The 288,358-nt window shown below is 41.6% G+C and overlaps 1 protein-coding gene across 7 annotated transcripts; it reads right to left on the bottom strand.

Annotated features, from left to right (window-relative positions):
• Nucleotides 1–83,967: 83,967 nt before the first annotated feature.
• Nucleotides 83,968–257,790, bottom strand: SMARCA2 (SWI/SNF related BAF chromatin remodeling complex subunit ATPase 2). Of its 7 annotated transcripts, none has more exons than XM_020871939.2 (34): nucleotides 257,682–257,790; nucleotides 244,257–244,517; nucleotides 240,434–240,560; nucleotides 233,639–234,022; nucleotides 226,538–226,793; nucleotides 217,913–218,039; nucleotides 215,785–215,958; nucleotides 214,563–214,736; nucleotides 211,635–211,805; nucleotides 202,815–202,868; nucleotides 199,616–199,746; nucleotides 199,329–199,386; nucleotides 196,947–197,047; nucleotides 195,158–195,305; nucleotides 191,150–191,313; nucleotides 189,756–189,822; nucleotides 188,993–189,103; nucleotides 186,142–186,384; nucleotides 184,423–184,536; nucleotides 176,470–176,577; nucleotides 175,774–175,860; nucleotides 172,132–172,178; nucleotides 169,686–169,852; nucleotides 161,481–161,644; nucleotides 155,629–155,856; nucleotides 151,744–151,821; nucleotides 146,292–146,510; nucleotides 112,792–113,009; nucleotides 104,291–104,344; nucleotides 94,957–95,062; nucleotides 94,341–94,442; nucleotides 91,231–91,363; nucleotides 86,532–86,674; nucleotides 83,968–84,848 (listed from the first exon to the last, which is right to left on the bottom strand). In XM_020871939.2, the coding sequence occupies exons 2-34, from the start codon at nucleotides 244,479–244,481 to the stop codon at nucleotides 84,813–84,815; spliced, it is 4,719 nt and encodes a 1,572-aa protein (XP_020727598.2). In that variant the 5' UTR covers nucleotides 244,482–244,517; nucleotides 257,682–257,790; the 3' UTR covers nucleotides 83,968–84,812. The 7 variants fall into 7 exon arrangements, with proteins under 7 accessions (XP_020727598.2, XP_070336507.1, XP_020727602.2 ...); XM_070480406.1 differs by lacking the exon at nucleotides 257,682–257,790 and adding an exon at nucleotides 256,870–257,000; XM_020871943.2 differs by lacking the exon at nucleotides 257,682–257,790 and adding an exon at nucleotides 255,869–255,959.
• Nucleotides 257,791–288,358: the final 30,568 nt, after the last annotated feature.

Genomic DNA, 288,358 nt, shown 5'->3' with positions numbered 1-288,358 from the left:
CTGAGTGCCATGATCTTAGTTTTTTGAATGTTGAGTTTTTTAAGCCAGCTTTTCCATTCTCTTCTTTCACCCTCATCAAAAGGCTCTTTATTTCCTCTTCACTTTCTGCCATTAAACTGGTATCATCTGCATATCTGAGGTGGTTGATATTTCTCCCAACAGCCTTAATTTCCACCATGATTCATCCAATCTGACATTTCACATGATGTACTCTGCATAGAAATTAAATAAGCAGGGTGACAGTATACAGCCTTGATGTACTCCTTTCCCAATTTTGATGCAGTCTATTGTTCCATGTCCAGTTTTAATTGTTGCTTCTTGACCCACATACAGGTTTTTCAGGAGACATGTAAGATGCTCTGATATTCTCATCTTTTTAATAATTTTGAATACTTTGTTGTGATCTACACAGCTTCCCTTGTGGCTTAGCTGGTAAAGAATCTGCCTGCAATGCAGGAGACCTAGCTTCGATCCCTGGGTTGGGAAGATCCCCTGGAGAAGGGAACAGCTACCCACTCCAGTATTCTGGCCCGGAGAATTCCATGAACTATATAGTCCATGGGGTCGCAAAGAGTCAGATACGACTGAGTGACTTTCGTATATATAACCGCCACCCCTGGTGGCTCAGACAGTAAAGAATCTGCCTGCAATGTAGGAAACCAGGATTCAGTCCCTGGGTTGGGAATATCCCCTGGAGAAGGAAGTGGCAACCCATTCCAGCATTCTCGCCTGGAAAGCTCCACCGCCAGAGGAGCCTGGCGGGCCGCAGTTCGTGGAGTCAGAAAGAGTTGGACACAACTGAGCGACTTTCACTTTCACACAGTTGGAAGCTTTAGTGTAGTCAATGAAGCAGAAGTAGTTTTTTTTTTTAATTCCTTTGCTTTTTCTGTGATTCAGTTATGTTGGCAATTTGATCTCTGGTTCCTGCCTTTTCTAAATCCAGTTTGTACATCTGGAACTTCTCAGTTCATGTACTATTGAAGCCTAGTTTGAAAGCTTAATAGGTATAGATGAGTTTTATTTGGGGAGTGATGAAAAGGTTCTAAAGTAGACAGTAGTGATGGTTGTACAACTTAGTGGATATACTAAATATCATTGAATTGTTCACTTGAGAAGGATGACTATTATGGCATCTGAATTGTACCTCAATAAAGCTGATGTTAAAAAGAAAAAGAAAAATCTGGAAACAATAGCTATCCTAAAGTTGTAAAGAATAATATCACTCTGGCTCCTAAGAGGGAAATTATAAAATAGACAGCTCAGAAATGAAGAAAAGTCATAGACAAAATATAGAAGAATCATAGAAACAAGGTTCTATCTAGTGCTTTGCCTGTCTCATGATATTATGGGGAATTAAAGGAAAACCCTATAAGGTATACCTGAAGTAAGTTAAAAAAAATGGGGTGTTATATATCATTTTACATGATAAAAAAGTCATGGTATCATTATTTGTGCATATGTTTTGTTATAGATACGTTAGAGTGATCTGATACTTGAAAATTATCTAGAAATAATTTAAAGCATACAGAAAAGCTACAGCAATAGTACTGCAAGCACCATATATATTTTTCAACACTTTACTCAAATATGCTAATGTTAACATTTTGCTCCACCTACTGTATCATTTAAGCTTGCACTCTTCTTCCTTTGTAATGTCAGTCTTTCTCCTCCCTCCCTCTCACCCATTTTTCTCTTCTGTGTCATATTATTCTCCAATAATAAGCAGTTATTCTCCAATTTAAAAAAAAGAATAAAGGTATTATCCTACATACCCAGAGTAAACTTATAAACCTCAGTAAAGTTAATATTAGTATATTACATTTTTTCACCTATGCTCTTGAAGTTACACCTGTTGAATCTTTGTAGTGGATATATTGTGCAATGGTGTACCTCTCTTCCCAACTTTCTCATCTGTGACACTGTTTAGACAGCTTGAAATTGTCTGTGATGGAAGCATTTATACCACGGAAAATGACAAATACTACATATTGGGGCTTGGTTTATTTTTTCATTGATTTTTCTAGGCTTAAGTGATGGAGAAAATGTTAATGTAGTTAAAAGGGTGTCACGTCTGTAGCTATCTATTGTAGATAGCCCAAGAACTTGAGGGAAAAGGCATATTCTTCCAGTTTTTTGATAACTATCATCAAGTTAAGTAAAAAACTCACTTGTTATCAATGAACAAGTGTAATTCTAACATTTATTATTGTTATTTCACTTCAGTCTTAAATGTAAAAGGAAAGAATGAACATTCAAGTTAGAAGTTCCTGTGTTCATCAATAACTGTTTTGCAAAATCAGATAGTAATCAAGCATTTTTCATAGCCTAATTTTTTCCCATAACTTTTTATTATGAAAATGTTCAAATATACAGAAAAGTTAAATAATAAAATGAACTATATATTCATATACATTTAAAAATTTAACATTTTGCCATATTTTTTACTGAATAATTGGAGAGTAACTTAGACATTTCACCCCTAAACACTAAGCATGCATCTCATAAAAACAACCACAATAACATTACATACCCCCCAAAATGAACAGTAATTCCCTATTATCTGGTGCTCAGTCCATGTTTCCATCTTCTCTGCTGACCCAGTAACAGTGCAAGCTGCATATGTGCTTGTCTGTTCCATTTACCCAGAATAGGTTCCCACCTTGAATATTTTTTCCCAGGACTGTTTTTTTTTTTCTTTAAATAGAGCAAATTAGTTGTTGAATGTCTGACTTTAAGGATTTAATGGATTGTTTACATGTGGTTTGTTTATCTTGTTCCCTGTAGATTCTGTAAATTAGCAGTTAGGGCCATTTAGTTATACATTAGCAGTTACACATTTTTGACATTAACACCTCGCAGATATATTTCATGTTGCATCACATCAAAAGTCTCAATATCTGGTTGACAAGCTTACATACACATACATATCACCATAGTGCGCATGCTTGCCATAGTTAATCACTACTGTGTTCTAAGGGGTAATAATTATAGTGAAATATAGAGTCCTGAAGGAAGCAACAGAAATAAAGGGCAGAAAGTACATTTACAGGCACATCCAAGTGAATACATACCAGAAGATAGAGTCAAAGAATGAAACCTAAGGGCATTAAGTTTTAGAGACCAAATAAAAGTTTAGCAAGATAAACAAGTGTGTGTAAGCTTGTCAGCAGGACTGAGTCTTCTGTGTGGACAGGGAAAGTGAAGCTGAGGTCACACACTCAGAGTGACAGATCCAGCACTTGGTTGAGTATTCCTCCAGCAGGTAGGAGTTTGGACCAGAGCTGCCCTCCCTGGACCACAACTGCTGACTGCTGGCACCCTCAGCATGCATGGCCAGGCAACCGAGACAGTCCTGGGTGGACATCCGGCTTGAAGGGGACTCTGGGATGCTGCCTAATTTTGAATTATAACCATAGGTTATAATTGTGGTTTGAATTATAACCATAGGTTTGATGTATAGATAAAAAAAAGTTTGGCAAAATTCAATGAAAACATTCTATGGGAATCAGTTAGGTATATAGAATTTATAATAAAAAGGTTTACATAAAAAATCAATTGAAAATGAGGAAAAAAAAAACAAATTTCAGCCACCTTACATTGATTCTCTTCTAGAAGCAAGATAAAATTTTATATTGTCCACTCTTTTTGATACTTCTCTTTTTTCTCAGTGTTTTCCAGATGTAGATATCTGTGTGTATGCATGTGTGTGTGTGTGTGTGTGTGTGTATTATATGTATATATACCACATATACTTTATCCATTCACCCACCGGTGAACAGTTATGCAAAAGCGCTGCAATAAACTTGGGGACGTGTTTATCTTTTTGATTCCTTGTTTCCTTCAGATAAATATCCAGATGTGGAATTGCTAAGCCATATGGTAGTTTTATTTTTAATATATTTGAGGAATCTCCATACTGGTTTCCATAGTGGCTACACCAATCTACTTTCCCACGAACAGTGCGCAGGGATTCCCTTTTTTCCACATCCTTGCTGAGACTTGTTATTTCTTCTCTTTTGGTTATTAGTCACTCTAGTAAGTATGAGGCGATGTCTCCTTGTAGCCTTGATTTGTAAATTCTCTGATTATTAGTGACGTTGAGCATCATTTCAGGTACTCTTGGCCATTTGTATGTCAGTTTTGGAGAAATGTCTCTTCAGATCCTCTGCTCATTTTTAATTAGATTGTTTGCTAATGAGTTGTCTGAGTTCTTTATGTATATTTTGGATATTAGCTTCTTATCAGATATATGATTTTGTCCTACATTCCATAGGTTACCCTTTCATTTGGTTGATGGTTTCCTCTGCTGTTGTTTTTTTTTTTTAACTTTAAACTTTTTATTTTGTATTGGGGTATAGCCAATTACAATGTTGTGGTAGTTTCAGGTAAACAGTGAAGGGACTCAGCCATACATATACATGTATTCATTCTCCCCTCAACCCCCGCTCCCATCCAGGCTGGCACGTAACACTGAGCAGTGTTCATGTTCCATGTGCTTGTTGGTTATCCATTTTAAATATAGCAGTGTGTACATGACATTCCCAAAGTCCCTAACTGTCCCTTCCCCCAGCAACCATAAGTTCTTTTTCTAAGTCTGTGAGTCTCTGTTTTATAAACAAGTTCATATGTATCATTTCTAAAAGCTCCCACATATAATGGATGTCATATGGTGTTTCTCCTTCTCTGTCTGACTTCACTCAGTATGACACTCTCTGGATCCATCCATGTTGCTGGACATGGCATTATCTCATTCTTTTTAGTGGCTAGGTAGTATTCCACTGTATGTACATACCACATCTTTTTGATCTATTCCTGTCGATGACATTTAGGTTGTTTGCGTGTCTTGGCTGTTGTGAGCAGTGCTACAAGGACCACTGAGGTGCATATATTCTTTCAGATCATGTTTTTCTCTGAGTATATGCCCAAGAGTGGAAATTCAGTCATGTGGAAGCTCTGTTTTCAGGTTAAGGAATCTCCATACTGTTCTCCATAGTGGCTGTACCAGTTTTCATTCCTACTAACAGAGTAGCAGGGTTCCCTTCTCTCTACACCCTCTCCAGCATATGTTGTTTGTGGATTTTTTGATGATAGCCATTCTGACTGGTGTGAAGTGATATCTCATTGTAGTTTTGATTTGCATTTCTCTAATAATTAGCAATGTTGAACATCTTTTCATGTGCCTTATGGCCGTAGCTCAGACAGTAAAGAATCTGCCTGCCATGCAGGAGAACCAGGTTTGATTGCTGGGTTGGGAAGATCCTCTGGAGAAGGGAAGGGTAACCCACTCCAGTATTCTTGCCTGGAGAATCCCATGGACAGAGGACCCTGGCAGGCTATAGTTAATGGGGTCACAAAGAGTCAGACATGACTGAGCGACTAACCCTTCTATGTCTTCTGTGGAGAAATGTCTATTCAGGTCTCCTGCTCATTTTTTTCAGTGGATTGTTTGTTTTGATGCTGTTAAGCATTGTTAGCTGTTTGTAAATTTTGAAGACTAATCCATTATCTGTCACATCATTTGCAAATATTTTCTCCCAATCGTTGGGTTGTTTTTTTGTTTTGTTTATTAAAATCTTTTGAGTTTAAGTAGGCCCCATTTGTTTAGTTTTTATTCCCGTTATTCTGGGGAGATGGATTAAAAAAGACGTTGTGATTTATGTTAGAGTATTCTGCCTGTTTTCCTCTAGGAGTTTTATAATATCTGGTCTCACATTTAGTTCTTTAATCTATTTTGAGCTTATTTTGGCATATGGAGTTAAGGAGTGATTTGATTTGATTTGATTTTTTTTAACATGTGGCTGTCCAGTTTTCCCAGCATTATTTGTTGAAGAGACTGTCTTTCCAATATTGTGTAGTCTTGCCTCTTTTGCCATAGATTAATTGACTATCGGTACATGGTCTTATTTCTGGGTTTTCTATCCTGTCCCATTGATCTGTATTTCTGTTTTTGTGGCAGTACCACACTGTTTTGAAGACTGTAACCTCATAGTATAGTCTGAAGTCAGGGAGCCTGATTCCTCCAACTCCATTTTTCATTCTCAAGACTGCTTTGGATGTTTGGGGTCTTTTGTGTCTCCATACAAATTTTGAGATTTTTTTTTTTGTTCTAGTTCTGTGGAAGATGCCATTGGTAATTTGATAGGGATTGCATTGAACCTGTAGATTGTCTTGCGTAGAATAGTCACATTGACAATATTGCTTCTTCCAATCTATGAACATGGTATATATCTTTCCATCTGTTTATGTCTTTCATCTGCTTCTTACAGTTTCAGAATACTAGGTCTTTTGTCTCCTTAAGTAGGTTTACTCCTAGGTATTTTATTCTTTTTGATGTGATGGTAAATGGAATTGCTTCTTGAGTTTCTCTTTCTGATCTTTCATTGTTAGTATCTAGAAATGTAACAGATTTCTGTGTATTTTGTAACATGCAGCTTTACCAAATTTATTGATGATTTCTAGTATTTTTTTGGTTGCCTTTGGGTTGGGAAGATCCCCTGGAGAAGGGAATGGCTACCCACTCCAGTATTCTTGCCTGGAGAATTCCATGGACAGAGGAGCCTGGTGGGCTACAGTCCATGGGGCCACAAACAGTTGGACAAGACTGAGCAACTAACACTTCTCACTTTGCTGTTTTTAGAAGTTTTTAGTTTGATGTAGTCTTGTGGTTGTTTTAGTCACTAAGTTATGTCTGACTCTTTTGTGACCCCATGGATTGTAGCCTGCCAGGTCCCTCTGTCCATGGACTTCCCAGGCAAGTATAGTGAAGTGGATTGCCACTTCGGGGGATATTCCAGACCCAGGGATGGAACCCTGTTCCATCCCCTGCACTGGCAGGCAGATACTTTTAACAGTAAGCCACCTGGGAAGCCCTTTGATGTAGTCTTACTTGTTTATTTTTGCTTTTGTTTCCTTTGCTTCTTGTGTCATATCCAAAAAAAAAATCATTGCTAAGACTGATGTCAAGGGGCTTATTCCCAATGTTTTCTTCTAGGAGTTTTATGGTGTTAGGTCTTATATTCGAGTATTTATCAATTTTGAGTTAATTTTTGTGTGTGGTGTAAGATAGTAGTTCAGTTTCATTCTTTCACATGTGGCTATCCAGTTTTCTAGCATTATTTATTGAAGAGACTTTTTGCCAGAAAAAAATATATATATAAAGTAAAATATTTTATATAGTCTGTTCCCATTGCAAAATTTTGTAAAATGATACAGTGTGTTAGTTATGTACTGCTATATAGCAAATTAGTCCAAATCTTAGCAGTTTAAGACAACAAATATTTACGATGCCATATTTTAGGTATCTAGATGTGGCTTAGCTGAGTCCTCTGGGTCAGGGTCTGTCACCAGGACATAATCAAGGTGTAGCTAGGGCTATGCTCTTGACAAGCGTGGTGGAAGGACCCACTTTCATGTTCACTGACAGGATTGTTGGCAGTGCCTCTGTGGCTCTTGACCAGTGGCCTTTCTCAGTTCTCTGCCTCTTAGGCATGGCCATAAGGAAGCTCACAACATTGCAGCTGTCCTGTCTGAGAGAGTTAGAGGGCAAGCCTCCCAAATGGAAGCCTCACTCATTGTTTTGTAATTTAACTTTGTAATGACGTTCCATTACTTCTGCCATATTCTGTTCATTAGAAGCAAGTCAATAAGTTCAGCCCACATTCAGAGGAGAAGATTATACAAGGGTGCAAATGCCAGGAGATGGGGGTTATTGGGGAACATTTTGGAGGCTGTCTGCCACTCCTGGTCAGTTTCTAGTACAGGATCCAGTCTAGAACCATGTATTGCATTTAGTTGACATATCTCTTCAGTCTGTCATCCTTTTTTTATGACACTGACATTTTAAAAAACATAGTTCTCCGTTTCAAAATGGAATGTTTCTCAATGACCACAATGTGGTCAGCGTGATTTTTCCTTATGATTGGATTCAGGCTATGCGTTACCAAACAAATGGTATCTCTGTAGTGTTGTCCCCTGTGTAAGGTATTGTCTTGGTCAGTTTGAGCTGCCATAACAGAATATTGTGTGGCTTGTAAACAATAGAAACTTACTTCTCACAGTTCTGGTGGCTGGGAACTCAAGATCAAGGCATCAGCAGATTCAGTACTTTATGAAAACCCTCTTTCAGGTTCATAGACATCGATCTACTTACCATGTCTTCACCTGGTGAAAGGGACAAGGGAGCTCTCTGTGTCTCTTTTAAGGGGGGCACAAATCCCTTTCCTGAAGGTTTCACCCTCATGACCTAATTACTGCCCAAAGGCCTCACCTCCTAATACATCACATTGGGGATTAGGTTTAAATATATGAATTGTGGGGGGACACGGACATTGAGTCTAAAGCAGATACCATATCCAGAGGCACTTGTGGTCCATCTATCTCTCATTGGTGAAATAAATGTTGATCCTTGGTCAAGGTGCTGATTTCTCCTCTGAATAAGTACAATTTTTTCCCCCTGGCAACCAAAAGGCAATCTGTTAGAAGACATTTTATGACCATGCAAATAGCCTGCTTCTCACTAAAAATTTCCTCTAGACTTAGCATCTGGATGATTCTTGCCTTAAACAGTCAATTACCAAGGTAGTAAAAGAATTTTTTTCCAGGTCAGTACTCTTTCCACATCTACCAGTTGATGTTGGATGTTTTATTCATCTATTTGGACTTCTGTTACAAAATACTACAGACTTGGTGGCTTCAAGGAAAGAAATTTATATTTTCACAGTTCTTGGAGGCTGGAAGTACACGGTCAAGGTGCTAGAAGGGTAGGCATCTGTCAAGGCCTCTCTCTTTGCCTTGCAAAGGGCCACCTTCTTATGGTGTCCTCACACGGCTTGTTCCCCATGGGAATGTGCCTCTGGTTGTTCTTCTTATAAGAATGTCAGTCCTACTGGATCAGAGCGCCACCCTTAGCACCTCTGAACCTTAATTACTGCCTTAAAGACACTGTCTGCATATAGTCATATATTAGGAGTTAGGGCTTCAACATGTAAGGATGCAATTCAGTACCAATATCCTACTATAAAAACAGTCACCCCTTTTCATGCATTTATTTACATATCTGCTTATTAGTATAAGGATTCATGGATTCCCATTTTCTTTTTTAACAGTTTATTACTATACCCTTATTTTGGTGTTCAGATTGTCCCAGACTTAGGCAGAGGAAGCCTCTCCAGGCGAGTTCCTCTTTTCTTATGGTGTGTTCCTATTAGGATTTTTTTTTTAATTGGAATATAGTTTATTTACAATGCTGTGTTAGTTTAAGGTGTACATTAGAGTGAGTCAGTTATACGTATATCCTCTGTTTTTTAGATTCTCAGAGTGTTGAGTAGAGTTCCCTGTGCTATAGAGTAGGTTCTTGTTATTAATAGTTACCTATTTTATATAGTAGTGTGTATATGTGTGTATATGTGTGTGTATAAGTATATGTCAATTCCAGTCTCCTGGTTTATCCCTCTCCCTCTTTTCCCCACCCCTAGTAACCATAAGTTTGTTTTCTATATCTGTGACTCTATTTCTGTTTTGCCAGTAAGTTCATTTGTATCATTACTTAGATTCCACATTTACGTGGAATCATGACTTAGATTCCATGTATAAGCATTGTCAGAGAAAAATATTTGTCTTTCTCTGACCTACTTCACTTACTGTGACAATCTCTTGGTCTATCCAATGTTGCTGCAAATGGCATTATACCATTCTTTTTCATGGCTGACTAATATTCCACCGTATATGTGTACCACATCTTCTTTGTCCATTCCTCTGCTGATGGACACTTAGATTGCTTCTGTGTCTTGACTATTGTAAATAATGCTGCAATGAACTTTAAGGTACATGTCTCCTTTTGAATTATGGTTTTCTCTAGATACATACCCAGGAGTGGGATTGCTGGATCATACAGTAACTCTAGTGTTAGTTTTTTAAGGAACCTTCACACTGTTCTCCATTGTGGCTGTACCAGCTTACATTCCCACCAAGTGTAGGTGGGTTCCCTTTAATCCATACCCTCTTCAGCATTTGTTTGTAAACTTTTTGATGATGGCCATTCTGAGATGATACCTCGTTGTAGTTTTTTTTCCCCCTCATTGTAGTTTTGATTTACATTTCTCTGATAATGATGTTGAGCATCTTTTTATGTGCCTTTTGGCCATCTGTATGTCTTTTTTGGAAAAATGTCTGTTTATATCTTCCCATTTTTTGGTTTTTATTGTGCCAGATGAGTTGTTTGGAGATTAATCCCTTGTCAGTCACTGTTTACACTTATTTATTCCCATCCTGAGGGTTGTCGCTTTATTTTGTTTATGGTTTCCTTTGCTGTGCAAAAGCTGTTAACATCTACATCTCATTTATTTATTTTTATTTTTATCTTCGTTACTCTAGGAGGTGGATCAAAACAGATGTTGCTGCAATTTATGTCAGAGACTATTCTGCCTTTGTTTTTCTGGAAGATTTTTTTTATAGTATCCAGCCTTACATTTAGATCTTTAGTCCATTTTGAGTTTATTTTTGTGTATGGTGTTATACAAAATGGAGTGCTGTACTTTCATTTTTTTACATGTAATGATCTAGTTTTCCCAGCACCACTTACTGAAGAGACCTTTTCTCTGTTATTGCCTCCTTTGTCAAAGATAATGTGCCCATAGGTGCATGGGTTTATCTCTAGGCTTTCTATCTTGTTCCATTGGACTATATTTCTCTTGTTGTGCCAGTACCATACTGCCTTGATTACTGTAGCTTTTTATTACAGTCTGAAGACAGGGCCCCTGATTGTTCCAGCTCCATATTTCTTTCTCAAGATTGCTTTGGCTATCCACAGTCTTTTGTATTTCCATACAAATTGTAAAATTTCCTTTAGGTTTTTCTTAGTTTTTAATTTTTATTTATTTTTATTGAAGGATAATTGCATTACAGAATTTTTTTGTTTTCTGTCAGACCTCAATATGAATCAGCCATAGGTATACATATGTCCCCTCCCCCTTAAACCTCCCTTCCATCTCCCTCTGCATCCCACCCCTCTAGGTTGATATAGAGCCCCTGTTTGAGTTTCCTGAGCCACACAGCAAATTCCCATTGGCTATCTATTTTACATATGGTAATGAAAGTTTCCATGTTACTCTTTCCATACATCTCACCCTCTCCTCCCCTCTCTCCATGTCTGTAAGTCTATTCTCTATGTCTGTTTCTCCATTGCTGCTGTGCAAATAAATTCTTTGGTACCATCTTTCTGGATTCTGTATATATGCGTTAGTATACAGTATTTATCTCTTTCTGATTTCACTCTGTATAATAGGCTCTAGGTTCATCCACCTCATTAGAACTGACTCAAATGCATTCCTTTTTATGGCTTAGTAGTATTCCATTGTGTGTATGTACCACAATTTCTTTACCCATTCATCTGTCAATGGATATCTAGGTTGCTTCCATGTTCTAGCTATTGTAAATAGTGCTGCAATGAACAGTGGGATCCATGTGTCTTTTTCAATTTTGGTTTCCTCAGGGTATATGCCTAGGCGTGTGATTGCTGGGCCATATGGTGGTTTTATTCCTAGTTTTTTAAGGACTCTCCATACTGTCTTCCATAGTGTCTGTATCAGTTTACATTCCCACCAACAGGGCAAGAGGGGTCCCTTTTCTCCACACCCTCTCCAGCATTTATTGTTTGTAGACTTTTTGATGATGGCCATTCTGACTAGTGTGAGGTGATATCACATTGTGGTTTTGATATGCATTTCTCTAATAATGAGCAATATTGAGGATCTTTTCATGTGTGTGTTAGCCATCTGTATGTGTTTTTTGGAGAAATGTCTGTTTAGGTCTTTTTCCCACTTTTTGACTGGGTTGTTTGCTTTTCTGGTATTGAGTTGTATGAGCTGCTTGAATGTTTTAGAAATTAATCCTTTGTCAGTTGTTTCATTTGCTATTATTTTCTCCCATTCTGAGGGTTGTCTTTTCACCTTGCTTATAGTTTCCTTTGCTATGCAAAAGCTTTTATTTTTTTAATTTTTTTAATTTTTATTTTTTTTTCATTTATTTTTATTAGTTGGAGGCTAATTACTTTACAGTATTGTAGTGGTTTTTGTCATACATTGACATGAATCAGCCATGGATTTACATGTATTCCCCATTCTGATCCCCCCTCCCACCTCCCTCTCCACCCGATCCCTCTGGGTCTTCCCACTGCACCAGGCCTGAGTACTTGTCTCATGCATCCAACCTGGGCTGGTGATCTGTTTCACCCTAGATAATATACATGTTTCAATGCTCAAAACATCCCACCCTCGCCTTCTCCCACAGAGTCCAAAAGTCTGTTCTGTACATCTGTGTCTCCTTTTCTGTTTTACATATAGGGTTATCATTACCATCTTTCTAAATGCCATATATATATGTGTTAGTATATTGTAATCTTTATCTTTCTGGCTTACTTCACTCAGTATAATGGGCTCCAGTTTCATTCATCTCCTTAGAACTGATTCAAATGAATTCTTTTTAATGGCTGAGTAATATTCCATGGTGTATATGTACCACAGCTTCCTTATCCATTCGTCTGCTGATGGGCATCTAGGTTGCTTCCATGTTGTGGTTATCATAAACAGAGCTGCTATGAACATTGGGGTGCACGTGTCTCTTTCAGATCTGGTTTCCTCAGTGTGTATGCCCAGAAGTGGGATTGCTGGGTCATGTGGCAGTTCTATTTCCAGTTTTTTAAGAAATCTCCACACTGTTCTCCATAGTGGCTGTACTGATTTGCATTCCCACCAACAGTGTAAGAGGGTTCCCTTTTCTCCACACCCTCTCCAGCATTTGTTGCTTGTAGACTTTTGGATAGCAGCCATCCTGACTGGCGTGTAATGGTACCTCATTGTGGTTTTGATATGCAAAAGCTTTTAAGTTTAAAAGGTCCCACTTGTTTACTTTTGTTTTTATTTCCATTACTCTCGGAGGTGGGTCATAGAGGATCTTGCTTTGATTTATGTCATTGAGTGTTCTGCCTATGTTTTCCTCTTAAGAGTTTTATAGTTTCTTGTCTTAAATTTAGGTCTTTAATCCATTTTGAGTTTATCTTTGTGAATGGTATTAGGAAGTGTTCTAATTTCCTTCTTTTACTTGTAGCTGTCCAGTTTTCCCAGCACCATTTATTGAAGAGGCTGTCTTTGCCCCATTGTATATTCTTGCCTCCTTTGTCAAAAACAAGGTACCCATAGGTGCATGGGCTTATTTCTGGGCTTTCTATCTCGTTCCATTGGTCTCTGTTTCTGTGCCAGTACCATACTGTCTTGATGCCTGTAGCTTTGTAGTACAGTCTGAAGGCAGGAAGGTTGAGTCCTCCAGCTCCATTCTTCTTTCTTAAGACTGCTTTGGTTATTTGCCTATTAATTGAAGGCTAATTGCTTTACAGAATTTTGTGGTTTTCTGTCATACATCAACAAGAATCAGCCGTGTCCCTTCCCTCCAGAGCCCCCTCCCATCTCCCTCCCCATCCCACACTCCAGCCCATCACAGAGCCCCTGAGTCCCCTGAGTCGCACAGCAAATTCCCGTTGGCTGTCTGCTTTGCATACGGTATTGTGAGTTTCCATGTTCTTCTCTCCGTACATCTCACCTTCTCCTCCCCTCCCCTCCCCCCATGTCCTTAGGTCTGTTATCTATGTCTGTTTCTCTGTTGCTGCCCTGAAAACAAATTAATCAGTGCCACCTTTTTAGATTCTGTATATGTGGGTCAATATACAGTATTTATAGTTTTCTTTCTGACTTACTTCACTCTGTATAATAGGCCCTAGGTTCATCCACCTCATTAGAACTGACTAAAATGTGTTCCTTTTTCTGACTGAGTAGTATTACATTGTATATATGTACCACAGCTTCTTTATCCATTGATCTGTCGATGGAAGCCTAGGTTGCTTCCATGTTAGCAACCTTTTGAGCACTTCCTTACATCCTAGCATAAGATGTTTCAGGCTCCCACTGAATAGATATGGTGGTTACCCAAGCTTGGGAATGTACTAAATACCACAGAAGTGTACACTTCAAAATAGTTCATTTTATGCTATATGACTTCCACTTCAATTTAAGACAAAAGGTGTTCTAGACGCATCGTGCACCTTTCCTGCCTCAGCCCTGGAAACAGTCATTTCTGTGAGGAATGCTAGTAAGAGTTTAGTATTTATTGTCAGTTCTCTCCAACTTTCAGCCTACCTAATTCTGGCAGTCATCTAATGATTGTTCATAAATTACTTGGACTAATTTTTTTTTTCCTTTTCAGTGTGATTATTCATTTAAAATACAATCAGGTTCATTGTTTTTGGTTTGCTTTTTAATATATTTTCTCCTTTCCCATACTTGTTTTAATTTTTCTTTAAAATATGCAGAATACTAACAATATATCCCAAATCAAAATGACACAAATTAATACAGAGAAGTGTTACTTCCTCTCATATCTCTTCCATTTTCTTCCCCACCTGCCTCTTTTTAAAAAATGTATTTATTTATTTATGGCTGCACTAGGTCTTTGCTGTTACATGAGGGCTTTCTCTAGTTGTGGGCTTGGTAGTTGTGGCACACAGGCTGAGCTGCTCTGCGGCATGTGGGATCCTCTCAGACCAGGGCCTGAGCTCATGTTCCCTGCATTGGCCGGTAGATTCTCAGTCACTGAACCACCAGGGAAGTACTCTCATTTCATCCCATTTTTCTGGTTTATTTTTCCTAGTTTGCTTTTTTCTTTTTTTTGCTTTTTTCATTTTTAAAGATAAATAGAAATGTATGTTTTTCTCATTTTCCCTTCTTCTGCTCATAGAAGCTAGCCCACTTTGCACTTATATGTATGCTTATTTGCACCTTGCTTGCTTTACTTAATGATGTACAATGGAACACTCTGTCATTTTGTATAGTTCTGCTTTTCAATTTTTTTATAGCTACATAGTACTCCATTATGTGTCCACCATAATTTATACATGTTTGCATATGTAAGTCATTTTTATAGCTACATAGTACTCCATTATGTGTCCACCATAATTTATACATGTTTGCATATGTAAGTCATTTCCAGTAGTTTGCAATTATGATAATACAGCAGTGAGTAAACTTGTGCATATGAAAGTTCGAAAGCGCAGAAAGACTGTTAAAAAAAAAAAAAAGCTTTTATGGAGAAAACTTTATCAAACAGAATCTGCAGGCCAGCTGGAGATGTTTGTGCAGTGCTGCATATAAACTGGCAGCAGTCTTCTCGGGAACGCATGGTTGGAAATTCCCCAAAGAGCTCCTGGTATGACTTCTCCCCGATCAAGGATGCCTGGGGATTTGGGGATCTCCCCGCCATCCAGACTCAATTGCTCAACCAGGAACAGTTTCCTTCAGTGTTGGGCTCTGAGCAGGCTTCTTTGCAACTCCATATCCATTCAGCAAACATCTGTGCTTTCCACACAGAACCCACCCTCTCTTATCGGTGAGTGCTGTGTCCTCAGGGAGCCGGGACCACAAGGGCAGACCTTTCTCAGTGTGCCTGGCCCTCAGCCGAGCCCAAGGCCTGTGGACCCCTCGCCCCGCTTTCTTTACTGGTCCTCATCCTCTGGGATGGTTTGAGACTGCAGACCCTTGACTGCCAACAACTTGGATGACCTTTACAGGCCCTCACCTCTACCCAGTACAGAGATGTTTCCTAACTTTTCCCTGTTGCCTTGTTCCCCCTCCCTAACTCACAAATCCATCCTCTAGGAACAAAGCCTCCTCCTGAACTGCTCTGAGGGTGCGCCTCAACTCCTTCCCCTCCCCTCTCCCTTTCCCTGCCCGCTTTCAGATTCATTCTATTCCCCCTCCAACCTCTGAAAGGTTTGACTCTTTCCCTAACAGTGGGAGGCTTTCAAAAAAAGGAGGAAAGGTTTTTAAAATGGAGTCATCTCCAAACCCGCCTGCTCAGCTGCCTGCTGAGTAGGGTAATTCTTCAGTGTTAAACATCCAAGCACCATTCTCCTAGAGGGATGCCTCTGAAACCATTTACTCTACTCTCTAGCATCCTCGTCCATCCCCCCAGGCTAGGGGTCAGCGGAGCTAAGCTGAGCTTCCAAGAAACACGACAACCACAAGGTTGCTCAGTACTCAGGCGGCATCATGAGCTGACCCAGCTCTTGCCTTCGCCCTACTCCCCACACTTCAAAGTCCTGGTGACATCCGAGACCTGTGGCTCTCCATCTGTGTCTGTCCTACAATGAAACTACCTCCAGGAACTGGGAGGGTTAATGAGGGCCTGAAGAGTAAGTCAAACTACAAACCTGAAGACAACCATAAGGGAGAAAAAAGAGTGTGAGCCTGCAGTTCCTCATAGGGTTAACACAGCTAGGCGCACACAAAGCATGGATGAGGACAAAATGAGAAACTGGGTATGCCGAGTGGAAAAAAACGTCTTCCAACCTTTCTTTTTGCATCAGGAGATACATTTACATTTCAGAGTAAATACAGCTACAAATGAGGATAGCTGGGAGTGTGTCCCTCCTCAGGCAGCTGATGAAAGACCCTCCCAATGTCTTTGATGCCTTGATGCCAGACGCACATTTGAGCACGTTTTTCACGAGTATCTGTGGCGAGTTGAGCCCCGCCAGAGTGGCTGAAGCCGGTGAATGAGAGGGAAAACCTTGCCTGGAGTAAGCAGGCTTGGAATGGGCCTCCGGATCGGCAGCAAGCAAAACCCGGATTGGATCTTGGGACGTGAAGCCGGCGCTGCTCATATGCTCTGCTCTGCTCCGCTCCAGCCAGTCCGCTTACACAAGCTCATGGCTAGGCTGGTACTCCGGGCTCCAAGAGCTTCCTCGTTTGAACACATCACACCGAGGGCTCACCAGCGGTGGGAACCTGGGAGGGGCCGAACATGCTGTTGGGAATAATCGAGGAGGGGGAATATTCTTCCTGCTTGGTGGTGTGAAATCACTTATTTATGGCTTCCATTCAGGCCCAAGTTTGCAGATAATCCCCCCTTTCTAAGCAGTCGAACTCATGAATGTTGATCTTGCAAATCAAGCTGACACTAGCAGCTTTTGTCCAGTGGGGCATACATCAAGGCCTGCCTCCTCCCCAGCACGTTTCCCCTCTCATAGTAATGCAAGGCCCAGCCTCCTGAATTCCTGAAAGGCAAGCTCCGCCCTGAAGCGACCTTAGGTCTCCAGCTACAATCAAGGGGCTTGTCTGCCAAGTGCTCCAGCCCAACTTGAAGAGTCCTGTTCAGGGCCCCAAAAGAAAGCCCTCAAGAAAAATGGGCCCAACAGGAGAAGGTCACCCAATAAGGGGCTCCGGGAGCTATAAATCCTCACCACGGGGCCTTGATACTGGTCCTGAAACACACACGCCAAGCCAAGCTGGGACAAAACCGGGCTCCCAGAAAGGAAGCAAGGAAACAATTGCACTGATGTGGCAGGAGGACCTGGAGGCAAAGCCAGCTAGGATGTATGGATCTGAAATAATGAGATCAGACGGGGGAGGGCGGATGTCAACTGTATCCACAGAAGCCATCAATAAAGGAGGCTTTGCTCAAAGCAAGGCAGATGGGTGGTTTTTAGAGTGGACATGGTAGTAGCTCTGGAGCATGGTGTGATAGATGCTTTTTATTAATGCTAATCAACTAATGTCCATAAAGTACTCTAGACTCCAGAGGAATAGGTACTCACTGAAGACTAAATATGTATTTGAGTGTTTTTTGATCAATGTGACTGGTGTATGAAATAAGTATGCAGGTGCCCACATCCTTACTTTTAGGAGTCCAGACTCATGAATAAAGATATTTAAAATTTTATTATGATGCAGTTTTCAAATTTATATCTATATTTGAGGCAACTCATTCTGCTTCAAAAATGCAGTTCCCTGTGTAATTTCTCACCATTTGGTTAAAGCTTTCAGTGTTCAGGTAGGGCTGTAGGAAGGCTTATGTTAGCACACACAGTTTGTATTTTAAAAAATTACCTTGGTTGCTTGATACAGGATAAGTAGTGGAGGTGGGCAGAATACCTACTGGCATGGTAATATTTCCCATCTCTTTCCCTTCATGGCTCTCCCAGTTTACAACCCCCCTCCTGCCCCTACTCTGTGAAATGAAGCCCCTGTGGAGTCTGAGGACCTCTAAATGACCAATGAGTCCTCCACCTCAAGGTCCCAGCAAACAGGAGTACTGATTCTCGGCATTTCCTACCCAAGTTTCACCTCTTTTTGGTGGTTCTGACTGCCATTGAACTCCCTAAAAAGAAAACCATAAAGGAGAGATGAAGAGGAGGGGTGATCAGAATGGCCATCTTTGGCTCACTCACAGTTCTCAGGGAGAAGGTCGGTGGTGAATTAGAGCACAGTCTGTGGGAAGAATCTGATCTTTCAGCACTGTTCACCATTTCTGCATCAGTTATGCCTTCCAGTCCTGGAGTCCTGTGGTTAGTAGCATGAAGCAGACTAACTACCTTCCTTGGATGCGATAAAGTCTTCAGAAGAGGTTGATTGTCATCAGAGAAATGAATCCATGCTGTCTTTGCTTGTGACTCTTGTCTGCACACCTTCTTGGATCCTGCTGTTTTCTGCTTGTTTGCTCCGGCAGTGTCCAGCTTGCGGTGAGCATAGCTGGTTTTCATCTGCACAGCCTCCTTCCTCTCTGTCTTCTTGGCTCCAGGGGGCTCTAGTGGGGCCGGCCGTGTGACCACTGGGGCATAAGACTAGGCTCAGCCTATTCTTTCTTTTAGGAACGGGGACCTCCAGGGGAGACCCAGGACTTAGGAAACTGACCAAGCTCTCTGATGAGCACGTCCTATGGAGAGGGTCCCTCAGGGCATGATCCTTGGAGCTGTCCTGTTGCTGGTACCGCTCAAGGCGGCTGTTCAGCTTCTCTTCATTCTAGGGTTGCTTTCCCTTCAAAAGCCTTTTTTAATTGCTTAACTTAAATATATTGATACGCTAGTCATATGGAACATAGCAAGTTGAGAAACTAATTATTTTTTATTGTGAAATAGAACATACATCCAGAGAAGCACATAAAAATGTATTACAAATAATTATAAAGTGAGAATCTGTATATGCGATTAGCACCTGGGTCAAGAAATAGAATATTGCTACTGTGCCCGGAAGCCATCATTTCTCTTAACTTGGGTTCCTCTCCTTAATGGTTCCAGCCGTCTTGCTCTTCTTCCTTAACCACTGTGCTGACATGCTGGCATTCTGGATGATCATTTCTTCCTTTTACAGTTTTATCATCTGTATATGTACCTTGCATACTATTGTTTAATTTTCTCTGTTTTGGAATTTATGTGAAAGGAGTCTTGTTATCTGGTCACCATTATGCTTGTGAGCATCCTCTACATTATTATGGATAGGAGTAGTTTTAATGCTATATGGGAGTACATTTGTAAATGTGCTACCATTACTTATACGTTCTATCCTGGATGAATATTCACATTCTTATGGTTGGGACTGTTACAAACGCTGCTGCCATGAGTATCCTTATTTATGCCTCCCAACACCATGTGAAAACATTTCTCTGGTGGAACTCCATAGGAGTGAAATTTCTGGGGTACAGGCTAAGGATATCTTCATCTTTGCTAAGTACCACTACACTATTTTTCCAAAGCCCTCAAAGCAATTTTGCATTCCCAGCAGCACTAGTTGAGAGATCCTGTTATTCTGCATCCTCTCCTAATTTGCTATTTTCAGCTTTTTAAAACCTTTTGCCCATCTGCTGGCTTTATTTTTATTGTAATTCCCTGATGACTAATGAGGCATGCACCTTTCCAAATCTTTACTGGCCATTTTGTTTCTGAAAACTTAATTACTGTCTCACAGACATGCACATGTATATATGCATGTATTTGAGTAGTTCAGATTCAAATGATCAAAACACCAAGTTTATGTTTTTATTCAACCATCAATTTCAGGGAAAATTGTAATTTTTCTGGCGTCTGAAGTTTCTTTGCATTTGCTGTTTATGTTCATCTCAAGAGGCATCATGTTTTAAGTCTAAGGAGCTAGTCAGAAACTCTTATTCTCAAAATTATTTCATCTGACCTTCCCCTTGCAGAGCCAACTTCATTAAAACCTGAGATTAATCCTTGCTCTTGGTAATGCCAATTCAGTTTATGCCTACTAAATGATGCACGTATTAACCACAAATGCTCGCATAGAGTTGAAGGACTATCCTCCAAAAGAGGCCTGCAATAAAATGAGACTGCTGGGGATCCTTCTTTGACCTGAAGAAGTTTTCTGTTTACATCCAAAAGAGGCAATTTGCATCTGTTATTTTATTACAAAAATAGAATATCAGCCAACACTACCCAGGGACAGCTAGATGTTTACACAACTACACTTCAGTACTCAACAAACTTCTCTCTTCTCACTCACCACCAGTTTTGGTTCTCTCCTCTTTTTACACTTAATTTACAGAAAGATAGAGGGGAATGTGAGACTTAATCTATAAACATACTGCAGTAAGAAATGTCTGCATACTAAAACTTAGGGTTTTAGGTAGATTCTCTTCTAGCCCAGAGTACCATCCAGAACAGGGATGGCAAATAGGTTTCATTTCACATGTCACCTTCAATTGACTGCAGTTGATGTTTGGAATGTATGGGAAAGTATATGGAATAAGTTCCAAAGCCACACCTGGGCTCTGTGGGGAAGGATGTCATGGTGGTTTAGTCACATCCACAGTAGCTTAGGTTGGAAAGTGGCGGGACTTCACGTCACCTGCAGTTCAGAGCAGTGGTCCTCAAACACCTTCCGATCCCTCTGGGGAGTTTTTACCTGTACCATGCCCAGGTCCCATCCCAGACCAATTGCATCAGGAACTCTGGGAATGGCTCAGGTGTCAGTACTTCTGAGAGTCCGGCGAGGTTCCACTGTGCAGCAGGTTTGAGGACCACACGGCAGCGTTTCCGAGTCTTCTTTTTTCCAACTTTACCGCCAACAGAAGGAACCTTTTAAGGTGTGCTGTGCCTCGTCTCTCAGTCCTGTCTGACTCTTTGTGACCCCGTGGACTGTGCCCTGCCAGGCTTCTCTGTCCGTGGGGATTCTCCAGGCAAGAATACTGAAGCAAATTGCCATGCCCTTCTCCAGAGGATCTTCCCAGCCCAGGGATCGAACCCAGGTCTCCCACATTGCAGGCAGGGATCTTCCCAACCCAGGAATTGAACCCAGGTCTCCCGCATTGCAGGCGGATTCTTTACCATCTGAACCACCAGGGAAGCCCTTTTTAAGGTATACTTTTTTCCTAATTGCCCTCCCTACCAGAGATTTCAATACCACAGATACATTGTATGTGTGTGTGTATACTGTATGTAAGTCTGTGCTTTATACTTTAAAAAGGTAAGATTTTGTCACCCCTCTCACCCTAAGAACCAGTTTTTGCCACCTTGGGGGGAATATCGGCTCTGTTGAGAATACATGCTCTAGAGAATAAGAATTTGTATTTAGAGCATAAACTATAATGACAAAAATATAACTTGCTACCATTTGAGATTGAGGAGTGTTAATTTACTCTATAAGAGCAAAATGCCTCGGTAAGCATAATAGTGAGGTACAAAATTAAGCCCTGTGGCTGCTGATCCACTTGGTTATGTGGTTAATAGTTTTAGGGACTAATTAAGGGATAATGTTAATTGATCAGGGTGCCATCAGATGTGATGATCCCCTACTGCTTAGTAAGTACTGAGGACAAGAGGGAATGTTTACTTTCCTAGCAAAAGAAACTGCTTCTATAGTAAATAATTCCCAATTACACAGTGATTATTTCTGTTTTTCATTCTTAACAAAATTTTTTTTTTTTTTGGATGGAGCTTTATGCTCAATGGTGGTGTCTGATAAGCTTTAGTATTACCAATTTAATAAAAGTCATAGCATGAATTTTAATCTAGAGGGGGCATTTATTCATCCATAACCTATAGTGGTCTTTATATATTTTCATATTTACAACTGAAAAAAAAAGACTTTATTTATTTAGATGCTCCAAATCAGCACCAGTGTAAAGACTTGTAAGTTAAGGGACAGAAATACAAGGCCTAGAAGGTCTCATTTCTCTCCATTTCCTTAAGCGCCCCCTCCCCCTTCTCGGCAGCCTGCTCAGGTGCCACCCTGACATTCACTTGTCCTGTCACCTTGAGCAAGTCATTTAACCCATCTGTGCCTTGGTTTCATCTCTCTTCTGAAGAGCTCTGCTACGCAGGTTTCCAGGAAGAATAAATGTAGAACTGTTTTGTAAAAGTAGAAACGTGTAGACAAAGGAAAGTTGTGATCCAAGGCCATTGAGCAAATATTTATTATTAATGTTCTGATCACCAACCTTAATCTCTAGAGCCCCAAAAGGAATAAAACACTGGCTCTGCCCTCAGTGAACTTACACTGACAACCTTCCTGACAAGCTTTAGCTGGTGGTTTTCACCACCTGTGGAGTCTTGTCCCTGAAAAAGAGTTGGGCGAACCAGTTGGGAAGCAGATAAGAAATAAGCAGGCACGTTGAGTATTGCACATCATAGAGGGATTGCAGTTTAGGATTATCTTTTTGGTTTTCAAATCACTGACTCATTTTTAGTGTTAAAATAAGTGAGATTAAGAGCAGTTTTGTCACTCCTGGACTCTGTCTGCCCACACTGTGTTGATGAGTAGTGGTTCTTGATTCAGATGTAAGCCCATTGAGGGCAGATACCTGTGGGCCCCTGTGTCCCTAGATCTCTGCTTGCAGTTACATGCCCCTGATGGAAAGCAATGCTGAATGATAGGTATTGCACACTTCGGTGGATGAATTGGTGGAGCCAATGTCTTATTAATGTCAGTATCATTCTTTAAGAGCTATATCATGTCAAGTCCTCATCTGAAATGGCCAATTCCCATTTCCCTCTGATTCATCTCAAGCAAATCCTGCCATAATCCCGAGGAGCAGGACTGACACTCTTCTTTCTAACATCCCAGTATTTCTTTGCTCTTCAGTGCTTACCTCTTTCTTCTTCTCCTCTCATAAGCTTTGTGGCAGTGGCTTTTAGGACTTCCTTTTAGTGACAAAGAGAAACGAAATGAGACTTCTTTAAACAGAACACAAGAGAGCTGGAGATTCTCAGGACAGTGTGCGGCACAGGTCTGATTAGAGCAGCCCTTCTGTGGAGGGAAGAAGAGCCGATCACTGTGCCCAGGCTGGGCTCCTGTTTGCGGTCCTTAGAGTGCAACTGGGAGCTTGAGAAAAGCCAGCCAGATCCTGGAAGCGGGCAGCTGAGGGAACGGTTTAATCAAGAGCTCCATCAGTTGCCTCAGCCCTGGATTTCGTGGAGTTTGCTGTAGGAGGCTCCCTCGGCAGAGCCTCCCAGGAGGTATGCCTGATGCCTCAGAGATGCTTACTACTTCTTGCAATTAAAAGTCACCATCTTTCTGTTCCACACACTCAGAAATGCAAGCAATGCATTTCAGTGAATATAGGTGGCAGTCTCTCGATCTGTGTTCAGCTGTGATGAAGCATTTCAAACCCTGTCCTAACAGAGAGAAGACAGGGCACCTGGTCAGCGCTGGGGCCTGGAGAAGTGGGGAGAGGCAGGCAACCCCAGCCTTGCTGGCAGTTAGATCCATGCCTTTACTTTTTAACCATGACACCTGTCCACACGAGGGGCCTGTTTTCTACTCTCAAGGCCTCTTTAGAGTTCAGCTTATCTTAATTGTGGGTAGTAGCCAGACCCACGCAGTAGGGAACAAGAAGCTTGTGGGTTGTCACAGTTGTCTTAATTCTTTGATATTCCAGAGAGTTCACCAAATCACACACAACCCCGGGGAGAGTGCGCTGACATGGCAGTTTCACTGAGCTCAAAGACTCTCCAAATTAGAGTCGTTGTCCTGAGCATCGTCCACGTTTCGTTTTTTCAGAGATGGCAGTTTAGTTAGGTGCTATTCTGAAAAGGGCAGCCACTTCCTCTCCTGACTGAATCATCATTATTACATTTTTGTAACTTAGATAAATCTGGTATTATCCCTACTGCACTTACGGTTGGCTGTTGACCAACACTCTAACAGTATGGAGGGAGCTGAAAACCTTTTGGGGATGTTGCAGGTTCTTACAGCAGGTATCGACAGTCTTGGAGAGCTGCTACCTGAACCAGTGGGAGGTACTCTCACGCCCTGCCTACTCCTCTGTGAAGAGTTACTTGCTCCCACTAACCTCCTCCCACAATCTCAGAACTGGGCTTCCACTCTCTCCTCTCACTGAGTGCAGGGACTTTCTCACCATCACCATGTCCCTAACCGTGTCCCTGGCCTCAAATAAAAGCAGAGTCTGCAATTTCAGCACCTATGTATTGACATGTTTACTTGCTCTGGTGGAAAAGTGATTTTCTAAATTGTTTCTAAAATATAATATTGACTCTCAACCGTGAATATATCAAAATGCGTGGAAATCACGATACTTATCTTGACATTCAGTGTTGTTTCACAGTAACAGTAGTACGTCTCTGAACACACCTGTGCATCAGAGTATAGAGACTTCAGGTAGAATTTAGCTCCAGAGCAGAGTTTCCCAGCCTGCATCCTGTACAGTGCTGGAATATTTAATATGTATTAATAGGAGATCCTTGAAATAAGGGTTCCGTGGTCCAGTAAGTTTGGAAACTACTGAATATAAATATCCCTCTTGGAGATTCTCAATGCAAATTTTCATAGCAAAGACTATGAGAAGCCCCATAGAAAAGAAAACCTTCTTTTACCCAGCATTTTCCGAACAACATTTGACCCCAGAACTTTTTACTCAGATACGCTGAGAAAATGTAACTATGGGGAAATAGGAATAGGATATTCTTACTAAGAAGATGTTGATAATTGGATATGGATGGATGTGAGTGAACCTTGTTAATTGGAATTCAGCTGTGCAGTGTACAGGGTCATCTTGAATTTAAACTTGAAGGGTTACCTCAAATTTAGCATTTATTGGACTCTCATAGGATCCATAGGGTTGCAAAGAGACACGACTGACGTGACTTAGCACACATGCATATGCCAGGCACTGTGCTAAATTTAAATTCTTAAATATAATCTCATTTATTTTAGTCCATACAACAACTCTACATATCGGTCCTGCACACACCCAGTTTTATAACTAAGGAATAGAGAGATAAAGTAATCTTCCCAAGGTCATGCAGTCTTTAATGAGCAGATGAATGAATACTGGAGTCCAGGTCTGCCTGTCACCAACATCTGTGTCTTTAACTTGAAACCTCTACTGCTTCCAAGCTTATGAAAGTTTCTAAATATGGACCTTCATATCTTTGGGCCACCCCAGGAAAGATTTGAATAAGGGCTAGTGGAGATCAAGAAAACAGATATGTCCCCAGGGAGCTCTGGATTTGAGGAGACAGAGCCCTTTCTTGCTCCCCCCACTCAGTCCAACCATTGTGACCTGTAGGCACTGTTGTTCAGTTGTTCATCATGTATGACTCTGTGACCCTATGGAATGCAGCATGACAGACTTCTCTGTCCTTCTACATCTCCTGGAGCTTGGTCACATTCATGTCCATTGAGTCATCCAATGGTTGATGCCATCCAACCATCTCATCCTCTGTCGTTCCCTTCTCCTCCTGCCCTCAATCTTTCCCAGCATCAGGGTCTTTTCCAATGAGTCAGCTTTTTGCATCAGGTGGTCAAAGTGTTGGAGCTTCAGCTCAGCATCAGTCCTTCCAATGAATATTCTGGGTTGATTTCCTTTAGGATGGACTGGTTTGATTCCTTGCAGTCCAAGGGACTCTCAAGAGTCCTCCAGCACCAGTTCTAAAGCATCAAATCTTTGGCGCTCAGCCGACTTTATGGTTCAGCTCTCACACCCATACGTGGCTACTGGAAAAACCATAGCTTTGACTAGACAGACCTATGTCAGCAAAGTGATGTCTCTGCTCTTTAATAATTCCCTGTCTAGGTTTTTCATAGTTTTCCTTCCAAGGAGCAAGCATCTTTTAATTTAATGGCTGCAGTCGCTGTCTGCAATGATTTTGGAGGCCGAGAAAATAAAGTCTGTCAGTGTTTCCAGTTTTTTCACCATCTACTTGCCATGAAGTGATTGGACTAGATGCCATGATCTTAGTTTTTTGAATGTTGAGTTTTAAGCCAACTTTTTCACTCTCCTCTTTCACCTTCATCAAGAGACTCTTTAGTTTCTCTTCGCTTTCTTACATTAGGGTAGTGTCATCCAAGGTTGTTGATATTTCTCCTGGAAATCTTGATTCTAGCTTGTGAGTCATCCAGCCCAGCATTTCACATAAGGTACTCTGTGTAGAAGTTAAATAAGCAGGGTGGCAGTTTACAGCCTTGACATACTCCTTTCCCAATTTTGAATCAGTCCATTGTTCCCTGATTCTGTTGCTTCTTGTCCTGCATACAAGTTTCTCAGGAGACAAGTAAGGTAGTATGGTACTGCCATTTCCTTATGAATTTTCCAGTTTGTTGTGATCCACACAGTCAAAGGCTTTAGTATAGTCAATGAAGCAGAGGTAGATGTTTATATGGAATTCTCTTGCTTTTTCTGTGATCCAGCAGACATTGGCAATTTGATTTCTGGTTCCTCTGGCTTTTCTAAATCCATCTTGAACATCTGGAAGTTCCAGGTTCACATTTTTGAAGCCTAGTGTGAAGAATTTTGAACGTTATGTTGCTAGTATGTGAAATGAGTATAGTTGTTTGGTAGTTTGAACATTCTTTGACATTGTCCTTTTTTAGGATTAGAATAAAAACTGACCTTTTCCAGTCCTGTGGCCACTGCTAAGTTTTGCAAATTTGCTGACATATTGAGTGCTGACTTTCACAGCATCACCTTTTAGGATTTGAAATAGCTCAGCTGGAATTCCATCACCTCCACTAGTTCTGTTTATAGTAATGCTTCCTAAAGCCCACTTGACTTCACACTCCAGAATGTCTGGCTCTAGGTGAGTGATCATACCATTGTAGTTATCTGGGTCATTAAGACCTTTTTGTACAGTTTTTCTGTGTAGTCTTGCCACCACGTCTTAATATCCTTTGCTTCTGTTAGGTCCATACCAGTTCTGTCCTTATTGTGCCCATTTTTTCATGAAATGTTCCCGTGGTATCTCTCATTTTCTTGAAGAGATCTCTAGTCTTTCCCATTCTGTCGTTTTCCACTTTATCTTTGTATTGTTCAGTTAAGAAGACTTTTTTTGTCTCTCCTTGCTATTCTTTGGAACTCTGCATTCAGATGGGTTTGTCTTTTCTTTTCTCCTTTGTCTTTCACCTCTCTTCTTTTTTCAGCTGTTTGTAAGGCCTCCTCAGACAACCATTTTGCCTTTTCTTTGGGGTGGTTTTGGTCCTCACCTCCTGTACAGTGTTATGAACCTCTGTCCATAGTTTTTCTGGCACTCTATCATATTTAATCCCTTGAATCTATTTGTCACTTCAACTGTATAATCATAAAGGATTTGATTTAGGTCATACTAGAATGGCCTCGTGGTTTTCCCTATTTTCTTAAATTTAAGCCTGAATTTTACATTAAGGAGTTCATGATCTGAGCCACAGTCAAGTCCCACTCTTGTTTTTGCTGACTGTATAGAGCTTCTGCATCTTCGGCTGCAAAGAATATAATCAATCTGATTTCAGTATTGACCATCTGGTGAAGTCCATGTGTAGAGTTGTCTCGTGTTGTTGAAAGAGGATGTTTGCTATGATCAGTGTGTTCTCTGTTAGCCTTTGCCCTGCTTCATTTCATACTCCAGGGCAAAACTTACCTGCTACTCCAGGTATCTCTTTAACTTCCTACTTTTGCATTCCAGTCCCCTATGATAGAAAAGAGCATCTTTTCTTTAGTGTTGGTTATAGACAGTCTTGTGGGTCTTCATAGATCAGTCAACTTCATCTTCTTTGGCATTAGTGGTCAGGGCATAGACTTGGATTCCTGTGATATTGAATGATTTACCTTGGAAACAAACCGAGATCATTCTGTCATTTTTGAGATTGTACCCAAGTACTGCTTTTCAGACTCTTGTTGACTCTGAAGGCTACTCCATTTCTTCTAAGGGATTCTTGGCCACAGTAGTATATATTATGGTCATTTGAATTAAATTCACCCATTCTGGTCCATTTGAGTTCACTGATTCCTAAAATGTTGATGTTCGCTCTTGCCATTTCCTGTTTGACCATTTTGATTCATGGACCTAGCATCCAGGTTCCTATGCAGTATTGTTCTTTACAGCACTGGACTTTACTTTCACCAGCAGTCACAGACACCAGACGTCGTCCCCGCTTTGGCTCAGGCTCTTCATTCCTTCTGGAGCTATCTCTCCCCTCTTCTCCAGTGGCATACGGGACACCTACTGACCTGGGGTGGGGAGGGGGTTCATCTTTCAGTGTCATATCTTTTTGCCTTTTCATACTGTTTTTGGGGTTCTCAAGGCAAGAATGCTGACATGGTGTGCCATTCCCTTCTCCAGTGGATCATGCTTTGTCAGAACTCTCTACTATCCATCTTGGGTGGCCCTACATGACGTGGCTCATAGTTTTATTGAGTTACACAAAGTTGTGATCCATGTGATCATTTTGGTTAGTTTTCTGTGATTTTGGTTTTCATTCTGTCTGCCTTCTGATAGATGAAGATAAGAGGCTTGTGGGAGCTTTCTAATGGGAAGGACTGGTTGTGGGGAAAACTGAGTCTTACTCTGGTGGGCAGGGCCCTGCTTTAATCTTTAATCCAATTTTCTGCTGATGGGTGAAGCTGTGCTTCCTCCCTGTAGTTTGGCCTGAGTCCAAACTATAGTAGAGGTATGACCTCCTCCCCCGAAAGGCCTTATGCCTGCATGGTGCACTCCCAGGCCTGCTACTGCCAGTGCCCCTGACCCCGTGGCAGCCACCGTCCACCCAGGCCTCTGTGGGAGGCTCCCGGACACTCACAGGCAAGTTTGACTCAGTCTCTTGTGGGGTCACTGCTCCTTTCTCCCGGGTCCTGGTGTGCACAAGGTTTTGTTTGCTCCCTCCTAGCATCTCTGGCAGGTCTGAGATTTGATTTTAAGTGCAGTTGTGCCCCTTCTACCATCTTGCTGCGGCTTCTCCTTTGTCCCTGGATGTGTGGTATCTTTTTTTGGTGGCTTCCAACAGTCTCCTGTCAGTGGTTGTTCAGCAGCTAGTTGAGATTTTGGTTTTCTCACAGGAGAAGATGAGCACACATCCTTCTACTCTGAGATGCGGCTAAAAAAACAAAAAAATGTAGTCACTGGCTTGAGTGACTACTAAAGTAACATTCGATTTGGTCAGTATTCCCAGTGATGGGAAGCAAGTTGAGAATTCACCCCTGTTGTTCTTATATTTTTGTCCAGCTTATGTTGCTTCCCACAGCAGGGGCAGAAGCAGAATTCCCAGCTGGGGGTCTCAGAATGAAGATTTCCCATCACTCACAGGATGCCAGGGACTGAGTCATCATCTAGCCCCATGTTACTCCAAGTGTGGTCTCCAGACCAGCATCAGCGTCACCAGGTATTTGATAGAATGTCAAATTCTTAGGCCCATGTCCGACCTGTTGAATCAGAATCTCTGGGAATGGGGCCCAAGAAACGGTCTTAACAAACCCTTCAAAGGATTCTTCTATGCTCTCTAGCCCGAATCTCTCATTTTATAGATGAAAAACTATGTGCTAGAGCGTTCAAGTGACTCACTAAATTCCTACACAGCAAGTAGTCGGAAATCCAGGCCAAACTGATAACTGCTTTTACCTGCCCAGTATCCATGATTCTTTCAGTTTTGGTAACAGTCCCCAGGTTTCCCCCGTGGTGTACCCCCCATTCTCTATTCATGTGGTTTGGATGGGGCTAACTCCATGTCCCAGATACCAAGGTGGGTGGATGACCCAACCTGGTCAGACTGATTTATCACCCTTCTGACACCAATCTGGCACAGAGCTGTGGTTCATGCCAAGCCTCCAGCTGGGCCAATGAGAGTAGGTTATGGGGATTTTACTGGACTCTTGGGAAGGAGCATCTTTTTTTCCACTGAGATCCATCTCTGTAAGGGTGAGGTATGAATGACCTGCGTACTGTGAAGCCAGCCCAAAGAGAAGTCTCCTCAGGATACTGTTGCCACTCAGAACTCCAAAGCTTTGATTTCAGCTAGAGCGAGACCCCAGTTGGTCCAGGTCCCTCCTGCAGCAGCATTCGGGGGAGACTGTTAACTCACTATTTTATGATGGCAGACTTCTTAACAATGTGACCTCTTATTCTAGCTTGATGATTTTATGGAGTTTACTAAACAGGATGATATTCATTGAGTGCTGAAAGCCAAAACATGGAGTATGATGGGAATCTTTCAGTCCTTCCTACCAAGGAGGTAGTCATAGTTCTTAACCAGCATGACCAAAGTTCCTGTCTGGATTCCCCTCCCCTCCCAAGCAGGAGTATGGGTCCCAGATACTGCTGTGGGATTCTCTTAAAAGCGCTTTTTAAAACATAGGTACATTTGGTTTATTTCTTTGGCCATGCAGCTTTCAGGATCTTAGTTCCCAGACCAGGGATTGAACCCATGCCCCCTGCAGTGGAAACATGGAGTTTTAACCTCTGGGGAAACCCCTTATACATACTCTTGACAGGAAGTTCAAGGGTTTTTGGTAATTGTTCTATGTCCAATATTGTGTAAATGAGAAAACACTTTAAAATATCCTCACCTTGAAATAAAAATCTTCAGCACCATTTCCCGATCAGCAAATAGTCTGGACTCCAGAACACCATTCTTTCACTCTTCCGGTAAAACTGTAAGAACACATTTATTGAGCATGATGTGTCAGGCACTGTGCTGAACCTGTGCTAGGTATCATCTCCTAATCCTTGAAAGAGTTCTTTGAGGGACTAATTATGTTAGCTAGCATCTTATGACCCCTCACTGTATGTCAGACACTGGTCGTCCCCCCCCACCCCATCCCTGCTGTTTTACTTTTTTTTAAAATTGATTTTATTTATTTATTTTTGACTGTGCTGGATCTTTGTTGCTGCGTGGACTTTTCTTTAGTTGCTGTGAGCAGAAGCTACTCTCTGGTTGCGATGTGGGGGCTTCTCGTTGCCGTGGCTTCTCTTGTTGGTGGAGCAAGGGCTCGGGCACGTGGGCTTGGGAGCTGTGACTCCCAGGCTCCTGAGCACAGGCTCAGTAGTTGGTGCACAGGCCGAGTTGCATGTGGAGTCTTCCTGGACCAGTGATCAAACCTGAGTCTCCAGTGTTGGGAGGCAGATTCTTTACCACTGAGCCACCAGGGAAGCCCCTCTTCAGTCTTATTTATTCATTGATCTTATAATTTTAAAAATTTTATTAAAATACAGGTGATTTATAATGCTGTGTTCATTTCTTCTGTATAGCAAAGTGACTCATATATGCATTCTTTTTTGTATTCTTTTCCATTATAGTTTATCATTGGATATTGAATCTAATTCCTTGTGCTATACAGTGGGACCTAGTTGTTTACGTATCTTATGTATACTAGTTTACATCTGCCAGGCACTATTTTAAGCACTCAGAGCACATGAACTCATTTTATTCTCACATCTTTTTACAAGGGTTGAATAGTTAGTAAGCCACAGGGAGGACCTTCAGACCTCGGCAGGCAATCTAACAGATCGTTCACTGAACCACTATAGGGGTGTGAGGAGAACAAAACCGGCAGGAGGTGAGACCAAGGACCAACCTCCTTTTGGTGCCTTCTCCAGAATAGTGAACTGATAACATTCCAAGTTTGAATCCTCAATAGTAAAGTAGGGGCTAAAATCAGTGATCTCCCAAGTTTCTTTTGATTCTATTTCAAATAGAATATGGATTTCCCTCCCCCCCACCCGGGTTTTTTAGACTAATTCAAAGCACTTGGACACCTGGTGTTTCTACATGTTTTCAGAAGTGGCAACCTGGTTGGAAGATGAAATTAGGACTCTTGAAACTCCAATTACATGTCCAGCATGCTGTTTATATTTGGATTATAACTAAGTCATAGTAGATTTTGGAGGCTGGAAGTTAATAGAATACCCTCTCCTAGAAGCTACCACTTGGTGTCTCTAGATTTAAGGGTGTAGGAAGAATATTTTCTGCTCTTGGAAAACATGCTTTGGATTTGATCTGGAATTGAAGAGTTTTGCTCTTCCTGAATTTTGGAGGTCATCTCATCCTCCAAATAAATCCAGCAGAGGCTGATAGCAATCAGTATATTGCAAAGAAAGTACTGTGCTTCAACTCTGGATCTAAATCATTTAGCTAAAGGTCTTTTCTACTTGTAATAAGATTTTGGATTTTATTTTAATTAGCAGGTTTTTCCTTTGAGTGGAATCTCAAATCTCTGTCTTATGAAGGTCACACTACCTTTGCCTTGCCACGTCTTGCCAGGAGAGAAAAAAATAGAGTTCTCTGGAAGAAGAACCTCTTAAGAAAAAATTGATTGATGCTCTGCATTTGATTCATAGTTTGACTGAGTTACACAAGACTCTGATTCATGCCATCAGTTTGGTTACTTTCCTGTGATTGTGGTTTTCATTCTGTCTGCCCTCTGATGGATGAAGATAAGAGGCTTGTGAAAGCTTCCTGATGGGAAGGACTGGCTGTGGGGAAAACTGTTTTGCTCTGATGGGCAAGGCCACGCTCAGTTCAGTTCAGTTGCTTAGTCGTGTCCGACTCTTTGCGACCCCATGAACCTCAGCACGCCAGGCCTCCCTGTCCATCACCAACTCCCGGAATTCACCCAAACTCATGTCCACTGAGTCGGTGATGCCATCCAGCCATCTCATCCTCTGTTGTCCCTTTCTCCTCCTGCCCGCAATCTTTCCCAGCATCAGGGTTTTTCAAATGAGTCAGCTCTTCCCATCAGGTGGCCAAAATGTTGGAGTTTCAGCTTCAACATCAGTCCTTCCAGTGAACACCCAGGACTGATCTCCTTGAGGATGGACTGGTTGGATGTCCTTGCAGTCCAAGGGACTCTCAAGAGTCTTCTCCAACACCACAGTTCAAAAGCATCAATTCTTTGGCTCAGCTTTCTTTATAGTTCAACTCTCACATCCATACATGACTACTGGAAAATCCATAGCCTTGACTAGAAGGAACTTTGTTGGCAAAGTAATGTCTCTGCTTTATAATATGCTGTCTAGGTTGGTCATAACTTTTCTTCCAAGGAGTAAGAACCTTTTAATTTCAGGGCTGCAGTCACCATCTGCAGTGATTTTGGAGCCCCCCAAAAATAAAAGTCAGCCACTGTTTCCACCATTTCCCCATCTATTTGCCCTGAAGTGATAGGACCGGATGCCATGATCTTAGTTTTCTGAATGTTGAGCTTTAAGCCAACTTTTTCACTCTCCTCTTTCACTTTCATCAAGAGGCTCTTCAGTTCTTCTTCACTTTCTGCCATAAGGGTGGTGTCACCTGCATATCTGAGGTTATTAATATTTCTCCTGGCAATCTTGATTCCAGCTTGTGCTTCTTCCAGCCCAGCATTTCTCATGATGTACTCTGCATATAAGTTAAATAAGTAGTGTGACAATATACAGCCTTGACGTACTCCTTTTCCTATTTGGAACCAGTCTGTTGTTCCATGTCCAGTTCTAACTGTTGCTTCCTGACCTGCATACAGGTTTCTCAAGAGGCAGGTCAGGTGGTCTGGTATTCCCATCTCTTTCAGAATTTTCCACAGTGTATTGTGATCCACACAGTCAAAGGCTTTGGCATAGTCAATAAAGCAGAAGTAGATGTTTTTCTGGAATTCTCTTGCTTTTTCGATGATCCAGCGGCTGTTGGCAGTTTGATCTCTGGTTCCTCTGCCTTTTCTAAAATGAGATTGAACATCTGGAAGTTCATGGTTCACATATTGCTGAAGCCTGGCTTGAAGAATTTGGGGCATTACTTTACTAGCGTGTGAGATGAGTGCAGTTGTGCGGTAGTTTGAGCATTCTTTGGCACAAAGAAGGCCATGCTCAGTAAGTCTTTAATCCAATGTTCTGCTGATGGATGGGGCTGTGCTCTCTCCCTGTAGTTTGGCCTGAGGCTAAACTATGGTAGGGGTAATGGCAGTAATGGTGACTTCCTTGAAAAGGACTTATGCCAGCACACCTTGGCTTTCAAGACTGTTGTAATCAGTGCCCCTGACCCCACGGCAGGCCACTGTCACCCACACCTCCGCAGGAGACTCCCAGACACTCATAGGCAAGTCTGGCTCAGTCTCTCTGGGGTCGCTGTTCCTTTCACCTGGGTTCTGGTGCACATAGTGTTTTGTTGTGCCCTCCAAAAGTCTGTTTCCCCAGTCCTATGAGAGTTCTGTAATCAAATCCCACTGGCCTTCAAAGTTAAGTTCCCTGGGGATTCTGATTCCCTTTGCTGAATCCCCAGGTTGGGGAATCTTTCGTGGACCCTAGAACTTTTCCAACAGTGTAAGAACTTCTTTGGTATAATTGTTCTCCAGTTTTTAGGTCGTCTGCTCAGCAGGTCTATAGTGGAGCTAATGACTAAGTCCTCCAAGAGGACTTAGGCCACACTGAGCTTAGGTGATCTGCAGAGTATGAGAATGCAAAGCCTGTGTGGTTTTTCAACTTTGGTGGTCTGAGCAAGGTGGAGATGATCTGGCAGGGCAGGGCAGCAGTGTTCTTTTTTTTAAAAAGATATTTCTAGGTATCCTTAATAAAAATTTATTTGTTCACTTATTTTTGGCTGCACTGGGTCTTCATGCCTGCGCACAGGCTTCTCATTGCGGTGGCTCCTCTTGGGGAGCACATGCTCTAGGCACTTGGGTTCAGTAGTTACACTTAGTTGCTCCTAGGCACGTGGAATCTTCCTGGACCAGGGATGGAACCAGTGTCTCCCTGCATTGGCAGGTGGATTCTTAACCACTGGACCACCAGGGAAGTCCAGGGCAGCAGTGTTTTTAAACTTCTCTGTTTGGTATTAATGTTCACACACCACAGAATGTGTGAAGGAGTTACTCACTAAATGCTTTTTGCTTTGGGGCAGTGCCTGCAGATCCACCATCATTGTAACCTAGTGGCTCAAATAACACTTGGGTTACAATGTCCAGCCCCTAGTAGACTTTCCATTACTTCTTGCTGGCATTTCCCTAATAACTGTGATCTTAGGGCTCCTTGAGCTCATCTTTGAAACTGTGAACTTTCCCAGATAAATGAGGAAAAGAGAAGAACTGGACAGGGGAAGGCAAGAAGCATTGATGCCAAGGTTTAGTGAAGAGAATATTGTGCTGAGGACTCATGACACCTGCCCTCATTGGGGCTTTAGAATAGAGGTAAGTTACTTTCCCATGCTTCTGTAAAGCATGGGAAGTTTGATTTGCCCTGTGTCCTATGGAAAGATATTGGAAGGGCCATTTTCAACATTCTGAGCACTCTGGAATATTAATTTTTCCTTCAGAGATCTTTGAAATCATATACACCTGAATAACCCTCCTGGGTTTAATTTGTGTGCCAACAAGTAACAACATTTCCCCTGAAAGTTTCAGTTTAAAGGTTTTCCTTGGAAAGGATTGGCCCACCCCTAAGTTGTGACCGGCAACAATCCATTCCAGATCCAAGTCTACTTGTGCTAAGGTCTCAGTGACTTAAGATTCATGGATCTCCACACTAACTTTCTAACATAAATGAAACTCATCTATTCCTTAGCTGCTCTGCTTTTCCTACCATGATTTCTCAAGTATTCTCCTGCTTCTATGTCCTTATCTTCCTTTATCTCTGTTAGAACTTCCAACTCTTAATCTTCTCATTGCTCAGAACATTGACTTATTCATGATCTCCATTCATTCTCATGATCTTTCTACTTCTGCTCTTATCTGTTTTTTCCCATATTTTAAAGTTCAACTTCATGAAAGAGAAACATTTAATTGGCCCACTTGGTTGTTAGAGGGGCAGAACTTTTTAGTTGAGGCCACCTCATAAGGTATTGCCTAGCTTGCATGTAGCTTGATCTTGGATCAGTTGCCAACTCCAAGTTCAACTGAATTGGGTTAGGTGGGAACATGGGTGGAAGAGCAAGCTTTATATGGAACAGGATAGAAAGCATATCCTGTTCCTGGAGCTTTACCTTGACTTTACCTTGGCAATGGAGTCATCAGTATAAAGGAGACTTCAAAGCACAGAATCTAGTTCCTTCTGGAGTATGAGGAGCACATTTAGAGAACATAGAGAGTCTTCTCAAGGCAGGGCCCCTTCGTATCATCAAATATGTGCCAGACACTGGGAATAAAAGAATAATATTCAGTCCTGTTCTCTTAGAGTCAGTCTTAGCTCAGTTGTGTCCGGCTCTGTGCAACCCCATGGACTGTAGCCTGCCAGGCTCCTGTGTCCATGGAATTCTCCAGGTAAGACTATTGGAGTGGGTAACCATTTCCTCCTCCAGGGGATCTTGCTGACCCAGAGATTGAACACAGGTCTCCTGCACTGCAGGCAGATTCTTTACCATCTGAACCACCAGCAAACCTGATGACAAACTAGTGATTATCATCTGCTCTCTTCCAAAAGTTTCATGGTACAGAATAGCTCAAGGTGATTACAGTGTTGGGAGGATTAATTTTGAGCATATGTTTGAGGATAAGGCATGCCTGGGTATATTAGTAGATGACAACCAAATTGAAGATGAGAGAAAAATAAGCGTGTTTTCTGAGGAGCTTCTCCCCATGAGATTGGTTCATGCATTCACATGTTGATTTACTGGGGTAACCACACTCCTGCACTATGTACTGGACTTGGTGTTGGGTTCTGGAAAAAAAAAAATCCCCCCATCCCCCCTCAAAATCTATTCTCCCTTCTTCCCTGTACTTTTCCCCCCCTAAACTCAAGATGTGCTTCTTCCTTCTGTGCACCTGCACTCAATGTCTGGTCTTTCCAGCTCCATCTCTTAGTTTGTTTTGTAGAAAGGTCAGAGAAATTGCTTTTGCAACAGATTTTCTGCCTTGGGCAAAGCCTACAAGAGCCTGGTGATTTGGCGCCCCCCAGGGGTACCTGATCAGCCCTATTTGCACTCTGATAGATGGGGGGTCCTGAGGGACAGAGTGAACCTGATAGTTACTGGTCCAGCCTGACTGACAGACTTTACCATGTGTCCTGGACATTTTTCCTAAGAGGTCAGGAGGAAGGGAGGCTGCAGCCCCTGGTAGCTCTCCTGGATGTAATTGACATTGTGAGGCTTAGCATCCTAAGACATGAGCTGAAACCTTATTCTCTTCTGCCCTAGTTTTGTGACATTGGGCAAGTGACTTAAAATTTCCTGACCTGTAAAATGAGGCCAGGAATGTCTAACGTGAGTGCTTCCGTTAGAATGAAATTGGGCAATAGCATAGAGATGAACAAAGTTGGCCCATAGTACTCGTGAGGGCCCATGTTCTCCGTATGCAAAGCCTGGAGGGGCTTCAAGTCTCGGGGAGTGAGGAGAGTTGAGAGTGTCCACACCCACTCCTCGGGAGTGTTCTTCACCCCGAAACCTTGAGCAGCCCCAGCTGTGCCGGAGTGGCTCAGAGCAGGGGGCCCTTGGGTTGCCACATGCCAAGCAGCCTGAGGATGAAATCTGGGGTTCTCCTGGGGTGTTGATCCTCAGTGCATGCTGACTGGCTAGCCTGGTCTCCAGACACTGGGTGCAGTTCCCAGGGATCTCAGTCCTTCCTGATCTAATCATATAAAGATGTAAAATTCATGTTGTTTTGCTTTTCTCTTAGTCTTAGATCATCAAATGGGAGTCAGAAACTTGCTGCCTTTGGCAAGAAGCCCCTTGCTCTGCAGTTGGTCCCTCCCTGAAAGCCAGGTCATGGTGTTTCAAAAGACCATTTCCTAAAGAAAAAAAAATTTTTTTCTTTTAAAATGCCCAAACTTGCTGGTACTTTTATTAAGGATGCTATTGACCATCCTTGTCAGTCCTCCTAAAGAACTGTTTGCTTACCTTCTGTGGCTGTTTGTAGTACAATTATGAAAGCCCAGGGCTGCGATGGGACTGACCTGCGTAATGAAGAAACCAAACAGCCCTTCAGAAGTGCTAAGCCTCCCTTGGGGGCATCAGATCATCCTCGGGATATAGGACTACCTGTAGAGGGATGAGCTGTGTACTCTTAGGCATAGGTACCTTCCATGGTAAAAATCACAGGACATTAGAGAGGAATTTTTGCCAGTTCAGCCTTGTCCTTTGATGAATGTGGAAACAGGAGCAGTTTGCCGAGGGTCAGCCAGAAAGTGAAAGCATTAGAACTTGAACCCATGTTTTCTGACTCCCAAGAACAAAGCTCTTTCCACTATGTTTGTCTTACTAGCTAATTCTTGGACGTATTGAGTTTTGTGGGATGAAGGCAGAAAGAAGATCCCAACCAGAGGCATCCTCAGAAGAACGAGGAGTTGCAGTTGAGCCCAGTGAAAGTTGGTGGAAGCAGAGAAGTCAGGGAAAGGCCCCTTAACCGGTCCGGGGTAGGTGTGCCAGTCAGCAGGGAAGAGCTCTCTGAGGTCGGGGCTGTCTCTGGGAGAAGAACAGGCCCCTGTGGCTTTAAAGCATCACTTCTGGGAGGCTTTAAAACAGATTTTTTCTGGCAAATTACACTGTATACACTAGAGGAGAGTAGGGGCGGTGGGCCTGTTTGTCTTGTTCACTTTGGTGGCCTTAGCACCTGGCGTAACTATCCACGTGTTCACCGTTTGGGCGGAGTGTACACTGTGGCCTGGCATGTACAAGGAGCTGGAGAGAAAATGAGGACCAGGTACTGCCACTGACTCCGTCATTGCAGAGATGACAGTGTAGTAACAGAGATGGAAAATGATACTGTTACACAGATGTGAAATTATGAAGTAATGATAAAATTACATATCAATTATGTGTGGATATGTATCTCAAAGGGATAAGAGGATATATACCAAATTCACTGTGGGAAGGGAAGTGGGGCGGGGGCTCATGCTATGTGAATTGCAGGAATGTTTAAAAACAAAAATGCCCTTGTGTGTTATAAATCAAAATAGTAGTCCTTACCTTGGGGAGGGCTTCAGGGATCTTGGAAATGTGGTTTCTTACCTTGAACACACATGGCTTTGTCCACCATGTGAAAAACCATGAAGTTGCATTTTTCAAGTGGGGCTTTCTGTTTGTGTTAGCTTTATTCAAAGTGTGCGTGTCTGCTAAATCACTTCAGTCGTGCCTGGCTCTTTGTGACTCTATGGACTGTACCCCGCCAGGCTTCTCTGTCCATGGGATTCTCCAGGCAGGAACGCTGGGGAGTGGGTTGCCATGTCATCCTCCAGGGGATCTTTCCAACCCAGGAATTGAACCTGTGTCTCTTCTGTCTCCTGTATTGGCAGGTGGGTTCTTTACCACTTGCGCCACCTGGCAAGCCCTATTCAAAGTGTATTCACATATAACTTTGTTATTAATAAGTAGAAATTTAAAAATCACTACCATGTGAAATGCTGCAGAGGTGTGCCAGTACTGTGAGCATGTGTCATGGGTCAGAAGTGGGGTCTTACCTCATCAGGGGAATCCAGGAAAGTTTGCTGAGAATGTGTGTTTTAAACTGAGGTCTCAAGGATGAGCAGGAGGTTCTGGGTGAAGAGGGGAGGGATAACATTCCAAACAGAGTGAGCAGCATGTGCAAATGCCCTGTGGCAGGAGGGAACATGGTATAAAGGAGGAATTCAAACAACATGAATCAGATAGGAAGGTAGACAGTAAGAGAAATTATCAGTGAGAAGAAACTGAAGAAATTTGTGGGGCCAGATTATTCTGGGACCTATTATCTGTGTTAAGAATTTTGATGTCTGTCTTAAGAACTGTGGTTTACCACTGAGGTTCTTTTAGTAGGTGGTGCCATTATCAGATTTGTATTTCTTATTTCTTTTTAATTTACTTCTGAAATTTTTATTTTATATTGGAGTATGTTTGATTTACTGTGTTGTGTTAATTTCAGGTGTGCAGCAAAGTGATTTCATTATACACATATCTATTTTTTTCATATTCTTTTCCTATATAGGTTATTATAGAGTTCTCTGTGCTATATATGAGGTCCTTGTTTATTATCTATTTTATATATAGTAGTGTGGTTATGTTAATCCCAACCTCCTAATTTATTCCTGCCCCCCACTATTGTAAATAGTGCTGCAATGAACCTAGGGGTACATGTATTTTTTTGAACTATGGCTGCTGCTGCTGCGGCTGCTAAGTTGCTTCAGTCGTGTCTGACTCTGTGTGACCCCATAGACAGCAGTCTACCAGGCTCCACCATCCCTGGGATTCTCCAGGCAAGAACACTGGAGTGGGTTGCCATTTCCTTCTCCAGTGCATAAAAGTGAAAGTGAAGTCGCTCAGTCGTGTCCGACTCTTTGCAACCCCATGGCTACTCCAGATATATGCCCAGGAGCGGGATTATTGGATCATATGGTAGCTCTATTTTTAGTTTTTTAAGGAACCTCCATGCTGTTCTCCATAGTGGCTGTACTAATTTACATTCCCACCAAGAGTGTAAGAAGTTTTCCTTTTGTCCACATCCTCTCCACCATTTATTGTTTGTAGACTTTTTGATGATGGTCATTCTGATGTGAGATGATACTTCATTGCACTTTTGAATTGCATTTCTCTAATAATTAGCTTGACTCACAAGCTGGAATCATGACTGCCTGGAGAAATGTCAGCCATCTCAGATGTGCAGATAATACTGCTTTAATGGCGGAAAGTGAAGAGGAACTAAAGAGCCTCTTGATGAAGGTGAAAAAGGAGAGTGAAAAAAGTTGACTTAAAACTCAACATTCAAAAAACTAAGAACATGGCTTCTGATCTATTACTTTATGGCAAATAGATGGGGAAAATGTGGAAACAGTGTCAGATTATCAGATTTCATTTTATTGGGCTCCAAAATCAATGCAGATGGTGACTGCATACACAAAACTAAAAGATGCTTGCTCCTTGGAAGAATAGTTGTGTCACACCTAGGCAGTGTTTTAAAAAGCAGAGACTTTTCCGACAATGGTCCAGATAGTCAGAGCTATGGTTTTCCCAGTTGTGTATGAATGTGAGAGTTGTACTACAAAGAAGGCTGAGGCGCCAACGAATTGATGCTTTTGAACTGTGGTGCTGGAGAAGACTCTTGAGAATACCTTGGACAGCAAGGAGATCAAACAGTCAATCTTAAAGGAAATCAGTCCTGAATATCCATTAGAAGAACTGATGCTGAAGCTCCAATAACTTTGGCCATTTGATGCGAAGAGCTGACTCATTGGAAAAGACCCTAATACTGGCAAAAACTGAGGGCAAGAGGAGAAGGGAGCAACAAAGGATGAGATAGTTAGATGGTATAACTGACTCAATGGACATGAGTTTGAGTAAACTCAGGGAGATAGTGATGGACAGAGAAGCCTGGTGTGTTGCAGTTCATGGGGTCTCAAAGAGCTGTATATAACTTAGTGGCTGAACAACAACAATAATTAGCAATGTTGAGGCTCTTTTCACGTGCTTTTTGGCCATCTGTTTATCTTCTTTGGAGAAATGTCTGCTTAGATCATCTGCCCATTTTTTGATTGGGTTGTTTCTTTGTGTGTGTGTGGTTCTCCATTAATTAATTTATCTTAAAATGAAACAAAGATGAATATTTTTAATGATAAAATGTATAATTCACAAAGAAGATAGACATCATAAACCATTTAGATACCTAACAACAAAGAAATAAAGATACATAAAGCAAAACTCAGAAGAAATATAAGGGAAAAGAAAAAAATATATAACCATAGTGAGGCATAGTAACATTTCTCTGAGCATGTTTTATCAAGTGCAGAAACTAAGAATAGGAGCATCTTGAATGATGTCATTAATAATTTAAATATACTTATTTATATTAATTTATATTTATCTTATATCTTACACAAATATATTTAAAATTTTATATCTCTTATGTTATTAGATTTCCATAGGACATTTAGAAAAACTGGCAAAAAGATAAACATTACTAAATTTCAAAACAAATTCTTGATTTTGTGATTCAGTTATATATATGTGAAGCAAAGTGAAGTGAAGTCACTCAGTTGTGTCCGACTCTGTGTGACCCCAGGGACTGGAGCCCACCTGGTTCCTCTGTCCATGGGATTCTCCAGACAAGGATACTGGAGTGGGTTGCCAGTTCTACATTTACACATATGTTATTTTTGAAATTATTTTCCATTATAGGTTATTACAAGATATTAACTATAGTTCTCTGTGCTATACAGTAAACCTTTGTGGCTTGTTGGGTATCTATTTTTAAAATTAGAAATCTAGCATTCTATTCATACTGAGTCAAACAAGTGGAATCAAAATGTCATACATGTTTTTAGTTAGGCAAAAATTCATAAGTTTTCTAAAATACATATATTATACATATTTATATATAGGCATACAAAAGCTTTTTTACTGTGCTTGATAAAGGCTTTAGAAAGAATATATATTTAAAAAAAAAATGGAGAAATTGGAAAACAAACTAAATGAAATGGGAGCACCGAATATGAAATAGAAAAAGTGAAACAAACTAGATAAAAGTAAAAGTTCCTCATAAAGTCCAATTGTTTTTAAACATGGTTGCTCATTAGAAACACATCTGGAGCTCTGGTTTAAAAAAAAAAAAAGTAATGCCTGGGCATTTGTGTTTTTCAAAAAATTCCAAGATAATTCTGATACGCATCTTGATTATAAAAAGTGATTACAGGTTTTTCTATTAAATGGTAGTTTTGGTGATATAGAATTCTATTATTTTTCTGTTGTCCAATCATGATACAATGGTATAAAGTAAGTAATAGTTACATAATCACAATAGTAAAAGATTTTTATCTGTTTTATCAATAGTCAATAAATAAAAGATAATTATATTTGCAAGCCATAATGGGAACATGATTAACCTAACAATATAAAATAATTACATACAATCGGGGGGGTCAAGCAGAGTGATGTGGTAAGTGCAAGTGTATACATACACGTTTTCATTTGCCCAGCCAGTCTATGTCTTTTGGTTGGTGCATTTAATCCACTTACATTTAAGGTAATTATGGATATGTTTGATTCCTATTACTGTTTTCCTAATTGCGTTGGTTTTTTTTTTCTATAAGTAGGTCTTTTCCTTCTCTTTTCCTTCTTTCCTGCCTAGAGAATTTCCTTTAGCATTTGTTGTAAAACTGGTTTGGTGGTGCTGAATTCTTTTTAATTTTTGCTTGTCTGGAAAGCTTTTGATTTCTCCATCATATTTGAAGGAGAGTTTTGCTGGGTAAAGTGTTCCTGGTTGTAGGTTCTTCCCTTTCATCACTTTAAATATAACATGCCATTCCCTTCTGGCTTATAGAATTTCTATTGAAAAATCAGCTGATAGACTGACTGAGGAGTTCTCTTGTAAGTTATTTGTTGTTTTTCCTTTGTTGCTTTTAATATTTTATCCCTGTCTTTAGTTTTTGTTAGTTTGATTATTATGTATCTTGGTGTGTTCCTTCTTGGGTTTATCCATCCTGGGACTCTCTGCTTCCTGGTTTTGGTTGACTATTTCTCTTCCCATTTTAGGGAATTTTCCAGTTATTGTCTCTTCAAATATTTTCTCAGATCCTTTCTCTCTCCTCCTTCTGGGACCCCTCTAATGCGAATGTTGGCAGTTTTAATGTTGTACCGGAGGTCTTTTGGGGCTTCCCTGGTAGTTCAGCTGGTCAAGAATCCCCTGCAATGCAGGAAACTCCGGTTCAATCCTTAGGTCAAGAGGATCCCCTGGAGAAGGGATAGGCTATCCACTCCAGTATTCTTGGGCTTCTCTGGTCAGTCACTAAAGAATCTGCCTGCAATGCGAGAGATCTGGGTTCCATCCTTGGGGTGGGAAGATACCCTGGAGGAGGGCCTGGCAGCCCATTCCAATATTTTTGCCTGGAGAATCCTCAGGGATGGAGGAGCTTGGCAGGCTGCCATCCATGGGGGTCACAAAGAATCGTGCATGACTGAGCAAATAAGCACAAAGATCTTTTAGGCTGCCTTCATTTCTTTCATTTTTTTTTTTTATATTCTGATCTCTGCCATTCTGTCCTCTAGGTCATTTGTGCATTCTTCTGCCTCAGTTATTCTGCCTTGAATTCCTTCTAGTGTATTATTCACCTCCGTTTGTTTGTTCTTTAGTTCTTCTGGGTCTTTGGAAAACATTTCTTGCATCTTCTCAATCTTTGCCTCCGTTGTTTTTCTGAGATTCTGAATCATCTTCACTATCATGAATCTGAATTCTTTTTCTGGAAGATTGCCTGTCTCTACTTTATTTAGTTGTTATTCTGGGGTTTTATCTTGTCACTTCATCTGGAACATAACTTTCTGCTCTTTTATGCTGATTAACTTTCTGTAATGTGGCTTTTGTTTTGGTCATTGTGAAGCTGTGCTGCTTCTTGCTTCTTCTGTCTGCCCTCTGATGGAGGAGGCTAAGAGGCTTATATAAGCTTCCTGATGGGAAGGTCTGGTGGTGGGATAAGCTGGGTCTTGCTCTGTGGGTAGGGCCTTGCTCAGTAAAGCTGTAATCCAGTTAGCTGCTGATGGGTGGGATTGTGCTCCCTCCCTGGTAGTTTTTTGTCCTGAGGCGACCCAGCCCTCAGGTCTAGGTTTGGGTTAATGGGCTCTATGATTGGTTAATGGCAACCTCTAAGAGCTCCCAAGGAGGACCTTCCCAGACTGCTGCTGCTAGTCCCCCTGCCCCTGTGGTAAGCCCCTACTGACACTAGGAGGTAGTTTTTGGTTCAGTCTCCTGTGGGGTCACTGGTCCTTTCCTCCGAGTCTTGGTGCATGCAGGGCTTTGTTTATGCCCTCCAAGATGGGAGTCTCTGTTTCCCCCAGTCCTGTGGAAGTCTTGTAATCAAATCTCACTGGACTTCGAGGTCAGATTCCCTGGGGATTCCCAGTCCCTTTGTTAGAGCCCCAGGCTGGGAAGACTGATGTAGGGTTCAGAACACAACAGTGGGAGAACTGCTTTGGTATTTTTCTCCAGTTTGTGGGTCACCCACCCGTCAAGAATGGGATTTGATTTTATTGTGATTGTGCCGCTTCTACTGCCTTTCTGTGGCTTCTTCTTTGTCTTTGGACGTGAAGTATCTTTTTTGGGTAAGTTCCAGCATCCTTCTGTAGATGGTTGTTCAACAGCTAGTTGTAATTTTGGTGGTCTCGCTAGAGATGAGCGCATATCCTTCTACTCTGTCATCTTGAACTGGAATATTGATTGGGTTGTGTTTTTGATGTTGAACTGCATGAGTTGTTTGTATATTTTGGAGATTAATTCCTTGTCAGTTGCATCATTTGCAAATATTAGTATTCTCTCCCATTCTATAGATTGTCTTTTCATTTTGTTTATGGTTTCCTTTGCTGTCTTTAGCCACATTTCTTAATTCTCCAAAAACATAGGGAATAGTAGTCTGTAATGTTTTTTTAAAAATCTTCTGAACTTTATTTTTAAGTGAAAATCGCTCAGTTATGTCTGACTCTTTGCGACCCTGTGGACTATGCAGTTCATGGAATTCTCCAGGCCAGAATACTGGAGAGGGTATCCTTTCCCTTCTCCAGGGGATCTTCCCAACCCAGAGATCCAACCCAGGTCTCCCACATTGCAGGCAGATTCTTTACCAGCTGAGCCACCAGGGAAGCCCAGGAATACTGGAGTGGGTAGCCTATCCCTTCTCTAGTGGATCTTCCTGATCCGGGAATCAAACCAGGGTCTCCTGCACATTGCAGGTGGATTCTTTACCAGCCGAGCTACCAGGGAATCTCACTTTATTCATAAATCATGACTAAATCATGAGTGGAAAGGAAGACTTCAAATTAGACACAGGATGTGGTTGGTCTAAGGTACCATAACATAGGATTCTCTGCTAGGCATTTCTGTCTCTGCTTTGAGCCAGGTTCCCTACCATATTGCAGAGGCTAGCTCATCTCTCTCTAACAAGACTACCTTGACTATGCCTCTCTTTTCCAAAGTCCAAATCTCTAAGCTGTGCAGGTAGAGGAATTAAAAATTGGAAGGAGGCTTCGGGTTTCTAGTCCAGCAATATTAAGGAGTTTGAAAGTCACTATTTATCTTAAGCACAAAGTCAAATACACTGGAAAATCAACAACTCTTCTTAAATGTGTAGGAGAGGTGTGGTCACAGAGAAAATGGCTGCTCCCAAAATTGGAGAGATTGACGGGAAAATACAGAGGATCATGACTTAACAGGAGCAGAAATCTATGAGCAAACACCTCCAAAGGAGCCAGTGCTGATATAGGAAAATCTGCAGTATAGTTGAAAAGTTTCTGGAAGCTCAGTGTGGACAAGTCTGAGACTTAAAAGCTCCAGTGGGGCTTCATCATAGGCTGGTCTCCACACTTTTGTGAATTTAAACTCTAAGAGCTTGAAAAATCTCTTTTTTTTTTTTTTTTTTTTTTTTTGCGGGTGGGAGAAGGAGAAACCATTTTTAGGTATGGTAGAGCATTCTGTTCTTTTTAAGAAGGCCTGCTGTCAAGAGAAACTAACAAGATGCTAAGCTTCTGGGGGGGTTAAATCAGAGCTTAATTGACCTGGGGGGAGGGAAATACCCAACTTCATCACACTCTAACCATCCTGTCCCACCAAAGGGTTGGAGTTGGGGACAGAGAAGCATTTGTGAAGTTCATAGTCCAGAGGCACAGGCTCACAAAAAGATTGAGAGGTAAATCTAACACTATTGATTGCTTTCCCTCCCTCTACATCTCCCCACCACATTGCTAAAGGACTATTTATAGCAGTTTCTTTTATCTAGTGCATCATGTCTAGTAGCAAGCAAGCTATACTAAAAGGCAAAAAGCACAGTATGAGACAGAGGGAAAGCATCAGAAACACACTCAGATATGACAAGGATGTTGGAATTATCAGACTGAGAATTTAAGACAACTATGACAAAATTGCTTAGGGCTGTAATGGGTAAAATAGATGGAAGCATGTGAAAACAGGTGGACAAGGTACACAGAGAGATGGAAAGTCTAAAGGAAAAAATAAAGAAATGCTAGATATGAAAAAACACCGTAACAGAAATGAAGGACGCCTTTGATGGGCTCATTGGTAAACTGGATGTGGCTAAAGAAAAAAAATCACTGGGTGTGAGAATCAGTCAGTTCAGTTGCTCAGTCGTGTCTGACTCTTTGCAACCCCATGGACTGCGGCACGCCAGGCTTCCCTGTCAATCACCAACTCCTGGAGCTTACTCAAACCCATGTTCATCGAGTTGGTGATGCATCCAACCATCTCATCCTCTGTTGTCCCCTTCTCCTCCCGCCTTCAATCTTTCCCAGCTTCAGGGTCTTTTCCAATGAGTCAGCTCTTCTCATCAGATGGCCGAAGTATTGGAGTTTCAGCTTCAGCATCAGTCCTTCCAGTGAATATTCAGGACTGATTTCCTTTAGGATTGACTGGTTTGATCTCCTTGCAGTGCAAGAGACTCTTAAGAGTCTTCTCCAACACCACAGTTCAAAAGCATCAATTCTTTGGTGATCAGCCTTCTTTATGGTCCAACTCTCATATCCATACAAGACTACTGGAAAAACCATAGCTTCAACTAGATGGACCTTTGTTGGCGAAGTAATGCCTCTGCCTTTTAATATGCTGTTTAGGTTGGTCATAACTATCCTTCCAAGGAGCAAGGGTCTTTTAATTTCATGGCTACAGTCACCATCTGCAGTGATTTTGGAGTCCAAAAAGATAAAGTCTGTCACTGTTTCTATTGTTTCCTTATCTATTTGCCATGAAATGATGGGACTGGATGCCATGATCTTAGTTTTCTGAATGTCGAGTTTTAAGCCAACTTTTTCACTCTCCTCTTTCACTTTCATCAAGAGGCTCTTTAGTTCTTCTCCACTTTCTGCCATAAGGGTGGTGTCATCTGCATATCTGAGATTATTGATATTTCTCCCAGCAATCTTGATTCCAGCTTGGGCTTCATCCAGCCCAGCATTTCACATGATATACTCTGCATGTAAGTTAAATAAGCAGGGTGAGAATATACAGCCTTGACATAATCGTTTCCCAATTTGGAAGCAGTCTGTTATTCCATGTCCAGTTCTAACTGTTGCTTCTTGACCTGCATACAGATTTCTCAGGAGGCAGGTCAGGTGGTCTGGTATTCCCATCTCTGAAAGAATTTTCCACAGTTTGTTGTGATCCACACAGTCAAAGGCTTTGGCGTAGTCAATAAAGCAGAAGTAGATGTTTTTCTTGCTTTTTTGATGATCCAACAGATGTTAGCAATTTGATCTCTAGTTCCTCTGCCTTTTCTAAATCTGGCTTGAACATCTGGAAGTTCACGTACTGTTGAAGCATGGCTTGGAGAATTTTGAGCATTACTTTGCTAGCATGTGAGATAAGGGCAATTATGCGGTAGTTTGAGCATTCTTTGGCATTGCCTCTCTTTGGTATTGGAATGAAAACTGACCTTTTCCAGTCCTATGGCCACTGCTGAGTTTTCCAAAATTGCTGGCATATTGAGTGCAGCACTTTCACAGCATCATCTTTTAGGATTTGAAATAGCTCAACTGGAATTCCATCACCTCCACTGGCTTTGTTCGTAGTCGTGCTGTGTAAGGCCCACTTGACTTCAGATTCCAGGATGTCTGGCTCTAGGTGAGTGATGACACCATCATGGCAAACAAAAATTGAGGGAGTGTACATGTTTTGTAAGAAATGTTAAAAGAAGTTCTTTAGGGAAAAAGAGTGTGAGAATATCTCAGTGTAAACTTTCAAACCTGAAAAGTAAAGATAAAAGAGACTGGAACAAAATGAGAACACAGTGTTTAAAAACTGTGGGACAACCCTAAAAGCTGAAATATATGTGTAATGGGAATATGCCAGAAGAAGAAAGATAGAAAGGAGCAGAAGCCATGTTTGAAGCAGTAATAACTGAGAACTTGCCCAAATTTATATCAGTTACCAAATCACTGTTACAGAAAATTCAGAGAATATCAAGCAGGATAAATAAAAAACAGAAGACATCCGCAAAACACCCTATACCTAAGTAGATTATATTCAAATTTCAGAAAATCAAAGGGAAAGTTTGAAGCAAGCCAGGGAGGGACAAAAACCTTAACCTGTGGAGGGGCAAAGGATAAGAATTACATCCAGGTTCTCAGAAACCATGTAAGAAGAAGAGAGTGGAGTGGAATATTGAGATTTTAAGAGGAAAAAACCACCAACCTAGAGTTCTGTATCCTGTGAAATTATCCTTCAAAGGTAAAGGAGAAGTACATTTTGTTCTGGCAAACAAAAATTGAGGGAGTATACATGCCTTATAAGAAATGTTAAAAGAAGTTCTTTAGAGAAAAAGAAAATTATATAGGTTAGAAATTTGGATCTACATAAAGAAAAGAAGTCATAAGTAAATGTAAATCTTTTATTTTTCTTCATCTTAATTAATCTAACAGGTATAGTTTGTTAACTAACAGCCACAGTGTATTCAACTATATATGCTCATATATGTATATTGCAATATATATTGCTTATATATACATAGGCATATGTGTTCATATATATTGATTATATGTACACACACATGGAACAAATGACAGCAGTGATACAAGGGAATCATTGTATCAATGATACAAGGGAAGGAGGAATTAGGATTATTTTGTTATTATAAACTACTTTCACCACCCATGAACCAATCAATATAGAGTTATTTGAATGTAGACTTGGATTAGTTGAAAATATTGCAAAGTCTCAGGCAGACAATAAAGGAAAAAAAGGAAAAAGCATAATTGATATGCTAAAAAAGGAGAAATAATAGAAACATTTAAAATGCTCATTTAAAACTGCAAAAGGCATAAGAAGATGACAAAAGTAGAAACAAAGGACAAAGGCAACAAATAGAAAATAGTAGCAAATTTAGAGGCTATTAATCCAATTATATCAATAATCAATTTAAGTGCCAATGGGCTAAATACATCAATTAAAAAACAGAGATTGTTAGAATGAAAATACAAGACCCAAATATGTGTTGTTTATAAGAACCCACTTTAAGTATAGAGATGTTGTTGCTGTTTTTCAGTCCATGATTTCTATCGGACTCTTCACGACCCCATTGGACTACTGCATGCCAGGCTTCCTTGTCTCACCATCTCCCGGAATTTGTCCAAGTTCATGTCCATTGAATCAGTGATGCCATCCAACCATCTCATCCTATGTCACCCTCTTTTCCTGCCTTCAATCTTTCCCAGCATCAGGGACTTTTCCAGTGAGTCCCTTGTTTGCATCAGGTGGCAAGTATTGAAACATCAGCATCAGTACTTCCAATGAGTATTCAGGATTGATTTCCTTTAGGATTGACTGCTTTGATCTCCTTGCTGTTCAAGGGACTCTCAAGAGTCTTCTCCAGCACCACAGTTTGAAAGCATCAATTTTTCTGTGCTCCACTTTCTTTATGGTCCAACTCTCATATCCATAGGTGACTACTGGAAAAACCACAGCTTTGACTGGACAGACTTTTGTTGACAAAGTGATGTCTTTGCTTTTCAATACACTGTCTAGGTTTGTCATAACTTTTCTTCCAAGGAACAGGCATCTTTTAATTTGTTTTGATTTAGCCTGCTTGACCGTGTCTAGTTTACCTTGATTCATGGACCTAACTTTCCAGGTTCCTATGCAATAATGTTCTTTACAGCATCAGATTTTTCTTTCTTCACCAGACACATCTACAACTGAGGGTCATTTCTGCTTTGGGCCAGCTGCTTCATTCTTTCTAGAGCTATTAGTTGTCCTCTGCTCTTTCCTGGTAGCATACTGGACACTTTCTGACTCAGGGAACTCATCTTTTGGTGTCATATACTTCAGCCTTTTTATACAGTTCATGGGGTTCTCACGGCAAGTCTACTGGGGTGGTTTGCCATTCCCTCCTCCCGTGGATCATGTTTCGCCAGCACTCTCCACTGTGACCCGTGGGTGGCCCTGCACGGCATGGGTCATAGCTTCATTGAGTTATGCAGGCCCCTTCACCACAACAAGGCAGTAATCCAGAAAGATATGCCATGCCGATACGGAAGAGAGTAGAACTCAGAACAAGAAAAGTTATCAGGGATAAAGAAAGTGCATTCCATAATGATTAAGGGATCTGTTTGCCAAGAAGACATGACATTTCTTAATGTGTGTGCACCTGACAACAGAGTGTCACACTATGTGAGGCAAAAACTGATAGAACTGCAGGAATAGATGGGTCTACTGTTATAGTTGGGAACTTCAACATCACTTTATTAGAAGTGGATAGATCCAGTAGGCTGAAAATCAGTCAGAACAGAGTTGAACTCAACAGTACCATCAATCAACTGGATGTAATTGACAGCTATTCATGTGGAACATTCACCAAGATCACATTCTGAACTGTAAAATACATCTTAAGAAATTGAAAAGAATAGAAATCATAACAGTGTATCTTTTCAGACCACAATGGAACTAAACTAAAAATCAGTAGCACAAAGATAGCCAGAACATACCAAGATACTTGCAGATTAAACAACACGTTTCTAAATGGCGCATGAATTAAAGAAAAAAATCTCAGAAGAAATTTAAAAATATTTTTAACAAACTGAAAATGAAAGCACAACTTATCAAAATTTGTAGCATGAAGCAAAAACAGAGCCTAGAAGGAAATGTATAGCGCTGAATGCACATATTAGCAAAAAAGACAAATATCATGTGATATCACTAGCATGTGGAATCTAAAAATGTACAAGTGAACTTATTTACAGAACAGAAATAGACTCATAGGTATAGAAAACAAACTTATAGTTACCAAAGAGGAAAAGGTGATGGGAGGGATAAATTAGGAGTTTTGGGATTAAAATACACACACTAGTGTATATAAAATATATAACCAACAGGGAGTTACTGTATAGCATGGGGAAGTATACTCAATATCTTGTAGCAACCTTTAATGAAAAAGATAATGTAAAAAAGTATATAAATATATATTCTTTCAGTTTTATATATATATGTGTGTGTGTGTGTATAACTGGATCACGTTGCTGTACATCTGAAACAGAACACTGTAAATCAGCTATTTCAATAAAAATTAAAAAAAATTAAATAATCTGAATTCCGCTTTAAGAAATTAGAAAGAGCAGATCAAATTAAATCCAGCAAGAAGAAAATAAATCATAAAAATTAGACAAATCAATAAATTTTTTAAAAAAATCAATAGGGAAAAATCTAAAAAAAACCAAAATCCAGTTCTCTGAAATATAAATAAATCAATTATCCCCTAAGCAGACTAAGAAAAGAGATTACAAATTACTAATATTAAAAATGAAAGAGGCAGCATCATTATAGATCCCATGGTCATGAAGAGGATAATAGAAGACTATGAATTACTCTGTGCCCACAAATTCGATAACTGGGATGAAATGGAACAATTCCTTAAAAAATATAATCTGCTAAACTTAGAAATGATCTGAATGTTTCTGTTAAAGAAATTGAATTCATAATTAAAAACCTTCTAAAACAGAAAGTACCAGGCCCAGATGGATTCCCTGGTGAATTCTTCCCAACATTTACAGAAGAAATATCCCAATTCTCTAGAACCTTTTTCAGAACATAGGAACAGAATATTTCCTAACTTGTTGTATGAGGACAGGATTATCCAATACCAAAACCAGACAAAGACATTATAAGAAAAGAAAATTACAAACGAATATCTTATGAATACAGATACATAGACCCTCAACAAAATAGTAACAAATTGAATCCAACATGCCGCACAACCAGTGAGTGTGGAAGGCTGCTTCAGCATTCGAAAGTCAGTTAATATAGTCCATGACGTTAACAGGCTAAAGAAGAAAAACCACATGATCATTTCAATAGATTCAGAGAAAGCATTTAATGATATCCAGCACTCATTCATGATAAAAAATTTAAACAAACTAGAAACAGAGGGGAACTTCCTCAACTTGATAAAGAGCATCTACCAAAACTCTGCAGGTTACATCATACTTAATCAAGTATGAGTAATTATATGTATGTACATTATTGTATGTATGTATGTAAGTATGATAATTCATACTTAATTGAAGTTCTTACCCTAAGATTAGGAACAACACTGGATGTGCCCATCTTTTTCAACATCATACTGGAAATCCTAGCTAATGCACAAAGACAAGTGAAGGAAATAAAAGGTATACAGATTGGGAAGGAAGGAATAAAAGTATCTTTGATTACAGGTGATGTAATTGTTACGTAGAGAGAATTAAGAAAAACTAGAACTAGTAATCAAGTATAGCAAGATTTTAGGATATAATCTTAAAAGCGAAAGTCAAACCCTTTTCTATATACCTTCTGCTCAATTTTGCTGTGAATCTAAAAGTGCTCTAAAATGTACTCATTTTTCTTTAAATTATGGGGTGTGTATTTCAGATCTGCAGTTCTGCCCATAGATAAAATTTTCCAGTATGATACGTAGAGAACATTGACTGTCTTCAAGTCTCACATTCTGTCATCACAAAGGTTTTAATTTTGTGAGAGAGTCTCAAGATGTGGTCTTCCCCATTCCTTATTTCCCATCACTGCAGGGTCCCAGAGGTGATTGAAGATTTGGCTTTCAGAAAAAGAACCTGCTTAAAGATTGAGTATAGTGATTTCTGGCTGTCAGAAGTCTGGCTATCACGCTATTCAAAAATTATTGAGGTACTGACTTAGCTAGAGCATCCCATTGCCCAGTTTGGGAGCCATGACTCAAAGCCTTGAGGCTAACTAGCATGAGGTGAGGCATAAGCTACTCCCAGAAAGCTCTGCTTCCTAGAGTCCTCTCTGCCAAAAGACCATCTAGGTGACTCTTCAGTCTCCATTGACTTGGGAGCCTCACTGCAGGCCATTGCCCATCACACAACAAAGCAAGAGCTCGAGGTTAACTTCTTTACCTTCAGGGTTTGATGGTGGTGGTGGTGGTTTAGTTGTTAAGTCATGTCCATGTCTTTTGTGACCCCATGGACTATGGCCCGCCAAGTTCCTCTGTTCATGGGATTTCCCAGGCAAGAACACTGGCGTGGTTGCCATTTCCTTCACCAGGGGATCTTCTTGGCCCAGGGGTCAAATCCATGTCTCCTGCATTGGCAGGCAGATTCTTTACCATTAGGGGCCTGGGAAGCCCTAAGTGCTTAACATTTGAGCAGTCGGGCTTTCTATATCTTGATTGTCACTGTAACATATGATGCCTGAACTCTTCTAATAGACAGTGATGTGAAGGGTTGAATTGATGACACAACTTGGCATAACAAAGTGAAAGGATCAATAGAGCTAAATTAGTATAACGGAGAGAGGAAGTGATAATCTAAGATTACACGTATAATTAGAGGCAGAGTTTATTCCAGCACCTAAATTTCTACGTAGCACTTTATCCACTGTTCCAAGCTGTACTCTGAGATCCATTCCAACCCACAGAGGCTTGAGGATTCCAGATGAGTGAATTAAAATAGTGTAATATATATCGGTTTAAAGAACCTGGTATAAAGGAGTCATTTTTTAGCCTTGTTTTTCTTTGTTACAACTGAAATTCCCTAGATTGAAAGGTAGTATGTCTCATTAATTCATTCAATCAGAAAACATAGTATTGGGCCCTCCATTTCAAACAGTGGGCCACATCCTGATAATTCTTCATTCTGCATGGTCTTGAATTATGTCATTATTCTATAAACTTACAGACAAATCTATCACTTGGTACAATAGTTGGGTTAACGTGCTTCTTTAATAATACACAGCAGTATTAAGTGACAACTTCCATTGTAGTAACAAGAGTAATGCTGAGGTAAGATGATACATTATTGATGTTTGAGCCTTGGCCTTTTGAGTTAGCTCCATTTTTCAGTACAGGAAAATAAACTATCTCTCATTGACTTCTATCCCTCTTGCTATTTTCTGTAGTAAACATTAAGAGACTTTGCGTATCACGTGTCTGGCCATCTCTGTCTGGTCTTGAGTTGTCATTAATTCTTAGTGTGGGAGATGGATGACTGGTGCAGCTATCTTCATTCCTGACACACCACTGTCACAGCCTATAAATAATTAATGCAAGGAGACTTTGCTAGTGAAGGCAACTGTCAGGCCCATTAGATTTAAGTCCAATTTCTGTTCCCTTCCTATAATTTTTTATTGAAAATTTTACAATGTAGAATCAACTTTTACTAATGTAATAAGATGACACTAATTCAGACAGCAGGAGCTTGAAAGGGAGAGGCCAGTTAGAATGAATGAAAGATAAGTTTTTTTGAAATGAAGATTTATTTCTTTAAAGAAACACCATGAATTAAACTCTGCTATCAAAAGTTTTCCTGGTGGGACTTTTCTAGTAAGAGACAGCTTGGTTGCAAAGAAGAGGAACTCCCTCTAACTTACCCCCTGTAAGTTAGAGCAGATGCTCTCAGGGTACCCTTCCCATATCCTCTGGCACTCACTGATTCTTACATGCTAATAGCTTCTTACTGTAAGTTTACCTGAAGGTTATCTCTGGACATAGGACAGAGTGTTGAGAACTTGACACTGTCTGCAAAGGAGCTTTAAACAATGTCACACAAGAGTTGGTGGATAAATAAATACCTCAGCTCCTCACTGTCTGACAGGACAATTCTGAAGCATGTTCTACATAGTCTCCTAGTTCCCCAGTGGGATTGCACCCCAGCATCCCACAGAAGTCACCTTCTCATTAACACACCTTGTATTGGCTTCTTCTTCTCCTTGTTTGGATTTCCCATTCCCCTTCCCGTGCCTCTTGGAATCACCTCCCAAACTACTTGCAATCAGTTCTTTGTCTCAGGCCTGATTCTGGGAGAACCCAAACTAAGGTTGCAATGTAAGTAAAAGGAAGGCTACAAGAGATGTTCTTATTAAACACATAAGGACTAATAACCAAGATAGATAAAGAAATCAACCCATCCATAATAAGTCCTCAATGTCAGAGAAGGAAACTGAAACTCTCAACACAACGATAGATCTGTATTATTTTAATAACAAACATTGTAATAGCCCTTTTAAGATGTGCTAACTTGTCACCTCAAGTCCTGACTTCCCCATCGAAGCAGAGTAACCTAAGTTCTCCCATCTACCTGAGCATCTTTAGGGCCTTTGTCCCTGCTGACCACATGACAGTCTGAGAACAGTTCCTTGCTTTCTTTAGGCAATGCCATTAATATAATTATTTTAAAAAGTATGAGTCTGAGGTCTTTGTTTCCTCAAGTGGGTCACATAGGAACTGAAATTATGCAGCTAGGAATTCTTTGGGGTCCGATTGCCTGTTCCAGAACCTCTGTTGGCATCTGCTCTTTTCTCTTTCTTTAGATTCTCTGTTTTCTCATCTGTTGGTTCCATCATTGGCCCAACACCAGCAATACCTAAATATGGCCACTGTGTCTTTACTTCAAATTCCCAAGGAAAGGAGAATTCAGTTGGCTCTGCTGAGTCCATGAGTCGATCCAATTGGCCATGGCCAGAGGAATGGCCATCCAATCCTCCCCTGAGAGTTTGGGGTAAAAGAGAAGTTCCAAATAAAGAGGGATGGCCTGGCAAGACAGCTAAAAATGTAGTAACTCTAATATCTTTTCCAATTATTTAAAAAATTGAAGTATAATTTATTTACAATATTGTGTTAGCTTCAGGTGTAGAGCAAGGTTATTTGGTTATACATACACATGTATATATATTCTTTTTTTGATTCTTTTCCACTGTAGTTTATTACAAGATATTGAATATAGTTCCCTGCTATACAGGAAAGAAAATCTTTGTTGTTTATTTTATATTTGATAGTGTGCATCTGTTAATCCCATACTCCCAATTTATCCCTACCTCCTCTTCAGTCAGTCAGTCAGTTCAGTTACTCAGTTGTGTTTGACTCTTTGTGATCCCATGAACTGCAGCACGCCAGGCTTCCCTGTCAATCACCAATTCCTGGAGTTCACTCAAACTCATGTCCATAGAGTCAGTGATACCATCCAACCATCACATCCTCTGTCATCCCCCTCTCCTTCTGCCTTCCTCCTCTTACCCTTTGGTAACCATAGATGTTTTTTCTATGTCTGTGAATCTTTCTGTTTTATAAATAAATTCTTTTGCGCTTTATTTTTTTTAGATTTTGTGTGTAAGTGATATCATGATATTTGTCTTTCTCTAACTTCACTTAGTATGATAATCTCTAGGTCCATTCACATTGCTGCAAATGGCACTATACCATTCTTTTTGTGGCTGAGTAATATTCCATTGAATATTATGACCATCCCCAAGAAAAAGAAATGCAAAAAGGCAAAATGGTTACTTGAGGAGATCTTACAAATAGCTGAGAAGAGAAGCTAAAGGCAAAGAAGAAAAGGAAATATATATCCTTTTGAATACAGAGTTCCAAAGAATAGCAAGAAGAGATAAGAAAACCTTCCTAAGTGAACAATGCAAAGAAATAGAGGGAAACAAGATAATGGGAAAGACTAGAGGTCTCTTCAAGAAAATTAAAGATACCAAGGGAATATTTCATGCAAAGATGGGCACAATAAAGGATAGAAATGGTATGGACCTAACAGAAGCAGAAGATATTAAGAAGAGGTGGCAAGAACACACAGAATAACTATAAAAAAAAGATCTTCATGACCCAGATAACCATGATGGTGTGATCACTCACCTAGAGCCAGACATCCTGGAATGCAAAGTCAAGTGGGCCTTAGGAAGCATCACTACGAACAAAGCTAGTGGAGGTGATGGAATTCCAGTTGAACTGTTTCAAATCCTGAAAGATGATGCTGTGAAAGTGTTGCACTCAATATGCCAGCAATTTTGGAAAGCTCAGCAGTGGCCACAGGACTGGAAGAGGTCAGTTTTCATTCCAATCCAAAGAAAGGCAATGCCAAAGAATGTTTGAACTATTGCACAGTTGCACTCATCTCACATGCTAACAAAGTAATGCTCAAAATCCTCCAAGCCAGGCTTCAACAGTACGTGAACCGTGAACTTCCAGATGTTCAAGCTGGATTTAGAAAAGGCAGAGGAACCAGAGATTAAATTGCCAACATCAAGCCTGTATATTGTCACCCTGCTTATTTAACTTATATGAAGAGTACATCATGTGAAATGCCAGGCTGGATGAAGCCCAAGCTGGAATCAAGATTGCCAGGAGAAATATCAGTAACCCTAGATATACAGATGACATCACCCTTATGGCAAAAAGTGAAGAGGAACTAAAGAGCCTTTTGATGTAAGCAAAAGAGGAGAGTGAAAAGTTGGCTTAAAACTCAGCATTCAGGAAACTAAGATCATGGCATCCAGTCCCATCATTCCATGGCAAACAGATGGGGAAACAATGGAAAAAGTGACAAACTTTATTTTGGGGGGCTCCAAAATCACTGCAGATGGTGACTGCAGCCATGAAATTAAAATATGCTTACTCCTTGGAAGAAAAGCTATGACCAACCTAGACAGCATATTAAAAAGTAGAGACATTACTTTGCCAACAAAGGTCCACCTAGTCAAGGCTATGGTTTTTCTAGTAGTCACGTATGGATGTGAGAGTTGGGCTATAAAGAAAGCTGAACATCGAAGAATTGATGCTTTTGAACTGTGGTGTTGGAGAAGACTCTTGAGAGTCCCTTTGATAGCAAAGAGATCCAACCAGTCCATCCAGGTCTAAAGGAAATCAGACCTGAATATTCATTTAAAGGACTGATGCTGAAGCTGAAACTCCAATCCTTTGGCCACCTGATGTGAAGAACTGACTCATTGGAAAAGACCCTGATGCTGGGAAAGATTGAAGGCAGGAGGAGAAAAGGATGACAGAGGATGAAATGGCTGGATGACATCACGGACTCGATGGACATGAGTTTGAGCAAGCTCCAGGAATTGGTGATGGACAGGGAAGCCTGGTGTGCTGCAGTCCACGGGGTTGCAAAGAGTTGGACACAACCGAGCAACTGAACTGAATATTCCATTGTGTCTGTGTGTATACACTACATCTTCTTCCATTCATCTGTTGATGGACACTTAGGAACAACCATAATATTAATATTGAATAATTATTAATAACTAGGATATCTATTATTATGATTAAATGGTCATTCTAAAGTGCTTAAGGATGCTTGTAGTTTGCTTTCTTAAATAGAATAACATTCCCCTTCAATATCTTCATTGGGAAATATTTGGTGTGCTCAACTGAATAAAAAATTATAGTGAAATAGTGATATTTTATTTCATTTATCATAGTGGCTATAGTAATTATCACAGATTTCTCAGTATTTTGGACAAAGTCATTTTCTTGTTTGCTTTCATTCCCTACATGTGTTGGCATGCCTTTCACAGCATTCTGTTCACATTGGAAGCATTTTTATTGAATGAATGACAATATGTATGATAACATGTGATTCACTGAACTGTGGTTTCTTTTGAGGCTCATTCGTGGAAACATCAGCAACTGGTGGAAAGGGGGAGATGTCAGCTACAGGCCAATTCATTTACTCTTGTGTTGGGGTTTTGTAATGACTCTGAAATAGCCTTTCCCCAGGATAAATTTTAATTAGTCTCTAAAGTTAATAATAAGTGAGCTTAGGTGTTTTTGTTTCTGTTGATTCTGGCCTTTGTTAATAATATCTTAGATCTGCTTTCTGTGTACTTAATAAAGAACGACATGTGCCTGTCGGGAGGCAGCCTTGCAGGGGCCTCAACAACAAGGTAGGGCTTAGGTACTGCATGGTCTGCTCCAGTCCTGGCTCTGCCACTGACTGAGTGACCTTAGGTAGGTTGTTTAACCTTCGTGACTACAGTCCTTACATGAAGAATAGAAAGCATAATACTCTCTGCCTTATATGCTCATTTTGGACCTGTGCTTAGTACAGAGTAAGCTAAAATCAAGTAAGCAGGTATAATCATTAATTGGTAAAAATGGATAAAACGCTTAAAAAATAATGTATCACTGTTAGTAAATGTGGGTTGTCTTTTACATGTGCTCTTATATTGTCAAGAAAGACTGTTCTTGAACCTTGTAGTGAAAATGGAAACCGTTTTGGTAAGATTGGCCACTGGACAGGTAGGTAGATAGGGTGGTAGTAAGATAAGGAAACTAATATCCTTGTGTGTCACCTATGTTCCAGGCACTTTAAGGGCATTCCCCTCCTTTCCCCACACAACTCACTGGGATCCATCAGGTCTGTGGGACTCCAAATGTCGCCATGCCACTCTCTCTTCCAAGTTAAATAAAATCCCTTTCCTTGTTTATCCAGTGAACCAAGTAAGAAGGCGGGACAATGCATTTGACGCCACTGTCTGTCATTCACCCTATGACCTTGGGTGACCTCTCTGATCCTGTTTCCCACATTAGCTTTCTTTTCTTTCTTTTGGGCAAAGTCAGTATCAATTCTAAACAACTCAAGTCCTCCGGTGTACTGGTCCTTTTGCTCCAAATCCCCAGACCATGTTTACTGCTGGACTCTACTCGCTCGGCCGTGGTGGCTTCAACTGCCAAAGCCATTGTGGGGCGGCCAGACCAGTGCCTGGGCTCGGATGAACACGGAGCCAAGGCCCGGGGTGTTCCTAAGCTGGATACTTCCTCTTGCTTTGGACTTGTTTTCATTCCATGGATCAGAGAGAAGACTATTTACACTATAGCTCCAAAGGAAAGATGCTGAAACCTCAGCGCTGCTTCAGGCCTCCCACTGTTCAGGAATCCTTCCTGTGTTCTCAGGTTTCAGCAAAGCAACTGACTCTTAAAAATAACAAGTTGATTTGAGGTTTTTTTATGCCCATAGACTGGCTTCTTGGAGGCCAGTCTTTGATAAGACTGGGAGTAACTCCATCTTTGTCCATGAAATGTCACTGAGCACCACCTGGTATATAGCCAGGGCTTCCCTTTATTTATTTTATTTTATTTACTTTATTTCAAATGGTAAAGAATCTGCCTGCAATGCAGGAGACCCAGGTTCAATTCTTGGGTCAGGAAAATTCCCTGGAGAAGGGAATGGCAATCCACTTTAGTATTCTTGCCTGGAGAATTCCATGGACAGAGGAGCCTGGCAGGCTATAGTCTCTGGGGTCAAAAAGAGTTGGACATGACTGAGCAAGTAACACTAAGTGAGATATCACTGGTGAGTAACATTGCATAGGGGCTTCCGATTGATCTTCCCTCTACCTGCTCCTGGGCTATTTAATTTCACTTGTTTGTTCATTGTGCTGTGCTGTGCTTAGTCGCTCAGTCGTGTCCAACTCTTAGCAACCCCATGGACTGTAGCCCACCAGGCTCCTCTGTCCATGTGGATTCTCCAGGCAAGAATACTGGAATGGGTTCCCATGCCCGCCTCTAGGGGATCTTCCCAATCCAGGGATCAAACCCAAGTCTCCCACATTGCAGGTGGATTCTTTACTGTCTCAGCCACCAGGGAAGCCCAAGAATACTGGAGTGGGTAGCCTATCCCTTCTCCAGGGGATCTTCCCAACCGAGGAATCGAACCTGCATTGCAGGCAGATTTTTTACCAGCTGAGCTACCAGGAAAACCCTGTTTGAGCATTGCTTTAAAGCAATTGGGCTTCTGTGGTGGTTCAGATGGTAAAGAACTGCCTGCAGTGCTGGAGACCCAGGTGCAGTCCTCAGGTGGGAAGATCCTGTGGTGAAGGAAATGGCAACCCACTCCAGCATTCTTGGCCAGGAAACTCTGTGGACAGAGGAGCTTGGTGAGCTATAGTCCATGGAGTCACAGTCAGACATGACTGAGCAGATTTCAGACTTAAAGCAAATATGCTTACTGTTAACAGTAAAGAAGGAAGGGTGAAAATTCTCATCTTGCTAATTAGCAGACTTTTCTTACAATAGATTGAATGCCATTCCCAAGGATTTAATAAATTGGACAAAATATACCAGCATGTTCTTTCTTCTTCCTCTCCCTTCACCTGGTCAGGACTAATGAAATAGCATCTATTTAATGATATGAATTTCCCATTTCTGCTGCATCTGGGAACCTAGTCATGCAGTCTTCCTTCTTTAATTATCTGACTCTAAAGAACATCTCAATAGTCTTTTCAAGAACTTCTAAAGTTATTATTTCACTTTTGAATGTGAGAGTTACTCTTCCCCTCCAGACACATAATCTCTAATCATTTTCTTCATATAAAATTGACAATTCATTTGTCTCCTAAGCAATAAGACATGACTGCCTCTGTGCATAATGAAGAATTGCAAAGCCTGAATTTATCATGAAGCACAGAGTAAAACTAATTGCATTTAACCACAAAAGTCTAATCAGCATAAAGGATTAAAATATAGACACTCATTGAATGCTAGTGCCAGAAAGGACTTCAGAGATCACTTATTGCCAGCTCAATTTACAGATGAGAAAACTTAGGTCCAGAAAGATTAAGAAATTTCTGAAGGTCACAGACTGGCTTCTGGTGAAGCTAGGTCTAATATCCTGCTCTTAACAGCTTCATACTTTCTCTTTAACTTTTCTCGTATATTAAACATTTTGGAAAAGGGATTGAAATGTACTTTTGAATGTATTTGAGAAGAAGTGTGATTTGTTGAAGAACATAGATATTTTAAATACTAATACAAGATCAGGTCAAGTGTGACCTATACCATGCATGATTTCCAGTTCTCACCCCAAGTTGAAAGAACTTTTCCCCTCCAAATTCTCATATGACATTCTCCATCTGTCATAAGACACTTGCTTCTTCCTATCTTACATTACACTTAACTGTGTCCATGACTTATCTTCTGTACTAGATGATGAGGTCTTTAAGAATAGAATTTTCAACCATTTATATCTTTGTGAATTTCCTGAATGCCCAGTCCATACTGGCTGGTGCAGATATGGAGTAACAATCTCTCTCACTCTCTCTTCTCTTTCTTTTCTCTTCTGTAAACCTTTGTGCCAGGTGGGCCTGGTGGTGTTGGTAAGAATGTTCCAGACAGAATCTCTTAAAACAATATTGACTCTCTTAATCAGAAGAAAGAATTTTCTGTTTGTTTTAAACCAGTAAAGTGATGGTACAGTGCAGCTGATACACAGGATGTGCCAAAAATTGAGCCGGAATCTGTAGGTTGATATTGTAGTACTATTGTGTTTAATTTAATTATTTCTGGCTTTCAGTGCATTAAGCAGAGTGAAATAAAGCCTGAGCAACTGGAATTTTTTAAATAATTAAGGAGTTTGAATTTGTTTTTCTTCTTGCACTGAAGTTGTAAGAAAAAGTTTAGAATTTGCTTTTTTGTTGTTGCTGTCTCTAGAATTAGGAAGAAAGCTAAGATTCCATTGAAGCTATCCAGTAGAAAATTGAAGGTTGGGCAATATTATTTTAAATCTCTTCTAGCTGTTTTATGTTTTCATTCACTCATCTGGTTAGCAAATAGTTATGGGCACCATGTACCCATTTGATACTGGATGAGGCACAATGGATACAGTGGTGAATAAGAAAGAAATGGTTCCCTTCCCTCAGGAAATCTCATAGGTTGATGGGCAAGACAGGTAAGCTGGTGGAAAATTGCAATGTGTGAAAGCTTTGACAGGATAAGCAAGGCTTCTATGAGAGCACCCAGAAGAGGCACTTACGCTGTGGGGAGAGAGTGGAATCTCAGCTGAGGCCTGAAGGCTAAGAGGGCGTGAGCCAGGTGGGCCTGGTGGTGTTGGTAAGACTGTTCCAGACAGAACGACGTGCGTGAAGTCTCGGAGGCAAGAGAGATCTTGGTGTATTTAGGTACTGAGAAAAGCCCAGGAGGCCTTGGTTTGGAGGTTTTTGTCTCAGTTACAACAGGGGCCTCAGTGTTGTAACAGAGTGAAGTGGGCCTTCATGACATTTTCAGAGAGGGCCCGTGTGATTTGGCTCCTGCTGCTTATTGCTGGAAATAAATAAAACACTATAATGATTACATTTGTAAATTTTTCTACAGAAGCTTGGAGTCTAGCTTTTTTTTTTAAGTTAATTAATTAATTTTAATGGGAGGCTAATTACTTTACAATATTGTAGTGGTTTTTGCCATACAGCTCTTTAATGAGAAATCTAGCTATTTTCAAATTTTAATTACTTAAAATTTTTCCTAAACACAGTGTTCACACTCAGCCATGTCTGACTCTTTACGACCCCATGGACTATAGTCTGCCATGCTCCTCTGTCCATGGGATTTTCCAGGCATGAATACTGGAGTATTGGGATGCCATTTTCTACTTCAGGGGATCCTCCTGACCTGAGCATTGAACCCGCATCTCCTGTATTGGCAGGTGGATTCTTTACCATTGTGCCACCTGGGAAGCTCATCTAATATATTTATTCAGGGTGATTACTTAGCCAGAGGAGGAGGAGGGCTCACCCAAAGATGATGCACAGTCCCTTTGACTGTGTCCTTTAAGGAGTGTGTAGTCCAGCCCAGAGAAGAGATGCTGAGAGGCAGGCTAGGGTTCTAGGTGGAGTACTAGTTAACAGCTTGAAAGTAATGCTTAATGTTCTCCAAGCCAGGCTGCAACAGTATGTGAACCGTGAACTTCCAGATGTTCAAGCTGGTTTTAGAAAAGGCAGAGGAACCAGAGATCAAATTGCCAGCATCCGTTGGATCATCGAAAAAGCAAGAGAGTTCCAGAAAAACATCTACTTCTGCTTTGTTGACCATGCCAAAGCCTTTGAATGTGTGGATCACAACAAACTGTGGAAAATTCTTTCAGAGATGGGAATACCAGACCACCTGACCTGCCTCCTGAGAAATCTGTATGCAGGTCAAGAAGCAACAGTTAGAACTGGACATGGAACAACAGACTGTTTCCAAATTGGGAAAGGAGCACGTCAAGGCTGTATATTCTCACCCTGCTTATTTAACTTCTGTGCAGAGTACATTATGTGAAATGCTGGGCTGGGTGAAGCCCAAGCTGGAATCAAGATTGCTGGGAGAAATATCAATAACCTCAGATATGCAGATGATGCAACCCTTATGGCAGAAAGTGAAGAGGAACTAAAGAGCCTCTTGATGAAAGCAAAAGAGGAGAGTGAAAAATTTGGCTTAAAACTCGACATTCAGAAAACGAAGATCATGGCATCCAGTCCCATCACTTCATGGCAAATAGATGGGGAAACAGTGAAAACAGTGACAGACTATTTTCTTGGGCTCCAAAATCACCGCAGATGGTGACTGCAACCATGAAGTTAAAAGACACTTGCTCCTTGGAAGTAAAGCTATGACCAACCTGACAGCATATTAAAAAGCAGAGACATGACTTTGTCAGCAGAAGTCCATCTAGTCAAAGCTATGGTTTTACCAGTGGTCATGTATGGATGTGAGAGTTGGACAAAAGAAAGCTGACCAAAGAATTGATGCTTTTGAACTGTGGTATTGGAGAAGACGCTTGAGAGTCCCTTGGACTGCAAGGAGATCCGACCAGTCCATCCTAAAGGAAATATTTATTGGAAGGACTGATACTGAGGCTGAAACTCCAACACTTTGGCCACCTGATGTGAAGAACTGGCTCATTGGAAAAGACCCTGATGCTGGGAAAGATTGAAGGCAGGAGAAGATGACAGAGGATGAGATGGTTGGATACATCACCAACTCGATGGACATGAGCTTGAGTAAGCTCCAGGAGTTGGTGATGGACAGGTAACCCTGGCATGCTGCAGTCCATGGGGTCGCAAAGAGTCAGACACAACTGAGTGACTGAACTGAACTGAACTGACTGACTAGTTAAGAGCAAGGACTCTGGAAGCAATTGTCCTGGAGACTGGATCCCAGTTCCACTGCTTACTAGATAAGTGATCCTGGGAGGTCACCCCTCTAAGCCTCTGTTTTCTAATTTGTAAAATAGGAATAGTAGTGCCTACATCATGAAGTTATTGTGAATATTTAACTGAGCCTTTCTTATCATCTATCCTCTGTCTCTCTCTATATCTGTCTATCTCTATCTCGAAGCTTAGAGCAGTGCACATTTCAAGCAGTTGAAGTCATTATTACTAGTCAAGGAGGACTGGAATGGGAAAGGAGGAAGATGACCTAAGGAGTGAGGCAGCCTCCATTCTGAACTAGAATGCTGGTGTTATGGCACTGTTTTAAAATCCTGGTCTTACAGATGATTAGAACAGACTTTTGGACTCTGTGGGAGAAGGCGAGGGTGGGATGTTTCAAGAGAACAGCATCGAAACATGTACATTATCTAGGGTGAAACAGATCACCAGCCCAGGTTGGATGCATGAGACAAGTGCTCAGACCTGGTGCACTGGGAAGACCCAGAGGGATCGGGTGGAGAGGGAGGTGGGAGTGGGGATCGGGATGGGGAATACATGTATATCCATGGCTGACTCATGTCAATGTATGACAAAAACCACTACAATAATGTAAAGTAATTAGCCTCCAACTAATTAAAAAAAAATAAAATAAAATCCTGGTCTTTCCAAGATTGAATGGAAAAAAAAGAAAGTGAAAGTGTTAGTCACTCAGTTGTGTCCAACTGTAGGCCGCCAGGATTGAATACAGCAGAATAAATAGTATGGATAGAATTTCTTACACTTGGAGCTACTTTGATTTCACTTTCCTCATTTTGTTAGTTCCTTTCACCCTCGTCTGAATTCTTTAGCATATTCAGGAACCCACTTCACGTTCCTCAGTCTTATCCAAATCATCACCAAATGGTTAAAGACTTTCAATATCTCCTATTGCAGATCTGTTTCCATGGGCCCTATGTCAGCCTGAGGAAGGCAATGAGTAATGACTATTTCCAGTGTCCTTTCAGGACGGTGAAATGGGCATTAATCTTCTGTGATCACTAAGTGAGCTATGGGCAAGTAAAATAAGCTCTAGGGCAGATATTTCTTTTAAATTACTTGGAATTTGCACATTTTAAGCACACTTCCAATGGAAGGGGGTGAGTGGCTTTCCCATGATGCACCCTGATTGAAATCTTAGGAGCGGTTTGGCCTCTGTCATGTCTCATCCCCCACTTCAGTCTCAGACCTGTTTTCACATCCTTTACAAAACCTTTAAGTTTTCTCTGTAACATCTGGCTCTTTTTGTAGCGTTTATCATTTTTGGCAACAATGAATATACACAGATGACAAACCACCGGAGTGTTTGGGAAGGATGGAAGTGCTTATAGTTAAGTTATGATAACAACATAATGGAATATATGCAGTGGTTGGGAAGAAGGAAGCAGCTCTTCATGCACTGACATGAATGGTCTTCAAGATGTGGAAGAGTTGATACCACTTTGCTGCATACAATGCATGTTAAGGAAGAAAAAAAAATACAGACTATCTTATTAACTCTAAGACATCATCCATTGTAAATGCATTATTATTTATCATTAAGAAAGAAAAACTGTTGCCAGTCAAAATTATGACACCATAGATTAAAAGAGATCGTGTCTTTTGAAGATGAAAAAATTTAAGTTTTAGAATTGATAAAATCCAACATACTAGTGTTTACTTTGTATGTACATGGAATATCTCTAGTTACTGTCATAACCTATAAAATCCTTGGGGCCTGGAGCCACTCTGCCCCGTTTCAGGGGGCCAACTTCAGATACACGTCTGTAAGCCACTAAAGGAGGCCCAAGAGTGCTGTGTTCATGGGTTAGTACCTATCTGGTGCATTTATTTACTCTTTTTATCTGGCATACATCCTTTGTGCTGATTGCTTGCTGGTTTGGGAGTAAACAGAACCAACTTAGAACTAGGTCCAGGTTGAGCTTCTTATCCATCCTGTAAATAAGAGGTGCTGTATTTTTCACTTGCTCATCCATATTAAAAAGGCCAAAGAGTGTGGCACTCAGTCGGTTATGAGACACCACATATAAGAGTGTTAAGCTGGATTGTCTCCATTTAATAAGACCCTGACCATGGAGGAAGGAGTGGGGTGACGGAGTGGGCACGGGAAGTTCCTGCTTCTAGAGGAGATGCAAACAGGTAGTGGAGTTTACTCTCCTTGATATCATTTCCCTCGCACTGAGTGTACGAGCTGGTGTAGAATGCCCTCAGGAAGCTGTGTGTAAGAGAAAGTTGTCAGAGGACTTACAGGCTGAAAAGTAGGAGTAGACTGAAAGCAATGGAAACTGGTCTTGGACTCCAGGGAAACTCTCCCTACTTTAGGCTATTTATTAAGGACTCAGATTCTTAGGAAATGAGAATAGTTACTAGGAAATCTGGAGAAGGTTTCTGGGGACATGTGGGATGATTCAGACCAAAGGAAAGTATGCTCAGAATTAGAAAAATTTGGTACAGTCTCTTCCTAACACTGTTATTGAAGAAAGAAGCCACATTGTGCCTAAACACATTATACTAGGCTACCCTACTGAACATCATAGTTTAGCTTAGTCTCCCTTAAATGTGCTCAGAACTCTTATATTAGCCTACAGTTGAGCAGAATTGTCCAAAACAAAGCCTATTCTATAACAAAGTATTGAATATCTCATGTAATTTATTGGATGCTATGCTGCAAGTGGAAGACAGACTAGTCATATGGATGCAGGAATCCCAGGTGGTGGTGTGCTGTTGCTAACTCATGTCTGACACTCTGCAACTCACGGACTACAGCATGCCAGTCCTTCACTATCCTTCACTATCTGTCCTTCACTGTCTCCCAGAGGTTGCTCAAATTCATGTCCGTTGAGTTGGTGATGCTATCTAACCATCTTGTCCTCTGCCACCCTCTTTTCCTTTGGTCTTCAATCTTTCCTAGCACCTTATACTAGGGTATAAGAGTCTTTTCCAGTGAGTCAGCTCTTTGCATCAGGTAGCCAAGGTGTTGGAGCTTCAGCTTTAGCAATAGTCCTTCCAATGACTATTTAGGGTTGATGTCCTTTTGGATTGACTGGTTTGATATCCTTGCAGTCCAAGGGGCTCTCAAGAGTCTTCTCCAACACCACAGTTCAAAAGCATCAATTCTTCAGTGCTCAGCCTTTTTTATTGTCCAGCTCTTACATATGTACATGACTACTGGAAAACCATAGCTTTGACTATATGGACCTTTGTCGGTAAAGTAATTTCTCTGCTTTTTAATATGCTGTCTAGCTTTGTTATAGCTTTCCCTCCAGTGAGCAAGCACCTTTTAATGTCATGGTTGAAGTGATTTTGGAGTCCACAGAGATTTTGGAGCCTGAGAAAATAAAATTTGTCATTGCTCCCACATTTTCCTCTTCTATTTGCCATGAAGTGATGGGACTGGATGCCATGATCTTAGTTTTATGAATGTTGAGTATTAAGCCAGCTTTTTTCACTCTCCTCTTTCACCCTTATCAAGAGATTCTGGAAGAACAAGATGGTGGAGGAGTAGGTGGATGTGAAGTACATCTCTCTCCATGGATACATCAGGAATACACCTTCAGACACAGAAGTGCATGCAGAACACCAGCTGAGAGCAGACAGGAATTACCTGACCAGCAGAAAAGAATGTATCAGTTCAGTTCAGTTCAGTCACTCAGTCATGTCCGACTCTTTGTGACCTGAATCGCAGCACGCTAGGTCTCCCTGTCCATCACCAACTCCTGGAGCTTACTCAAACTCATGTCCATCGAGTCGGTGATGCCATCCAGCCATCTCATCCTCTGTCGTCCCCTTCTCCTCCTGCCCCCAATCCCTCCCAGCATCAGGGTCTTTTCCAATGAGTTAACTGTTCGCATGAGGTGGCCAAAGTATTGGAGTTTCAGCTTCAGCATCAGTCCTTCCAATGAACACCCACGACTGATCTCCTTTAGGATGGACTGGTTGGATGTTCTTGCAGTCCAAGGGACTATCAAGAGTCTTCTCCAACACCACAGTTCAAAAGCATCAATTCTTCGGCAATCAGCTTTCTTCACAGTCCAACTCTCACATCCATACATGACCACTGGAAAAACCATAGCCTTGACTAGTTGGACCTTTGTTGACAAAGTAATGTTTCTGCTTTTTAATATGCTATCTAGGTTGGTCATAACTTTCCCTCCAAGGAGCAAGTGTCTTTTAATTTCATGGCTGCAGTCACCATCTGCAGTGATTTGGGAGCCCAGAAAAATAAAGTCAGCCACTGTTTCCACTGTTTCCCCATCTATTTCCCATGAAGTGATGGGACCAGATGCCATGATCTTAGTTTTCTGAATGTTGAGCTTTAAGCCAACTTTTTCACTCTCCTCTTTCACTTTCATCAAAAGGCTCTTTAGTTCCTCTTCACTTTCTGCCATAAGGGTTGTGTCATCTGCATATCTGAGGTTATTGATATTTCTCCCAGCTATCTTGATTCCAGCTTGTGCTTCCTCCAGCCCAGCATTTCTCATGATGTACTCTGCATATAAGTTAAATAAGCAGGGTGACAACATATAGAGCCACGCAAAACTCAAGCCTGCACGGAAGGGAGGCTGAGACCCCAGCACCAGCCATGCCTCCTGCCCTGGAGGCCCCACAGCCGCCTTTCCTGGACTCTGAGTTGGATCCCCCAACTGGCCTCCCATCAGTCTGGCCTCAGAACAGCCTGAGCGGAGGCACACGTGGCTCATCTCCTCATGTTTCAACCCCACCATTCCCCCTGCTCAGCTTCCTTCCTCTCGCCACTCCTGCCCTAAGACAAAGTGACAGTGTGCTCTGCTGCAGAAACTGTGCCTGACTGCACTGGTGGCTTTGATACTGTCATGGAAAAAACACCAAGGGGGAACAAGAGGCAGTGTGTGCCCATGTGGGCCCTGGAACATGATACAGAGGGCTGCACACGCAGAAACACAGGAGAACACAGCCAAACATGACCCAGCTCCGCCCCTTTGCCATTGACCAGAGCCTGCAGCCAACAATGCTGGACCCTTCCCTGCTCCCTGGCAGACGGAAGCACTGGTCATGCTTGCCGAGCTTGAGTTTAAAAAAAAGACCCTGGAGGGAGCTTGTTGAACCTCGGACTCTGCTCTCGGCCTGAGAACACAGCTCAAACAGTGGTAATTGTTCTCTCTCGTATCTGGCCAAGGAGCCCTAGAGCAGAGAGAGTGGAGGATCTAAGGGGAGTCATGCTTAGGGAAGCCCCAGGTGTGCCTCTTAGGAGGAGTGGGCCTTGAGGACTTGATAACTGGTCTGAACCATATCTGTAAACTTAGCCTAATGACACCCCACAGGCTGACTGTATTAAAGGAGAAAATAAGCAAGTAAAAAAAAAAAAAGGTTCTGTAGATCCTCTTCACTTTCTGCCATTAGAATGGTATCATCTGCATATCTGAGGCTGTTGATGTTTCTCCTTGCAATCTTGATTCCAGCTTGTGCTTCATCTAGCCTGGTGTTTCCCATGATGTACTCCGCATATAAGCTAAATGAGCAGAGTGACAATTTACAGCCTTGTTGTATTCCTTTCCCAATTTTGAACCACTCAGTTGTTCTATGTTCAGTTTTAACTGTTGCTTCTTGACCCACAGACAGGTTTCTCAGGAGACAGATAATGTGGTCTGGTATTCTCATCTCTTTAAGACTTTCCCACAGTTTGTTGTGATCCACACAGTCAAGACTTTAGCATAGTCAGTGAAGCAGCAGTAGATATTTTTCTGGAATTCCTTTGCTTTTTCAATGATCCAACAGATGTTGGCATTTTGATCTCTGGTTCCTCTGCCTTTTCTAAAACCAGCTTAAACATCTGGAAGTTCTCAGTTTGCATACTGCTGAAGCCTAGCTTGAAGAATTTTGAGCATAATCTTGCTGGCTTATGAAATGAGCACAATTTTATATTAGTTTGAACATTCTTTGTCATTGCCTTTCTTTGGGATTAGAATGAAAACTGACCTCTTCTAGTCCTGTGGCCATTGCTGAGTTTTCCAAATTTGCTGGCATATTGAGTGCAGCACTTTAACAGCATCATTTCTCAGGATATTAAATAGCTCAACGGAAATTCTGTCACCTCCACTAGCTTTGTTGTTAGTACTATTTCTGAAGGCCTACTTCACACTCCAGGATGTCTGGCTCTAGATGAGGGATACCATACCATTGTGGTTATCTGGGTCATTAAGACTTTTTTTGTATAGTTCTTCTGTTTATTCTTGCCACCTCTTCTTAATCTCTTCTACTTCTGGTGGGTCCTTACGGTTTCTGTCCTACATCATGTCCATCTTTGCATGAAATGTTCCTTTGGTATCTCTGATTTTCTTGAAGAGAACTGTAGTCTTTCCCATTCTATTGTTTTCCTCTATTTCTTTGCATTGTTCATTTAAGAAGGCTTTCTTATCCCTCCTTGCTTTTCTCTGGAACTCTGCTTTTAGATGGGTATATCTTTCCCTTTCTCCCTTGCCTTTTGCTTCTCTTCTTTTCTCAGCTATTTGTAACACCTCCTCAAACAACCACTTGGCCTTCTGTGTCTTTTTTTCTTGGGGATGGTTTTGGTCACTGCCTTCTGTACAGTGTTATGAACCTCTGTCCATAGTTGTTCAGGCACTTTGTCTATCAGATCTAATCCCTTGAATCTATTCATCACTGTCACTATATAATTGTAAGGGATTATGATTTTAAGTACTACCTGAATGGTCTAGTGGTTTTCCCTACTTTCTTCAATTTAAGCTTGAATTTTGCAATAAGGAGCTCGTGATCTGAGCCATAGTCAGCTCCCAGTCTTATTTTTTGCTGACTGTATAGAGCTTTTCTATCTTAGGCTACAAAGCATATAATCAGTCTGATTTTGGTCTTGACCATTTGGTGAAGTCTGTGTGTATAGTCATCCTTTTTGTTGCTGGAGAAAGGGTATTGCTATGACCATTGTGTTCTCTTGACAAAACTCTGTTATCCTTTGCCCTGCTTCATTTTATAATTCAAGGCCAAACTTGCCTATTACTCCAGGTATCTCTTGACTTCCTACTTTTGCATTCCAATCCCTTATATTGAAAAAGACATCTTTTTTGATGTTAGTTTTAGAAGATGTTGTAGTTCCTCACAGAACCAGTCAACTTCAGCTTCTTCAGCATTAGTGGCTGGGGGCATAGACTTGGATTATTGTGATATTGAATGGTTTGCCTTGGAAACGAACCAAGATCATTCTGTTTTTGAGATGGCACCCAAGTACTGCATTTCAGAGTCTTATTGACTGTGAGGGCTACTCCTTTTCTTCTAAGGGATTCTTGCCCACAGTAGTAGATATAATGGTCATCTGAATTAAAGTTGCCCATTCTGGTCCATTTAGTTCACTGATTCCTAAGATGTCAATGTTTACTCTTTCCATCTCTTGCTTGACCATGGCCAGTTTACCTTGATTCATGAACCTAACAATCCAAGTTCCTTTGCAGTGTTGTTCTTTACAGTACCAGACTTTACTTTCACCACCAAACACATCTACAACTGAGCGTCATTTCCACTTTGGCCCAGCCGCTTCATTCTTTCTAGAGCTATTAGTAATTGCCCTCCTGGTCTTCCCCAGTAGCATTTTGGACACTTTTTCACCTGGGGGGCACATCTTCCAGTGTCATATCTTTTTGCCTTTTTCTTGCAGCAAGAATGCTAGAGTGGTTTGCCATTTCCTCCTCCAGTGGACCACTTTTTGTCAGAACTCTTCACTATGACTTATCCATATTGGGTGACCCTACACTGCAGGCTCATAACTTCACTGGGTTATACAAGCTCCTTTACCACAAGAAGACTGAAATCCATGCAGGGGATTCCTAGGTGGCACAGTGGTAAAGAATCCACCTGCCAATGCAGGAGATGCGAGTACGATCGCTGGATTGGGAATATCCCCGGGAGTAGGAAATGTTTCCAGTATTCTTGCCTGGAAAATTCCATGGATAAAGGAGCCTGGGCAGGCTACATCCATGGGGTCACAAAGAGTCAGACACCATTAGCATGCACATATGCATGTGAGTACAGAATGGGTTTAAGGGTATCAGTTTTTACTCTCATAATCTCATGGCTGTCTGGGCGCTGTGCTCGCTGCCACTGCCCAGGATCATGAGGAAATCATACCATGTATTGCTAGCCTGGGAAAAGATCAGAATTCGAAATATGGTTTTTACTGAATGCGTGTCACCTTCACACCAACATAAAGTTTAAAAAACTTTTCATTTAAACCATCCTAAGTTGGGACCGTCTATAGTATTTATTTATATACAAGAGCCATGCTTGAATCAGTATAATATTGAAAACTCCTAAATGGAGTTCTGTCGTTTCTCCACATAAACCAGCCTTTAAAATGCTAGGATGAATATAAATTCTCTGGAATCATTTTAATTTGAATTATTACTATCATGGTGTCCCTCTCTGGTGAATTTTACCCTTAGGGTCACACTGACTCCAGGTATTCCATATGCCAAACTTATTCAAAAAGAAGGAAGTTGTGGTTTTTCTATTAAACCTCAGTAAACAGCTTACAACCTCATCACAGAGAGATAATTTGGAGCTAGTATCACCTTTAGGAGCCAACTTCCTCAAGAGCTATCAGGCTGAGAAAATTCTTTAGGTGTCTGGTTCAGTTCAGTTCAGTCACTCAGTCGTGTCCGACTCTTTGTGACCCCATGAATCACAGGACGCCAGGCCTCCCTGTCCATCACAAACTCGCGGAGTTTACTCAAACTCATGCCCATCTAGTCAGTGATGCCATCCAGCCATCTCATCCTCTGTCGTCCCCTTCTCCTCCTGCCCCCAATCCCTCCCAGCATCAGGGTCTTTTCCAATGAGTTAACTCTTCGCATGAGGTGGCCAAAGTATTGGAGTTTCAGCTTCAGCATCAGTCCTTCCAATGAACACCCAGGACTGATCTCCTTTAGGAGGTGCCTGGTAGGAGAGAATAATCTTGTGTTGAGATTCTTGCCAGCTCAAAGAACTTGCTCTCAAGGCCTTGCAGTCCCCAAACTTTGCCTTCTTGGAACATTCAGAGCAGCCCTGACTCTTTACAAAATTCAGTGACAGGAGCAAATATGGGTACTTGATTTTCTGAAGCAGCCTTTTGCATATCCAACTAAGTTAAGGAGCATAAGCATCTGCTTTAAATGCAGAATCTCCCTTACAAAGTTAAGGGCTTGAGAGAAAAAAAAAGACAAGGTAAAGTAATTTTTAGGATCTTTTGTTTTAAACCTTTCATTTTATACTGGGGTATAGCCAGTTAACAAACAGTGTTATGATAGTTTCAGGTGAATAGCGAAGGGACTCAGCCATACATATACATGTATCGGTTCTCCCCCAAACTCCCCTCCCATCCAGGCTGCCACATAACATTGAGCAGAGTTCCACATGACATACAGTAGGTCCTTGTTAGTTATCCATTTTTAATATAGCAGTGTGTACTTGTCCATCCCAGACTCCCTAACTATCTTATTCTCCCTGTCCTTTTCCCCAGCAGCCATAAGCTCGATCTCTTAAGTCTGTGAATCTGTTTCTGTTTTGTAAGTAAGAATACTTGTATCATTTTAGATGCCGCATATGTAAGTAAAGTCCTGTGATATTTCTCCTCTTTGTCTTCAGTCAGTGTCACACTCTATAGGTCCATCCATGTTGCTGCAAATGGCATTATTTCATCCTTTGAAATGGCTGAGTAATATTCCATTGTCTATATGTACCACATCTTCTTTATCCATTCCTCTGCTGATGGACATTTAGGTGGCTCCCATGTCTTGTCTATTGTAAATAGTACTGTGATGAGCATTGGGGTGCATGTATCCTTTCAGATCATGTTTTTTTCCCCCCGATATAGGCCCAGGAGTGGGACTGCAGGGTTATATCGTAACTGTAGTTTTTAAAGAAATCTTTATACTATTCTCCATAGTGGCTATACCAATTTACATTCCCACCAACAGTGTGGGAGGGTTCCCTTCTCTCCATACCGTCTCCAGCATTTATTGTTTGTGGATTTTTTTTGTGTGACAGCTATCCTGGCTAGTGTGAGGTGATACCTCATTGTAGTTTTGATTTGCATTTCGGTAATAATTAGCGGTGTTGAACATCTTTTCATGTGCCTTTGGCCATTTGTATGTCTTCTTTGGAGAAATGTCTGTTTAGGTCTTCTGTCCATTTTTTTGAGTGGGTTGTAAGCATCACAAGCTGTTTATAAATTTTGGAGACCAGTCCCCTTGTTGGTCACATCATTTGCAAATATTTTCTCCTGTTCTGTGGGTCGTCTTTCTGTTTTGTTTATTGTTTCCTTTGCTGTGCAAAAACTTTTAAGTAGGTCCCATTTGTTTATTTTTGTTTTTATTTCCATTATTATGGGAGATGGATTGAAAAAGATATTGCTACAATTTATGTCAGTGTTCTGCCTTTATTTTCCTCTAGGAGTTTTGTAGTGTCTGGTCTCCCATTTAGGCCTTTAATTGTAGGGTCTTTCTTTAAAAGTTGATGAAAGTGTTATGAAAATAAGTATACAGAAGGTTTTACTGAACAAGCATAAACATGACTGAGAAATAAAACAATCACCTTTGGTTTTTGTCTTTTATTAGAATCCAATGTAATTGGAAGGGAAATATTTTCTGTAATAACTTTAAAGGTAACTCTACTAATGTTTTTTAAAAGAGAGAGAAAAATTATAGAGCAGGTTTAATGATTTTCTAGAATTATTTATAATGGCATAATAATACCAACCAGTATCAACTCAAATATCCATTAGAAGAGCAAATATTATCTAAATTATGACACACACATACATGGATATGTCATATAGTTTTGTTTAACAAAATATTAGTTTCAAAGTGATACAACTGTTTTGCGTTCCCACAAGCAAGGCATGAGTTCCAGTTGCTTCATATCCTTGTCAGCACTTCCCATTGTCGATTTTTAAAAATTTTAGCCATTCTAGTGGGTGTGTAGTGGTATTTCATTGTAATTTTGTTTTGCTTTTCTTTGATGATAATGCGTATTGAGCATCTTTTCATGTGCTTATTGATCATTCATATATTTCTTTTGTGATGTGTCTTCAAATCTTCTGTCTTTTTTTTTTTTTAATTAGCTTCTTTTTAGTGAGTTGTAAGAGATCTTTGTATGTATTCTGGGAACAAGTTCCTCTTCAGAAACCTGCTTGAAAGTATTTTCTTCTTCTCTATGGGTTGCCTTGTCATTTTCTTAACTGTGTTTTTCAAAGAGCCACAATTTTTAATTTTAACAAAATCCATTTCGTCAATATTTTTATGGCTCATGCTTTTTGTGTCCTGTTTTAGAAATCTTTGTCTAACACACGATCACAAAGATTTTCTTCTATGTTTTCTTTTAGAAACATAATATTTTATGTTTAAAATTTCAGTTCCATTTAGATTCATCCTGAGTTAATTTCTGTGTATGATATGAAGGGTTTGAAGTTTTTTTCTCACACAGATAACCAGTTGCTATTATTTTGTAAAGTTAAATTCTTACCTTCTAATCCAATTTCATTTCTAAGCATTCAACTGAGAGGACTGAAAACACATCCACACAAAAATTTGTACAGCCGTGTTTATAGTAGGCTTTTTTGTCAAGAATTGTAAACAACTCAAATGTTCATCAGTTAGTGAACAGATAAATTGTGGGATAATCATTATTATGGAATAGTACTCAGCAATAAAAAGCCATAGACTACATATGCAACATGAATAATCTCAAAGATGATATAGTACTTGAAAGCAGTCAAACACAAAGGCTACATGATGTATAATTCCATGTATATGAGATTCTAATAAAGGCAACATGATAGTGACAGAAAGCAGGTCAATGATTGCCCTGATGCTGGGAGTCAGGGTAAGAAATTGACTGGAAATCGACATGAGAAAACTGTTCAGGGTAAAAACAATTTTCTTTCATGACTGTGGAGTTGTCTACATTACTGTATGTAATTGCCAAAACTCTGCTTTTAAAATTGGAAAATATTGTGTGTATATCTTAATAAATCTATGAACAGGAGAAAATGGAAAAGGAAGTAAGTGAAATTTTTAAGAGTGATTCTTCCTGGAGAATGATAACTTTTAGTATTCTGTAATGACCTTCTGTAAAAATAACACCTGAGATGCAGTTCATTGAGCGGTATGACCCTGTTATTGTACAGGAGACTTATTTTTTTAAAAAAGTATTTTGTATTGGGGTATAGCTGATTAACAATGTTGTGTCAGTTTTAGGTGAACAGCAAAGGGATTTAGTCATGCACGTATCCATTCTTATTGCATGCATGCTAAGTTGCTTCAATTATGTCCAACTTTGCGACCCCATGGCCTGTAGCCCGCCAGAGTCCTCTGTCCATGGGATTCTCCAGGCAAGAATACTGGAGTGGGTTGCCATGTCCTTTTCCAGGGGATCTTCCCAATCCAGGGTTGAACCATTGTCTCAAGTCTCCTGCACCGGCAGGCAGGTTCTTTACCACTAATGCCACCTGGGAGGCCCATCCTTGCCATAGGAGGGTCAGTCATTGAGAAATCCCTGATTTTCAAGGGAGAAACAGCCAACAAGTTTTAGAACAGGGTTGTTATATATTCAGCTAAGACCTTGGCTGTGCTTACATACCAGATGCCCCCACTCATCTCTCCCAGATTCTGAATAAAAATCCTAAAACTGCCTTGTTCCATGCTGTAGAGACAGGCTGTGTGCTATGCAGAATCAACAAATGAACAACATGGGAAATCACTAAAAAAAAAAAACAACAAAAAACACACAACTTGCAGACAGCTTGAGGAGGACCAAGACATGGGGAAAAGAGAAGAGGGATGACTCAAGACAGTGTTGTTTAATTTACAAAAGGACAGAGGCCAAGCTAGCCTCCGGACTGCTAGCGGGCAGGAGCTGTCACTGGAGCAACATGCATTCTTCTACAGACTTACTGATGTGGTGGGGGGGTCTTGGCACAGAGGAACTGCTAGGCACCTACGATTAGGTGGCAATGATTTAGTGAGCCCCTGGGGCTGTGGTCTTCACAAGTGCTTCTCAGATTGGTTTCCCCGGCCCTTAGAAGAGACAAGAAGGTAGTGGAATTGGGTATTGTTATTCTTCCATGTTGGCAAAATAGTTTGTTAAGGGTGGGCCTTGTTAAGGAAGTATATTTAAATATGGCTACTTTCCTACTCTCTCTGCTCCAAAAGTGAGGGGGATTTTTCTCCTGTCTTTGCTGTGAGAACCTGATAGGGTTCCAGGAGGTAAATCTCATCAAAGTGTGGGAACCCTCCTAAAACTGGGCACCCCTGCTATATTTGACTCTCAAACTTATCCAACTGAGGCCTCCAGCAATTTATTGTAGATGAGGTTTTTCTATCCTGGTACTGGGGCTTCCCAGGTAGCTCAGTGGTAAAGAATCCGCCTGCCAGTGCACGAGGCATGGGTTCAGTCCCTGGTTGGGAAGATCCCCTGGAGAAGGAAATGGCAACCCACTCCAGTAGCCTTGCCTGGAAAATCCCATGGACAGAGGAGCCTGGCAGGCAGCAGTCCATGGGGTCACAAAAGAGTTGGACATGACTTAGCGACTAAAAAACAAAAGCCTGGTACTGGTTACCTGCTGCTGGCCTTCTGTTCCTCCAGTAGGTTGTGATTCTCTGTATCTGCTTGTCTGTCTCTTTCAGCTGGAGGGGTAGCAGTTTGCTCTGAACAAACTTCAGTTCTCTGGTGGATCTCAGAAGAGCTGTTGATTGTCAGTTTGCTCAGCTACTTTCTTATTGTGTTAAAGGGATAGTTGGCTTCCAGGTTCCTTAAAAGCTAGACAAGATACTGGAAGTCTTTCTGGCTTACTTCACTCTGTATAATGGGCTCCAGCTGCACTGGGAAGACCGAGGGATCGGGTGGAGAGGGAGGTGGGAAGGGGGATCGGGATGGGGAATACATGTGTATCCATGGCTGATTCATGTCAATGTATGACAAAAACCACTACAATAAAGTAATTAGCCTCCAACTAATTAAAAAAAATAAAATAAAATAAACTGCTCTGGCCATAGCGGGGGAACAAAAAAAAGATACTGGAAGTCTTAAACACTGCTGTCTGGGTGGTAATAGTATCAGTGGTTTTTTTTGGTTTGTTTGTTTTTTCCTGATACTTTCTGTACCTTTGTACTTTTCTTACTTTCCATATTTTCTACAATGTGCATATATTTATTTTATTAGAAAAAAGAAAATAAATGTTCTCAGAAAAAAAATTTTAAGTGAGTTTAATCCCTGTTGACGTGGAGGAAAATAAGGCAAGTTGCAGAGAATAGTACGGTACTTAAGAAACAAACTGAACATTCAACCTCAGCACAGCTTACTATCAGTATTAACATGACTTTACAATTCTGTTGTCATCATTAGCATAATTTAAGTTTTCCAGGAGAACCTTGCCCTGGCAAATTATTGTCTATTACATGAGCCTCCTATAAGACATGTCAGCTCTTCAGGAGAAAGCAACATAATTAATGGATGGTTATGCCCTAAGACTCTTATATTCCTCCCTCAAAATCCTTACCTTACTCCTTCCACAGTCCTAAACTGTATATCACAGCCTTAACCAAAATCAGATTTCAAGAAAATCCAACCTTGACTTTCCTTCTCAAACTACCAAAGCTCAATCAAGGCAGTGGGTTCCCTTACCACAGTAAGCAATAAGTTCCACTTCATCTTTACTAGGTTACATCAGTGATAGCTGGGGAACTGGCATTGGACGGTGTATGTTTCTGTGTGTGTGTGTGTGTGTGTTTTAATGTGAATAAGAACAGGCAGAAGTAATCACATCAAGCTGTTAAAGCTGATTGCCTGGTAGGTAGAGGTGAATTCCACATTAATTTTCTTTGTATTTCACTGGTTGTGGCGGACATTACGTCCATTTTATCATCTTGGAGGAGAAATTTAAAGGTTTTACAAGACAATTTACAATGCATATTTTCCTGGTGGGGCATTATGAGTCCAGTCTCTTTAAGGTTTATAATCTCACAGTGAGCATTGCTTCACAGCAGTTCTTGAGTTCACAAAGAGGCCTCTGTTGAATGGATAAATAACAAAGTCCTACTGTACAGCACAGGAAACTGTACTCAAAATCCTATGATAAACCATAATGAAAAACATGAAAAAGAGTGGTATATATACATGTATGAATGAATCACTGTGCCGTACAGGAGAAATGAACACAACATTGTAAATCAACTACACTTCAATAAAATATGCTTTGAAAAATGACAGAGGCCTCTTTCTAGTATATACATATTTTTCAAAAAGAAACCAGTGTTTATAAACAGGAACGCTGGTTTTCCCATAGCCTTGACTTAGTTGTCTTGCTTTCTTCAACTTGGAAAATCCCTTTGGAAAATACTTACTGAAAATGATGCAGAATACGGACACTCTCTTACATAAATGGCTTAGTCACTAGGAACATGTCACTTCCACCCTCTGTTAATAAGCTCAGTGTCCTAAACCACACCAGTGATGAGTAGAGCTCACCTGGACATAGATCTAGCAGTTCTAGGCATATCAGTCGTTGTTTCTTGCTCTGCGCGGCCTCATTTTTGATGACCTCTCCCCAAGTGTAATAGAGACTGAAACCCTGTGATTCATATACTGTATGACAGAATGTGTGAATAAGGGCAGAGATGGTACTTCATCTGGTTTGATGTGGCTCTTATGTAGCAAATTTTAAGAAGAGGAATATACTTAGCCATTCCTCCAGCATATCTGTAGAGTGAGATTGACTCTCACTATAATATCCTCATGGGAACTACATTTATTCATAAGGGGAGAATGTCTCCAGCTTTCTGCTAAGGAGACCAAAAATATTTCCCCCAAGTATTATAGTTTATCAGTCTGAATGAGGTTCAATTTAAGCACAATTGAAGTTTGCTTCCTGGTAACCTGTATGACAGAAAAGTTGTGTCAGAAAGAGAAAAAATATTGAGACTTTTCAGTTATTTCCACTTATATTGGTTTTACCAGGATGATTGTATGATGGATGTATATGCCTGTACCAGTGACCTAAGTCAGGATCAGGATCACTGTGGCCTCATAACCTCATACTGTTCCCCAGGAATGAAATAATGGGGATTAAGAATCGGATAGCTTTAGCAGAGCTCCTTTGAGTTGAGCATGATCAGAATCACCTGGAGGGCCCTAGTGCTATCCAAGTCAGCGGAATCCCAGGGGCCTTTAGGATCCCATGGCAGCTGGGTGTAAAGGACAAGGTATTAACCCTTGTGGAGTGGCTTGTCACCAAGAGAAAGAACCAAGGTAGTGGAGGAGCCAAGCCAAAAAACCAGATCTTAGAGGAAAGTTCCATTCTCAGTCACAGAAACCAGACACCTAAGCCAGGACTCATTTATAACCCTGGTAATATCAGCAACTGCCAAACAAAGGGGTACCTGGAGCTTATCAATAAGATCAGTTCCAGCCTTCACTCATTGAGGAGGTAGGGAAGCTGCAAGGAAGATGGGTTTTGTAGACAAACAAATCTTAACTTTCAAATTATGCTTTGGGGCACTGGCCATAGCTATTCAGTCTCTCCTTTGCATCATCCTTATTTGTAGAAAGGGAATAAGAACTATGCCTTCTTCCCAGGGTTCTTGTAATTAAATAATTCTAGTAAAAGATCAAGTACATTGCCTGATACTCTTAGCTTCCTTCCTTTGTTCCTGGAAAACTGTTGCTTTTGGAAAGAACGAAGGCTACCCCTGGGCTCAGCTACTGGAAACAGACAAGGTGGCTGCTGTGACCAGGTTAAAAATAGGCGGATGTGCAGATGCCTCTTAGTCACGCATGATCACGTTCCCTGCCAGCTCACTACTGTTCTGGGAGCCACCTTCTGCCTTTCCTTTCTACTCTAGCCAGGGAGAACAACACAGCAAGACAGCAGGGGAGAGATCAGAGAACATCCTTCACACACAGACGTCCTAAGCCATAAAGATGATGGTTTGGATGGCTTTGGAACAGTAGTGCCTTTAATAGCAGATCATCTCAGTAAGAAAAACTAATGTGGGTTATTCTTTCCTGGGAGTCTACAGTCATACTGTGGTCAGCAAACTAAACAAGCCAAGAAGGGAAACCAACACATTCTGCAATGCTCAGACTAACTGGAAATTCAGACCTGACTGGACATTTAGAAAGACAGGAATTTCACAGGAGGACTGCATTTTGTGGGGGTCAGATTTCCTTCAAGATTCAAAGAAAGATGTGTTGGCACTTCCTCATATTATGAAAGTAAGAATCCCATAGTTCTCTTTAGACATTTCTAAGAAATTAACTTTCCACCAACTAATGCATTAGAGACAAGTGAAAATGCTTCCATTCTGGTCCTTGTCATTGGTTTAGTTAAGAAACAAGTGGGTGGGGGTGGGGGTGGGGTGGGATAGATTAGTCATTAATGAATCTTAGTAGAAAGGTATATAAGGTGTTCACTGAACCAGTCTTTCAAAATGAGCACTTTTCAGATCTTTCTAAATTGATATGAATAGAGATTTATTAAATACTAAGGTATAAATCTATATTACCATAGATAGGCATACTTCCTTTTACTGCACTTTGCTTTATTGTGCTTTGTAGATACTGTGTTTTTCGCAAATTGCAGGTCTGTGGTAAACCCCCGCCTCCAGCAAGCCTGTTAGTACTACTTTCTAATCGCATTTGCTCACTTCATGTTTTAGTGGTTTTGATACTTTCTCATTATTATATTTGTTCTGGTGATCTATGATCTGACTATTACTACCATGACTTGCTGAAGCCTCAGATGATGGTTAGAAAGGGATGTATGTTATCTTTTGGACATAATGCTATTGCACACTTGATGCTGTTATACACTTAAGACTACAGTATAGTGCAAACTGAACTTTACATGCACTGGGAAACCAGACATCGTGGGACTCACTCTATTGCGCTGTTCACTGTGTTGATCTAGAACTGGACCTGCAGTATCTCTGAGGTGTACCTGTGGATTTTCTGGTAAATAAACAGAAGTTAAACCACTAGAAAAGGTTGAGCAGGGGCTCAGTGTGACTTGGTCCATGGCAGCATCAGTCCTGTTATGTAAGTGTAAAGTCACAAAAGCAGTAAACTCCTCTCCCTTGCAACACAGCTGGTTCATTCTAAGGGGTACTCTCAGTCTTTAAAAAAATTTTTTCCTACCATGTCACTGTAGCAAGAGCTTGCCCAGCCCTCCGCATAAAAAAATTTTTTCCTACCATGTCACTGTAGCAAGAGCTTGCCCAGCCCTCCGCAGGAGACTCTTACTCAGGCACCAGGGTTTTAATCTCCCAGAACTCAAAAACCAGAGGCAGTGTTTGTTGAGCTCAGTTATATCTTTATTAGGAAAGCACCAACACCACATTCTTGGAAATTACTGGAATTTTATTTGCCTCAGGCTTATGACTTGCAACCAAAGACATTGTGCAAAGAAAGCAAAGATTAAGTACACTTTAGGGAGAAGGAGACAATACACGTTGGTAACATAGGAGATAAGGTTGACAAAAGAAGCCATCCATTACACTATATAGATTGCAATATTCAATAGCGATTTCAACAAAACTTTTTTTAAATCAAGAGCAAAAAAATTAAGCAATGTTTACAGTAGACATAAATCTTATACAATTCAAAAAGCATTTTTTTTTTTCAGATCATAGAGCATAAAATGGAAAAATGTCTATGTAGGTGAAGTCTAACTACTGTACATTTATCACCTATTAAAGTTGCTTATATGTACCACAGTGTAAAAAAAAACAATACCAAACAAATAAAAACCTTGAAAATTGCCTGATGAAAAATAAAATAACCAGTGGCTTTTAATGGCTTCTCCTGGTTATCAGTGCTACAAAAAAGACAAAAATCTTCTCATTTGAACAGGTGATAAAACCAGGCACAATCAAACTGTTACCAAATTAGACCCACCCATAGAAATATACCATCCACCCACATTTTTTCCATCAAAAGCTTTTTTGTTTGTTTTAATCTTTGAGGCCCATTTGGTCACAATATGTTACAAAGGTTTGTGTATGCGTGTGTGTTTTTTTACACCATGATATCATATGTTTGTCTGGCACTATTCTAAAGCTAGTTTATAGATGATAATGATATAGAAACGACCCAGTGCCCATAAGAGAAATGAACTCACTGGGTAGAGACGAGAGAGGGGAAGAAGGAGTTCAGTTCTACCAAGAAAAAAATGTCCGTAGTGATCACTCATCATCAGTCCCACTGGCTTCTGATTGTTCCTAAAAGTAAATGTAGGACAGACAGACAATAAGCCATCAAGAGGCAATGTGGAAAAGAAATGACATTGTGGCAACAGTTAACCATGCTAGTAAAGAGGCATCAACAGTCTCTGTGCTGAAAAGGGGAGCTCCTACTTGGAGACCCCAAAGCAGTGCCGGCCATCTGTGCCAGCGTTGTGCTCTCTTGCAGTTGGGTGTGAAACGTTCACGGCTTCGGATTTCTTTATGGCTGTTCTGGATCTTTGTTGCTATGCAAGGGCTTTCTCTAGCTGCGGCTCTAGAGCGCAGGCTCAGTGGTTGTGGCACATGGGCTTACCTGTACCATGGTGTGTGGAACCCTCCTGGAGCAGGGACTGAACCTGTGTCTCCTGCATTGGCAGGCAGACTCACAACCACTGGACCACTGGGGAAGTTCATGGCTAATGATTTCTATTTTGAGCACTATTTTTAGAAAATCCATGGGCTTCCCAGGTGGTGCAGTGGTGAAGAATCCACCTACCAACGCAAGAGACGTGGGTTCAGTCACTGGGTCAGGACGATCTCTTGGAGGAGGAAATGGCAACCCGCTCCGGTATTCTTGCCTGGAAAATCCCATGGACAGCAGGCTACAGTCCATTTGCAACAGGGGTTGCGAAGAGTCGGATATGACTGAGCATGCACACATTGCAAGAGAGAATAAAGTACTGTGCGTTTGATTTTAGGATTTTAAAATGTATTTGAAAATGCTTGTGTCGAGGGTTCAGGCTGGGTGGGGTGGGATAAAAATGCTAAACTTTTCTCAACAGACCTCAATGGCAAATATGTCGAAGGAAAGTCAAACTAGCATATATTTGAAGATGGAAAATTAACTTTCCAGAAAGCAGAAGAAGGGGCTTGGTGGTAGGAAACTTGGAAGTCCTCTGGAAAGTGAATGAAATGGAGGGCCCTGCAGAAGGCACTGTATTAGAAGCTACCGGGGCTGCCCACAGAGTCAAGAACAGCGCACCAGACCAAGCTGTGCTCTTTGGGTCTGAAATCAGCCCTGCTGTTTACTTACATGACCTGCAGCAAAACACACATAATGTAAATAGGCACTGATTTCTGTAATAAGGTGAGAGTGACATCTGTCTTAGGATTATTATAAGCATTAAGGATGGTACCATATGAGAAGGTCCTTATGTCAGGACCTGGCCCTCTCAATGCACCCTGAATTTTTCAAATTTAAAAAATAACACCTCTAGGTATGTAAAATTCATCTGAGTTCTTTGTATGGCACCTGAAGTAGCAACTCAGATCCAAAACTCTGACATCATATCACTTTTTCTCAGCCTCCTGTGGAATGGTCATTTCCTCTGTATACCACTAATATACTAGGTATGCTGGGTGGTATGGCTATAAAATATTAACCCTCCATAAAGAAAACTCTATTTGTAAGTAGGCACTGGGAAGATAAAGGGAGAGAGGGAACTTGATTTAGCAGTTTTTCATTTTTGAAGGCTATTAAAAAGGCAATAAACAAAGCCCCAAATTCTTTGTTATAAATCACTCAGCTCGGTTCACATCCCTCAGTAATGAAATCTCCCTGAATCTTTACATTTTCATTTCTGAGTAATAAAGCATAGAGGGTGGAAGGAGCATGGGCGTATGAGAGGGAAACAGAAGTGGGGAGGGCTTCCCAACTTCAGCAAAGACGGCCATACTTACATTTTCATCCTGCTCTTCATCACTGTCAAAATCGCTCACCACAGGCTTGGCTTTTCCTCGATTTGGCCTTTTCTTGCCTTTTCCTTTGTCCCGGCCTTTCTCATCCTTTTTATTGAGCTTGATTTTCACCTTAACAGATTTCGCTACAATAAAACCAAAACAGGCAGCAATGAGGAATCACAGGGGACTCTCTTTACAAGTAGTAAAATGATCCCAGCCTACCAATGACAAAGCCAACATCCCAGAGTGCACAGAATGTCCTTGATTCATGCCTGTTATCCAGTGGCTGATCCAATTATAGTTAGCACCCTTTCACTTGCAAATGTGTCTTGGTTTTGCATGATAAGTTACATAGTCACCCTAAACAGGCAACTAGACTTAATGGGGTCCTGGAGGAAGCTGGGCTGGGTCATTTTCCAGGTCTCTTGATGGCTGAACAGGGATCTTCCTAATAACCAGGATGGTGAAGGCTGCCTTACTGACTGCATGGAAGGGTATGGGCATTTTTGAAGAGAGAACTTTGACATTAAAAAGTGTACGTAAGTATAAAAGGGTTAAAAAAAAAAAAAGCCAATGATTTTACTGTTTAAATAACTCCAGTTGACTTAAAAATTTAACAGCACAGTAACGTATAAAATGGAAAGTGAATTTGAAAGCTTTTCCCCCTCTTCTCTAGTCTCTCTTCCTACTGATTATTTCCAGAAAAAGTAGTATACATCCCTATTTGCAAATATATTCATCCCTGTGTGTATGACTCTCTATAGAGGACATCCATATAATTCTGTATACAGAGTCTATAAAGAATACAGGTGTAAACACATACAGGAAGATGGCACCTAGTTCCACTTACACAGGACTGTTCTGAGGATAGAAATAAAAACACTTGGAAGAAAGGGGTCAAAGTGTTATACCACAATTACAGGTGTACATCCCATGGTACACAGAAAATCTGTCACCCGGCATCATTCTGAGCGTCCCAGAATAGATGATGAAGTGACTGAGAATTAAATGTCTCTCATTCAAACCTGTTTTGTTAGAATATCGTGTCTGGTGGGTCTCAAGGCACCTAGAAATAGATAATTGTCATGGGGGGAATCAGCTCTGGAAGGAATCTCAGAGATGAGAACTTTTCAGACTTCTGTGAAGCAGGAGGGACCCACTGAACATTTCCAGAGATTAAGTCTTCCATGGAAGTGCTGGCTGACTAAAAAGATGAGACAGAGCTGTTCTGAAGTGTAGGGACATCATATGCCCTCCCCCCATCCCAAATAGGGCAGAAGCTGGCAAATCCTAGTGCACAAAACAGTATTTCTAGTCCAGGCTTCTTCCATCTACCACACCCACATGTCTGCTGCTTAATGAGCTATAAGGCAGGGACATGTTGCTTTGGGTAGAGTAATTTAGGACAAGAAGAAGAGACTGGGGATGAGAAGGTCTACCTACTAATGGAAATGTGTATAAGATATGAAGGCCTTTATATTCAAAAAATAGTAATTTGGAAAGAAAAAGTGTACTACCTTTACCTATACAGGTGTAGTTCTTCCTGACACAGGAGTACAGGAAGCCCATGGAAGTCAGGAAAAGGCAGAAGACTGGCAGTAAAGGCAAGAAAATGCATGCTCAAGAACACAATCTAAATGCTCATGGGAGCGGTGGGCACTGGAAAGCCTTCAGGCTCTGTGAGTCAGTGGATTATGTTCCTCCACAAACCCCACCTAAAAGGCTGCCGTGGGCAACTGGGCTAATAAACTGGACCGTCAGATGGGCCCTTTAAACAGCATTCTGAGGCTTTACATTACCACCACGTAGACCTGTGACAAGTTCTAATTAACCAGGGTGGCAGGCAGAACAATGGTGGCCTCCCAGAGATGTCCATGTCCTAATCCTCAGACCCTGTCAACATGTTTCCTTTGCACTGTGACAGGGAGCAGACCATAATCCCTTGGGATGGGGAGATTATCCTAGATGAACCAGGTAGGCGCAATCTAATCACAGGTCCTTCAAAGTGGGAGAAGAGGCACTCCTGGTTCAAGAAGATGCTGAACCCGCCTCCTCCCACAGACATACTGAACGTAAGCTACAAATGGGACAGCTGCCTCTGAAAAAGATGCAGAAACCAGCTGACACCTCCACATCGGGCAGGTGAGGGAGCACCCACACTGAACCAGGGAAGAGGAACGAAGGGGCGGAGACATAATCTCACAGCAAACCCCATCCCTGGCGCCGTGACCCACAGCTGGGTCCAGATCCCCACAGCAGGGTCCGGATCCAGGGATTCCCAAACAAGGGAAAACCCAAAGAGATGCACACTGAGACATACTGTAATTGAGATGTCAAAACTTAAAAAAACCTTAACAGCAGCAAAAATAGCTTAGGCACAAGGGAACCCCCGAGAACACCAGCAGTAGATTAAGCAGAACTGAGTCATAACCTACATGGGAAACGAATCTGGAGAAGAATGGATACATGTATAACTGAAGCACTTTTCTGTGCATCTGAAACTAGCACAGCAGTGTAAGTCAACTATACTGCAATATAAAATAAAATTTTTTAAAAAAGGACATTTGTGACACCATGGATGCACCATGAGGGCACTATGCTAAATGAAATAAATCAGAGAGCAAAAGATACTGTACAATTTCACTTATATGTGAGATTAAAAACTAAACAGATATGCTGGTTGCAGAGGTGGGAGATGGGTGAAAGGAATCAAAAGGTACACATCTTCAGTTATAAATAAGTCATGGCGTTTAAGGTAAGCAGGGTGAGTATAGCGAATACTGTATTGCATATTTGAAATGTGCTAAGAGTAAATCTTCAAAGTACCTGTCATGAAAAAACAATTTTTTTCTAACTATGTGGTGATGGATGTCAAGTAGATTTACTGTGATCATTTCAAAATATACACAAATATGGCATCATTATGCTGTATATTTGAACCTAATATATCACTTATACCTCAACAACAAAAAGAAGAACGTGGATGAAGAGGAGGCAGAAGACAGGGTCAAAGAGATGCAATGTGAGAAGGACACACAAGGAAATGGATTCTCCCCTGGAACCCCCCCAGAGGAACGCAGGCTGCTAACACCTTGATTTTGGCCCAGAGAGATCCACAACAAACTCGTGACCTACAGAACTGTGGGACAGTAAATGTAAGTTGTACTGAGGCAGTAAGTTTGCGGTCATTTGTTAGAGCTGTCATAGGAAGTTATACACTAAGTCTCAGGAGAAGTTAGGGAAAAAGTCAACTGATAGCCGGGATAAGAAGGGAGCTTTTTGAAAACAGATGAGCAATCTGGCTAAAATACAGAAATGTTTAGCTAGAATAAATTATGTAGACTTAATCATCAAATGCTAGGATATAAAATTAGGGAGTAACCAGATGAAACTGAAAAAGGTTAAACTAATACTTTAAAGGCAGACTCACTAAAGAGAATAATCCTGAGAGCAGATGCGGGTGTGGGGAAACACTTCTGTACACTGCCGACAAAGATGTCAGCTCCATTCTCTGTGGCAATACGCAGGCATCAGATGTGTTTTTAAAATGTGTGCAGTGATTTATGGGTAAGAATGTTCAGACAGCATTATTTAGAGTGAGATTACTCTCTGTTGGTACATTCATTAATGGATGTTAGTATGTATGGCTGTATAAAAACCTCTTTGCTGTGGGAAAATGTTCCTAATAGAAAAATCATGCTATAAAACAGTGTGTGATACTTCTATAAATAAAATATTTATGTGTAGAAAAAAACTGGAAGGCAACTGAAGTTAAATGTATATTGGGTGATGGAATTTTACAAATTTTCTTTTCTTAAAAATATTTTCCAAGCTGTCTGTACTAAGCATGTATCTAATAAAAAAATTTTAAAGCGTACCTATACTGTTTTATCTAGAAGACTATAATTACTTTGAGAGGAAGTATGGGGTGAAAACATAATTAGGTAAGAAGAAATTTTAGACGTTTTCAAGGCAGCCTTAACCTTTGAAATAATATGGTTACCCACCAAGACTGGGACTAGATTAAGACTAGGGAAACTCTTGCCTTGGGTGAAAAACTTGAGAGGGCCCCCAAATTCAGTAACCAAGATAAATACCAGTCGATGCAATGTTTTAAAAGCTCAAAATTCATGGCAAAAAAACCCCATGATGAATAAAATATCAAAACTTAAAAGACAGGATCAGTATCTGATCCACGAAGGACAAAATGTACCACAGTCTGACAGTCAAGGTGGTGATTCTCAAAAGTGTGGTGCTGGATGCATCCCCCGTAAACCTGGAAGAAACACTAGACTCTGAGACCCCCACCACAGGCAACTGAATCAGAAACTCAGGGGTGGAGCCCAGCAATCACCCAGTTTAGAGAATCACCGTGCTGGGTAACAGCAAGGTGGTATTAACAGCCACGCTGGTAGAAAATGGCTATCACACTGATTTCCAAAGGCAAGATTCAGTGTGTGCTGTGAGCCTGGCCGTGTGCTGAGCTCTTTGCGTGGCTGGAGGTATATCTAGAACCTCAGTTTTACACAGGACACTCAGCTCCAGCAAGGTAAGTCCACCGCCAGGGTTGCCCAGAAAGGCTACAGAAGACCAAGGCCTAAATCCAGGTCTGCCTGACTCACATCCTGCCCTGTGAGCATCTGGAGAAACAACGCAGGCGGCTAGGGCCCAAAGAAGTAGAGGAACCGCGGGGACTCACCCTCTGACTCCGACTCTTCTTCATCTTCCTCTTCCTCCTCTTCATTGCTTTCGTCCTCACTCTCTTCCTCTTTGGCAATTTTCTGCCGAGCGCTCTTAAATACTGACTGTAAGACGATGGAGTCTTCATAGATCTAAAGGGTCAAAATGGCAACTGTTGAAAACCCCAATCTGAGGACCTGAGATTCACAAACGCCGCATGCTCTTTTCTTCCCCATGCGCACACCTCTGACACCCAACAGGAAAACACCAAACTCAGATCTACAGAGAGATTCTTATAGGAAAAGTCCACACACAGCTGAATTAATTTCAGTGTCTGTGTGTGTGCGCACATGCTTGAGAGGGAAGGGTGGGCTTCCCTAAGAAGATGTCCTCTCATTTTTGACAGCAAGACTAGTGTTTAAAAAATATTATTTCTTAAGAGATCAAATTTGTGGTTACCAGAGGCGGGGGTAGGGGAAGATAGAATTGGATGAAGAAGTCAAAAGATACAAACATCCAGTTATAAGACAAATAGGTACAGGGATGTAAGGTACAATATGGTAAATATAATCAGTACTGCTGCATGTTATATATGAATGTTGTTAAGAGAGTAAATCTAAGTTCTCATTACAAGGAAAAAATTTTTTTTCTATTTCTTTGATTTTATATCTATATGAGATGATGGATATTCACTAAACTTACTGTGGCAATCAATTCATGATTTATGTAAGTAAAATTATACTGTATGTTGTAAACTTACACAGTGCCATAGGTCACTAAAATCTCAATAAAACTAGAAGGAAAAATAATAAAATCAAACTATATTTCTTATTTAAATTGTTCCATCAAGTACTGTGGTACAGCAACTTTTTTTAAAGGTGCAACTCTTCTAACAAAAATGGAAAACCATTACTTATTACTGACTTTATCTGTGCCAGCCAACAGTATTGCAATAAATGCTTTATTTCTAGTGTATGCACATATGTGAATATAGCCCTGTATGGTTGGCTGAGATAAAAGTTCAAAAATGGTCCTTTTCCTCAAAAAACTGAAAACAGAAGTACCATATGATCCAGCAAACCCATTCCAGACATATATCCAAAGGAACTGAAGGCAGGGTCCTGAAAAGATATGTACATGCCCATGTTTACAGTAGCGCTATTCACAGTAGCCGAGAGGTGGAAGCAAACCAGATTTTCATTCATAGAGGTATGGATAAACAAAATGAGGTCTATCCATATGGTGGACTATTATTCAGCCTTAAAAAGGAAAGAAATCCTGTTACATGCTATACAACATGGATGAACTCTGAGGACACGATGCTGGGTGAAATAATAAGCCACTCACAGACAGACAAATACTGTGTGATTCACTTATGAGATGTCTAGAACAGTCAAATTCATAGCAAGAGAAGGTAGAACAGTGCGTGGTGGAAAGATTACAGAGTTTCACTTTTACAGGGTGAAAAAGTTCTGGAGGTCTGTTGCACAACAATGAAAATACCCTTCATGCTGCTGAGCTGTACACTTAGAAATGGTAAAGAAGACACAGTGGGATGGGGCCACTGGGGCAGAATTTCGCCAGAGACACTACAGTTTAGCTGGATCTTAAAGGTGAGGACAAGCCTATCAGGGGTCAGAAACAGGGATTTTTAGGAAAGGGGAGCAAAGGAAAGGGTGGGGAGGCAAGAATCACAAAAATGTGTCTGGGACAGAGCCATCATCAGTTTCCTGGTTATGACATGGGATGACTGTTATGCAAGATGTTACTATCAAGACATAACTCTGTATTTATATTCTTTCCTACAACTACATGTGTATCTGGGGAAGTGGGTGTTTACGGGACCTGTCTTACTGGACTATGAAGTGTTTAGGTTGAAGAACAGCAGGAGAGAAGGCCAAAGAGTGAGAGGATATAACCTCAGAAAGCAGACTCTGGCGATTAAATTCATTCTACAATTTAACAGTACATGGGGAAGCTCAAAGCTTGGTGGGCAGTAGATGGACAGAATAAAAAGGTGCTTAGAGAAAGATAAACCAACATCCAGGTGGGCCTGGGAGGGAAGCCAGTCAAGAGGCCATTTATCACACCAGGTCAGGGGTGAGGCAGTGTGGCAAACTGGGGGTGGTGGGACAGGGTGAATATTACAATGCAGCCACAGTCCTATAAAGAACCTCCAGTCTACCCACAAACCATAGCAGTCATTCACAAAACCCTTCTGTATTGACTCCTGGACTTAACTGTGTCCTAGTTTTCACCTTAAATTTCTTTGAAGAAGGCTTGCTTTCAAAACCTATTGTTTTGGTCAAAAGAACACTAATATTAAGTCCCATTAACTGGAAAGGTATATAGTCTGTTCAAGGCACATTCTGAGGAGTCCCACATTCTCCAGTTTAGTGACTAGAACTGACAAGATTTAAAAAGCCCGATCAGGAAAGAGGCCTAAGGAATTTGATGGTGGTTGACAGACACACTGACCTGCCTTCATGTTCTTACTGCTTCCTGAGTGTGAGAGCATTGATGGAAAAAGGAGAGTTCCTACAAAAGGTGAGTGGAATTGAGGTGTAATTAAAGCAAGAGTGTCCGCCACCACCTTAGTTATTTTAATAGAATCACTTACTTACAGACTCTTACACCCACTAACTGCGGAAAAAGAAAGTAAAGAGAATTGCAGCTGACCTGATAAAAAGCATTTTTGTAACAATTAGAAGTGACGGTTGTTTTTGCTATATAATTTTTGTTTTAAAACAAAATAGCAGTTTCAGCTCCTGAGGCAAAGTTACAATCAGAAAACCCAAGGTAAATATAACCAAATACACCATTTCTATAAAAGCAAAGATTGTACCTCTAGCTTTTAGGCATTATATTAAGTTATTAACTTAAATTCCTCCTCTGGTTAAAAGCCAGGCCTTAAAAGGGAAGCACAAGTAGGAACTAGCATGGATACGGTACAAAGGAGCTGGCATTAATTTAAAAATGCCAAAGCCTCGATTGAGTTACATAGGTAAGTAGCATGGAAAGATAGGCTTTTATTTTTCCTTTTCTTCTGCCAGGATAGGATTGATGGTAGCGAATGAAAATACTTGACTTAAAAAAACACAGGCATGTTTAAGGTTAAACGTGTCTCACCTGGGATCCCTCCAAGTTGAATGTCTGAGCATTGTGACAGAGGAGCATGACATCTTTCTCCAGGTCACCCAGGCTCCGGTACTTATGATTACGAATTCTTTCCTGATGGAAATTTTGGATGAAACAGAGGAGAGAGTGGGGTGCCAGGGTGGGGGTGGGGGGTTGGAGGTAGAAATACAACAATCAATACTTAGTGAACAAAGCCTGATCTTCCCTTTGTCTTCCCAGTAGACAGTCCTGCCAGAGAGGTGGGGCTACACAACTCCAGGGGGCACCATCCACAGAGACCACCCTCCCACTGGTACTCCTCCTTACAAGGGGCAGTGAGGAGCATATGATGGGAACCCGTAAGAGCACTGGGATCATGGGAGCAATCTGAGACTTCCTAAATAAAGTGCAATATAATCAATAGGAGCTCTCAATATGATGATTAAATAACGTACATCTAAAGGCACAAGAACATCCTGACCTTTTTAGTGCCAAGCCCTGGTGGGTGTCAGTGGCAGTAAGATAGGTCACCACTGTCAAGTCCTAATAATTATGCTTTTTTTCATCCTATTTACATTTCTGCTTTATTTACTTTAAGAAATAAAACGTTTGTAAACAAAAGATGTACCTTTATTTTTTTGAAATCCACTGGTTTCCTGATTAATTCATAATATTCTGGCAATTCTTTTCTTGACGGTAACTGAATGAAGACCTCACTGAGCTGTCTCCCTGAACTGCAGGGTGGGGGAAACACACAAAAACATAACAGATCATGCACTACTGAGACGAACTTGCATCCTCTTTCAGAAAATGTCAGGAAAGCAAATGGCATCCCATGCATAGAAACATGGGGCTCCTTAGATCAAAGAAAATCCTACAGCTAACTCTATGAGAGATTAACGTCCCTGGTGCTAACTTCAAAATCACACGAAAATACCAGTAGGTCTCCACTTCTGTCATATATGTATGGGAAATCCACAGACTGCATCTCTTCAGTTTGATACAAATATTTAAAATATCCCATTCCACTAAAAATTCTATTTCTAAATGAGTAATAACTGAATTGGTTAAAAAAGAAATACACTGACTTTCTTTCCATACCCTTTTGTTTTCAAATTCACTGTATATTCAGAAAATAGTATGTTAGAACATACTGTGGAAATTCAAATGAAAAGCTTTTGTATGTACTAGGGCTGTCTTATCTTTGCAGTCTTATTCCTTTGAGAGCATTTTTACACATTGTGAACCACACGTACCTTTATTATTATTTGCCGGAGGAACCCCTTCATCTTGCCTAACTCCATTTTGTGTGTATGAAGTAATTTGTGCAGAAAAGAACAAACATATTTAGCAAGTGTGGCTGCCTCATGTGCTGGGATCAGTGCTGTACCCTCCCCCCGCCCCCCCCCCCTTCATGGTAGCTTTATTTGAAAGCACATTTAATAGCAACAAATGCTTCACATTTTGTAATTTTGAGAAACAAGACTATAATACAACATAAGCATTTAACATTACTTAATGTTAGAAGCAGACACAGTCAAAGGAACAAGATATAATTTAGGCTCAGGATCCTATTTTCTGACTCAGCCTATCTAGATCGATAACAGCTTGGGAGATATGGTATAGTCATTTTTCACAAAAATCTCACTTCCCTTACAATGCCATCTCCACTTCTTTTGTGAAGCCAGAAATACATGAAAAAAATAAAAATAAATCACTGCCATGTAAATTTTGGAAGGTAATCCTAGGAGTGTGTGAAAATGCTAGAAGCAGCAGCAGAGAATGAGTGACAATATGCTGTTTTAATCTATAGTCCCAGTCGTATAATTAAAAAAAAATCATAATGACAGTTATCATAAAAAAGGCATGCGCAGTAACTCAAATGGTTGCCTAGCAACCAGTGGGGAAAATGCTGAAGTGCAAAGGGGCCTACATAAATTAACCGAAAATCCTGTCAAAGGGATGGGTGAGTTTTTCTGTGATACTGGGTCAGTATTTACGTTTTATTTTTTGATGCATATACAGGCCTCATGAATACTAAAACCAGTGGCCAACCCACGAGGTATAAGAAGGCTACACTCTGATAGGAAGCTGGATTTTAAAGATTATTGTGGCAAGAACCAAGGTGTTCTCTTAGCCTCAGCCCCCCCTACCTCCCATTTGAGGTTGAGAAATGTGACTGTACCACCATAAATTATACTATAGAGAATAGGAAAAAACCCATTTCATTTGCTGTCACCTTTGACACAGGGCCACAATCTCTGGTCTTTTTATCTTTCTCCCATTCTGAGACTTAAATTCACAAACCAGTCTGTAAATGAATATCTGAAAGGCAATAGAGGAACTTATAGATATTCATTTTTCTGTTTATAGTTAGCATTCTTCATACCCTAGCAACAGTCAGACCTCTTTGTAATTTTGGATTTAACACCTGACCCTCAGTGACAGCGTCACTGTCATTTTCTACATTGCCAACAGATGGTGTCATTTTTCTATTGACGGATTACAAGTATGTCTTTGCTGTGTACACCTGTGGCGGACACACTCTCAGTTTCATCTGCGCTACTAGGGAAGCAGGAAAGCAGCAGTCTGCACTGAGGGTGGTGAAGTTCTCTTCATCAGGGACAGAATGGCCCAAACTATCTTGGTCTGATGTCCTGTTCCATGACATAGAGAATCTAGAACCTATGAAGGAGACAAGTCCAGAGTTATCTATGCTCAACAAAAGAGACAGCTGAATGTTCTAAAACTCAGGACCAATACCTGTAAAATGACATAAATTTACTTGGTTTCAGAAATAAAGGCTCACATGGCTTACTATTCCTCTCTTACTTCCTTTATCCTGCCCCCACCTCCAATGCCTCCTAAGAACCAAGAGCCGGAGCTGAAGGAAGACCTGGACACCATCTAAGGAAACCTTCTTGTGGTTTCACTAGGACCATCTCCATTCAAACCCCTCAGCCTGGCTTTCAGAGCCCTTCTCAGCTCCTTCTCTGCAAACCCCGGCTGTCTTGCTAATGTGACTCCTTTGGTGGGAACAGCCTCTCTGCGCGTACTCCCAAGTACATCAGCCAAGCCCCCGTTTATCACAAATTCCAGGTCTCCCACCTCTCTCCAGGGCTAGAACGTTCTCTATCCTTTTCTTCCTTCAAATATTCCATGATCCATCCAGGATCAAGAAACTCTTCTCCTCAATATTAAGCGCCTCTTGGTGCCTGGCTGCTCAGAACTTAATGCTGTGTCTGTTCGTACTTTTCTCTCCTGCACAGAGCATGGGGACACTTTACATGCAGTCAGAACCCTTGCCCCATCTCTTATCAGAGGGGAGAGTTCTCATCGCAACCCCAGGCAGGAAATGTCAGGTGGTCCTGAAGGGCACTCAGCTTTTATATAACCTATAGAATGCACGAGGTGGCCGGACCACTTGCTAATGTTGTTATGATAACTTATCTTTCCCTAAATTAAAGGTTTTTTTTAAAAGGTTAAAAAAAAAAGAAGGCAGCCTGACAGAGTTTTGAATTCTTGGCATTTCTTTCTCAAACTTAAGCTGCACAAATGCTTTTTCAATATACCTTCTCAAATACTTTTTTTTTTTCACTGCCAGAAAGTTTTTTTCTCCCTAAAGTACAGAACAATGGACTAATTGTACAATGGTTTGCAGAAGGTGTTCCATTTCTTATCCTACCCCCAAGGCATTTTCCATTATGTCATTTTACACATTTAAGGCTTGAGCAGAAATTATCTCCAAGTGTGCTGTTTGCCATGGCAAAAGTGATACCTGTCCCCCTCCTCCAAAATGGTCTGATTTCCCACCTATTTCCACAGAATAAGAAATGTGATCCTATAAGATGTAGGGGGTGGAGAAGGAGAATAACCTAAAATACAAACATAAAGGAATCCACTGCATTTAACAGTTTGCAAGTGCTGGTAGGCAAACACATTTCCTCTCCAGAGGTCAAAGAGACACCTGGCTATGCTGTCACGGTACATGAGATGGAAAAGCCCTACATGCCACTATGCTAATGGTGGCTTGCAAATCCCGCATGTAGAGCTTACATGCTTACACACACACACACACACACAAGAGCTTACAGGCTTACACACACACACACACACACACGAGATCTGCTTTGCTGTGCTTCATTTAGGAGCCAGTTTTTCTCCCATTACCTCCACAAACAGAATGGCAAGAATTTCACATCTCTACCACTGTGACTTTAAAATGATAACTACAGACATTATAAATGTCACATAAATATCAGGTCTACCTCTGATGACAGTTTAGGTAAAGTTGGAAGAGTGCATAAGACTGTAATACTAGCTTAGAAATGTACTCCTTTAAAATGCTGGCTAGTATGTGTTTAATGATATTGGTCAAGGGTCCTTTTTAAAAAAATTTTTTTGGCTGCTTCATGATTTGTGTTTTTACCTGCCAAAGCTGATCTACTGACAAGAATTCCTAAAGGATACTTCTGGAAAAGTGATCTTAACTAAAGCTGCAATAGGTTTTGTTTATATTTTTTATATTTAATGAATGAATATAAAAATGTATGGTTATCTTGCCTCCATGAGATTTCATCATGATTTAGAACACCCACTTGTAGTTGGAAAGGTTTCACAGAAAATTATTAAAGTCCTAAAGGAGTCAAACATAGGAAATCATCTGAGAAGAAAACTATAAAAACTGGGTCAGCATTAGAGAGCAGTAGGTGAAAGCATGTGTCTTCTTAGGGTCAGATTCCTATAGGGTTTAGTAAATACCATTTAAAAATGCACTTAGATCTGAGCAGCACTCTGCTTCTCCGGGAAGCCCCCAGAAACCTGAGCCAGTCATATCGTAGGGGTCAGAGCTCCTGCACTCTGCATTCTTTCCTGAGGTCTCTCATCTGCATCTTACTGAGTACTGATGGACAATACTGATAACTCCTAACAAGCTTGAGAATCTGACCTCCCAGCTTCCTGAGGCATATAGGAGGTAATACCAAAACAGAATGGGATGTGGGCTGACTTGCTTTTGGTAGTGGAATGGATAGCTGTGAAAATCACCCCAAGGGTTGTTTAAGGACTAGATATATAATGTGCCTATCAACCAAAATAAATGCCCCAAAGTTAGGAGACTTAAAGGGCTCACTCAACTCAATAACAAAAAAGCACCAAGGCTTTAACAAGTCTTCAATGCAATCACACTCTGATGTATGGTTTTGTGATTGGTAATCTACTCTAGCCAGAAATATGGATAAAGATATATACATATGTATATTATATGTACAAGTAAAGATGTTCATCACAGCATTATTTAAAATAACTTAAGGCAGCCAATATGCTAAACAATTAGAGGAAAAAACAAGTGAGGGAATGCTAGAATCTAAAATTATGTAGTTTTAAATTATGTGCCTTAAAAGACAGGAAAAATGCTCAGTATGACATTCAATGGAAAAAAACCAACAGGATATCAAATTGTAAATGCAATACACATTCAACTAGGTTTTTTAAAAGGCATGAACTAAGGACCAGAAGGAGAAATGTCAGAGCATAAACAAACATTAATAATAATGTGCTCTTGTTCAACAAAATGAAGATTTACAGTCTAATATGATTTGGAACCATATTGTCATCCATAAATAAAGTAGACCTCAAACACTTTCCCGGGTTACCTTCTTTGAAAGCATGCTATAAGTCAAAAATCTAATTTGATTTTTCCCAGAGAAACACTGTCTGAGGGGCATATGACCAAGTGTTATTTATGTCACCGTAAACAGCACAGTTCGTCACCTGGCACCTTTTAACTCTTCCATATAAAGCCAAATAAATAGAATAATAGAACAATAATTCCATAAATTTTTTATATACTGTATTACCACTAACAGAATCTACTGTATAAAGTTCCTATTTATTCCTTCAGAATTTTCTCACTGAACTTAAAACAAAGTAAGTTCTCACTGAACTTACGGCAAAGCAGAGGTGATGACCAGGACATGAGGTTTGGAGTATTATTTATTTACTCGTGTATTTAGACAAGCATTTTGAGGAGACGAGTGAGAAGATTTATCATCTGTCACTTGGCTTTTTAGAAATATTGACTCGGGCCATTTAGTTTCTTCTCTTTCCTTCCCACGACACTTCATCACAGCAGGCGGAGGTGCGGAATTCTAACTGTCTACCTGTCTCAATGAGACGCTGCTTCCTTGGTCAGCTTTTGTCACCTCATCTTGGAGACTCAGAAGTGACTCGAAGGAAGCCTTCCTTTCCAAAGGTAAGGACCCACCTTCCCTTCCACTGAATATTCTGTCCTTTGATCTCTCCCAGCTCTCTAACTTCGAAATGTTTAAAAAAAAAAAAAAAACCACTTCAAAGCTTTTGGCTGAATTGTGATCAAGCTCAAAAAGCACACAGCTTTTGCAGGCAAACAAAATCAAATGGCTCTCTACCTGAGCTGCAGATCCCAAATGTCACTCTGTTAAAGGGGTGTGCATTAAAGGGGTGCAGGCACCCCAAGCATGCGTTTTCCTCTAATGGCTGTTTTAGGAAATTCTTAAGGAAGACACATGAGGTGTGATTCTAAAGAAACGAGGCAGATATTTTTCCTATGGATGTACAAGAACATTTATGCCTAATAACTGTCCTCTTTCAGAACGATCCATTTTAAAATCAAAAGACAGAGAGTGGTTTTGAAGACAGCTTGTCAGCCCTGTAAGAAAATCAGTTTCCTTGTTTCTAGCTGGGGCTTTTTTGTCCTGAAGCTTTGAGAGGCAGAGACCCTGGGCTTCTGGCCTAGGCTGAAGCTCAGAGCCCCGGGGAGGCCTTCTGTGCCTCAGAAAGCGGATAGGCCAAGTTTATTTGTGGGTTGCCCACCTGCTGTACATGGTTAAAATTGGCTAAGCATCATTAATAAGTGTCAAGTCACCAGGAGGCAAAGAGTGGCATATCCCAGTACACATCTGAGCGTATCAGTACTGTTTAAGGAGGGCACAGTTAAATCCTGGTGTCCACACTTCCCTGAGCTGACTCTCTCAGGACTAAATGCAACTTCTGAGCCTCATTTCCCAGTACGTGTGCTCTATGGAAGACAAGCTTAATGGATCATTGACAGTGTTCCCTGGACAGGGGGCTTTGCTGGTTAAATGAGTTTGGGAAATGCTGAGTTAAAGGAAGTTCAACTGGCTACTTCGTAGCAAAACACCCCAGGGGCTTTAACCACACTGGGAATTCTCCAAGAAGCCCCAGGACTAGAATCTGAGGACCATACTCTTGAGAAAAAGCATTGCCCAGGACATCACCTGAGGCTCTGATTTCCTCACTCATGCTCCTAGTACATGAGTGCTCAGTTGTGTCCAATTCTTTGTGACCCCGTGGACCCATGGACTGTAGCCTGCCAGGCTCCTCTGTCTATGGGATTCTCCAGGCAAGAATACTGGCGTGGGTTGCCATGCCCTCTTCCAGGGTAAAATACAAGACAGACGCCCAGCCTTGTCTCTGAGCCCACAGTTCCCAAACTGAATAAGTGAAGAAAGGTTTGTCACCTAGAACTAAAATTCTCTGAGTGTCTCCACTTGGTCATGCTTGTATTTCATGGCAATTTCTCTGTAATCTAATTAAATGGAAAGGGTCCTGCTTGAGCCTGAGGTCTGGTCACAGCTTCCCTCCCTCATTTAAAGAAATACCGAATGTCTGGTGTCGATGTTGCTAAAAATAAATTTTGTCTAAAAGAGCTTCTTGGCTGCTCCTTAAGAGAGAGTCAATACTAACAACATAATCACAGCATTAAGGGCTGTTAATACCATGAAGAGAGTTTAGATTTCCTAGGATGGAGTACGTGGGGCTGGGTACCACACGCCACCTTCTTTCTCGGCCCTGTTTCTGTAAATGTAAATTTCACCAGATCCACTTATCACTCGGGACAGAAAACCAGGAGTTTATGAAGTTCTCCTCCACCTCCCATCTGGGCTGCCCCAAGGTCCTGTGAATCACCCCTCTGAGTACCTGTTCTCCTGCTTCCACACCCACCGCCCTGTCTAGTGCTATGCCCCTCTTCCCTTGCACCTGATGACCCAGGCATACTGAGAGGTGATGGTCTCTAGAAGGGGTCCTGCTTTTCTGTATCTCCTCCCTGGCTGCAGGGACGTGCATGGGCCTCCTCACTTCGCTCCCCCCACCTCGCTTCCCCCACCCCACCCCAGCTACTCTGGGGGGATTTATACTCCCCCCACAAGCCACCGCCTGATTTGGCTTCCGCCGCTCCTACCTCGCACCTGGCATGTACACTTGATTCAGACGATAGATCTGTGTTATTCCTTTATATAACACTTTCCAACCATGCTTTAAGGCATTTCATTTTACTCAGCCCTCCCCCACCCCATTCTCCATACTTACACAGAGACTGACATGTAGAAAATGCTCAGTGCTTTTGAACACATGGAGGGATTTTTTTAAAGAATTTTAAAAAATTAATCATAATGCAAGCTCTGAACAACATGTCTTAAAACTCAGGCTTCTGGGGAGAAGAAGCATGCGTGACAGTAAGGGACCAGACAGACTTGGAAGAGCCCGGAGGAAGCAAACGTCACCCCCTTCTATGCCTCTGGAAGCTGCAGTTTAAATGTATCTTCAGTAAAAAGATTTATCTGGGTCCTAACTATATATGGTCATGTCGTCTCCTCAGAAAGCCTAGGCATGACACTGGGGGCTCTTAATACCCTTTAAAGTTATTAATCCACTTTTCATGGTCACGTGACTATACTGATGAAACCCGGGCAGTGGGGTGAAGGAGCTTATGCCTGTTCCTGTTCACTGCACCCGGCATGTAGCCTACATCATGCCTTTTAGACCATAAAGCTTCCTTTCTACATCCTGATGGTGGAAAGATTTACCATGTTGGTTCATTATTTCAAGCCCCCAGAAGTCAAGTGTTCCTTGTTTCAGTTCTGAAATTCGAACCCAGACTGAGTTCTTTCTCATAGTGGCAAAAACTCAGTATGGTTTGTGTGTCTGGCTTCCAGGATTGATCACTGTTAACAATAAGAAATACCAAAAAAAAAATGACAATCTTGTCCAACAGCTTCATCTCCATATAGATATAGGAGGTATGAATCACCCTATTTAACCTCCCTAAACAACAGGAATGCCATGGCCGGTGATGGTATCTGTTCTGCAATGCCACTTGGATTCTTTTTCTTTCTGGCCCCAGACTGGGGGAAAAAGCACCATCAGGGACGTTATTGAGGCAACTGACAAAAGTGGAACATGATGGCAAAATACTGTATCGATTTTTTTTTTTTAAAGCACAGGTTGACTAAAAGGGGGAAAGAAGTGATTTTCACCATCCTAATAACAACTCCTCACCCTTTGTCATGGCTGCACACCCCTCTCTCCCAACCGACATCCTCTCATTCTCACAAAATCTCCAGGAGAAGAGCATTTCTGCTCTCCCCCCGACAGAAGCAGAGGCACACATAAGGCTGAGCAGGCTGCCTGCGGATGCTTAGACCAGAGGTGACAGGTGAGCCTGGAAGTCGCACCCTGAACCCACGCTGGTGACAGACTCTCTGCACACGGGCCCCCACGGGGTCGGACAGCGGGGGGAGCACGCGCACACAGCATCCCGGCGCTTTCCCTTAAGCTTTGAACCGAGACAGCGCAGAGTTAAGAGGCCCGCCGAATGGAAGGCAGAAGCCGCGGTGCTGAAAGAGGACGGGAAGCGACAGAGACCCCGTGTCCGGTGGGACGGTCCCGCTGGTGGCGGCTCCTGATGCCTTTGTAAGAAGCGCATTTACAGGATGGACATGCCCAAACGAAAACACAGTGGGAACAAAAGCTGCAACAGGTGGTCGAGAACATCTGTGCCTCCATCGCCCACTACAAGGAGGGATGATCAGGAGGCCATTGGAGGGATCTGCTTCGAAGGCCGGTGGTGGGCCAAGGGATACCTGTATTTAGAGACACAGGAATACAAGACAGATCCTGACCTGTTTCCTTCTATTTCCAACTGAGAATTACTGGGCACCTTCTCCACGTTACACCTGTGGTAGAGTAGAAAGAACACTCGAGTCAGAAGACCTGGGTCCTCACCCCAGCCCGGCTCCTTCCTCCTAGGTTGGCGACCTCCGGGAGTTCATCTCACACTTCACACCTCAGTATCTGCACCTACCTGCCTTGCTCACCTCAGGGGATCGCTGGCAAGATTACTGGGGACTTTTCCTGCCTCTTCCAAACAAGTCAATGCCTGCTACTCTGGTCCCATCTCCCGCTACCTGTTTCCATCCGTCGTGCTAGAAGCAGGGGAAGACAGGCAGCGTCTGCTTGGTGGGTGTGGGGTGATCTTAGGAGGGCAGCTTTAGCCTATCCGCGTCTAGCTCCTCATTTGTAACATGGGGTGAGTACTTACCTCAGACCGTTGTGCACAGCAGATGGGATGCTGGACTTTGCGACAGTGGTCAGCACCCAGAGGGGGCCCTGAACCCTAACTCAGTTTCTGAGCACCATCTCGGTAGTTGGCTCTCCTTCCCAGAACTCCACTCTTTCCCAACAGATCACAGGGTTACTCTCCAGCTGATCTTCAACTGGAAACAACCACCACGCGAGAGAGGGCTCTGGCCTCTAGGGAAAGCCTCTTCAGGTAAGGATTTTGAAACGGCCCCTCTGGTGTCCCTTTGTGTGGTGGCAAAGACGTAGGCTTCCCCGGTGGCTGAGATGGTAACGAATCTGCCTGTCATGCAGGAGACCCAGGTTCGATCCCTGGGTCAGGAAGACTCTCTGGAGAATGGAATGGCTACCCACTCCAGTATTCTTGCCTGGAGAATTCCAGGGACAGAGGAGCCTGGCGGGCTACAGTCCATGGGGTTGCAAAGAGTCAGACACGACTGAGTGACTAACACTTTCACTTTTTTTCAGAGAAGTGGCTGAGAGGTGTGACACAGCTGGGAAACCCCCCGGCCCCCTCTAGGTCTTACTCCAGGCATAGATGGTGCCTTTGGCATACAGAGCCCGTGTACAGCCACGTACACGTCCGTCCTCAGAGACACTGCCCACTCTGCCCCAGGAGAGCGGGAGGCAAGGCAGAGAGGGCGAAGCATAAACCAGGAGAGAGGAGCCAAAGTACAGAGCGCGCTGGAAAAGCAGAGTCAGCTGGAATGGCTGATACACAAGGGAAAGCTGCATGGTGGAAGGTGAAGTCAAGAAGGTCCTAGGGCCAGATCGTGGAAGACTGTCTTTCCCACGGTAGGAAGCCTGGTCACCATTGAGGGGGCGATGAGGAGCTACTGTGAGTTCTTACGTAACCGTCTGACAAGAGAGGATCTGTGTCTCTGAGAGAAGGCAGGCCATCCACACACGGCCGGTGACAAGGGTGAGGGCCTGATGCAGACAGAGGGTGAGGACACAGAAGCAGTGAAGGGCCTGGGAGAAACGCTGAGGAAACTTCGTGTGTACGGGGATGTTGGGAATGAGGCACAGAATTGGGACTGCTCTTTTCACGACATGTTTGGGATCTTGGGTTGGTGATAGTCTTAACCAAGGGGATACAGAAGCTGAAACAGACTGTGTGGTGTCACAATATGTAAGAGTGAAGGACATCCTGGGAATGGCATATAGCACTGCAGACACGTCACAGGACACGCTGCAGATACCCTGGAGAAGGGTGGGCATGGTTCCAGGCCCAGAGACTGACTGAGATTACAGCTCATCAGGGAAGGGAGGCTCTGAACAGAGGAGATTCCAACAGAATCATTTCAAATGATTCTGTTAAGGAGTGTATAAGGAAAGACCTATGTGGGTCAGCAACCGGACCGGAAAAAAAGTACAAAGAAAACAAAAAAGCTTATTAAATAATGGTATGAGTTTGGCTTTAAAAATGTACACTGTGCTCAGTCTATGTCCAACTCTTTGCAACCCCATGGACTGTAGCCCGCCAGGCTCCTCCGTCCATGGGATTACCCAGGCAAGAATACTGGAGTGGACTGCCATTTCCTTCTCCAGGGGAAAAATGTATGTTCCTACAAATGTATCTTAAAAGACAGTATGAACTGGTATGATTGGTCCATCTTGGATGGAAGCCTCAGGATGATGATAACTGAGGGAAAGCCTCTGACATAATAAATACCTAAATGCACTCCAGGTAGAGTACTCTGGAAAGAAAATATTGAAAGAAGAAAAGGCAGCTCTTTAAAGCAAGAGTCTAGCCCTTCTGGAGTGTGGGTTGACTATATGTGGCCCTGTAAAACAGTAGCCCAGCCTCACTCAAAATTAAGGAAATGCTACAAGAGACTATCTATTTGCATAAAGGCGTCTATGTACAGGAATTAAACAAGTACTCTTGGTCCTTGGGTTTGCGGTTTCCCAAGTCCTTGAAAAGGTACTATACTGTACTAGGGTAAAAATGCTGGCTCTCTTGTCCCAGGTAAATGTGGTGATAATGATGTATATTTTTCCCCTGAAAGGAATCATGTGTGTGCATGCTCAGTTGCTCAGTCATGTCCAACTCTTTGCTACCCCATGGATTGTAGCCCTCCAGACTCCTTTCTCCATGGAATTTTCCAGGCAAGGATACTGGAGTGGGTTGCCATTTCCTCCTCCAAGGGATCTTCCCAACCTAGCAAATGAACCCATGTCTTCCGCATTGCAGGCAGATTCTTTACCACTGAGCCACCTGGGGAGCCCTCCAAATGGACCATAAACTCCAGACGATGTTATCACAGTCTTATAAAAGGGGTGCACATGACCCCTACTTCCCAGAAATCCCCTGGCCGCTTGCCTGTTCAGAACCGTCTCCCCCACCACAGGGCAAGCTAGTGGAAGCAAGTACTGTGAGTTTTTTAACCCTCTGGCACTCAAGGCTGGAAAGGAGGTGGGGTGGGGGGGGATGCAATTAATATTTCCAGGATCAATAAATGATTTTCTACAATGTGGGGAGAGCTAAGATTCAGAACATGCTGAAGCTTTCCACCAATCCTAAAGATATCACCAGGGTTTACTAAAATGAGGATCAAGAAAGAGACAGACTAGGCTTGGGGAAGACAGCAGAACCTGAAGGGCATCAGGGAGAAAAGAGCCTTTCGGCCACCCCACCCCCCTCCATGTCCCGCTGGGTGCCAGGGTTAGGCAGGCGTCTCCCACCTCCCCGCTGCTTCCCAAGTACGTGTGCAGGGCTGCACCTGAAGTCCAGACCCTCTGGAGACAGCAGGGCCCCACCTCAAGGAACGCTCCTGCCAGTCTGCAAACAGCTGCTAGCGGGGGAGGAGGTGCTGATAACCGCCTCATACCCTGTTTCCAGATTCTTCAGGAATGTGAACAATGCTCAGATTTGAAAAGCAAGGCATCAGAAATGTCGGACAAAAGCTACTGATAGGAGAGTCGATAGAGTCTATCAGGCCACTTCACATGAGTTCAAGGGTCCAGCAGCAAACTAATCACATCCTGAAAGAGTAAGTAGATTGCTTCTGCTAATGATGTTTAAGAAATCACAGAGAATAGAAACGGAATCAGGAGACTAGAGATAAGCAAATGTCCCGTTTTCAAAAGGAGAAGGGAAACTCTTGAGAAGGCTATGCTTGATGTGGACATTGGGTCAAAATTTCGGAGAAATTATTCAGATGCCACAGGGCTATTTAGAGAAGATAAATAACATCATTAAGTACTGGTAGGGGGTCTCTGAGAGAAAGCCATGGCAAGCTAACCTCATTTCATTCTTTCAGCAGGGTTTCTAGGTTGATGGATTGGGGAGGCCAGAAACACAGTATATCTTGGGTTTAACTTTTCTTGATAACCTTGAGAAAGGAGAGATGCATGTAGGTGACGTGATAGCATGGTCATGTAAAGTTCACAGAAGGTTCATCAACTTTAAAGATTATTGATTAATAAATGCACATCAACCTTAAGTGATTTTCAGGGGCATGTTATAGAGGATGTGTCCTTTGCCCTCTAGAAGTTTCTCAGCAATCCTCTGGATGACAACAACTTGGGAAAACAAGTCAACGTGTCTTTTTTTTTTTAAAGGCATAAAACTCAGTGTTACATCAATGGACTAGAATGATGGGACAAAAATCAGTAAGATGAAACTAGACAGGAATAAGAATAAGTAGATATAGGATAAAAACAAAAGTCAAAGGTTTAGCTGGAGGCTAACCTTGGCAGCATTCATGTGAGAAAAGAAATGTGTGTATGTGCTGCAGGGAAGTGAGTTTTTCAACAAGCCATGTTTTCAATGGGAGTTACTTCTGAGTCAAGGTTGGTGGAGAAAGTTAACACATTCCTGAGTGATGTTAACAGAATTCTGGTGTTCAGATAAAGAAGGCTACTGAGCATCCTGCAATTAGCTGCCGTGGGAATCCCTCTGGAGTTCTGGGTGCCATGTCTTAATGGGACACTAAGGACACAAATCATGTCTAAGGAGGGGGTGAGGGTGGCCCAAGTCCAGGCTTTACGCAGACTGCAAAGTGAGGCGCTTCAACTTGAAGGAGAATGGCCTGAGGCTGATATGTTTATGCATATTTTAAAGGCTATTTCTCAGAATGAGAAGACTGACTCTCTGAAGTTCCAAGCAGAACAAACAGCTAGAAGTCAGAGGGCTGAGTCTGTCTTAATATAGGAAATGCCTGTCGTGTTTAGGACTGTCCTTTGGTGTCGTGAATGGCTTTCTGACACAGTGAGCTGAGGCTGGGCGTGTCCACACGAGGTTAGGTGATAGTCTGCTAGGGGTGACACGGGGAGACACAGCTGGGAAACGACCAGATAGAGCTGAAACCCCTTCAACACTAAGAATCCCCTCTGGGAAACTCCCTCCTTAGCTAAGTAACTATAAGCCATGCCTCTAGACTTGGAATAGCTCCACCAGACCCTGTTCTTCACCATCTTATTCTCTGTCTCTTCACAGGGGCGATTTTAGAGGGTACAGATGTAGACTGGGATAAGTCCCTTTTCCAGGAAGTAAAGACCCTTAGGTTAAATAATATATTAACTGAGAATACAATTTTAAAAGCTTTCTATGTAAGCATGCTTAATAAATCAAAACAAAGCTTTCCAATACTGCTTCGTATCAAGTTTTCTACTGGAGACATAAAATGGTGAGAACGGTAATAGTAGACCAGTGCTACCTCTCGTAGAGACTACTGCAGAAAGATTTCACATTTGTATCACACAGAATTATTGGCTTTTTCTCCGGGGTGGGGGGGGGGGGTCACATTTTTGAAAAGTATCTCCCTAAAATAATTAGGTCTGGCACTGAAAACAAAAGCAATAAGTAGATACTTAAATTATCCTAGTTCTTTTTAAAAATATAAAGATACATCTGTCTCAGAATCATGCAGGAACTTTGGGGGGAAAAAAAAGAAGACTGTCTCCTAAGAGCTAATTAATTCTTATATATTAGTTAAATATAGATGCCAGTTCTTATTTAATATGCTATTAGTCTCCAGGACAGTCAGGGCCCTAACACTGAGGTGATGGGAAGGAGGTTAGTCCAGGTGGTATTTCTTTCACAGGTAGGCTGAATTACTATATTAGTCGCTGACTTTACTGGTGCAAAAATCTCAACACATGGAGAAGCACATTTCTCGGCAGCATTTTCTAAAACCAAAAATATGATGTATCTAATTAAAGGCGCTCCTAATTTGAGTGACTCCTACTTGAGTACCAAATTTGGTAAGAGACATAAAAAACATAGAGTAAGCCTTTTTTCTAGAGGATGACTAACACAAAATATATATGAAACATGTAGAATGTACTTCCCAGAACATACCTAAATGTGGGTGCTAATAGAATTGGTACTTTAAGGAAAAGTAAAATAAATAAAACCAATGAAAGAGGAAAAAACAAAGGATTCAATGCCTGCATGTTGAAATATTTAAATATCCTCTCCCTACAGTACAACCAAAGTCACGCTCCATCATCAGTCCCAGTGAATCTGCATGTTTCTGGTTTTGCAAATAACAGTGTGAAAACTGTATGAGCAGGGACATTCTCTTTATGGTGCTCAGAGCTCCGCTCACCCACCTGATTTGCTATAAATAGTCTGAAAGGCTGATTATTAATAATTAAACTGTTCAAGAGCTATATTAACTCATCAGATCCTCCTAACACTTCTAGAGGCAGGTACAGTAATCATTCCATTCTGTGGACGAGGAAACTGAGGGCCAGGGAGGTTAAGTCAGTTGCCCAGCTGCCCCACGGGCAGTAAATAGTGGAGATCAGGATTGGAATGCAGGTAGTTAAGCCAAGACCAGAGAAACTACTGTGTGATGCTTAGCTGAGGTTTAAGGGACAGAACTTCATCTGACTCTGTATTTGGGGGTGGTTTTGGGGAAAGTTGTCAGCCTATGGCCCTGTCCATCAGGAAATGACAAACCCAAAAGGTTATGGAGCTGGCAGGTGATCTAAAGAAGTGAAATGAGCCAGGTGCGAAAACTACAATGATACACGACAACTGACACTCCATACTGGAGGGATGATAGCGGCTGATGGGGATGGTGGCCGTATAGAGGGGCAGCCCACGGGGGAGTGGGGTGATGGCCGCTTCTCTACTCCGACGGTTACCGTGGAGGAGGCTAGGGACTGTGCTGCTGCCAGACTTTAAGGTTTTTCAAAAAAGGTGGTGATGTTGGTGGGGTGGGGGAACCCTGACATTTTATAAGAATTCTTGCTAGATTTATGTGTTTGCTTTAAGAAAAAAAAAAAGAAAGAGAAAAAGAAATTTGAAACAAAACAATCTGTTGGCAGTATGTGGTTCAGCGGGTGGTGACCTCTTTTATATCCTTAAAGGAGGAGACAGCCATCACCGGGAATAAAAGGACTTTCTAAACCTCCGAGGACTGACTTGGCTCTTCTCGGTGTTCCAGCAGACCTAGGCTCACTCGGCAGGTAATGAACATAATGCCTGTTAAACATCAAGGCACACCTGGTCAAAGCCACAGACGTGTCTCTCTCCAGAGACAAAGGCAAAAAGTTAGAGATATATGCAGAGTGATACCCTCTACTTATTTCTCTCTATGCCAGGAGCTAATAAATAAGGTGTAAGTGTCCAAACTGACTTCCTGGAAACTATTTCTGCCTCCAGCCAATCTACCAGGATAGCCAAGAAGGAACAGAGACTTCACAGAGAGAACGACTGATGCTTGGTTCACATGTCTGCGTGTTCACCTGGGCAAAGAATGATCTCGTGGCCAAACTTCCTTTCCTAGATTACTGTCACTCCCCTGTGTCAATGAACATCTTATCCAGATGTGATGTAATGGGGCCGTCCTTTGTGGCCCCTTTAGAATTCTCAAAGGAAATGACTTAAAAAAGAAAAAAAAAAAAAGGAAAATAGTGAAAATAGTAAGCAGGAGGGAACCCAAGACACCTGGGAGGGAGGTAAAGAGGACCAAGAAATTCAGACTCTCTTCACACACATTTGCTCCTATTCCCCTTTCACCATTTTCTGAGAAGTCTTTATATTTTCTGTAAGGCGCTATTAATAAAACCCCATGGCTGAAAATTTCTTGCTTGTTCTACTTAATCTCTATGATGAGGTTCTCTTCCTCTCACAAAAACATGTGCTAAAGTTACAGTGAAAGACTAAAAGCACAGCTTAAGTTATTTGTGGTAAACAATTCCAGCTATACAGAGCAACAGAGTTGATGTCAAAGGTTTCTGGTAACTAAAAATTGATTCATGCCACTATGAAACCTAGAGACATAAAATGTGTTTTTTCTCATCAGTTGTTTCCACTGAAATGAGATGTGATCTTCCTATTAAAACTGTATCACATGATTACTGAATAGAAACCAAATCAACTAACCAAAATGTAGCCTAATTTATCAACTACACACAGCTGCCTGACACCCCCAAACATCTTTACTTTGGTTTTCAAATAATTGTTTACTGTTTAAAAATGGCCTGGAGGTAGTGTCTGGAACAGATTTCTCAAAGTTCACATTCAGAAGTTCCATGAAAAAGAGATAAAGTTGCTGGAAAACCATTCTCTTTAGGTAGGGTTATTAGGAAGAAGGAGATGGCTTGAACAAGTGCTCAGAAATTTAAGTGTCTTGGAAGGAAAGAAGAAACGGTATTTTGATGGACGCATCGGTTTGGTTTAAAACAAAGTCTTAACGTGAATATTTACCTTAAATATGCTAAGACTTTTTCTCCCCTCTAACAACTCAAGCCAAAGGTATAATTTCACTCTCTTTCCAATCCTTCCATATAAATGATGGTATTTTGGAAATCATTTAGGGTTTTGTTTTGTTTTTTAATTTTGTCATCTAAACTCCTATTTCCAAATATCTTACATAATACCTGGTAAAACATCATACAATATATCAAGTGTAGCCTCTCTAAACTACATCCAAGTTTACTGATACCTCTGGAGCAAAAACCATAAAACAGGAGGTAGAAAGGGCCTTAGAACCCAGTGTACACCCTAAGAGATCGTGCTCCGCAGGTAGCAGCACATGTGGTCTTGGTGAAGATGACAGAGGGGAGGGCCCGAGGTGCTTACCTGTCTTTGTAGTTGATCACAGTGTCAATGATAGCATTCATCTGCTTCGTCAGTTTAGGGGGATTTGGTGACAGCTTCTCAGCTGGAGGGCGACCTCTCCTCTTCTTGGCCTTCTCCACATCTTCTTTTGCAGGGTCCTTATCCACGTTTCTTCGTCTTTTTCGCTTCTTAAGCCGGACTTCCTCTTCCATTTCTTCCAAATTGCCGTCTTCAATGGCCTGTTAATTGGAAATGAAGGAGAAAAATTCAAGACAAGAGAATACCAAAAAGAAAAAAAAAAAAATTAGATAATTAGAATAAAATGAAACAAACAAACAAAGCAGAAATTAACAGTAATCAATGAAGTAAGAAGAAAAATAGAAAACCACCATATTGGATAAATGTATCTTTAACCCAAGTCTTATTTCCTAATCAAAATACGTGAAGGCCCGAAACACTAATAGCAAAGAATGTGACAAATATGAAGAGATTTATACATTTAAGTGTTTGAAGATAACTAAAACCAAATGACATTTCAGCTTGATGTAGGAAAAAGACCTTTATTGTCTTATTTCTGTAGAGAGTCAAAGGTAAACCGAAACAAGGGGTGAATGAGGAAAAAATTTCCCTAAGATTGCATCCTTACATTCATATAAGCTTTGACCTTCTCTTCTTTGAGGTTTTACATCAATTTATTCATGATTCACAACATAAGTCAAAATTCCATCCAGATTTTCTTCTAACATAGCAATTAGTAAACAAGGAAATGGGAAGTACAAAGCCACATTCCTGGGTAAACGCACTTAAATCATCCGATAAAGAACACACACACTCACAAACAGAAAACACTTTTTTCCAATTACCTGCAAACGCTTGCTTTAAACCAGAGCCAGCAGCACTAATGCAGAGAGATAATAAAATAGCTATAAAAACAACCAGGTATAAGAAGAAACCTGTTCATAAAGGGCTAAAAGATCCATGTGACAGACCCAGAAGTTTAAACTTTTTTTTCCCCTCCTGGTTAATCTCAAAACTTAAGGAAAATAAAGGGAAAGGAAAAACTGCAAAGAAAAAAACAGCAATAGATAAGAGAAAATTTGACCATGGAAAAGAAAATTTTTAAAAAGACCTTTAAATTGCATATCAAGATTGGTTTCTCACACAAATAACTGATGTTGTTATTTGTTCCTCCTGCCTCTCAATATTGCCTCCAGTATGCAAATGCTAATCAATCCTTTCTCGTAGCTGAAAAGAGCTCTAATCATAAGGCAATTACCTTCATTTCTCCACAGCACCAAACATGGCTAATATTTATGATCATGTGAGTATAACAATCAATATAAAGAGTGATTACAGCTCAGACATAATTTCTTTCACTTATGTACAATGCCTTCTGAAAAAGAAAGGTTTTGTGAAGAAAACCTGGTGCAGAACACAAAACAACCTGGCATGTTAAAAATGCCAGTGGGATTTAAAAAAGAAAAAAATAGGCTTTCTATGCATCTTCCAATGTGCAAACCCAGAGAAGCAACATGCACACAGACAGAATCCTAAAGGGACAACCTGAGCCCAGGCCTTAATAATCAAAAGACAATTTCCATCACGATCCTACAGTGTTCAGACAACCACTATGAAGGAGGCAAGGTCTGATGAGTTATGAGGAAAAAGAAAAAAGAAGGAAGAAAAAAAAAGCTCCACGTTATTTCATTAATATTCATTTGACTAAAAGCAGGACACCCACTATACAGCTAAACACACTGCAGCTAAAGCGAAGATTAAGAAAAGGAAATTTGTCCCGCAAATCTTGGAGGCTGAACATGCTAATAATAAATACAGCATGCAAGGCTGTCAACAGTTAATGGTATTGCTCTCCTCAAGCACCCAGTTACACACAGAAATACGGAGAACACCGGCTTTTGATGTGTTATACACCTACACATGCCTGGGATGTAGTTCTACTGAATCTTCAAGACGGCAACGAAAAAGGATATTTACCTTACCACTATCAGCAGGCCGGCTATCGGAAATCACAGTTAGTGGGGATAAAATTAACAAGCCAGCAAAGCAGCGAGCTGCTAGTCTCTTCATCAGCTGATCAGGAAAAAAAAGAGAGCTGGGGAAAGGCTATGTTTTCATATACAAGTAATTTTATTTTACTGAAAATTTAATACTGAAAGGATTGTGGAGACTCAAATCTGCTGTTTCATTCTACCTACTACAAGGCCCGAAGCCTTCCTCCTTCAGCCTGTTTTAATATTGACAACTACTTATCATATTTTTTTTTCCCCCTGATTATTCCAGGCAGCAGAATTAGAGATTTTTAGCTCAGGTGGTTTCTCATTCTTACTCACATTTGAACAATTAAGCCAATAAGAAAACAAATTAATATTCAAATTTATAAAAAAAAATAAAAACCATGTATGCTTTTTTTTTTGGTATTTTAAAGCTTATTTTAGTGCTTTAAGAAAATAGGCTGCGTGGTTTTGGAGCAGTCTAAGATGATTTTTTTTTTTTTTTGGATAAAAGAATTCTTTCATTAAATGCATGTAAGTAAAAGCAATGTGCATGTTCTCAAGTTCAAGTATTTTAATACAATACATTATTCTTTTTAAAGAAAATCCCAAACAACTGTGACACTTCACTTTCAGTTTCATGCTGTAAAATTTTTCATTGTTTTTCTATTCTGGGGGATAAATGGAGAGGGGGGAAGTTGTGAAAAGGATATTTCTACTCTTACCCCTCCCTTAATTTTGCAAGAATGGAACAAAGCATAAGCCTGTGATATTTGGACTTCTCAATCTCTAAATCTGGGAGTAGCTAAGAAGCGAAAACAAATTAAACTGCAAAAAGAACCAGTGAGACCATTTTTATTACAATTGCTAATACGTGCAGATTCTTATTAAATTTAGGGTTTGGAATCACAAGGAAACACACAAAGTACTGACCATTACTCCCCTTAAATTAAGGTTTTATGCAGGAATGCAGAGAACTACAAAACATTTGCCCTCCTCCCCAAAGACCCCAAACACATCCATATGCAGTGCTTTATGTTCAGGGATTTCTAAGGGTCTTTTTCTAATGGAAATCAATTCACTAAATATTTCCCAGTGCTTTTCGCTCTTAAGAGAGTGGAGTAAGATTACTCCTGCCTGAAAGTAAAATTATTCATGGAAAATTTAAAACTGTTCTCCTCTTTAAAAAAAAAATTATTTATTCAACTGGCTTCACTGACACTACTCAGGGCTAGGGGCTAGTGACACAAACACAAAACTTGCTACACAATGCTCAAGTACTACCCCACAAAGAATTCCCTTCCAAACCTTTTACCAGCACAATATTGAAATAAATCACAGAAGCAAACCCCCAGTTTCCGACTGGTGACGTGCTGCGCAAGATTGCGAGCCCTAATTCAACATACAGACGGCTCCCATGCTGAACTGCCTCTAGATTTAATGAAGTGAATAGGAAGGAAGTCGGGGAAAAAAAGTGTACAAATAAGAAATTAACGCTTTCCTTCCCTACCCAAACGGTGAGACACAACTACAGCGAAGTTTGCTGAGGCACTTCTTCCCTTAAAGGCACACGGCACCCATTTGGCTCCTGAAGTCGCTAAGAAAGAAGAAAACCCTTCTGGTGATAAAAATCCCCAGCCAAGTTAAAATAGTTAAGCATATTTCAGCCTGTGTTTTTTTTCCTGAATGAAGCTGGGAATTACTCCTTCCTCCACTGGATGGCAACCTTCTTCCCCCCACCCCCTTTTTCCTCTTTCTCTTTCAGTTTAAAAAAAAATTTTTTTTAAAGAATACATGATCATGACACAGGATATTCAGAGATACAGAGTGGCTCTTTCTTCAATTAGTTAAGAAAGCAGTGTGTGTATGTATGTAGGTTCTGATCATAAAACGCAGGAGAAGGTTGGTGTGTGTGTGTATGTATGTAGGTTCTGATCAAAAAATGCAGGAGACTGTCAGTGTGTGTGTGTGTGTGTGCGTGTGTGCCCACCTATGTGTGTGTGCAGGTTCTGATCATAATATGCAGGAGAAGGTTGGGGGGAAAGGGTGTGTGTGTGTAGGTTCTGAACATAAAAGGCAGGAGACGGTCTGTGGAGACGGTCGGTAGCACAGGATTAGCTGTTTTAAAGGAAACAGTTTGCAGCTTACGGAGCACATGGCAGACCCGGGAACAAGCCACACGTGGGTCCAGCCATGCCCCCCTCTGTCATCCCAACACACACTATGTCTTAGTGAAAGATGAACAGTCCAGAAAATGCACATTTATCCTGACTCTTCTCAACCCCAGGGTACAGCGAGGTGCTGTTATATGTTGCTCCACAATACCCGGCGGCAGCAGAAGGGATCCATGACTATGAATAGGTAAACAGGGACAAGCAAACAAAAGCCACGAGCCAACTCTGGGCGCACGGTTTCCCCTGTGTGTGTCTTTTCCACTCAGCATCTCCAAACACACCAAGCTGTGTGGCACAGCCCTTACAGTGGAACAGACCACCTTAAGAAAAACTGAATGGAGCAATTCGAAAGCAGTGCTAGACAATGCATGGATGATCTTTTTGGATATGAAACAGGAAATTCCGTATTCTAAATTCAAATATCTGGTATGTAAATATCTGCCCCCAACAAGGTCTCTCTCTCTCTGTTTCTTCTCTTTACCCCCTATTTATACTCTGGGGGTCCTTCTCCCTGAGGACTGTAATTGGATTCCAGAAGGCCCTCAGATGCTGCTGGAGGTGGGGGTGAAGGTTACAGAACTGAGGGCTAAGCAATAAAGACAGAGGATTGGTACCAATTACATGTCAATTCCAGTGCTTCCTGCGGACCACTAAACTTCATTCCAATATTCAGGGAGACTAAACCTCCCTCAAACCCTGCTAAGACCTGGAAGCAAATAATACAGGTAATGACCCCCCAGACAACCAGGGGAATAGGAGCAGCAACTACAACCAAAAAGTGGCATTTTAAAGAAAATTCAAGATATCAATGTGTAAGAAACATTTTTATAATAGGAATATTTAACAACAACAAAAATTGAACATGGAGCTCTTGCTCAAAATGCCACAATCGTTTCAGTCACTCGGTTTCATAAAGACCATAGCAATTTTGGATATAGAATTTCAGATCCATGGCAGCAACTGGACAATTGTTTCTGATTATCATATGAAAATTAATAAAGGGAAGCCTCATGAAAATAGTCAGGAGGCCAAAAGGGGGAGCTCTCACAAAGCCCCACTGCATGTCTATCATAGGAAGAACTGTCAGATTCAGACCCTGAGAAGAATCACCAACAGGACAGATTCACCAGTTACAGGACCCGACTGGAACAGATATTTGGTTGACCCTTGAACAACACAGGTTTGAACTGTGTGAGTCCACTTACACACCGACTTTTATCAATACTACATCACTACATGATTTGCAGTCGGTTTAATCCCAAGTTGGGTGCAGAGGACCTGCAGGTATGGGGGGCCCACTCTAAGTTACACACAGATTTCTGACTGCAGAGAAGGTCAGCACTCCTAAACCCCGCATGGGGTCAACTGTACATTGCATCTCCTATAAGACATCTACCACCCCAGCAACCCAGCTGGTGAGAAACCATTATCACTCCAAACTCTTTTCTCCAAACAACCCTCGCCAGCTCCGTCCTTTTTATCCATTAAAGAACACTCCTCTCCTTTGTTTGTTGGACTTGTCTATGATTTTTGTTACAGCATGGTTGTCCTGAAACACAATTCTATGCTATTCCCAAACAAGCTCATTTTTGCTGATAAAATAACTTTTATTTTTGAGGTCAACAATTACCAACCCCCACAAGCCATCTTGTCAGGTCAGTATGCATAAAATCAAATTTCCAGAGGTAAAATAAGCAAGGCACAAAAAGACAAATATTGTACAATTCCATGTACATGAAAAAGGAGAGCCGTGGTCCTCGGGGGTCGAACAGATTAGGGGTGTGAGAAGTGACTGATTAATGAGTACGGAATTTCAGTTTGGAGATGATGAAAAAATTTCTGGAGACTGAAGTATACAAGAGTATATGAAGAGTGGTTAAAATCATACGTTTTATGTTATGTGTTTTTTATCCCAATAAAAAGAAGTCCCTGTAAAAGAAAACAAATTCAATATTAAGGAAAAATCCCCAACAACTGCAGGTTCATACATGTTCCTTACACCTCAACACATAGTGCTGTGAAATCTTGCAAGCTTTCCTTCCAAACTCAGACTTTACAATATTTCAACAAGAAGCACGTTTGGTCTTGTCCTGGCCAATGACTAGAGAAGCCTTTTCAGAAATCCTCAATTATTCACTCATTCAGTGTCTTTAAGGAAACATCCATGATGTTAGGAAATTCCTGTACGGAAGACATACCCGTTCACAAACTGTACCATTGTTATCAAATGCCTCAAACACTCAAGAAATGAAACAAGTTAATCTGAAGGCTAAGAATTTTAGCATAGTTTTAAAACAAATTTTTCCCCTCTGGGGTTCAATTCAGTTCAGTTCAGTTCAGTTGCTCCATCGTTTCTGACTCTTTGCGACCCCATGAACCGCAGCACGCCAGGCCTCCCTGTCCATCACCAACTCCCGGAGTCCACCCAAACCCATGTCCGCGGAGTCAGTGATGCCATCCAACCATCTCATCCTCTGTCATCCCCTTCTCCTCCTGCCCTCAATCTTTCCCAGCATCAGGGTCTTTTCCAATGAGTCAGCTCTTCTCATCAGGTGGCCAAAGTATTGGAGTTTCAGCTTCAGCATCAGTCCTTCCAACGAACACCCAGGACTGATCTCCTTTAGGATGGACTGGTTGGATCTCCTTGCAGGCCAAGGGACTCTCAAGAGTCTTCTCCAACACCACAGTTCAAAAGCATCAATTCTTTGGTGCTCAGTTTTCTTTACAGACCAACTCTCACACCCATACATGACCACTGGAAAAACCATAGCCTTGACTAGACAGGACCTTTGTTGGCAAAGTAATGTCTCTGATTTTTAATATGCTATCTAGGTTGGTCATAACTTTCCTTCCAAGAAGTAAGCATCTTTTCATTTCATGGCTGCAATCACCATCTGGCAGTGATTTTGGAGCTCAGAAAAATAAAGTCAACCACTGATTCCACTGTTTCCCCATCTATTTGCCACGATGTGATGGGGGTTCAATTAACTGATTACAGTTTCATAGACCCCCATTTCTTAATTCACTCATCTGTGAGGCAAATCAGAGGCCAGCTGAGTTCCATGCTCTCCCTAAGTCGGGGAATGAGATGGACAATGTTGGCCACTCAGGGAAAGCAGATGGAGCCTCAGTTGAACTGAATTTCTTGTGCTGAGAGCTTTTCAGTTTCTTGTTTGACAACTTTAGATCACATTCGCAACAATGAGCCAAGGCTCTTTCTTTCCTCTCTGATGGCACAAGAGAAACCACAGAAGGACACCTGGAGGGGAGGGAGGGAAGGGGAGCCACCCTTTATACAGAGACAAAGTAAATTAGTAACCTATTTCAGGGAAAAGCAATTTGAAGTTAGAAGAGGAAAAAAATATATGGATTATTAAAATTGTAAGCATGGGATTCTCCAGGCAAGAATACTGGAGTGGGTAGCCATTCCCTTCTCCAGGGGATCTTCCCAACCCAGGGATCAAACCCACATCTCCCTCACTGCAGGCAGATTCTTTACTGTCTGAGCCACCAGGGAAACCCCATAAAAGTTATTTAAGCTTCAAGATCAGCTATGTACCTTTGTGGCAATATTAAACATAATGCTCTATTCAGAGAATGGCTGAGATGCAGGGGAGGGTGGTCCCCCAAACTTCTGGCGCCATCAATCCTGCCACATTGTAAACAGTGCATGAACTCCTTTGTCAGGCATGTGCTATACTACAGCTCCCTTGGTGGAATCAACCACAGAGCCCCAGAGAGAACTTGGGAGCCTGTGAGAGAAGCTTAGAGCAACAGTGGAGAATTAAACAAATGCACATCAGCTCTCTTACCCCAAGACCATTCACCAGTCACTATCAACCCCTAACAGCCAAAACTCCACCTGCTTCTTTCCATGGCAGAGCTCCTCCGGGGGCCTGGACCACCTGTGTACTTGGAGGTTCTCAGGGTATTAAAATTAAAAAAAAAGAAGATGACGACAGGCAGAAAGAATTGCGGTACAATTTCAATGCTTACAAAGAATAATGTAATGCTTCTGAGACAGATAGGTAAAACCAAATGATTAGGGGTGTAACCTCATTTGGAGATGAGGACAAATGGTGAAGTGCAGGTCCTGGGGTCAAATAATCAATGCTCTTCTGGGTTTTCCTGTGACAGACGGTCCGCAAGGCTTACAGACCACCAGTGCAAGACCAGTTCTCTGTCTGTAAACCCACCATGGTTAAAGCACCAAATTCAAAGGAATTCAAATGGGGCAAGGGTGAGAACAGGACACTTGTTCTGCTTAGGGCAGATGCAAAGAAGGCCACCAAGAGCCAAGTCCCAAGCCAGGAGACCACAAAAGTAAAACACCATGAGAAATCAAGAGTACAGTGATTTGAGGCCATTTCTTAGAGGAAGGAAAGAGCATCAATTCCAATAAACCTGAAGACACACGGCATCATGCATCCTTCTACTGCTACTGCTATCATCACCACGGACAGCGGGAGCATCAGTTCGCGTGCTGTTCACCAGGTTGCCAGGTACTTCATGCTTCATACACATTTGCTCATTTAATCCTCACAACAACCCCCTTAGGTCCTGTTATCCTCCTCATTTTATAGGTGAGGAAACTCAGGCATGCAGAGATGAAGCATACCGTGCTGGATTAAGAGATACAAACTACTCTGTATAAAATAGGTGAGCAACAAGGATACACTGCATAGCAAAGGGAACTACAGCCATTACCCTGCAATAACTTTTAATAGACTACAACCTGTAAAAATACTAAATCACTATGCTATGCACCCAAAATTAATATAAGATTGTACATCAACTATACTTCAATTAAAAAATTAAGTGAGTCACAGACTCACAGGGTGTAAACTCTGGAAGTTTGACTGCATAAGCCATACCCACATTGGGAGGTTACTCTACTTCACAGCACAAAGGAGGTCTCTGAGCCACCAAAGTGAAAGTGAAAGTTGCTCAGTCATGTCCGACTCTTTGCAACCCCATGGACTATACAGACATGGAATTCTCCAGGCCAGAATACTGGAGTGGGTAGCTGTTTCTTTCTCCAGGGGATCTTCCCAACCCAGGGATTGAATCCAGGTCTCCTGCGTGGCAAGCAGATTCTTTACCAACTGAGCTATCAGGGAAATCCGAGCCACCAAGAAGAGGCTAAATTATGCTGAGGCTTAGGTGAATAATACAGTCAAGAACATTGCACGGTACATCTTGGGAAGACTTCAGCAAAGACCGAAACACACATGCACGTGTGCTTACATACATGGCACACAGATGAACACACACACACATACACAGTCCTTGCTCTGCATGGACGTGAGGGACCATAAGAATGACTATACAAGCTGAAACTGAACAAAGTCATTCTGATAATCAATGGGAAAATTATGATCATTCCATGACACTGACAAATTTATGTCAAAGCATTAAAAACTCATTGTGGGTTATGCATGTACAGGGGAATGAAAAACATAGTAAAATGAGTATTTAGTACACTAATTTAAAACATGAGAAATATGGCATTAAAATGGTAAAAAAAAAAAAAGAGAGAAAATCTATCAAGAACATTTGGATAGCACTTGCCTTCTTTTTATTTTCATCAAATAGCTTAGGATACAGCCCAAGAGCCTTTTCTAAGCCTTGACAAATTGCCAAGAATCAGCTTTCAGCATTTTATCCTTTGCCCTTTCAATGTTGTGAATTCTCTCCACGTTCGTTTAATGTGTTTTTGTTTGTTTGTTTGTTACTGTCACTTCCTCTGGGACATCTTCGTCCTTTCCGTCACGACTGTTTTCTTCATTATGGCATTAAGCTTGCCTTAACTAAGTCTCTCTGGCTGACTATCTAGAGTCCACTCCAAAGGCCCCTGTGTGAGCCTACATCTTTCTTCATTTAAGCTCCTGATATGGTTGTCTTCCAAAAAAGATCTGTCTTATCAACAGTAAACATCTGTGATCATCATAACTTCCTGCCTTAACTAACCTTTGGGACCCTGGCTGTGCCACCAAGCCCACTCAACAATAATCAACTCATGCCCTGTCCTGCAATGATAGAACCAGCCTTTACTAGCAGTAAAATGTTCTCTTCCAGTCTCCTTGTTATTATCATTTTCTTTCAATACAACTAAATTCAACACATTGGCCTGAACACTAGGCAAATCGATTGAATTTTTTTTTAATAGTCTTCAATCCAAAGTAAACACTCAAATTCATGTTCCTGGTGCAACTTAAAATACACTGAGGTGACTTTAGCTTGTGTTATATATTTACTGGACCTTTTCAATACGGTTTGTATTGTAGTTTCAGGCAGGACTCCAATCTTCGCTTTGACATGTGTCCTTTTCAAATCTTCTAAATGCACCCAATTTCACTTCCTGTGTTGTTACTTTTTTGTCTCTTTGCTCCACTTTCATATTTGGTGGCTGATTTCCTCTCATTATTTTTGTAGCATGTTGTCTGGGTTTACTCCTAGGCGACAAGGAGGTGCCACAACAACATGCTTTGCTGTCTGTAAATGGGCTGAACAGCATATACTCAGTGACCAATCACCAACACACTCTGGAAGAAGGGATGAGATTGGTCACTGATCCTAATAAGCTTCTCTTATTTATGCTGTGATTTGAGGACTGAAGAGTTAGCAGCAAAGCTTATAATTTACATAGTTAGCACACCACGTTGTTATGGACTGAACTGTCACAGGCAAAATCCTTATGCTGGAGTCCTAACCCAGAGTACTTTAGAACGTGACTGTATTTGGAGATGGGTCCTTTGAAGAGGTTAATTATGGTAAAATGAGGTCATTAGGGTGGGCTATCCACCCTATGGTTATCCAACCATAACATTGGGTTATCCAATATGACTGGTGTCCTCCTAAGAGGAGAGGATTAGGACACAGACACAGGACACTGCCAATACCTTGATCTCATCTCAGACTTCTTGCCTCTAGAACAATAAGAAAACCAATTTTTGTTGTTTAAGCCACTCGGTATGTGCTATTTTGTTTGGTAGCCCTGGCAAACTAACACATACGATAACTAGAATCTCTTATTTGAGGGAGTGATTTTTTTAACTCTATCATGATAATGAAAATTTTTAAGTAATGCAGTGGGGCAGAGCAAAGACTGCTTGCATGTCCTGCGCTCAGCTCATCCTGCCTGGATCTACGTTCCAAATCAGGCAACTTCTCCCTGCCCTGGTCTCACCCCGTGGGTCTGAGAATGGGTCCCTGTTCTTGGGATTGCCTGTCTTTAGGCTTGTGCAGGGCCTGGCCTGAGGGTCTCTGCATAAGCCCAAGTGAGACTGACTGCCTGGGGTAGTTCACTTCTCTTAGGAACTTAGGAACTTGAACTACAAATGTGAAAGAGCATATCCACACTGGTGAGAGAGCTGAAGCTGAATGAGGTCATGAGGTAGTACGTGCACTTGAGATGTTATTACTATAAACAATGAACAAACAGGAAACATTAGATGCAAAGAGTTTACTGTGTAAAGGAGAAACAACAGCCGGTCCCAAGGAGACTGAAATTCCATAAACATAATGCACACAAGCATCTGGTTAGGCTACATAGATAGGCACATATGAACACACATACACATACACACGTATACACACACACACACACACACAGAATGTCAGGAGAGGACTATCTCGTTCCAGTTAAAGTTGAGAAGCCAACTGGGAAATGTACAATAATTTCAGATTTAGATTTACTCACGTTGTATCTATATGGTACTCCCAAGCATACATAAAGTTTATTTGTCAAATTTGACTATCCTGTTTTACTTAATACTAAAGCTAAAAATTCTAAACAGAATTTTGAGTCCCTATTAGCTAAGCAATATACATATGTTGCAAGTACAATTTGCAATGCAATCAATTTTACAATGAATCTCTAGTTTTAAAGCACAAACAAACAGGACTACGACCAGGTTTTACTAGCAAACACACTTAGCACTTCTCTGGTCTTGCTCGGTTTCCATAGCTCTGTGGTACCTTAAGCCAGGTCTAGCAGTTTTGCTTGGAATCCCCAGCTGAAATTAACACAGGCAGAATCGGAGATCCCGTCAAGCAAGACAGTGTCAGCAACTGGCATGGGGCAGACAAACACTGGGACAGGCTTTAATGGGCAGTGGCATTCTTTTATAGATGATGACCCCTAAAATGCATCCCAGAAACAGAGCATCTAGAGAAAATCTTACGAGATGCACCCCTGAGTAAACCTGAAGGCAGCCAGCATGTTCTCCTAATGGACCTCCACCTAAGACCCTACCCACAGCACCGGCCTGCTCTCTCCACCTCACTCTGTACCAACACTCAGCTGTGTTGCCCAACATTTCGATGCTAGTTATGCTTGTTATTGGAACTACATAAAAGTGAGCTTCCCAGGTAGTAAAGAACCTGTCTGCCAATGCAGGAGACCTAAGAGACCCAGGTTTTGATCCCTGGGTTGGGGAAGATCCCCTGGAAGACAGCATGGCAACCTACTCCAGCAGTCTTGCCTGGAGAATCCCATGGACAGAGGAGCCTGGCAGACTAGAGTCCATAGAGTCGCAAAGAGTCTAAAACAGCTGAAGTGACTTGACTTAGCACAAACACACAGTTGTGAAAAGAAATAGGGTTCTTACTTCTACAAAACAGTGAGCATAACCAAAGACTCCATAAAAGATGAGTTGCTTAAAAACAAAATACTGTTGAAGTTGGCAACGGCTAGACTCCTATAATTTGGAAAGGACCTGCCTTCACTGTGCTTTGTTAGTGTCAGGATTCTCCCTCATGGGTGGGTTAGTTAATCAGACAGAGGAATCCTTTCATGATGTATATATCTATCAAATAATCACAATGTATGTTTTGTATCTTATAGTTCTGTCAATTATACTGCAATAAAGCTAAAGGTTTTTTTCCCCCACAAAGATTCTCACTCTAAAAACAGCAATACTGGAAAACCTGTGTGATACATAACGGGTGTTACTTATACAAGACAGACTACTGTAATCTAGCAAGCAGACTCAGAGGAAACCCAAGCCTTCCCTCAAAACTGTGGCAAACAGATATATCTTATTTTTTCCCTTGAAGCTTTCATCTACATACAAGTGATATGTGTATCATTTTCTAACCTTAACTAATATTTTCATTGACAGACTGGCTACTGGGTCTGATTATTTCAGTTGAGGGGGCTTCTGCTGTATTTTTCTTTTTGGAATAGGAGTCACAAAAAAAGGCCTATTAGCTTGCTTGTTCTTTTTTGTCACCCAGTCCTCTTCTCCCCTGCAATAAGATGTAACAGCTCCCTTCTGAGTATTTCCGATGTTATCATGGGCAGATTGGTCAGATGTTACATACCCCTTTCATCACGGGATTGCCCTATTTGCATTCTTAAGTTTTCCTCAGTGAATGAATTCAAGTCTCTTGCCTGGAGCATTGGGATGCCCATGCCCTGGTCATCCCCCTTCTGACTGCCTGATCTCCTGGTATGTGAACCCAGTGAGAATCACGGGATCAAGCTTGGGACCTCCCCAGAGCACGCTATGCTTCTTCCCCACTTGGTGATTTCTCATGCTCCCCCCACTGGAGCGTCTTTCACAAATCCTTACATCCATGATTGTCCCTGCTTTCTTCCAGCTGTGAAACTTTTTTTTTCTTTTTTTTTTCCTTACAGAGACCACGCCTTATTTTTCTCAGTTTCCCTACAGAATCTAGCTTAGCATTGGGAGGGAAAGTCAGGGAACAGAACGACAACTGAACACAAACTCAACTTCTAGACAGAGCTTCCTGTGAAAACTGCTCTCAGGTCATCTACCAGCTTACCAAATGCTATGACTGAATTCAAGTGCATTTGTTTTAGATATTTCTATATTAATCAAGTACAAAGTTACCAACTCCAGTGCCAGGCTCTTATCTTCGCATCGCCCTCTAGTCTTCATGCCACTGCTCACCTCCCTGTTGGCATCAACTTCTAGAGTCATCAATACTGATGCATCTCCTTCCTGACCATATAAATTCCCTTAGCAACCAAAATACTGACATTTTTCAAAACCTGCCCAAAGCCTCCTATATCCCATTTCTATTCATCACCTCTAAACCTGTTTTGTTTCCTTTCTCTTCCATTGCTCCTTAGTTAAAATCTTTCCGTCCTTTAACGCTCCAGTTTTGGAACTTCCTACCTTTTTTCGCCACATTTTCCTTCCTGTGACTACAGATTCTCCACGTTTTTCTTAGGCCTGCTGCTTCTTTGTTCTTTTTTTGTTGTGACTGTAACTATGCAGTCAGTGTAACTGTGTGGTCAGTGGCCCCTTCTGAGTGCATGGCAGGCATCACTAATACGTCTGATGTCCTCATCAGCCACAGGCGAGATGTCTCTTGGCGAGCCTAGGAGGACCTGCCTCTGGGGCCCTTCCAAAGTGCTTTCCTGGAGGGGCTGTGAGACACCTGCGAAGGCTCCTACGTGCGGTGCCTTCTGCTGAGCAGCCTGGACGCAGACTCACAAGCCTCCACGTGTCGAGTGCTTTTTGAGCAGCCCCTAACTACTGATGGCCGGTACCTGTGACACTTCCAGTCCCCTATTTTGAATGTAGAATATTCTATGGAGATCCAAATTGGCTCTGGCTTCAAGTATGACCTCAATGCTCTCAGTTTCAAAAATTCTCCCTCTAGCCTGGCCTTACCAATGAAGATTTCCAATATCCTACCAAAAAATCCCCAATTAAATCCTTTTCTCCTGACAGAGTGAATATTTCTCTTCTGAATCCTTCTATTTCATTGAAGGGCAGCAGCGTCCCCCACTCCCATCCCCAGTTATCTGGAAGAGAAACCTTTAAAATGATCAATTTCCCTTATTATAATCTATGTCCTGTCAGTCACTACAGTTTACCTCTAAAATAGTTCACCGACAGTTGTTTCCTTCCCTTTGGTCTGGTCCTCTCTTCACAGGGTCAAGTATAATGGCCTCCCTTAGGGGTTTCCCTCATCCTCTCTCTTGGGCCCTTTAAATTCATCTTTTATAATGAAAATGATTCTCTTTTCTCGATCTAAAAGGAGGGAAAGATCACTCATTCTCAGGTTTCAGAAAGGTTCAGACTCCCCATTCTTTCTATGGAGAGGATAAAGAATACAGCCCAAATTCTTTGGTCATGCAGAGCCTCATCTTAGTTTTTCTTCTTCACTTGCATCCCTACAAATACTCTCTGCTCCCAACACACAGGGTAACAGAAACACGTGTCACATGTCCATGACTCCATGCTTCCCTTAAAATGGGCACCCTGCTTCTCCTGATCCCTCTTTCCTACCAAATCATGCTTGCCTTTTAAGAAATGGCCAAATTGCCATTTCATTCATAGCACTATACTTGACCTCTCTTTCCCCTGTTCTTTCATAGTATATTACAGGTACTTTTATTCACTATTTGTTTAAATCTTCTTGGTATGAGTTTTGGCTTTGTCTTAAAATATGTCTGACATGGAAGCAACCTAAATGCCCATTGATACAGAGGTGGATAAAGAAGCTGTGGTACTTACATGCAATGGAATATTACTCAGCCAGAAAGAGGAACAAGACAGTATCATTTGCAGAGATGTGGATGGACCCAGAGAATATCATACAGAGTGAAGTAAGTTAGAAAGAGAAAACCAAGTTTTGAATAATTTCACTTATATCATAGAATCTAGAAAAACGGTAGAGATGATGTATTTGCAAAGCTGAAAGAGAAGCACAGATGTAGCAAACAAACTTATGGTTACCAAGGGGTGAAGGGAGTGGTAGGATGAACTGGGAGACTGGGACCGACATATATACCCTGTGTGTATAGAACAGGTAACTATTGGGGACTGACTGCATGGCGCAGGGAACTCTACTCAGCGTTCTGTGATGACCTAAACTGGAAAGTGAAAGTGAAAGTTGCTCAGTCAAGTTCGACTCTTTGCGACCCCAGGGACTATGTAGTCCATGAAATTCTCCAGGCCAGAATACTGGAGTGGGTAGCCTTTCCCTTCTCCAGAGGATCTTCCCAACCCAGGGATAGAACCCAGGTCTCCCCCATTGCAGGCAGATTCTTTACCAGCTGAGCCTCAAGGGAAGTCCAAGAATACTGGAGTGGGTAGCCTATCCCTTCTCCAGTGGATCTTCCCAACCCAGGAATTGAACCAGGGTCTCCAGCATTGCAGGCGGATTCTTTACCAACTGAGCTATCAGGGAAGCACCATTTAGAAGGAGATTTAGAAAAGAGGGATATATGTATACATATGTCTGACTCACTTTACTGTCACAGCAAGAAACTAACACGACAATGTAAAGCAACTATATTCTAATAAAAAATAACAAAAAGTCTAAACCTCCTGTCAGTCTAAAATTGCTTTTGGAGGTTTTAAAAAAGTCATTTTAATAAAAATAGCCTTCCAAAGCATTTAGAGTGATGCCTTGCTCAATCAGTGGGACCCCAAAATCTTACTGAAATAAAATTAAGTCTTTATTGTTTACTCTTCTGCTTTCTCAAAATGACAGGGTTTACCAAGGAAGTGCATTCTAAGGTCTGGCTTAAAAGATTACTGTTTAAGAAAAGGCTGCAGGATTATACAGTGAATTATACTAAGCCAGATAAATGGGGCAAAATGAAGATTTTTGGTTTTTGTTTGCTCTGCTCCAGCCCTCCTCTTTAAACTGCCTCTATTTTAATTGGTAGTTATAAAATCTTTTGTCTCGATCCAGCTTTGGGAGTTAAATGGTTTAAATAAGATATTCAACCCCATTGGCAGAAAGGACCTTCTAAGCCGGACTAGTGATGAATCACCCCTACTTAGCTCAGAGGCAGAACCATGTGGATGACTCAAGTGAACAGGTAAGGAGGAGAAAGGGAGGGGCTTGGCGCACTAGAAACAAGGCAACAAGAAAGGTAGAGAAAGCACCCAGAGTCTTCTGCTGGGGGGAAGTGAAAGTGTTAGTCGCTCAGTCATGTCCGATTCTTTAGAGACCCCATGGACTGCACCTCTGACCATGGCATTCTCCAGGCAAGAATACTGCAGTAGGGAGCCATTCCCTTCTCCAGGGGATCTTCCCGACCCAGGGATTGAACCTGGGTCTCCATTGCAGGCAGATTCTTTACCATCTGAGCCACCAAGAAACTGGGTAGAAGGAAGTCCACAAAGGAGGCCTTTCTGGAGGAGCAGTGGGGTTAATGGCGTTCATGAGGTGTGTCTTACATCCCATCCAGGAGCTTGTCTTGATATTTGCAAGCAGTGAGTTCTCCCAGGGTCATTAAGAGACTCATCTGTTGCTGATCCGACCTGAGCTCCTGTACCTTTTCAAGAAGCAGCCAAAATAACAGGCCAGGAGGAGGTACGCTGCCTGAGCCAAGGGGCTGTGAATTGGGAGGTGATTTATTTAATATCTATCTTTTACCAAACACCCTACTCCCACAGACTTGCACTGATGTACATTTTCAAAATATTTAAGGCGATACATTCAATGTTCCATATTAAAATACATACATACTAAATGCTGGGCTTCCCTGGTGGTTCAGTAGTTAAGAATCTGCCTTGCAATGCAAGGGACACTGATTCTATCCCTGGTCTCGGGAAAGACCCCACATGTCTTGGGGCAGCTAAGCCCATGTGCCACAACTACTGAACCTGCAAGCTACAACTACTGAAGCCTGAGAGCCTAGAGCCTGTGCTCTGTAACAAGAGAAGCCACTGCAATGAGAAGCCCTCACACCACAGCTGGAGAGGAGCCCCTGCTCTCCGCAACTAGAGATGGACCACTCACAGCAGGTAAAAATGAGTATCTTAATAAAAGTTGCTCAGTTGTGTCCAGCTTTTTGTGACCCCATAGACTGTAGCCCCCTAGGCTCCTCTGCCCATGGAGTTTCCCAGGCAAGAATACTGGATCGAGTTGCCATCTCCTTCTCTAGGAGACCTTCCTGACTCAGGGATCCGACCTGTGTCTCTTGCTTGGCAGGCGGACTCTTTACCACTGAGCCACGAGGGAAGCCACCCCATGACCATCTATCACACTCGAAGTGAACTTCTAGGATTTACTCTTTTGGTAACTTTCAAGTGTGCTCTGCGATATCACTAACTACAGTCACCATGCTGTATAGAGTCCATCGCCACAACTTAGTTATTTCATAACCAGAAGTTTGTACCTCTTGACCCCTTCACCCATTTTTGCCTACTCCCTAACCTTCCTCTTCTCTGACAATCATCACTGTATTCTCTTGTTTCTATGATTATAGTTTTATTTGCTCATTTGTTTTGTTTTTAAATTCCACATAAATATGAAATCATATGGTATGTCTTTCTCTGACTTATTTCACTCAGTATAAGCCTCTCCAGGTCTATCCATGTTACTGAAAATGGCAACACTTCTGTTTTCTTTTTTAGAGGTGAATAGAATTCCACTGCATATATATACCATATTTTCCTTATCCATTCATCCACTGATGAACACTTAGGTTGTTCCTGTATCTTGTCTATTGTAAGTAACACTGCAATAAACATGGGAGTGCATATATCTTTTCAAGATAGTGATTTTGCTTCCTTTGGGTAAATACCCAGAAGTGGAACTGCTGCATCATATCATAGTTTCATCTTAAATTTCTTGAGGAACCTCCATACTGTTTTCCATACTGGTTGTACCAGTTAACATTCCCACCAGCAGGAAGGTCTCCTCTTTTCCAAATTCTCACCAACACTTGTTAGTTCTTATCTTTTTGAGAACTGCCATTCTAAGAGGTAGAACTGATCTTGTGGTTTTGATTTGTAGTTGCTTTATGATGAGTGATGCTACTGTCTGTTGGCCACCTGCATATCTTTTTTGTAAAAATGTCTATTTAGATTGCTCATTTGGTATTGACCCTTGATGGATATATAACTTGCAAATATTCTCTCCTATTCAGTAGGTCGTCTTTTCATTCTGTTGATGGTTTCTTCTGCTGTGCAGGAACTTCTTACTTTGTTTATTTTTGTTTTTGTTGCCTTTTCTTTTGGAGTCAGATACAAAATTTGTCACCAATGTGATAAATAGCTTACTACCTATGCTTTTTTATTTCCCCCCTAGGAGTTTAAATGCTTCAGATCATACATTCAAGTCCTTGATCCATTTGGAGTTAATTTTTGTGTATAGTGAAAGATAATGGTCTTATACTATTCTTTTGTGGTCCAGTTATCTCAATACCATTTACCGAAGAGAACTTTCTTACCCCCTTGTATATTCTTGTACTGCTGTCGTAAATTGATTGGCTATCTCTACATGGCTCAGAGAGTAAAGCATCTGCCTGCAATACGGGAGACCTGGGTTTGATCCCTTGGTTGGGAAGATCCCCTAGAGGAGGGCATGGCAACCCACTCCACTATTCTTGCCTGGAGAAGGCCCAGGGACAGAGGAACCTGGTGGGCTACAGTCCATGTCACAGAGTCGGACACGACTGAACAACTAAGCATAGCGCAGGACATGGGCTTATTTGTGGGTTCTTTATTCTGTTTCACTGATCTGTTGTACTTGTTTTATGCCAACAAAAATAACATTTTGATTACTATAGCTTTGTGATGTAGTTTGAAATTGGGGAGAGTGATGCCTCTAGATTTGTTCTTTCTCAGGATAACTAGCTATTCAGGACTTTTGTGGCTCCATAAATATTTTAGGATTGTTAGTTGTATTTCTACGAAAAATGTCTTTGGAATTGATAAGGATTGCACTGAATCTGTCAATTGCTTTGGGTAATATGGACATTTGGCATTATTAACTCTTCCAATCCATGACCATGAAATAGATTTCCATTTTTTGGGTCTTCTTCAATGTATTTTACCAGTGACACAGTTTTCAGTATATAGGTCTTTCACCTCTTTGGTTAAATTTATTCATAGGTATTTTATTATTTTTGATACAACTGTAAAGGGGATGGTTCTCTTTCTGATAATCTGTTGTCAGTGCATAGAAATGCAACTAATTTTTGTATACTATTGATTTTACTGAATAAACCTGTCACCTTACTGAATTCTTTTATTACCGAGTTCTAACAGTTTTCTTTGTGAAACTGAAAAGCCATATTTGAAAGTGAGGGGAAACAGGTTGTGAAACCTGAAGTGGCAAAATAAAAGCCCTGTTTATGAAAAGAAGCAAAAATTGCTTTTCCAGTGTGGGGAGGCATGCCCCCACATGTGTCTTAATGGCTGTAAAAACAAAAAGTCCTCTAGCAGTGGGTGCCAAGGAAAACAGGGTGTTCTTCAGACTGAATGGAAGGACATGCAAATACAGCTGACAACAGGCTGGGGCCTGATGGGCATCATGGGTTGGGATTTACTGAAACTGCGGAGAGCCAACCCTCATAACAGGTTAAAAATACATCTGAACGCAACGGCACCACAGTAATCCCGTCTGTGATTTTACTTGGCTCCTTTTCCAACCTGGGTATGTGAAGGTCAACAAGATTACAGGTGACTCTATTTTCTTACCCCTCTTCCATATTTCTATGCTTTTATGATGCAGAGAATCCCTCCAAATAAATTTCATTTTAAACACTGCGTGCCTGCATGCTATGTCATGTCTGACTTTGTGCAACCCTATGGACTCTGGCCCACCAGGCTCCCCTGTCCATGGGATTCTCCAGGCAAGAATATTGGAGTGGCTGCTTTTTCCTTCTCTGGGGTATCTTCACGACCCAGGGATTGAACCCATGTCTCTTACATCTCTTGCATTAGCAGGAGCGTTCTTTACCACCAGTGCCACTTGTGAAGCCCTATTTTAACTGTTACTTTTCTTAAAAAAAAAAATCTAGCTCTGGGTGCTGACTAGAGAAATGCAAAATGACACAATTTATAAAACTACTAATAAATAGTCATTCATTAGATTTGTGTAACACGATAAAATAAAACCCCTACACTGGGTTTCTTAATTCTTTTGCAAAACAAATGTTCATGTCAGGGATTCCCCAGGAATGTTGACACTGTAGTCTGTTAGACGCCACGATATCCTTCCCAGACCTTCCAATAATATCCCATGACATTAGTGCATTTTTTTAAATTAAAGTAAATGCAAACAGATTTGGTCTTGATAATTTGGCAAGGAGACTTGATATGTTTCAATGAACAAAATAAATCCATGCAACAGCTGTTATGTACTCTGCTTAGTAGAAGGGATTTAAAAAATGATGAGGTGGGTTATTCTTGGTGACAGTGTGCTAGAAAAGTCTTTGGCCTTGGTCTATACAGAGGTGCTGAAGCCCCCAACTCCCTGAGTAGAGAAAGTAGCTCTCTTTGGCAGGTAGGTGTTCCCTTCACGCCTCCACCCTGCTAGTGTCCTGGCCATCACATACCGTCAGCACCCAGGACTTGGCTCAGCTCTCCAAATGTTATTAACACCCGGGCCGTCCCGGACACTGATCACGCGCTGAGTCCACTAACACGCTACAGAACCCGTGTCAGCCTGCACTTCTGAGAGAAAGCCTGGCGAAGAACAAGGAGAAGAAGCCCTCACCCCCGGCCCCTCTGGGTTTAGTTCCTGAGGGTTGAGTCTCAGCTGGAGCCAGACCCACACAGTCCATTCTAGGGCTGCCAAAGACAAAAGTCTGAGGAAGGAGGCATGCAGGCGAGATGGGCCAGGCTCTTTTCCTCACCCCCATCCCTCACTTCGTGACTCCAATGTGCAGACCAGGAAACAGGCCGGGGAGGTGAGGTGACTGATCTAAGATGTCACACAACAAAACGACAATACATCTGGAACCAGAGGCCCAACATCCCGACGCCGCAGGCTTGTCATCCCACTAAAATAGGAGAGGCAAACTGGGCAAGAACAGAAGCACTGGAAGCCTTGGTAAAGCTGAAGTTTTGAGGATACCACTTTAAATGTGTGTGTGTATGTGTGTGTGTGTGTGTGTGTGTGTGTGTGTACACGCTCTGTTTCTCAGTTGTGTCCGTCTCTTCATGACCCCATGAACTGCCTGCTAGGCTCCTCTGCCCATGGGACTTTTCAGGCAAGAATACCGGAGTGTGTTGCCATTTCCTTTTCCAGGGCATCTTCCCAGGGATCAAATCCATTTCTCTTGCGCCTCCTGCAATTGGCAGGTGGGATCTTTACCACTGCACCACCTGGGAAGTCCATCATTTTAAATAATCTTTGGAAAATATTCTATATTCAAGGTCCAAGGGAAAAATATCTTTGAAAAACAGCATTGTGCATTCAGAATATACTTTTTATGATGGACGATAAGCACAGTGACCTTAAATATTAGATTTCAGTAGGGGTGGCAAAACAAGAATCAAGCTTTGTCTGCAGGAAAGTTTCATGTTCCCGTCAACAATTTCTCATGATTATGACAATTCAACATTCTTTAACAGAAAGTAAGAAAGGCATCCATCTAAAAGGTACATGGCCTTATGCTTAAGATCACCATTTTCCACTGGACACTTTCTTGTACAAAAATAGAAACAAAAACCCAATTAATTTAGTACTTTCTGTTTTGCCTTTTCGAGTTAGATTAGATATGTCAGTCTGGTTTTTGCTTAAAAAGAAATAAGGGCTTACGCAAGAAGACAGCTGTTGTAAAATCTATAAGAATTTCCAAGGAATAGCTGGATTGAAGCAATGGTTGTATTTTTATGCATATTTAACTACTCTTCATCAATGTGTTCTGAAATTAGAACAGAGCCTTTAAAATCTTGAAAAGCTCAAGAGCACTTATGTCAAAACCACATGTCTTTAGAATTCTTTTAAGTAAGAAATCTTTACATGAAGACACAGATCATGAATTTAATGGGAAAGAATGCCAGTAACTTCTACCTTGATCCATATTTGTAAATAACACAGGATTCTACTGCCTTCACCAAAAGAACGTGAAGTGTGAGCAAATATCCTTTCTGAGCCCTCATCTCTGGCTGGTACATTGACTTATTTGCAAATATTTATGGAGTGCTTACTTTGCATGCGGCATTGCCCTACTGCGGGGATACAGTGGTGGACTAGCCAGGCGAGGACCCTGGCTTTCGTGGAGCTTGGTACCAATGGAAGAATCCAATGAGATAACCTTTGGATGGTGGCAAGGGCTGCGAAGAAGATTAACATAGGTTATGTGACAGTTGCTGGCAGGGCCTGGCTCTTTAAGCTGGGGCAGTCAGGGAGGGTCTGTCTGGAAAGAGGGCAAGAGGACAAGGAGACGGCCATGTGGTAGTTAGGGAAGGAGCCTTCCTGGGAGTGCACAGGTCCAGGAAGATAACCCAGTGTGGCGGCCACCCAGAGAACGAGAGAAGAAGATGACATTCGAGGGCCAGGCAGAGGCCAGATGGCCATGGCCTTGGAGACAATACTAAAGTGCTTGGATTCAATTACATATGCAGTGGGAGGCTGCTGGAGGGGTGATGTGGGGAGCGGGGCTGGGGGTAAGGGGTGGTCACAGCTGCAGTCTGCTTTGGGAAGCGCCCTCCAGCTTCTCTGAGGAGCCACTTGAACTGTCCTGAACAAAGAGGAGAACTAGCTTCTAAAACAGCGGCAATCTACAAGTGTTCCACGCTTCCTTCAGTTTGCGATGTTGGCATCTAACTCCCCCAATCCTTCTTTCTTTTGTCAAGGTGGATGGGGGATGCACTGTGTTGTATTTCTCCTCCACTGGAGGCCAAGCAGGGTGGGGAGACCCCCGAGGAGCACAGGGGTGGCTGTTGGGGAGGCTTGGGTCTCCCAGAAGCATCCAGGAGATGAACGCTGTTGCCAACCATGGCCGGAGGTCACACCATGTGCCAAACAGCAGCTGCCTTTGCATCCTCCAGAGTCTGAAGATGGGGGGAGGGGGAGAAATCATAAATAATGACCCCAGAGACATGACACTAAAAGTCTAGGGTGAAGGAGGATGGATATATCTTAAACTCTGCTGATTTCAACAGTTAAAAGCCCTACAAGTCAGAGCATCTCACAATCTGTTCTAATCTCTATTAATTCCCATCTGTGTACACTTGGAGACCTGCTCTTGACAAGCTCTTTAAGGTGGCTAAGTGTGCAATATTATCTCTAATAGCATCTCTCAAGTCTGGCTCTTAATTGGTCTAATAAGGTGGGCCAGCCACGGTGAGGAACACTAGCTCAACAATTAACACTACTTTCCCCATGCCCGCACCGTGAGGAGCTCAACCTGCTCACCGTTCAATAAATGGGCATTGAATGGAATGTGCTTTTCAACAGCCTCTACCAATGGACCCACTGATCAGAAAGCAGGGGATGCTCATTACTAAAAGCGCAGTAAAAAGGAAAAGGAAAGCGGCTTCATGTGATTTCCGAGGTTGTCTGTAGGTAGGTGGAGGGGACCCAGCACAGCAAAGAGAATGCAGCTCCACCCAGATCAAGAAACCAAGATGACATATTGAGCTGGCAGCAGGGCGTGAATGCACAGACCAGCTTCCTGACTGCTAGCCCCCTGCCCTTCCCGCTGCCACAGAGGCTTAAGTAGAAAACCAGGGTCCAGAGAGTTTAAAGCTGCATGACTATAGGTTGGCTGGCTTGAGGGGAGTCAGCCTGTGCGCATGTTCCGTAACATACTCAGTAAGGAATCATGTCACCCTCCTTAATTCCATTCATGGTAAGGACCTCTTCACTCCTTTGACCTTTCTTCTGTCACTCCAAACCTAAGATTCAAGACACACAACAGAACTATTTCTTCTTTTCCTGCCATCTAGGTATTCTCTGAAATAATTTAATACTTTTTCTTAATGGCTAATTTTTTTTTTGTAATCATTATATGCCAGGTTCTATGGTACACATATGCAAACTTCAGAAAATTATATGAAGGAGCTTTGATTTTCCCCATTTCTACAAGAAAGTACAGGAAGGTTATACTAGGCACCCCAGGTCACAGAGCAAAGTAGGTGGAGCTGGGATTTGAACCCTGGTTCATCAGATTCCAAGGTTTAGTCTCTTAACCATGATCCTAGACGCCCTTGAGAGGCAGCGATCAAAGATACAGTTGTGCCAGCAAAGTTCCCTGCCCTGTCTCTAGCTCTTCCTAAAAACAGCTGTGCCCTCCCCCACTCTCACTGGGAGAATGAAGTCATTTCACAGTGTATACCTGTCCCAAAACATCACATTGTACACCTTAAGTATATACAACTTTTGTCAAAAATAAACATCTTTTTAAAAAAGATTTCTTTTCGTAGCTTTATGGGTTTAAAAAACAAAAAAGAACAGGACAAAAACCGAATCTTGATTCAGAAAAGCAGCCGTATTTCTAAAACCATCTGTCTCTAAGCAGTGGTTAAAGATAATGTGAACTGCTGTGGGCTCCTTAGGATCGGTACGCCAGGTCCAATTCCCACGGTTACTTTCAATGTCTGAGTTAGATTTCAGAGCTAAACCTGTATTTCAAAAGGTTAAAACTTGAGACTAGAATTTCCAGGCATCACAGTTTTAAGAACCAATTGAAACAAGTCTCTGTCACTTCTCAGCCTTTAGTATTTAGTATTTTAGATGACACTCTTGAGGACACTTTCTTCCATTAAACCAACCCTACTGAGTTCTGACCAAAGGGAACATATCAGATCCAATCACTGCGAAAACAATCTAGCCCACTGATTTAAGAATAAAATAAAACGTGCAGAAAGTTACAAAAATTCATTTACTAGGGTCAAATGTTTCCCCTAGACAATTCACAACCCTGATCACCATTAATTAGTTCAGTACTTCCTCCTAAAGCACTGAAGGACCTTGAATTTGGCAAAACCCAAATCCATTTGCTAGGGTCTTAGCTCTCCCTTGTGTATAAAAACGGAAATGCAGCTTGCTAGCCATTTTGCCCCACTAAACCTGATGATCCAATTTGAAAAGCTAAAAAATGCCATTTGGGAAAAGAAAAAGAAAATAAAGTTTTATGTCTTTTAAACAAAAAGCAAGGGAAGGTGATACAAAGTGACCAAACAAGAGAGAAGGGGCAAAATACTAAAGGTATCACGCACATTATATGTTAGACGCGGCTGAGGCTGAAGCTCCAATACTTTGGCCACCTGATGTGAAGTCGACTCACTGGAAAAGACCCAGATGCTGAGAAAAATTGAAGGCAGGAGGAAAAGGGGACGAGAGAGGATATGATGATTGGACGGCATCACCGATTCAATGGACATGAGTTTGAGCAAACTCTAGGAGACAGTGAAGGACAGGGAAGCCTGTCATGCTGCAGTCCATGGGTCGCGAAGAGCTGGACACAACTTGGCAACTGAGCAACAAAAACAATACTTTAGATGAAGGACCCTCCCAAACCTTGCCAGTATAGAATAAAGTCTTTGGGGGGAAAAGGACGTCTTACAGAATCTCTGATGCTCTCAGCTGTGATTATACCTAGGAGACCCCAGCCCCTAATTTCAGGCTGGATCGTATCATACTTAATCCAGCCCAAACAGAGGAGACATTATTCTGTTTCAAAGATTTCCAGAGAGAGAAAAATCCTCTTTATACAGACCAGGAAATATTTTTTGTTATTTCCCATTATGTCTTTCAACAAAGTTTTGAATATTTTATTTAAAATCCCAACTTCTTTAAACTTTCTCGGTACTTTTTCCAGATCTTCATGGCTAACTCTTGGTGAATTTCTCTGCCTTTTTCCCATGAAGGGTTTGGCAAGAGGCTAGTTATAATGGAAAGCTGATTAACAGACCTCCTCCTGTTATTTGCATCCTGGTATTGCACAGCCTTTCAAGACAGACAGGTAAACTCCACTAAGAGGTCTCACGTTTTATTTCACTGATTTCCTCTACTATTTTATGGTTGCCTCCACTGTGGGAAGGGGAGACCCCACCAAAAAGAATCCACGTGCCAATGCTGGAGACACAGGTTCAATCCCTGGGTTAGGAAGATCCCCTGAAGTAGGAAATGGCAACCCTCTCCAGTAGTCTTGTCTGGGAAATCCCACGGACAGAAGGAGCCTGGAGCGCTACAGCTCTTGGGGTCGAAAAACAGTCGGACATGACTTAGCACCTAAACACACACAGACCTAACTATGGAGAATGTCATTCTGGCACCAAAATTGTGGGAAACTCAAGCTCTTACCTGGTGACAGACTTGTTGAGGGGGAAAAGATGTTCTGTGCTGCCTTTCCTTAAGGTCTGGAAATCCTAGGGCTTCAAAAACTAGCTGTCTCTCTTGTGAGACTGAAAGATCTGAGGATGTAAGTCTTAGCCCCATCATTTAGATAACATGGTCTGGAGTCTGCAGCTCAGGGCATTGTAGGAACAGAGCTCATACCATCACCAGGAGCTTACAAAACCAAAAGAAACATCCTTACACTCATATGTAAGGACCACACCATGAGAAGAGACCCCAGCAAGGAAGGAACCTTTTCAAATGACAGTTTCGAGGCATCAGATCCACTGTGAAACAAAAGCAGACTCCAAAGTTCATTCCTTCCATCAGGCTGGCAATGAAATACTATACAGAGCACATCATTTAGAGTGCATTCCAATTATCCTCAAATGCTGCAGGGCACAAATCACTCACTCGGCAATTAAATAAATTCTGGGATGTCACTAAATGTTTAGGAAGGGAAGGATTCTGAAGTTGGCAGAAGGACCAAAGGAACAGGAAGAATAGGAAAGCCAGGCGTTCCATCATTCACCCTCCACCCACTGTTAAGCCTTACAGACACCCCAATTTTATGGGGCTCCTGCCTCGGTCATGATTATCATACTAGGAACATCACAGCCCGTGCATGTAAGAAACACCTGGCCCAAAGGGCTCATCTGATATCTGCCAATTTAGGTCTACGAATGCCTGCCCTCAAAGATGTTTTTCTAAGAAATTATCAACATGAGCCAATTATCAGTTATGTGGAAACACACACACAATACATAGTTGAGCACTGTTACCACTGTGGGCATTCCATGGGAAAGCTATAAAATGGTAACTGACATAATACTTTTAAAAACACATTAATATTCTCTTCCACACTTTCTCAAGGGACCATTCCTTGTTCTGGGGAGCCACCTATTGCCTTGAGTAGGATTAGGGCAAAGTTAATATGCAAAGACACAAAAAGACAAAACACCACCACTGACTTCCACAATAGGACTTGGGGTTCTACCAGCAGACAGCAGTCTAAATCAGGCGATGGAAAGAAGTGTCCTCAATTCCGAAGGCTCTTTGCAGTTAGGAGGTGAGACAGCTGGCCAGGGATTCCCAGAACCACTCTAGAAGCCACAGTGAAGAGCACCATGGCCAGGCCACGTGTGTATGGGAAGTTGCAATGTGACAGGAAGGCAGGATAGAGGGCCTTTTGTCCAGGAGGAAAAGGGGGTTAAGAGGAAGAGAGGCAAGACATGAACCCTGAGGACTTTGTTAGCTCCCTCCACGCGGAGGAGGTTCCAATGATGACTCTGCACATGGAAGCTCAGCAGAGCTTCCTGGTTGGGGTGCACATCGCTGAGGCAGGAGGGGTGCCCTCTGGCTCCATGAGTCAAGGGCAGAGAAGCTGGGTACCCTCCCTGAGACCATGCTGTGTGCTGCTTCATTTGGCTGGCCCTCCCGATTTCTATCCTTCACAACAAAGCTGGAGCCACCAGTGGTACTTTCTGGATCCACTGTAGCAAATTACTGAACCCGAAGAGGGTCATGAGAACCCCTTGAAGTTAGAGCCAGTTGGTCAGTGGTGCAGGTGACCCAGGGATCCCTGAAGTGTGGCTAGCCACCAAAGTAAGCCCAGTCTTACTGGGGACTGAGCCCTTTAACCTGTGGGGTCTAACTCCAGGTAGTTCATACCAGACTGACTTGCAATACACCTAGCTAGGGCGGAAACAGAATATTCACTCTTCAGGCTCCAAACCCGGTATATTTTGGAGGGGGCGGTGCAGGGAGCAAGAGGAATGAGGCAGCAAAAATGCCCAGAGGTAGATTTACTATGAAGGCCATGAAGTGTGGGCTTTAGGATTCTCACTTTACCAGCACCTCCCAAGGCTCCAGGAAGGTCCCTCACAGTGCATTCAAATAATCAGACACTTGGACAGATTTTACAAAAGTAAGGCATTTTTGTATCGCTTGTTTTAAAGAGCTTCCTGACTCACCCAACTATCAGATTCTAGAAGCTTCAGGCTTGCCAACTCCCTGGTGGTGAGACCGATTCTTTTTACAAAAAGGGACTGGGCTCTCCTGGACGTTCCAGCACAATGGGAAGAAAGCAACCAAGAGTTTTCAGATTCCCAACTAGTGCACAAAAGAGCTGAGAGCACTAAGAGACCAGAGAAGCTCAGAGTCTTCCTGAGATTTCAGGAAAGCTGACCAGTGGAGATGGGCCAGGACCCCAGACTTGAACAGCACATGTCACCAATGACTCCAGAAGATGCCCTGCTGCGTGTCAAGACCTCCAGCGACAGGACAGACGGGTCATCCTGTGCTGAGCCCGCAGAGATCCATAGGACAGGGCACCTGCCCAAGTGTCATGATGAGACCCCAGCTTCCACCTTCATCCAGATGCCGTCTTAGGAAGGAAGATGGCAAAGAACCCCTGGAAGGGGGCAAAAATAGCCCACGGGAGGCACGGACGTTGACCTGACTCTCCCCAAAACAGGAAGTTCAGTTGAGACTGCCTAACACCAAAGAAATTAAGGTTTTTTAAATGGAAACAGGAATTTCCAAATCACTTCAAAAACCTTAAAAAAAAAAAAATCAAATTGAGCTTTGTTTGAAATTGTGATCCTCTTCACTTAAAATAACATGAATACAGAAAAATTTTTTAAATCTTCCAACTCAACAGATTGTCTAAAGGACACTGTGGGAATTTTTAGCATACTATGATTATAAAATAAAATCTGTTTGTGATGAAATGATGATAAAATTTTCAAAGAAAATGGCCATAGCACTTCAATTCAACCTAAGTGTTCTGAGGCAGACACTGCTATCTCGTCACCAAAATCCTACCTTCCTGGGCTCATAGCCAGACCACAGTTCCCAGTCGCCCTTATAGCTAAAATGGTCACATGATGGAGTTCTAGCTAACGGGATGTGAGCGGAAGTCACGGAGGCCCGTCCACTTAGAGTCCTTAGAACTCAACACATACCACTCTCTGCTCTGTTCCCCAATTCCAGCTCAAGGAGATGGAGATGTCGAAGCTTGACAGAGTCCCTCCAGTCTGGATCCCTGAACAGCCACGGGTGGAACGGTTGCTTCCACCAACCAGAAACACCCACCTTCAATTTTTACCTGAGAAATACAATTCTACTTACTCTTTTGGACAGGCCCATGAATAGGGCAGGTTTAGGTCCATCTGCTGCCGGAGTGAACACTACCTGGGGCTATACTCTTACACATCAATCCTGTTGCCTATTTCATTTGGCAATCAATGGGCACTTACTATTTGCACACGGAAGTCCAACCAAGATGCAAGGTGTTAATGAATTGGGAAAGCAGGTATGTCAACAATGACCAAGAAAACTAGCAAGTTGGATTTGAGCTGTTACTGAAGAACAGGCCAAGAAAAGTGAGAGTATGAGAAGTGCGATTAGTGTTTACTTGTGAAGGGATCAAAGGAGTGGTGGCAAGTAAGCTGGGCCCTGGAGGATGAGGAAAGCTCCAAAGAAAGAGGAATGTAGGCAAGTTCATTCTAACTGCATTTGAGTCCTCAAATGTTTCATCCAGTGGGAGGTGATGCTAAAAACAGAAAAAATATTGTTTTGTTCACCCCCAGGGAATAGGGTCAGGACCCCCGAGCAGCAGCTATAAGGAAAGAGGATTTTGTTCAAAGAGAAGAAGAACTAACAGTTGGGGCTGACCACTGGAAGGGCTGTGCAGACAAAAGGCAGACTGTCTCCTCTACGAGTGGTCAGCCTCTTGGCACGGGTGCCGCAGAGGTTGTGATTTAAGCACAGGACGGGAAGCTGTTCCACCGAGCTGTCTTCCAGCTCAGGGAGTCTCTGTATCTCCGATGCCTCTGCCAAGCCGGCTTTGTACAACATTTCCAGGAGAAAGGAGAATTATTTTAGCCCTGTTTCAGCATTTCTTATAGAACTGTCTTTGCCAAGTTCCCTTTCAAGCCTGTGTTGCTTAGGTTCACCCAGTGTGTTCAATCATCAGCCAGTGGAGAACATCTCTGCACATTTAGGCCCATGAGAGCCCCTTGCATAAAATTTTATTATCAAGAAAGGGCTTAATAGGCTGATATTAAACAGGATGGCTGCTAGTGAACAAGTAAATGAACGATGGACAGTAAGCATCTATTTGAATGCTTAGGCCATGAGGCATCCTGCATTAATCGCATGGCCTGGTTAATGGCAAGTTATCAACTCGCACTGAATATGAAGACACAGTTTCCAAGAGATGGGATTACAAAAAGGTATATTACAATAAAGCTGCCCTGAGAACAGTTTTATCCTTCTTGGGTGACTTGGTATCTTGCGAGGCACCTTAAGGTGAAAATTATGAACATCAATTTCATAGCATAGTTTTATAAAACAAACTAGTTTTCCATTTTTAGACATACATGTTCCTTTTGTTAGATAGACCAAAAGGATGTGAACTGAGTGAAGAAATACTAGACAAAAAAAAAAAAAAAGGAAGTTTACATGATACACAATACTACCCTAACATGACTGGTAAATTAGTAACTTTCCACTTTCTTATAAGTTTATAATTTCATCTTCACAACCATTCATTGAGTTTCTACTGTGTGCTAGCACAGTGCTCATCATCAGTGGCAGAAACTGAAGAGAAACAATGGGGTATTCTAACCGTGAAAACTTTCTAGGATTCATAACACTATTTACTCGAAGAGCATTTTCCATTGATTATTAAAAAAGGATACATTCAGCTGCCTTCTTGCCCAATAAACAAGACTGTTCTGCTTATAGTGTCTAGAAATTATACATTTATAAGACAGACTTTAAAATGCTGGCCTAGGTTGTTGTCTCATTTCCTATAATAATATTCAGGTAGTTAATTTATTGCTCACATAAAAGAGAAAAGGAAAAGAATTTCCCCCAGCTCAGAAATGAGCATTAAGCAAAAACTCTCCCCATTAGCGAATGGATCTTAATTATGCAACTACAACCTCACAACAGTGAAACAAAAGATATTCATAAAACCATATTCTGAGGCCACTGGAATGTTTGGATGTGACAGTAAAACCACCACACAAAAGTTAAATTTCACATGTCATTGTTCAACCATAGAGATGAGCAACGCTTTCCTTGTCCCTTTCTTCTTAGGATACCACAGACTTCATTCTTTTCAAAATTCAGGTCGTTCTCTCTCATCATACCACAGCCTGAGTAAATCACCTCTCAAGTGGGGCCAAGACCTGTCTGCCTGTGATATCCAATCTCAAAACTCTTCCCCCATGGCCGTCTGACCCACCCACCTACTTACAGGCTGGGTCCTAAAATCCATGTTTTACAAAGCTTGGGAACTGCATTCCCTTCTGATAAAATGAACAACTCACAAAAACAGCTTCTATTTTGTTTGGTTTTCACCCAACCATGCTTACTATTTCCAGCGCGCATTTACCGGCCCTGCCTGGAATGCACTTTCCAGACTGTTCCGTCTGCCTTGATTCTAAGTCTGTGCCCAATAACGAAAGTGCGGCTAAACCTTCAAAGGCAAGAGTCACGCTGACCTGGGCACTCACACGCGTGTTTCCTAGGAGCAGTTTGATATTTCTGTGCTCAAACAGTCTGAGATCATAGACCTCAGTCAAAATGAGGAATCGACATTTTCCAAAGCAGGGAAACAAAAAACAATCCCAACTATAGAATACCATTTCCAAGTGTCAGTGACCCAAGTCCCAGGCCCCAGGCTGCCTCTGCAAGGGACGGATCAGATCAAGCCAACACCAAGCCCCCAAATGCATCAGCACTCACTGATTCTGTTGTTTCGAGCCAGCTGTGTGCCCTTGCAGTGTCACCTAACCTCTCTGGACCTCAGCAAAACCAAGAGGGCACTAAGGCACCTTCCAGTGCTAATGTTAGGGGGGTCTAGGAAACAGAAATGTAGTCAGAAGAGACTGCTGTCCTGAACTCTCTCTGCAAGACTTGCAAAAGTACAACTCCAATTAAATAACATGAAACGAGGGGGAACAACGAAAAAGTCTTCTAAAGCCCCCTTCCACATTTGGATTCTAACTCCAAGTGAGGCATGACCAGGCAATCACGACTCATAAAACATTAGCGGGTCTCACAACTCTCATAATCCTATGTTTCCAGGGACCAACTCTGCTCTCGCAAAACAACTCATTATCTTCCAATGAAATGCAGAAATAACTCCGCGGCAAGAGCAAAATGACTTATTGGTGTTCAAGAGCCCTTCCCCTCGTAGGGGCAACCAGTCCCGCTCAAAGGGGTCCAGCCACAGGCCTCTGATTTCAGCCAGCCAACAACGCCCCGCAGAGCAGGAAGTCGCGAAAGCCACACCTACCCTCAGCCACTGCTTCTCCGTGAGGGCGTCGCTGTAGTCCACGTCCCGGCGCTGGCGGGAGCCCCTCCCGAAGATCTTCTCCTCCTCCTCTTCACACGTCAGCCGTTCCACCTCCGCGTCGTCTTTAATAATCCACGACGGCAGCTCGTCTTCCTCCATCAGGCGGGGCTTGCGTTTCGGGTTCCGGGCATCCTCTCTGCGCCGGTCCATGTCCATGCGCTGGAGGGATGCACAGAAGTCTCACCAGAGGGCAGGGGGATTCTGGACGGTGTAGACTTAGCAACAGGTCTTTGCAAGTCACCGCCTATGGCTGCAGGGTCCCTTCGGCATCTCCCATGGAGTCTCTGTGTTCTGACTTGTTCTAGCTCATCCCTAAGGCCAAAACCTCTTCCCATCCCTAAGGCCAAAATCTCTTCCCGTCCCTGGTACCCATCTTTGAAATTTATTTAAGTAATTAAAAAAATACTCTTTTTTTTTTTCTTCCACACATCTGGAATATACTTAAAATAGTGTGCCTAATTTTTTTAAACTGAATTTATCAGATACAGGAATACTGAAGCTCTGCAGCATGAATCTTTCTAAGCTATTCTTAGATTCTTCTATCTAGCAATAAGAAAACCCAAAGAACTACTGTAATCGCTATGTAGCCAGGATGTATTGTAGTTTGTAAATTGCAGTTGTCAACTTTTACTTTCTCTAAAAAAAATTCCTTTTCTTAGTTTATATGGGTGCAAAAGCTCCCCATTAAGTAGCACTGAGAAAATTCAAATTGGGGGTGTATTTTAAAAATATAACAGCAGAAATTGATATAACATTATGTCAACTATATTTCAATTTTTAAAAAAATGAGTTAAAAATATGAGCCCTGGTGATACAACTCATTGCTGCGCTGGTGTAAAATTATTCTTCAGGCATATAAAAGAGAAAGTTCATTAAGAAAATGTCCTGTACCTCAGTGGGGCTCATGCTTTTAATCAGACAACCAGGAAGAGTTGGTCATCAAGTGTCACTATAAAATAGCCACCCTCAGTTGGACTTGAACACGTGAGCACATAACTGGTTTATTAGTCAGTCAGTCATGAATGTATTCAATTTTCAGTGTACCCTGGGCTCTGGGGGAGGAATGTCCCTCAGTTCTTCAGGTTTCAAAAAGCTTCGCTCTTATGAAAATATTATGCCACAGAGTGACAGACGTCAAAGGGAATCTCATCTCAACTGATATAAGTGGAATGGCTTCCTTTCAACAGCCTTCAAAATGCCTATATCCCCATGTCCTATTTTCCTTTTTAAAAATCCAGTGCACTAGTAAATAAATTAAGTGCCATGTATTTGCTTTTAACCTATAACTAAACAATGTGATGGTTAAAAAAAGTAAAACCTCCACTGAATTGCTGTATATATTAGTTATATGTGTCTATCACTGGCAAGACCATTTCTACAAGCAAACAGACCATTAACCATTAAATGATTTACCTTTTCCCTCTTCCTTCAGTTCTACTGTACTGAAATGGGAATTCAATATTAATTTTTTCTTAAGTGCTAAAACTGGTAACAGGATGTAAAAGAAATTTCTATTCAAGTCCAAACTGGATCTCTAGAATCTATTTAAAGTTCAAAGTTCCTTCAGCTATGCTTCAACATTTTTGGAAATCATTATATTCCCAAGATGGGCTGGGCTTGGAGCATGGCGGAGTCCCATTGGTAGATAAATGTGGCCGTCCTGTTCTGTCATATGCTATAGTTAGCTGAAGAGGTTGCTCTTAATCCTGCCTCCTAATGCTCTGGTATCAGAAATGGGATCCAACAAACCTTTGGAATCAGCACACAGAGGATGCTTAGTTAACAGTGCAATCTAAACAGGGACCTCTCAAGGTAACTTCCTAATAGTTTTTAGATAGTATTCAAGAAAAATTATTTTTTGTTAAGGCAGTGTACAGAGATGGCAAAATATCACCACTTCAATTTTTGGTTATATGATTAGCATTTCCCATACCAAGACTTGTAAAATGACTTATGCCATGCATTAATCCACAAATGAGAAAATAATTGTCTTCTAGTATAAAAGAAAATAAATTGCACTACTTTTTTTTCTTTTAGGAAGAACGCAAAAATATTTTTTGATGCAATTTTTAATACGATTAAAGTTCTTATGACTATAACTCTTCCCAAAGATTTCTACTTACAGAGGACAAGTACAAAATCTGAAGTTCATATTCAAGTAAGATTAATTTATCACTTAGCTATTACATGAATATGTTTGTCCTAACACCCAAGAACCTTATGCTAATGTGTATGATTGTTTTTAAGGGGAAATAATAATGCCTCTGTAGGGAACAGAGCAGCTTAAAAGCTTTTTTAAGCTTTTAAAATGTTAGTATGTTAGCTCAACGTTTCAGGCACGAATCTTGGCCTGTCAAAAATCTCTTTTAGGTAAAATTCATAGGTAATCAGTATAAGAGATAACTTTCTGAAGTCACATTTTTGGAAGGCGAAAACAAGAAAAAAATGTTCAAAAGAAAGGTTTTATTTTAAAGAGATTATCTGCATAATGTGTGTTATTTAATTAACTACAGTGCCTAGGATACAAGAATCAAATAATATGTCTGTTTTACTTTTATATGGGCTTCCCTGGTGGCTAAGACAGTAAAGAAGCTGCCTGCAATGAAGGAGACCTGGGTTTGATCCCTGAGTTGGGAACATCCCCTGGAGGAGGGCATAGCAACCCACTCCAGTATTCTTGCCTGGAGAATCCCCACGGACAGAGGAGCCTGGTAGAGCTAACTTTAAAAACAAACAAACAAAAAAAAGTGGATTAAGAGTTTAAATATTTGAATTCCAAATCTAGCTCACATTCCATTCTTGTTTCTCACTAGTTTTTTATCTGAACTGGCAAGGATTCAATTTGATTTCCTGCCCCCTGGTGGAGGTGCTAATGAATAGTGAATTGGCCAAAGGCAGCAGGCTGATTAAAAGACTTTAAAAAGCCAACACAAGGCAAACCAAACCAAAGCAAAGCAAACCAAAAATCTCTATGATCCAAAAATGAGAAGTCAACCTTTAAGAAACCAGCACAATGTTCACAAGATGAAAATGCCTACAGAAAAGCCTTCCATAGCCAGCGTCACCTGTTCGCAGTTAAAAGAAGGCTGTGCCTTGGCCAGACATCCAATTTTTTTTCTTTTTTCCGAGGCTTTCAATTTCTACAAATACCCAGCCAGAAAGGCAGAAAAGAGAAGTACTCCTTTTCCCTTATTTCCCGGCTGCTGATGGAAACCTCCATCTCTGGGCCTAATCTGATTTGAATAATGGCAGGTAGCTTATCCTTTCCAAGGGCCTCAAGAGTGTCTGAGGCTATAGCGGTGCTGAATTATTGCCAATCAGTGATCAGCCAAGGAAGCTGAGGGCCTCTTGCCTTGGTGTACGTTTTAATAAGCTCCTCAAGGAGAGAAAAGATTAGTCTATGTCCTATGTGTATCTCTAATCTCCCCAAACAGAGAATAATCTATAAAGGTGGTGATCGGCAGTCTGAGTTAAGAAATTTAGGTCTTATGAATACCCTGTGTTGACCATGCTGGTAAAGGCTTCTTTCTGTCATTTTTCTTCAAAATGGCCTTACTATGGGTAGGATCGTTCACTTTAAAGGGCAGGGGGAGAGTGAGCATGCCAGGGTAGGAGCTAGTCCTGTGGCTACCTAAAAGTTTCCTGAGAAAGAATTAACTGTCCTTTATCTTGAATCATTGTGTGTGAGCACAGTCATTGTTCCCAAGACAAAAGTCACAAAAATAACGTAAGCTTTCACACAGTTGTGACTCCCTTCTCAGACTGTCTAGGCTAAACGGGTGGAAATTGCAAACTCTGTGGGTCATATTTGGCCCAGGGTCATATTTTACTTGGCTTGAAGTGTTAAATTATAATAAAAAAAATCGAATTTAGTTGCAAACATCTTGAAATCCAGACAGTGAATAGAAAAACCTCACTTTTTAGTTTCTCTTGAAAAGCTGGAAATTTCTGACTACATGGGACTTTCAGCTCTGTCTTCCTAAGACAAGGCGACACCCTTTGTTCACCCTTCACCACCATCCACTCACCCCTGTCCACTTGCTTGCCCCATGAAAGTCATCTGTCTGAAACCTGGGGGCTTCAAATTTGGGAGCTCTGATTGGGGGTTCTGCAGCATTTATTCACTCACTCCACAAACAAGCTAAATGTTAGAAAGCAAAAGATTAAACACATTGAGCAGAGCCTTGCAACTTTTTAGATCCTGACCTATGCTGACATCCTCATGAGGCCTGAAAGTTTGCAAGTATTTATCAAGCATCTATTATGTGCCAGTAACTGGTCGGAGCGCTGGGGATACAGAGGTAAATAAGATAGCTATAGTTAATGCCTTAAGAACACAATCAAATATGACTTCTGAGGGTCTCACTCACTAGCCAAGAGACTTGCTCCCTTCCGTACTGACTATGTGGCAGGCCAGAGACATACATCAAATTTAGGTTTTGGCAAGATTACAGATGATTATGTATCCTGGAAAGTCAATGTTGAAACGTCACGGACATTAAATTTTCATATGTCAAGGTTCTTTGTTATACCAGTGAAAGGCAACCAATTTAGATCTTTAAGGGAATGCTATACCTTGATGCAGACCTAGAAGGCTGCTTCCCAGGTGGTGCTGCTGGTAAAGAACCTGCCTGCCAATGCAGGAGATAAGAGACATGGGTTTGATCCTGGGGTCAGGAAGATCCCCTGGAGGAGGGCATGGCAACCCACTCCAGTATTCTTGCCTGGAGAATCCATGGACAGAGGAGCCTGGTGGGCTACGGTCCATAGGGTCGCAAAGAGTCAGACACGACTGAAACAATTTAGCACGCACACCTTGATGCATACCTAGAAGGTCGCTTAGGGAGGCTCTCTTCAACAATAAGAAAAGGAGGAGGTCTTCAGTTGCTGTACTCCCCCCGCCCCCCTCCAGGGGACATATTTGTTTGGAGCCCTAAGGAGACGGCTAGGGAATAGCTGTGAACTCTGCCTGGAGGAGCAGGATGCCTTCCGGCATTAGAAATGAGCTGGAAGCAGGGGTGTGTCTGTGCTAAGCTGGGGACCACATGGCCTGTCCTGAGGGTTCAGCTGCTACTCAGCCCTAGCCAAACGCTTCCATCAGATGTGGGCCTGGTCTTACGGCCCATGCTCATTTTTCAAGAGAAGCCAAAAATCAGGATTCTTTTTGTGTTGGCAACAGACTTGAAATTTTTAAAAAACACAGCATGGGCCAAACAAAATATGTCTGCAGGCTAAATCCAGCTAGTTTGCAGCCTCTGAACTGAAGGAAAAGGCTCAGGCTTTACAAATGAAATTTGGCCAGGACACACAGGCCCCAGACATCGTGTGTTTAACAGAAAAGGGGCGGGGGAGGGAATGAGGCATTTGTTTCCATGCTTTTCTGTAACATTACCATAAAAAGATCAAATTCCTCCTCTCGTCGAGCAATCATTTGGTTCAGAGTCTCATCGTCGGGCACTTCATCTTCTTCCTGGGATTAAGAACAGAACAGAACAGAATGAGTTAACAGGTTTCAGGAGAGAGGCTGGACAACTGGGGTGAGGTACCAGTGACTAAGGTGAATCTCCAGAGGTGGTTCTCCAGACCAATGGGACCCCATTTCAAGCCAGAAAGAAAACAGAAGGGTCACTGAGTATAGCACTTGCCGTAAGTATTTTGCAGGCAATTCAAAGCATCTTTCCAGAGCAAAAACTGTTTGGGCAGGAAACATAGTACACTCTAAGAAATACCAGTTCTTTTGAGGGTGGGAGGGATGTAGCTTGATTCCCTTAATTTATTTTTTTTTTTGGCCATACAATGCAGGATGTGGGATCTTAGTTCCCTGACCAAGGATCAAACCCATGCTCCCTGCATTTGGAGTATGGAGTTTTAACCACTGGCCCACCAGGGAAGTCTATTGATTTCCTTACTTTTAAAACAGGTTACTTACTGTCTCCCTGCCTCAATGACCTCATCTGTAAAATGGGCATGACATTTACTCCATAGAGTAGATGTAGGATTTAAATAAGGAAATCCCCATGAGAATGGGCCTAGCATTAATTCCTTTAATTCCATTAACCTTATGCCCAATATAAATGCTTATCTTCAAAGCTTTATGAAGAACACAACTATGTGAAAGTTAGTGATAAGACACAAAGAAAGAGCACAAAAATCACATGGATATATGTGTCAAACACACAGCCTTTAAAATATGTTTAATCAATATATTTCAGTGGGCACTATTATGCTACTGTTACAGCTGCAATTGTGACAACTCAAAAGGTATCAATAACAAACGTCCCGCAAAACTCTTCTTAACAAAAATAATTTAATATAACTTAAAATAATTTAAATGAGGTAGAGAAAGCAATTACCCAAGGCCTCATGTTTTCATTTTATAATGTGTTAGACCAAGGGACATTACACATCTGAAAATTCCTCAGAAACCAACAGTTCTCAGATTTTTTAGAAATATTGTTCTATAATTTTCACACTTAAAAGATCCAGAATGTTGGGTACATACTACAAAACTTATAGTCCAAAATGCTTTTTATCATATGCTGAGTGAACTTGTTAAAAATCAAATGGGGAATTTCAGTGTTATTAGCAGAGGGAAGAAAGGGAAACCCAGAACTTCAAACATCCAGTTTCCCAAGTCATATTGATACATTCAAAATGGGGCAACTTGTTCTAGAAAGAGTATGAGCGTCCTAGCAGCCTCAAAGAGATGCCTCTGTCTATTCCCAAGATAATGTCTGGTGCACTGTGTCAGAAATGAATGCAAGTCAATAACGTAAAAACTGATGACTCAAGATAAAATTACTTGTGAAAAACCAATGCTAGTTCATCTCTTGATGGAAGGCAATTTGTCTAAATACATTATTATATTTCATCTGACAAAGAAATAGACTAGTTGGAGTGGGCTGAGACTTCAAGATACAAAGAATTTGGTTAGTATATCCTCTGGTGAAAAGATGTCTGGTTTTGTCCACCCTATTCCTAGGATCATGTTATCCCCTCATAGCCTATATAGTGTCAGGTTGGACTTCTCCCAAGCCCAAGATGAAAAGATGCTCTTGTAAACTGGCAAGAAGCCTGGTCTTCACAGAGATACTGGCAGGCAAGTGGACAATACATCTGCCTGGGCTCCTTACGCCCTAGTGCTCCATGATCCATCAACCATGGTGATAGCTGCTGCGGATACTCAGGATCAGAGACCCTGACTGCAGGCGATCAGGGTCCACAAACATCTTCACGTCAGGACACATGCTATCCAGAAAATGGTAACATTTGTCCGACAGACAGACAGCCTGGAAGGGGTGTGGAGCCCCAGCAAGTCCGCTCAGTTAGATGCAACTGGCATCAGATTCCACTGAAGGCTCCCCCTGGTGGCCCTCAGGGTGAGCAGACCTTTGGTCCTGTCCAAAATGTCCATAAGACATCTGGCCCATGCCAAAAGGTTCTTGAACTTCAGTCCTGTCCACAAAATCCATGAGCATATTTGGTCCCTGCCAAGTGGTTCTGGACAAATATCAAAGAGCTTTTGGTGTGGACCAAATGTCTTATAGATCAAATGTCTTAACGGATGTTTTGGACAGGACCAAATGTCCTGCAAGGGTCCTGAGGACTAGGAGAAGTCAACATCTCCCTGAGGTCTCAGAAGGTTGCAAAGCTACAGGCAACACTAGATTCCAGCTAACGCAGGCCGGGGTTATTTCCACAAGGCCCACATAAAACAAAACAAGCAAAAATGTCATGGAGACTCCTAGCTGAATATCAACTCTGCCTATTATTCTATTTTTTAAATTTCCAAATGTGTAAACAACAACAACAACAAATCACCTGACAACCTGATTCTAAATCTGCATCAAATATTCAATTTTGAGAATCAAATTTGTATCAAACATTCAATTCCTAGAATCAAATGTAGCAAATTACTTAAGATCAAAATTTTAAAAATGTGTGAATGCACGTACATATGCATTTTCATTATTTTAGTGAAATCTAACAGATAACTAATTAAATATATAAGACTGACAAGTGAAGAGGCATAACAGAAAAGGGCTCTTCAGCTTGCAAAAAGATTCACTTCAGGATTCTTTTAAATATCAAGAACTACTTCACATTTCAACTTATTTCAGAAACAAAAAAGTAAATGAGATTTTTCAAAGAATCTGGCTTATAATTTATAGAAGATTTAAAAAACATTCTACTTAAGGCAAAATCAAACTACAGTTGACCTTGGACAACTGTGGTTAGTCCATGTATATTTTATAGGGGGCCCTTCGGATCCATGATTCCTCTGCATCCCCAGATTCAACCAACTACAGACCCATGTAGTGCTGTAGTATTTAGTATGGAAAAACATCTGCATATAAGTGGACCCACACAGTTCAAACTGTGTTGTTTAAAGGTTAACTGTATATCTAATATACGCAATGAAAATAGTATTCCACATGAATATGTAAGACAAATCCATTTTTCCATTTATAAACCTGGGCACACCAAACCAAATCTGTCCATCCCAAGTCAATCTTATGATAAGGACTGATGCTGGTATTTTGTATAGTCTTCTAGATTACATAAGTACTATATCTCTTAACTTTTTCAAACCCATTTGGGAATGAAAATTTAGAAACAAATGACTAAGACTAGCAATCTTAAAAAACACAGCTACCCAAAGATTCCCTGAGAGAAACAAAATCGATGCATTCTTGTAACAATGTTGGCAAATAAAAAGAGATTTCTTTTTGTCAGTAGTTTTCTCAGTCTCTGGTCAGCTCTTAACAGGAGAACTTGGAGTGAAGGTTAAGGTCATTCTTTTTCCAGAAGTGACTCAAAGACTCGAGACGGCTCCAAGGGCTTCTCCTACAAACATACTGAAGTTCTGTGAGCCCGGATCAAAAAGCAAGGTAGAAAAAGGGCTCTGAAGGATGGAGAGGGAAAAGGCAAGGAGGAACCCTTCCGTTTTGTCTAGTCTCATCTAGCAGCTTCTTTCAAGAGGCCTTTCTGCAGTTCTGCATCTTCCCTACAGAAGACAGCACTCACAGTACAATCGAGCGTGCGGGTTGCACCTCTCTGGCGGAAACCAGGGAAGCACCCGCTAGCCAAGCCTTTTAAGACACTCGCCTGGATAAGTTTCACAGGCTTTCTGTGAAATTTATCGGGGTAAGATAGTAGCTAATTTATTCATTTTAATTAATGCCAGCCCAGGGAATGCTTTAAAGAACAAAGAGGTCCTTCTTAACCCTCACGCGACTCAAGGTCACTGGCTTCCTAGACTCGGCTTTCTGCGTACCTCATTTTCCTCTTCGTGTTCCAGTATGGCCTGCAGGAAGGCCCTCCGCTCATGGCTGGAAGACTTCTGATCAAACATGCCCGCCTGGATCACCTTCTGATCCACATTCAGCTTGTACTTGGCGGCGGCGAGGATCTTCTCCTCTACGCTGTTGACGGTGCAGAGTCTCAGCACGCGGACCTCATTTTGCTGGCCAATTCGGTGAGCGCGGTCCTGCGCCTGCAGGTCCTGTTGGCGAGAACCACATGCTTGAGGGCCAATGCGTCTGGGTTCGCAGCTGCGTCGCCCACCCAAGAGGGAACCAGGGAAGCGTTACTTAATCCACCTTTGCTAATGCACGATTCTGCTTACATTTGTAGAATATACAAGCTGCCTTCCTTCGAAAAACTCAAGGTCATTGCTAGCTGAAGGAACCTGAGTTCAAATTACCCAAGCCAACTGAAATACCTCTCAGGTTTTGAAATCCAGGTCTCAAGATGGTTTTTTTGTTGTTGTTTGTTTTTAATGTGTCCCTGGGTTCACCAGATTTGTCCCTAACTAAAAAAATAAAATAAAAATAAATTTGATGTCACAAGTTTGACTTGGATATTAACTACAACTAACCCTAAGTTGCAGGGTTAAAGTTAAAGTCAAAGTGTTCGTGGCTCAGCCCTGTCTGACTTTGCAACCCAATGGACTGTGGCCTCCAGGCTCCTCTGTCCATAGAATTCTCCTGGCAAGAATACTGGTGTGGGTTGCCATTCCCTTCTCCAGGGGATCTTCCCAACCCAGGAATCGAACCCAGGTTTCCCTCATTGTAGGCAGATTCTTTACCATCTGAGCCACCAGGGGAGCTGGTTGCAGGGTTAAACGAAGGTGTTAAAGATGATTATTAAGATACTGCTGAATTATACACACATACATTATACATATATACACACATTGTTCATATAATGATTGTCCATGTAGCAAATTTCCTGGGATCTAATTCAAATCATCAAAAACTCAACCTTTAGTTTGGAGGAATGAAAGGGAAAGCTAGTAGAGTGGTAAACAAGTCAACATTTGAGGGATAGAAATTTGGCACTGTGTATCGAAACTGTTAAAATTGATTGTGGTCCTTAACTCAGAAATTCCACTTCTGAAAATGCGTCCTAAGGGAATAATCATGCATATGCACAAAGATTTACAATAAGGATGCACCTTTCAGCATTATATATTATTTATAATTTTTTTTTTAAAAAGCAGAATTAAGTAAACATTCAACAGTAACAGACTGGTGAAATAAATTACAGTCTTCTACCATATGTGCCAAGATAGTACATTAAAATTTTACTGCAGAAAACTTAATGACACAAAACTATAATATGTGAAAACTGCAAGTTAAATATGAGTATGTACATTATGCTCTATGTGCATACATTTATCTATACCAAGAAAATGGAGAAAGGACAAATACTAAGAAGTCAATAATATTTATATCTCCAGATAAGATTATAGGTGTTGTTACATTTTCTTCATTTTACTTTCGTGTCGTTTGGCAATTTTTTTTTCTGCTTTGAATATATATTACTCTTGTAATGAAAAAATAAGGTTTTAATGAAATCTTTCAATAAAAACCTTCATAAAGCTATGAGGCAGAGTTACCTAATTTTAATGCCACATGATAAAAACTTGTTGGCATGTCACTTTTATTTCAGTCCAGGTAATGGCTTCTGGGGCAATGTTAATTAGTTGTTTCCATGTGTCCTCCATTAAACCCATGTACAGTTTGAGGGCAAAGGTCTGTCCCCTGTATCCTGCATCCCTGGCACCTTTAAAAATTTTTTGCACAGAGCTGATACTCCATAGCTATAAGGCCATCATCTTGACAAGATGAGTTTCCTGGTCAGTCATGCGGCACTAAGGCACAACGGGCCAAAGCCTGCCCAGGAGACCTGTCTTCGCTGGGCCTTTACAATTAAATGACTAATTGGGCAAAAGTGTTTTCTCAGAAGATATCTGAATGGGAGAGCTAAACTATGAAGACAGCTGGGACTCATCCGAATTAGATTATTTTCCAAAGAGGAGAAAGTAGGGTATATCATTAAAAGCCAAAGGTATACAGTCACTGGGCAGGAAACCCTACACTTCATTTTCAAGCCCTGAGTTCAGGCCTCTCTCTCCACACAGCTTCACCAGGGTGGCTGAGCAGCAGCCAATTTGGCAAGTTCTGTGCCATCCCCCTCGATTATTTCCTAGAAGAGGGGTTGAATACCGATTCCAGAATGGGCCCAGTGGTAAATATTCCAGGCTCCCTGGGTCAAGAGCAAACATTGAGCAACTGTTCCTACTGAAGGCTGATATTCATTTTTCTTTTTCAATTGCACATTTTATATGTAAAAATGTGAGAATCATTCTTTGCTTGTATTGTGGTCCAGACTCAGATGGCCGGCCAGACTTACCCCTGGGTTATAGTTTGAGTCTGTCCTAGAAGATGCTGATCAAACATAAAATACGAAGGTCCATCTGGCAGCAGATTATGGCAGGTGAGGAAGTGGAGAGCATGGACCATCTACAAACAGGGGAACAATTTCTTGAACCCTTGGGAGAGCTTGTTGCCATTAGGTTTTTGTTGGTGGTGGTGGTGGTGTTTTTTGGTATGTTTAACATGACCTATTCACAAAATAGCAAAAATGACTATTTCTAGGCTGAAGAAGTTTATGCAAGGTAAGCCTGTGGGCCTCTATTTCAAAAATGGGGGGAAATATCAATATTATGACAAAGAGATAAGTATTGCAATCACTGAATGGATTATTTACCATTTCTGAGGTCTTAGAGATCTGGAACCCCATCACACTGATTTAGGTGTGATGATATCTGAAGACATGAGCACAGCCTGAGAAAAGGACCTACAAAGTAACTGTGCTGTTGACCTCTCTGTAATAACAACACAGCTCCTGCTCCACAGGTTAAAGTGAATAAAATAAACACCCGTGTTTCTCATAGAAGTTTGGAAAATGAGAGTCCTGGTGACCCGGAAAGGTTTTAGTGCCAATTCCACATTCATATATTCTATCTTTGACTTTAGCAATGGCCTCCAATTAGCAACTTTAAGGCCGGAATCTTCAACCTATGTCAAATAAGCCCCCTTTCACCAATGTGCCTTAATTTTGATTCAATACAATAAAGAATAATTACAGGAAAAAAGTGTTTCTTCAATACATGCTGAAGTCAAGATAGAAAAACAACTCTACAACTTTTATTTGGAGGGGGAGGTAACATTTATGCAAGTGTACAAGGCTGAAAGAGCCCAAAGTCAGGATTTAAACCCTAACTTAGACAGACATGGGTGTGAATCCTGGCTGTGCTTCCTGGGTTTCTTTACACATAAAATACTCTAAGGATTTCCTGAAATGAGGTATGCAAAGTGCCTCATAGTATCCGAGAGAGTTGTTGTTTAGTAAAAGTTAGTTCTCCTACCTTTTAAATGAAAAATTAGTGTTCATCTGTATCACTCTAAGATCACTGATTTCTGAAAATTAAAAAAATAAAAAGTCTGCCCAAATTAATGGCCATGTTTAAATGACAGGCGTGGGGGAAAAAAAATCTAGTCAGTCTAGTTAACCACATCAGGTGGCAGATATAGAAATATCTGCAGAAACATATGGCCCAGAGTGAGGAACTTGGGATAAATTAGACCAGAGGAAACGTGGGGGTCTGTGTTTTGTTGCCCAAGTTTCAATTCACATGCACTGTGAACTGTTAGGTATGCATGTAACTTACTTTTATTCTGGGGTTCCATTTTTAGCTACTGTTCATAAAAGTGTGTGTATGTGAGTGTGTGTGTGACAGAGAGAGACAGAAACACATGGATGTCCCAGCATCCTTTCTCATGGTATACTAGCATTTTTGGAAACTAGATTTCCTTGGATTCTTAGCATAAATACTGTGCCAATGAGGGTGAACAGCTGAGATGCCACAGAAGTGTTTATCCTGGAAGATAAAATCTAGGGAACTCTCCATCCACCTATACCCAGGTTACTGTATCTTACTGAAGATTTAGGCAGCAGCAACGAGGGTGATGTAAACATCGAGGCAAACTAAGCATCCTGGGAGGAGGGGAATCACACATCCTCCCCTAGATACAGAGCCTCGCTCAGTGCCCGTGGCATAACAGCCCTTCAATAAATGTTTGTGGAACAGACACTGAATCACCACGGTGAGAGGAAAACTGCGGGTTTCTCCTGGGAATAAGAATTCTCCCTGTGATTTGGAAAGAAATATGGGATATAAAAATATACAAGGCATATAAGACTACCTCCCGAAGACTATTATACTATGTGCTGGTCACCTGTAACCCTTTTCAGGGTCAGAAAATTTCCAAGGGAACTCGACTTTAATGTCATCACCTAGAAAGAATGGCTGGTGGGCACATGCCGTGGTCAAGGCTGGTGGCCACCCAAAGGTTTGGAATCACTGCTTTGTTCTTGAAGTCAGGGATCCCCAGCTGTGTGAGGGGGTCTGTGTCTGAATCTCCCAGAAGCTTGTGTATAGAGAAGTCCAGACAGGTGGGAAGACCCTATAAAATCAAGGGTGAGGTGCAGCTGTTTTTAAAAAGCTCCCTCGTAATTCTAATGCATCTGAACTCCACCTCCTGACACAAACAACTTCTGTAAGCCTTTTCCATCCCCTCTTCACAACAACCTAGTGAGATGGTATGATTCTGCGGATTTGTAGTCCACGAGACCTGCACAGGAAGGAGTCCAGGTTAAGCTGATGCAGAATTCACCGTCCTACGTGAGAGCTGCAGTTCTCCTCTTTACTACTGTGAATCCACATTTGTTCCAATATGAATCTAATCCTCAAAAATATCACGCTGCATGTGTGTGAAGTCACTTCATTCATTCCCAACTCTTTGCAACTCTATGGACTGTAGCCCACCAGGCTCCTCTGTCTATGGGTTTCTCCAGGCAAGAATACTTGCGTAGGTTGCCATGCCCTCCTCCAGGGAATTTTCCCGACCCAGGGATCGAACCTGCATGTCTTAGGTCTCCTGCACTGACAGGCAGGTTCTTTACCACTAGCACCACCTGGGAAGACTGAATATTGCTCTACTGAGTATCTTATTGGCAGGTATACTGCCTACCTCCCAGACGAAACTGCCACAAGGGACCTATTCTATTTGTTTTTTTAGTAGTTGCTCATAGGATATTTCTATGCATTTTAAAAAATTGAAGTATAGTTGATTTAAAATGTTTTAGGTGTACAGAATAGAATATTTTTCGATGATGATTTTAAATAAAACACAGAATAAAAAACCAATATACAAATTGTTTGACCTTGGGGACATTATTTACAGCTTTCTAGGACTCATTTTTACCAGGTGGCTCAGACAGTAAAGAATCCACCTGCCACTGCAGACCCTGGGTCAGGAAGACTCCCTGGAGAAGGGAATGGCTACCCACTCGAGTATTCTTGCATGGAGAATTCCAAGGACAGAGGAGCCTGGTGGGTTACAGTCCATGGGGTCGCAAAGAGTTGGACACAACTGAGCAACTAACACTTTCATTTTCAAATATACTTTGCTCAGTGGCAATCCCAGGAGATGGGGGATGGAGGGGCTTAAAATGAAGGGGAAACTTGAGTTTTGTCCTGCAACCTTGAACTCTTCAAAGACACACCAAAGGCATGTGTAAGACATCTCAATATCTATGTTTCAAGGGATATAAGAAAGCACACCATAAGAATGTGCTGGACTGTTTTCCCTTTGGAGACACGGTCCACTTATTGAGGAATGTGCTCTGCCCCATAAATGCATATGAGGGAACTGATAGCCTCTCCAGTCTTCTCCAGGAGGGAGGCTAGGGCACCAAAGGCAGAGAGATGCATACCTGATGAGGATTCCAGTCGCTGTCGAAGATGACCACAGTATCAGCGGCCTGGAGATTCAAGCCCAGGCCTCCAGCTCTTGTACTCAGCAAGAAAATGAAATACTGGGACCCAGGTTCGTTGAATTTCTTTAGCAAAGCAGCACGATCTTCAGACTTGGTGGTGCCTGAGGGGATGAGAAAAATAAATTTGCCAATTAACTCCTGTCTGAAAATGGCACAGAGCTAGACAAAAGGGCCTGCTTCCTTGAGAAATAGACTCAGACTCCTCTTGGTATTGGTGAGGAAACCCCTAAGGTTTTTGCACTTTTGAAAGGAAAACTGAACATCTTGCAATTAGGAAAAAGAAAAAGAGAGATAGTAAGAGACTTTTCTCTAATCAAGAAGGAATGCTTTATCTACTCCTCATTGTTCCAAAATGTTGAAAAGAGTTTAAATATTCTGATAGGGAATCTGTGAAACTTACAAATCTTGTAACATTCTCACTGTAATCTAAAACTTGGTGAAAACATTTTTTGGATTTATTTTCATGCTTGAAAACACCAAATAACTTAAAAAATACACACACACACATGCCTAAAAGGATTATTATAATGGCTCAAAGCTACTTTGCCAGTCGACTTTAGAGTGGGGACTTGTTTATGCCCAAGAGAATGGAAACAAAAGGAAATTGATTTCTACTATATTTTGCCATTCAGATGGCTACTAAGCATGATCTGGCTAGTAAAAACATAAAATGTGAATGGAATATTTTTATACTTGTTAGCAAGACTTGAAACCAAAATAATTTTTTAAAAAAAGGAATCTCTGGGTCAGTTCTCATGCTGACATTCTGAACTGTTCAGTTCAAAGGATATAAACTAAATACAAATGAAGCTGCAGGTAATACACTTGGCAATGGATCACCCCATGATGTCTGGTGAGACTCCAAAAGAGTGAATAAGCAGAGTATGAAACCCAAGAATACAGTGTCCACTTCTGGGCATGAGGAACATATTCTGGGTTTTCATACTCTCTACTTATTTAGTATTTTGGCGTCTCACCAGACATCATGGGGTAAGCCATCGCCAGGTATATTACCTGCTGCTTTGTTTGGTTTTAGACTGAAATGCACTACTTGGGGGCAATCTAAAAAATCAATAGAATGATCTCAGTTCATTTCCAAGGCAAACCATTCACCAACATCACAGTAATCCAAGTCTACACCCCAACCACTGATGCCAAAGAAGCTGAAGTTGACTGGTTCTGTGAAGACCTACAAGACCTTCTAGAACTAATACCAAAAAAAAAAGATGTCCTTTTCATCATAGGGGAGTGGAATGCAAAAGTAGGAAGTCAAGAGATACCCAGAATAACAGCCAACTTTGGCTTTGGAGTACAAAATGAAGCAGGCAAAAGCTAACAGAGTTTTATCAAGAGAACACGTTGGTCATAGCAAACACTCTTTTCCAACAATACAAGAGATGACTGTACACATAAATATAACCAGATGGTCAATACCAAAATCAGATTATGTTCTTTGCAGCTGAAGATGGAGAAATTCTACAGTCAGCAAAAACAAGACCTGGAGCTGACTCTGGCTCAGATCATAAGTGCCTTATTACAAAATTCAGACTTAAATTGAAGAAAGTAAGGAAAGCCACTAGGCCATCCAGGTATGACCTAAATCAAATCCCTTATGATTATACAGTTGAAGTGACAAATAGATTCAAAAAGATTAGATCTGATAGAGTGCCTGAAGAACTATGGATGGAGGTTCATAACATTGTACAGGAGGTGGTGACCAAAACCACACCCAAGAAAAACAAATGTAAGAAGGCAAAGTGGTTGAGGAAGCTTTACAAATAGCTAAGGAAACAAAAGACATGAAAGGCAAGGAAGAAAGGGAGAATAGTCACTCAACTGAATGCAGAGTTCTAGAGAATAGCAAGGAGAGATAAGAAGGCTTTCTTAAGTGAACAATGCAAAAAAATAGAGAAAAACAGTAGACTAGGAAAGACTAGAGATCTCTTCAAGAAAACTGGAAATATCAAGGCAACATTTCGTGCAAGGATGAGCACGATAAAGGACAGAAATGGTAAAGAACTTAACAGAAGCAGAAGAGATTAAGAAGAGGTGACAAGAATACACAGAAGAACTATACAAAAAAAGTCTTAATGACTGGGATAACCACGATGGTGTGGTCACTCACCTAGAGCCAGACATTCTGGAGTGTTAAGTCAAGTGGGCCTTAGGAAGCATTACTACCAGCAAAGCTAGTGGAGGTGATGGAATTCCAGTTGAGGTATTTCAAATGCTAAAAGGTAACACTGTCAAAGTGCTGAACTCAATGTGTCAGCAAATTTGGAAAAGTCAGCAGTGCCCACAGGACTGGAAAAGGTCAGTTTTCATTCCAATCCAAAGAAAGGCAATGCCAAAGGATGTTTAAATATGATACAACCATACTCGTTTCACATGTTAGCAAGGTTATACTCAAAATCCTTCACACTAGGCATCAGCGGTATGTGAACCAGGAACTTCCATATGTACCAGTTGGGTTTAGAAAAGGCAGAGGAACCAGAGATCGAATTGCCAACATTCGTTGGATCATGGATAAAGTAAGGGAGTTCCAGAAAAACATCTACTCCTGCTTCTTTGACTATGCTAAAGCCTTTGTGCGGATCACAACAAACTATGGAGAATTCTTAAAGAGCTGAGAATACCAGACCTCCTTACCTGTTTCCTGAGAAACTTGTATGTGGGCCAAGAAGCAACAGTTAGAACCAGACATTGAACAATGGACTGGTTCAAAACTGGAAAAGGAGTAAGACAAGGCTATATATTGTCACCCTGCTTATTTAACTTCTGTACAGAGTACATCATGTGAAATGCTGGGCTAGATGAATCACAAGCTGGAATCAAGATTGCTGGTAGAAATATCAATAACCTCAGATATGTGGATGATACTACTCTAATGCCAGAAAGTGAAGAGGAACTAAAAAGCCTCTTGATGAAGGTGAAAAGGAGAGTGAAAAAGCTGGTGTGAAACTCAATAGTCAAAAAACTTGATCATGGCATCCAGTCCCAACACTTCAAGGCAAAGGGGAAAAAGTAGACGCAGTGGCAGATTTTATTTTCTTGGGCTCCAAAATCACTGTGGACGGTAACTGCACCATAAAAACAAAAGACGCTTGCTCCCTGGAAGGAAAGCTATGACAAATGTAGACAAAGTCTTAAAAAGCAGAGACATCACTCTGCCAACAAAGGTGCATATAGTCAAAGCTATGGTTTTTCCAGTAGTCACGTACGGATGTGAGAATTGGACCATAACAAAGGCTGAGTGCCAAAGAACTGATGCTTTCAAATTGTGGTGTTGGAGAAAACTCTTGAGAGTCCCTGTATAGCAAGGAGATCAAACCAGTCAATCCTAAAGGAAATCAACCCCGAATATTCATTTGAAGGACTAATGCTAAAACTCCAATACTTTGGCCACTTGATGTGAAGAGCCAACTCTTGGAAAAGACCATGATGCTGGGAAAGATCAAGGGCAGGGGAAAGGGGTGACAGAGGATGAGATGGTTGGGTCGCATCACTGACTCAATGGATATGAATTTGAGCAAACTCCAGGAGACAGTTGAGGATAGAGGAGCCTGGCGTGCTATAGTCCGTGGGGTTTCAAAGAATTGGACACAACTTAGTTACTGAACAACAACAGCACAAAGGTCCGCAGATTTGCATTCCAAATCAGTCCCTTACTCACAAAGTGTTTGTAACGTATTCACCTGGCCATTTCATGAACTGCACTAGGGAAAAGGAAAAAAAAAAAAATCCCTACAATATTCCATCTGAATATATTTTACCAGAAAAATGTAGCTGCAGGGTTTTGAAAAAGGCCTTAGGCTGTTGGGAAATATGCATGCATATTACTTGATAGTCCCTAACTGCCTGCTATACAAATATTATTTCTACATGGTGTTCTTTTTTTAAGGATGAAAATATACCAGCAATTTATTTCAGAGGATTAAAACATTTAAGTGACCCCAGTTAATGGAGCTGAGTTACTATGGAGGTTCAAGTTCCCAAACATGGGGGGATCTGTCTTTCACATCAATAAAAATAGTTAAGTACTCTCCTTTGGCGGGGAAGGGGATGTAGTTTCTGAATATAGCAAACAGGGATTGGAAACAAGGACCTTTGGGTGTCCCCATTCAATGGAAAAATGTTCTTTAGAGCTCTTTTACTTTCTAAATCAGATTTCCAGTTGAGCAACCTGGTCACATCCTTCAATGATGAGCTGAAAGAATTTAGATTTGTGCGGAAGGAAACAAAATGTGTTTTGTTGAACAATGTTTCAAAAATGTGGTGTCCTTCTTTCTTTTATATGGTGTCCTTTCTTTCAGGTTCAGAATCAGCATTCTGAGATCACAGTGAACTGTGTGCTCACAATGACAATGGAAGGCAAGTTCCATTCTATCATGAAACCTTTTTGCTACATCATCTGTCCAGATACAGTGATTTAAAAAAAAAAAAATTATTGGTTCAACATTTCACCCTCTGTCACAAACAGGAGGAAAAGCCACAGAAACAAGCAAATAAAGAATTTTCCAACATGGGGAAAGAGGACATTCCCAGAGATAATGGTATAGTCAGCCCTTTGTAGCCTTGGGTTGCACATTCAGGGATTCAACCAAGAGTGGATCAAAAGTATTTGGAATTTTTTAAAAATACCATAAAGTTCCCCAAAGAAAAATTTGAATTAACTGAGCACCAGCAATGATTTACACAACATTTATATTGTATTAGGTATAATAAGTAATCTAGAGATGATTTCAATTATATGAAAGGACTTCCCTGGTGGTCCAGGGGTTAAGAATCCACCTGCCAATGTCGGAGACATAGGTTCGATCCATGGTCTGGGAAGATTCCACATGTCTTGGGTTAACTAAGCCCGTGGGCCACAGTTACTGAATCTGCACGCTGCAACCCCTCAGCCTGTGTGCCCTAGAGCCCGTGTCGGCAACAAGAGGAGCCCCCGCTCACTGCAATTAAACAAAGCCTGTGCAGAGCAACGAAGACCCAGTACAGCCAAGAATAAATAAAATAAGAAAATTTTTTAAAGGAATATGCTATAAAAATACATAAAGTACAAGGGAGGATGTGCATAGGTTATATGTAAAGATTGTACCAGTTTATATCAGGGACTTGAGCATCTACAGATTCTAGTATTTGTGGGCGTCCTGGAACCAATCCCTGACTTGATACTGAGGGATGAGGGGCCAACTGTATACACAGCATGGAGCCTGACAAATTATAAGGCCAGGAAAAGATACGATTGAGTCACTTCTCATGCAAAGCTATGGCATTTCTTATGACAAGGTTCAGAATTTGCTGGATTACTATTTCTATTAGTCAAAGGTTCCCCAAGCCAAGATATTTGCTGATCATCAGCAATCTTTGGCATACTGCTCAAGGAAATTCAAACTACCATGTCAGGGTTTATTTCCAGCCTAAGAAATGCTGCTTGTATATGGGCACAGGATTTAAAGTGTATCAAATCCAAGTTCTTTTAGACTTTGATGCAGAACATAACCAAGAATACAATTAATAATAAAGGCAATTGTGTTGAAAATTGCAAATTTTCCAAAAGGAACACACTGTCAGGCTTTTATGATTACTCATTTTAACTTAGTTTCAGCTGCTTTTGGAAAATGTTGTCTTCTGGGACTTAACTTTACTGCTTACTCTCATTCAAAAATCATTTCCAGTGAAAACAAAGACTATGATGGAATCATAGTTAAATCTATTCATGCAACCATAATTTTTGCCAGAAAAAAAATCTACTTATCTGTCATCAAATTTTTTTTTCCCTGAGGTCAAAAATCTGGGACATCAAATTGAGCAATGAAAATCCAAAGTCATTTATCCATGTGTATGTTGATTGTTTGCCCGTGAATTCTCTCTAACTCTGAAACAAATGGCTGTTGCTTCTTTCAGCTATAAGTCCATGAAGCCTTCTGAATGCCATCTGTAACACTTAAGGAACTTGCTTGTTTCCTTCCTCCAACCTACTCTTTGCTAGCCGGATCAGTGAGTGGCTCGTTCTCTTGAAATGGTCTGGTCATTTTCCAATTAATTAAAAATTGTTGAATAAGTTCAAAATCATCCTTAAAAATATTGTCTCTAGGAAAACAGCCTGCATTTTCAGAGATGGGATTCATCTTGCTGGATCTACTAAAACTGATTCTAAACTAATGTGCAATCAGAGAGATCAAAGTTACAGTTTGGTTTCACCATCTGCCTCATTTGTAAACTTCGGCAAGTTAACTCATTTCTCTAAATCTCTGTTTTCTCATCTGTTAAATGGGGATTGTGTTTATACCTTGTTTGCTGAGAAAATTAAATAAATAATGCACAGGAAGTGCTTTGCCTGGTATCCCACATGTATTGATAATAGGCATTCCATAAACATTAGCTTTTCTGACTATTATGACTGATAAAAATAAGGGCAGCAACCAACAGGCAATTAAAGATACTCTCTCAAGCTGGCAAGGACACATGAGAAAGATTTGTTTCAAGGAAGTCACTTCTTGCCAGTTTTCCAGACTCAAATATTCCAAGGCCACGGTCCTCAGGGAGCTGAGATTCCAGTCAAAACGCCACAGAGCAGTAAACAATGGTTCTGCAGGACATTGCGAGCGACTGTCTATTCAGGCAAAACAGAGCTGGTGGCCTCTCACGGCTCTGAGCAGCAGTGAGGGCGGGCTTGCCTTTCAGAGGAAGAATGCTGATGGAGGGCTGCACTTACCCCTCAAAGAGAGGGAGGAAGGAACAGGTTGAGCCCGAGGACAAGACACAAGGCAGATGTGCCTAAAGACAGACTGTGGCTGATAGAGCTGTGCCATGAATTCAGAATCGATGCTGACTTAACCATCCATCCGTTTTCAGTCACTCCAAGGAGGGGGAACTGTGTCAGTAGCTCAGTCGTGTCCAACTCTTTGCGACCCCATGGACTGTGGCCCACCAGACTCCTCTGTCCCTGGAATTCTCCAGGCAAGAGTACCGCAGTGGGTTGCCATTCCCTTCTTTAGGGGATCTTCCTGACCCAGGGATTGAACCTGGTCTGTTGCTTTACAGGCAGATTCTTTACCATCTGAACCACCAGGGAAGTAAAGTTCTTGAAAAAATCAAGTTTGTCAGAGGGTATAATTAATTTAAGAGTTACCAATGCCCTCATAAGTATACCACATAGAGAATTCACTTCAAAATTCAAGTAAGAAAAAATACGGCAGGTCCGAGGTTGGCATATACCCAGTTGTACCCAGTTCATAGCAAGAGGATGAGAAAATGTTGGATTGAAAATAAAAACATCTTTTAATGGAACAAAAACTTTAAATTTCCCACTTGACAATAACTTGAATGTTACATTAGATAAAAATTGGTACTAGAAACACCATGCAGGAATTCAACGCCATACTGGCTGTAAACCAGCTCCTAATTCACCAGTCTTGGAAAATGTCACCCCCTGCCATAGTAAGAACATTTTGGTATCCCTAATCTCTGAAATACTAGGGCTCCATCCAAATCATATAGCAATTTAGGAAGTATCTCTAAATTCATATTTTCTTCCATTCATGTTTTTTGACTAATTTTTTTAAGGACATGGTGTTTAAATGTCACTCTCAAAATCAGGCAAATATTCTGCATAGTTCACAAAATCCAGCAAATAATGAAGTCATGTCTCTTAAGGTAGCATGTATATACTTCTATTTAGAAAATGAGAGAAGTTTTAATGATAGATATAATCTTATGTGGATTATTACACAGTTACTGAAGAAGGGAATTCTAACTTTTATCCCTTTAAAATATGCCTTCACAGTAAAACCTAAAGGTTTACCAAAATATTCTATATGGGGGGGGGCGGTGTTGCATAGAGAATAGAAAAGCCCAAAGGCAAGAAGAGTTTTTTAATTTTAGTTTAGGTTAACTGTGGTACTTATAAATGATTTTAAGTCACTTGAATTGGCTTGAATGTAGGAAAAACATCTGTGCAAAGATTTCAGCTTATTTTAGGCTGGAGGATGTAAAAACTGCTATCGAGAGAAGCCGGACCTCACCCTGCTAATTCTTCGACAATTTTACCCCTGCTTTTGACTGAGGCTGGATCTGAGTTGCCGATGTCCCTGCACTCTGGAGGGCGTGGCTGAGGAGCCTGATTCCCTCCACACTCACCATCAAGGCGCAGGTAAAGGAAGTTCCGAAAAGCAAAGTAATCCTCCATGATGGTCATGAGGGACGTCATCTGGCAGAAAAGCAGCACGCGGTGGTTAGTCGCTCTCAATTTTGGCAGAATACGATCAAGCAGCTCAAACTTTCCCGAGGCCCGATACAGCTCAGCCCTGAACCCAAAAATGCAAAACAAGAAGACAGTATTACTGCTGTCTTCTTGAAGGATCCAGTAGAGCTTTGCTTTTCATACAGTGCCCTGTGCATAGCAAACATTCAGGAAATAACTACAGAATGAATGAATGGATGAGTACACAGCCACTCCAAAGCAGTGGAGAGTATTTCATGGAAAGATAGAATATACTTGTAGAAAACCCATAAAGAGTACATTATATACTGTAGGTATGATGACAGATTCTAGAAAGAAAAGGAAACCTTCTCATGTTCTTTGTAGTTTCACTCTCTGTCTCAACTCTTTCTTTCTCTCTGTCCCTCCTACGCATACATACATGTATATTACGTCATTTCCTTAAATCTCTACTTATTAAATTCATAAAACAACTAACTTAGGGCATTGCAATTCACTGAAATACTTACTGAGCACCTACTGTGTGCTAAGCACACTACTGAGCAAGTGCATAAGCAAAATAGAACCACTGCTTTCCAAATGGGTAATTAACGACTTACGGTAAGTACTAAAAAGAAAAGCAGATACCTTCTTTACATAAGAACAGTGTGTGGCAAACATCAGCCCTGGGCTGCTGCCTGTTTTTGTAAATAAAGTTTTATTGGAGCATGGCCAGGCTTGCTCATTTATATTTGCCTGTGGCTGCTTTCAAGCTATAATGGCAAAGTCGAGCTACTGCAACTGAGACTTTTAGGACAGTGAAAGTGAAAATTTTGAGATCTGGCCCTTTGCAGAAAATAATTTGGCAGCTCCTGGTTTAGAGCATCAAGGGTGACCCCACTGAAGAAATAACAGTGTAGCCTAAAACCTGAAATAAAAGAGCAAAAGGCAGCCAGGTGAAGAAGGCAGACCTAGGAGTAGAGAGGAAGAGACTCCAGGAAGTGGAAAGAGTATGTGCAAAGGCCCTGAGGAGTAAAAGAGCCTGGGGAGTCTGAGAAATGGGGAAAAAATGGTGTGTGTGGCTCACGCATAAGTCGAGGAGTGGAGGGGGGACACTGGGAGATGACAGCAGAGATGAAGAGGGTGGGGGGAGGTTTAGACAGATCCTACAGGCTCTATTAGTTTTAGTTTTAAGTGAAGTGGAAAGCCATTGATGGGTTTTAAACAGGGGGACCATGAGAGCTGACATCTTTTTAAGAGATCACCATGTACACTGTGAAGAATGGATTGGGGAGGAGATGGACTCCTGGAAATTCACATAAAAAATAGAAATTCACATTAAAAAAATACGATGGCAGAGTGCTATCAGATAGAGAAGAACGTTAATGAGCTAAAGTAGAGCTTTCTTCCTCTACAAGAAACCACTCTCCTCTTTTATCAACAGGGGTGTGTTACATTATTAAAACTTAGTTGTAGAGGGATACTGTTGGGAAAACTCACCAGTGTATATGCATTCTAGTCTGCAACATGGAAATGTACCACTGGCAGTGATTTTACGACACAGAGAACAGATAGATTTTTCAAGTGCAGGTCTTCTCAATGTCCATTCCCTGCTCTGAGAGCTGTCCTTCAAACACACACTGAGGCCACGTTTTCAACACACAGCCCGGCCACCCTGACAGCCGCGGCAGTGTGCCCAGCCTCTGGAGAGAAGGAGGGCCTGGAGGGAATGGTTCTGCATGCCTCCCAATTCCTGGTTCTTGGTCCACTGACACCGTCTGCCCTTGGGATCAAAGAATGACCTCTTTATCTTAATAAGAAAATCTCCCTGGTGCCGAACAAGCAAAACAGAGGCTTTCTATTGATGCAAGGTACTTTTTCCATTGTTGTCGCAGGCATGTGTCTCTTCAAGGTCCAAATGAAAAATATTTCTTATACAGACCATGCTCCAGCCAATGACTGTAAGGTTGTACATGTTTATAGCAGATGAGACATCTTCCTCTCATGCACATTAATGTTAAATACTGACTTGAGATCTCATATGTTAAATTCTCTTTGAGCTCAAGCTACACTGTTGGTTATAAGTAACAACTCTCTGAAGCTCTGACAATGTTTTTAGAACACTAGGACACTGTTAAGTCTATTAAAGGAGATCTATGTCCTCTGAATAGCCACTTGCTCAAGGCATGTAGTAATTTATGCCAGTAAAGTAAAACAGAATGCTGATATCGTTCTGGTTAACAACTTCTATACCCTCTGCTGAAGAGAGGGTGGGCTGAGGAGGCTGGCAATAATGTACGTGTGCGACAGGAAACACTAGGGAGAAAAGCTTAGGCAGGACCGACAAACCATTTTTTGGAAGAGAAAAAAAAAATTAGGATTTACCCATTGATGACCCCATTTGAATAGCCCAGGTGTTCAGCAAAGGATTCCTTTAAAAGAGAGAGAAGAAAAAGGATTTTTAAAAACAGATCTGTAATTATTGACATAATAATTATTCTATTAGTGAGGTCATCCTATTTCTAGAATGCAATTAAACAAAATAATAAGTAAGAAAATACTCCTTATGGAAAGAACCAGGGACTCAAAGCCTTTGAATTTAGACTATAGCTTTGCCAGAAATATATCCTGTAAGTTTCGGCAAGGCTCTAGACTCTCATACTGAGATGACAGGGTTAGTTCATTCATCAAACAGTGATTAAATGTTCACTGGACCAGGGCTGTGGGAGGCAGGTACTGGGGATCCAGAAAAAAGGAAGTAAGGGAAGTATCTACCCTCCAAGGAGCTCAGAGTCTCGATAAGAGGAAGAGCTTAATATAAGTAAACCAGGATTAATATACACACATCAATATACTGTGGAAATGTTCAGCTGTAAAAGTCATGATGATGACATATGTACTAAGTATACAGATCTTAGTTTGGTGCAGTCGTAACATCCCTTCCACGCTGCGCTTTTCTGCATTATAAATAAGGCCCTAAATGTACACCACCCCTCAGGTAACTGGCATCTACTTTTAAAATACAGAACTTAACTACATATTTCCCTCCTCACTGATTCTGTGGGAGAAATAAATAGCTGTTCCCATGTGATTTTCGTATCCCTACTTGATGGAAGGGGAGGCCATCTGTGGGGAGGAGAGCAATCACACCTTCACTTAACCACCAGCTGTCTCCTTTCTCTGCTTCCCTTCCCTCCTGGATCACCGAAGCTTTCCTCCAAGGGAACTAGATCTTTCCCTCTGGGCTCCACTCCCAAACATGCTCATCATTTATGTGGGCCCCAGCCCCTCCGGATGCTGCCCCGCTGGCAAAATGAATGCTGATGGATCACAGCCCAAAACCCTACCCTGCCTCCAAGAATCAAGCCTTTCCTCCCTACAGGTGGCCAGTCTTGACTTGATTTTTTAGGTTCCATCTGTTTCCATCTGTATCAGTGGATGGTTATACGGTCAGGTATCAGCAGCATTTTAAAACTCTGTTTTCATTTCTCTGGTTTAAAGATAACCAGGGAGGCAGTGAGTCCAATCGGGAGACTGGGTTTCTACTATCAGGTAGTGTGAACAAAGGACATGTAAGCAAACAAAATGAAGACAAAAGTAAAATGCACACACCATCTCTGTTTCACAAGTGTGATACCTTTGCCAGTCACTGTGGGTTTTGTTTCCAGGAATATCCTCCTGAAAGTTTTTCATGTTAAAAGAGTTGCAAATCAAAGTCTGTCTTTCTATGGACTGCTACTTAAAATGTAAACAGGCAGGGAAAGGAGGGCATGTTACTTAAGCTTAGCTTCTCTGATCCCCCTCCCCACTTCCCAGGTGCTCCAAAGAGAGCTTGAGGGTAGAAGGCACACCCCCACCCCCCCGTTCCTGACATGACCCAGTGTGTTTCAAAGGTGCATTTTGGTATGACAAATGAAGTAAGACTGACACTTAATTTTCGTAAGTCTGAAGTCCTCAAATCCTTATTCAATCCTGAATATTCATTTTAAGGACTGATGTGAAGCTGAAGCTCCAAAATTTTGGCCACCTGATACAAAGAACTGACTCACTGGGAAAGACCTTGATGCTGGGAAAGATTGAAGGCAGGAGGAGAAGGGGACGACAGAGGATGAAATAGTTGGATGGCATCACCGACTCAATGGACATGAGTTTGAGCAAGCTCTGGGAGATGGTGAAGGACAGGGAAACCTGGTGTTTTGTAGTCCATGGGATCTCAAAGAGTCTGACACAACTGAGCAACTGAACAACAACAAATCCTCTATATTTTTGCTGAATATCTAAAAATTGTTTTTAGGAAAATATAAGATGGTGGGTGACCGGTTAACCTGATATGATCCCAATCATTTTCACCATTAGACGTTTTTTCAGCTCCTCCAACCCAACATGGGTTTCCCTAGTGGCTCAGTGGTAAAGAACCCACCTATAATGCAGGAGCCACAGGAGATGTGGGTTCAATCCCTGGGTTGGGAAGATCCCCTGCGGGAGGGCATAGCAACCCACGCCAGTATTCTTGCCTGGAGAATCCCCATGGACAGAGGAGGCTGGTGGGCTACTATCCATAGGGTCACAAAGAGGCAGACACAATGAAGCGACTGATCACGCATGCATGCAACCCAACAAGCAACCCCCACTAATACATTGATACCTTATGGCCTGTTTATCACATTACTGGTTTACCAGACACTTTGTATGTTCTTTAGTTTAAACATGTATCCTTGTGCCAGCCCTATCATCTATCACCATCTGATGAGAAGTCAAATACACTATAGCTTGGAGATGCTAAGTGACTTACACCAGGTTTTTAGCGAGGTAAAAGTGGCCTGGGGTATGGACTCATCCCCACACCATGGACTCTATGGTGTCTCTATGGACTTTACTATGTGCTAAGTAGGCGTGTTGGTGGCACCTTGCCCTCCTTCCTGCCATTGTCATTTTACTTAAACCAAGGCCTTTTTACTCTATAAAAGGCCTGTCCCTAAAGCAACGGCAGTGTCAGGAGTTAATTCTGATTTCATCCTACAGTTGGGACAGTACTCCAGGATATGGACAGAGGTGCAGTACACACTCTTACCTAATAAGCGTGATTACCAAAAACAAGGAAGGAAAAAAAAAAGAAAGAGAGTCTTCAAAAAGTCAAGAACATGTCGGTCTCATTCCCAGGAATATGCTTCTGAAAGTTACATTCCTAGAACCTCCTATTTATTTATTTGTTAATAAACCAGTGAAAATAGGGAGCCTGCAGGGTCCTGCCCCACGCCTCCTGCTCCTCTGGAGTGGAGAGTAAGCGGCAGACTGGCAGTGACTGCGGCCAGGACCGTACACGTCCAGGGCAACACTCAGAAGTGGAGGCTACGGTTTTGACTCCTTTTCCTTCCTGCTCAAGTCAATGGCTCCTACTGGGGTGAAATTGTCAATTTAGGAAACCCATTCACATGTAGCGAACAGGGCAGAAAATGTGCTGTCCCCTGAAAATAGCTTCCTAGAGACCAGAGCATCAGGATAAAAAAAAAAAAACCTGGATTTACACTGTCATGAAAGAAGCCAGAAAGGAAAAATACAAATCTAAGAAACAGTCTAAAGTCAGTGATTTTCACAGAGCAAATATTTCAGGAACATCTTTCCCTTCAACGGATATGGATCCATTCTTTTAGTATTTTTCCACAGCATCCTTCTGAGGAAGCTGGATGTATCTGCCATTGTCTTCCATATCAGAGCACCTACCATAATGAGGCAATTCACAGTACTTACCCGAACCCACATAATGAGCCCTAGTTTACAGCATTTTCTCACCACTTTGAACTCCTGCCTATAAAATTCCAGATGCCCAAGTATCTGGTGCCAATGAGAATCCATAACCAGAAACCTCATGTCCATTAATTCTGCTTATCAAGCTACCAGACCCCGTAGTTTCAACTTCCACTTGTTTTAACTTTGTTTTATTTTTTTATTATAAAATTTTTTTTCAATGTAATATTAGTAGAAACTGAACAATTAGGATCAGGGTCACGACAGAGAATGCAGACTTACCTCAATGTGCTGAAACATATATGGGTGATTGCAGATCTTTCTCAATTGCATGATAGTGTTCATTAATGTTTTAGCACCTCCTTTCCCCTAAGAACAAGCAGAGGAGAGTCAAAATATAAGTTGTTAATTGATCAGCTATTTCCCATTTTTAAAAAGTAGGTTTCTATAGAAAGAGCAAAGAGCCATAGGTCTTCTCGGTAACCTGCACTTCCTACTGTCCAAAGTTCCTATGACTAAGTTGTTTCTGAATTAGATAGACCATCTTCCATGTGAGTTATCTGAGAGGAGAGAATTATGTTCAGTGGATGGCTTTGAGAAATGACTGTCCATCCTGTAGGATTCTGGGAAGACAGAAGCATGGCACAGATGCCCAGGGATGAAAGTGGCTTTTAAAACCTTCTAAAATGCTAGCCTACCCTCAGGCAGATATCTTGTGTGCAGCCTGACACGAACAGAACTAATTGCTTTGGTGATATGAACACCAAGATGGTGTTCATTTCTAACTGCTCCAATACAGTTTGCAGGTAAAAGGCCAAGGGATTTCCTTTGGGAGCAATAATAATAACTCCCAAAAAGGCCTTGTAATTTGCTTTGACAAATCGGCAGTCATGGGGATATTTCCTGGGAGCGTCCAGTGGCACAGCCTTAAGAAGAAATATGACAGCACCTTGAGTTGTATCACCTTCCACAACGTACCTTCTTATCTTTCTCTGAACCATCTGTGAGGAGGATCCCTTTGGCTTGCATGTGGCGATACAGAATCTTCTGCAGAGCTGACATGTCACACTTGATCACATACTCAACCTGGGGAAAGAAGAACAGTACATAAGTTAAGAGCAGGAGAGAGAAGGTGCCTGTTCTAAGAAGACGGTTGAGACATGGCTGCTGACGGCACTCCTGGAATCACGAGGGTATCTCTTTCTGCTTCTTGGATTCATGAAGGTGGGGGGGCGGTGTGTGTGATGGAGGAGCCCACAGTCATCACTGCTCAAGGTACCATTATATGGAAGGGACTTGCAAAAGGTCACTCAGGCCAGGGGGTCATGTTTCCTGAAATTTCTTGACTTGTTATACATTTAAGAGAGAGAGACTGGCAAACTGTTCAAGTTCAAATATATTCAATACAGAGTGTATGTATATATATACACATATACAGCTTCCCTGGTGGCTCAAATGGTAAAGAGCCCGCCTGCAACGTGGGTGACCTGGTTTTGATCCCTGGGATGGGAAGATCCCCTGGAGAAGGAAATGGCAACCCACTCCTGTATCCTTGCCTGGAGAATTCTGTGGACAGACGAGCCTGGCCGGCTGGTTGCAAAGAGTCAGACCCGACTGAGTGACTAACTTTCACTTTCACATATATATGCATTTCCTCTGCTTCCCAACTACACCCTGTTTCATACAAACAGAACAGTTTTAGGAAAAACAGTACCCAGCCAATATCCTCCGATTTTTTTTTTTTTTGAAAATATCTTTTTAAATGATCCAGTGTGGCTGGCTTCCCTCAATTCTGATCCTAAAAGGAGATTCATAAGCACCTAGGTTGACTATAGGTAATTACCCTCTGCTTTTGAAGGATGAGAGGATACTACCTAGTAAGGACAGTAAGCAAAGGAGAGGAGTGAATCCACAATTAAACGCAACTTTATGACCATCATCTTTAGAGGCAAGGCCCTGTGTGCTTCCACTTGAAACCATGGAAAAATCCAGTTTTAAACTGTGAAAGAGAGTTCACATGCGGGTGTTTTCCACACACCTGCAACACTTCTCACACACTCCTAATGCATGCAGTCTGCCTTGATTATTTCCTATTATTATTTTTCTTTATAAAAAAAAAACACCCAGAATACAAATGTGTAATTTTCATAATAAACATCAGATTAATGCCTAGAAATCTGCAGAATGTGATTAAAAGTAAATCAGCAAGCTGCCTAATGTTTAACAAACTGATTAAAAATGATCAGGTTATTTTCAGCTCTGAGGACCAGAGTGAGGAGGTCACAGATGAAGAGAAGTTGAATATTCATTCGACTGTTGCTTTAGAAGGGGTCTGTCAGACCAGCTGGAACTGCAATTAATAGCATTTTGCCACTTGTTTTGATGCACCGAATCAGATTAGAGAAAGATGAACTCTTTTGCAGAAAAGTAAAGAAAAACAAGTGACCTGCCATAAACTTACTTTAGTTTTTAATGATCTTCTTGGCCAGAGAAGAACATCTCCAAGTTTTAATAAATAAGGATGCACTTAATATGGGTTTTGTGTTTTACAGACTTGATTGTGGCATGTTTTAAAGTACTTTGACTTTTTCAAGTGGCTGTTAACTCTCCATGTAACTTGATCATGGTGAAGAAAAATATTAAACAACTTCAGACTTTGGCAAGCATAATGATAAAAATGACACCAAGGGCTAATATTATTGAGCTCTTTCTATGGACCAGGCCCTGTGCAAAGGTGTTTGGTGTGCCTTCTCCTATTTTACCACATAAGAGCTGTAGGACAGAGTTAAATTTAGTGGTTAAATTTAAGGAACTTGAGCATCTAAATGTTAGGTGACTGGGCTAAAATGATGCAGCTATTCAATGATCTAGTTAGGATCGAACCAGACTGCACTCTCTTAAACTCTACCCTAACCATAACCAAGAAGACTTTCAGGCTCCCTAGTTCTGCCCTGATGTTCATCTTCACCTGGGCCTCACTGCCAACCAGCTTGTGCACACCTTCCTGAAAGTACAAAGGACTGCTGAGGCCAGCTTTAAGTGCACTAGGAGATGGCAGATCCAAAATGAGGGACCCTCAACCTCCTTCTCATCAGTTAGCTGCTGCCAAGAGCTGGATGGGAGGGAGTGGGGGAACAAGACATGCACGATGATGCCAGACAACCCCACAGGGGCCAAGTCAGCAGAGAAGTGAGCTCATCCCTAGGACCTGAGGGCTCCTGTAGAAAGGGGACCTCCCCTCAACCCTCCTTCCTCACACCACTAGAGGATCACAGACGCTGGTGTGACACACATCAAAATCACCATCCTAAGTTTCACAACTGTATTACACGTTTGTTCCTCGTAACTTCCCCAACAAGTCCGAGCTATTTTGTCTTTGTATCTTCCTATAGTTTTAGGGTTGCCTTTCTAAATCTTATTCTTCCTGAGGGCTCTTAGTAAGGTCTTCCCTGGTCACCACACCTATCAGTCAATCTTCCTTTTTATTTCTCACAAACAAGCGTTTATTAAGCTTTTTTGATGGCAATCCCTTACCAAGAATACATGTTAAAGTACCTCTTCCGAATACATGCCCATATATTTATGAATTACATGCCCATATATTTATTTATGAGTCATATGCATGAACTAACATTAAGGCTTGAAAACACAAGTTAGTTTTAGGACACGGGTCAATATCAGGCACTTGTTTTACATCTACATTTCAAGGGGCCAAGGTGATGACATCTGAGATTAGAGCCAGTTACACCCTGACCCACAGGGATTTCTCACTGACTGACTCTCTTTCTATAGCAAGGACCCTTCCTCTGTATGGGCTTCCCGGGTGGCATTAGTGGTAAAAGAACTTGCCTGCCAATGCAGAAAACACAAGAGATGAGGGTTCGATCCCTAGGTGGGGAAGATCCCCTGGAGGAGGAAATGGCAAACCATTCCAGTATTCTTGCCTGAACAATCCCATGGACAGAGGAGCCTGGCAGACCACAATCCATAGGGTACCAAAGAGTCAGACACAACTGAAGTGAGTTAGCGATTATAGAGTGAGTAGTGATCACTCTATAATGGGGCTCGTGAAAATTCACACTAGGAACAGGAAAAGTGGCAGGTCTGCACTTTTCCCATTGTCCACCTACCCTTACATTATTTCCCTTGTTTTCAACCTGTGATCCTGGGCAGAATCTTTTAAAAGTCTGTCATCCATCCTGAGGCTCAGGGGTGTTACAGTTTAGTTAAAATGAGATCATCCTCAAATTCTTTTATCTGGATATGGGGAAACCCACAATGCTCACAACAGGCAGAAAGCAAAAGAACCCAACGGTGAGGGTGGATGTATGACCGATGTCCCAGGTGGGGGTGCTCCCCTTCACGCTCCCCATTCCCGGGATAACTGACACAGTCTAGGCCAGTTGCCTGATGGCCTCTGTGACATAGGCATATATACCACATGGGTACCAGTGTCTGTCTGCATGTTAAATAAAAAAAAATGTAATTTTTTTTAATCTTCAGGAGAAAAATTAATATACATAGAAGCTCTAAAGTCTTCCTTCCACACCCCAGTGGACTACTAGTAAGCACCCCAGAAATACACACACATACATACACCCATGCGTGCTCTGGAGACCCCTGTCCTAAAGCACTTGAATGCCTGGACCCCTCACCCTGATGGGGAGGGTGATGCTGCCTTTCACTGTCATGCCACCCCCGCCCGAGTGCTGTGCAGTGTACAGAGCAAGGCGCCAGAGCCGGGCAGGCTGATGGGGGCGAGGCGCGGGAGGCCTCGGTAAGAACCACACCATCCTGAACGCTGCTGGGTCTGAGTCATCCCCAAAACCCTGACGGCCCCCGACTAGAGCATGAGTTTGAAAGTTCCTCAAAGGGGGCTGATGCTGAAGGAAATAAAACCTATATATGACTCTGTAATAAGGGTGATTCTCCCAACAGGTTAGGCTTATGACGGCCACTGGGACGATTATTTTCAAAGGATATGTAAAACTTACCTCCTAAGACTCATTATGTGGGTAAATGATCAAACTGGTCCATTCAAGGAGCTCAATCAGGTGGTTACAGTGGCCCAGGCCCTCCTCCTATATAACCTTGGAAAACCTTTCAACCTTTATTCATAGTTTCTCCCTAAACTCTATTCCTCATGAATAATTTCCCTTCCAAAAGGATGTATTATTAGAACAGGAAAACCAGACTACTGTGTGTGATACATTATCACTTTGTGTACTGAGATTTCCAAACAATAATATTAAATTTATTAAAGTCCCAGGTTCTAAAATCTATGGCATGAAACCATATAGAAGTTCCTTACAAAGTCATGTACACATGACTACCATATGACCAAGCCACTCCTACATACTTTCTAAAATGAAATGAAAACCTATGCTCACACAAAAGCCTACACACAAATGTTCACAGCAGACAAGCATAAATATCAAAAACTATAAACCACCCAAATGTCCTACAATTAAGTTGATAAACAAACTCGGGTACATCCATGTAACAGAATACTATCCATTAATAAAAATGAACCAGCTACTGATACATCCAACACCTTGGATGTTTCTCAAATTCATTATGCTGAATGAAAAACCAGATGCAGATGGTCTGAGGAGACATATTGTTTGATTCGATTCCTACAACATTCTGGAAAACACAAAGCCATGAGGATGAAGGATGAACCATCAGTTGTAAGAGGCTAAGGGCAAAGCGAGAGCATGACTAAAATGTGACAGGACCAGGGAATTTTGGGTGGGTGGGGGGTACTGGGAGAGAATTGTTCTGTATTTTAGTTGTGATGCAGTTAACATAACTAGGAGACCTGGGTTCGATCCCTGGGTTGGGAAGATTCCCTGGAGAAGGAAATGGCACCCCACTCCAGTACTCTTGCCTGGAAAATCCCATGGATGGAGGAGCCTCATAGGCTATAGCCCATGGGGTCGCAAAGAGTTGGACACGACTGAGTGATTTCACTTTAACGTAACTGAATTTGTCAAAACTCAGATCTATATACCAAAGAGTGTATTTTATTATATTTAAATTAAAAAATAAAATGGAAATCTACTTCCATAATTGATTATGTTTCATGGAAACATTTGAGCGCTGCTTCTATAAAAGATTTAGCCTTTTGCTGCCATCCGCCACAACTCCTTTCCAGATTCTTTATACAGCCTGCGAAAGACATACATGTTTGTGGCCACAAGCAGACGGTGGCAGAAGAAAGCTCCTCACCCCCAAGGATAACACTTAGATGGCAGATTTCCCCAGATCAAAGTCCTAACAAGGCAGAAAGAACAAAGAGTGGACACTGGCCAAAACATATTAACAATAGCTACATACACATGCCAAGTGATTAGTTCACCACCTTCAAAGGGTGATGGTAAAATGCCAGGACCAGAGGACACCGAGAAACTTGAAGTGAACAGGAAAGCAGAACCAAAGTCAGTAACAGAAACAGCAGTGCAATAGAGAAAGCAAGGACTCTGGGAGCAGCAGCTGTCATCAGCTGAGCCTTAATGCGTGCCAGGCATTGTATTATGAGTACTGCATCCATTTCATCCTCTTCTATAAAGCATGTATTATCTATTTTCTAGTTCACTGCTGAGAACACGGAGACCCACTGATTTAAGTAACATGCCCAAGAGCACACAGTTAGCAAGAGACAGAGAATGCAGTGAGGACCCAGGTCCACTCTGACAGGCAGAGCCCATGATTTCCACTCCACCAAGTTACCTCCAGAAAAAGGTACCTTATCCATAGATTATACAGACATACCTCAGATACAGCATAGGTTCAGTTCCAGGCCAACACACACAGGGTGCAATAAGGCGAGTTATATGAATTTTTTGGTTTCCTAATACACCATAAGTGATGTTTATACCACACTATAGTCTATTAAGTGTGCAATAGCACTATGCCTAAAAAAACATTGCACATACCCTAATCAAAAACACTTCATATTGTGGAAAATGCTATCCTCTAAGCCCTCAGCAAGTCATAACCTTTTTGCAACAGTAACATCAAAGATCACTGATCACAGATTTCCATAACAAATTTAACAATAATGCAAAAGCTTGAAATATTTCAGAAATTACCAAAACTTGTGACACAGGGACATGAGGTTAGCAAATACAGTTAGAAAAATGGTGCCAATAGATGCTTGAGGCAGGGTTGCCACAAACCTTCATTTTGTAAAAACTGCAGTTTTGCAAAATGTAAACAAGGTATATATATATATGGGTGTTTAATACACCTCAAATATGAAAACTTGGGTATTAAAGAGTACAAGTGTACTTCACACAGGAAACATGCTCTTCAAAATCTAATTTTTAACAAAAAAATTTATCAATACTCAGGAAGTTTTCTTATGAAAAGAGCCACGAAATAAATGTTTTAGTAAAGTAAAGAATCCCTTTGTGATATAACCAATCATCCCATGATCCTTGTGCTGCAAAAGTCTATTTTAATAAAATGGACTTAAAAGCAGGGCATACTTTCAACTTGCAGTTTTTTAAAAATCTATCTATATTAACTAGTCTCGAAAATCAGTAAATAAGATTAAGAAGTTTTATGGGATGAATAAATGAGTAAGTTCAGATAATTGTCTTTTATTGTATTTGTTGCTTCTAAAGAAACAAAAGGAAGAATGGAGAAAACTAAAATCGTTAACATTTCATCTCTGTAAGTTCTGGATCTCAGTAACACTAAAGGAAGCCACATGACCACTGTACCCATTCCCCAGCTTATTCAGTAACTGAGATCCACCTTGAACAGAAAGAGGGTTATCCAAAGATGTCAAGACCATAGGAAGTCAAAGAAATATTGACAGCATTCAATCCCCAAGATGCATTCACTAGCAAAATTAAATACTTAAATATTTGGGTTTTCACTATGATAAGCATGGTATAAGAACAGTGTTAATATTTAATTTTTTTCTGACTGCTAAAGATAGGGGATTAGGGGACAAAATTCTTAGTAATCAACTTTGTACAATATCTTGCCAGCTCCCACTTAAAAATGAATAGGATGAATCAATCTGTCCAAAAAACAGAGTCATTACACGGAAAAACACAATGATGCAAAACACACATTTCAGAATTGGCTCCTCTAAAGAGAAAACTTACATCAAACTAGCTCACGCAGCAAACAGTGCACAATGCCAAATAATCTATTTGTAAGAGAATGAAATGCAGAACTCCAGTGTTTGGAACTCCAGCGGTTCCAAAATATGATGAGAAACATATTAAACTAATACCCAAATCCAGCTCCAAAACATGGTGCTAAGGGCTCAAAAGGACATCCTAAAGCCCTGAAAAATCAGTGTCCAAAAACTAATCTGAAAAATATTTGCTTAAAATGTTCATAGAATCTTAATTAGATGGTGTATCTATAATAAGAACCCTATTTTTCACTTACTATCAGAACAATGACATCCCAAGCATCTGACATTGAACACATTTTCGGGAAATACGGCAAACATTTACTAGGCCTTCTGATAAGGATACAAGCCCCAAACTCATAGCCTTATGTGGCTCAAAGCAGAACACTTTTATGGCGCCTACAAGAGTGAACTCAACAAGGTTAGTAAAATTTAAAAAGAAAATTCTAAAGTTAAAATAGAATGTCAATTCATGTACTGTTAAGTTAATGTAAGTTAAAGCTAAAATGTAATGACAGTGATTTGGTAATTTTCAAAAATCTGTCCCCAAACTTTTGGAGACCAAGATGAAATGTTCAAATTTCCATTCTCTCTCTACACTAAACTCTCCAGCTTCTCTCTAACAACTACAACAAAAAAGTCCTTTAAGATATTTTCCAGTTACCTGGAACTAAAATACAAGCCTGCTATTTCAGAAACACCATTTCAGGGGCAGGTTAATTCGAATATATTGGCAGGGGGAAGAAACCACAACTTTTGAATTTGCAACATACCTTTTCTGGAAGCTGAGATTCAACTTCTTTCTTCAGTCTCCTCAGTAAGAAGGGTCTCAACACCTTATGCAGACGCCTGATGATCAATATAGTTTCTTCTTCATTTAAGTCCACCTGCAAGAGAACCTTAGATGAACTTGATCCTCTTTTTGTTAAGGTTCTTTTATGTAATAACTCTTTATACTATATTTATTATTGGTTTCAATACATGTCTGAAATTTTATATGCATTAAGGCCAGGTATATACCCGTTATATACACCTCAGAATTCTGTTCCCACCTGCCTACCAGGTGGTAACAGAACAGCCTCTAAATAGATGTCTTTTTCTGAATGCTGACTTCTACGGAAAAGATCCAGAGCCACCAGTTTCAGACTGGAAGTGTTAACAGCTCAGAATTTGATGGGATATGATTGTGATAAAGGCTGATTGAAGACTGAGGTTGAACACGAGTAAAAGGGTAATAGTTAATGTGTTCTTACTTAAAATTGAGGGCTTCCCTGGTAGCTCAGCTAGTAAAGAATCTGCCTGCAATGCAGGAGACTCAGCTTTGATTCCTAGATCGGGAAGATCCCCTGGAGGAGGGCATGGCTACCCACTCCAGTATTGTTGCCTGAAGAATCCTCATGGACACAGAAGCCTGACGGGCTACAGCCCATGGGGTCTCACAGAGTTGGACACCACTGACTGACTAAGCAGAGCACTTAAAATTGAAGCGGTAAGTTGTCTCAGATGCAGAAACATACCAATGACACAGAGCCTGAACATGAAAAGAACAAGGACAAACACAGTTTATGCTGGTGGGTTGCTAAGCCCCTCCACCTGATTCCCCTGCCCTGCTGTGGTTGAGTTCAAGCTCAGTCCTGTTTGTAGATTGTCTGCTTTCTCTCTCACCTTCCTCCACCAACCTCTAGGGGGCAGAGCTGATCGACATTACCTTCTTCAAATGGGCAAGCCAATGAATTCCTGACAAAAGTCAAGGGTACTTATAACATACCTCAAAATTAAAGGGCCAAATGGTTCCAACACAGATATCTGTAAAGCATTTTAAGTGCTTTTTCATTCTTATACTTAAGAAATCACTAATCAAAAGGACAGGTACCTGTTTCTAATAAATGAGTTTCTAAGAGAAGGCAGAGAAAGGAATAATAAGAAGAAGAAATTTGCAAATAGCTACCCCAAGGTTTGAGGAATATTTACACAAACACACAACTTAGATTAAACAAAACTTTAGATTCACACTAAAATCTGAAAATAATGCATACGGAAAATAATTATAAACTAGTTTGGCTTTACATACAAACTCTTAACGTGGAAATGGTTTAAGGGGAAGCCCAAGTTTATAACAAGAAAATATTTTTTTTCAAGGTTTACATTTGGTTGGTTGAGCTGTGGTTAAACAGACGGAACAAGTATCTCTGTATGTGTCCTCCCTGTGGTCCACGGCAGTTAAGCATTCCACCAGTCAGGAACACCCTCTGCTGGCCTAGTTACCACACTGGCGAAAGACAATGGGATTAGGACACCCTAGATCCTAGGATCACTTACCCATTACTGGATCCATTCTCTCAGGATGGAAAAATATCCCTGGAGTGAACACATACCCACCCACTGACTGGCTTCCTGATATTTTACAACACCGTAAACCACCTTGCGGTCTCAGCTTTAGGTCCTTTCATTTCTTTGTCATGCAGTGGGAAAAATAAATGTTAGGCCAGTACCCTCTCTCCAGTCATGGCAAAGGGTGCATTAAACCACTGCTCGAATGTGCTGCAGCTCTTAAAAATGGTGGGGAGGAGGAAGTTGAGGAGGGCCCAGAGTTCCGGGAGCTTGTTCTGCAGTGGGGTCCCGGTCAGGAGGATCCTTCTGGGGGCCACGTAGTGTGTGTTGAGGACCTGAGTCAGCTTGCAGTGGTGATTCTTCATCCGGTGGCCTTCGTCCACTATCATGTATTTCCACCGGATCTGTGATGCAAGAGGAAGGACCAACACATGGTGAGTGAGGGAAAACACAAGTATCCCCAAGCGGCAAGTGGTGATGCGGAAAACCACAGAGCCCACGCTTGGTCCAGGCTATGGCATGGTACTCCTCAGCATGAAAGACTCTCAACAGTCTATTTCCTATACCTGGCAGGTGAAGTCATGCACTGTGGAACAATGGGATGAAATAACAGAATGTGATCCCTAATTACCTTTTCACAAAGAAGGCAACTAGGGCCCAGAGAGAAACAGTTGGGCCAGGACTAGCTTCTGTGTCTCCCCATCCAACACCTCTTCTATCACTGCTATGTTATGACAGCCTGCCAGATTTAAAGGCTTCATAACCACTGCTCATGATGAGTACAGAATATAGTTCCCCACTTGAAGCAGAGGTTAATGACTGATTCCTCCAAGACAACATCAGTAAGTACCTATAGCAGAAGACCTCTGGCTTCATGCCCTTTTACTATCACCTTGGCTGACTCCTACCTTCAGGGCTTGGCTCCTGTTTTTTTCTTAATTTGAACTTAGTTGCTAAGATTTAAACGTTGGAATATTTCACCTAAAAATCTGGACATCCAGCTTCTTTTAAAACATTAAAAGATCTAGCAACCTGGACTCTCTTAGTTCACATGTATTCCTGACCTGCCAGGTCCATACCTGCCAGGTCCAGGACCCCAGTTTCAAGATGTCTAAAATGAAAGGACAAACTCACTGGCAGAGAGGGCAGTACTAAAATAGCATTCTTCTGTTTATGCCAAAACTTCAGAATTAAACACAATATATTCCTCCAGCATAACTGTCACTTCAAAAATAAAGAATGACCATATGATACAATCTCCCTTTCTAAGTCTACACACACTCCCCTTCCCCTCTCACATCTGACCCTTCAGCCCCCTCCAAGGTCACTGTTTCTCAAAGTGAGAACAATGAGGAATATCCCACAAAGCCTATCCAATCCCCACAAAACAGTGGCAATGGCCAAGAAGAGCATCTGGCGTTCAGATGTCCCTGGATCCCGCTACAAAGCGCTTAGAGAGGAGGGAGAAGCAAAGACTTCTATGAAGTCCTCACCTTCCTCAGTAGAAGCACCAGGAAAATCAGGGGAAAAGGAATAAAACATCACTCAGGAAGGGATGTCTGGGTAAAAGAAACTACCAGAGGTGTTTGGGTTCTCCCCCCCCAACTTGCTCCACCTACTCTAAGAAAATTCTTTAAGAATAATTAAAGTTGTACAATCAATTGTCCCAAACTTACGAATAAAAGAGGCCAGGAGATAAAAATGTACTTAATCAATATTCTAAATCCACCTTCCTGCCTAATTTCATTTAACCTATGAAATACTAAGGAATCAAAGGTCTATGCTTTTGCTATCGGATCTGCTGCTAATTAGGTCTTCCACTCAAAAAAAAAAAAAAACTACTACCCCTTTCTAGATCTTCATTTATCCAGAAACAAAGGCAATACATCTTGTTACCAGGCGTCTCCAATGAATTTTCAAATGCATATGCAGAACACACGATACAAATTTTCTTAAAAGGATCTCAAACATACACACATATCCCCACAGTTATACTGAAAACATGTCATTTTTGACACTGCCAAATTCATCTCAGAGTGTGAAGAAGATGAACACACAGCATTGTTGCTGGTGCCATCTCAATTATTAAACCTCCCCTGGGAGCACATTTCCTTTATGTATTTCCTAGGATGCCATGAAGGGAACTCTCCGTTCCCAGGGCACAGGTTTAATGCAGAGATTGAACAGACCCCAGAAATAGTGATTCTGTTCAGTTCTGGCCATAACTTAGTTTCAGATTATAGTGCTTTCAAAACACCACAGCGTAAAAGAAATTACTAAAGGAAAAAAAAATGAAGTTCTCCTACTTGCTCCATGACAGAAACTACTCCCATCATTCTACATGAATATATCAGGAGGCAAGATGACGTAAATGGAAAAAAAAATTCTATTTTTTGGCTAAAGGACAGTTTAGGACCTATAAAGTAGCAGATATGTAGGTCGCAGGTAGAAAACAACTCTTTGCTGGCTCTAAATATATAGTCATGGAAACAACCCAGAGTCATCCAAACAATAATAGCCCATTATTTCACTGGAAAAAAACATAAAACAGGGAGAGCACAAAAGCTACAGCTTGGATAAACGTTCATATGGAGAAGACCATATGGAGAGATGCCTGCTCATCTCTGGAGAGACAAAGACACAAGAGGCATGAAGTTCCACTGCTGACAATATCCCAGGGCAACAAAAACAATTATTTCTTCCACAAGCATGATGTTCAGAGCTGTTGGAGAGAAAAAGAGTTGCAGAAGGAACCCAGGTAAATTCTTTTAAGAGATGTAAACTCGTTAACCACAACAGGATAGGTAAGAGTCCCAGAATCACTGACACACAACAGAAAATAGCATTTTAAAATTAAAAACCTATGACCAAAATATATCTGACTCTAAAAGAGAGAGGGAGAGGGCAGTCATCTAATGAGCAAATTATAGTAGTGGGTATAATCTGAGGAATATTTTACATTCCAGTTGCGATGGTCCATAATTCAAGACAAAAGAATTTTTTTAAACATACCTTGGCAAGAATGTGCTTGTCTTTTATAATGTACTCATAAGTCGTCAGGAGGACGTTGAATTTGCCACTCCGCAGCTGGGGGACAAGAGAGCGACGCATGGCAGGGGTGCCCTGAACAGGAAGAAAATACAGATCTGTATTACCCCAGGGAAGGAGGCGCGCGCTGTCTCTCACTACTCATGGCTTAATGGAGCCCAGACACATGACCAAGGACTCACACACACGCAATTATCATACACAGATCCATTATCCAGGAGGAAAGTACTTGGCAAAATTGCCCACGTCTGGGTACTTTTCAGACTCTTGTGGAGAGGCTTTCCTACTGCAGACCAAGGGAGGGCAGGGAGAAAAAAGGAAATTATGGCGACCCCAAGGCAGCAGGAAACCTGCTGCTCTGCTGAAAGGCTCCATTTCTACAGGGGTGTCCAGCCGGTGCTCGGCTATCTGGGTAATTGCCTAACTTTGCAGGAACAGTGGGCATGGTGGTGGCACGCGGGATAGGCGATATTTGTCATTTGTATTACTCTCATCAGAAACCTCGCAATATGATAATTAACAATTTTCTTCTGCATTTCACTATCTGAAAGTAATTATGGTTTATTACAGTAATCTTCTCGGGATGATTAACTCTCACTGTTTAGTACATGATGTACATGACAAAACTTTACAACCAAATACAGTTCACAGATGTGCACATGGAATGAAGAAAATAGGGTCTATTTTTTGCTTTTCCACATTTATATATAAATACAGCATTCCAAACCTTGTAAGAAATTTTCACCACAGAAGGAGCCCATTTGTCAAATTCATACGTCCAGTTAGATAGAGTCCTGCAGAACAAAACAAAATACAGAGAGATGTTTGTATAAAAATCTGTGGTTAAGAGAATGTTCTCATTCACTTTCAGCTCACCTTGAAAGAGGACAGAGAATATAAAATATCTCAACTACACATTCATTTTAAAGGTGTGGAAATAAGAGATAAGTTAGAAACAAGTGCCACAAAGCGTGACAAGTTTGAGGATTCATAAGAATCTCATGAGAGGAAAAAAAAATTAAAGAATGCATGAACATAGAGGACAAAAAAATCTTATTTTTAATACTGAAAGACAGCAATTACCAGTGATTTGGGAACTCTAAAAATGGCCATATAAATTCAGAGAAATTTGAGTCAGGAAAAAAAATGATAAAAGCACATGAAAACACTTAATAAAATCTGTCAGGAGGGAGCAGGGGGAAAATAGTAAATGTCTCAAAAAAAATCCCCCAAACCATCAATGTAATCTATGAGTCAGAACATGCAAAATATAGACAAAAAGCAAAATACATGTTCAAGATGTAGATAACATGGAAAGGATGTCTAAGTACAATGGGTTCAAATAAAATGGATTTAAGAGGTCTGTGAAGAATTCTCATTTAGGCAAAATTTGAAGGAAACACTAAAACAGAATCTTTACTTTTTCTCAAGGTCCAAGTCTGCAATGAGCAGTGAGATCTAGAAGGGACCTCAGTGAACAGCACTGCAACCTCACACCACAGTCGATGCACTCCCATCCAAGGAAGGTGGTTTTGCACAGGAAGTCCTTCCTGCAGGTATGTCCACTCAAAACCCACAAGGAGCCCTGCAGTGGACGAGGCACTGGGAAGGTGATGGAAAACAGTGAAGACCTGTCCTGACAAAGTGGCAACACCACTGCAGATAAACTACAGTACTGAGGGCAATTTAATACAAAGTTCAGAGTCTGGATTTTCTGCTTTAAAGGGACCACTAAAGGAAGATTTAAGAATATACATTTTTTTGGAATATATGTAGCCTTTTAGAAATAGAAGAAAAAAATCGGAAATCTTAAAAAAAATCAAAACTTTCAGCTTCAAGAGCCACTTTAGGTGTGATAAAGAATGAGACCCACTGTGCGGCATGCGGGCTGTGTAGACTGCAACATGAAGGGCTGGAAAAAAAAATCACTTCATCTTGTGCTTATGTAGCCAATCAAAGAGGGCAGGGTGGGAGACAGTGGGAAATGAAAACATCTAAATCCAGATTATATGCTCTTGATAATCCCACTACAGGCTACAACTCTGCCTTAAATGACAAATGACAAATAGGGCAAGCTCCAACATAAAGAAAGATAACTGCAGAATAAATGGCTTTACTTACGAAAGGGGAACAATGATGAGATAGGGGCCATTGAGTCGTTTGTGCTCCATCAGATAAGTGATGAGTGCAATGGTCTGTATGGTCTTTCCCAGCCCCATTTCATCAGCTAAGATTCCGTTCAAATTGTTATTATACAGAGAAACCATCCATTCCAGGCCCTGGAGCTGAAATGAAGAGTAATTGCTTCAATTATCCAAGATCTGCACAGGTAATTAATACTAATACAACTCAAGTGGGGCTGCGACTTCTTAACTCCTCTGTGCTGTACGTCGGATTTCCCACAGTAGGAAAGTGGGGGAAGCACCAGCCCAAAACGAAATTCAAATGTGAGCCTGTAATCACCCCACTGCTTGGCAGGTGCTGAGTGCTAATCAGATTTAGAAGTGATGGGCTGGAGCATTCCGGGGGGATTTTAAGCAGCTTTACCGTTCATCCCTACTTAGCATTTCACAGTATATGGCATTCTAGAATTATTAGAGATGAAGAAAACCCAAACGAAAATCCTTTCTAACCACTCCAAAAACAAAAAGCCAATGTGAGAATTAAAGAAAAACAAGCCAGAAGGCAGGTTGGGCATGGAGATCACAGGTCATTAGAAACAGCCTTCTTGGTAATGAAGAGCCTGTCAGCCCCCCCGGGGGTGGGATCCCCTCAACTGAGGTAGCAGAGTGATCAGGGAGCCAGGGGCATCTGCTGGCAGAGAAAGCTCCCAGGCCTCACAGGGAAACTCCGCGATGCAGGTGCTCCCCAAGGGCAGCTGACCCCTGGAAACACCTTCAGCACAGTTAAGTACAAAACCCCAGCACCAGAGACACAGCTTTGGATTCCCACGTTAAACAGAAGAAAGAGTGGGTGAAATACAAAATTGTTCAACTTTCCTCTCCAACCACCAACTCCCTTCCACCACCATTATCACAGATGTCAGTTTAAATGAGAGGGTTAACTCTGTCTCTCTCTCTATATATATACATATGCATGTGTGCTCAGTCATGTCCAACTCTTTGCGACCCCATGTCACTGTAGTCACCAGGCTCCTCTGTGCATGAAATTCTCCAGGCAAGAATACTGGACCACTCCAGGGTCCAGTATTGCCTTTTCCTCCTCCAGGGCGTCTTCCTGACACGGGGATCAAACCTGCGTTTCCTGTGTCTCCTACACGGGCATGCAGACCCTTTACCACTGCACCACCTGTGTGAGTGTGTGTGTGATTGCTACAGTCAATTTAGCTTGCTAATGAAGTTATGCTTAGGGAAACGTTAATTTTAATTTCTTTCATGTAAAAACAAGACAAGTGATTCTTCCATTTTCAATGTTTATTAAGTGGTGATTCTGTGAAAAGGACCATGCAAGGAACTACAGCACATGGATATCTACATATGTAAGATGCGCGCCTCCCTTCTGAAGTTTACAAAGAAGACCAAAGTTACATGCACCAAGTTACAAAGTTCATGCACCAAGAAGCAGTTGGCAGTGCAAATGTCATAAAATGTTATAAAACTGTATAGACCAGAATTTTTCTTGGGAAGAGCAATTACAATGGTTTGAAGAAGTACTTGGATAAGCTTCTTGGGGTGCCTTGTACCATGCAAGACTCTGAATCATCCTAAAGGTTTTCGCACAACAGCAGTAAAACCAAGAGATGAGAAGAACAGAAAGAGGCCCTCAGGGGATGTGCAAAAGAGAGCAGGGGCAGAGGAGGAATGGTGGGAACCCAGAGTGCTCTGTGAGAGGAGCTGCACACTTGCAATGTGACCCCGAGACCACCAGGCCTTTAGGAGTCAGCTAAAGGCCAGACACATTTGGACACTCAAAGGGAGTGGATTTCTTCCTTTACTTTTTAATGAAAATTAGCAAAGGGGCTCAATTTTTCATCTGTTTTAATCCCAGATAAAACAGAAGGTGGACATGGGTTGTTAGAGTCCAGGAATAAGAAACTTTATGAAGCAAAAAAAACCCCAGTAGATTTCTTTCTTTATTTTTTTAATGAAATTGGCAAAGGGGCTGAATTTTGCATCTGTTTTAATCCCAGATAAAACAGAAGGTGGACATGGGTAATCTGAGTCCAGGAATAAGAAACTTCATGAAGCAAAAAAAAAAAAAAAAAAACAAACCCAGAGGAAGGGCAGAGTGAGGCATGTTCAGGAAATCTAACAGCGGTCAGCAGAGGAAGAAGGCCATAAAATTCCTATAGGGAAAGAGGAGGAGATAGGTTTGAAAAGACAGTGATGGAGAATGCTTAAAAAGTTCTCAGATGGCAGGAGGAAATCAATGTGGCTTTAAAAGTTATTTATGCATAATCTAAAGAATGCACTTTCCACACACAGACATACAGGAGGTCATCAGAACCATCTCCAAGTTCCTATCTACATCAGGTAGGCCAAATCAGATGGCAACAACTTTGAACTTCATGAAAGTAGCATGGTCTTTGGAGAGAACGTGACCTCACTACAGCCAGAGCACTGGTTCTCAAATTGTGCTCCAGGGACTCTTGAGGGTCTCCAGACCCTTCTGAGGAGATCACAAAATCAAAATTATTTTCTTATTAACACTAAGGCTGATCTGCCTTTTTTATTGCATTGACATTTGCATTGATGACGCAAAAGCAGTAGTGGGTATAAACTGCTGGCGCTTCAACACAAATCAAAGCAGTACTGAGGCCGCAGCAGCTGTATTCTTCACCTCCACACAATGGCAGGCAACACAGTGCCGCGTTCTGAGTTCAGTGGACCCTGGACCCAAGTTCCAGAAGTTTGAGACCTATTGGCCTAAAGTGCATATTGGGTTGGCCAAAGAGCTTGTTTAAGTTTTTCCATAAGATGTTATGGAAAAACCTGAATGAAGTCTTGACCAAATCAGTACTTCCCAGAGTGTATTCCAAAGGACCCTAATTTTACAGGATATGAATAAGAATATGATATATGAAAAGAAAGTTTGGTGACTAGAGAACTTTTGGCAATATAAAGCTAAACTCATTTCACTGTAGGATGCTGATACGCAATTACGGATGGCACATTTATTTTTGCAGAGTCATGAGCTGCTGATGCACAGCAGGGGCTCACAAGAGGGTCACTCCTAGGGTGCTCAGACGTCTGATTGGCTCTGGAAGTCCTGGGTGACACCTCTGATCAATTATGAGGGCCTCTATTCATTCTCATACATCTCCAACTTTGGAATAGGTTCCAGCTGATAGTATTTCCCATATTTATTAATATTTAACCACAGAACCCATTTCCCCCATTCCTTTTGGGGTCTATCTCACAGGACAAATGTTGCAAGGAACATACCATGAAGTGGAAGGAGGTAAAAGACAGGCGCTGACCTCATTACAGACAAGTCAAAAGAAACATCCGTTATGTTTACAGCCTAGTTTTCATCAAAGCATGGATGCTCACACCTTTATTGTGTCTTAAGAAAAAAAAAGCATGTAAATGTTGCAGACAGCAATTCTTAAGTGGCTACATTCATAGTGTTAAACTATAGCCACCACTGAAAGTTCTGAAGAAATGTACTTCATTTACTTCAAAAAGGGAGACAGATGTTCCCTGTACTGGTAGAAAGTGGCTGGGTTTTCCATTCTGAAGAGATCCATGGGTAAAAGAGTTGCAAAGGTTAAGTCAGGATTTCTGAAAACAATTCATCCCAAAACCATAAAAGGGAAAATGGGTAAATGCCCTAGTGAAGAAGGGAAAATGGAATGCTCTAAAAGAAGAATTATAGGCACAGCAGAGAAAATTCCTAAATTAGAAGCGATGTGAGGACTTCCCTGGTGGTCCAGTGGTTAAGACTCCACAATTTCACTGCAGAGGGACATGGGTTTGATTCCTGGTCTGGGGAACTAAGATCCCACATGCCACAAAGTATGGCCAAAAATGAAAAAAGAAAGAATGTAACCCTAGACGCCTGCCATCATTGACTCTCTTGATCAATTAGCATGTACACAACATATCCAATCAAAATTAGGTAACGGATTGCAACTTGCTAAGAATACACAGTCACCACATGAGTTACCTGATAATGCTTCAGGGTTCCGTTAATGAGGAGGGCTGACTGCTTCTCCACCCTCTCGGAGATGGCGTGGGCCACTGTGTAGTAGGACTGGGAGCCTCTGGCGCTGTATTGCATGCTGTACTCATCGTCCACATCTTGCTTCGCCGTCCTGGGGCAGAGAGAGTGGAGAGTCATGCACAGGGAAGTTGTGCATGAATGGAGAGCCAAAAAACGGCCGCAGTGAGTAGAGCTTTATTTATCACCTCCTTCACGTGTGCACGCTCAGTCATATCCACCTCTTTGGGACTCTACAGACTGCAGCCCACCAGGCTCCTCTGTCCATGGGATTCTCCAGGCAAGAATACTGGAGTGAGTTGCCATGCCCTCCTCCAGGGGATCTTCCCGACATAGGGATCAAACCTGAGTCTCTTACATCTCCTGCATTGGCAGGCAGATTCTTAACCTCTAGCACCACCTGGGAAGCCCCTACACCTACTTCATGCCCAGCAGGTAAAACATATTATCTGTAATCCTTGCAAAAAAGCAAGCAAGGTAGACGTCACTATTACCTTCACAGAACTTCAGACTGAGATAAGTTCATGAATTCATGAATTTGCCCAGGTCACGTGAAAGATGGTGGCATTAGGATTTGAACACAGGCCTTCCTGACTTCAAATGACTGCTATGAGCATGAAGTATACATCTGCAGGTTCACACTTGGCCAGTGAAGTTGTCCTAGGCCCTTGAAAATCAAAGATAAATCCTACCCACAGAACACTGCCCAAAGCTCGGAAGACAGGTAAGAGGGGGAAGAAGGTGACATTAAAGACATGGGAAAGAGAAGAGGTAGAAAACAGAATGTTTTCTGTACCAGATTAACCAACTACTGTGTCACTCTAGGAAGGGGCATGCGAGTGTGTGTGCTAAGTTGCTTCATTCATGTTGGACTCCTTGCAACCCTATGGACTGTCCATGGGATTCTCCAGGCAACAATACTGGAGTATGTTGCCATGCTCCCCACCTCCAAGGGATCTTCCTGACCTAGGGATCGAACCTACATCCTGTGGTTCCTGCATTGCAGGTGGATGCTTTACCACTGAGCCACCAGGGAAGCCTCCTATGGAGGTGGGCTCCTAAAACATTCAGTGAAGAAGGGGGCAGATGGATAAAGGAAAGATTACTGAAGCGGGCACAGAGCCCTGGAATAAAAGGAGAAAATATCAGAATGTCTATTTCTGCTTTGTTTTTTTAAAATCTCATCACTTTAAAGTGTTCTCTTTTGCAGATTGTTTCACCGCAACTTTTCTTTTAACACTAGAGTGATACAGACAAAGAGCTGTGTAGTCCACTGGTGTAGAGGATGGCTGGGGTGAGGTGAAGAGCTGGGTGCTCAGGTTGCGGGAAGGACTCTGAGGTGTTTCAGAGACTGGACTGGGGAATCAGGGGCTGACCGCCTGCAGCAGTGAGGACAGAGAGGGGAAGGGCACATCCCCCGTGGGTTTCTGGAGGAGTGTTGATGCCAGTAAGGGAGGTGGGAAAGGCTGCCGGGTGGAGGGGCAAATTTCATCTGGGATGGAAGTACATATGACACGAGAAACCCAGGAATGAGGGAGTCAGGAAGGAGAAGAGGACGGAAGGAAGGGGCTGAGCAGTGGGACACGCTGGTGACCCCTGATGGTGGCATTTCAAGGGGAGTCTGGGCATAAAGTCAGCTTCCATCCTTAAAGACAAAATTCTCTAAAAGAAAATTCATAGAGGATAACCCTCACAAAATGCATATGCCAGAGACGACACTCTGAGAGAAACATACTCAATGATCTGCTTGGCGTCCTTCTCCGAAACCTCCTCACTGTTTGGATCCAGAAGTATTTTCTCTTCAGTCTCCTGCCTGCTGGACTCTTCCTCCTCATCCTGGGAAAGGAACAAAGATTCCACTTTAAAATAAAGAGGGAATCCCTAGGATTGGCATTTCCTGGAAAGAGAGTGAACAGTATTCAACTTCACAAGTGAAGTGAACACAACCAAGGGGAGGACATAAATTTAACCCTTACCTATGCCAGGCAAATCCTACCACTCCATCGCTGTTTAAATCACTGAATGAAGGACCAGAAGGAACCCTCTAGGGATCCCCTGGAACCCTTGCTCCCCAAGAATACATACAGAAAAACCATGTCAGAAAGATGGATATATATGAATATTTGGTCATCAGAGAGTCTTGCAGATCAGGGGACCCTAATCCTCGGGTCAAGGATGGGTACCCTTCCATGGCCTGTTAGGAACAGGGCTGCACAGCAGGACGTAAGCAGCAAGCAATTGAGTGAAGCTTCATCTCTGTTTACAGCTGCTCCCTATTGCCCGTATCCTCACGGTCTGTGGGAAAACTCTTCCACAAAACTGGTCCCTGGTGCCAAAAAGGTTGGGGACTGCTGCTGTGGACCACATTTGCTCTTGATAACTTAGTGACCTTCTACACCTTTCTCTTCCAAAGCCAGTTGAAGAGATCTTAGTATTGTCTTTTTGATGATGCCAGTGGACCCTTCCACATGCCTTCAGGGTGGAGGGACTGGAGCTTGTAAGCATGTGGCCTTCTGTGTGCGTGTTCTGTGGCTACTTCATATTTCTGGATATGTAGATAAACACTGTCAATAACATGGCAAAGGATTCATCACCTCCCCACCTCTGAACCGTGTAATTGGTTCTGCTGGCCTGTTGGAAAGCTTTACTAAATATCCATAATATCCACTACTACCCACTTGGTGTTGAGAGTTAAATCTTTTCAGATAACCTAGAAGAATTCCCTTTAAAAGGAGGCTTAAAGAGAATGATGCTTTTCCATCACTTTTGAATGAAACAATGAGGACTGACAATGACAGTAATGCTGAACATTAAATCTATGATCACAGATCACTGAACTGTAAGGGGTAAAATGAGGAGTGGGTACAGCTCCTTCATGTCCAGGTGAGCACCAAGAGGGGGCATGACTGGCCACAAGATGAGGACCCAGTCTCTGGACCCCCAGGTCAGAGTTCATTCTGGCCCCAGTTGTCTGGAGTTGCCTGCAGCTGTCACTCTTAGGAGGGCACCCTTGGGTTCGGCAGCCTTCTTTACCTCATCTCTGTCCCTCCCTGGCTCTCAGACTCAATGAGAAGATTCTTCCAATGGATCATTTATGGGCCCATTCATCCAAGTAAACAAGCGATATTTTAAAAAATTGATTTTGTAAGTTTCAAATACCTCAGAGAAAGAGTGGCCTATAAAAAAAATAGCATGCCTCCAAAAGTATTTGCTTGTTAATAGTATGCTTTAAAAAATAATAATAACTTTTATTATCTTTCATTTTTAATCCATGGTAGATTAATTTAGGAAACACAGGTCCACAAAACAGAAGAAACTAAAAACAGTCTTAAAATTCTGGTGAGCTGTCATTGGTAAGGCTGCTCTGCTCTGACCACGGTATTCTTTGAACCAAGATTCCTCTAAACTGGTAAACATCAGATTTAATGACTACACACTAGCAATGCTCTAATAAAGGAGATAAAAATCTTCATTTATTTCTTCTATTTGTAATTGTTAAGCAATTTAAAGTTGACCTAGAAATACCTTGATTATTCTTTCATTTCTATTAAAAGTGTACCATTTTAGGTTCTAGATACAGTGTGTATTCCTTCCAAGGGACTGAGAAAGGTGGATAACAAGTATATCCAAAGTACTAAAACAAGAATCCAATTAAAAAAAAAAAGAGGATCAATAAACTCATTAAACCAAGTACATGTTGCCCTTTTTTGTCCAAATTTCAATACTTACAGCTTCAAACAGGCCTAAGCACTAAAGGACTTCAGGCATTTTTAGGCTCTTAACCCTCAGTGTAAACCACTTAGAAGCATGGAATTGCTTTTCCCAAAGTAATCCATCTCCAATTTTCCTCCAAAGACCTTTCTACCACCTCCGATTTAATGCAAGCTTCTCTTTTCTTGGTTTCAAATAAATTGAGAATTCACCAAGTTTCCCCGCTGGCCAGGAGGAGCCCCTGAGAAGTCACTGTGAAACTAGGCATGAACCAGCAAAGCTCTGGCAAACTCTCTAGGCCAGCTGTCACCCGCTGGCCAACAGTGGGGGACGAAGAGACAGAAGGACCCAGGTATTTTCCGAGAACTTTCCAGCCAGTGAACTCCAAACAGAGATACAAACATACCTCCTCCTCATAATCAGAATCACTCTCTTCACTGTCCGATCTAGGGGCAACTTCGTAACTACAAGAAAAAGAGCAGGGAGGAGAGCAAGTTTAGCTTTTTAAATTATAAAACTATGTGTGTGTATGTGTATACACAAATACATATGTCCCATTCTATGTACAAATGACAAATGCAAGTAATAACTTCAGTTCAGCAATGGTCAGGTTGTTTTAGTTCCCAGATTTTACAAGGACCACAAAAATCTAAAAAGCCAAAGGACACCAATAATTCTGCTTTCATGCCTTACCCAGGATTCATTTCCAACCAGGCGTCCAGCTGACTTGCTTTGGGTGCTTCTGGGCCAAACAGGACCTTGCCAGTTTCTGTGTGAGTCACTTTGACGGGGAGGTCACTCATCTGGCTGCTCTCATCTATGGGCTAGACAGAAGACAAAACACGGCATTGCTTACTGTTATGATATTCTCCCAGTTCTGTGCTAGAGTTTGTGGCTATCCAGCATGTGAAACCCCTTTCTGTGGCTAGAAATTTCATCACCTGGTGAGTCCCAGGTGGGATGTTGGAGGTCACTTTCCACTAAAGAAATGGGAAACATTGGCCTTCCTTGCAGCTAAGGTATTGGCACAAGACCTAAGCTCTGCAACTGGGCACATTCACCAAGGCTCTGAATTGGGACCTAGAAGAAAGTGAGGGCCAATGGGCACACTGGCAGGAGAGCAGACAACAGTGGCAACATTGCCAGTGCAATGGTATTGGCCATGCCAACTCCCAAGGCCAGCTGTGTCTTCACTAACCAGGTGTAGAGTACACCACAGTAACATATAACTGAAATAACAGCATAGCCCCAGTCAGGGTATTGCCTTCAGGAGATCTGATGACCCATGCAATATCCTGTTAACATGTTGCCTTCTTACTTAAATCAAGCAGAGTTGATTCTTGCCATTTTCAACTAAGAATCCTTAAACCACCAAATATTAATTTGCTGTTGTTCAGTCACTAAGTCATGTCCAACTCTTAGGGACATGAGTCCTGGCTGGACTGCAGCACGCCAGGCTTCCCTGTCCTTCACTGTCTCCCAGAGAATGCTCAAACTCATGTCTATTATGTTGATGATGCCATCCAACCATCTCATCCTCTGTTTCCCCTTTCTACTCATGCCCTCAGTCTTTTCCAGCATCAGGGTTTCTTCCAATGAGTCAGCTCTTCGCATCAGGTGGCCAAAGTATTGGAGCTTCAGGTTCAGCCTCAGTCCTTTCAATGAATATTCAGGATACTTCCCCCAGATAAAGACTACTACCAACTCATGGTTTCAGAGAGAATCATGGAAAAAAGAAAGAGGTATTGTCACTTGTGTCATCTCTTAATGGCCAGTGTGGCTTCTGCAGAAACAATGTCATTTTATCCAAAATCAAACCATCAGGTACCTAGCCGAACCATGGGGACCTACAATAAAGCAAAAGGCTCTGCTCATTGGAAACCTGGCAAATCGACCGCGTTTGAGCTGAAATTCGTCATTAGACTCTCAATGAAAAATAGTTTGCTCAGAAAATTAAGAGAATAAGTGACATTGCAGAGGCTGTGTTTAACCTACTTCAGAGAACAAACTGTTTAAAAAGGTCTAAAACTGCAGTCATCCTATGCAAATGAATGCTCCTGATTACAGGGTGACTGTGCATCTAGGAGCAGACCCCCAGGCGAGATGTCTGTTTGGAAACGCTTCATCTGTGAGTAATTCAAGTTATCTATTTCCTTAAAAGTGATAAAATTCAAACATTTAGGCCATTCATTCATTCCGAAAAGTTGTTTCTAAATTGTTATTTGGAGTTAAAATGGAAAAGCAGTGTACCGTAGGTTATCTTCTGTATCTAATTGGAAATGACCACATTCCCCCTCCCCCTCAAAACCGGTTCTTTCTCCCTTCTTCCTCAACAAAGCACTGTCAGAATAAGAAACAACATATTAGCAATTATCCACAAAAATAACCTTAAAAAATAAAAAGAGAAGGCTTACTCCAGACTTTCTTTCCTTTTATGTGTACTGAAGCAATGGTTGTGGACGCTGTTATTTTGCATTTCAAGACAATGCTTCTTCCTCACTAATGTAGAAGGTCATCTATACGTTCATGTGATAACTAGGACATCTACATAAGTGGGAAATGCTACCATTTCCCTTGGAAGAATCATATTCCACTATCTTGACCTATTATACTCCAGCTTGTTTTATGGCTTGTGTCATACCTCAGAGAAAACTGAGAATCACTATAGTTGAAATTAGAACTTTGGCAGAAATACCAAGTGAACACACCAGAGTGTAATCAGAACATTATTTCAAAACAAACCAGGTAAGATGAAGACTGCCCACTATAGCAAGCAGAACATACCATGTGCTATGATTTAAAAAAAAAAAAAAAAGGTGCATGAGCTAATTTTCCCAGGGGATAATATGAGATAAGAGAGCTACCACACTAACACCTTAAATCTCTCCCTGTGTGATTGTTAATTACAGACCCATGTGAGGCATGCTCTGGTAAGGCTGGGCTTTTACAAATTAGAGCTCTTCCTAAGTGCCCTAATATACAGTATTCTTCCCCTATAATAGCCCACTGAGTGTTTCTCACACATTAGACATTTATCCCGATCTTTTCTTTCCTTGTGATGAATTATAGTGGTTAAGTAACATTTATTGTTCAAGAGGTTTCTGCATAGAATAGTGGTTTCAACCTTTTACCTGCCACTGGGCTGTTCACATTCATAATATGACTCATGTGAACGGTGATTCTGGAAACGAAAGAGGCAACCCTCCACCCACCCCAATCTTCCAGGAAGATTTGTCAGTCTGTGAGAGGAGAAGGCAGTTTGAAACAAATGCCCTTCCCATCCCACTCTGGGGGACACCTGCTCGTGTGAATCACTGGCACAGAACTCTTGAGTTTTCAGAGAAAAAAAAAATCCAATAAATCAATCACTGTATTCTGGTGATGCAGGAGAATATCAGAAATAACAGAAATAAAATTTAGAAATATACTGATGAATCTATGAATAGAAGCTATAGGGTAAGCTTACAGAAAATCCAAAAAAATAGGCTACCAAATACGTAAATTGTTTGGCTTATGGAGTTGTGAAATTTCAAAGTAAATGAAAGAAACTGGGTCATATTTTATGCTTCTGCATCATTGACAGGGAAAATGTAATTATAGAATCACTTAAGATTTTTCCACATTCTGTATATTCATAAACACATGCTTATATGTGCACAGAAAATTTCTGGAATGGTACACAAGAAACTTAATATCAGTTGACTGGCAGTCTGAGATGGAAGATTACTGTTTAGTGTATTTCTTTTATGCTATTTTAATTTTCTGCTATGCTAATGGACTACTCTTTTTACTTAAAAATGAATAGCGGAGTGAAAAATACAATTAGTATACATAGAGAATGGCAGGGCATCATTCAGCAGAGTACAGTAAAAATGGATGCAAAATCCCTTACCTCTCCATCTGGTCCCAGGGCAGACTCTCCTCCTTCAGCGTTCTCTTCAGCCTTCTGCAAAACAATGTCAAATGTTAGGTATAAACCCAGAAGGTGGGTACAGGAAGGACCTCATGGTAACTCAGTGGTACAATAGCATTTCATTACTGCTTGTCATCATCCAAGAGAGCTTAAGAACTAATGCCTTTTATGTGTGTTTCTCTTCACTCTCTGAGACAGAGTGTGTATTTTATTGGCAACTGGCAGGGAGTGACTGAAGCTAGATGCGACTCAGGGTTGGCCCATTAGAGAGGGGCGGACTATGTCTTCTAGGATGCAAAGAGCTTAAGATGTGGCAGCATTAGGATTGAGGTCACAATCTGAAATGTAGTTGTATTTGGCACTAGGAAGACACATCCTGAATCAGTTCAACTTGCCCATTCCCTTAGCAAGTTTTCTAAAACATGTCCTCTCAAGAATGAACTCTGAACCACTCGGGTTATAAAAATACAAAATCATTCAAAATCCTGTACATTCTTGGAATTTTTTTCATTCTACCTAATTGGCTTTCATAATAGCATTTCTACATGGGTATATGGGGAAATTTGATGCAGATTCTGTAGTCTCATGAAAAATTCTGTCATCCTCCATTTCTTAAATATTCCAATATCTTAGCCCATTAACCTCTATGTGCCTCAAAGACAGCTTAAATGAAAAGCTAGAATTATGTCACATTTTGTACATACCTGATAGAGCCTCATCTGCAATAAACACAACATAGTATGAAATTTCTTACATTTATAACAATCTCTTTGACAAGTGAAATCTTTAACACCACCTTCACAGAATCCTTATTTTAAAGTTATTCTGTGTAGTGCAATGAGGAGGAAAAAAAACCAACTTCAGTCATTTCCTTTATCAAGACATTTAAGAAAATGAGCTTTCCTCCCCTGGGCCCTTTAGTTAATTAAAAATATACATAATGATACAGAATCAATATTAACTCCACTTTGTTTACTTAAGGCATTGATTGTATAATACATTTTTTGCTTCCTGTGAAAATAACTCAATTGTCTCTTGACAAAACAGCTTTTACAGAAAATGTCTAGGGTTGAAAATCCAGTCTTTGTACTGAAGAAGGGCAGTTCCCATAAATGTCAGAAATTTCTGAAGTTCTTTTATAATTTTCTTATAAAACGTACACGTATACATGTATGCCAAAGCACAACGCATAAAAAATGTAGCACTTCTACCAAATGAAATGCTCCCTTTGGTTATGATTTCCCACGAATTTGGTTTTCTATTTCTGCAACCCCAAAGTGAAAATATTTCCAAGTTCAAAAGGAATGACCATTATGCAAAAGCACTGGGCCCTATGTCTGAGCTATGGATTCAGAGAACAATGGCAGAAAGTCTCAGAAAAGGAACTGTCCCTGTTCCAGTTCCTCTGAAAAGTCCACTTGTGGAATTCTCAGGCACTATATTCAGGTGACTCTTTCAATTAATTGCAGAAAGTCAATTACTCCCACCATTCTCTCCATACAAATCAGAAATTAGCTACAAATTTGGCAAACAAAGAATAGCAAATGAGACAATGAATAAGCCAATTTCCAGTATCTAGCTGGTGGAAATGGATCACCGTTTCAATGAATAGCACATTAAAAAGTCTGAAGGACCATAAATAACAGAATCAAAACTATTATGAAGAACACTCTTCTATGAATATGCTATCGACCAGATAGGGTGTTATCTAAAAACTGCCTCATCAGCAGGACTTTCTGTTACTTAAAATCCTCTAAACTAATTTTTAAATTTCCATCTAGTATCAAATCTGAGAGGCAATGTAATATCAGGCTTAGGAAACTTGGTTCTGGAATTAGATGAACTGCATTTGAATCCCAGCTCTGTCACTAACTGCACGAGTACTCGGCCAATGTGATCTTGAGCAAATCTCTTGAATCTTGGTTCCCTCCTCTGGGAAAGTAGCAGTTCTCACCTCACGGGGCTGTTGCAGGACCGGATCACCATGTCAATACAGATAATTCAAGGTTACATGTAATATACATTGAGAGTGTCATTTTCCACAATGTGAAAGAATCAATGACAGTCTGAGGGCTATTTATATAAGACTGGCTACAGCCATGTCTGAAAATTGCTTCCTAACATTACAAAGTCAGGGATTTCTGTCTGTTTTGTTCACACATGTATTTCCATACCTTACAAGGGGTCCTGGCACTCAAAAGACACTCAATAAATATGGCGAACGAAGGAATGAATGAAAACAGCAAGAACAAAGCTTTCCACTGTAGCACACACTCAGTGAATTATCACCGTTGTGATTAGGTGCCAATATATTTGCAAATCATAAAAGAGCTAAGAATGCACACACAGTTCCCTCACTGAACTGGCGTTCTATAATGCTTCCCATGTTTGCCCTGTATTTACACCCAGCTCGGCTGTGCTATTCTACAAGGTGGAAGCCAGATGGCAGTCTGCTCTATGGCAGGAGATGTCAAGTTCTCCCATCATGCTTTGAATTTCTTCAGTTTGAGGACAATCTCTGGCGGGTATGCTTTCATAAATCCACATTCTCACATTAAACTCGTGCTAAACCCTCTACTCCCCTCCCCTCCCAAAAAAAAAATTCCTGTTTTTTCTTTTGTTCATGGTCAACTCCAAACAGACTGTGACTGGTGCTACCATTAGAGCTAACTTTGGACAGACTCCGAGCTCCTCGTGAAACAGCCTGATGCTCCCGTGGCAGCAGCTGCCCGAGGAAGTTCTGTATCAGTGAATCTGCAGCGTGTGACGAAATACATCCTATCAGTGTCACTGGCTGATGCTTCAGCTTATTTCCACTGATTAAAACAAAAACAAAACCCACTTCAGTTCAGCCACTAATCAGGGCTGAAGGAACTTTGTACTGGCTTCTTCTGACCTGCAAAAAGTTGGTAAGTAACTACCCTCACGGGTGGAGGGTGGGACCTAATTACAGAAGAGGATGTGACACAAATTATGAAAGACAATTGGGCTTCCTGATTTCCAAGGCCAATGTGAATTCAAACACTCTTTTTAGGAATGTTCATGAACAAAGCTTTGTATTCAGGTACCCTAGGCTGTATAAAATAATCAGTGACGAGGTAAGACGAGAAAGGAAACCCCAAATGTGAAAACCCTGAGGAAGCTGAACTCAAGAAAATGGGCTTCGGGCTTGACTTGGTGTGCCCAATGCAGGGGGCACGGGTGTGATCCCTGGTCAGGGAACTAGATCCCACATGCCGCAACTAAAGATTCCTCATGCTGTAACTAAGACCTCAGCCTGGCTAAGTAAATGAATAAATGTTCAAAGGAAAGAATATTTTTCTTTGAGTAAATAAAAGAAAAAGGGTATTTTACACAGATTACCACAACACACGCCACAAACAGCCTCACTTTGTAAAGAAACAGTTTTATATCAACTATCTTACAAACTATATTATACAGTGAACACATTTTATCCCCCAGCAGGTGTTGTTACAATATACCGAAATATCATTCAAATGTGCTGGCGTCTTAAAGACTCATTCTGCTCTGAGGGAAATCGGAGATTGTCAGGAACCACTTGGTTATTTTTACTGTCACTTAAGAGGACCTGTGAGCATTAAGATAGGTGAACAGGCAATAAAAAATACCTAAGAATATCAAGTTAACAAGCAATTGCACATGACTTCAGTAGTGCCTTGCAGGGAAAACCAGCTCCAACATTTTGACTCAAGTAACTGGTCAATCCAGTTAAGCAAGACTTTGATCCAAACTTCTGGTTTCATCCATTTTGACACTAAACTTATCAAATAAATCTAATCATTGTGTCACTGCATTCACTTACCTTTACAATAGTCACTATACTCAAATGCCCAAAATTGCCTTAGAATATTTCTTTCACCTACAAAAATCTCCTTGTGGAAGAAAACTGCAATAAACTAATAGTCTCTGGGGAAAAGAGATAAAAGAACTGAGAAAGACTGGAGAGTAAATTGAATATAAAATGTCTCAATAAGATTACAGCTTTTCATCTGATGCTGTTTTCATCATTATACCAAGAGGTTTTTTAAAATTGTTTGCTATCTAAAAGAAAAACACATTTTTCATCTCTATATTGATCATACACTAGTGTCAGAAAGGTTCCCCCTCCAAAACATCACAGATCTGAGATTCACATATAACAGTGTATATAATACTGTTTGATGAGAGGGAAAGAAAGAGAACCAAAGGCCACAATGAAAAAGAGACTTGGCACAGTGCTCCCCCAAGGATTCTCTGAGTATGTTCCCATTAGTATCATGAGTTTCCAAGAAATGTCACAATAAACACCAAGGGTATAGCTGTGCTGGTGCACACCCCAGTGAGAGATTTGGGAAGAGGGAATTAAATACTTTAATTTTGGCCTGAAGTCAATAGCTGGAGAAGCTGAACCTCTGAAGTGATCAGACTTCTCAGCAGTAGATTCAGGGACAGGGGGCTGGCATGGGGCTCCTGACCACAGCCCAAGGAAAAACATACCCTAAATCTATGTAAGAAATGTCTCATTATTACCAGGAGGCATCAGAGAGCAGAGGTCAAATAATTAGAAAATTCTCTTTGTAGGAGCTGGGGAGGCAAGGGAAGCAGTCTGCCCAAAATAAGACATCCTCATTTTCCACTGCAGGCCACAACAGCCAAGGGGCCTGTCACTGTCCCAAAAGATACCCGACTTAGTAATAGCTAATTGAGCTTCACCTAGGAAAAAAAATGGTGGCCATTTATTTTCTCAACATCACAGAGAATATGCAATAAGTGGAAAAAGAAGATTTCCTTTTCAGAGAAACCTATAACCATATTTGGACTCTGACTATCCTGCATTTATACTACAGAACTTCTTGGTAAGAAAACCAGTATTTACTGAGCACTTACTATGTCCCTGGGAGCATTCAAAGTGTTTTAGATAAACTTGGGCTTCCCAGGTGGCTCAGTAGTAAAGAATCCGCATGCCAGTGCAGGAGACGCAGGAGACTCAGGTCTCATCCCTGTGTCGGGAAGATCCCATGGAGGAGGAAATGGCAACCCACTCCAGTATTCTTGCCTGGAAAATTCCTCGGACAGAGGAGCCTAGCGGGCTACAGTCTATGAAGTGGCAGAGTCAGACACAACTGAGTGCGCACGCATGCATATAACCTATGTAATCTTTACAACAAATGCAGGCTGCAGGTCCTGTTCCCATCACCTTCTAACAGATTAAGAGACTAAAGAGTTGGGTTATAGATCTCTTAATGAAATATCCTACAAGGGAACAAGAACAATTAGTATTCTATGCTTTCTGACACAGTTATGAATTTAAAAGACAGTGTATTAATGTGATTTAGATAATGATCCAAGTCACAAGTGAGCATGTTCAATCCTATTTGTACACACCCCCATTTCAGACTTGGGTCCCTCCAGCAGATAGGCGAGAACTCTCACGGCAGAGGAAGCAGACCTCCAAGGGCACGCTAAGCACACATTAACACTGTGTTCATGCTGCCCCACATGTAGAAGCTGGTGCCACATAATTATCTATTTCAATACTTAAAAATGATTCCTCCTCTAACATTCAAGTAGATACACATAGTTTACTTCTTCTTCCACTTCAAAAGCATTAATGGAAGACCAGGTTGAGAGAGAGAGAAGTTTCAGAATGACTTATAAATGTATACTTCATAGAAGTGGCTCTAATCATGAGAAGAGAAAAATTAAGCAAGTCATGTGAGGTTAAAGGAAACCCACTTGATTATTCACTAATACCAAGTCACCAGAATCAACTCCCCAAGAAAGAAAGAGGCCTTCTCTGTTACACCGGGGTAACTCTTAAAAAATGACAAAAAGTAACAAAGTTGCCCCTTTCCAATTAAATTACAAGGTCCATCATACTCCTCTTTGATGGCATAGTTCTTGGAGTGACCTGTATCTTATCCTACAAGTGTTGCCACTAGTTCAGTGCTATTAGTTCACTGGGTAAAGAAGCTCTTTTCAAAACAAAGATTTAGGGATGCCTTACTTAGTAAGGCGATAACCCTGCAGATAGGTGCAGCGTGATATTACTTTTACAGGAAATGCTGAAAGGGATAGCATAGAATTAAACACCCCCATGCAGCCTCCCTCCCCGACAGAGAAGCTGGAACAAACAACTCTCAATCATTCACTCTAATGGAGGGGAGAAGAATTCCAGATAATCCAAAGTGTCAAATAATCAGCTTTTGAAAGCATCCATTTTCTTTGCACTTGAATTAAGGTACATCTGAAATTGGGTGACTCACTTTGAACTAAGTCTTAAGACCCTGTGAGACAGTCTTCAGGAAGGACTAGAAAGGAGCCCAGGGTCTTGCCGTCCTTTATCCAGTGTCTCCAAACAAGATGGTTGGGAAGGAAATTGAGCCTGATCTCCTTGGTTCTGCTCAGGGCAGGGAGTGCTCAGGTGCGAGGTATCCTGATAGCATGCTAGGCAAGAGGAGAAGGGCTGATAATAAGGTAATAATTCTGCATATTTCATCATGTGAGCTCATCAATGGAAGATGCCCGGAGAGAGACGCCAGGTAGACCGGAGTTACTTGGGGTACCTATGACTTGTTTGCCAAGAAATCAGATCGTAGTCTGGCTCCCTGCCTTCCTTCATAGCATTTGTTACAGTTTATACTTACATACTCAGGTGCATATTTGATTAATGTCTGTCTGTCTCCTTCTTTGGTTTAATTAGGAGGGCAGGGGAAATTTTCCTCACCTCTGTACTCTCTCCCACAGAATCTAACATGCTGCCTAGATCACAGTAAGAGTTCAGTTAATATTTGCTGAACAACTGCATGGAATAGAAAAAATAAGTGCTATTAGCAAATATGAAAGCAAGAATTTGGAAGCAGAGAGTCAATCTACAGATGATGCAGAGTTGCAAGCACCATGAAAAATACCAACAGGTTCCTGCTCTGTAAAGACTAACACAGAAACAAAGGCATAATCATTACTACTCAATTATGTATCTTTCTTTGCCTATGATGGTATAGCAATCTAATACTGTGACTGTTTGCTATTTCATTGCTAAGTCGTGTCCAACTCTTGCAACCCCATGGACTGTAGCCCACCAGGCTCCTCTGTCCATGGGATTTCCCAGTCAAGAATATTTGAGAGGGTTGCCATTTCCTTCTCCAGGGGATTTTCCCAGCCCAGGAATTGAATCCACATCTTCTGCATTGGCAGGTAGATTCTTCACAACTGAACCATCTGGGAAGCCCTCAGTACTACGGCAACAATCCATTCATTAAAAGCCAGAAGCTCAAATTTGAGTCATTAGCTTTTAATAACAAACAAACATAGAATATGAACTGCAGTGTTAAAAATACTAACAGTGACCTTTTTGTTACAGCCTCCACAGAATAAACTTAAGGATTAGGAAAAACTAAAACTGCTATTTCATGAGTCTACCTATGGAATACAAGCTTACCAGGTAATGCTAGTGGTAAAGAACCTGCCTGCCAATTGCAGGAGACATAAGTGACACTGGTTCCATCCCTGGGTTGAGAAGATAACCTGGAGGAGGGCATGGCAACCCACTCCAGTATTCTTGCCTGGAGAATCCGATGGACAGAGGGGTCTGGTGGGCCCCAGTCCATAGGGTTGCAAGGAGTTGAACACAACTGAAGTTACTTAGCATGCACCTACTGAATATTACAGAATTGTATCTGTTTGCCATGTGTCAACTTTAAGTCAGAAATTGGGAGCTGGAATTTTGCAAAGTCTATAATGCGACCTTGACAAGAAAATTTGCTATTTCTCACCAAGGAAATGTCGAAATGCAAACCCTGACTCATCCCTCATTCACCTTCACAATAAGGGGAGCTATCTTATACTAAAGAAATCAGGTGCAGAAGGCACCTTCTCAATCATTTATTCCTCCTCCTTAATTATGAAACAGGTATGAGAACTCAGGAGCCATGAAATTAATTATTTTTCGAAAAACATTTTGTTCCATTATTCCGTGCAGAGAAAAAATGATTAAATGCTACCAGTCCTCAATCTTCACAATTTTAAAGCCTTCCTGCTGATGTCTGTACCCAAACCAATCAGGACTGACCATGAAAATAGAACAGCCACCAAGAACTATATTACCAGACTACCGAAGCTTCAAAGAGGATCTAATATATTCACAGGTCTACACAGGGAAGCAGGTTACCCCTGAAGTGAGATATACGATCTGCAGAACAGAGATTGTAAATCTTACCCTCATTTCTCATGATAATTTAGATTATTTTACATAGGACTATTGTTTTCTGTAATGACCCAAAACTCTGACCTGAACATTTACCTTACTGTAACACCAGGACAGCTGAACTGAATGAACAATCTTGGCAATAGCTGTCTGTCCAAACAGGCTGAAATACGTTACTAAAAGTATCTCAAAGCTCTCTCTTCCATCTTCCTCTGGCTCCTTTCAATCTGAACAAGGCATTTTGGTTTTCATTTTTCATTCCAGTTTCCTAACTCAGCAGCCCCCTGCCTACGCATTGCACTTGAGTAAACCCTTCTTTGGGCCACGTTTTTCCCTTTCCTATTGACTGTGTGTACTTAGTTTTTTAATACTGTGTAAAACAGTGGAAATAGGAATCGAATATACATTCTGTCCATCTCCAGTATGCTGTCCAATATGCCTCATCAACCCATTTATGTCAGCAGTGTTTGCAGTAAAACCATCTAAGTCTCCCATTAGGGTAGTTAAGGAGTACTCACTATAGGGCAAGCCAGGCCTAAAACTGGTCCCCAAACACACATCCCCAGCTCAGCCCCAGGCCTCAGAGTACTCACCTTCTTCTTCCTCCTTCTCTTCTTCTTCTCTTTGGCCGCCTGGGCTTGCTTGTGCTCCCAAACCAGGTTAGTCAGATTGGCCACATACTCATCAGTCTGCTGCAAGAGGTATGCTAAACGCCTGTCTTTCTTTTGATCGATCAGTTTTCTATAGCCCTCTTCATCTTCAGCCTATTAAGGAAAGAAGAGTGTGATGAAAACATAGTAAAAGTTTGTGGACAACACCTTTTCCTACACATCCCTCCCCTGACAGTCTGAACTTTAGTGATGTGTACAGCAAACTGAATGATTCCAGCCGCCCGAGTCCTCGAACCCTAGCGGGGACTGGGGAGCACAGGGCAGTGAGATGCCTACATCCCAAGAATGGGGGATCAGGGTCAGATCAACACATATAACTACACAACTTGTGTGGTGTGATCAAGCATTTCGAGCCAACTTTCCACTCTTCTTTGTTTAAACTGCACAAAAAGTGTTACAATTTGATGATTCACCATCTGAAGCTTATCCTTAACTGTGTATTGGAAATTGTCAAACATAATCAAAAGCAGAGAAAGTAGTAAACTCACTCATATAACCAACAGCAACAATTAACTCGTGATGACGTGATGACTCAGTTCACTGCTGCCCTTCCCCCAACTCTGCCCTGTAATTCCGAACTGAACGGTCCTGAAGCAAATTCCATAATAGCTTTTCATTCGTTAAGTATTTCCATAAGTACTTCCAGAGGCAAGGAACTGAATAGGTTTTGAACAAATAATTTCTGATACTTCAAAGCATAACAGACACTGCGGTTGATAGTAAAGGTCAAGTTGTGCGGATTTGGTCCCAGATCAGCATTGCATGGTGCGCCCAGGTGACTGGAGACAACTCATTTAGCACCTGAAGCCTGAGAGTGCTGAGCCAGAAAACAGACACAGTACTTCCCACCTCACCTCCCCATTAAGCAACATTATGAGGTTAAATGGAATAAAAACTCTGATGTACTCTGGGTTGTTTCAAGAGAAACCTTTTTTTTAACATCCCAATAAAAGGACATCTCCAAAATATTTTCTTCACGTGATGCAGGATAAAAGGAACACACGGCAAAATCTTTAGGAGGCAGCTCCATTATAGAGGAGCTTGGGTTTTTCAGTCCAAGGGTGTCCCTCCGGCACTTGCCGGAGCGACAGCAGCTTCATCACTCCTCCTGGCTGCTGTCTGCCCCGTGGATGAACATGAACCTTGAATGCTATTATAACTCTAATTGCTTTTGGTTATGGTTGATCTCACTTGAAGAAAGAATGATAAAAAAACTTCAGTTTCTCTGTTATCTGTATATTCCATCATTTAATTGCAAAAATTAATGATTTGCAAATGCCTAATCATTAGTGTCAAACCAATCTGTTACTGAAGTTCTAATATAGTCTCACTTCAGTTGAATCAGACAAATTTGATTGCTTACTGCTCAGATGACTATAAAATGGTCTCCCCAGCTAGTTAGCAATCTCTGAGACAGCCCCTCCCATTCAAAAAAGGAGTGGGAGGCAGGAAAAGATGACAAGATTTAGTAGTACCTGGACACAGAGCATTTTAAAATATGTTGTTTACTCTCTAATATCCAAAGAAAAATTAATGACTAAAAAATGCAAACTATAATACCAGCCAGGAAGACTGTGTCACTTGGAATTTTTCAGGGATGTAATTACAGGTTGAGGCTAATGATTCTATCTTCATCCAATACTCACACATTACGTCCCACAAAGAATATGCAGGTCTGCTATCAATATATATCACACACACTTTTCTAAAATCCACAGTGTGCTCTGAGATTTGATTCCAAAAATAAGTGGCCAATAAAAGCAAATATGTAGGCCTGTGATATAAACCAATTCCTTCTGTGTTTATATATCCATTAAAAAGTAATGGTAGAAATGGAATGACCCATGAATAGAATTCCACAATAACACAGCTATAACAAAAAAGCAGTATTTCAAAATTAACTGAAAAATCACTTTTTAAACTGTTAGAGAAACATTTCTGCCATTTAAAAAAAAAAAGACAAGCATAAGCATCAGAGACTTAAAAAAAAAAAAAGATATTCCTAGATTCCAAGACACAACTTAATGAGATATTAATTCAAAACAACTTGTGTCATTAGTCTCAAAGAAGCACTATTTTTAAAAGCACTTTTAAAATACTATGCTGTATTTTCTTTGCTAATATATCATTTAAGATTTTTTCATTAATGTTAGTCTTTTTTTCTCACTGGAATCTTCCACAGTGCTTTAGTATTGATATTATACTTGCTTTAAAAGACGATTTTAGGAGTTTTCTTCTTTTTCTATTCCATGAAACAATTTAATTTAGGCCCTCCATATCTGCGGTTTCTGCATCTGCATCTACAGATGCAGAAGGCTCACTGTCCTATGCCATTTCGTATAAGAGACGAGCATCACAGATTTTGGTATCTGGTGGGGGTCCAGGGACCAATCTGCTGTGGATACCAAGGGATGACTGTATGGTAGGGTGATCATCTTAAAGATTTGGCAGAAATCACAATGAAATATCCTGGGCTTTCTGCTTTGGGCAATGGGAGAAAAGGAGAGAATGAGAGAAAAGAGGCACTACTTTAAAAAGAACTGCCACTTCCATCCTTCCAGGTCTGGTTATCAAAACTCCTAAAAAATAGAGAACCTATCTTCATGTGAGAAGCTATCATCCTAGACATGGAAACATTGTACTCATCAGTGCTAGCCCTTGACTACTGGCATCCTGCTGTCTAGGGAAAAGAAGGTATTTTCACCTTATCCCTGCGAAGTTCAAAGGAATGGATTAGTATACTTGATAAACAGCTTTTACTTTCTCCTTCTACGGAGGCCTGTGTGACATGCCCAGCACAGAGGGCTGCGAGCAAAGTGTCTCCCCGGACTCCCGCAGGCAGGTCCTTACCATCAGCCTCCTCATCCTCTCCTTCTCAATCCGCTCCGTCTCTTTCTTCTGCTCCCGTTCTGTGTTGGCATGCCAGGTGGCCACTGCTTTGGAAAGCTTCTGGATCTTGCCAGCCACAGACCGATGATACTCCTTAAAGTCTTTTGCATGTTGCAAAATACTGTTCAGGTATTCCTAAAGGAACCACAGCAGGAGAAGAGAAGGCTGAACATCCAGTTCCCAGTTAAAGGTTCAACACAGTCCAGGAGAGCTCTCAGTGTGTATGGAACAGCAACGGGGGACTGGCGCCTATTTGGGATGGGCGCCCCGGTGTGTCCCCGCAGCCGAGGTGCGGGCTACAGGGCGGTGGGAGAGGTGACCTCTCCAAGTTTGTTTCAGTGCCAGCCTGCAGAAAAGAAGCCTCCCAGGTCCTGAGGGTGTGGCCACATGAAAACGGAAAGATCAGAGGTTGAGAGGGACCTACAAGATGGTGATGATGACATTTAAAGCAAATCACTCTCGAATAAACCCCAGGGAAACAGGTATTATACTGAGAGGACAAACAGTTGGATCACGTTATGCAAGTTAGTGCTCTCACTTAAATACCTTAGAGTTGTCACTCAAAATGAGTTTTATAGGAAGCTAACATGGCCACACATCATTTGTATCCAGTTCTTAAATAAAGAAGGGGAAACGCATAAACTTATTTACACTCAAGTCCAACACTTTGCAAAACAAAACCAAGCAAGGCACTAAATTAAGCTCAGAAAAACAAAATTTATAGGATTATGACACGAGAATCAAACCCTACATCAAAATATTTCCAAATCTCTGGAAAGGAATGTTTTAAAATATCTGCCCCTGTGAAACCTCCAACTGGGCCCTTGAAAAGCCCAGGATACTATATTTACATTTGCTATAAAAATAACTGTTTGCCCTCTTCTTTCCAAGCTCCCTCTCCCCTAGGATTTTGTCCTAGGAAACCTTCCTGTGCCCACCTCCTCAGCAGCATCCCATGGGGTTATGACTACGACACTGGACTGGAATTCAGAGAGCAGCGCCCTCCCCGCTCACCCCGTACGGATGTTGCCGTGTCCTTGGGGAGGCCACCTCTCTGCTGGGCCTGAGTTTTCTCATCTATGAGACGGTGTGGTCAGGCCACCTAAGCTCCGGGATCCTCTCTGTGATGTCCCCACCACCCGCAGGGGTCCACCTCTCAGGGGCTCTGACTCTGCCCGCGCACCTGGTGCTTCTGCCTTCGCTTCCGCTCCTGCTCGATCTTCTGCTGCTTCTCCAGCTTCTCCGTCATGCGGGCTTCTCTCAGGGTCTGGCGCTTGCTCCGCTTGTACGCCTTGGAGTTGAGGGCCGTCTCCAGCGTCGTGTCGCGTCGCATGCAGGCCACCACCTCCTGTCGCAGCTGTCGAGAGGGGAGTGGTTGGAACATCTCCCCCGACGGCCAGACCCCTGTCCCCCTGCCCTCCGTTCGGTGGAGCCGAAAAGGGACTCCCGAGTTTCTCCATCACAGCTGGCCTTCTAGTAAACAAAGGGACTCATCATGCCAAGGCTATAGGGTCTGTTCAGAGATGCTCAAAGTCTCCTTTCCAAAAAAGTCAGATAAGAAGCCAAGTACAACACTGTCTACAGTAAGTAAGTAGAGAATGTCTTGGTTTTTAAACAAATCGATTCATTCTAATTATTTTAACGATATTAATTAGTTAATAAGCTTTAAAAACAATTTTACTTCATTTTAAGTGCCATGCTAACATTCTCTTTGTGTTTAAAGATTAATGTTGATGACGTGGGGCAAAAAGAATAGAACTACTTCCTGTTTACATGAAGTAGCTGTAGATACTCTATGTTAATTCACTGTCTCATATAAAAATGGGAAATACTAGTTTTGGCTTCCTCTCACTCCTAACAATGGTCTTTGAAAGGTATTTACTTATTTATTTTTACTATATCATGGACTTCTCTCAGATTATCATAAATATCATGTGTTATATGGTGGTAGAAAGTGAGGGCTTGGAAACACGCATTGAAATAATAATTTGATTGAATCTGAAATCAGCATCCATTATAGTTAATATCATTGGAAAACTTCATAGATAACAGATTTTTCAATAAAATGAAGCAAAAATGAGAAGCCAATCAGAATCCAGCATAGCAAAGCTAATTTGAATGTAGTCTTATTCCTGAAAATATAGTTGATTGATACTCATTTAATAAAATTGTATTAAATGGCTTATAAAGTTACCTACAAGAAACAAATGGAATGCACAGTTTTTTGTTTTTGTTTTTTTAATTAAGCTCTAATCTACTCACATACCTACAGCCAAGTAGCTGCCAGCCACCATGATGCCCTCTTATACCTACAGCCAAGTAGCTGCCAGCCACCATGATGCCCTCTTATGATATTATAACCAACAACCCAAATGTATTTCCAGGTTCACATGATGACAGCAAGCGGGTTGGCCGTGGAATTTTATTCACATCCTCCAAAAGACCACGTCATGCAATTCAATCCTTCCAAACTACTTTCGCTCATTAATAATTCATTTTGCATGCCTGAGTCCTTCCCCAAACAAGCCCATCTGACTGGCCAGGAAGCATTCCTTTTCCCCTTTGGCTAAATGAGGCTGTTTGACAATTAGGGGACCTGTAGCTTTGGGGTCAGCAAGGCAAAACTCACCAAAGTGAACCTTGGCTCTACTTCATCCCCCTAGTCTCCTACAGATTTAGCAATTGTAAAATAGATCGCTATGCTTGCCTTTATTAATCAGTGACTTCTAAGACCATAGCAAGAACAGTAGCTACAAAATCACTGATGAGTCAGTGCTGGGGTCTGACGTGATCAGATGCTGCAAAAGTAGGTGTTGATGAATAATCTGCAGTTACAAAACATAGTTTTATGTATTTGTATAAACAATGAGCTACTAATTTAGTTAAGGGCCTTTCATATTTGTTAAGATAATTTGCATAGTCAGAGTTAAGGGTTTTATATTTCTCTTTACAAAGAAGCTCTGATCTATTACCTTCCTGTTTTCCTTTCAAATCATAAAGACAAACATGAGCTACTCCATCTGTTCTCAAGGTTTCATCTACAGTAACAAAATGCCATAAGTCAGACTTTGGAAACCATAATATGGAAGAGAAAAAAATGTCTCTGATGTACAGAAGAGAAAAATAGAATAATAAGCAGTTCATCTTCATTACTTTTCAGTTCTGTGCTGCTGGTCGAAAAGATACACTCTTTTCACTAAATTTATATCTTTTTAACAATATTGAACAGACTTAAGGAAACGCACAGATCACACTCTGGAACAATTACATTCATTTCCTGTACCTCAGATGTGCTGGGGAAAAGTTATTACCTGACGTTGGAAATTGAGTAACCGAAGTGCTTTCAGTTCCACGGTTGCTTTGGTTCGTAAGTCTGGTGGCAAAGAGCCAGGCAGATTTTCCAGCTCCTGTATCCTATGGGCTATGCGAGCCTGGAGTCTAAAGGAGATGATAAAATGGGGGAGGGGGAGGGGGAGGGGAAAATATATGTTACAGCCTGGTCTTTACTGAGAGACAACAGTCTCAGGTTTATGTTCATGGCAGAACACCTTGCAGATACTGATGGCAAATTTCTGACACCCAAACAGGTTATCTGATGTTAAGCAGAGAAAAGCTCCCTTTGCACTAACGCACACAGGTGCTATATTACTTAACACTTTTGGCCTTCTTCACAACCTGTCTCTAATAGCCAGGAAGGAAGGCTCGGGGTACATGTAGGAGCAAAGTCAAAGTCCCATGTCTCCCTCTGCAGAGAGAGAGAAAGTGACAGACAGGAAAAATCTGACTTGCTCCCAGCCAGAGCGCAGAGCTGAGACAACAGAGTTCTCTTTCTAACTGCTAGTTCTGTCCTAAGGCAGCGGGGCCACCGCCCTCCCTTCCGAGATGCTGATGATGACAGGCTTCAATGCCGAGTGAATGAGGACAGTTTTAGGTGCTGAGGCCACAGAAATCAGCCAACCCAAAACTTTCAAAGAGAAAAAAAGCCCTGCAAACCACAACCATTTCCTCTGTGAGCAATGCTTGCTTGAGAAAAGAAAAGAAAAGAAAAGGCAAATCAGGCATCAAAAAAAAAAAAAAAAATCTGGTTTGGGGCGGCACTAAATAGTAAACAGTATGTCAAAACTAAGAGTTTCTAGAAAAGGACTGCCAGGCAATCTCAGTCTGGACATCATTAAAAAAACAGAAACAAAACAGAGTTGTAGGTACTTCCTCATAATAGAGGTAGAACAGAAAATAAAAGACATCCCACTTAATTTATTTGCAATACTGTTACTGTAAGTCACAGAAACTGATTTTAGAGTTCACCTGGGTCCTATGCTTACAAATAATGATCTGCCATTTAAACCTATTTTTAGAATCACCTTCCCTCAAATTTGGGGGCAAAATTGTCTTGGAATAGATTTTGACAAAGAAAGAACAGTAAATGGTAGTAAGTTAAACTAAACTAACAGTAACTGCACCAAGGTGCATTTAAAGTGAAAATGAAAGTCGCTCAGTTGTGTCTGACTCTTTGTGATGCTATGGAATATACAGTCCTTGGAATTCTCCAGCCCAGAATACTGGATTGGGTAGCCTTTCTGTTCTCCAGGGGATTTTCCCAGCCCAGGTCTCCCGCATTGCAGGCGGATTATTTACCAGCTGAGCCACAAGGGAAGCCCAAGAATACTGGAGTGGGTAGCCTATCCCTTCTCCAGCGGATCTTCCCGACCCAGGAATCAAACCAGAGTCTCCTGCATTGCAGGTGTATTTAAAGCACAATTTTCTCTCTCTCTCTCTCTCTCTCTCTCTCTCTCTCTCTCTCTCTCTCCCACACACACATATACATCTATAAGGTAAGTCTATAACAGCACCATGTTATTGATGAGAAAACTGAAGTTCAGAGACATTAAGAAACATGTGGACTTCACAGAGCCAGTAAAGGAGAGAGCCAAGATGAGAATCCTCACTGGCTTGACACCAGTACCAGTGCACCACCACCACAGATAATCAGAATAGACTTTACAACTGCAAGCTCTCGTGGAATTCAGCTATAAAAGTTGATAAGTAAACATTCTGTTTAAAATGAGTTTCATGATTTTGTCAACCTTTATGATGCCATATATTGATATGAAAAAGAAAACCTTCTGTGACTTGGACACTGCAAAACATCTTAATAGTTCATATAGCCCAAGTATCAAAATGCATGCATGTGTGTGTATGTGCTCGCTAAGTTGCTTCAGTCGTGTCCAACTCTTTGCAACCGTATGGACTGTAGCCCAACAAGCTCCTCTGCCCATGGGGATTCTCCAGGCAGCAATACTGGAGTGGGCTGTCATGCCCTGCTCCAGGGGATCTTCCCAACCCAGGGATGGAACCTGCGTCTCCTGCATTGGAAGGTGGCTTCTTTACCACTAGTGCCACCTGGGAAGCCCAAGTATCAAAATGGGCTTTTTTCTTTTAACAAAAATTAGAGCTGTTTGCTTTGATAGGGAAATTTCAAAACTTTAAAAATAACAGTAGGGAAATGTGTCATTTTTTTCCTGATCTCACTTGGTTGCTCAGACAGTAAAGGATCTGCCTGCAATGCAGCAAACCCAGGTTCGATCCTGGGGTCTAGAAGATCCCGTGGAGAAGGGAATGGCTACTCACGCCAGTATTTTTGTCTGGAGAACTCCATGGACAGAGGAGCCTCGTGGGCTCCTTCAGTCCACAGGGTTACAGAGTCTGACATGACTGAACAATGAACACTTTCATAAAAATAATATTATGATAGATTCCTCTTTTATTTCATATATATGTTATTCTGATTTACTGAATGATTTATTATCACGTGTTACTACTAGTATCATCATTGTTAGTGTTATTTCAATAATGCATACCAACATAAACAATAGTACTTGTAAACGGTTTTACCATGCAACCGACTAAAAATGTATTAGGTTCAAACAATAACAATAAACATTCATCAATTTACTCTCGATCAAATTGTTCAAACTCTCCCAACCTTATTCCACATTCCTTTTACTATTGATAGTCATGGGATTCTAATCATGGTTTTTAACTTTTCTCTGTATGAAACAAACATCTACTTCCTTTATCCAATTCAATTTCTTAAACATGCACACAGCCAAAAATTCCCCAATACAGCAACAGGTGATGCATCTTAACAATTAAGATATTAAGAGAAAAATCTATTACAGAGTTTTTTCAAATATGTAATTTAAAGGGGGGAAAAATGAAACTGAAACAATTCTACCTATGTAGAGTTAAGGCCATACTAAGGGAAATTTAAATAGTGTAGTGGGGTGAGATAAAGGCCAATGATATGGTTATTCTACCTCTTTGGTTCTATATTTATTGCAGTCTTATTTCATCTGAATAACCCAGAATTCAAACTATCCCTTGGTATCGTGTTTTACTTTCCTTGACAAAGTGGGTCAGGTGCTGTATTAGAGGAATGGGTGCTTTTTCCTTAATCATCTAAATGACTGTGGAACTGGGGCTAAACAAATAATCTTAGGACAACTGGCCTGACTGTGTAGAGATTAAATCACACTGGACCAGGAGGGCGGGAGTCGGAGAGTGGAGAGAAGAAGCAGGGAGGTGAGAAGTTGGGGAGTGGGGTAGGTGGAGCAAGGGGTCACCTGGATGTGGGAGTCGGTGGGGAGCTGGGAAGGGGTGCCCTTCTTGCACCCCTGAAATGATGGCTTCTCCAAAGGACCTAGTAATTTGTCAGTGAACCTCAGATTCTCCAGCACAAAAGACTCTTTCTTTTATGGAAGGGAGGCAAGAGGGACAGAGTGCAAACTATAGGAGAAGAGGAAAGGTAGATTCCGAAGTAAAATTATATGCATCCAATTCAGCTCATGGGGAGAGGGAGTAGCACAGAGACAGGACGGGCTTCTTTTACATAAAGAATTTTATCTTTGTGTGGTGGTGGTTGTTAATAGGAATCTTCATTTTAAATAATGCTCCTCTCCAGACAATTTCATCTTCCCATCAATGGGATTCAGCAGGTAGTCCGATAAAGAGATTCAGGATTCTAAACTTCCCGAAACAACAACAGATGTAATACTGCATAACTGCAGGAGACTCATTTAGTGTCCTCACGGGTACAGAAAATTGAAGCAGAATTAGGTCACTCAGGTTTTTCATACAGATTGAACAGTAAATCAAGAGGGGTTACTGTTCTGGCAAGAAAAAGAGTTCCATTAAAGGCGACAGATATTTGTTCAGGTCCAGAGGAGAAGTTTATGATTCCTGTAGGAGAGTTATTTGAACAGAAAATGACACTGGTACATTTTGTTCCTTCCAGGAGCTGAGTGGCACTTTTTAAAAGAAAGAGAGAGGGGGACTGACTTTTGGTAACTCTGCTGATGAAGCGGCTCTTGGTAATTTTTGAGAAGGAATTTTCAGGGTTGTAATGGAGGCCAGGGCAGTACAAAAAACACTAGGCCGGCTTCCTGAAGCCGGGGGGCCAGTGTGCTGATTTCATACTAAATTCTGACTTGATACCAAAGAGGGCTCACATCATTCAAAAAGGCTCTTCTCAAATAAATCCCTTTCAATGTGAAATATATTTCTTTCTCATGTAACATTTGTAGAATTTACATGCTAACATTATAATTCCTGGAGCACTTCTGATCAACCCTCTAACTCTAGGTGGAAGAACTGAAGTGAAGCATATTGACAGGGGCAAAGAAAGTATGCCAAAACACCAAAGGAAAAAAAAAAGAGGTATTGACACTACAGAGAAAAAAAGGATCCAATTTAAATGAGAATAAAATGTTTTTAACTGAAGAGCTTACATAGATCTGAGGCGGGGTATTCACATGCAGAAACTTATGTGTGCTATTACTGAAAAAGGAAAGTTAATTTTGTCAAAATTCTGATTTCAAGATGAACAGGAAAAGCAGCCAGGTGACTTAAAAGTTAAAAAAAACAAAAGTTCAGATTCTGACAATTCCCTTTCACTTTTCATAGACAAGGTAAGTGATATTACAACAAAGAAATGAACATCTGGTTAAAGAATTTCTGACAAATGATTTTTGCTCAAACCAAGTTTATAAAATTATAAAAGAGACTTTAAAAAAAAAAAAGACCTTGCTCAAATCCTCAATCAGAAGAGAAAGTTACACTGGACTCTTCCTATCAGTGCTAATGGGTAGTAAGTAAGCCATTCTCTCAGAGAGGGAAAGGGGATTTTTAGCTGTCTTTTACAAGGGCCTAAGGGACTTAATCTAACCGTTTTTAAGGAATACATTTAACTAATTTCTGCAATTGGATAATTTATCTTCATATAGGCAGAAGTCAGCTCCTGCTCTGTAACTAAAGAAGATAAAAGACAGCCCTGTAAAACCCCTACCAGTATAAACCTAAGCTTCTCAAAACAGCCATGGGAGATTTCAAGCCAAAACACCCATCAGCTTTCTGAACCAGGGTTGCCAGATCGGTCACTTCAAAAGCCAGGCAGCTTAACAGAAGAGGAGACATGTTATCAAGTAATAAGAATAACATGACAATTAGCCATTCCACCACCTTCTGCAATGCTTACAATTCAGAAAATACTGATGGACACATGTTTTTAACTTGACACAGGTATGGAGGACAAAACCTTTCCACATTCTGGAATAGGCTAAACAGTAATAATTAATACTGTGTACTTTGGGAGACCATCCATTACGATCATTTCCCAAAAAAAGTGTTAAAATGAGCTCGTTACAAGAACACCCTGAAAATACAGTTCTGGTAAAAATGACAAAATTTAGGACTCAATAAGCACATACACAAACACACACCCCATAATATAGGCTGAAGAAGGAAAAAAATATGAAGAATTAATGCATTTGAACTGTGGTGCTGGAGAAGATTCTTGAGAGTCCCTTGGACAGCAAGATCAAACTAGTCAATCCAGAAGGAAATCAGTCCTGAATATTCATTGGAAGGACTGATGCTGAAGCTGAAGCTCCAATACTTTGGCCACCTGATATGAAGAACTGACTCACTGGAAAAGACCCTGATACTGGGAAAGACAGAAGGCAGGAGGGGAAGGGGACGACAGAGGATGAGATGGTTGGATGACTCACTGACTCGATGGACATGAGTTTCAACAAGCTCCAGGAGTTGGTGATGGACAGGGAAGCCTGGCATGCTGTAGTCAGTGGGGTCACAAAGAGCTGGACACAACTGAGCAACTGAACTGAACTGAAGGAAAAAAAAAAACCCAGATGCATTTCTAGGTGCAGTGTCTGTGTTATAAGGCATTCATGTGATCCAACAAAGGGACGGGTAGCTCTGTATGGTCAAGGTAGGGAAAAAATGTTAGCACTTAGGAAGTCAGAATTTTAAACAATATCCCACTATCCCATTTATTGTCTTTTAAAACGGCTTTTGGCTTTTTTATTCAATGGCAACATAAAGGACTGAATATGAATATAGTTTTTCTGCCCCAAATGAGTATACAGTGCTGATATTTGACTTTAATACCACACAGAAATTATTCACCCAACAGAATCTGTCTATCAGCACTGAAACATCAATTGATGATGAGTATCTAGCTCTCTAGGGATACATGAAAAGCTGGAAACAGCAATATAAAAGCTCTTAATTGAGGATTAGTAATAGCAGTGAGAATAAAATTATACTCTTCATCCAAAAAGCTATACACATTTAATGGCAAGTTATTGTGATTTCTTTCAGAGTAACTCTCAAAGCTGATAAATTAGTATTTTAATATAATAATAGACAAGTAGTCATGTGTTTTACAATAAAGAGTAAGGTAACGTTTTTAAAGGGATCCTAGACATTTTTTGCTTGGGCTCCAAAATCACTGCAGATGGTGACTGAAGCCACAAAATTAAAAGACGCTTGCTCCTTGGAAGAAAAGCTATGACAAACCTAGACAGCATATTAAAAAGCAGAGACATTACTTTGCCAACAAAGGTCCATCTAGTCAAAGTCATGGTTTTGCCAGTAACCATGTATGGATGTGACAGCTAGACCATAAAGAAGGCTGAATGCCAAAGAATTGATGCTTTTGAACTGTGGTGTTAGAGAAGACTCTTGAGAGTCCACTGGACTGCAAGGAGATCAAACCAGTCAATCCTGAATATTCATTAGGAGGACTGATGCTAAAGCTGAAGCTCCCAATACTTGGGCCACTTGATTCGAAGAGCCGACTCATTAGAAAAGACCCTGATGCTAGGAAAGATTGAAGGTGGGGGGACAAGGGGACGAGAGAGCACAAGATGGTTGGATGGCATCACTGACTCAATGGACATGAGTTTGAGCCAGCTCCAGGAGATGGTGAAGGACAGGGAAGACTGGTGTGCTGCAGTCCATGGGTCAAAGAGTAGGACACAACCGAGTGACTGAACAACAAAGACATTATTTTGGGCTTCCAGGTGGCACCAGTGGTAAAGAACCTGCCTGCCAATGCTGGAGACGAGAGAGACTCTTGTTAGATGCCTGGGTCAGGAAGATCCCCTGGGGACGGGCCTGGCAACCCACTCCAGCATTCTTGCCTAGAGAATTCCCATGGACAGAAGACCCTGGCGGACTACAGTCCATAGGGTTGCAAAGAGTTGGACATAACTAAAATGACTTAGCACAAAAGCACAGACATCCTCTGTAATGTTTAACCCCTAATTTTCTTAAGTTAAATCATACTTGGGAAATAATAATAACAGCTAAAATGTATTGAAAGTCTTTGTATAATTTTATCTTCTCCCTATAAAAGATAATATTGTATAATGCCTTCTTTTAACATAAGGGGAAACTGAGTCACAGAAAACAGATGTGACTTGAGGAAGGCAACCCAGACACTTTGTGGTAGAGCACACTTTTTGGCTAACTCTTGAAACCAGGGCTTCCCTGGTGGCTTAGCTGGTAAAGAAGCCGCCTGCAATGTGGAAGACCTGGGTTTGATCCCTGGGTTGGGAAGATCCCCTGGAGAAGCAAAAGGCTTACCTACTCCAGTATTCTGGCCTGGAGAACTCCATAAACTGTATAGTTCATGAGGTCGCAAAGAGTTGGACACGACTGAGTGCCTTTCACACATACACACACGCGAATCCATTATCTTAGCTTCATTTTATCCTGACTCAGTTCTTCCTGGACTCTTTTTTTTTTTAATTGAAATTAACCATTTAGGATCTACTAACTACAGTCTGCGGGCCAAACCCTGTCTGTAGCTTGTTCTTATAAATAAAGTCTCACAGGAACACAGCCAGCCCATTATTGCCTAGCTGTGCTCACACCGTAATGGTAGAGCTGAGTAGTTCTGACAGAGGCTCTAAGGCCCTTTAGAGAAAAGTTTTGTCAATCCCTGATTCAGATAAATGTGCCAAATGAAGCTTCTGGAGTAAGAGTTAAACTAAGGACCACATACAGAGACATTTAAGTGGGGCCTACCCCAAAAGTGAGACCAGGCCATTAACCAACAAGTGCATGAACTGAAACACAGAATATATTATTTCCTTATAATACAGCTTCTGAAGGACGGGCTTTGGCATCAGGAGATGTCAAGCCAGCAGACACACTCAACAGAGGAGCCACTGACAGTCATCATTCAAGGACATACTGACAGACCAGAACAAGATACTGCACAGTCTGAGTGAGCTGACCACTTTCTTGTATCTTTAAGAACTCTGGGCTGAGCGTTTGATCTTGGCGTGTCATCGGAATGGATGAAAGTTTTCCGACTGCAAGAGTGAAAATCAGGCCTTCAGACCCAGAAGCCCTGGAGGGTCCCTGCCCCAGGCTCCAGTGGCAGAGAAACTCTTCTCTGAGACTTTGTTGGAAAATCACTCTCAAGCCTGAGTCTTGGCTTCTGCAGTTCCCCTTAGGCCTTTCCCGGGTCCCACAAAGAATGGCCATCACGCAGGGAGACCCCAGGCCCTCCAGGCTGGGTGGTACTTGCAAGCACCATCGCCTTACGCGCGGGACAGGTGCATTACCTGTACTCCCGCTCCTGCAGAATCTCCACGGGGTCCAGGCCTTGGGGTTTCTGGACCGGGCTGATCCGGCTCTGCTTCTGCTGCAGCTGCAGGATGGGCGAGGGCTGCCCCGGGGCCGGCTGCGGTACGGAGGGTCCGGGCACGGCAGCCGCGGGCGGTGGCGCTGCAGCGGGGGGCGCGGGCGAGGGCCGGCCGCTGGGCGCGGGCACCGGCAGCTTCTGCGGGGGGCTCGGGCCGCTCAGCTCTGCCCCCGGGCCTGCGAGACAAGAGCGACACGGGCAGCGGGGGAGGGAAGGTGCCCTGTGCCCACACCCCGCCTGCCCGCCGACCCCCTCCCGGGGGGGAGGGTCTGGGGATGGGGACAACGGAAGGTCTCAAGAGAAGAAAACAGGAGGGAAAGGAGGAAGATGGGGAAAGCCAGAAAGAGAAAGGGGGAAAGGGTTAAAAGAAAGGAAAAAGAAAAAAAGAAGCTGGCATCTATCCCATCCCAAAGGGAAATGGCCCTAAAATGACTCTTAAGTAATAAACTGATTAAGGAATAGCCAGTTTTTAGTGGAGGTCTGCAGTGGGTTTTTAAAAATAATTACAGGTGCATTTAGGGTTCTGAAAAAGCAAGGGAGTCCACTCAGTGGTCAGATGCAATCTGGGTGTGGTCCCCAAATCACATTCTGCGGACGACACCACAAGCCCCCTCCGGCCCAATCTGGAACGGTTCGCTGTAAAACCTATGCTTTACGTAATACAGGCAGGAGCCCGCCAGTATGCTGATGTGAACTGAAAGAAGCACGCATTTTTCCTTAATGACCTATAAAGTATATTTATATTTATAGGCTTTATATTTATAGGCTTTATCGGTACATCTAGGGAACTTAAATTTCTTATTCCATGTTAGAAAATATTTCTAAAAGCATTCAGTGCAAGGGAAATAAAGAATCTGCTCATTCCACCTAAGAAAACCCAGCAAGAATTAAGATTCAAGACAGCATTTTTCTCATCTTATTAGACTAAAGGGCTACGTAATCATTAAGTTTATTAAAATGTACTTGATTAGTTAATTTAAAGCAATTTCCCACATTAAACTTTAGGAGTCTCAACTAAAATAAGAAGTGTTCCATCTCTCCTCCAGGTGAATTTTTACTTATTTCGAAGTTATAAATAAAACGAGTGATGCTACCAGACGAGTTTAGTAAATTAAAAAAAAATCTCAGTAAGCAGATGTTAAAACCTCAAATAGGCATTCTTCCAAGTATTTTCTGTATCTGTTCAGAGAAATATTAAAATTATTAAACAGTAACAAAAATAATCACCTCTATACTTCAGAGTGACTTATTAATGTACCATACAAAGACATACATTATGAAAAATTAGACATTTCAGTTTTCAGCAAACACCAGTGAGAAGTGGGCTTAAATGACAACCCAAGGATAGCAAACATTCTGACAAGAGGAGTGGGAAGAATTAGAACAAAGTGCCGGGAAACTACAGTGTGTGTGAGTGTGTGTGTGTCTGTGAGCATGAGCGTGTGTAGTGGTGATGGTCTTTCGTTCCCCTCCTTCTGAAATTAGGTAAAACTTTCCCAGAGACTTAGGGCTGGATGAGACTTCCTGAGGTCATCTGTAGCCCTGTCCTAGGATTGATGACAAGTTCTGGAGGGGAAAATGCACTTCTTGTTTGTTTGTTTTGTTTTAGGCACTATAGATGTACTATCATAGTAAAGAGATCCTTCTCAGCTAAGCACATTCTGATTCTTTTTCTGAACGGGAGGTCTTTTACATAATGCAAAGCTTTTCACAATATTTCAGATTTAGAATTCCTTCCGTTCATATGGAAGAAACTGGTTTATAAACATTAACTCTCAGGGTTGTTAACCATTGGAATAAGTTATGGAGGGACACTTTTGATTATTTTTTCCCTCACGGTCTTTAAAACAGGGGAGATTTTTTTTTTTTAATCTGAGTTGTTTAGAGCCAAAGAAGAGGAGATACAAATTTCTAACAGTTACTTTAATAGTGTGATCCTATGAATTTCCCTAATAAGCTCAAGAAACTGGTAGAGTTAAATATATTTGAAGACTTGGTATAATAAGCATACTAAATAAATAAATGTAACACATTGAAGCCCTCTAAAAATCCACCACCTTTAATAAAAAGAAAATCTGTGTCCTATTGATAACATCATACTAATTATCCTAAATTCAGTTTTCAGAGTGCTTTTCCTCCTTTCAAAATTTGAGTAAGTTATCAAACAAAGCCATAATAGTGCAAGAGTGCACATATTTCACTTACTCTGGATGCTTTCTTCCTTTAGCCTGATGGCTTGTAAATACCTCTGTAGAGTCATGCCGACTCCTCAAGGTATATTCAAGTCACTATTTTTAAAAACACACAATCAAAGGGAGGTATCCAGAGCATGTCTGATATCTCTGGTTCCAAATCTAGTCATTTTCAGCCTGTGACTTGAAACTAGATCTGACACATGCACAGCTAGGCTTCTTTAATCCATAAATACAGAGACATTCTTATCTGGTTGAAGGACCCTTAAAGTTAAGACGTAGGTAGAGACAGACCCAAACACAGACTTAAATATTCAAATCTCCAATCTAAAAAGTATTCCAGCTTGCTGTGAACTGAAATAGGTACGTCTAAAGCACCCTGTGTCTTTCTAAAAGAACTGGTAAGTCATACCAATCAGTTGTGGGAGCCTAAGCAAGTTACTTAAGCCCTGGTGCCTCAGTCTCCTCATCAGTAGAATGGAGATAATACCAGTGCCTTCCCCCTGCAATGGGGAAGTGAGGATTCAATGAGACAGCATGATTGCATGCTCAACCCGCAGCTCTGGTCATTTTTTATTGCCATCAAGGACACCAAAGTAAAGAAGCCTAATTTAATCTCTCAGCTTTTCAGAAAAACTCTACGGCAAAAGAAAGGTTTTCAAGGAAATTTGGTACTGTATTAGCTAGAAGCTTTGAAAGAACGCTCTTCAAGAGCAAACTTGAAAATGTTTCCACCGTTTAATACAATTCAGCACAGATACTCAGATAAGTCGACCTGCCATGTGCTTCCTGCTAAGTACCCATCAGAGTCGCTTACAAGCAAATTCCTTTCTAATTAAACACTGCCAGTTCATTTACCGCCTGGGTCTATTTTCTCCTCTGGCCAACAGGTTATACAAAAAATTCTCCCTACAGAGGCTAAGGGACTGAACGCAGCTGCCTGTCATTAGACACGCCCAGAACACACCTACTTAACCATGAGGTGTTCTGCTTGTCTTTGTCTTTCAGGAGTTGAGCTGCCTGAATGGGTTTGCTCTGTATCAACAGAAAGCATCTCTCAACCAGCACACTCGTGGTCTGCAGAATGATAAGAACTCACATCTTGGTATCTTTAGATCGAAGACAAATTACGTCCTTTAGCTATCTCCTACTCTCTCACCAATATCAACAATTTAGGCTTAACTGTCTGAGGTACAAAAATATGTCTTCCTGTCCTCACTTTAGAAGTCAAGGTAGATATATGCCCTGACATCTTGAGGGGTGTCGTCCCATTGCAGCTAAGGGAGGGGAGGAGTCTTCATTAGATGTCTGAATCTAAGAAACAGGTAAATAAACTTAAATTACCTAAGTCTCACATGTACAGAATTTCTGTACAGAATTCCCACTTTACCTTCTAGTACAGAGGATGTTTATGCAAATAACTGTCTGTGCATTAGACAAGGATTTAAGTGGATTCCAGAGGTTGAAAAGATCAATGTAATAATGAGGCTTAAATGAAGCATACTAAGAAATTTTAGATGAGAAAAGGAAAAAAAAAAAACAAAAAAACAAAAACGAGAGGGGCAAGGAGGAGAGTGACAAGCACTGAAAAAAATCAGCAATAAAACTCTTGCTTTCTAGCACAAAGGCTTCCCTGCCCACCGCAAAAAAAAAAAAAAGAAAGAAAGAAAACCTTTTCAGTTCCTATTTTGAAATTTGCTTTGGTCTCCAAAAAGAATAATGAATCAGAATTGGAAGAAGAATGATGGATTCGATTTGAGAGGAGCCCACAGCAGGCAAGAACTAGAGTCACTCATCTGTTCAGTGCACACTTCCTCTGGTTAAACTGCAGCTCTTGGGTGGTGGCTCTGGCGGTATCGCTTTTGGTGAATTCTAACTTTGGAGTGGGTTTGAGGCAGATCACCCCAGCCAAAAAAGCTCTCTTTGCACATGAGTGACACCAGCAAATGGGACGAAAGGAAAATCACAGCTACCACCAGGAAAGTAGACACACTTAAACTGATTTTTTTTTTTCCCTGAAATATTGACAGAGGTATTTATAAGCAATTATGCTGCTTTATTAATTTTTCTAAAAGGAGAGGGATAAACAATTAATAAAAGTGATGTTCTCTTAAATAAAGAAAAACTTCTTTTGGCCTTACTTGAATTTGTTCAAAATGTCATTGCCAAAAAAAAAACCAAAAAGCCATTTTCAAGGAAGGTAATCATTTCCTTATGACATCTGAGATTTGGGGGACAAGATCAGAAAAGTAACCTCCCTCCTGGTGGCAGGAAGGGGTCTGCTCTATTTGAGGAAAGTGTCTTCTTTTCTCCTTTGTCCGCAGTCTCTTTGCCTGCTCTGGCATATTGGCCCGAGTAGTTTCATTTCTAATGCAGCCTGATGGCTGGAGATACAAAAAACACAGTGAGTAATAAAACGAGTTTCCCCCCTAATGCCAGGAGCCTGGCGAGGGAAGATGTAGGCATCAGGTAAAGGGAAAAAAAGTAATAATAATAAAATGGAGCCCTCTCTTTTGGAAATGATCCAGAAAATACACCCAGGATTGTGTTGGTTGGACGTGGAGGATTTGCTATGTTCAAGTATCCAGGTAACTGAAACTCTATCCTCAAAGTTTTACTTCATCATGAAGTCTCATTCTTGTGACTTTGGAGGAAATGAATCATTTAGCTTTCTGCCTTCTTAAATAATACCCTGGCATCTTTTCCTGCTGTGCCTAGGTCATTGTTAAAAATAACAAACCTCACTAAGGTCCGTGATGAGGGGCTACCCTAGGGACCAGCTGCAATGCTCGAGGAAGTGTGCCTCTGTGACAAGGTCCCACAGTGGCCTTTCAGGAGGCACAGACTTTGCTGCCTCCTCTTAAGGTACCAACTCTCCAACTGTGACCACTAAGCCTCTACTGGGGACTCCTTTAGTTAATAACGCTCCTTGGATACTGAGACGCGGGCTATCAGGGTCATCAGTGTTGGTGACATTGTGTCCAGAATATGAATAAAAGGCTCTCAGTAAGGAGCTGAGATCCTTTTCCTTTCTACCCACAGGCGTGCAATGCCTGCACGTGGTGCACAGACCTTGGGACAGTGCCTTTCCCTGGTGATGAGCCTTCTGGTCATGAGGGTGCCAGGGCGGGGCAGAATATGAGGCCCCTGGCATTGAATCCTGAGTCTCCGTGCTCCAGATGTGTGCCACACGCCCCATGCTTATTAGTGAGCATGGAGCACAAGGTTTGCTGGCAGGCCCTCAGGAGGTACAAACTACACATATACACAGACGTACACTTCTGATTCTCTCTGGCGGCATTCCTAAGAGCTAGAGTTTTTGCAATTTTAAAGCCTCTACACACATTGAGTGTTCAAACTACCACCGAATGCGCAGCTTTCCTGTACAACCTTTACAGTCACTGATGTTTGGTCCCGTGGGGTCCTCCACCTACCAGAGCATCGCAGCCCACACAGAGAAGTCTGGAGATGACATGGTACTTTTGTGCTCTTTTGAAAATCATTTCTAAGGCTCCATCTACAATTAACAAGATGAGTTTACCCTTTCAGTAGGCAACTCAGGGTTTCCTCTACCAGGAAAGAAACATCTACCAACTCAGAAGGAATCATCTGAACTCTTTCCCAATGTCTAAGTCCCAAAACCTAAGAAGAAGACTAATAATCCCAAACCAGTAGCAATGATCAGATGTTAGGGCTGACCCAAATGAGAGGGATCCACTCACAGGAAAGGACGTCAGTGACAAGGAGGGACTCTGGAACTCAAATTCCCTGAGATTCAAATTCTCTGGAATTCAAAGCTCTAGTAGAACAGAACCATAAACCTTGTGCTTATCCATCGGCTAACAAAAATCCTCCCAGAGAAAATAACATTCATGGAAGCTCATCCCATAGCTCCTTGGAGCTCTGAATTCTCTCAGCCGGATCAAGCAGACCACAAGCCCATTACCAAAGACTATCGCATCTCAGCTCCTTACAGAATGTCAGCCTCAGCTCTGATGCCGGGGTCTAGAGGAAATAGGCCATGTGGATTCTGTTACTCTATTATGAACAAATGTTACTGATGCCTCTATCATGCAGTATTCCTTACAATAATAATAATTAAAAAATTAATCCCGCCTGGCAAAGTTACTTTATACTCTCATGCTAGAAAAGATTCTGTGTCCTCTGAGAAACTGGTCAGCAACTTCCTTCTGAGTGGCGAGGACCAGGCACCTGACCCTATCCCCTTTCCTGACCACCAGGCAGCTCCAGTCACCTTGGAAGCGCAGATGCAGGCTTCACAAGAGCTCCTGGGCCCCCACCCCCATGGCTGATCTCCCAACTTTGATTTCTACTTCCCTCTGTTTCTGAATTTTCTACTTGATAATTTCTTTACCATGGGTATGCTTTCTTGCAAGCCTCCTCAAATGCGTTTTCACAACCAAAAGGATAGAAATAAATAAATCAACAGACACAAAATAGCTCAAGGAGAGGAGATCCGAGACGTGCCTGCTGGCAACGGAACACACCACGTGCAGGGGTTCCTAACCTGGCAGCGGGTAAGGTGGATGGGCTTCCAACAAACCTTGAAGCCCTTGAAAGGGAATGCAAAGTCACAGGGGACTGTGCTTTTTGTTTAGAACCACAGCTCGTCACCCGAGTCTCCAAAGGTTTAAGAAGCACCCCTCTAGGACCCACGGCAGAGGAGACCAAGAATCTTGGCCAACTAAGCAAAGTAGACAAGGGAGCCAGCAAGGTGCGGCAGAAGGTGGCCCTGGGCTGACAGCAGCCCAGCCGTCCTTCTCTGAGCTGGACCTTCGCATTACTCACTGGGTTGCATATTAACCTACCAGATGGTCTGTTGTAGTTAACAAGGGCCTGCTGCTGCGGCTGTGGCTGCTGCGGCTGAGGCTGGGGTTGGGGCTGTGGCGGCGGCTGCTGCTGCATGCCAGGCAACGTCCTTTTCCCCTGGACTGCAAGCTGCAGTGTTTCGGGGAGGGGCTGGCCCCGGGCCAGCATCTTGTAAGCTAAAATCTGGGCTCGGAGCTGATGCAGCTGGACTGGACTAAAAGGAGAGGGACCCCTGCTGGGTTGGTTCATCGCCTGGGGGTCGCCTGGGATGAGGGGTCCTGGCTGGCTTGCTGTCATCTGTGGTGGGGTCGGGCCGCCTCCTGATATAGGGCTGGACACATGCTCGGGGGCTCCCAGCGGAGATGGGTGTGGCGACATGTAACCTGGAATAAAACACAAGGGGAGAGGTCACAGGCTGCCCCCCATGACCCTGAGAGAGAAACATTCCTGGAGATCCTGATGATTTTCCACAACAGCATTGACTGATAGAAATTTAAAGCATATGTAACTTAGTAAGTATGGGATTATATATAATTTTAAATTTATGTGTATCAAATATATATGTAATTTAAAGAAACAGACAAAAGTAATTGCAATAATATATAATTTAAACCAACATATCCCTAATATTATCATTTCAAAAAATAAGAATTATTAGAGATTTTACATTTTTGTTTCTGTATTAAGTTACTGTACATCTCCACTGGGACTAGTCACATTTCAAGTAGTGGATAGCCTGATGTGTCCTAGAGGTGTCCCTGATAGCTCAGCTGGTAAAGAATCTGCCTATAATGTGGGAGACCCTGGTTCAATTCCTGGGTCGGGAAGATCCACTGGAGAACGGATACCCATTCCAGTATTCTTGGGCTTCCCTTGTGGCTCAGCGGGTAAAGAATCCACCTGCAAGGCGGGAGACCTGGGTTGGGGAGATCCCCTGGAGAACAGAAAGGCTACCCAATCCAGTATTCTGGTCTGGAGAATTTCATGGACTGTATAGTCCATGGGGTCACAAAGAGTCAGGCACGACTGAGTGGCTTTCACTTTCATGTGTCCTAGGTGGTGAACTAGCAGTGGCTGTTGCACACCTAGAGGAGGGCACAGGGGAGAGTGCTATACATCAAAAGGAGCTCCAACCTAGAGACCAGAACCCGAGGGTGTCCACTATACTGCAGTGCGGAACGAGGACTCTCTCATGGGGACATTATTTGGTTTACTATTATGCACTTAATGGATAATTTGCCATTACTGAGGGCCTCCATGGTTGCGGGCACTAAGCCAGGCATTGTGCATGCTATTTCAGCCGAGTTTTCCCTGGAAACAGAGCCTGATGGAAAGACTGAGTGCGGCCAATTTATCTGAAAGGTGCAGGGACACTGACAGGAGTGTGGAAAGGTAAAATAAGGAAGGGGTGGAAGCCAACAATGAGTGCATGGTTAAGTCAGTAGATGTAGTGCATGCCTGAAGATTAACCTCATGCACAAAAGCTCTGGGATAAAGTACGTAACTTGCCTCCCTATTATCCCAGGGAAGGAGCTGGGGTATTTATACTCCATCACTGGTCACCGGTTATGACTCTGGGGATCATTAGTCCCCAGGGACTTTGCCGTGAGTTTGTAAGGTGGATGCCAGTAAACCAAAAGCAAGATGGCGGTCTGGCCAGTAGATATAAGGATGATGGGAGCACAGAAATGGTAAGAAGAGTTAGTGGGATGTCAGCAGAATGGAGCATACATTTATTTTTCTACAATCCTCACAACACCCCCAGAAGATATGTGCTGTCACCTCATTTTTTAAAATGAGGAAAATAAGCACGTTACACCATGTCACACAATTAGATCTTGGTAACCAAGATTCACCTGATTCCAAGGCATATGTTCTTTCCATGGTCTAATATTAATTTTTTTGTATTAATATAAAAATAAGTTAAAGGCTTGAAAGCTTCCAAAATCTTCTAGAGCTGTTAATGTGCTGCAAGCTAAGTCACTTCAGGTGTGTCCAACTCTTTGTTACCCCCATGGACTGTAGCCCACCAGGCTCCTCTGTCTGTGGGATTGTCCAGGCAAGAATACTGGAGTGGGTTGCCATGTCCTCCTCCAGGGGATCTTCCCAACTCAGGGATCAAACCTATGTCTCTTACGTCTCCTGCATTGGCAGATGGGTTCTTTACCACTGCGGCCACCTGGAAAGCCCAGAACCATTTACAATGTAATATAAAAATGAGAGTGATCTGTTTGGGTGATAAAGAGACTTAAATGGAAAACTTAAGAATACTTAAGAAAGAAAAGTCAAAATGCAAGAAAATTTTCAAGAGACTTATTTCAAGAGATGAACTGTAGAGTCTGGCCAAAGAATTCCTAGAAAAATATAGGACTGCACATTGCTGAAGGGAGATCCAAGAGGAAGGAGAGGACAAAGTGGTCTGCTGTACCCCAAAACATTGTCTTCCATTCAAACTGAGGGCTAACTCATCAACTCAAAGGCATTCTAAGACACAATGTAAAATATTATATTAAAGGTCTTTGCCATTAATAAATCCACCGGCATCACAATTATTTTAAAGGTCATCACATAGGTGTTTATTAGGCATCTGCTGTGTGTTTCAACACTTAATCAAGTTTGAGCTGAAGCTGCTCTCTGTATCCGTGTGGAATTACAGAGGCTCAGCAATATCTGACCCACGCTGCCTGGGGACTCACCATCATCATTTGAAAGACTAGAGAAAATAAAGGATACAGTTCCTTTTATCTCAAATTGCCATTTGGAGAGGGAAACAAATTTAGCCTGATCCCCTAAGACAAGAGTAGGTTTTGTTCTATCAATTGGTAAGAGGTAGAACTCCATTCAGAGTAATCCTGCCCTGAAGAGAAATGGAAAAACCACTAACTCACATTCCCGCAATCCCTACTCTATAATCGAGCACAAAAATCATGCAGGCATTAGGGTTCTACTTGATCATAGAAGTTAGCCTGAGAAAATGCCCCTGCAATCAGCCTGCAAGATGAGCAGAAATTCAAATCCCAGGATGTTATTTATAACAATAAACATTTTCAAAGAGTATCAATAACATACACTTAACTTCATCATTAACATTTTTCCTTCTTAATGAGGTTAAAATTCACTCCAAATTGTAATGCTGGTGCAAAATGGTAGTTTGTTCATTATGAAAGCACCCCCCTAACACCTTTTTGCCAACCTTGCATCTATCACTGTAAGGAAAACTTCCTACTATAGCTACTGACATTTCATGGGAGAAGGGATACAACCAGGTGTTAAAATGGGTCACGTCTCCTGCCTTCTGGACTGTCCTCTTTCCTAAGGTCGTCACCAATTATAGCTTACCCGTGATAAATCACAGGATGCCTAATACAACTGACCAAAACATTAGACAATCTAATCTAAATGTAACTGTGTAACACTGTTCATCAAATCGTTCTTTTGAACTATGACTCCTGGCATGGCAAAATTATAAAGATGAGACACTTAGTTGCACTAAGTACAATAATTCATTTTACCTCAAATTTGCTAAGAAAGAAACTAAGAGTGAAATAAAAATCATTTTCCAGAATTAATCGATACAACAAAATCTTCCCTTAAATGTGGTAAGAAAAAAACTGGGAGGGTGGGAAAAATTGTTTCCTAGAATTTACAGGAGATGCTAATATAATCATTCTATCACTGTATGACATTAAAAATGTGACAGTGTTTCAGTTAAAGAGAGAGAGATTTCTTTTTATTTTTTGACATGACTAGCATTCCATAAAACTTCAGGAAAAATCAGAAAAAAATCTAAATAATAAAACAAAATAACATATTTGCATAATTACCTTTGGTTGAGAAAATGGTGAAGAAATTGCCTGAGAGTAAATATACCTTTGTCTGTAGGATGACAGTGTTGATGCAGAATCTGCTCTTTTTGAAATCTGGTTTAATTTGCTCATTTAAAAGTCGTCAAAAAATGGCAGTTTTCCTTCCCTCAGCTTCAAGGGCATTATCTCCCAGTTTCATCTTTTTTGCAGAGAGAGAGGCAATCAGCCTTTCTCCTTTTAATAAACTCGAGTTTTCAAGTGCCAATTTTATATGAGTTTTCTCTTTACACACACACACACACAACATTAAATATTATATACTTTTCTTTGAAGGCTTTCTCTATCCAGTGGACTAAAAATAAACAATGTTATCATCGGGACCATAAGGTACACAATTTAGTATTTATTGAAGGAAATGGTTTTGCTTCTCAACCAATACCTTAAAATAACCTAATAGGTTGCTAGGTAGTTAAAGCTGGCAGTTTTCTGATCAATACCACACCTCTTTGGACCTGTGTGTTTATAAACGGCTTTCTACAATGGAGTTTTTAAAGATACATGCTATTAAGCAGTCTAAATTCTTTTTAGCTCATTATATAGAATAATACTGCATTATACCAATACTACCTTATTCAAAAGCATATTTTAAATAACGAATTCCCCAGCTTACAAGGCACTTTACTCTTCGAGAGAAAAATATTACATTCTAATTCCAATTCCATTTAATTAATGCAGACTTCTGCATTTCAAAGTAATTATAACTTATTGAAATTATATAAAAATTAAGATCTATTTAAAAGTGTTTTTTGAATACACAAAGTTCACTTCTCTACCTAATTGAAAAAAAGTTTACTAAATATCCAGTTATGTGCTAGACATTGTGCCAAGTGTTGGAAATTCCAAGAAATATCATCATTCTAGAAGTCCAAGAAAGGAACCAAGCAATGAAAGAAATTTTAAGATACATAAAAGTAAAATGCCTCACTTATGATTCATGCATTTAAGTGTTTTCCTTTGGCATTGTCCCAGAGCCCCACTATTAGAAGTACTGCAAAGCCAGGAGCAGACAGAGCCAGCATCTGGCTTTGAGAATCACTGAATATAACTCATCTACACCTCCCAGGTATTAAAAATGAGATCTACTTTAGCTCTGTAAAGGCACCTGGCTCTTCAGAATTTAAATGATAAACCTGAAAGTATTGTCTTAATACATTCTTACCCCTGAATGGCTCAGATTCTTTTCTTCTGTACCTGAAAAAATCCCAATTACTCAGTCTGCTTTTCTCTAACATGGTCAGGATTTTACGAGTCATTTGTCACACTTACATCTGCCTACCATCAAATTTCAGATCAGAGTCTAGGATCTTCAAAAACCTGCTGGAATATTAGTGAAGATGTACTCCTATGCCTCCATGAGTTGCTTTTATAGATACATATGTATGTATGTATTTAAGAGCAAATACAGGGAGATCTCTGGCAGTCCAGTGGTTAAGACTTCACCTTGATTGTAGGGTTTTCATCTTTGGTCAGGGAGCTAAGATCCCATATGCCTCATGGCCGAAACACCAAAAACATAAAACAGAAGAATACTGTAACATCTTCAATAAAGACTTTAAAAGTGGTCCACATGAAAAAATAAATAAATAAAAGTGAATACATGTCTCTCCACCTCCACAGTCAAAACCTTCCCTCAGGTGAATGGACCTCTAATCAAGGATGGAGGAAAAAACTCATATACATTAAATAACAAAAATGTATATACAACAACACATAAAGCATACACTTTGAATTAGAATATCAACACATTAGGTTAATTAGTGTTGGATTAATCACGCCCCTGACATGCTGAAATGAAGTGCCCATATAGTGATTCTGAAAAGAGGTTACATTATATCTTTGGATATACTTTCCACTATCTTCAATATGCCCTCAACAGTGAGAGGGAAAAGCACCAAGAGAAGAGAAAGCTGCCATATATTGATTTGGCCATTACTGTGAGTGGAACCCTGTCCTCTATGAAGCTATACTGAAGACATACCCCTCAGTGCCTGTTACTGTGACCCTACTTGGAAATAGGATCTTTGCAGATGTAATCGAGTAAAGATGAGGTCATACTGGATCAGGGTCGATTCTGATCCAGTGACTGGTGTCCTTATAGAAAGAGCGAAGTCTGGACACACATACAGACATGCAGGCTGAATGTCATGTGGGGACCAAGACAGAGACTGGAATGACAGATCTACAAGCCAAGGAATGTCAAAACAGCGCTGGTGACCACCACAAGCTAGGGAAGAGGCAAAGAAGGATTCTTCCCTAAAGACTTCAGAGCGACCACAGCCCTGCTAATATCCTGATTTCGGACTTCTGGCCTCTAGAACTTTGAGAGAATACATTTCTATTGTTTGAAGTCAACTGGCTTGTGGCAATTTGTTACAGTAGCCCTAAGACACTAAGCTAGCCATTCACCAATGACGACAGGCTATTCCACTGCCAGAAAAAGCCACCTTATGAAGGAGGAATGTACAATTCAAGGGACATGGGTGGCTCATCCTGCTATCACCCATCCATGCCGGTGTTGGGAGGCAGACCTGGGTCCTCCTTCTAGAACTGTCACTTACTGGATGTGCAAGCTTACAGAAGCAAAGTAAACTTTCTGAGCTTTCGCTTCTCCACCTATAAAACTGGAGTGATACAATGTATCTTACAAGATCAGGGCAAAGATTCTGCATAAAGTACACAGTGTACTTTGCAGAGTCCTCAGACACAAGGTGGCCAATCAAACTGCTAGGATTTTGTAAAGAAAATTGCCCATATCAAACATAAAGTTGTGTTGGTGGGAGGTAAGGGGAGATTTCTACAGGGAAAAGAAACCTGCCGGACCCCATCCTTAGACAGGTTCTGCTCTTCTCAAGTCATAATTAAAATAACAATAGGAAAGATGAAAGACTATGATATAGAGCCCAAAGCAGGTAAGTAGCAGACACAAACCTTGGCTGTGCTGATCCATCGGGCTCTGAGGAGGGCCCATTCCTGGGTGAGGTGGTCGCATAGCAGTGCCTTTCATGGATCCACAATGGATATCTTCAACTCCCTTGTCGTGTATACCATCCATGGGCTGAAATATTTATAGGACATCAGTCAGGCACCTCTTTAAGGCACAATATTTCTATCCGGTGATTTAAGATACCATTCCACAAAGGCTTCAAAATTGTGGCCCAATCATCTATTATCCACGTGACAGCCATATATTTTTACATTTATATTATATATATTACTATATACTACATAGATTTCATAGATGGGGACAAAAAAATCAATAAAAAAGACTACACCAATAGGATCAGCAAAGCTACCTGTTAAGTCAAAAGTTAAAGGCTTTAAACAGTTGAAAGGTTTTTGGTTATGTCAAAACCTGCAAATAAAAATGAAGTCCTGTTGACAAGGCAGACAAATGTAAGCTATTCTTCTACACACTTTTTAGGTAAGTCCTGAAACCTGCTGTATGTTGAAGTGAGTCCAAAGTCTGAATGGAGGAAGAAAGACTCTTTGAAATGTCTGTGATGATCTATTTTTTGGGTAATTTTTGTTTTTCATCAGAGGGGAAGGAACCTATGGAAAGTTTAAAAGTTGAAACCAGAAAGTTCCATGGCAGTTGGGAAAAGAAAAACAGACGGGTAGAGCAGTGAATGGGGGTAAATACCAAAAGGGAAAAAGGCTGAAATAGACGAAGCTATACTACAGAGGGAGGAAGAAAGAAAAAAGGCGAAGGTTTGGAAAAGAAGAACACAGGGGCTGGAAAGAGGGCTTGAGGCCTTGTACGCAACAGACACACAAGAAACAGCCACTGAATGGACACTAATCCAATCCAGAATTGGGCAACGGAGCACGTGTTCGAGAAAGGAAAAGTCTATTCCTCCCCAAGCTGGAATAGCAATTTTCAAAACAGCCTGAAAGGAATATTTCCAGGAGTTTATAGAAACCAAATGACTTTGAGCAAGAAAGTATGAGTGTTTGCAGTTTTGGAGAAAGGAAAGTTAATTTCTGCAGAGTCAAAAGCATGCACTTGAAAAGAGGAGAAATTTACCATAAAGAGGATGTTCAGAAGAAAAATGGGAAGAATTTGGTATAAAGAGTGTCTCTGAGTCTGTTAAATAGTAATAATAGAGAGGAAATCAAAGCAACACAGCAGATGTATTTAGGCCACTTGTTTATTTATTTCCAGTAATGTTGAAAAGCAAAAAGCTGAAGCTCAGAGGGAGACGGAGGAGAAAAGACAAGGAATAAAGCTGCCTATAAAAAGATTTTCAGAAAGTGAAGCATCTGGTCAGCAGGTGTGAACTCCAGGCACTTCACCATGTCCTCACCCAGGGAATTATCTGAGGGTCTGTGGGCCGAAGAAAAGCAGGATGAGAAAATGCAAAACTTGCAGAATGAGAACAAAACAAAAAAGAGCATCGATGGGGGTAGAGAAGAGGAGAAAATGTGACAAAGATGCTAGGGAACAAAACAGAAGGGATCAGAAGATATAATTATAAATAAAAACAATTCAGAACATAACAATGACCTAACACTTATGAATAGGTTTAACTTTTCAATGCTTAAATAATAATAAAGGTGAGCTAAATATTTCCTTCAAATCTTATCTTTCATTTTGAAGGTGAAAGCATCCTTAAGCCCTCTCAAAATTATTTCACCTACCTGTACTAAGGTTTGCAATTGACAGATCCAGTCTATAATATAATCCCCCAATTAATACAATATGAACACAAGACAATGTAATGACTTTGATATGTCTATATATTCAATATGTCTCCTAATGAATAGGATATGGAAAATAAGCATTTCTTTACATACCTGACAAGCTAAAAACCTGTATTTAAAAGAACTAAAAAAAGCAGGGAGAGACCTTGGAGATATTATAGGGCTATCCATGATATAGTTAAATGAAAAAAGAAGTCTCAAAGTAATTAACAATGATGATATGACTCGATTATGGTAAAAGAAAAAAAATTTAAATATATCACCTGAATATGCAAATCTATGCTTAGATGGTATTTTTGTTGAAGCTGGAGAAACGTAAGGTGCAAAAAACGTATATACAGTGCTCACTTCAGCAGCACATGTACTAGAATTGGAGTGATACAAAGATTAGCAGGGCACATAAATTCATGGAGTGTTCCATATTTCTTACAAAAAGAAACGCATTTGAGTCAGTTCTAATAAGGTGGATGAACCTGGAGCCTATTATACAGAGTGAAGTAAGTCAGAAAGAAAAAGACAAATACTGTATATTAACACATATATAAGGAATCTAGAAAGATGGTACCGACAATCCTATGTGCAGAGCAGCAAAGGAGACACGTGAAAAACAGACATTTGGACTCAGCGAGAGAAGGCAAGGGCGGGATGATTTGAGAGAAGACCATTAAAATGTGTACATTACCATATATAAAATAGATGGCCAGTGCAAGTTTGGTGCATGAAGCAGTGCTCTGGGAAAACCCAGAGGGACAGGGTGGGGAGGGAGGCCGAAGGGGGGTTCCAGATGGGGGGATACACATGTATACCTGTAGCTGACTCATCTTGCTATATGGCAAAAACCATCACAATATTGTAAAGTAATTATTCTCCAATTAAAATTAATTAATTAATTAAAAAATACATCATACAGTCTTAGTCAAAATTTAAGGAAAAAAAGTATGTACAATAAGCTGTTACCTGGGGTGAACCACTTATTTAGATCAATATGGTTTTACTTTTCAAAATAAGCATATATTAATTTTTTTATTTGAAAACTGTCAAATAACAAAAATTTGTGAAAAATGGATTTTCCCTTCCTGGGCTGCAATGCGTTACCTTAAAACTGACTCCAGTCCTACCAATTAAAGAAAAGACTTGCACTTTTTTGCAGTAACCTCCCTGTTTCAAACCAGTATCTTCCATGATTCACCTATTTAACATCAAGAAGCATCCTCACTACTTTATCTACCTGTGATATCATCCAAAAAAGATGTAAAACAGCCATACATCTCATCAGGCCTAACCTTCAGGTAACATACAGAATGTTACTCCTATGCTTCAACACAAATTGTCACAGATTTTGTTTGCTTTCTCAAAAGGCCATTCTTTTTCACATCTCCTACAAAGCCATAATATCAAAGTCATACTGTTATGATCATCCCCACAGCAACAACCTGAATCTCACAAATGGCAGATTATTATAATCTTAATAACAACTGGGCCTGGGCTCTACAAAATCAGAGCCCTCTTCCAAAACCAGAAGAAAGCCACTTCACAGGCAGAGAGCAAAGTGCATTTTCAAGGATTCCCTAGAAAATATTTTATTTCTATCAAGGCTTTTCTGAAAATATGCTTTAGGAAAAGACTTACTTTCCCTTTTCCTCTTTGGGACCTATGAGATCTTTTCAGGGAAGGATAATTTTCAGTATGTTACTCATAGATGGTATAAGTTACTTAACAGACATAGTTGGGGGAAAAAAGTAAGACTTACTCCTACTTCTTCACCAAGTCAAAATATCTGCAACCCCCAATCCACAGAATCTGTCAAAGCTGCATATTATAGCTAACACTTTTTTAAAAGCCAAGATCAAATCTTCCTGACTGGTGTAACATCTGTACCATAAAAGAGCCTAATAATGTATATTTTTAATAAGGTACAAGATAAGAAAAAAACCTAGCTGATGCTCTTGTTAACCATAGTAGAAAAAAAGAGTGGGGGGGGGGTTGGTTATCAGGGATTATTAGCCATCCGTGACTCAGAAGTCAAGGCTGGGAAGGGGAATGAACTCACCTTGTGCATCTGATGCATGCCTTCCTGAGGGAAGTCAGCAGACCCCATAGACGGCATAGGGTGTGAGACGCTAGGAGGCCCAGGACTTGGCCCCATCATACTGTGGACGGAACCGGGGGATGGTCCGGGTCCTGGACTGGGCCCAAGAATGGGTCCAGGAGAGGGTCCCGGCCCTGGCGAAGGCCCCGGGTGGGGCATCGCGCCAGGGTCTGTGGGCGTGGACATCTACTTCTCCTGTCTCTGCCAGTCGGTACAGTGATACTGAGTTGGAAAGAAGAAAAGAGAAAGGGATGTTTTAAACATGATGTTAAGATCAGAATAAAACAGTTGTTAGTATTTGGTGGTGCCATTTCTGTAACGAACATCAAACAGAACTCCCCTGTCTGGTCCAGATGCTTCAGAGGGTGTGATATACATATCCATATCCATCTGCCCTCCTCTTTATGAAGACCACTTGTTTAAAAGAAAAAACAACTCTAAATGATTCTCCAGAAAGATATAAATCATCTAAGATGCAAAAAAAAGGCTCACTGGAGAAACTAAAATTTACACATAAGCAGAATTCTAAACAAGCTTGAAATTTATTACTGAATTCAACAGATGCTCTCCATTACTTGGGCACCTTACAAGTCATTAACCACTCCCCCCTCCCCCCCACCCCAAAGCCATTAAAATATAAAATTCCTAAAGACGTACCCAACCAAGACCCACTTGCATAAGTCAATGGGCATTCAAGCTTCTCAGAGAATTCTAGATAGTCAAAAGGGGGGGGGGGGAAGTACAATTCCATAAATTGAGAATGAAAGGGAATTGCCAATCATGGGAAAAGCAGAGGTTATGGGAGTTGGACAAATATGGGTTCAAATATCCACGTATACAATTACGCACTGAGACTAAAATGCAATAGTACACGTAAAACCACAGCTCTGCATCTGGCACAACAAGCAGTTACCCTTACTGAGCATCATTCCCCACCCCTGCCACCTCCACTGCAGCAGAAATGACTAGGAGGGACAGGTTAAGATGTCTCCGCCCACCAGTTAATGGATAGAAGACCACATGTACAGTTGAGGCCAGAGATTCATCCCAGCCCTCTGTGGGGTCCAAGAGTCACAATAGAAGTCATCTCTGACTCCTGGATTTCTACACATTGATGAGGTGTGGAAATTTCAGTTCTCCAGCAAAGCAATATACCATCTCCTACGCACCAAGACTTCCTGGCATCCCCACTGGGGAACTGCCTCATGGAGTGGGTATGACTGACTCTTGGATATGAGCCAAAATGACGAAATAAGCTGTTTTTTGAATTCTGATGTCTCCATGGTCCAGAATGATCCCAGGATAGTCATGATGATTTATTATGTCACCTGGGGCACACACCTGTATGCACAAAATTCTGATGCCAAACTCACAAAATCCTAAATGAATTTGTGTGCCCACTAATGAAAGGCAGGGTTGAAATTAGACCATAGGTGCTTGGTCACCCACAGCAGGGCTCTGTCCACAGAGAAATGACAGGTTAGAGGGAAAACTAAAACACACACACACATTACTTCCATTCTTAGCTAACTACCGTCACCTCTCGAGGAATCTCTAGAATGTGAGGGCCGTGAGGGCAAGGACTTGCTCTTCCTTGCTCCTATTTCCCCAGCACGTCCAACCAGTGTGAAGTTAAAAAAAAAAAAAAAAAAAATTGAATGAACTGTAGACAAAACTGCATGGACAAACTATTAATAGAGTCAATTATTAAAATATAAAAAATTAGGAGAGCAGTCAGTGTTCAAGGTACGCTCAAACAAAGAAATCTTAACAACGGAGGCAAGAATTTGGGCCAATCTGATAAATGAATTAGGGCTAAAACAGGAAGCGATGAAAGGCTGCTTTGGAATGATTTCGAGCAAGGGATCACTCAAACTGTTTTGCTGATACAAGGGGGGACTAAGAGAACCCCGTTCAAGTGGTTTCTAAAACAACAGGGAAGCTTGGATGGTGAGTTATAGCCTTGAATTCACTAGAGAGCCAAATGTTATTATTTTTTCTTTGTGATTAACAAAGCAGGCAGAAGTAACCTTCTTTTTGGCATCCCACCCCCTCACGTACACACACACACACACACACACACACACACACACACACACGTACACACACACATGTTCAGTCAGCATTTTAAATTTAGGAAGCTGACGTCAATTCAGGGGTACTCCAAGTTTAAATGTTCTTTCATGTATATCAGCAAACTAATAAACCCCTTTATTTTTTAGTGAATAAAAGGAAATTGCTTACTTCCTGTTATGGTTTACCTTGAAACTGGCTTCAGTGGCTATGATGGTAAGATACCAGAAGTTTGAACAATGAAGATACAAATGCTCAGTCAGCCTGGTAGTCCTACTTTTCAGGTTTTATATTTTAATATCTAATGATTTTCTGCATATATAATGATTTTCACCCGGGAATCTCATAGAAGGTTGTAATTAATGGTATACAGTCCCATAAAAATGCTCCTCATTTTTTTGTTATAGGAAACTACTGAAAACTTCTTAGGGGAAAACATATGTGACGGGAAGTAGAAAAGTATGGGTATATAGAGGAATGTTAACATGTCACATGGGAAACTTTTTCTTAAGACGAGAATCTTTAGAAGCATGTCCTTAATGCATGTGTCCATGAAACAGCATAGATGAGCACACACACAAGAACATAAGAAGTTAGCTCAGAGGAACAGCAAAGTCTAACAAATGAGCAAATGTGCCTCATGCAGCCCAGCTAGGGGATCTGGACTATTGAGCATCTTGCATGTGACTCTCTGGCTTCTGACTGGGAGCCCAGAGACCTTGGGTTCCTGTCTGCCGATCTCAGGGCCGCCACCAACCCTCAGGGTTCTGGGCAAAGCGCCTTTCTTCTGGGGCTTCTCAATTTCGCCGGAGCTTGGAATTGGAGCGTCTAAGGCTCCCTGCATCTGCCAATCCATGACTTGCAGCATCTCCTGATTCCTGCAGTCTTCTGTGTGGGGGCATTCATCGGTGACCCTCCCAGCAGGATTCGTGCTGACCCACCAAAGAGAAGCACCTTTCAGAGGTGAGGATGTCGTCCTCGCCTCCTTTTCCTTCCTTGTCGTTTCTGATGAGAGCAACTTCATGGTTCAGCTCCAAGGCATAATCAGACTTTCTCATAGCGTAAAACAACTGGGTGCTGTAGATTACAAAGAGGGGCGAGTCTTGAGCAGAGGCGCAGGGCATTACTAAGTCCCTGTGGTGAAGGTTGAAAGTCCAGAACTGGTCAAGCCATCTTCTCCCTCACCCATCCTCCTCCCCTCTCTGCCCAGAAATCCAAAGCCTTTTCTTCTTTCTTCCAAGCACTGATGAAGTGAGGTAGAAGGGGTGGTGATGGTGGGGCTGGGGGCAGGATGGATGGGGGAGAGGCTATAGCTCTGGTCACCTTGATGGGGCAGGAGCTCTTGGTCTCTCCACAAAGTTAACACTCAAAATCTATTTTTGTCTGGTGGTGGAGGGGGAGGGGGTGAGTTTTACATAGCCACCAAAAAGAATGACCTGTTCCACAATATGGGGCCAACATAATAAAGAAAATGTGTGTGTGTGAGGAGGTAAAACACACAGACAAGGCCGTCCACTGGCATTGCCAGCGCCACCCCTGCCGCCTCCATCCTCCCTGCAACACTTCCCTCCACCTCACACCAGCACTCCCCGAGGGCCAGGCCGCTGTGTTCTTAGCCAAGAATTTTTCAGCAGTACACCCTGTCTTTTTTCGTCCTGACCCTGCCTTTACAACCGTGGAGTGTGTGCTTTTAAAAATAAAAGTCGTTGGTGCTTCCTACAACTCCAACCTCTGCAATAATCTTCCCTCTGCCTGAATCTCCTTCCTCTCCCCTTTGCAGAAAGCCCCAAAGCCCGGGCACATCCATCTGCATATTAAAAGGAGTTCAACTTCATGGAATTTTAAGGGTCACCAGTCCAACCAAGACAACCAGCGACAAAACATCTACCTTTGTGGTTTACTCCAATCAGCTGAAAAACCCCTATGCCTGCAGTAATACTTAACAACACACCCCTATGGGTTGAATCATTTTAGTGACTTGACTTGAGGACGCATCTTGTCATGTCCCCGTTTAACAGAGGAGAGCACAAAGGGACCACAGAGCTTGTGCAAAGTCACATCTGTGGGTGACTTTGTCTCTTGACTCCGGACCCATGACCAAGTCAGGGCAACATCAGGCAAGCCAGGCCATCCACCAGCCTGGAGAGCTGTCACTCAGGTTGAGCAAAGATGCGCAGGGTGCAGAAACAAAGATGGAAACATCGGGAGGTGTCACAATGGGATTAGGGTGTGGCTGTGATCGCATGTTAATGTATGAAGGGACAGAGAAGTGAAGAGAAGCCCTTGAAAAAATATGAGGCAGAGACAAAAGTTATGAACTTAAGAGGATGGTGACATTTAATCAAAGAACCAGAAGACCTGTTTTACTGATCTATTCTCAAATGTCCTGACTCTTTCCCAGGGCAGAAGGCATGAAGGATGTACAAGAATGACCAGAGGGCTTACCCCAAGGCTCGGCAAGTCTGATGGAGAAACGAGACTTATCCATATATAGCAGTGAGAAAAAAGAAACAAACAAACATGCAAGACCAAAAGGGGTTGAGCTGGAGTGTCCATTGCAGTCATGGGCAGAATTACATCTCAGAGGGCAGAGGCAAGAGCAGGGAATTAAGGTAGGCTTCATGGATAAGGTGATGTTTCAGTGAGGGCTTGAAGTAGATAATAAACATGCGTTTACTAGAAACTGTGGTTTTCTAGTCACAGAAAAAGTTTGGGGAAACAAAGCCACCTTGACTAGACAATGCTTCTTAAATAACTATTCGCCGAACACAATAAGGAAGCGTGGGGGGACGTGGGCTCTCCAGCAGACCTTTATCACTGCTGTGTTTACAGAAAGACATACTGGCAAGAGCCAAAGGCGGAATATTAGAAGTAAAAGTTAGGCCCAGTTCACTACCCTAAAAATCACTCTTTTAAAAGTTTTTTGGCTGTTAAGGAGAATGATAAGGCTCAGGAGAGAGTTAAGATAAGAGTCCTTTTTATGTCTGTTTGCTGATTCAGACCATCTCCCCCGACCCTGAAGAATTTCTTGTTTTCTCTGTAACCTTCTCTACAAATGAATTGATAATCCCCCCCACAAGAAGTAACAACTTCCCTGGAGCTGGAACACAAGTGTTGCTGTTCTTGATGGGTGAGCGGAGAGTTGGTAAAAATAGCGAGGAAGATAAAAGAAATAAACCCATCTGAAGTTTCGTTTTTAGAGGCCAAGGCTGTCTGGATAGGTGGTGAAATATCCCCAAAGCTCTCATGCTTCTTGGCCTGAGACGTGCAACTTTAAACAGTGCATGATATGATTTGTGCCACAGATAAAAACCACACTGGGCTTAGAGTATTCTACGTGGCTGGCCCGAAACTCTAGAGAAGCTCGAAAAACAGCTTTCTCGTTGTCATTCCATTTCAAGTCAGTTTACCATTCAAAGTTGAGGTTTTAAAAAGTGGTTGGGTGAAAAGTGTGCTGTGTTTTCTGGGCTTCTGTGAACTCTTCATCGTTGAGTCAAGGGGACAAATCAGGATGTGAGCTGCCGCCCTTACTTGGAATAAAAAGCCCTGGGACCGTCCTTGCCCGGAGTCAGAACTGGCAAGGGCCCCGAGGCAGATCTGTGCAGGACAAGACAGAACAACCAACTTCAAGGGCTAATTACAGCCCCATGAGCCCCAGGCGCTGCCTCACCAAGAGCTGGGCTCTTGACTCTACCACCCTGGACATACCACGAGCTGCCTTCTCAGAAGCATCTACCTGTGATGCAATTCGATGATCTCTTCGGTGAGGAGAGCCAGTGTTTCCACAAAGGAAAGATTCTTTTAAGCAGGGTATTTATGAGAAAACCCAAAGTACTAGAAGCCCCTCAACAACAAAGCCCTCCAGCAGAGAGCACCTGTCTAACCCCCAATCTTGTGGCCACAGGTAATCACATATAACTATCACTTCTCAAATTCAGCCCAACCCACACTGCTAGGCAACTGGTCAAAACCCCAAAAGACAAACCAACGAGCTAGTAGCAAAGCGTGACACGCCTGAAATCTAATTTGTGTACACACACACCCATCCTTCCTAGGTTCTGTTAGGACCCTTTGCAAGGCAACCTCACCTGGGATGCCAATAAGAATCAATGATAGCCACTTCCTTCTCTGTTAGCTAAGATAATTTTATTTATACACTAAACACGTATATATTTTAAAAACTTTTTCTGGTTGACATGGCACACGCTGACCGAGCAGTAAAACTTGACCATTATATGCTGAACGAAACTTGGTTATGTGATAGACTAGCTTTGATATGCCCAACTTTCACAGCAGAAACAAAAATTCAAGCACAAACCCTTCAAGTTCATTGCAGTTAAAATGAAAAATGGCCATTTACAGTGTTAATAATTAATGCTATTAAAAAATAAATCACAGAGTAGTTTATTTGACCTCTGAATTTCAAATTCTCTTACAAAACAGGAGTAACAGCAGTCAGCTACAACATCAATTTTGATACGAAGCAAATAAAATATTCCACATGAAAACACTGTGAGCTATCGCAGAAAAATGTACATCATCACGCGGATCCTTCTAAAGGCTTCAATTTCCAACCTCGACTTGAATTCACAATCTGCTAAATAACTCTACTTTTTGTTCATGAATTCTGTTGCTCCAAACTTCTGAGAGAAGACTCCAAACCATGCCGGATAAAAAATTCATGCTTCCCCGTGGAAAGCAAGTCTTTCTACCTTATCCAACTTTATCTTTTGAAAATTCTTCCAACTGGAACCTCTTGCTCTGGGCAAGCAGGTCAAAACTGGTACATTGGTCTTCTCACAGTTTTTTTTAGGCTCGGTGCCTGTGATCTCAGGACTTCTTCCGATCTCAGATGATCAGTTCCCAGCGCCTTCACCTCTGGCCTCCTCTGGCCACAATCCTATCCCATCACGAAGAATATCTGCCCTGTGGACTCAAGAGAGCTCACCCAGATCTCTCCCTGTATCACGTGATCTGTGTGGTTTACAATTCACTATTCATACATGTTCAGGCATGTTCTTTAAAAGACATAAATACTCAATTGCAGATCATTCATTTTTTATGGAATTAAAGACTTCACTTAATAGCATTTTAGTACATGTAGGAATACAGCACAACAGAAAACTGCCAAACAGTTGCAAATATTTTCAATGTTATTACTTGCCCAGCTTTCCTCATGGACATTAAAGTTCCAAGTTCAATGACTTAACTCCTAGTAGGATGGTAAAAATTGGGCAATACAATCTCAAGTAGGTAAAGAAATATACAGTTACCCTAAACAAGAAAACACAATCCTAACATAAACTGATATAGAATTTCCCTTAGACTTCTGTTCACCTGTAAAATAACATACCCCAATGTTTTCTGGTCAGAGGTTTTTTTTTTTTTTTTTCTATTTTTAAGTAATTTTAATCCCCCAATTCTGAATTCAGTTTAAACAAAATGACAAAAGGAGAGGGGACTTATTATTTAATAGTTTCTAAACCTCAAATTTATTTCAACTTCTATCAACTTCATTCATCTATCTATAAAAGGGTCACCCCATATTTAAATTAGGTCAGTTTCTAAAACATTTTTAAAATATTAGTGCTTGCAGAGAGGTAAATGATACATAGGTGGAAGACTGATGCCTACACACTTAACACTACATAGAATACTGTGTTATTTTTAAAGGTATAAAATTCTACAGGCGTATTTCCTAATTGATAACTGTTTGAATGTTCTGAAAATCTCATATCTAATAAAACATCACAATTCACAGTAGGCTTCAGTTACATAATAATGTATAATGAAGTCCAGAAGGCCACCACTTATGTTAATATTTCAGTCAAAAATCCTGTATTTCATATCTAAAGCATCACTCTAAATGAGTGAATTAATGACTTGTTCTCTCATAATTAAAATTAAATAATGTTTATATCCAACAATCAAAAAATTCAGCTATGTAGCTCCTGAATTTCATCAGTTGTGCTATATGTTTTTCTAAGTATAAGTATTCAAGTATCTTTGACTGTATATTTAAAATTTCTAATATATCTAAATACTCTCAAAGAAAAGGGCTATATTAATATGAAGGGGAAAAGTAAAAATAAACAGTAATTAAGTTGCAAAACTTTCCAAACCCTGGTTGCAAGATCCCACTTAACTAGGTGATAAATATCTTTTAGGCAAATAAATATGCTATGTTTCATACTGACTCTGGCAGAACTAAGTTCTAAGACTTCTATATTCCCTGGTATAGTCATGATTTTCTATGTAGAAAAAGTAAACATCCCAGGCCTTCCTAAATACTCTACCAAATAACTGGCCACCACCTGTATTTTCTATTTTCAACTACTCAGAGAATGATCCATGACTTTATTAACTGGCTCGAGATTAAAGTTCCATAAACAAACACTTCCAAAGATGACAGAAAATTCAGCATCCACTATTGTCCAAAACCACCTACAGAATATGTTTAAGAAAAAGGAACAATTCAGATGATCATTCTTTTATAGAAAAAAAAATGAACAGGAAAAAATTCAGAAGCAGCTCCCGAAAAACAGCTTTTCACATTAGGGAATTTTTTTCATCTGTTCACCAGAAATACTGCAGAAAAGTGACTCATTTATATAAAGTTTCTAAGGCCACTCGTGTTAAGCAACAAATTGTCCCTGACTTCTCTAAAATCATCCTGACCAGAAACAGTGAAAATCAAAACTTTCGGTGACTAAATCAGGTCTGACCAATCTCAATATGCTAGTGTAGGGAAACACTCCTTAGCATTATATTTATGACAATTCATTTTTCATGGCACCATGTCAAGATGTCAAAAACAGTGATTTATTATTTCTCTGGAGTATCAAAAAGCTGCTGACCTAGGAGAGTTTGACAAAGGCCTTGTTTACAAAGGAAGACTTCTAAAGGAAAAAAAAAAACTCAACACGAAAACACTGGAGGATGGCACCACTTTTATAATATATGAAAGTCTTCTCTTTTATGGTCTTGTTTCAATATATAATAAGCCCTTAAAATGAAATGTCAAAATATTACCGGAATATAAAGGGTACCACAATGATCTCTGAGAAAAGCATGAGATGTGCTTTTATGTTATCTTAAACTTCATCAAAGAAAAAAGTTTTAAATAATTATTTCTTTGCCGAAGTGTTCCCTTCTAGTTATAGCGCCAGAAATATTTTAAACAGAATCTAAACATTAACAATGTAACAGAAGCAAAGGCATTTTTGGGTTTTTTTGGTCAATTCCAAGCCTCAGGTGTTGGTCAAAGCACTTTTTAAGAAACTTGATGAGAAATGCTCAAAAACCACTTAAAAAAACTGAACAAAAGAAAAGATCTAAGGCTGCTTTGAACACACTTTGGCAGTGAATATTTTCTGTGAAACCCCACAGGGCAGCTAGTCCCCGAGTTGGGGTGTAACTGATAGGAGAAAAAAGCTTCATGGAAGGAGGCACCCTCTCACCTCTGCCAATTTTTTAAAGGTTCAGATACCCCAAATTCCTCTGATTTATTTTACAATGTTCTCCACCAATACGACTTTTCTCTTTAATGCCCCCAACAAGGTAGAGCAGTGGTTGTATACAGGTTTGCTTTTCTACTTTAAGTCACATCCATAAATATCTTATGAACCTAATGGGTATCTCCAAATCTCTTCCCACCAGCAAACATTCAAGTTGTTAGGGAGCTTAAAAAAAAAAATGTCTAGGAGAATAAAAGGGCAATTAGATTCCTAAAAGAGAAAAGTGTGTTTTCTTTGCATAACAATTCACCAGCTTGGATTCAAACCTGCCACACCTCTTAACAATTCACCAGGAAGCTAGAGGTAAGCTAGAAGCCTAGCACGTCTAGTATAGGCAAACAAGCCTTGGGCAGTGGTCCTGCAAATAAAATAATACTGAAACATTTGAATGTGCCAATGTAAGTATATACACACAACAACACTGGGCATGGCTTTTCTTTCAGTGCAGTTCTCACTGCACTGAATCTTACTTACACGGTTAGATAGAAATTTTCTTCCATTCAGTAACGAAAACAGCAATCTTTCTGTGCCAACAAGCATGGCACATCCAGGTGTAAATTAAAAAGTCCTTTGACGTGGAAGTTGAAATTTTAACCCTGCTACTGATGTACAGAGACGTTAAAAATAACCACTCAGTGCAGTAGACAAACGTGTATCCTGGATGTCTTCCTTATGCTCTAACATCACACACAGTTAGGGACACAGTCTGCATAATAACCAGGAGATTAAGGAGAGCACCTCTCAATAATATACTGACCCAGGTCGCTTTACTTTTTCAAATGCACCAAGCTCCATTAGGTCGACAACGGAAAGAAGAAAAAGGAAAGGGGGGGGGGGGGTGGACCTTGCAAAACTCTCCCAAAAGTTATATAAACAAAGGAGGGGAGAAGCCCAGTATGGGCTTTGCACCCGTGTGCTACTAAAATTACATAACACCCGCTGCAGACATTAAAGAAGGAATGGATACTGCACTTCTGCACAACCCTCCCACCCCCTCGACTCCCATGCCTGCCTTCTGCTCTTCAAAAACCCAAACGCCTGGCAGGACCAAGCGGACAAATTCGAATATTTAATTTCTGGAGTAAATCCGGCGAAAGCTGGAGGCACGTTTAGGCCTGAAGTTTGAGCATGCCACAGCCCCGGGGCACAGCGACTCCACTCTCCGGACCCGGAGGAGAAAGAACTGACAACGGACAGCAGCCAGCAAGGCCTTCTTCCCTCTGCGGCGCCTCCCGCTGGAAAGTTTTCCACGCGATCGATCGGAGGGCCGGGAGCCGGCTTCCCCCGCCCGCCTGACTTTGCAAGAAAGCCTGACCGGGAGACCGGAGGGGGCCGGGAGGGAAAGAACTGGAAAGCTCCGCACCCGGCGGGCGGCGGAGGCTCAGGCTCCTTACCTGGGGGACTCGGAACAAAAAGAGGCGCGGGGCTCGCCTAGCCTGCTGTGGCGGCCCTGCCGGCGGCCCGGAGCGGGTCTCCCCGCCCAAGCCCTAGGCCGGCGCTGGAGCCCGCGGCCCGGCCCCCGCAGCCGCTGCCGCTTCCTCCCTCGCGCGCGTCATGTCACGGCGATCAAACATGTCTGTGTGCGCTTCGCTGCTGTGACTTCCTGATTCTCCGCTGCTCGCGCGCGCACACTCACAGCCACACGCACACGCCACCCCCACCACTCCTCCACCACCAAACCTCGCCTTGTCCTCCCTCGGCTCCCGGGCAGGGCACGAGCAGGAGCAGCTGCCCTCACCGCTGCTGGCGACGCACCGGCCCCAGCGCGCACAACACAGACTCACACTCACGCGCAGACACACTCGCGCCTGCCCCGAGGGCGCCGAGACGCGAGCTGCGGGAGCTCGCCGCCCCCTCCCACCCTCCCTCCTTCCTTAGTCTCCCTGCCAAACTTTTTTTTTCCTGCCTGATCCACGTCCAACTTCCCTCCACCCGCCACCCCCCCCAACCCCCCACCAGCAGTCCGGCCAGCCCCGGGCTCACCAGGATCTCGGCTGCAAACTGCAACCAGGATAAAAATAATAATGCAATCCAGGCGGTGGAGGCGGGGGCGAGTGCGCAGACACTGGCGGGAGGCGATTTCCCCGCGTGTGCCGGAAACCGGTCCGAGTGTCGGGACCCAGGAGCGGTTGTCCCCCTGGAGCCCGCACTGCTGCACCCCGCCCCGCGCGGTGCAACTGCGCCCAGGCTGCGAGGCCTGGTGCAGGGCACCCAGGGCGCCCCACTTGGTGTGCGCCCGCAGACGGGAGGGTGACTACGGGCTGGCGCGCCGGACTGGTTATTTGGGGAAGTGCATCGCGACACCTTGCAGATGGCATGGCCGTGTTTTGCAACGCAACCGGGAGGAGGGAACACGGCGAGATGGAGGGGGAAAGCAGAGGAAGGAGTAAACCAGGTTAGGATGGGAATAAAGCAAACTCGAAAGCAGGGAACAAGAAGGAAGCGGTGCGTGTCATCTCTGGGGGCAGGCTCCCTCCCGGTCTCCCCGCCTCCTGCCCTCACCAGCCTCCCCATTCGCCCCCCACCCCCTACCCCGTGCCAGCCCTTCCCTTCTACAGCGAACGCCACAGCACAGGGTGCGCGCGGGTCCTGTTTGTGACAGTCAGGCAGAGAGGATTATCCGGATCATGGCCTCCCCGGCCCGCAGCCGCCGTGGCTCTCCCGGGCCCGGGTGCTCCCCTAGCATCTGGATGATCGCCGGCGCCCCACGCCCGAGGTTCCGGCAGCCCAAGCTAGGGGAAGATGCAGAGCAAAAGAAAACAAACCCAAGAAGGCGGAGGGCAGGGTAACAGCCCAATGGGCACCTCCGACCTCCTTCTTCAGGACCTCCTCCCTCCTTCCCTCCCTCCCAGCAGTGTGGTGGGGCTGCACACCCCGAACTTCCACACCCGAGCCCGCGCGGCCACCAGGTACCAGGGGCAGGGTCGTCCGCAGTGCCCCGGGTGCAGACCCCCAGCAGCCCCTTTGCCTAAAGGTCTGCCTACCGGTCAGCATACCCATCCCTGCTCGCAAAGTGGGTGACACCTCCGATCCCGCACGCAGCGGCCCCGCAGCGGTGGCTGCCACCGCCTCGGCAAGCCAGCTCCGGCTTCGCCCACCGCGACCAGCTCTCGTCTCCGCAGCCGGAGCCCTTTAAACAAGTCCCGGGGAAGCTGGTGGCAGCCGCGTTCGTTGGCGCCCACCCGTCAGCCCGGGCTCCTCGCCCTCTCCTCCCGCTCCCCTTCCAACTCTTCTGGGGAGGACTGCTCTGGTAGAACCGTAGCGTTTCCATACTCTTCTCGGTCCTCCTGCCACCTCCTCCCCCAACCCCAGCTTTTAAAGGACTGAGGGGATTGCAACCTTGCCGTGTGTGTGTGTGTGTGTGTGTGTGTGTGTGTGTGCATGTTGCAACCTTCCGTTGGCAGAGCATCACTGATTGCCTACCTAGGGTCAAGGCTGTGGTTTGTTGGGATTTCCCTCCCCTTGCCTCCTTGAAGTAGTAATTATTACTATTATTATTAGAACAGCAAGCTTCGGTTGAAACTTTCGTGTTTCTTCCACTGCCGCCGGGAGCTGTCGTTAAGAGCATTCCACCTGAGGCCCGCGGGGCAGGAGGCGGGCTTTTTTTGTTGATGTTGCTGTGGCGGTTGGCCCGCCTGCTTGTTTTGGTCTCCGTGCATGCACAATAAATAATAATTAGGTTAATAATGAATAATCCCCGGCGAAGGCGGCTTTGAAGGAGGGGTTTGTGCGGCGGCTGCAGCCGGGAGGCCGGAGGGAGGGGAAAGAGGAGAAAGGAGTTGTAAGTTATATTTACCTTGCTCGCGAGGAGTGTGCTGGCTGAATCTCTTCCCTCTCTGAGTCACCCAGAGTACAGAAACAGAGGGAGAGAGGACTAGATTATGAATATGACTTCATTGATGACAGCCATCCCCTCCTCTTCCTAAACTCCGGCTCCGCCCCGCGTCCCACCCTCACCGCCTCCGCGGGCGCCGGAAGACGCGCCGCAGTTGGCCCAGCGCGCCGCTCCTCCCTGCCCGCCCGGGCGCGGGTTGGCGGGAAGCGCCTGTCACTCGCCCCGCTCGGCGACTCCCGGAGCTCCGGGAGGGAGGAGGGGGCGGTGTGCAAGAATGTGGATCCAGACAGCTCTACGGTGTGCGTGGATCTGTGTGTGTCTGCAAGGCGCCGGCTCTCTGGCCGGGTTTGTGCCTGGAGCAGAAAAACTGCGCAGGACGCTGAAAGCCCCAAGCGCAGATGGAGGGAGTTGGGCGCCCGTTATCCTTCCCCGGCACTGTGCCGGGGCCCCTGCCGGCCCCCTGGCGGGAGGCTGGGAAGCGGAGGCGGCTAAGTGAAAGGGCGGGCAGCCGTAGTAATAGCGCGTAGTTTAGGGGTATGGGAAGAAGGTGCTGGAATTTAACTGTGCCTCTGCCTGCCAGAGCGAGCCTGCGGAGGTGAAGGGAGGGGACGGGAGGAGGAAGGCTCCAAGTGGCACCCAAGCTGTTTGTAGCACAGTGTTGACCATGAAAAAGAAAAACAAACAGGCATCGACGTGCTGCCCGAAACTTTTTCTCCCCCACCCCGCCCCCCACCCAAGGCTGTAATTATAAATCTGTTCCTTTTCTCCCCCGTAAAAAGGAAGGCGGGCACAAAGAACATTCCTGCCAAATCTGTCTCTTTTCTAAAGGACTGCAAGCTCCCAAATGCCACTGAGGGAAAAACAGCTGAGAGGCTGAACGCCTTAGAAATAAACAAACCCGCCCTAACCCCCGTGTTGACTCTGTGGACCAGACACAGCACTTTAACCTTCCCTCACCTGTCATCTTCCCGTAAGATATATACCAAAAAAAAAAAAAAAAAAAGGGTGGGGGGGACAACCTCGTGGGGGCGGGCGGGCGATAGGGGGTAGTTAAAGCATGGAATCTGCTTTTGATTTAAGATAGGTAATAAATCTCTTATTCTCTCCTGTCCAGTCTTCGCCCCCAGCCCACATTTAAGACCAGTTACGGTTGCAGACAGCACACTGCTGGCGCTTTGGTGGGTTTGAGACCTCTCCTTCCCATTTTCCTTGAAATACAGTACTTTGGCTGGATGAATAGGTCAGCGTTTGCTGAGAGAATTTTATTTTGTTTTATGAAGTGTGAAAGAATGTTAGGAGATTTTAAATCAGGGGCCTATTATTTTAGACTCAGATGAATGTAGGTGCTTGACTCAACATTAAAACTGTTCCTATATGGTAGTGTTATTAAAAGTATGACATAGCCCTTATTTTGTAATGTAACGCTTTAAATTAGTCATGCAAAGTGCACTGTGACTATTTGCTTCAAGATTTCTCCCCCCTAGAGTAAAATCCTCTTTTAACACCATTTTACTGTTGCAAAATTGGCTCTATTTGAGCAACTGGGTCTGAAATACAGTTCTAGGGTGCTTAAAATTGTGCAGTGGATAAGTTGAAGGCATGAAGCTGTGGAACAAACACTGCTGCAGCATGCTGCATGGGGTCATTAAATGGCAAGAATTGTTTATGTTGCTGGTCATTGCTGGTGGAGGAAGAATCCTCAAGGGCACCATTTTCAGGTGGCTGGGAGTGTCAAGGATCACGTACCCTGTAGTTTTCTAAGGCTTTGTTACTTGCTTGTTAACCTGAGCTTTATAATTTTCTATCTATCCCAAAGTGAAACTCAAGACAACAAAAGATAACACATATAAAAGAAGTAGAATATATTATGCCCTGAAGAATCTATTGTAAGAACTTGTTTTTCTGCCTGAAGTTATGCCAGTATAACTATTAACTAGGTGAGAAATCTTAAACAAAATTAGCAATGTAGTAAAAGTAGAACTTCCAATTGCCTAATAAATTTCAGCTACTACTATAGCCAGATAACCTAGCTGTCTATAAAAGGGCTTTAACCCAATGGTGATGCTTAATACATTAGGTAATATAAAGTTTTAATTTGGGCTGGAAGGGGGGGTGATCCATTTCCCTGGCATGCCAACCTTATATGCCAATTTTCAAACATTGATGACTTCATCTTAATTCCCTTGCAAGTGCCCTTTATCCCTTTTAAGAATCCACTTTCACCTGCTAGCCCAAGTTTCAAAGAGAGAAGAATCCTCTTAGTGAGATACTAGTGGAAGAGACTGGTCATTCCTTCTGGTGTTTTGTCAGATGGAGAGTAAAGAAGAAAACAACACTCCTTGTGTTACCTGTGTATATTCTTCAGTTCATGTAAAATTTTGATGCAGTACTTAGAGGGATTGGTATCTATGCATTATATGCACAATGATGGGGATGGAAAAATAAAATCTATCACTGGGAGCAGAGATTAAATATAGATATTGCATCTCCCTTTCCCTTCACATTGGTCTAAGAAAGCACCACCTTCTCCCTTCAAGTCTTTACTCTGAAGAATTGTCTTGTTTGTAGCTTGCACTGCAGCAAGTAGGAATTTTATAAAATAAGGCCTACACTCAGGAGAAATGAAAAGGCAGCACCTTTCACTCAGCATGAAAAGAAGATTGTGGAACATATAGCATGAATTTCATCTCCAAAGGAAGGTAAAATTTAACAACTGATATTAAGGAGGAAAATGATGGGATTATTTTGTTTTGCAGAAAATCACACAAAAGCAAATAGGGTTGGAGGCTAGAAGGACTCCTGGAGGCTGCACAGGATGCTAGGTTCACACAAAGCTTTTCCTTTTGGACTCTGATGAGTCATAATGTCTTCTCTGAACTTGCTTTTCTCTTTCTAGTTTGACATCAAGGAAGAGATGTCATTTTTTTTTTTCATGTCTGTATGGCTACATTCACTTGTTATGTAAGTCGGCCATGGTTGACATTGGGCCGACTGACATTTCAGACATTGGGTCTGAAAACTGACATCTAGCTACAACATCCTCTCTCTCTCTCTCTCTCTATAAATATATATATGCACAAAGTCAGGAAGCTTCAAGTTTCATCCAGCAAACTATTCATGCTGGCTGAAATGTGGTCTAGCTTCAAACAGGAGCAAGTAAGACCATTTAGGGAACAAGGACTTCATCTACAGTAATGGAAACTAAACTTTGACAAAGTGAATCAGATGACATTTAATTTAGTGAAGAGTTCAGAATTAGCAAGTGGATTTATTACAGAAATAAACACTCCTCTCCTTTTTTTCTAATCAACAGTCAATACATTTAGATTCTCCACAGCCAATCCTCCAAAATACCACCCCACTTCTCTTTGTGATCATACCATTCTCTAGCTCAAAAGCCTCTATTCCCAATCCATTCTGTGATGAGTTTCAGACCTCTTAGCTGTCAGCCACAGCTGTGCAAGGACAGATCTCTACTAGCCTTCTTGACCTCCTGAAAATATGTGAGCTCAAGAAGCCTGGTTGACCTCCTGGCAACTAAGGGGCCAGACTGGATATATTAGTTCACTCTCAATGAAATGCAGGTTCCCCAAGCACATCCTCCAAAGCTCAGCTACAGCCAAGATACCTTCCAAGGGTCCTCCTTGCCCTCTCTGCCCTCCCCAGGCGAAGGAAACCGTTAGTCCTCCTCTGCTCCCATAGCAACCGATCTGTACCATGATAGCACTTATCACTTTGATGCAATTATTTGTTTGGTATCCTCCAGTAGATGGTTAGTGCCTGGAGGGTGTAGAGCAAGTTCCATTCATCTTTGAAACTGCAACAATTAGCAGGATGCCTAGTACACTGTATGTTGTTTAAAAATTTTCTGTTGAATGAAAGGATGAGGGATATATATTAAAATTATCTGACATAGAGAATTTAGCAGGTCTTAGTTATTGAACAAGATTATTAAGTGTTCAGAATATGTTATTTTTCCAAGCTGAAAAGGCTGATGTGTTTTAGAGTTTGTTGTGTTTTGGGTGGTGGGAGTAGGTGGGAGGTGAGGAGAAGCTATGGCTTTTGCTATCATATAGACAGCATTGAGAGGAGGTTTTGTTTTGTTTTAAAATTACACTAGGAATAACATGAATACATACATGGCAACTGTGTAATAGAGTAATAATAATCATAATAGCAGCTCCCTTTTATTTCTCCTTTAAAACATATGCTGGTATCTGTGCAGAGACCTTTATGTATGCCATTTAATCCATTTAACCCTATGAGATATGTGATATTATCCCCATTTTACAGATAAAGAAACTGAGAGGCAATAAGTAATTTGCCTAAGATAGGCTTCTCCAAAGTGGAGTGAGCAATCTGGGAAGAACATTAGAAATTTTATTTCTTTTTCCTCTAATGATTAAAAAAATGTAAAGAGAAAAAGAAAAAAGATCTTTGTAAATACTATACTTATTTACCCTGGCAACTTTACATGGTTCCAAGTAAACCAGTCACATACCAATCAAACAGTGTATCTGAAGCTACTTAACAGAAGAGCAGCCCACAAGGCCTAGAGGGGAACAGTGGTGCTCCCTCTGGTCTTTTCACTTTTGAGAACTTGACATTGCCTGAAGTTAACAGTTTCCAAAGATTATGTTGGTGGCTGGCACTAGTGGCAAAGAACTCAGCTGCCAACACAGGACACATAAGAGATATGGGTTCAATCGCTGGGTCAGGAAGATACCCTGGAGGAAGGCATGGCAACCCACTCCAGAAATTCTTGCCTGGAGGATCCCCATGTACAGAGGAGCCTGGCAGGCTATAGTCCATAGGATGCCAAAGAGTGAGACACAACTGAAGCAACTTAGGACACATGCATGCACAGATTATGTTATCTAGTTTGAACCAATCACTTTGAAAAACAAGTGGCTTTAAAAGATTCCTTCAGGTCTTCCCTAGTGGTCCAGTGGTTGGGAGTCCACATGTTAATGCCTGTATCCCTGGTCCAGGAAGATTCCACATACCCCGGAATGACTAAGTCCACATGCCACAATTACTGAGCTCTCACTCCAGAGTCCATGAGCTGCAAGCGCTGAAGCCAGCATGCCCTAGAACCCTTCCCTTGTAAGGAGGGAAGCCACTGCGGTGAGAAGTCTGCTCACCACCACGAAGAGTGGCCCCCACCCGTGGTAGCTAGAGAAAAGCTTGCACAGCAACAGAGACACAGTACAGCTAAAAATAAATTATTTTTTTTTTTTGAGAAAAGATTCCTTCAAAGAACTTGAAGAGTGAGATAAATCTGACAATGCAAGGACAGGTCAAAGTTGGGATCAAATCTGCCACTTTAACCTCTGAGGGTTCTTCACCAGCCACATTGGGAAGCAACAATGCAGTCCAGTTAGATCTGGTAAGAAATAGGTTAATGTGTTCACAGTTATCCAAGACTACTTGAAATTTAAATATAGGTTGGCCATCACTTTTTTTTTTAAACCATCAATAATGATGAATTCTGACCCAAGCATATATTTTGCCTTGAGATATTAAAAAGCGATTCAATGGTAGACTCGTGATTAGCAAGCTGGGCTTCCCTTATGGTTCAGCTGGTAAAGAACCCAGCTACAAAGTGGGAGGCCTGGGTTTGATCCCTGGGCTAGGAAGATCCCCTGGAGAAGGGAAAGGCTACCCACTCCAGTATTCTTGCCTGGAGAATTCCATGGACTATATAGTCCATGGGGTCGCAAAGAGTCGGACACGACTGAGCGACTTTCACTTAAAATTTTTTTTTTATTATCTCAATCTTATACTGTTATAGCTTCTATTTTGTGTTTTATAATGCACTTGATACAGTAATACTGAATACATGTATTATGAATACATATACATAAATCATGCTCTATCTATTCTTCCCCCGCCCCTTTTTTAACAGCAAGAGGAATGTGATCAGACAACTTGAAGATGACTAAAGAATGAAGTCAGAATTTTTAAGCCAGCTTGGTAAAACTCCAGACTCAGACTGATCTGCGCTGTTCATGTAAAAATTGCCCAGCAATTTGTCATCAATACAGGTCTCTAACCCATTATGGGGTAGGAGAAAGCTGGAATCTAAATGATCTTCAGAACACTTGAGAATCCCTTGAAACTGTGTTCAAAATTCCGTGTTCATGTTAATGTGTATTTTCTGTGGAAGGAGTCCATACATTTTATCAGCTCCTCAAAGGGATATTTCACAAAGTGGGTAAAGATTACTGACATACAGGTACCAGCAGCATCAATAATCTAGAATACTTAATCTTTTTTCATAACTTTTATAAAATAGGTGTGCATATTTCATCTGTCCAAACATGTCTACCCCTAAAAAAAAACTTTAATAGAACTCAAAAATTTCTCCAGAAAGTTCAAATGCATCCTGACTGCCCAAAGGCAGGATAATTTCATCCTGAAGGATCTTCTCAATAATGTTCCATCTTATAATATTGACTAGACAAGACAGGATTTTACAAATGTCATCCTCAACATGTTTTTGAGGCTCTGACACATCTGACACATTGCGCAGTTGTACATTAAGAATCAGAACAGAGATTCAGGATCTGAAATTTTGTCATTGTCACAAATTGTTCAAAGATTTTACCTCTTGCTTGGCAGGCCCCTGTCCTCAATGGCTTTGATGGATACTGTGTTTCTCTGAGTGATAATGTGCTTCTGTACGAAGGTGACACTGTATCTCATCTCCTAGCCCCGCCACCAAGTGCCATGGTAGCAGAATATGCTGTATCCACCTCACACACTGTTTTATTAGATTTTATTACGGTCTCTTATGCTTAGACCACCTTCAGCTGCTACGGGACTTATCCTTTCAGTTACCATTGACTGCCTTTTTATTTGTGTGCAACCGTTTTCCTGCTTGACTTGAATTACGTCACCCACCAGATTCTTACTTCAAGTTCGGTACACAAAAGCACAATCTGCTGTTGTCTTATTTCAGTCACTTTTCTATACTTGAAGTTCTATATAAATTCAAGAGAGGAGTAGAAAATAAGCCAGGAACATATAAAAACAGAAATCACCACTAAAATTACCTTAGATGACTCTTTAAAGAACTTGAGATAAATAATCTGCTTTGGGCAAGAAAGAAAAAAAGTTGGTCTCCACATGTAGGGATAAAATAGATCCCACAACAATATGGTTTTATTTTAGTTTTCAATGGTTTTATCAGCTAGAAAGTGATGAATATATAAAACAAGTATAAAAAGTTTGGGGAAGGGGTTGTGAGCATCTGGATTCTACATGGGGCAAGGTTTAATGCTGGGCAGGAAGCTTTTATCTTCCTTCAGATAAAGTCAACTGAACAGTCAATGACTTCAGTGAGTGCTGGGTATAAAGGCAATGCTCATATTTGGTCTGGGATTGTGCATATTCAATTGCTTATCTTATCAGGGACATTGTGATGTCTGCTGGAATTTTACTATTTTGCTGACTATTAGCAGCCTTATGATAATAGACTATCCTTAAATACACTTTCCTTATTGATTCCCTTAAATAAATATGGGAGAAAATAAGGGATTTGCTGATAAAAAGAACATCATAATATATAACATATTTTTGTTTGTTTAATACTTAGGGTTTGGGGATGTGTCCGACTCTTAAAGACATTGATATTTCACACTTTACCTATATTTTGTTGAACTGCTTGAAAATTATATCCACCTATTGGGGACTTCTGTCTTTAAGTGATACTTCATTTTATGCTGTGATTTATTTACTGACATTAATAACTGTAACCACCATTACCTGATATTCTGCAGGTCTATGGCCCCTATCAATGTTGATTATTTTCCTGAGAGCTTAAGAATACTGAGCCACTATTTCCAATGCTCACATAATAATTACACATTGATTGAGGAAAGTAGATAGTGAAAACATAATTTAATAGTCTAGATAATCATTAGTAATTATTATTTAATATTAACTAATTAATTAAATATTAACATTATTCATTTAATAAATAATGACTATTCTTTCAAACGAAGTCTCAACCACAGAGCAGACGTGCTGCCTGGGACCCTTTCCCAGTGGGGACTCCAGATGTGCTGTGACATGGGACTTCCCAGTACTGTTTAAGTCTGGATGTTGGTCAAACACCTAATTTGGTGATCACTAGTCACATGAACTGTCACAAACTATATACCAATGTTTGGTGTAGACATGCTAACACTGAAATTTCTTACAGTAGTCCCTGGTTTAAAAAATACACACCAATCTCAGAACCTCTGGTTCCAGGCACAAAGTCAGCACAATATACTAGAACCAATGATTGAATGATCTGCTCATGGACACCTACAGAGATTAGAATCTTGGTCTCCTCACTCCCAGTCAGGATGCCTTCTACTATAGAAGATTGTTTCTCTTTTTAAAAGAAAAAAAAGTCTCCAAGTTCATGTTCTTCAGGTCAGTAATAGCCATCAAAACCCAACAGAAGAAATAAGCCCAGCACTATCCACGGCATGCTTTCAAATTTATTTTCCTAGACTGTGGCTTTCCAACTGTTTTAACAACTACTCTCAGTATGAAATGTATTATATATCATGACCCAACATACACATGCTTAGGTACACAAGTGAATTGTATCAGTCAGGGTCCAACTAGGAAAGCAGAGGAATTTAATTCAGGAAAACTGGTCCAACTAGGAAAGCAGAGGAATTTAATTCAGGAAAATTGGTACACAAGTAACGGAAGAGCTGAGAAGTCAAATGAGGGACTGAGGGTAGCAATGGTAAGAAGTCACTCTTAGCCCTAAACTGGGGGAACCAAGGAATGAGGCAGAATAAACAGAGCTCAGAAGCCAGGGTGTTCTTGTAAAATCTGAAACCATGGTTCTCAGTTAGAGTCGCGGTGGAAATGCAGCTGTTGCTACACAAGCAGCCAGAAGCATCTATGGCTCACAGAGTGTCAAGTATTAACTGCTCCCCAAAACTTCAATCCCGTATCTCCAGCTGCCCCAAAATCATAGGAGTCATTTTCCTTTCTCTTACTAAAAGTGTAAAGTATAAGTCATCATTTTATCTAAAATTACTACCCACCTCAGCACCCCTTTTTATTTCAATTTTTTAAAATTTAGTGCATTTTTTTGGTAATGATAATCTATGTCCACATTAAAAAAATTTGACTAAAGAAAAAGAAAACAGTTATAATTCCACTGGCTAGATCCAATTTCTTAGAATTTAGTTGTCATTCTTTCTAGTCTTTCTTACTGAAGGAAAGCTATGACAAACCTAGATAGCGTATTAAAAAGCAGAGACATCACTTTGCTGGCAAAAGTCCATATAGTCAAAGCTATGATTTTTCTAGTAGTCATGTAAGGATGTGAGAATTGGATCATAAAGAAGGCTGAGCACTGAAGAATTGATGTTTTCAAATTGTGGTGCTGGAGAAGACTCTTGAGAGTCCCTTGAGCTGCAAGGTGATCAAAACAGTCAATCCTACAGGATATCAACCCTGAATATTCATTGGAAGGACTGACACTGAAGCTCCAATACTTTGGCCACCTGATGTGAAGAGCTGACTCATTGGAAAAGACCCTGATGCTGGGAAAGATTGAAGGCAAAAGGAGAAGGAGGTTGGCAGAGGATTAGATAGCATCATTGATTTAATGGGCATGAATTTGACTAAACTGGAGATCGCGGAGGACAGAGTCTGGCGTGCTGTAGTCCATGGGGTCACAGAGAATCAGACGTGACTTAGGGACTGAACAACAACAAATCACCATCTATAATTCTAATTGTATCTTGCTCACAATTCTAATTATTCCACAAAAATCTTCCTTGTTGGAAAACCTTTTGGAACAGATTTTTGTTTTACTATTATCTGTTTCTACTAATTCTCTCCACCAGTCCATCCTTCACACCTGGCTAACTTTAATCTTATTCATGGCACCACTTTACCCATCTCAAGAACCTTGGTTCAAAAAGTGAAGGCTGGTCTCCTCCGTCAACCTCAAAAGGCCCTTTCTTAAAAAGAAATCCATCCTTTCCAGCCTCATCTTCTATTATAGAACTTTCCCTTAGGCCAAAAGGTACCACTTATTCTTACACACACACATGTAATTTTCCCAGTGCCTTCCTTCAAACCATTCTCCCTGCTTATAATACCCATGTTCCCTTTAATGCCTCCTTTAGACCAGGTGCTATCCCATTCCCTACCCGCCCCGCCCCCTCCCTCCCACCTGCCCTCCCCCCACCCTCTACCCAGAAGGTTTCTCTAGATGACCCACCTATTGTGGCTGCTCTCTTCGTTCTTTTTAAAAATTTCTACCTGTGACTTGAGCCACTTGTTGGACAAGCTCAAAGACCATATCTTCTACCTCTCTGTATCCTCAGAGCTCAGCACAAAGGGCATGCTCAATAAATATTTATTAATGCTGATGATGATACCCACTGTCAGCACAGCTGTTCTGCTTTCTATGATAATGAGGAAAGCAGTGCATAAGCAGTGGTGGGAAAATTCACTGTGCTCTTCCTCAAGTGCTGCCAGAAGTCCTAAGAGGTCAGCAAACAATCCAGTCCAATTGCAAAGACATACACTTTGGAAGGAAGAAAGAAGGCAAGGAAGGAGGAAGGAAGGAAGGGGCTAATCAAGGGACATTTTGCATTTTCACATAATCTATTTCCTTTAGGATACAGCCAAGATAAATGTAAAACATTTTTAGATTGTAACATCTCTATTAGAAAATGTCTTGAGACTCAGATGGTTAAACAGAGGATCACAGAAGGTCCCTAATTCGAGTCCCAGGTTTTGTAAATCTAGCTGGTACATTTTAGTCCCATCACAAGCACTTAGGTATGATGGTTAAAAGCCCGGGCTCCCAAGTGGTGCTGCCTGGCATACATTTTTAACTCTACCAACTACTAGTTGCATCACCATGGAAAATTTACCTAACTTTTTTGGACCCAGTTTTCCTAGCTGTGAAAGACAGACAATGGCAATGGCATTCTAGAAAATGTTTAAATACTCACCCTCCCCTCTAAAGCTCTGATTTGTAATATATGTCAATTTCTAAGGTATAAATAATTCCATATGGCTGCTTTTGAGCTGTTAACAGGCTCACAAGATTCCGAAAATTGAACAATGGACTCTTACAGGGTACCTTCCTTACAGGGTTGTTGTGAAGATTATGAGTTAATATATAAAAGCACTTAGAACTGGCCCTGGGACATCATATGCTTAGTTTGATGAATATTAGCTATTTTTATTATACTATTTCAGTTTTCCTTCTTCCATGGAAATGTAGTATAGAAATAGCAAGTACTATTGGGAAAAAGCAGTTGCCGTGATTTTAGTTCATTTCATCCTCTTTATAATCACATGTTTCATGTTCACTACTGCCAAGCAGCCCCATTGACTTATTTGAATTTCTTTCCTTTTCCTTAATTCATCTTTTTTTGGAGCATTCTAAGAATCAGAGGACTGGCTAAAAGCCACATACCAGGAAAGAAAAATGTTATAAAAAGTAAGGATAATCCCAACTGAATAATTTCCCCTGAATAATCATTTTAAGAAAGGCTTAAGTACTTACTCAAACAACTAGATATGAAAGTTTATTCATATACAATTACTTATGGCCCATTTGGGGGGGGTATGAATTGTAGCCTCTTTTCAAAATAATTTTATTCCCTGGTGTTCTTCTTGACACAAAATAAGTAAAAATTTTTTATTAAAAAGAATCCCCAAATATATGACTGAATAGTGACTTTCTGCTTTTTTATTTCTATCAGAAGACTTCTACTTATAAAATGTCTGCATACAAATATTGTAATTTTCAAGGTGTTTCATCACAACTACCACTCAGGCAATAAATATTTGCAACCTATAGAAAAAAGGGTGTTTTTTGATCTTTGAACCAAAAATTAACCAGCCAACAGCTCAGTTCCTTAGCTGGAACCCCTAGGCCCCAGCACTTTTCTCTACATCTTCCTTTCTTGCTCAGCTGTTTTGTCACCCTTCTCTTTTTACAAACTCTGAATTCTCATTTCCTTCTCCCACTCAGGAAATGGTTTCTAATTTTACTTTTGCAAATTTGATTCCCTTCTCAGTCATTTTCTCTGTTGTCTCTTTCCTCCTGTTGCCATTATTTTGTTCCTTCTCTCCTAAATGCCACACTGAACATCATCTTCAGTTGTCAGCAGGTCTTCAAATTATGAAGACCCTCCTTTTGCTGTTGGAGGAACACAGGAGACAGTGAAACATAGAGGCTATAATTCCATGCAAGTGTCTGCTTGAATTCTCCCTACTTTGAGAAAATGGAAGTCTCTCCCAACCTTTTGCCTACAGGTTCGGTTCTCCCCTTGCCCTATGCCACCCCCCTGCACCCCTGACCCCTGGGCCCAGGCAACCATCCTTCTACTTTTGGTCCTTATGAATTGGACTACTCTTCTTACGTGGAATCACACACACAGTATTTGTCTTTTTGTGAAGAGCATATTTCACTTAGCATGGTGTCCTCAAGATTCATCCACGTTGAAGTATTTAACAGGATTACCTTCTTTTTCAAAGCTGGATAATAGTTCATCATATGTGCATACCACATGCTGATTATTTGTTCATCCACTGATGGATACTCAGGTTGCTTTTACTCTTAGGTTTCCAAACAATTTTATGAACATGAGTCTGCAAATATCTGTTTTAGTTCCTGCTTTCAATTCTTGTGGATATGTACCTAGCGGTGGAATTGCTGGATCATATGGTGATTCTATTGACAAATATTTTTTAGGAACCACAATACTGTTTTCCATAGAGTCTGCTTTTCTTTGGACACCATTTTACATTCCCACCAGCAGTACACAAGTTTTTCAACTTCTCCACATCTTTATTAGCACTTGTTAGTTTCTGGGGTTTTAATGTTTTGATAGCAGCCATCCTATCGTCATTAAAAGCTAAGAATAATTTCTGTCATAAACCACCTTGATCCCATGTTCATAATTTTCAAAATCCCTTGCATTCTGGTTGTTGCTATTAAGCTCATTTTTGCTCTAAAACATAGGACTTTGTTTCCAGGATGAGACTACACAATCTACTTAAATTCCACAACATCCTTGTTAATAGATCTCTCTCTCCCCTCGTTTTTCACAGTGAAAGCTATCTTGCAGGACCTCCAAGCTTGGTAAATCTCTCTCTCCAGCTTGAAGTCAGTAGCCCACTTCTCCCTGAACTACAATTAACCTACTTACGGCTGACATTTACATTTCCTTCTTGTCAGCTTTATGAAGATGTAACTTATACTTAAGTGTAAAACTCAGTGAGTTTTGACAAACCTCTACAGTACTGAACCCACCATGACAATCATGAGAGAGAACATTTTTAAGGGCTTCTGTTTGACCTCTCTGCCTTAATTAAACAAATAGAAAAATATAGCGTGTGAGAACTACTGTCAGCTCTATTAGTAATGAACAATACCACTCCCACGTCCATCGGTATCCTTGCTTACAATCTTTGTCTTCTTGACTTTCTTACTATTGCTAAAAGATTCTTTAATACAAAAGGGAGATAGAAAAGCTTTACAGAGAGGAGGGAAGGAGAGGACAAGAGAGAAAAGGTATGTTTACTCTAAGTTGACTTATTTAAATAAGCTTGTGTGGGTGTGTTAGTCATTCAATTGTGTCCAACTCTTTGCATCCCCATGGACTGCAGCCTGCCAGTCTCCTCTGTCCATGGAATTCTCCAGGCAAGAATATTGGAGTGGGTAGCCATTCCCTTCTCCTGGGGATCTTCTTACTGACACAGGGATCAAACCTATATCTCCTGCATTGCAGGCAGATTCTTTACTGTCTGAACCACCATGGAAGCCCTTAATACTAGACTATTGGCACATAATTGCTGGGTTTTCCTTTACCTATAGTACATGGCTATATCTCTGTGATGTGAAAAACTATTTTTTACTGAATATTTTTTGCCCCATACTGTGCCTGTGGGTTTGTAAATTTCCTTCCTTCTTCCTTTTGTTTCTTTTCAGAAATGCTTCTCTCTGAAATGTCGTTACTTCTTCCTTATCAATAATCTGTGTTGAAATTCCATTTCTTAATGAAGTAACAATTATATCAGTTCAGTTCAGTTCAGTCGCTCAGTCATGTCTGACTCTTTGCAACCCCATGAATTGCAGTACGCCAGGCCTCCCTGTCCATCACCAAGTCCTGGAGTTTACTCAAACTCATGCCCATCAAGTCGGTGATGCCATCCAGCAAATCTCATCCTCTGTTGTCCCCTTCTCCTCCTGCCCCCAATCCCTCCCAGCATCAGGGTCTTTTCCAATGAGTCAACTCTTCGCATGAGGTGGACAATTATATAGGTCACATCAAATTCGCTTTCTTCCCCCCTGGAGTTTGATTTTGTATTCAACAAACATATTATTGGGCACTTAATCTGGGCAGGGTATTCATTTGTTCTAGAAACTACATTTCACATCCAACAAATTCTTTACTGAGCATTTACTATGTATAGGGCAAGTCTTGAGCTTATATTTCTTTGGATTCAACTGAAATTAAGTTTTTCCTTTTCCTCTTATCTAGGATGGCTTTCCCTGTGTTCAGTTCACAACTGTAGGTAGCACTTGTTAACATCTCCCCCTACACAAATAATGGCATGTCTTTAATCCAGGTACTGCTTGGTATTTGTCATATTTTCCCCACAGCTTTTCTAAAAGCATATTAACAGCCCTTATGCACTTGCAATTTCACTTTAAGTATTTTAATTAGAGGTCATTTAAGTTTCTTTTGAATATGTATTTAAAGACTTTTGTTCTAAATACTTTAGTCTACTTACAACTAAATTCCATCTTGGCACTTTCAAAGCTTAAATTTTAGGACACAATCCTAACACTCTAAAACAATTGGGGAGAAATGATTATTCACTCATTGGACTTGGATAAGCTAGTATCTTTGAAAAAAAGTAAACTTGGATCCCTAAATCCTTTCCCAGAATAGTTTTTATATGGATCAAAGATTTAAATGTAAAAAGCAAAAATAAAATTACCAAAAGGAAAAAAAAAATAAAAAATAAAATAAAATAAAATAATGCCTTTAAGTAAAATCCATTCTGATATTTGGGCCTGTAATATCTAGTTTCCCCCGAAATTCCAAGAGTTCTTTGCATCTAGTAGGTAGTCAATAATATTTGGAACTACAGAATTTCAGAATGCCAGAGAACTGTATGGAAAAATAATATAGGGCTAAATTTCTTGTGACTTTGAATTTGGGAGTGGTTTTTAGAAATGATGTGAAAAGCACAAGAAACAAAACCAAGAAAGAGACAAATTGAAACTCGTCAAAACTTAAAACTTTGTACTTCAAAGGCACCTCAAGAAAGTAAAAGACGGTTGAAGAACAAGAGAAAATACCTGCAAATCATATATCTGATAAGGGTCTAGTATCCTGAATAAATAAAGAGTTCTTACAACTTAACAACAAAAATACAAACAATCCAACCGAAAAGTAGGCAAAGGAATTGAATACATGTTTCTCCAAAGAAGATATATAACTGACCAAGAAGAACATGAAAAGATGTTTAATATCATTAGCCATTAGGGAAATGAAAATCAAAGTCACAATGAGATACCACTTCACACCGACCAGGATGGCTATGATAATAGTTTAAAAATTGTAAATAACAGAAAATAATAAAAATGCCACAATCAAAACAGAAAATGAGGGTGTGGAAAAATAATTGGAACCCTCTTACATTGCTGGTGGGAATGTAAAATGGCGCAACCTCTGTGGAAAACAATTTGGTTGCTCTTCAATCAGCTGAACATACAGTTATCATATCATATCATAGATAATTCATCCTGCAATTACATCCCTAAGCATATAGCCAAAAGAACTGAAAGCAGCTATTCAAACAGAAACTGTACATAAAAGTTTGTAGTAACACTATTCAAAACAGTCAAAAGGTAGAAGCAATTCAAATGTCTATCAACAGATGAATGTATAAAGAAAATGCAATATATCCACACAATGGGATATTATTCAACCATAACAATGAAGTACTGATACATGTTATCACATGGATAAACCTTGAAAACATATGCTAAGTTAAAGAGGCCAAACACAAGAGGCCATATACTGTGTCATTCCATTTATTTGAACTTTCCAAGATAGGAGACTCTACAGGAAGAAGATTCTTGGTTTCCAGGGCTGGGGGACAGGGGAGAGTAGGAAGCGACTACTAAATGAGTATATGGTTTCCTTTGGAGGTGATAAAAATGTTCTGAAATGAGGGAGTGATGATGCCTGCACAATGCTGTGAATGTAATAAATATCCCTGCATTATACACTTAAAAATAGTTAAAATGGTGCATTCTCTGTTGTGTGAAAGAAAAGTGAAAGTGTTAGTTGATCAGTCACATCCAACTGTTTGCAACACCACAGACTGTAAACCACCAGGCTCCTCTGTTCATGGAATTCTCTAGGCAAGAATACTGGAGTGGGTTGCCATTTCCTTCTCCAGGGGATCTTCCCAACCCAGGGATTGGACCCAGATCTCCTGCATTGCAGGCAGATTCTTTATCATCTAAGCCACCAGGCAAGCCCATGTTATATGAATATTACCTCAATTAAGAAGAACTTAGTGATGAATGTATTGTTCACAATCCAGGTGTCAGTGTAGTAGATGTAGGGTTAATTAAGCTCTTGCTTCTCTTTCTAGATTCTGAGGTCCTCCAGGGACTGACAAGTAAAATAATACAGAATGAAGATGTGGGCTCTAAACACATACAAAGCCTGCTAGGGGACCGAGAGATGATAGTGATGCAGGGTCTTTCCAAATGAAGCCAGAGAGTCTTGGACTAGCTGGTTACCAGTCTGTGAGTGCCTTTGTGCTGCTACTGTACTGGGCTGGGTGTTCAATAACCAGCAACAGCAGAGACCATCCATCCTTCCTGGAACTTGCACTTGGGGCACAGGCAGGTACTTCTTACAACCCCCTGCAGACTGTGGTAAGTGCTATGGAGAAAAGGAACAGTCTATGAAAGTTCAGAATAAAGAGACTTGACCTGGACCAGAATGAGGGAAGACCTCCTTCTGAGACTAACCCGTAAGCTGAGATCTGTGGGACAAATAGGAGGCAAGAGAGGCTAGCGTGGAGAGTCGGGTTAGGACTCAAGTGTTTCACTGCTATGACCCGGGTTCGATCCCTGTTGGAGAATTAAGATCCCATGAGCCGTGCAGTGCGCCCAAAAAAGAGAGAGAGAGAGAGGAGCATCAGCAAAACCTATAGCAGAAGGAAACAGGACTTTCAAGGGCATGAAAGAAGGGCGCTGCAGTTGGAGCAAGCTGCTAAGTGGGTCACAAGCTGGAAAGACAAGTGGGGCCTGATAGGACCCCCTAAACAGGCTTACGATGGCTTAAAACTCAACATTCAAAAAACAAAGATCATGGCATCCGGTCCCATCACTTCATGGCAAATAGATGGGGAAAAAGTGACATACTTTAGTGACAAATAAAGTGACAGACTTTATTTTCTTGGGCTCCAAAATCACTGCAGATGGTGACTGCAGCCATGAAATTAAAAGACACTTGCTCCTTGGAAGAAAAGTTATGACCAACATAGACAGCATATTAAAAAGCAGAGACAGTACTTTGCCAACAAAGGTCCATCTAGTCAAAGCTATGGTTTTTCCAGTAGTCATGTATGGATGTGAGAGTTGAACTATAAAGAAAGCTGAGCACCAAAGAATTGATGCTTTTGAACTGTGGTGTTGGAGAAGACTCTTGAGAGCCCCTTACACTGCAAGGAGATCAAACCAGTCAATCCTAAAGGAGATCAGTCCTGAATATTCATTGGAAGGACTAATGCCGAAGCTCCAATACCTGATGAGAAGAGCTGACTCATTGGAAAAGATCCTGATGCTGGGAAAGATCGAAGGCAGGAGGAGAAGGGGATGACAGAGGATGAGATGATTGGATGGCATCACTGACTCAATAGGCATGAGTTTGAGCAAGCTCCAGGAGATGGTGAAGGACAGGGAAGGGGCGTGCTGCAGTCCATGGGGTTGCAAAGAGTTTGATAAATGGAGAAACTGAACAACAAATATAGGCTCCGATAAAGATTCTGCTCTTTATCCTAAGGGTGACAGGAAGGGGCAGACAGGGGATGAGGGATGGCTACCTCCATCCTGGAGGTCAAGAATGGACTGAGGCAGGCAAGAACAGATATGGAGTGGAGACTACCTAGGAAGCTACTGTACTTATCCAGGGGTCCTCCCCGGTGGCTCAGTGGTAAAGAACCCATCTACAGGCAGGAGACATGGGTTCGATCCCTGGGCTGGGAAAATACCCTGAAGAAGGAAATGGCAACCACTCCAGTATTCTTGCCTGGAGAATCCCATGGATAGAGCCTGGAGGGCTAACAGTCCATAGCGTCACAAAGAGTCAGACACAACTTAGCAACTAAAGGATGATACTTGTCTAGGGAGCAGATGATGGTCCTTGTGAGGTGGAGACAGAGATATAGAAAAGTGGAGCTAAATCTACAGAACAGGGGTGGAGTCAGGAAGGCCCAGGCCCAGTGACACCATGTGCAAAGGGATGAGGCACTGAAGCGTGAAGCAGCAGCTGGATGCAGCATAGCAGAGGTGTCACTTGGTGGAATCCATGGAAAGGTGTAGGTGCAGGAGCCATGGGAAGCTGCTGGAGTCTATAGGAATCAGATCACACAGCACTCCTGATGAGTCTTACGGTGGACACAGGACACTGTGAGGCATTTAAGAGGGGGAATGGGACTACCAGATTCATGTTTTACAAACAGCATTACAGGGAAGCTAGAGAATGGATCTAGGGAGAATAAAAGGAAGATACTTTTGAGTATAAACAAGGCAATGAATTAGGAGACTGTCACAGTTCAATGTAAGAGTTAATGAGAGCTAATCTCTGGATAGACTATGGGGTCGCAAAGAGTCAGATATGACTGAGTGACTAACACACACACAAAATCTTAAGACATGGTGTCATGAGACTGGGGGATGACAGGGGTATGAGCCTATTTCTGAGACTGAATCAATTGATAGTCACAATAGTCATGACCTGTGGCCCATATACAATCCCAATATCTTCTCCCACATGGTCTCATGGATCCTTGCCAATCTAAGAGCTGTAGCATGAAACAAATGAAAAGATGTCATTGGAACCAAGTCTCTGGCAACATTTTGCTTTCAAAACCTCCCCTCATTTTGATGTGACATTGTCACCCAACTAAACCACAGGTTCTTTAAGAAGAGGGATCATGTCTTATTTACTGTCTCATGTCCTTATTGCTATACTTTCTGCAAAGAGGGGACTGAATAAATACTTGAATACATAAATTAAAAAGGTGTATTTCTCAGCACACCAGCCACACAACTAACATTAAGAGGAAAAATACACACACATTAAGGAATTATGGAACCTGATAGCCTCACTGGTGACTGTGTGATGTCTATGCTACATTTTAAGACAAAATGTTGTCCTTATTCTGCTCATGCTGCATAAGAATCTGTCATCTTTATCACCGAGGTGTACTGGTCTTGATCGGTGTTCCACTGTCAAAGGTGTTGTATGAGCATGGTGAGGTAGCTAGTTACTATGTGATTTATATAAGTCTGTCTGCCATCTCAGGCTCAACACACCTAAAGAGAGACTATCACACCATCATCCAATGATAGGGGTGCAAAAAATTTCCTTGAATTTGTTGTTCAAAGTGTGTCAACTCCATCATGAGAGTTTTGCAACAAAGGAGAGGATTTCCATTTTTTCCCCCAGTGGTCTTGGCTTATCTGAGATGAATTCAATTCACCAGACCTCTTATCTTCAAGGACATAAGCAGATCCCATTGGAAGATCTGGTTCTGAGACCTTTTGCTCAGAAAACTTTAGTTCAGAAAACTTTAGTTAAGATGTAAGTCCCAAAAGGCAGAGCTTTGAACATATTGGAGTTAGGGAGAAAGCAATTAGACTAGTAATTCAGAGCTTAGGCCTTGCATTACCAGTGTTTAAAGCTTAATAAAGGCTTTAACAAAGAACAATTAAAGTCTTAGAAGGAAATCAGAAGGAAAAAAGTTCATTTGATATGTGAAGATTAAATAGCCTCTGAGTATGTGTGTATGTGTATGTATTTATATGTATTTCTTAGTAGGTTTGGTCTTCTAATTATGACACAAAAATATAGAAGAAAGGTCACACAATTTCTTTTAGAATTAATTGGCGCCATCTAAGAGAGAAACTCTAATCTTTTCTCATGGTAAAATCTAGTAGAGTTATAGCATTATTATTTCCCTCCATGATCTTAGACTACTTTGAAACTAGCTGTCCATCCTGTTACTGATTTAGTAGATGGAAATGAGAGAACATGGTGGTGATACCAGTTGGAAGTGGGGTGAGGGATAGTGAGGTCAGGTGTCTATTCCCCTGTTGAATTTCTGATTGGCTGCATGCCTCCACCTCAGGTCACTTTGTTTTGGTTTGGGGGTGAGTAATGGGAGGGGTCATGTTTTATGGTTACTTTCTTGGGCTCAAGGGTCTCCTCCTTCCTCTCACTCTCTCATGTCTACATGTACTAATGGTCCTCTACTATTGCTGACCAGGATGCTTCATTAGACTCTGTTGATTCCCCTGAGCCCTGCCCACACCTTTGTAAGAGTCTCTTCATTAACAAGTCCCAGGTTCCATCTGAAGGTATCATGAACTAGCTCCTTGATGGAAACCTTGACTGATACAAGACGATCCTGGAAAATCCCAAGGAGACAGGGTAACAATTTTTACTGACTTTTTTCTTTGGCGTTGGTAATGAAAAAGTGAATGGATGTTTAAAATGTAATCTCTAATTAATTATTGATGGGATAAAGCTCCCTTAGGGCCCTCTCTCCTATGGTAAGCTCAGATCCCCAATAACTATAAATAGAACTATGAAATTATTTTATGAATTAAGTTGTGAACATCTTCGGTTTGAGATGCCTGAGGGGATGGCCTAGTGGCAATACTTCCTAAGCATTCAAAAATGAAAGTGTTTGCCATTGGAACAGTGAGTTCCACATGGTAGGAAGTATTCAAGTAGAAGCTGGAAAGCAGTGAATTAGAAGTTGAACTTCATAATTTTAAGGTCTTTTCCAATGTGTACTTTTATGATTATTGGATTTATGATATAACGGTTTATCAGCAGAAATTTATTATGAAAATGTTGACTACTAAGATGGGTACTTTAATATACTGATACATGAACAGTATATACATAAATTAAAAAAAAAATCTATTGGCACTAGTGGTAAAGAACCCACCTACCAAAGCAGGAGACGTAAGATACATGGGTACATTCCCTGCGTCACGAAGATGCCCTGGAGGAGGGCATGGCAACCCACTCCAGTATTCTTGCCTGGCAAATCCCATGGACAGAAGAGCCTAGCGGGCTACAGTCTATGGGGTCACAAAGAGTCGGACACAGCTGAAGTGACTTAGCATCAAAAAGCTTACATAGAATTCACCTTCAGCATGACACAGTGAAAGTACTGGTATCTGGAGACAGATTAAACTTCTATTTCAATCCTCATTCTTAACGAAAAGCCACGTGTCCTATGGAAGCTACTTAACATCTTTGTATTTCAGTTTTCTCACATCTTTCTCAATAGAGCAATGATGGAAATTCACTGAGATAACGCCTACAACAAATTTAGGTACTCAATAGATGTTAGTTCTCTTTGCTTCACTATCGCCATTAAACTGTTCTTCCTGTTACATCAATTTATGGTGCTAAGGTAAATAAGAATGCATTTAAGGTTTCTTTTTCAAGGAATAAAATAATGCCATTTGCAGCAACATGGAGGGGCCAAGATATTACCATACAAAGTGAAGTAAGTCAGATACAGAAAGATAAATATAATATCACTTATATGTGAACTCTAAAGAAACTGATACAAGTGGACTTATTTATGAAACAGGATCAGACGCACAGTCATAAAAACTTATGGTGACCAAAAGAGAAAAGGCAGGGGAGGGATAAAATAGGAACTTGACATTAGCAGATATAAACTACCATACAAAAAACAGATAAGCAAAAAGGTCTTACTGTATAGTACAGGCAACTTTATTCTATGTTATAATAACTTATAATAGAAAGGAATCTGAAAAAAAATTATAGGCTGTATGTATATCACTGAATCACTTTGCTTTACACCTGAAACTAAGATACCACTGTAAATCAGCTATATTAGAATAAAAAAGCTTTAAAAGTCAGCATGCAAATAAAGTTGAAAAACTTTTAATTAAAAAAAAATTCTGTTTTTAGTTGAAAACCACAATCAAAGTAATGATCAAGACCCTCACCTTAGCATCTGCAACCATGAGGGCACAGTATTTCATATCACAGCAGATACATCATATAAGAAAGTGTTTCCCCAAAGATCTGGTATTTAAATATACTAGTAAACAAATTCTATTCATACATTGCTCTCTACCTCTAGCCATTTTGCTTGGAGCCTCACAACAACCTAATAAGCCAGGCATTATTATCTTCACTTATAAAAAGAGGAATTTATAAAGGGCAGAAAATCACTCATAATCCTAGAGGAAGTGATCTTTCCACGACTCATTCAGACACTTCAGGTTGGGGATTTTGATTAAAAAAATCAAGAAATGTTTAAAATGTAGCAAAGTAAACAACACACAGGAGCATATATGAGCTATATAAGTTAAGCCAATCATCTCTAAATACAGTCAGGAATTTCTAGAACACCTCCTGGCCTGGGGCAGTGAGGCCATGAGAAAAGTAAGCAGCTGAGGGGTTAAGAGCACAGACCCAGGAAACTGGATCAAATCCTGCTACTTGCATATGTCACTTGTGTCACTTTGGACAAGCTATCCAGCTTCCCATGCTTCAATTTCCTCATCTGCAAAAAGGAGGTAACCATAGAACCTACTCCTGGGGGGATTGCAAGGTTTAAACGAGATCACCCAGTTAAAGTACTTGGCATAACCCCTACTTCAGAGAAAGTGAAAAGTGAAGTCGCTCAGCCGTGTCTGACTCTTTGTGACCTCCTGGACTGTAGGCTACCAGGCTCCTCCATCCATGGGATTTTCCAAGCAAGAATACTGGAGTGGATTGCCATTTCCTTCTCCAGGAGATCTTCCCGACCCAGGGATTGAACCCGGGCCTCTCACTTCAGAGAAAGTGTTTAATAAACACAGTGATTACTGTTGCAGGACAAAGCAGTGGCTCAGTGGAGAGCTCATTTGCCAAGAGCCATGGAACTGGTTAGATGCAGGGGCTGGAGCCCAGATCCTGTCCAGGGTCCTTTTGTTACAACTGCACCACAGCTTAATTAGCTTTAGAAATGGGTGATCAGAATTTCAGCTCAAAGACAGAATAACAGCTAGATAGCCTGCTACCTGCAATTGATCCATGGTGACTTTCTAGGAAGCACACACATCACAAGCATCTATGCGGAAAATATAAATAAATCAAATTCCTTCCGAATGTGCTTGTCTTCCTCCTATGTACGGGACTGCCTCACAGCCGAAACCCTTAGAACATGCTTGGTGGGTGACATGAGTAACCAAATTTCTTTAGGCATCAAAACACAGGCTTGTAACACACTTGGTTCTTCCTGTGACTGATGCTGTAGTGAGGCACCAGAGTAGACGGTTCTGACAGGACAGAAATGGATGCAGAGATTAAAGAACTAAAGGGAAGCCTGCAGTCATCTTTGAGACTAGCCTGTGCCTGGTTTTATACACACTGCTTTGCTATTTTGCATCACCTGGGATGTATCACTCCCAGTTGCAATTCAGAAAGCCTTCTTTTAGTCACATGCTACAACCAGGAAAGAAGTAGCCTCCAACCAGTTACCATGCTATCCTTGGCTAATAAAGGCGGCTCCATCACAAGGCAGTGATGCTGAATGAATCTAGGCAATCGAGACTGAAATCATCTGATGAAACTTTAAACAAGATTGAGTTTAACATGATTCTTCAGCATTTTTCCTCTACTCAGATCTTTTCTGCTAGAAGCATTTGCTCTTCCTTGCCTTTTAAAGTCACTTCACAAAACCCTAGTCAATTCCAGCAAGCACAAACTGACCCCATATCTTTATTGGGTTCTCATGGCACCATTTTCCTGACTTTTCTTGGAATACAAATAGAGCCTCCCTGGGTTTAGAGAGTGCTTTTCTGGTTAATGAAGACTTCACAGTTTTATTCCTAATTACGATAGTCCCTTTTGTAGTGTCATGGTTCTAGGAAAAGATTGGAAAGTTTACATCCTTAAATGCCAAGCCAGTTAAACATTTGTAGAGTACATTAAAATCTGAGAAGTTATAATATCTTATTGAATTCTTTAAGACCAGTAGAAATAGCTCCATGCAGATTGTCTGCAGAGTCTCAGACAGTAAGAGATGAGGGCATTTCAGTCTAGTGTGTCTGAGCTGGGACAGAGTAGAGAGGACTCCTATTGGGGGAATTTGTCTGTTTGAGAGCCAGGAAGATGCCTTTCTCAGCCCCACCAGTTTGAGAAATCTATTCATTCTCTTCTTGAAGAATATGGTGACATTTTCCCACTTCCCTGTTAAGTATGAGGAATTTAAAACTGACTCATATAGAGGGACTTGCTTAGATCATATGTCTGAATTTTAGCCAACTTGTATGGTGTTGATAAGGATGTTTTCATGTACATAACCCCAGCAACACTATTGGGCTGGCTTTTGAGTTCTTTTGGGGAAGTTTTGCATATTTAGCTTGCATCCCTCTAGTGGGTTCTTCTCTGTTTTGATTTCATTCCAGTTACTTAACTTCACCCTTAAAAGCAGGGGGAACTTGGAACCTACTTTTCTTGTTTAGGAAATGGGTACCTGCCGTTTCATCCGTGGTGACCAAAGACAGAAGGTTATAAAAGCCTGTGGAGAAAGAAATGGCAACCCACTCCAGTATTCTTGCCTGGAGAATCCCATGGATAGAGGAGCCTGGCGGGCTACAGTCCATGGGGTCACAAAGAGTCAGACACGATTGAGTGAGTGAGCACACAATGAGAGCCTGCCCCTACCTTGGGTCGCCTTCCATGCTCATTCACGCAAGACTTACTGCTAGGAAGAGGCCAGCATGGTAGGACAGAATCTGGCTTCATGCCCAGGATTGCCATGGGTGTCACCTTTGAGTCTCACCTTCTGCCTCTGTAAAATAGGGCAACAGAGTCAATCCATGGGTCTCTCTGAGAGTTCTGCAATAACACATAAAGAGCACTGAGCTGTGTACCCAGAAAGTGCTTGCTATGTGATGGCTGTCTTTCCCCCTTCTTCCAAGATAATCAGATAAAATACCCAAGACCCAGCTGGGGAAAGGAAATTGACAGCAGAAACCTCAAAAATTGTTATCCAGTGAACATGTTCTTCTTTGGTGAGGAACTGGAGAGAATTGGAGAAATTTCTAAATATGAAACTTTTTCCCTGTCATTAACCTTAGAACTCTCAGATGAGAAGCAGCAAGATCATCCTACATGAGGAATAGATAATTAAGAAGCAGATTAGTATTGGCCTACTTGCCACCAGGGGACAATACCAGGCTATAATTATTGTGCAGATCCTTCTATGAAATGCTGAGCTGGGTGATGGCAGATCCACAAAGAGGTATGCAACAGATCCTTCAAACAGGGGGCGCAGTGTGATGGAAAGTATAGTGGTCCTTGACTCCACATTTGGTTCAGTTCAATTCAGTCTCTCAGTTGTGCCCGACTCTTTGCGACCCCATGAACAGCAGCACCCCAGGCCTCCCTGTCCATCACCAACTCCCAGAGTCCACCCAAACCCATGTCCATCGAGTTGATGATGCCATCCAACCATCTCATCCTCTGTCATCCCCTTCTCCTCCTGCCCTCAATCTTTCCCAGCATCAGGGTCTTTTCAAATGAATCAGCTCTTCTCATCGTGGCCAAAGTATTGGAGTTTCAGCTTCAGCATCAGTCCTTCCAATGAACACCCACAACTGATCTCCTTTAGGATGGACTGGTTGGATCTCCTTGCAGTCAAAGGGACTCGTAAGAGTCTTCTCCAATACCACAGCTCAAAAGCATCAATTCTTCAGTGTTCAGCTTTCTTTATGGTCTAACTCTCACATCCATATATGACCACTGGAAAAACCACAGCCTTGACTAGACGGACCTTTTATTGGTAAAGTAATGTGTCTGCTTTTTAATATGCTGTCTAGATTGGTCATAACTTTTCTTCCAAGGAGTAAGTGTCTCTTAATTTCATGGCTGCAATCATCATCTGCAGTGATTTTGGAGCCCCAAAAAATAAAGTCTGACACTGTTTCCTCTGTTTCCCCATCTATTTCCCATAAAGTGATGGGACCAGATGCCATGATCTTAGTTTTCTGAATGTTGAGCTTTAAGCCAACTTTTTCACTCTCCTCCTTCATTTTCATCAAGAGGCTTTTTAGTTCCTCTTCACTTTCTGCCAGAAGGGTGGTGTCATCTGCATATCTGAGGTTATTGATATTTCTCCCAGCAATCTTGATTCCAGCTTGTGCTTCTTCCAGCCCAGCATTTTTCATGATGTACTCTGCATATAAGTTAAATAAGCAGGGTGACAATATACATCCTTGACGTACTCCTTTTCCTATCTGGAACCAGGCTGTTGTTCCATGTCCAGTTCTAACTGTTGCTTCCACTGCATACAGGTTTCTCAAGAGGCAAGTTAGGTGGTCTGATATTCCCATCTCTGAAAGAATTTTCCACAGTTTATTGTGATCCATACAGTCAAAGGCTTTGGCATAGTCAATAAAGCAGAAATAGATGTTTTTCTGGAACTCTCTTGCTTTCAACAGTCAGTTACCTACTCACTAGTCAAACACCTCTAACCCCTAGTTTTTGTTGTTTTGTTACCTGTAAAACAGGCAACGAGATTTTCTATTTCCTCACAGGGACTGTTTATAGGGTAGAGATCCTCAAACTTTCATGTGTATAAAATGCACCCTGAGGGTCTAGTTAAAATGCAGAGTCTGGTCCAGTAGGTTGGGGGCAGAGCATGGAATTTTACATTTCTAGCAACTTCTGGGAGATGCTGATACTCCCACTCTGGGGACCACACTTTGGGAAGCAATGGTTTAGAAGGCTGTATGATGTGTTATGGGCTCCCCAGGTGGCTCAGTGGTAAAGAATACGCTTGTCAAGTGGGAGATGTGGGTTCAATTCCTGGGTTGGGGAGATACCCTGAAGAAGAAAAAGCAAACCCACTCCAGTATTCTTGCCTGGAAAATCCCATGGACAGAGGAGTCTGGCGGGCTACAGTCCATGGGGTTGCAGAGTTGGACACGACTTAGGAGACTAAACAACAATGACATATCTTTAAAAAGGACTTGTAAACTCTTTACAGTAGGTGGAAGGTGCTGCCATTGGCAGTGGTATTATTCATATATTCTACAAGAAATCTGACTTTCACGTCTCGAAAAGCAACCATATCAAGATTTAGTTTTCTTTATTTTTTTTTAGTGTGGTTAAGATGAGGCCTATGGGAATATACCACATCTGGCACAACATAGGTCCTAAAGGAAGAAAAGAAGAGATAAAGGGAAGGAGGATGAGAGGGAAAAAATATACAAGTATATTGTGTTTCAGGGGTAAAGGTGCTGTCTCCTTTTAGTGATAAGAAGATGCAACAGAAAGAAGGGAGACAGCCTGCTGGCATTTTGCATGAGTATTTAAGGACAGCAGTAAGTGAAGACAGATTAGTCAAAGGTGTTTACACTGATGATGGGGACATTTAGGGATGCCACTGTGGACAGATATGACTTGATACATTTCTAGAAACTACTTGTGGTGCCTCATCTGTCCATATATGGCTACATATACTCACAGACCTCTTGAGGAGAGACAGAAACACAGAGAATTGTTTTTTTTTTTCAAAAAATGTTACTTTTAGGTTTCATTTAAGGCCACAGATCTTACATGTAAGTGAACAGCTCTCACTGTGTGAAGAACATGAACTTAAAAGTTTTCTTACTTGTTTTGTTATCCTAGGGAAGCCTGGTTGGCTGCAGTCCATAGGGTGGCAGAGCCAGACATGACTTAGTGACTGAACAAACAACATGTGTTTGCCGCTTGGACACAAGTCGAGGGGACTTTCATCTGCTTTGTCCACTGCTGATCCCAACAAGTGGAACTGCATCTGCGTGGAGCAGGTACTCAGTAAGCGCTGGTTAAAGGAGTGATGAAAAAGTGAGCATGTGAGTATATAAATGCCTAGCAATACTTTCTTATGAACTTTAGAGAAGAGGTTTGCAGTTTGAAACTTATCGAGGGCATCTCCCGATTTCTAAAAACCACATCTCATGTCTCATTATTTAACTCCTTTTCTTCCAAATAAATAACTTTCTCTTTCTTACTAAAAGATGGCATCCAATCCACTGTCCAAGACTTAATGAATATTCATTGAACAGTGAACAAAAAGGAGACCTTTATTCCTTTATCCTTCGAAAAACAAGGTGCTCAGGGAGACTCGTCCAGAGGCTCCTTGGAGAATTGCCTGTCGCAGAGTTTCCTGGAGGGTACAAGGTCATATCTGAGTCCCTAGGGGATCTCTTTCTCCTTGCCTTGGTGACTAGGGAGCCACAGAAACACAACTGGGGAAGAGCTGGTCGCTATGCAGGTGATCAGGGGAAGACCTTTGATGGATCTGAATCTGTCCCTTACAAACCTTCTGGACCAAGGAGACCCAGCACCTCCTGAGGCCAAGCACTGTGGCCAGAAATGCCAATTCCTAATTTGAATTTCCCCAGGGAAGTGCCAGTTGGGTCCTGAGAAAGTGCTGACTGAAATAATGCTTCTCTCCTATTCTGCGGACCAGCGATCCTGGGATGCCTTGGAGATGGGCCTTTAGATTGGTACCTCCCGAGACAACCATGGTTTACTGCCTTAACCCTTCACAGGTGTCACTGACCGTATCTAACTGAGCGGGGTGTCACAGTGACCTGACCTTGGAAGTGGGTTAGGGAGAGCTGAGCTCCAGCTTGTGAATCCTATTTTCAGTCTTCATGTGGTTTTAAGATTTAGCCCAATTTCCAGACTATCCCATACCCAGGCTTGAAAATGGCTTTATTTCACACTTTGCAGCAGGAGGTAAGTGGGTTTCTGTGTGAAAGTGATGGTGCCAAAGACATTGACGAACATTAAAAAATGTCTGAATATGGCTTCAAGCCACTCAGGCTGTTTCTCATCCTGCGCCGTGCCTCGCGGAGCGTATGCAAGTTCAGAGCTCCCTTTGAAATCAGTGGCGGTTATGAGCTTGCAGCAACTCGGTGGGGCTCTGAGCAATATAACAAATGAGCCCCTTTGAAGACTAGCCATTGTACGTGGGCTCTTTCTGTGCTTCTGACACTGCTTTCTCGGGGATGTTCTGTGATGGTGGGAGTAGCCCATCAACACACGCCCTCTGGTTTTCAACTCTGGCCCTGAGAGAGGGAAGAGGGACAGGGAGGTGGGTCCTCGTATTTCCTTAAAGAACTGGCCTTAAACCCTTTTGCTATCCTTTTGATATCAACACCTGGCATAAACCATCCCATACCCACATAACCTGAGTGAAAACAAAACAAAAGCGGCTTCTCATGTGTGGTACTTAACTGGCCCATGCAACAACAAAAACAGCAACAAGAACAATAAGAAAAACGAAACAAAAACAAAGCTATTAACAGCCAAGAGATACATTTGCATATCAGGGGTTTCACAGATAACTTTTTTAGCAGAAAGCAAAGAATTGGAACTGGGATATTTTCCATGTTTCCCTGATGACATTATAGACTAAGTTGATATACTGACACCAAGATGAAACTTCTTAAATATTTTTAAAACTAAGTAAAGTTTTTGACTTTTGACTGAATAGTCCTAAAGGGTTAGTATATGTATTTCAAATGCTAAAGTTTGATAAGGAAAATACGCCCAGGTTTTCTTTCAAACATATTTAAGAATTATTGAATTCTTGGTCCAATTTTTCAGGTACAAGTTTGAATGGGTATTTGAATGTCACTTCTTGAACTAGATGCAGACTTAACTAATTTTTGCTGTGTGCCTTTTTTATTTCTCACAACCACACTATGAGATCAAAACTGTAAACTCTACTTAGCAGATGAAAGAACCAAGGCCAGAGTTCCAATGGCAAAAAGAGCTAGTAAGAAGCAGAGATGCACTAAGTCCAGCCTTCATCCTTCCCCAGACTGTAACCACTTCTCCCACTGTAGTAATCTGCCCTTCTCTGCAAATACAATAATATGTTGTTTATTTATAATGAGAAATATCTGAGCTGATATTGAGTTAGGGTGAAGTCCCTTTAGGCACTGAACAAGAATGATTTAAAAAAAAAAGTAAATATCAGGCGGAAATGGACTTCAAGGAAACTTGCATTTCTGGATGCAAATGTGGGATAAGAAAGTTTCAAGTCCTTTTTCTCATCTCTGAAATATATCCTACAACAGGGGCAAAAATTGACAGAACAGTCTTTACAGTTGTTGATTGGGTTAAGACCTCCTTGAATTCACTTTCTTAGGTTCTGCCTCATTCCAGAACTGTGATAGGTAGATATCAGATAATAAATAAGTGAAGTATGGGTAATGAAAAAAAAGGGAAAAAAATTAAGTGGAGATCAGAGGTAAATGAACGCATACAAATACATGT

Source organism: Odocoileus virginianus, chromosome 18 (assembly GCF_023699985.2).
Source record: "Odocoileus virginianus isolate 20LAN1187 ecotype Illinois chromosome 18, Ovbor_1.2, whole genome shotgun sequence".
Classification (NCBI taxonomy): domain Eukaryota; kingdom Metazoa; phylum Chordata; class Mammalia; order Artiodactyla; family Cervidae; genus Odocoileus; species Odocoileus virginianus.
This window is presented reverse-complemented; position numbering and strand designations above follow the sequence as displayed.

Bases quoted from the DNA above. Each gene is read 5' to 3' on its own strand.
- SMARCA2 (XM_020871939.2), bottom strand. From the start codon at position 244,481: ATGTCCACGCCCACAGACCCTGGCGCGATGCCCCACCCGGGGCCTTCG. The intron at 240,561-244,256 runs GTGAGTTCATTC...TAAATATTTCAG, and splicing joins GCATGCATCAGATGCACAAG to CCCATGGATGGTATACACGA. The intron at 226,794-233,638 runs GTAGGTTAATAT...CTTGTCTCGCAG, and splicing joins TAACTACAACAGACCATCTG to GCCCGGGGGCAGAGCTGAGC.